Source organism: Rhododendron vialii, chromosome 3a (genome assembly GCF_030253575.1).
Source record: "Rhododendron vialii isolate Sample 1 chromosome 3a, ASM3025357v1".
Classification (NCBI taxonomy): domain Eukaryota; kingdom Viridiplantae; phylum Streptophyta; class Magnoliopsida; order Ericales; family Ericaceae; genus Rhododendron; species Rhododendron vialii.
In genome coordinates this window covers 5,240,432-5,452,810 of record NC_080559.1, presented here as the reverse complement: position 1 = coordinate 5,452,810, position 212,379 = coordinate 5,240,432, and the positions used below count along the sequence as shown (strand labels likewise).

The following is a 212,379-nucleotide window of genomic DNA, read 5'->3' as shown; positions in this document are numbered from 1 at the left end:
TTTTTTTTTGAGTACATGATTTTTTTTCCAAATTCATAATATTAGGGAAGGAAGTCACCAATTTTTTTACCAAAATTAAAGGAGAAAATCGATATATTTTTGCCAAAAAAAAGTGTAATGGAAGGAAGTGATCAATGGTGGAAAACACAAGGGGAGAGAGAGTGAAATTGTAGTGTATCCCTTATTTTAGTTATGGACTAGAAGTGACCATTGTGGACCTCAACATTGTTAAGCTTAACAACCTCTTAAATGGATAATCAAAAGCTGATGTGTCAACTTTTGGTTATCCATTTTTTATTATGCTACTGTGGATGGCCTTAATGGAGTACTTAGAATATCAACTCTATGCTTTTGTATGATGATATTCTGGAGTAGAACTTTATTCCACTAGTCACAAAGGCAAATATTAGGGTAACTGTCACAAAGGCATAAGAAGTTTCACAGGGTATGTTGAGTACAAAGAAATTACATGATTTGCCCATATGAAGCTTTGCTCCGGCTTTGGCTGGGCTTCTCGCAACTGAGCGAATTATTCGAGATGCGCATAAAGCTGGCCCGGGCGTGAGTTATCAAATACTATCTCCGTCCCAATTTAATTGTCATTTTTGAGAGTTCATGCCACTTTTCAAATGATTATATCTTGTAATTTATAATATTTTAGGTGATTTTAAAAACATTGTATTATAGAACAAATCGAGATTTATCAAACAAGATCTATATTAGATATAAAATTTATTATCAATTTAAAGATATAACTATTTTTCTATTCAATTAGAATAGAACTGGGACAAGTAAATTGGGACGGACGGAGTAACTCACTACTTCATTCCATATTTGTCCATTTCATTCAATCTGATCAAAGGAGCACAGTTGGCTCTTCCCTATCCTTGAATTTGATCGAAGTACTTCTGGCAGTTCTGTGCATGTGGAGTATCAAGCACCTCTATAGCATACCATGTGGAAAGAGCCTTCTATATATTCCTGTCTTCTTGGCATATTATGTTCGTACAAAAATGAAGTGATGGAGTTCTGGGTATACCAGTTTGGAATCTTTTTATGGGCATACTTTCCATTTAAAGTGATTGAAATAATAATGTTGCTTTTTACATGCAAAACTGGTAAACTCACACCACAAGTTATGTTTCTTTGAATCTTAGGAATACCTAAACTCACAAAACTTTTTGGATCTTGATCACATGTTAGCTGATTTCAGGGACGGATCCAGAAGTTTGTATTATAAGTGGGTGCACAAGTTATTAAACTTAACACATACATTTATCATTCCTTAATAAATACTACAGTACATATTATGCCGGTAAATAACAAATTTGAGACTACATATATGTAATTTCATCTTATAACTATCAGAAAATGTTGTGTTCGCACAAAAAATAATAATGTAAAAATTTAGCACTCTATGAAATAGATCAGACAAATGTCTTCATAAAGAAAATCTAGAGCAATTTAATTTATTGGAATACTATCATAAATTTATCGAATATAATTCAAATGTTTAAAAATATTACTACAGTTTTAGAATATCGACTAGGGGCACATGCCCCCATGGGATCCTGTGTGGGTCTGTCCCTGGTTGGTTTTATTACTTGCCAGGAAGTTGGCGGGCTCATAGCCTCAAGTTATCACCACTACACATTTCATTTTTCTCAGAGAAAGTCTACCTCCACTGCACTATTTCACCGCTGCAACAACCGTTTCACTCAATTTCACCATCCAAAACGGTGAGATTGAGAGCAGTAGGGGAAGCGGTGAAACAGAGCGGTGGGAATAGACTTTTTGTTTTTCTAAAGGAAGATTGATAAATATAGATACTGTAGAGAATATAAACTCTATATGCTTTTGGATTAAGATATGGAGTTTTTAAATCTCCATCCTCGGAACTCATCTCACGTAAGTATTCATCATAAGAAAGTTTTTAAATATTGCGGAATGACACTTTATTCAGCTAAACATAAGAAAATTTATTCAAGCAAATATAGGATAACTTTCACTAAGTGTGCAGAAAATTATTCTTCATTATTCAACAAGGCATGCCAACAGAAATTTTTCTCAATAAAAAAAATAAACAGAAAATTTTCAATTATCGTCATTAGTAGAAAGAAAACTATAATTAAGGAGGCATGGGATATTCAAAATGAGTCTAGATTTCGAGAATGCGAAAATGAAGAACCTTGAACTACTGAGAAACATCGTTTTTCTAGACTTATGCAAATTGTGAATCTACTGAAAACATAAGGAAAAAACATTACTACTAAAAGATTTTTTCAGGAATTTTGTTTAGTTTTTTACAGAAGTCGAGAAGTATATAATGCCACATTGTCTGGTTGTTCTTGAAAATACTAAAGTTTTTAGGCCCCGGTCCGGTTTTGGGCATCCATGCCCCATTTTTCCTCAACCGTTGGAGTATAGACTGTGGTCATACATTGTGTTAAGCGTACCACATACATTGTGTTAAGCGTGGCTCGCGAAAAATTTATAAAACCACATTGTTTTTGTGAGTGATTTTGATCTAATGACTGAGATTTACACATTTTTCAATCTAAAGGAACATATTTATGGGGGCATCATGTCCCAATACCACTGCGGGGCATCACAGAAAAATTCCTTATTCGATGAAAGGATTGATTGTTCAATCTAAGCTCAAATTTAGTACAAAAACTCTCTCACCAACATTTCCCTTCTACCACAAAACCACTAGTAGTGATGCTCCTCACCACCGACCTGAATCTAACTGCTAAATGCTATTGTTAATAGAAACCTAAAAACCAACTAATTAAAATCACCATTCATTGAAATACGGGATGTTGCAAATTAAGAATCCGCAAAGCAAATTTGAGCATGCCGAAGAGAAACATATTCTGTTCGGTTTGGATTTTGAGAAAGATTTTAGAAAGTAATGAGTAGAGAGAGATGGATAAAGAAAATTTATTAAGAACCGTACCCGGAGTTTTACATGATCAGAAGTGAGGAAGGAAAATGATTTCCTTAGTCCGAGAAAAGAGAGATGTTTCTATTGCCATTAAAGAGCTGGGTTTTTTTTTTTTTTTTTTTAACGAAGAGTCGAAGACTCTTTTAAAAACATATTTGGACAAACTTCACTTATACCCCTTACGTTTGGTTGATTTGCAGATGGATCCCTTGAACTTCATTTTGTATCACATAACTCCCATGTGATTTGTGTAGTATGTGCAAAGTTATGTTTTCCGTTAAAACCAACAATAAAAATGGACCCAAAATGTTCTATAGTATCTGAACCATTCATACTGTAGAGTTTGACAAGTACTACATTCATAACAAAATTTAAGTCGAACGGACAACAAGAATCTCATGGTTGAATATAATTTACTATTATGAAGGCAAATTTTCAAGTTCAAATTTATCTTTTAACAAGAAGATTGTCCATCGATCACTGAGTAATCAATATCCCATCGACATGTTTGTTAACGAAGATGCTTTACTCTTTGATTAATACACTATGAACAGCTTCGATTAAATTTATAACATATTAGATTCAATGAAGAAGACAATTCAATAAAAGAGATGAAGATATTTATTTCAAATTTTCTAAATCCATGAAATTAGTTTGAATCGGGTATGACTGCAATCTTTCACAAACCACAGGAGGACCAAACCACAAGGCGTGCAAATGAAGTTTGCCCAACATATTTTAAACGATTATGAGGTGGGTTCCACAAAATTATGATGTAGATTAGGTGCACACCAAATGATATAGCCATGTATATTTTCATTTATAGATGTTTAGACATGAATTCAAAAATCGAAATAGTAAGCAGATATGAATTCAAAAATCGAAATAGTAAGTAACGAACATGACCAGACATGAATTCAAAAATCGAAATAGTAAGTAACGAACATGACCCGACCCGCCACGACCCGCCACGCCACGATGTCCACCCCGGGACGGGTTGAGTAAAATCGAGTCTAGGAAATATATATACAACTAAAATAAGGCTGCGGACATACCATAGAACAAAAGGGTATCTTTGATCGCTGTCTCTCCTAGGTCACTTGTTCTTCCCACTCTTCAAGCTTCGACCACCATTCAACCATGCCGCCAAAGCGAAAACTGGATTCCAAACCCACCGACACACAACCCAACAAGCAGCAACACATTGAAGAAGAGGAACAAAACCCTTCTGATCCAGAAGAGTACGAAGAAGTAGAAGAAGAAGAAGTAGACGAAGAACAAGAAGAAGAAGAAGAAGAAGAAGAGGAGGAGGAAGAAGACGATGATGTCGTATCCGATGTCAACCAGACAATCGGCGGGGAAGCCGTCGAAGACAACGACGAGCCCTTCCAGAACCTCCTGGAACCCTTATCCAAAGACCAGCTGATCAGCCTCCTCTCGTCGGCGGCCGAAACCCACGCCGACGTGGCGAACAACATTCGCGTGATCGCGAACAAGGACCCGTCCCACCGCAAAGTCTTCGTCCACGGCCTCGGCTGGGACGCCACCACCGAAACCCTAACCGGCTTCTTCTCCCAGTACGGCCAGATCGAGGACTGCAAGGCCGTCGTCGACAAGGCCACTGGAAAATCCAAGGGCTACGGCTTCATCCTCTTCAAAACCCGCGCCGGGGCCCGGAATGCTCTGAAAGAGCCCCAGAAGAGGATCGGCACGAGGCTGACCTCGTGCCAGCTGGCTTCGCTGGGCCCTGTGCCCTTGGGCGCGGCGGCTCCGACACCGGCTGCTGCTGAGTCGGCGTCAGAGTACACGCAAAGGAAGATATACGTAAGCAATGTTTCTGCAGACCTGGATCCGCAGAAACTGCTCACGTTCTTCTCGAAGTACGGGGAGATTGAGGAGGGGCCGTTGGGGATAGATAAGCAGAGTGGGAAGTTTAAGGGGTTTTGTTTGTTTGTGTATAATGCGATTGAGAGTGCGAAGAAGGCTTTGGAGGAGCCTCATAAGAATTTCGAAGGGCACGTGCTGCATTGCCGGAAGGCGATTGACGGGCCGAAAATAAACAAGGCGCTATTGAACCCTAAATCGCGCTTCCAGAGGAATGACAATGCAGCCACTGGGCATTTGATGGCGCCGGCAGCAGCACCCGTGGTTCAGTATAACCAGGGAGTGGCGGCTGCAGCTGCACAAGCTCTAACGCCTGCTCTTGGGCAGGCGTTGACGGCATTGCTTGCGAATAACTTGTTTGGTGGCCTGGGGACAGCTGGGGTGGGTGCTGGAGTGAACCCGGGTGGAGTACAGGGTGGATATGGATATGGGAACCAGGGTATGGGCAGTGGTACGGGAGGCTATGGGAATCAGGTTGGGTATCAAAACCAGCAGACTGGACAAGGAGGTTCTGGTCGGGGACAGCATGGAGCTGGGCACATGGGTGGCATTGGACCTTACAAAGGTCTGTAAAAGAGGTATGATTGGTTCCTTCAAGTAAGTCTATTGTGTACTAGTCAGATTAAGCTACTGTTACAAATTTTGCTTCAAGCTTTTATGGTAGACTGTTGCGTATAAAACAGAATTAGGGTAGGGATTAAGGACACAGGAGGGCTACGCGTGTGGCTGTGGGGCCCCTTGATTGCTTTAACTACGCCGCTATACGATGGCGCTTTTAGTGTTGGGGGGAAACTTTAATGGAACTAGAAATCTTTCCCCAAAACTCCTAGAAGAACTTGTCAGAAGAATTATACGATGTACCAATAGCGGAAGAGTCAATTCCATTGTTGGGCATGTTAAACTAACTGATTCGAATAGGAAAAAGCATGTAAGCATTTAGTGATTGAGTCTTAATTGGGTTAGGATTGTTCAGTATTTTCTTTGTGATCACTGTATTTGGTCAAGATAGAAGGAAAACACACTGGTTGTCATCCTCGTGAATATATCTTGCCATTTTAGAAAGAGTGGTATCCATACCATAGTGACCAAAATAGGTAAGAAAGGGAAAGTCCTCACTTTATTTTGTGTTTCCGTGTTGGACACACTTCGGATACGCTTAAATACTTGTCCAATTTTCTTATTGCATTGTTTGAGTTGGACACGTTGGGGATATGCTAGGGACACATTGGGATGCCCTGAGGAACCATACGAGCTCAAAATGCATTGATAAAAATTTGGGGGATATGAGGTCAGAATGCATTTATTAAAATTGGAGGGAAGGTCTCATCCCTAATTTGCTAGAAATGGGCGGGGGGTGCGCTCGCAAGCGGACCATTAACGCCCTCGAAAGTCTATTAAGTATTAACACTCCCAATTCTACAACCAACTTTACATCGCATCTAGGTGGCATTGCCACCCAAGCTAATGTAACGGACACTAACTAATTTACAAACTACTACACTAAATGTACACTTGGCACTACTACCACATTAATGCATAATGCAGTAAATGGATGGGCTCATCCCCTAAAATAGCGCCACATGGGTATTTAGTACATTAGTTAGTACTCCCTCTGTCCCAAATTCTTGGTCCTCTTTCACTATTTGTGCCACCCAAACAATTGTCTATATCTCACAATCTATAATGTTTTCTACGATTTCGAAAAGATATATCAAATAAGATCCATATTTGATATAAAAAACATCATAAATTAAAAGATATAGCCAATTGTTCGAGTGGCACAAAAAGTGAAAGAGGACCAATAATTTGGGATGGAGGGAGTACCTTATTTAGTATCTCTAGAGTCTAGACTTTTCCCACGTGAAATCATTGATATTTGCAAACCCACAAAAACTCTTCCTCTCCTCTTTGTACAACTTCTCTTAAGAATAATAGCTGGAAACACCATTGCGCTAATTTGGCATATTCTTACAATTAAGCCCATTACCACCATATTTATATTGAATGTAGCATATTCATATTTAACTTCATATTCAAGAGGACTTTACATTTATATCGTCAAGTTGACTATGCGTATCAAGTGTATCGATTGGTGTGTGAGGCTCACTCTGGAGCACTACACAAATGATCTAAGCCATTCATTAATTTTAAAATAATTTCTGAGTGCTTAGTGAAAATAATCGCCTCAATTAGATAATTACATTTCTTGATTCAATCTTCCAATTTTTCCTTTAGAATTTGGAATTCTGAATTTTGAAGGAAAATTAGGCAATTAAATCAATCACTTACAGTTATCCAATTGTGTTGATCTTTTGAGAGGCAACTGAAAGTTTATTTAGAATTAATGAATGGCGTTAATCATTTGTGTTGGAGGGGAACCTACGCATCCATCCGTACAATATTGATAGCCGTGAGTCCATGACATACACTATTCACATGTAGCCAAACGACCATATTGTCACACAGCCACATGGGAATAGCAGAAAGGCAAAAGGTTAAAAAGGTAATTTCTAAGGACAACTAAAATCTGCAGACTAAAACATAAACAATATGTAGACCCACCGTCGTTTATTATAGTTTATTATATGTTAGGAACTTTGGATATCGAACAAAGAAAACACAACTTCACTTAAATAGTTAAGTCTATTTCAATAAACAATTTATGATATTTTGATTTGGGATAGTTCATCTCCCTCAAGGATTTTGGGATTGTTTAGTCTATGGGTTTTTGTTTTGCTTGCGGATTATAATTAAGAGCTATGAAATTAATTCATGTAATCTAGTTTGTGTGCACATTTTTAGGATGGGTGGGGTGGGGTGGTGGTTACGATAGGTGGTTTTTAATCTTTTACTATTTTGCCCATAGCAGTTATTCACTGACACATTAAAAGTAGTTGTACATACTTAATTTTTGAAGGGGCAATAATGGAAATTACTTTTATGACATGTCTTCAAAACCTGGGTCACACCAAAAGCATTTCTCCCTTTATATATTAGAATAGAATAGATTAGGTGATCAACTCCTCTCCATATCCCATCCCTCCATACTCTCAATTTTCGTCCACATCTCAAATCCAAAATTATCATCGGAACTGTGCACGTAGTAGAAAATGCCAAAAACTATCTGTTTCGAAAATATTAGTATGGTCGCATATTGATAGATATGTCATTAAGGTTCTTTTGGTTATATAAATTGTAAGACTAAATTATAGAATGTATTTACCATTCATTTTGCTCAACAATTTGAGCGTGTGAATTGATACCTGATCATACTGGTATTTCATAAACTTATAGTTCTTTGCGCATTCTACAAGATGAGAATCATAGTTTTGAACCCGAGATCTGCACAAAAATAGAGATTATGGAGGGGTATGGAGAGGAGCTTATCCTGTTTGACAAATGTGTAAATGTTTTGTTTTTCTCATTTATACTACTCTCATGTTGAATCTACCCATTGTTACAATTTTCATGTTGAACTTATAAGTCATGGCATATTGATGTTATTGAGAGCACCTAGAATATGTCCTTTGGTTTCCCCTCCTCTTATATAAGGGATCTCATTTTGCTAGCAAGCAGTAGGAGTATCAAGTAGGAGACTAAAGAAACTAAAGTGCATGAAATTTTGGGAAACACCTTGAAACATTTTACGTCTGGGATTTCTGGAAGCTGGCCCTTCGGTGGCCTCCAACGGTTCCTCGACAAATTACATTCCAGCCCCGCTGAATTTCACATCCATGGATTAGGGACAGAAAACTTCATTGGCTCGTGGCATCGAAGTTTTTTGTCCATAATCCATGGATGGTGAAATGCAGGACTGGATTGTAATTTGCTTGAGGAACTGCTGGAGGCCACTAAGGGCCAGCTTCCAAAAATCCCAGATGGAGAATTCTTTGTATGTCTTAGCTGTGTCCCGTTGTCTGTAGATATTTTGAGTGTCCCAGCATGTCTGACATAGGTAGGCCGACCTCCTAAGTGTGTCATAGATGGTAACAGTTCTTAAATGCGATAGGTTCAAGGGTAAAATATATATTCATGTTCTCAAGGTTAATTATATTAGATTTGGCGATGTTTCCTGCCTGAAGCAACTCTCCAGTTTGAGTTATCTTGTATCCTTCAATGCTGTGTTTGCATCGTTACTCATCAAGTTTGACACCATCGCGATTGCGTCCGTTTCACTGAGAATCTGTTTAAATTTAAGTTTCTAGTTTGGTTTCCCATTGTGAACAGATATAAATAGGTGATTGCAGGTGTATTCCAGCAAAATAATGATGCCTGGAAAGGGAACGATAACACTATCAAGAAAAACTATTGCAGAAAAAGGAAATCCTAGAAGTACAAATATCTGTTACTTCTCTTAGCCCTTGTTTCCTGTCAAATCTCAAAGGAGCGTGTGTCTTCTCTTAGCCCTTGTTTCCTGTCAAATCTCAAAGTAGCAAACAAAGTCCTATTTTTAGTAACCCGTACAAATATAGTTTAATAGCCCATTAGAGTGTGTTAGTGCAATTTAACCCTTCCCATTTCCCCCCTACATTACTTATGCCTATTGGTATTGGTCTGATGGTAAATTTGGTTTTGTTGGGATTTCTTTCAGACTTAAGTCTTTCTGGGAGGGTGAGTGTTGTAGCTCTAATCAGATGACTGTTAAAGACTTGTTTGAACTGGTTTTTCTTTTAAACCATCTGATATGTCCTTACTTAATCTCCTAATGATGTTCTACATTCAGGAATCTCAGATTTTCCAAGTAATACTCTGTCCATTGCTCTAGCAAGAAAGTAATCTCATTGTTGCTTGTTAAAGACCAATTGTTGAAACACAAAATGGATGCTTTAAGTTGTCATCTTTTTTCAATATACCGTAGAATTCCCGTTCTTGGATTTGGTCACTTCTTTTAAGAAATTTGGTTTCTGAACCTTGTGTTTTTCCTGAAAATTGGTTTTTATGTTTTACTTATTCACTTGCAGATCCCCGTAGGTGCATAAATCTTTTTGAACTGGCCCGGTGATTCATCTGAAGTTTCAGGAGCTCATGCAAAAGTCATGTTTATATTTATGAGAAAAATCCTCATTGCTACTACAAAGATCAGTCTTTGTATGGCCAAAATGGGTTTACTGATTTCTACTTTCAATTTTCTCTCTACTGTTCGTTTTGAAATAACTTAAAACTGTGGGGTTCTGGTTGAGTGCTTTTTCGTATTGGACTTTGTTCATGTGAAATACTATATTTTGTTCTCGTTTTATTTTTTTCCTTTTTGAGATACCTAATGTCACTGAAGCAACTAAGCTAGTAAGCTAATATGGTAGCATGGTGTGTTCCTTGGATGTTTTTGATAACTTCTGTTTATGAAATCTCAAATCTCTCTTGTGATTTTTCACTTATTTTTGGTGGTTTCAAACACTGGCATTGCTACTGCAGGCGAGATTATGGTTGGGGTGAGCAACCATAATCACTTGCTTCAGTTTTTGTATTTGCAAATCGTTTGGGGAGAGTATATCAGTTTTATTTTAACTTCCGGTGGTTTTTTTCTTAAATATTGGAAAGGAGTATGCCTTGGATTTTTTTTTTTGGTGATGGGCAGTCTTTGTAATGTTTCCTGTTATGGTGAAATGTTACAACAGAGAGAAGATTACTGCAGCAATATTTCTCATGCCTAAACTGTTGATTCCACTGCAGTTATTTTTGTGTTTTGTGAGTCTTTTGTTTTTTGAGAAGCACAACATATTTATGACTAGCAGCTATTATTTAACCAAAATGGCATGGGTCTATAGTTTGTTTGTTTGTTATGAACAGCGAAAAAAGAATTTAGTAGTGGAAACAAATTACAAAGATTTAAGTGTTTTGTTTTCATAGAAGCTTAAGTTTTGGTGATCCATCTGCCCCAAATCCACCCTCCTTCCCTTTTGTTTCTTGAATTCCTCTTTCTCTGTCCTTAAAGGGTCTGTTTGCATTGCTCTGAATCTCTTTTTTTTCCTTCCCTTTTTCTTTTGTACTCTGATGGGATTACCAATAACTTTGTGAGTGGCCCATGGATGTGCTTTCTGCTCATTTCCCTTTGCTCATGGTGAACGAATTTCTCCCATTGGAGGTCAATTTATAATACAAGCTACCTATCAACTACGGAAACAAAATCTTGAAATAAGGAAATACACGTAATCAAATATATACAGATTCTTAAATTAGCTACCTAAATTCTTTTCCTTCCTAATTTAAATATATACAGTCAACACTCTCCCTCAAGCTTGAGAGTATATATCATGTACACCCAATTTGCAACATATAGAATCAATGGTAGCTTTGAGAAGAGTTTTGGTAAAAATATCTGCGAGTTGAGACCCCGAAGGAATGAAAGGAGTAGTAATCTTCTTAGACTCCACTTTTGATCGAATGAAGTGACAATCTACCTCGATGTGTTTAGTTCGCTCATGAAATACTGGGTTGTTAGCTATGTGAATAGCAGCCTGATTATCACAATAGAGAGGAGTAGGATCATGTACTGGAATCCCGAATTCACGTATAAGAGTGGGTAGCCAAGTGAGTTCACATGTTTGTGCCATAGCTCAATACTCAGCCTCAACACTAGAACGAGCAACAACTGACTGCTTTTTACTTTTCCAAGTAACGAGGTTACCACCAATAAAAGTACAAAAGCTGGTGGTGGATTGACCGTCTGTAGGAGATCCTGCCCAATCAGCAGCGGTATATCCCTCGATGCGAAGATGACCAAATGATCAATAAAGAAGTTCACGTCCTGGAGCATTTTTAAGATACTTCAGGATACGAATGGCTGCCTCCATATGAGGAACACGAGAACGAGTCATGAATTGACCAGCCACACTGACTGCATAGGAAATATCAGGTCGAGTAATAGTAAGGTAGATAAGTCTAGTAAGGTAGATAAGTCTACCTATAAGTCTCCGATAAGCTTCAGGATCATCAATCAACTCACCATCATCAGGAAGTAACTTTAAATTAGTATCCATAGGAGTGGCGACAGGTTTGGAACCAAGATAACCTATATCTCTCAAAAGATCAAGGGTGTATTTCCTTTGAGACAAACTGATGCTTCCTTTGGATCGAGCAACCTCAATACCAAGAAAGTACCGAAGCTTGCCCAGATCTTTAGTAAGAAAAGTAGAGCAGAGGTGACGAATTAAGCTTTGAATTCCAATACTATCACTGCCAGTGATGACAATATCATCCACATAAACAACCAAAATCACAATCCCACGATCGGTCTTTTTAAAGAAAACAGAGTGATCAATCTTACTTCGAGTCATGCCATGAGCAACAACAGAATTGCTGAACTTATCAAACCAAGCACACTTGGTTAGTTATAGCCAGTTTTGCTCTTTATTCATTCTTCAGCACAGTTTTTCTAACTTGTGAAACACGATGTCCTCGACCGAGTTCAATGGAGAAAATGGACTCATGTAGCCGACCACAAATTATTGGGACGTAAGGCTCTATTTGGTTTTGTTCTTCTAACTATGTTGTTTTCCAGAAAAGCTTTTTTCCGCTTTTTTACTACCTAACAGTCTGTAGTGCCTTTTTTTATGGTTGGAATGGGACTCATTACCAAAGGAAAGGTACCTCTAAGGCTCTAACACATCAGGTACTCTTTTTTTTGAACAAGCGTACCTTGTGCTTAGTGCTTACGTTACATTGGGGATTTTCTTTTGCTTTTGTAGACTCAGGTATCAAAATTTCCCTCTCCGGTTAATATTGATACCGTCCCATTATTTTCTGGGTGGAATATTTCCAGTTGAAGCTTGACACATTCAACTAGCTTTGACCTCTCTATTTGGGTATATTAATCTGTCTAGGATGTTGATGGGATTTGTAGTGCACCTGTACTATTCCAGTCTTCTGTTTTCTGGCATTGCTGAGTCCGAGTGGGAGCTTTCCTTGTGGGTTTAACATTGTGGTGGTAAATTTTCATATGGCCTTACTGGATCCCTGATTTTCCTTATTGGATTTTCAATTACTCTTAATTAGGTTGCAATTGTTATGGTCCCTTTTCTTTTTTTTTCGTGAGTTTGTATTGAACTTCTGGATTTCAGGATGGTTGATGATATTGATTTTAAACCGTTTGTGAGGATGGTATTTGTTTTATTTTTCTAAGTGAAAACGCAAATCAACTAGGTTTTGGATTTCAATAATTGATTGTTCGTGGAATAGTTATAGCGATGTTTGTAAAATATTCAAAGAGGATTTTTTTAATGTTCAGAACCCCATTTCCTATTTGGGATGTGGATGGGGGGTGAAAAAAATTTCCAAGTGGGGATCGAGGTGGAGACGAGGATCGGAGTTGGGTTTGGGAATCGGGGACGGAGATAGTGATACATACCTGTCCTACGTCGTCGTCATCCCTAACAGTTGTTTGGTGAAATCTTTTTCCCAAATGGAAAATTTCAAAATGACACTTGAATTTTGCACAAAATGTCACAGACACACATGAACTTAAGTTTATTTCAATTAAACACCTGTACTAACAAAATTCTCAAATTTAGACACCTGAACTTGAGTTTATTTCAATTAAACACTTATACTAACAAAATCTTCAAATTTAGACCCCCGCCGTTATACTCTGTCCCAAAAATTGCTAACATAACATTTTCAACTTGTTTAAGTTACCCCATTGCACATATTTTCAACAAAGGACGATGCACCCAAGCGAAACTCATAGGCAGACTTCAGGTCTAGAGTTGAAGTGAGGGAGATGGTGGAACCATAGGCAGACTTCTGGAGAGAGAAATGGAGGGAAATCAATTAGGTTAATGTCATTTTCCATCCAAACCATGTTTTTTTGCCCAAATCTAGTTCTTCTTTCTGCTCGGCAGACTTCTAATGATGGGTTTCACTTGGGTGCATTGTCCTCTACTGGAAACATGTGCAATGGGGCAACTTAAACAGGTTGGAGATGCCATGTCAGCAATTTTTGAGACGGAGTATAACAGCGGTGGTCTAAATTTGGGGATTTTGTTAGTACAAGTGTTTAATTGAAATAAACTTAAGTTTAGGTGTCTAAATTTGGGGATTTTATTAGTATAGGTGTTTAATTGAAATAAATTTAAGTTCAGGTGTCTCTGTGACATTTGGTGCAAAGTTCAGGTACCATTTTGAAATTTTCCCAAATCTAAACCTTGATGCTACAGGCTCTTGTTTTCCCTCACTTCTGTAATTGGTTTAGCAGGGAAGTTTTAAAAAGTGGAAATTTTACTTGTCAAATAGTATCAAGCTGAAAAATTATACTGCTTTATTTGGGATACTTAAAGTGGCTTCTGAGATTTTCAGCATTTTAAGCCTTTAAGACAAACTGGAACAAAGCAAAAAAAAAAAAAAAAAAAGAAGCAAAAAATAAATAAATATCTGTGGGACTATCATCTGGTTTTCTTAAATCTGTGGCCACCGCAAGTGTTATTTTTCTCTCGACGATTGCTTACATATGATTAAAAAAGAGGGAAAAAAAAATAGTCTTTTTGTAATAGACTTTGATAAGAACTTTGTGCAAAAGAATTGTCTCTTGCAGAACTGCTATCTTCGAACTTATCTCATTTTAGTTTGAAGAGTTTGGATGCACATTTCCATCGGGACTTGGGACAGAATCAAGATTTTCAATTCGTGGAGGGCCAAACTAAAAGATAGATTTTCATCCAAACAAATACACTTCACATGACGATGTGATATTACTTGAACTTTGCCTCGACCAAATCAAAGTTATCTGAATGATAAAAACTAGTAAATTTTAAACTATGTAGAAAATGTTCAAGACTATACTCATAATTATAAACAAAATCTAAACATTGTGTGGGCCTCGCCCCGATTGGTCCCAGCATACCTCTGCCTCTAATTAGAACAATCACCTATCATCGGTGATGATTCTCAAGTCCAACGATTTCGATGCAGGTGATTGACTGTTCATGTTCTCAATCATTTTTGTTTGTATGTAATCCGGTTAGTTTGTGAACGTATCAGGTCCCGTTTTGCTTTCTCAAATAAGTATTTAAAAAATAAGAATCTATTTTCAAGGTTAAAAATAATAGGGCTTATGAAAATATTTTTTTAATTTTTTTTGCAGGATTTGATAGATCTCATTGAAATCTATCAAACAAAATTCATATTACATTTTTTTTATTTTAGTAAACCTATTATTTTTAAACTTGAAAATTGCAAATAAGTACTTATTTTTTAAAGAAAATCTAAAACACACCTAAGTACTCCTATACAGTATCAGCCTACGATAAACTTATTCTTTAAAGTTTTCACCTGTTTTAAATGATTTTTTTCTAAATTTTTGGTCATCTCCCAATGAAAAAACAAAGGTTTTATGTGACTTGGACGACACCACATGACATGAGAAAGTGTCGAATGGTATAATTACGCACACACTTGCGGTAGCAATTTTTACCTTTAAAAAATGGGGAAAAAACTTATCTTGAAAATGAGTGCAGAGCCATAGGCCAAGAGGCCCCTAGAGGGGCCTAGTTTTATGCATCTTTGTGTATTTTTATTATCCATTGGGTGGGGTTGGGAATGCAGTTGTAGGGTCTCTATTTTCACTTGGAACTTGAAACTTGAAAGTATTGACCGACCCCACAGAACTAAACAATTTGCAGTTTTTTAAATGGGTCCTGCGGCGTGCAAGTAAAGTTGAATTCTATAACTCTTATTTTATTTCTTTTAGAATTTTATAATTCAAATGTTCAGATCAATTTACGTGTACCTCGATTAATTTTGACGTCTAATTCTACTGCCCATTTATGAAAAGTTTAATTAAAGTTGAAGCAAAGCTATGTATCAACTAGAATTGATAACACTTGCGATGTTTTGAAGTTGAAAATTTTGAAGGGAACAAACCACTAAGAGTGTGTTCTAATAACTAAAACAATAGGTGTTTCTTTTTGAATTAAATGTGATATATTATAAAAAAATGACTTATCTTGTAAAATAAAAAAACAATTAAAAAATAAAAATCTTAGTTAAACGGGGTCTTAGTCTCAAGCCCTCACCACCCGCCGGGGTTCTCTTATGTTTTTTTTTTTTTAGAAAGTCTGCTTGCATAGCAAAGGCTGCACAGCAGCCGTGCACAGATCAATTTTGCGCCCATCTCGGGTCTCACAAAGATGATCGGAGCAGGCTAAATTTTGAAGCAAAGTTAGATGATTCGTAAACACCATTCCCGATATCGGATTGAAGTGATTTTTTACAGGGACCATAAATGAAGTATTTTGAACAAAATGAGCGGCTCCAATCATCTTTGTGAGACCCGAGACGGGCGCAAAACTGGTCTGTGCACGGCTGCTGTGCAAGTAGTAGCGTTTTTTTTTTCTTTTCCCGAACTACATGCTCCTACTATTTTAAAAAAATTCTCAATTTTGCAGTAACAAACGGAACATGCTACGGGCAAATCACCTTAGGGGCATATCAACCATACCCCTCTCACATACACGTGAGAATCCCACTTGTATGTAAGAGGGTGTGATTGATGTGTCGCTAGATGATGTGCCTTTAGCATTTTTTTTGTAACGAATACATGTACCGTACGAGCAGTTGTTGGCTGGCTGTGCCTGTGCGTATCCACCTATTTGGATTTTCTTTCCCTTCGCTTTACTCATCCTTCTATTTTCGGTTTATTCATTTTCTGGTGGGAAAAATATACCTACATATACGTATATATACACATACTATATATATGTAATCTGTGTCTGTGAGCATGCATATTCTTCTTCTTCTTCTTCTAGAAAATAGAATGTGGGTCTGTATCTGTATCCTCGTATATAACTAAACAATAAATTCATCTCGGATTATAGATTGAAAAGCACTGTTTTTTGCACAGGGAAGTGTGATTTTTAGGTTCTCTTGGCTTATGGAGGATGTCGGGCATGACTCCTCGCATGCAAGCTGATCGATTCCTGGATTTTCTCTCTCTGGGTTTTATAACTTCTGATTCAGGTGAGTCCCGCTGCTTAAATTTCTTTCTTTTTATTGTTTCTATCCATAAAATCAATGCCTTTTATTTTGATTTGATCTGGGATTTTTGTTTTTTCGAGTGGTTTGTGGATGTTCTGATATGGGTATTGGTTTTGTTGAAGTCTTGCTACTGTGTTTAATTAGGGTTTTTTGAATTGTATTGAATGGATTCAATGTGTAGTTTCTTGAGTCTGGCGGTTGGGGATTTTGGGGTTGCTGATTTGAGGGTTTATTTATTACTCTTTGTTGATAAAATTAATGAAGTCTTTTTTTTTTTTCCCCCCTTTTCTGATCAGTAAGCTGAATCCATTCTTGAGTTACAATTAATAAAGGGTTTTAGATCGATTTGTGGGGGCACTGATTTTTGGTGGTTGTAGAGGGCTGGTGAATGGGAACCCAGACAATGGGATCTCAAGGTGGTGGCAGTGACGGTGGTGCTACTGCGGCTAGTGGAGGTGCTAGTAGTGGTCGAATCCATGGGCAGAAATCTCATGCATTGGCGCGGCAAGGATCGTTTTACAGTCTTACGCTAGATGAGGTTCAACACCAATTAGGAGATTTAGGGAAACCACTTAGCAGCATGAATCTCGATGAGCTTCTCAAGAATGTGTGGACTGCGGAAGCGAATCAAGAGGTTGATTATGGGGCTGCGGCGGCTCCACAGCAGAGCCAGTTGGCAGCATCAACCTCCTCTTTGCACCGGCAATCGAGCCTCTCTCTGTCTAGGGATCTGAGCAAGAAGACTGTTGATGAGGTGTGGCAGGATATTCAACAGGGTCAACAGCAGAGTAATAGGAATATTCACGGTCGGAAAGCCGCCCATGATAGACAACCTACTCTTGGGGAGATGACATTGGAGGACTTCTTGGTTAAGGCAGGGGTGGTTGCTGAATCATCCCCTGGCAAGAAAAATCCGGGCCCTGTTTTAGGCGATGATCCGATTGCATTGCCCGTACAAGGTATTCCACAACCGGCTCAATGGATGCACTACCAGCTCCCCTCACAACAGCAACAACAAAATCAGCAGCAGCAGCAACAACAACAGCAGCAGAACATGCTTGCTGTTTTCATGCCGGGGCGCCCAGTTCAACAGGCTCTGCCTATGGTTCCAAACTCTATTATGGATGTGGCTTACCCTGAAAACCAAATGAACATGTCTCCATCTGCTTTGATGGGCACGCTCTCGGACACACCGACACCCGGGCGGAAAAGGGTTGCCCCCGGAGATGTGGTTGAGAAAACAGTTGAGAGGAGGCAGAAGAGAATGATTAAGAATAGAGAATCCGCAGCCCGGTCAAGAGCTAGGAAACAGGTTAGATTTCAAAACCTTGGTGTGCATGTCCGTATTTGTGTTTGCCCAAAATTAGGTTGGATTTCCTTTTCTGCACGACTATGAAAGATGCAATGTGTTGATGAGCAGGCTTATACCCATGAGCTAGAGAACAAGGTTTCCCGTCTAGAAGAAGAGAATGAAAGGCTTAAGAGACAGAAGGTACTTTCTATCATAATTCCAGTGTTCCTAACTGTCATATGATTTTATTATTGCCAATCTTATGTTTGGTGATATAGACTTAAATGTGAAAGTGAAACAAAGGAATGTGAAATGCTATTTTCCTTTGAGTTGCTATACCTTTCCTGGATTAAGTAACCTAAAGTAGACACAAATCTATGAGTGATGGTAGACAATCACGAGCTTAAGTGGTTAAAAGATTTTTGTGAAGTACTTATTTGACAACTACTTATCCACCTACTTGATGAGGGTTTTATCATGAAATTAGTCTCGCTTATAATGTGGCATACTCAATGTCTAGGATTGATCATCTTGAATTAATTGTTAGTCAAATGATCTGAATCATTTGGTGAATTTTTCTGTTCCACAAATTTGTCTCCTGTATTGGGAGTAGAATGTAGACCATAGAATCTCTAACTACGAGAAACTTAAAAATATCCTGGAAAATTCAGAGTCCATAAAGAAACAAACAATCAAACTTATAAGTTGCCTTTTAAAAGATGGACTAAAATGGTTTCAGCGGTTGATTTACCAACCATCTTCCCATTTTGTAGATTTTAGATGTCCACCTTTGAAGAATGTGAAGGGATCGTAATCCAAAGATATTGATTCAATTCTAGGTCCCTGTTTCCCTATTGGGAGAATAATTCCTTGCTGGGGCCTACTCAGCAATATATTTGTCTTGGACGAGAAAATTGGTGGTGCTTATATGTGTGGGGTGATTGAACTAGAAGTACATGGAAAGAAAGAAGACAAAGGAAGAAGGGAACATTTAGAAAGAAATTGATAAGTTAACCTCAGGAAAACCTGTTCATAGTGCTTTCCTTTTCAAGGTTTTTATCTTTTCTTCTCCAATTTCTTTGTTTCATTTGCTGCTTTTGAATTACTGCTAGGATAGATCAATCTACCTTGCTGATTTAGACGCCATCAGTCATCAACGTTGTAAGGTGCAGCCTATCTCTTCCCGATGGGTAGGGCTACTGCTTTACTTACACTTGGGCGTGGGCCAGCTAGATAGTATTTCTTCTTAGTCAGCATTGCCTTAGGAATTCATTGAAGGATCATAGCCAAGGTTGTATATACCGTACTGTACCGTCCAGTGCGGCCCGGTATGTACCAGTTGTGAAGAAAAGCAGTATCCAAGCATCTGTGTTCCGTCCAGGAGAAATTACCGGGCAGTTGCGGTGGTACCATTTGTTTCCATCCAAATACCGGTCATTCTGCGTACCGTACTGAATACGCAACGTGGAAAAGCAGAGAAGGATGCTGTTTTTTCTTGACCAATGGGTTTACTTAAGTCTGGCATGGGAATAATTGGGGTTTCGTGTTGAATCTGTAAATTGGAGTAAGGACACTTATCCCCCTGACTTGACGGCCTTATCATTTACTACTATATTATAATACAAACTTTAATAGCCGGTTAAAAAATTACAACTTTAATAGCTGAAATTTCCCTTTTTCATAAGAAAATGTATTTATATGGGTTTGCTTCTCATGAAAGTTGTGTTTTTATAGGACAACAATTGTAATTATCTCGTGATTAATATACATCTTTAACACTTATTTAAGATATGTCAAGTTACCTAATATATGTATACATATATCTTTTGATAGCAGTAAATTCAAAACGATACCCGCTATCGTACCGGTACCGCTACGTATCATACTAGTAATAAAAACGGTACCATATGTACGGTATTCAGAACCTTGATCATAGCACACTCTTGTGGCCTACGGTAATGCAGGGTGGTAGCCTAGGGAAAGAAGGTGCATGTATAAAATGGTGTAGAATATGCAAGTACAGCAATATAAAACAGGGAGTATATTCTTGATATTGTTCAAGAACATTCAAAGTTGAGATACTTGATAAAGTCGTCAATCGCTCACTGTTTGTAGGTCTTCTTTGAACCTCATTCTGAATACGAACCTGTAGGTCTCGTTTGCGCCTCATTTTGAATAAATAAAGCCACAGTATAATAGTTGCAGGATTCAAATAAGCACGTACTTGAGGGTTTTCAGTTTTCAGTTTGAAAGTTTATGAAGTTTGGTTTTGGTCATGGCAAAATCCAAGAGGGGTCTACCTAGGCTACCTATTCCCTTTGACCATTGATCCCCAGTAAATAATTATCAAACATGATGATGACAGCACTCAGTCAAGGTTTTCAACAAGTATAGCTAGTCATTGAGAAGCAGATAAACTTTTAGCTTACATACTAACAGGGTCATGATTAAATATTGCACTAACAGGGTCGTGAATAATCCCATATTCGCCGCAAAACTCAATAAAATCCAGCTTCCAAAGCCTACTTTTGGTGTACACTGAAGTTGGGCTAAGTGGCTAAACTTCTATGGAAGAGTGCATCCCGCGATTATAAGCAAATCCGAAAAATCAAACTGAGCAACTAGAATGGATCGCATTCAAACAAAAGACGATTTTGATAGCTTTGGACAAGGACATTTGAATGGGGTTAGAAATCCGACCAAGATTTTAAGGCCATTTGGACCTACACAGAGTTAAACCATCCCTTGTTCATTTATTACCGGAGGCATGAAGAGAGAGCGAGAAATTGCATTTGTATAAGTATTGGTTTAAGTTATATTGCACGTCTACATAGGTTTAACTTATATTGCATGTCTGTATACGTTTTGCTTACTTAGGATTGAGAAAATGCTGTGTTTCTGAAATTGGGCTTTTCCTTGTTAACATCTTTTACTACTTTGCATATCAAAAGCTTGTAAGGTCTGTGTAACTGACCACTTTTGAATGATGGATTCAATCTCATTTGGTACCATGGTGATGACATCAGATGTACATATCGTAATAAGGGTGTTTAATTTTCTTTTTCTGTTCTGAAAAAATATTACTGAATCATTGACTACTACTTAGATTGTTAAGAGTAATATAGAGTAGTTTTGTTCTTATTGCAATTGTATTTAGATCATGACCTTATTGCAACTTTATGGTTGTTACAATAGTCATACTATCTGTTTTCCATGTGATTTCCTACTGGTGCATTCCCAATCTGTATTGTGAGAGCCTAAAGATAGAGTGTGGGTGGTTTTGTCCTCTTGCATATCATTGCCTTGTTACTGATTGATGAAACAAAAACAAGTACATTGGTTATAATCTTCAAAATAACACAACTTTGTGACTTCCATGTGCTTCTGAAGAATCTGAACTAAGCTTGACCCCTCTCTCAAATTAAAGAGTCTTGCTGAAGCCCTGCAACTTGTAGTAGTGAGAGTGCTTTGAGAAATGTGAGTCCAATATTTAATGGGTTTTTTTATTTGGGTTTCGGTGATCCTATTTTCAGAGAGTTTATACTTGTTTATGGTTATTGACTAAGTGGTTCATTACTGGCTTTCACATGCCCTAATTGGGTATGTAGATATATTGTGTGGCTGAATTGAAGCATCAAGAAGGTGGTTTCATTTCTTTTGTCCTTCTCGTTGAGAGTTGGGGAAGGGGTCTATAGTGATTGAGGTTGGTATTCGTAGTGGTATGTGCCTATGTGGAAACAATTTCAAGGACATGAATATGCAATCTAATGTAGGACAATTCCATGGAAGACTTCCCTACTAGCAGTGAGCCTAAAACTGACGCAGGGCTATGGTGCAAGAGCTATGTTAGTGCTGAATATCACTTTTTAGTGGCCCAAAGCTTTGAAAAGACATAAATTCTAGGTGTGTTTTTTTGTAGTAACTAGTAAGTGGTTGAGGCTTCAAGAATTGGAAAAATGGGTATAGAAACTATGTATGCAATGTTCCGGAGGCTGTGAACAGTACATCATGAGACGTAAAACAGTTGTTTCATCTTCTTTGGTGTACTAGGGTCGAGTGGGTGTGATAAGATTAATTATTTCCAAGGGTATCAGTGTTTCAACTGTGAAAATTGCAGAAATTAAACTGACATTGTGCTTGTAATCATGTAACTCAGAATAGGATTGGTTGTTCTCAGAAAACGAGCTTGCAATTCTTGTTTGCCAGTTTTTTGCTCAACTGTAGACCTCTTGGTTTGCGTGTATTGCGAGTACAACAATCTTATGTCCTAGGCAAAAACACGTCTATCTGTGTCATAAACTGACACGTCCTGCATGTGTCGAACGTGCTCAAACACTTGCCATATATCCTGGTTATAGTTTTATGCTCAGCCATGTTGGAAACACGCAGCCCCATGTCCTATTTCCTTTTTATAGTTTCATGGTCAGTCATATTGGAAACACGCTAGACACGCTGGGGACACATTCAGAACACATTGACAACACTTGTGAGGTCAGAATGCAATTTAAAAAGTTGGTTAAGGATCAACTGATTAGTTTTTCAATGTTCATTTAAGGGCAATTATTTTTATATTGTCAATGGTATTATTTCTTGTGCTGATCCCTAGTTTTATCCTTAATTTGGTAGAATTAAAGTTTCTTTTCTATTCTACAACATCAATATTAGTACTATTTAATTCGACATGTCTGCGCATGTTCGTGTCCTCATTTTTTAAAACGGACATATTTGCACATCCGTGTAGTGGCACGACCGTTGCCGTATTCGTGCTTGTTTGCTCTTATCACATCACTGCTTTGGTATTACGATAATAATTTTTCTGTGCTAGGATGTTTGTTCTTATTTCTTCTTGTTATTACTACCTGTGTTTTCTTGGGTGAATGTCATTGCTGCTACTGTAAATCTGGCAAATGTCTGATTGTTTTTCCTTCAATTTATGGAATTTCTTTATTTTTTCATAATATAAAACAACAAAAAATCAAGTACTTTTTTCTTGTCTACTGATATGTTGGATTCTTACCCTTTTTTTTGGGTACATGAATCTTTACCGTCACAGGAAGTGGAGAAGGTTTTGCCATGTGTACTACCTCCCGAGCCCAAGTATCAGCTCCGCCGAACAAGCTCAGCTCCTCTCTAACGTCTTGTTGCAGCGGCGAACGAGTGATATGTAGTGCATTGTTGTTATGCCAGTCCAGTTTTCATTAGCTAACTTCAGTTCTCAAAATCTTGCCCTAAGTACTGAGCTTGAGCTGTCTTTGCTTAGGTGACTGCCTTGTGAAACTTTTTTCTTCTGTAGCTGTCTCTCCTCTTCGCTAGGCTGTCTTTCCCAGTGTGTCTTTTCCTTTTCTGTACATTTTATTTATAGTTTCACCTCGGAAATTATGTCGGCGCCATAGTTTTCCTGTAATTTGTAAGTCATCCCTTCGTTGTCCTGACATAAATTTTCGCCGGTCTTCAATCTCAAGTTTTTCTTTCGTTGGAAGCTATCGTTAGTGCTCGCCACTTGACCTGCCACATACAGTATATGTTATCAACCGTTGCATTTTGTTTAGGAATATGTCACCCCACTAACTCCGCTGATGTATTTAATATTGACAAAAAATAATTGTAATGTCAAACAATCCAGGGTTTTGGCACATGGTTCTCTTATTCTCTAAAATTGGAGAGCTCATTTCCGTATACACTTGCATGCAAAAGAAGGTAATAATATTCGGGTGGCTTTTTTTTGGAAGTTGTAATAGTTTCTTCTCTCTTTTTTTTACCAGAATTAAACTCAATTTATATATAACAAAAAGAAAACACAGTACAATAAAAGCGGACACTATTGGTCCGAAAGTACAAAAAATAACAAACAAAACAAAATAAACCAAACAAAAGGAAAAAGAAAAAACCGCCTAAAGCCAAGACGCTGGAGTTAGACCCGTCGATCACACTCGTGAAGGGGGGTTGGAGTGGCCAAGTACGGAGTGGCCAGGTATGGACACAAAGCAAACTCTCCTGGATGGACTCGTTGCAACAACTTGAGCTCGTTCCCGCCGCAGACTGAGCTGAAGCCTCTGCAGACGTTGTCACCATCACCGTTGAACTGGTTCTAAGAAATTAGATTTAAAACCCTAGATCTGACTCATGAGTCCAAAAATAAAGTTGTAATAGTTAATGAGAATACAAGCTTGCCTACCATTGGACTACCACTCTACTTACTATTGGGGTGGTTTTGACCAATAAGGAAGGATGTTTGGTCTCGAACAATAATTGCATTCGTTTCCCTCTCAACATGGGCCCTTACACTTTATGACTACCAATGGGCTACCAGACAAGGGTCCTGTCCAGTTTGCTCAGTGTCCAGTCTTGGCCAGTTTGGATTTTGTGAGCCCTTTCTTGAGCCTACAACAATGAAAGAGACCGTTCATTTTGTAGAACTCAGCGAGACCTTTGACCAAGCAAAAAATCATGTTCGTTAGTTACCAATCAATGCCTTATCGGAACACATGCATTTATCACACTGGATTGAATCCATTTGTTCCAAGATAAATATTTTCCGATCTGGCATCGATTGGTAATTGACGAACGCACGGTCAAAAACCTCAACGAGCTCTACAAAATGAATAGGTTCGATTATTGTTGTGGGGCCAGGACAGAGTCCACAAAAGCATGGCAAGCTGGATAGAACCCTTGCCATTGGGTTACCACTCTATACATGTCTAGTTTCGAGTTTAAAATAGTACTATAATTAAGTCGTTCATTTTTGCAAAGCTCTATGTATACAATAGCACCTCCAAATTTTGCTTAGTGAAAAACCCAAATTATTCAATCGTGTATTGTAGAAATCATACCAGTTGTTCATATTCATTTAATGAAAAAAAATAAAATGATTTGTTTATTAAGTTGTCGATATCTGATTAACTTGAATTTTTCTCAAAGATGTCACATGCATTAAAGTTCATAAAATGAAATGGAAAATTTTAAGGGAAATGATATTGACACTCTAAAAATTGATGCAGACACTCCAAAATCAATATAATTCCAAAGCCAAATTCCTTTGTTTTTTGGAGTGTCTGCATCAATTTTTAGAGTGCCAATATCATTTTTCAATTTTAAAATCAATCTAATGGGCTGATAATAGTGAGTGTGTGAATGTGTATTAAAAGGTATAAAAAGTACACAAAAATACATATTTTTCTTGTCTTCTAGTGTGCTTTTCGTCAGCCCAGTGGATTAACAATAGCAAAACTGAAATGAAATATTCGGAGAACGCCTTATTAGCCATCCTCCGAATCTAGACTGAAATGAAATGAATTTTAACGGCAAGATCCTATCCTCCGAATCTAGCTTGTTTGTTTGGGAGTTTTAAAATTTCTATGCACGATCATTAATAAATTTTCTCTGCGTCTCCGCTCATTATTCTCGTGAACCCCCAATCAAAACCCAAATCCAACATGGTGATCTGGCTACTTCCCCAATGTTCTGTACAAAACAACCAATCATATCAAAAGCTTCGAAGCCCTAAATTACCATTTTCCGTTTCCCCCAATCAATTGATTCTCTGCTTTGTTTCTACGTAAAAAAAATTGACCTGTTCAATTATCATTCAGTCCGGCCCGTTCCGTTCCGTCCTGTTCTGTTCTGGAAGTACCAAACACTTCAATAAATTCCCCAGTACTTCCTTTTGCCATCTGCAGCCCCACACCTCTCTCTGTTCTCTTCTGCCACAACTCTCTCTCTCTCTCTCTCTCTCTCTTCCCCGTGCGTGTGGGTGGGTGGGTGGGTGTCTGACACACTATCTTGAATTAAATTGGTTGTAAAATTGTCAGTTGAATTGAAGCCAGTTGAATTTGATGAATGATGATAATAACCCTCACCTTCACTTTTCCGATAGGTGGCTAGAATCATTTGCTGAAAATTTGAAGTCTCAGTAAAGGTATATTTAACAAAAAAAAAAAAAGTGCTATGATTTTGTTGTCTTATTTTTCCATCTGTCTTAGCAGCAATCGTTGAATATTTTTCTGAATTTTCGTTTTATTAGGGTAAGATATGTTTGTCTCTAGGTACCATCGATCAAGGGTGTTGCTCAATTGTTGATAAAAAGAAAAGGGTGTTGCTCAAATTTGTCTTCTTTTGTTTGTTTGTCTCTTTTACTTTTTAGCTTCTAATAAAGAGTTATCTTGTTCAATTTCCGTTTGACCAAAAAAAAAAGTGTTATCTTGTTCGGCTTCATGTGTTACTTGTTGCACCTGATATGGTACATCTGTTTGTTTGTGTGTGCCTTTGTATGGATATATATGCATACATAGGTTGTAATCTTCTTGCACAATTGTATTTTTATTGTTGGATGATGATAACACTACCTTTAGTTTCCTGATAGGTGTTCATGTCCCACGGTGTACATCTGCACATAAAATATATCCAAATCTCAGTAGAGGTTTTGAACGAAAAGAGCCAGATTGTCGTCTATGTCTTTAGTTAATCGTTTATTTTAGCTGAATTTTAATTTCTTATGTAAAAGATGTTTGTCAGTGAATTTTATCGGCAAAGATGCTAAACGGTGTTCTTTTGTTTGTTTGTTACATTAGTTATGGTGTTTGGTTTATGTATTGCATGCACATTCTTGCAACTTCTGTACTTGGTGTTGGTGTTAGTGTTAGTAATACCGTTAGGGCCTCTTTGTTTGATGAGACTAATTGTGAAGGGATGTATAATACCATAGGATATATCGTCAAGGGGCCCAAATAGTGATGTGATTAATAGTAGCACAAGTATTATATATCTCGCACAGGATTATATGTTTGAGGGACATTTTATCCTGCTCACAAAAAATTTGGCCAAACACTGGATATGTGATGCCGTTTGAAATATAGTCCAATTCGATGTTCATATCGGCCTATCAAGTCAAACTAACGGGCTCTTAATGTATCCTAAGAATCAGTACTGTGTGCACCTTGGAATTGACATGTGGTTCTGTGCTCCTATCCTATGTGGAGCAATACCTGCAAACCAGAATGATCATTTATTAGCTTAAACATAGATTGGTTTAGTCGGTTGGTGTTGCTCAATTCTTCACGGAAATAAATTCTGCCACTTTTGAGTTAGTTAACATAGTATGAAGGGCACAACAGTCTGTGTGCTAGTGATAGTCTTGTCTTCAGTCAAGAGCAAATTGAAGTATTGAATTGTCTTTGTGAGTTATATGTCTTTTGGTCGTTTCTTTGAAAAGAATCTTCTGAGCTAAGAGAAGTCTCAACTTCTTAATGTTTGGATTTTCCAGGTATTCTGTTCCATTTAGGAGAGCTTTCAACATGTATCATGCCAAAAAAATTTCAACTACAAGTTTAGTCCCACATAAAGTTCAAGGTCCCGAACAACTTGCACCTGTTGGCATGTTGGGAGGATCTGCAACGAGGGATGCCGCTCCAACTGTAGAAAGTGGCAAGCAGCGATTGCGGTGGACCTCGGATCTTCATGATCGTTTCGTGGATGCTATTGCTCAACTCGGTGGACCAGATAGTGGGTATTTTTTTCTCAGTGACAGAATTAACAGTGGAATGAATTTTCAATTAATTATTTTTCTTTGCATCATATGAGGGGACACTGAGAAGTGGTAATTGTTGACTATATATAGATCATAATGTAAAATACTTGAGGCCGGGTGTTTCATAATTATCATGGTTAAAATATTATTGTTTAATGGGTGATATAGATTTTGGAATTCAACTGGTAAGGGTGTGCTCATACTATGTCAGTCACTAAAAGGGCTGTTAAAAGTGTGGACCATCGATTCTTGAATGCTGATATGACTTTTAGAATTTCTTCCTCCTTCACCTTCAGTATAAAGGTTTTAGAAGGTAAATTTGAATGCTCTTAGAAACAGGGTTTACTTCAGTATCTTTGAACTGCTTCTTAGAACTCTCCTTGATTGCCTTGTCTCAACTATTTCTTCTCAATGTCTGGTAAATCCATAGAATAATTTAAAGAATGAAACCCGCTATCTTTCAAGGAATTCACTTGCTTTTCGGATCAGTCTAGGCATTATGTTGACAGTATTGGGCTTCGTTTATTAACAGTCTTAACAATCCAATTTTCTGTTTTTGTCCCGCAAATCAAGCCTAATATCTGTCACTCACTAGAATGTCAAATCTACCATTTCCTTGCCAATGGTGGTTTTGCAGACTCAACTATGTTTTGTCTGTTCAATTTGATTGAGTCAGCAATTAAATCCTTTTCTTCTGCTATTTTTGCGTCTGTATCGTTTGTAACCTTTTGCATGAAAGAAGGTAAAAGAACAAGAGCTTGTGCTATTGTTTATCGTTTTATTCATTGCCCAGTTTGAGGTGAATGTGATGCAATCAAACTTGTGTTGATGCCCTTGTGAGTAGAACACTAAAGGATTTGGAAAAATAGGTACTGGTAGTATTTCTACTTCCCTGCACCCTCCTGTCTGTTTTAGGTTTCGGAGTGCCACTTCTCCCTTTTTTGCCGTACTGCATGTTTGACATCCTTTCCTGTCTGGTAAATATGGGTCAAATTTGGCATGAAATCTAGATTCTGATTCTATGAACCCAAGAAATCCAATTTGCGTCTGGGGGAGCCCAGGTCATTTTCAGTTGATTCAGGCTAGGCCGCGCAAATCACTATTCAACTGTGGATTACTGCACCACAAATGAAATCTGAAGAGATCCGCCGGTTTTATTTTCCGTGATATGTTGAATTACAAAATCTTGCTTAGCAGCTCACCAACCTCCAGGCTAAAGTTGCATTTGTTATTACTTCTCTTTTAGGTAGTAGTTACATTTGGAAATTCCATAAATTAACGAAATTTCTGTTGTGATCCACTTCTCTCTTGCTTGCTTAGCTACTGAAGCTGTTGTTTACGTATCCTAATTGAAACATTTAGCATCCAGGGCTTGTTATTTATTTACAACTTTGATTTTATCTGTTTTCTATGGTTCTGTAAAAAGAACTCTTTAAATCACGAAAACTGAATGAGGTTATTGCAACGGGCTTATAGTTTTGCCAATACGAGTCTTATGACCAGCTTTCACAGCATTGCCAGGATTAGTGCTTTTGCAAAATAATGCCATAGGTATTGTAGGTGTTCACAAAGATAGAACCTAGTCCGCTATAGTCCTGGTTTGTGTGCAGTGCTATACCATGCACTAAGCCACTTAGGCCCAAATCATCAAAGTGAATCCAAGTTCAGCCCATTGGATAGTTCAGCCCATGGATACTTAGCCCAAATGCAGTCGTAGTATTACAGGGCCTTTGAGCCCATGCTAAACAAAGGTCATACTAAACTACCATCTATCCATGTTGCATCTCAGCAAGGCCTAACTTCTCCTCATTTAATAGTAACTTATTTTGATCTTGCGTTTTGATAAATGTTTGGGTCAGACATTCTGTGAAACATAATGGCATGTTGCATCCTTTCCGACTAGGCATTTTTTTGAATTCTGTAGATTATATTTTACTCCTTGTGGTTTTGCCCTTATGAAAATTACCTGCCTAACATGTTATAAATATGCCGACCACCCTGGTTTTGGGACTAAAATGCTCAGACAACCCTGCCAATAGAAATACAAAAAGACTTCCATAACCCCACCATCTCAACTGTGTTCCTCTTCTGGGCACTGTTGCTGCCCCAGCACAACCATATTCAAACCCATCAGTACCCACCATAAAATTTCCTTGTCTCTTCATCTTATCTCTCACCATCTTGTTTCCTTTCCCTACATCAAGTGGACACCGCAGTCTACAACCACCACCATGCACCACCTACCTCCGCTAACAATCTCCTTCCCTCCTGCATGGCACGGTAGCTTCAATCTGCGAGCATGTGAGCTGTGACGGGGCAAATATTTGGGTGGTGTGATGATGGTTTTGGCTCCAATTCTATTGTATTCTAGATGGTTATTGTATTGAAACTAGTGGGGTCTTTTTTTGGGTTCCAAAGGACTAATTCATATCTAATGACCATAAAAAGGGGGAGCAAGCCGCAAAGGCGCAAACCACAGTGACACTACTGGCATATGTTTCTCGTGGAACGTGGACTTGTGGGTTTTGATAAGTGTTGGCGGGGCTCGGTAGGTGGTGGTGCTTGCTGATGGAGTGTCTCATGATTGTTCTAGAGTGTCCCTGGAGTGTCCAAATGGAAGAAGTTGGGGGAAAATAGGGCACTTCTTACTTAAGTGTCCGATTTTGTCCGAATGACACCTTAGATGGCCTCACGCAACCAAAGCGAGGACCATCCTTGAAACTGATTTGCAGTAATTTGAGTCTTCATTGCTTATTTGTCGTTTACACTTATCCTTATCGTAAGTGATGCTTATAAACTGTTGTTTTTTTTTGTTGCAATTGCTTACGTTTGTTAGAACTTTTTTTTTAGGGTAAATTAACCACTTTATAGAGCAAACATACAGAACTTTGTTTTGTGTTTGTTAATATTTGCAGTCAAGTTAATTTGGTAGATAGATGTATAACTTATTTTAAACTTTCAACTATAGTTTGTTTTGAACTTTAAAGATAATCAGAGTTGTGACTTGTGAGAGGTTTGTATCTAAGAATGTAGGAAAAGATCAAGTGTTTAAAAAAAAGATCAAGTTAGTCTATTTTGCTGCTGCTGTTGTTTTTATATCTTTAATTCTATCGCTCTCTTTTGTTTCCTGTAGAAAACCCCATAGAGTTAGATGAAGGTAGAGAGAAAGTCCTCTTTTTGATACTTTGGGTGTACGTGGTTCTCAACTTTATGTAAAATTTATACTTTGTCATAGATTGAATAAGTCAATTAAAATTCCTGCAATGGCGCCGAATACTTTTATTCCCCGGCAGCCTTACTTTCGTAGAGATGCACCTGTGAGTGGCTGTGTATGATTGCGTTGAAAACCACTGCTTCTGAAAACCATATTTGAATGCCTTAGTTGTGATGAATTTAGCTGGTGCCTTTGGAGCTTTATATTATTTATCTACATCCCTTGGGCCTTTACCGTTTATATCTCAGGAGCAACACCTAAAGGTGTTCTTAGAGTGATGGGTGTACCTGGACTTACCATATATCATGTGAAAAGCCATTTACAGGTGTGTGGTCATCCTTTTATGTGGTTTGGTTTCTTGTTAGTGGCACATCAGTCAGCTGATTGTGATTTGTCTTTGTCATTTGTTGTATAGAAGTATCGCCTTGCAAAGTACCTGCCCGAGTCTCCAGCTGATGGTAATGTGTCCTCTCTCTCTCTCTCTCTCTCTCTCTCTCTCTCTCTCTCTCTCTCTGTGTGTGTGTGTGTGTGTGTAGCATCATTCACTTCTTGAGCATCTAAATTAGAAATTGTTGAACACTGTTGACCTTAGGTTCTAAAGATCAGAAGAAAGGTTCTGGAGACAGCCTTAACGACATGGATTCTTCCCCGTGGGTATCTATGTCCTCTTCCAAAATCTTTTACTGTAGCTCTTCTGATTCCGTCAGCTAATATATAATGGGTGACCAAGTGTTTAGAAGCTTAGTATTTTTTTTAAATCTGTGCATATCATTCAGGGGGGTGCAGATAAACCAGGCACTGAAGATGCAGATGGAGGTGCAAAAGCGTCTTCATGAGCAACTTGAGGTTTGATTCCAGGCTCATATTGCTTTTGATTGCTGAAGTAGAGATGATACGTCTGCAATTTTTTTGATGCATTGTTATTGCAGTTTGTCTCCGGTGAATTTTACCTAGTCTTCTAGGCGTCATAAGATGGATTGTTTGTCTTGATGTCAACATCTCGCAACTCCATTTATGGAACCTGGGAATATTACATAAACTTGTTGTGGATATAAGGACAAGCCCTCACATCTAAATGCACTGGATACTTGACAATAATGAATCATGCCCTTACTTCAGAAATTTCATTTTAAAAAGGGTATGCTGTGGAAATTTATGTTTTCCAAAGCATTCTTTTCACCATTACATGTGAATCTTATATTCACCTACTGCAGCGTGGAGGACTGGAGTGCCCTATCTGGGTACCTTTGTCAAAACATTCCGTATTGTTACCCGTATCACGGTTTTGTGGACTAAACCATCACTTTGCTTAGAGCAGGCACATCACCATGAACCATCTGACGAACATTTGAAAGTTTATTACAACATCATTTCAAGAAGTGACAACACATGCTCTGTGAATCCTTTTTCAACTAAATGCCTTTTACCTAATTTCCATTTTCGTGCAACAACAATGAGTTCATTCACATAGTCTCCACGTTTTCTTGGTTAATGTCTCTGTTTGGTTCTGGTTAGCTAGACCCAGCAACAAATTTCGGTATTTGTACCGTATTTGTTCTGCTAGATACCATAGATAACTTCAGATTACTGATTATTAGGTTTTTGACAAGGTTTTTGACTCTTGTTTATGTTCCTTATGTCACCTCTAGCATTTTGGTGCGAAATGCATCCTTTTAGTTTTCAAGGAACAATGAAAATGTCGCCTCTGTTGTTCATGTGTTCGATTCTGTGCTCGGTAATAATTCAGGTACAAAGGCAGTTACAAATGAGAATAGAGGCTCAGGGGAAATACTTGCAGAAAATAATTGAGGAGCAGCAAAAACTAAGTGGTGCTCTTAAAGCCTCCGAAACCCTACCACTGGCCGAGGATAAGCAGCTGGCATCACACTCTCAGCCACCTCCTGATGGCGACACGAGTTCCTCATCCCTAAGGAAGAAGCAAAAAGTGGAGGCGGCGTCCTCTAGAGGAGACTGTATTCTTCCGTCGGTGCCACGAAAAGATGACCGGGATCATGAACTTGTTACTCACTGGAACGTGTATAGTGGTGACACCAAGTTTGGGTTAAATGTGAGAGGAGGAGAGTTCAAGGAACCGGAAGGTGGTGCGGGTTAAGCAGGGGGAGACAACGGGTTTAAGCCTCCATCTGTGGTTCAAGTTCAAATCCTGTGATGGGCATATGCCATAAATACTAGTAATCAATTTGTAGTCATGTATAAATGCAGTATATGCAGATTACTCCTCCACTTGCAATCAAGTCTAAGCATTTCTATCTACTGCAAAGGTGCTAGAAGCGTAGTACAAAATTTCTTAACAAGCATATCACATTATCACTCGTACTAAAGGGTACAACAAACACTCAGGGCTCTAGCTCAAGCGGTCGTGGAGGGGGGCCTTACTGCCCATAGGCAGTCGTGGAGGGCGGCCTTGGTGCCCACAGGAGAGGTCAAGTTCGAGGTGATGGAGTAACATCGGTTTGTTGTTGTAACTTTTTTTTTTGTCAGGCGATATACATCAGTTGGGGTTAGGGGGGTGCTAGGGTTAGCACAGGATCCAGAGGCAATCCATAGCCCTGGCTCTCAAAGGGCCTGCCCGCTGTGGGGCTCGAACTCAAGATCTTTCACAAAAGGAAGGCAGTGACTTACCAACTGCACTAAGCAATGGTTGTCACAAACCCACTAAAACTAGCACAGTGGCCCCAAAAACAAAATAAAAAAAAAGGTACGGCAAATTTGTTGAGAAAACAAAACTTGAGTAACTTCCCTTGCTTGCATCGTGTTAATTGGATTTACGCAATTTGTATGGTCTGGAATTCAGAACCTATAGACAAATAAAAATTATAATAATGTTTGTATGCGAGTAAAGGCTACCCAAAATTCGAATGCAAAAAATTTGCAAAGAAAAATTAGTACGACTACTGATGGAGTAACCTCGTCTTCACCTCCTGAAAGTGTAAAACCCCAGCATTCTCTCCAGTCCATCAAGTGGTTTGGATAGTGCAGTTGGTCATGTGGGTCCTAAGTAACTCAAGATTGGCTTACTACCAAAAATGCCAGGTTCATGAACAAAAGCAAGCAAATTCTTGAGAACAATGAAGGAGTCTGCTACTTAGCAACAAAGCAAACATGAGTTTTCTTTCGCACAAATCCCACTCTGCCGTAGAAGAGAGCCGCTTTATTCTCCAAAAAAGGATGTTCCACCATCAAGGCCCGAGCAAGCAGCATAATTATGTTCCAAGGTGACTGCTTCATTCCAGCAACATTAATATATGGTTCAAAATCTTGTTCCATCCATCTCTAATTTAGTGGAGGTTTTCTTTGTAGTGCAATTACGAATCGTACATTTATTCATAATTGCAACATAGATAGCACCTCCACTAAATTAAGGGATGAAAAGGATTTGCGTCGGATAGAACAAGGCATTGAGCCATACATCACTGTGCTGGAAAGAACCGCAGCCCGGAATGGAATTATGCTACTTACTCGGCCTAATGGGGGAACAAACCTTTTTTTGAAATAAAGTGCCCCCCTTTTTACAGCAGAGTGGGCAACATCGCTTTCCCTCGATAAGCCATGATGCCCACTTAGAAACAACACAAGAAGAAGAAGATGAAAAAACGAGAGAGTAGTATTTCGCGGAGTCTTACCATCACTGGAAAACAAACTGAGCTGTAGGCATCAAAGTAAGGGACCGAGATTATACATTGCTGCAGAAGCGGAATTGAAGAGGTTGGTTGAAAGGTAAGGATAGCGTGATTGGCCAATTGGTTGGAACGTAAGGATAGCATGATTGACAGGTTGCGAGTCCTTTGGATCATGGCCACAGCTACTTGGGTAGAGACCACTGACCATCATTTAGACAGGCCGAGGCTATATGGTCTCAGGCCTTCTGATGGCCATCATCATTTTTTGAGCTATAGCCTATTTGGAAGGGTCAACTGTAGTTAGTTAAGCAATCGAACAAGATGGGATGGAAAACTAGCCTGACAACTAGGCAATGGGAGTTCGAGCAATGATACATACATCAGTGCAACTGTCTATATTCCCCCACCTCCAGCTCCATCATTGGTTGTCCTTGGCTCCTCGTCAATCGATTGGACCATGGCGAATCGCTCGCTGGTATATGGGGTCTTTGGGAAAGTGTGCAGCGAGGGATCTTATGGGTGGTTTGTTTGATAATTTTTAAACATAAAGAGGAACTAGTGGGGCACGTGATCCCCTGGTCCTATGCTCCCTCCGCCCCTACATGTGAGTAGAAAAAAACTACCCAAATTTTCGAATGTGGAAAATTGACAAAATAGAAGAGGAGCAGGGAGAATATAGAAAAAGTACCAATGGACCAACCTCAGCCTCAAGCATCTTGAAAGTACAAAATAACAAAAATGATAGGATCCAGTGTCATGGACTGTACCATGCCTCACAAAATAAAGAACATTGCATTCTCTCTCCGGTCCATTAATGGGTTTGGGTAGTAAAATTGGTCACGAGGGCCTGAGTAACCCAAGATAATTGGAGGCTTAAATTGAGAACATCAAATTAAATTTTTATTGACTTCGGTTTTTGAAAGGAAAAATTGGTTGAATATTCCTATTTTGAGCTCTTATAAAAGACATTCGTATAAAAAATTCAAACAAGTATGCATATTTCGGCATAAAGGGTAAAAATTACTCAAACAACGGAATTTTGTTCGGTACTATAGTATTTCTTTGAGAGAGTTTTGGTTACCTCTAAAAGTGCGAAGGCTATCTTCGTACATTGTGAAAGTGATTATCTCCGCCTTTTGGGATGATGACGATAACTTAACAGTCCGTTTCGATGGAGAATTTGATTTTGGATGAATATAGAAGAAAGGTGAATTTGAGGGTGAATATGAAATAAGGGGTGATATATAAGAAGAGTGGGCCTACCTCATAAGAATGGTGGATTTATAATCCAGTGTTTGGATATTTTTTTAAGGAGGGGATATAGAAGGTGGATATGAATAGATAAGTTGTCAAATGACTCAATTGCCCCCAGTTTATATTTTAATGGACAAATTAGATTAATTTTATTATAATTGCGTAAATACATATTTATCATTAGTTGTGGGATAAAATAAATCCGTTTTGTCTTATAAATGTTTAAACCTCATTTTTATTACAATTTTAAGAAGAAAAAAAATTCAACAAATTATTTAGGCTAAATTTTCAATAAATACCACTCATTTTCTTCATCTCATCTCCATTTTATCATTAATTGTGGGATAAAATAAATTCATTTTATCTTACAAATGTTTAAACCATATTATTTGTTAGAAGAATATTTTTTTTCTGAAAAAAATTAAAACGTAATTGAAAAGTGATTTTTTTATAAAAAAAAAATTAAGGTAAAAGAGATTTCAAAGGCAACCAGTTGCTCCCTTGACCAAATTATTAATTTTCCTACAAATAGTGTAAGGGACTAACTTAGAAATAAATACCAAATCTAGGGGTGCAAACAATAATTTGCCTTTAAAAACTGATTTATTTCTTCACATGTGTAATGTGTTCGATCTTCTTCTTCTCGTTTCTTTCTTCTTTTTCTTCAGGTAAACCCTAGGGCATCACAGCAGGTATTCTCTCTCTCTCTCTCTCTCTCTCTCTCTCTCTCTCTCTCTCTCCGGTCTCAAGGACAAGATAGACTTTCACCAACCCCGCATATTCAACGACAGGGGGTACCCTGTCGTTACAAATCCACCCGCGGGGTGGATTACAAATCCGATCTCAGCAAATCAGGGCGAAATCCAAGTAGGGTTTTCTCTGCCAAAGACCGGAGAAGAGGGGGAGTAGGAGAAGTAATCAGGCCGCATATCTTATCCACCTTTATATCCACCAGCCAAACAGCCCGTAATAGTTGAAGTCTTGAAGAAGGCTGACTGGGGGCATTTTTGCTGACCCGAAGATGCTGTCAAGCACCTTGCTGGGAGCAGTGTCAAGCGGCTTATTCAGCCGTTCATCTCGACAATCGATGGTGAGCAACAGATAGTTTAGGTTAGATTCAAGCCGTCGGTGCTAAGATGAGCGGCCGCATGGACCGCTCGGCACAACTGCCAAGCACGGATGCTTGGCAGCATCTTCCATTCTCATTCCGCTAAGCTAAAAGTTACGAACTAGCACTTCTTGTAGTAATTTTTAGTCAAGTTGTTTTCACTAAATTATAAGTTAAAAGATGATACAGGAGAAATGGAAGGGAGAGGTCAAAGGTAGGATGAATGTGAAAAAAAATACGTGTATAAAAAATAACTTTACTTGTTTTTTATAATAATTTATATTTATATTTATAGATGAAAAAGACAGCGGAAACAAGACCTGGTTCACTTTTTAGTTCAGGGGGTTCGATTGATTCTTTCTTGTAGTTTAGGGGGTTACATTGAAATTAACCGCATCTGTACGTGTTTTGTGTGTCTGTGTGTGACAGAGAGCCCTAACCAGTCGATCAGAACCCTATAACACCCCAAAATCTTACATCGAACAAAGCTCCGTTCCGGCGACGATAAGAACCGGTATCTCTCTCTGTCTCTCTCTCAATATCTCTGTATGTTTGTTGACATATCTTGTTTAGGTTTTGGTTTCATGTAGTAGGAGATTGAAGTCGGCTACTATGGAACAGGTGTGAGCTAGGGTTTAGGGTTGAGACAATTAATTTGATGTAGTTTGGCCTCATGTTTCAGCCATTGTGATGCCGGGAGCATATCATTTTTATACTTGGGGCGGTCGGAAGGGGTTGCCGCGGGTGCCCGGGTCCCTGCAATACCCCCAAAAAAATTTCATGTTAATTTAGGAAAGTTCTATAAGGTTGGCCTCTACAAAGCCTTGGAGGAAAAAAGAAAATTCTTAAAACTAGTATATATGTGTGAAAAAACTCCTATAATTCTAAGCTCTCAACATTTTTTTGGTCCTGTGTAAAATAAACTGATGACTGTGTAGCAAAATATAAGTATAAATATTGAATATGACTTTTGTTATCACTGTCGAAATACACATGATTGTTTTTAGTTAGCTGCGTTATACATTTTGCAGCATCTTTTACCAACTTGTTTTTGGTTGTGTTGTTTTTACTTAGCTGCATTCAGTCCGAAGCCTAAAGCTGCTCTCTTACAACACCTGCACCTTGGCAGTGTCTTTCTCAAACATTTTGAAAGCTCTTTGTTTATCTGTAATTTGCAGCAAACTAGAGGGTGTGAGTTTATTTTCTCACACACAAAGATATCTTCTTCGTGAGGGTGGTTGATTCTCTATCCCAGGAAATGTCATCTCTAAGGAATGCTGTTTATAGACCGGCTCACCAGGAACGAGCTCAGCCGTAAGTTACTTTGTTTTACTCTGCAATCACCTTACTTTTAGTTTCCTTTGGAAATAATCTGTCTCGTGCGTTGGCCTTGTTTTTATGTCATAGACGTTCAAGAAGAAAATTTGGGCTACTTGAGAAACACAAGGATTATGTGGTGCGTGCGAAGGCGTACCACAAAAAACAGGATGCTTTACAGGTACCTATTAAAGTTCACTTCTTTCTGTCACTATTAGAAATCTGAATTTTCTGTTTTTTCCCTGACCAATTCGATTCTAATTACTGCTTGATGATGCTTTATTCCTCTACAGAAACTCAAAGAGAAAGCAGCATTCAGGAACCCCGATGAATTTTACTTTAAGATGATCAATACAAAAACTGTGAATGGAGTCCACAAACCAGGGTAATATATAGTTGACTTTGATTTCTTTGCTTAGTAGCTTGACACAATCCAATGCAAGCCAATCTGACTCCTTAGCTGGTGCCACAGGAGTCAAGCTAACAAATACACCGAAGAAGAACTCATGATAATGAAGACCCAAGATATAGGATATGTCCTGCAGAAACTTCAAAGTGAAAAAAAGGTAACTGAGTTTTATCACTATTACTCCCTCCGTCCTATAATACATGTATATTTTGACGAGTCAAAGGGTAAAAGTTGATAGAGTTCCTTTTTTGTCCTTGCTTTTTTAAATTGGAGTAATAGCTCCTTACTTTCAAATAAAGGGCAACTTTGAAATCTTGTACTTTTTTGAGGTGTAATGATGATGTCTCCTTAAATAGTTGGATTCCAAAAGAGGGACTAAGATTATCAGATGGAGGGAGTATTTACAACTTTAAGAGTAAGGGTTTCCCTTTATCAGCTCCCTGGTTTGATAATTATTTTCTGTGGTGCAGAAAATTGAAAAGCTAACAGCCGTGCTGCAGTCTACTGACAGTCAACTGCCAAACAAGCATGTATACTATGCCGAAGACAGGTGTCAGTCAGCTTTATTCATCTCTATTTATTGGAGATCATCATTTAAAAATTGCTAAAGTGGTAATATATGTTTTAGCCATGTATCTGTGATTTGTTTGCTTTTGAGCTGTTTATATCTGATCATTTTCAGCACATTTGAAATATGAGATTCTTAACATCGTTATTGATAGGGTTACTTCTCTCTAAATGGCTCCACTGCTGGTACCTTGTGCTAATCGCCCGGCAACTGAGGGGATGGGCAGGCCACAGGGTAGTTTACATAGAAACCTAAAGTTGGTATAAATGCACAAAGTTGCTGCTCTCATACAGTCATACTTGAACAGTTGAACCCCAGTTATCGAACTTTTCAGTTGAACCTTGTATCATTGCACCAAGCAGTGACCCCTGATGGTTTTTTTTATTAGATCGCGGGCAAAGCTTTTGATTTGGGTTGTCCAAATTCAAGGCAATGTTGAGACATGCCCCCCCAATGCTTGACCTACTACCCATTTGCTTACAACGGGAATAAAACAAGATTTTTACCTTCAAGGATATTCTTGCATAAAGCTTCACTGTTGGAATTTACTCACAAATACTAAACAAGGAACGGAGAAAACATAACATTGTCTTCCCTACGCAAGTTTATTTTTTTGTTTGTTTGTTATCGGTGCCTACTCTATAGAGATAGCTCCTAATTAACATCATCACATTACTGTACTTACAAAAAAGCAGAATACACCATTGAATATTTTCTATGATGTTCAATCAAGCTATGTTTAGTTATTTTGTTCAGAATTCAGCACTGTTAAAGATGTCTAGAATATCTGTTTTGGAAACCTTTTTTGTTTAATGACATTTCTTCAATTCTTTTTATCTGTCTTTACTTACCTTCGCTCGATGTCCTGGGTCACTCTGCTGTAAACCGTTGTTTCATTTTTTCCAGGGAGGATGCTAAGGAGATTCAGTTGCATAATTCGAAGGTGGAAAAGTTGCCTGTCATGGCGAATGTACCTGAAAATATTAAAAGGTAGAAATAGTTCAATATGTTCTGGGTCCCTTTTGATTTTGGACATATAGTTTCTTATTGAATGTATTGAAAAACAAGTGAAGGGATTGGATGAAAAGGGGAGAATGAAATATTATGGTTTTCTGATTCTCTCCTTAATCCTTACTACCAATACCTTGTTTTGACTATATCACACTTTCCCACCCCAAGATTAGTGCTCTCCAATTCCAACTTCATATGGATTATATCATTTTAGCTGCTGAAATCTGTTTTGCATAAACAAAAGAAATACCAATTGGATTCTAAGTCTGGATTAGTTGTCTTACAAAAAAAAAATCCCTTCTGAATAACACAACAAAGATGAGTGAAAATAACCAAGGCATGTTAATCACATAGACCATTTTCATGCAGTGAAATTTGTCTATTTCAGGAGTGAACTTTCTGTTGTGGAAGTGATTACTTTAACATCTGTTTTGATATTTGTGCCATATGTAAAATAGTTACAGGAAAGTGAGGAGGGAAACATTTCTAGTTTTCTGATACTGATTAATATAGTTCTTCTTGTAAAGGGAGGTGGTCTTGGTATTATAAGGGTAGTGGATTGGAATCAAGCTTCCTTGTTGAGGCATATCTGGTCGGGTATTCTCTTTGGATGAAGTGGAGTCATAGTGTTTTCTGAAGATTAAATCTTTTTGGACTATGGATCCTTATCCGCCTACAGATTTATCATGGACTTGGGGGAAACTCGTCAAGTTAAGGGTCTTAGCAAAGCCACTTGACAAATATTCCATTAGGGATTGGACTTCTACTTTCTTTTGGCATGATTACTGGCTCCCTCGTACTTGGGATGCTATCAGAGCTCACCACCCTACGGTTGATTGGTTTGATTTTGATCAGCAAGCTAGTTCTCTATCTTCCTGGCCCTAGCTCATCACTTGGAATGTTGGCAAAATCAAACAGAAAATATTTCATTGCACATTGAGGAAGCCTGCTTTGGCGGCTACAGGTTCCTACATATGGATTAAGGGAAATAATAGAGTTTTTGAAGTCATCCCGATCCCCATCTTGGTGATTGATCAGATTTCCTTTGCTGTTATACTAAAGTCCTGATGCTCAGAGCTGTGAAGACTGCGAGGCTTAACCTTCTTATTCGAAGAAGCTGGTCCAGTTCTCTTTGTATTTTTGGCCCTACTCTATCCTAGTTCCTTCCCATTTGTTTTTTTTTGTTTGTTTTTTAAGGTTTATCCTTCTTTTGTTATCTTCCCTTCTTGTTGAAGGTTTTTACCTTCTTGTATCCGATTTGTTTCTTCAATGAAACCTCTCATTTAGCAAGAGAAAATATTCCAGCGTGTCCCCATATTCTAGAAATAAAAATTAGATGAATCCAATACTTAGACATGTACCCACATCCGACATCTGTACTCAAGACCATGTAACATAGCATGGAATGGAACAATGGGTGGAAGGTCATGTTTTTTGCTGCCTTTTCTATGGGTTTAATAATTACAAATGGAGATACATGTCGGGGTTGTTGGGAAGTGGCATTGGTGCCGGTGATACCAATAGGAGGATGGTTTTGGTTTTGAGAAAAGGAGGGAGTGGAAGAGAGAAGAAATGGAGTATTGTCTTTTTATTTCCCCTTTAAAAAGGAAAACTGAGGGCGTAAATTGATAAACCAATTTGTCGCTTTGGCAAAATGCTAGGATTTTCTCATACTATTTTCCCTAGTTCGTATTTTGTAATATTAGTTTACCATAAAAGTTCGAATAGAAAAACATACCTAAAATTCTGGAAATATTGATGGAAAATGTAAATTACGCCATATTCCTCTCTCTGAAATAGGAGTTGGACAGATTCGCCACAGAGCATACCGTATCCGACACCAGTACCTGACTTCATGTGGCATAGCCGCATAGGCTAAAAATTGGCTAATTAACATTGAGATTGTGGGTACGAATATGAGGGTATCCGCTTTATGCAAATATTGCGAAGCTGATCACCAGACATCTCAACCCAAATAATGTCCTACGGTTTTGGGTTTGCGCAATGCACGTTTCTATAATGTTTCACATTGCTCCTTTATAAGATTGTGTTTTTACTGCCGTCTAGATATCTTTTGGGTATATGTTGCCATTACCTGGTTGGCCTGTACTATGTTAATATTCCTTTCTCAGGTGGAAGAGTGGGTACAGGACACCGATTATTTCTTTCATTAATGATCACCTCTTCATTTAGCATGTCTCTTTTACAGTTGTACGAGCTAGATACGGAGTTGCAATCAATTTGAAAATGTTCATCAGCTCTGATATGCTGTTCTTCATGTTGAATTTTCTTGTTCAATTTTTTGATATTTGATGTTTGGGATGGGGGGTCAGTGGACCATTTTTTGTCCCAAGTTCTCGTGATCCTAGGTTCTTAGTTCAGTCTTCCGTTCTTTTGTATGACATTAAAGCTGTGCTCGTGCAGGAAAACAGCTGCTTCCTACAGAGAGCTAGCAGCGCGAAAAGGCAGAGTGAATGATTTGGAGAAACTATACATGGATATGGCTATGCAAAAAGAACTGAAGGTACTAATGTTTTAGATTTGTTGAATTCTTCTATCCTATTATTGGTTGTGACTAAATGCAAATCGTGGATCAGAAAAAGGGGCGGAAACGCAAGCTCCGTGAAGATGAAATTGTCTGTCCAACCTCCAGACCAGTGTACAAGTGGCGGTCAGAGCGTAAACGATGAACAGTGCTAGTTCCGTCTTTCTATTGCTTTTAGGATTTTGTTGTTCCATGTACGTTACTCACTGATAACTGCTGTTTTTTCTTGGTTGGGGTTGTCTCCCCTTGTTGCTGTTTGGATTATTCAAGGGTAGTGTCAGTGAAAAAAAATGGGAAAGATAAACTAAACAAATGGTTCAGAGAATCGGGACACAGTGAGTGAGGCGAAGGTATTGTGATGCGGTTGGTTGTAGATTTCAGACTACTATAATTTAAATTTGTAAAAGACTAAAGTCCTTTGGATGATATGCGTAGATTAGATTTTGCAGCGAAGTAGTTTTCTGGAAGTATAATGTCCATTCCAAACCTAGGTTCACTTGGATCTGGTATTAATTCCGAAGTGACGACCGCAACTCCGGGGAGAAACCAGAGTCTTATCCCTTGCACAATCTGGAGAATTGCAGTGTGGTGGTTGTGCACCTTTTCTCCTTCTCCTCTTTTTCCATTGTGTTAATTCTTCCCTTCAGGGGGGGGGGGGGGGGGGGGGAATTCTACTTTATGAAATGCGAATAAGGTTGAGTTTGACTAATCTTGATTTGTTTTCGTTGGTAGTGAATCTTTTTAGCTTTTGATCACAACTTTTCGGATTCGTTTCAGTAAGAGAAAAATAAGCAGAAATGTTCTGTTTTGGCGTGTTTTCTTTGTAGTGATATTTACTCGGCTTTTGGATTTATTTTTTTTTCCAATGCTCTCGTCAAGATGAATGAATAACACAAAAAAAAAAAAATACAAAAAAATTAACAAAAAAAACAGAAAAAGATAATAGCATTTATCTAACTAAATTTCAACCGGTATAACCTCTGCTTTTTTCTTTTTTTTTTTTTGGTTGGTTTCTCTTTACAATGGATTAGCATATTTTAAGTGGAAAGAAATGGAGAAAATGCTTTGCAGGGTGCAAAACTTTTTGACCGTGCAATAAAAATCATAACCAATCTTAGGTTTAGGTTTGGGCAGTTGTACTTGCTCCACCACCACCAAAAGGGATGCAACGCACTAGTATTAGAAATGGAGAAGTCTTTTTGTTGACTTCACCAGCCGCCGTAAAAGACCAAAAAAAATTAATTCTTGGATGCCAAGCATCTCCTGTAAAGCGGTATTGAGCAGTCAATTCGGCCTTTATTTTGGCACGGACAATTTGAAATTTTACATATTTTTCTAAAGTTAGAGATATGTAATTCTGAACATTGAAATGGTAAGTTATCCATTGAAATAGATGAATTAATACATTTGTACTCGTTTCAAGGAAAAGTTTGAAGGTTGACCTTATGAATATGTTCCAAATATTAACACCTGCCAAGCGCATCTCCAACAGAATCTTTGAACCCAAATTTTAAAGTTTGAGCAAAAATAAGTATATATTTTCAATTTTTAAACTTAAAAATTATGTATTCACGAACATAATTTTTCTTTTTTCTTTTTTTGCATCGTTCAACAGATCTCATCGAGATCTATCAAACAAGATTCATATTGCACAAAAAATTTATTTGAGTTAAGTCCATTATTTTTCAAGAACCCTTAATGCTCTGGCTGATTTTACAAAATATGAAAGCACCCTTAAATTTATTTTCCTCCCCCTCTCTCTCCACGTTTAACATATGCATAACATACTTTAAATGTATTTGATACTAGAGCATGCTGGAGTAATCAACTTACGAAAAACATTATTATGATCAAAAAGCATAAACTTACCAAACCGCTTACAAAGTAGTACAACAAATCATACCATTTAAAATACGAAGTAAGTAACTAACCAACAAATTTTAATTTTTTCAAGTTTTGGCCTTTGCAAAAGCAACCAAGAAAAAAGGGAAAAAACAAAAACACAGAACCCAACACTAATCCCACTAATTAAACCAATAACTTACCAGCTGTACCCCACCACTAAACGCATCTCACCCACACCCTTTTCTTTTTTCTTTTCTTTTTTTATATTCAAATTGATTAACATTATTTAAAGACCAATAATATGATCCACTTTTAAAATCGAACACAACTACATCGAGAGAGTTGTTCAATTTAGGAGAATCCACATAACACGATTGTGCGTACGAGACGTGTCCCCGGAATTTTCCTTATTTAATTGACCAAAACCAAAAAGTAAAATTTCGATAATTCAGAAAGTCTTATTTGTAGCTCTAGACCTGTAAGATCATAAATAACTAGCTCAAGTTCGACTCAAATTCAGGCAAAATCGTCTCGCCATATTTTTATTGAATTTGAGCTCTGCTCGAGTTTGCCTGAAAATTTAACGACTGCACCACCCAATCTTGTTTCGACCTTATTCTGATTTTTTACTATGTATTTATTTCCTGCTTTATAAGACATGTTATTCTTTCAGAGTACAACACATTTAATTAAAAAAATAAATTCTCGAGTAATTACTTGTTTTAGTTAGCGGAACGAACCGAATCATATCCAAACTGATTAACATTGTTTGTAATTGATCAAAACCATAAAGTAAAGGGTTACTATGATAAACAAACAAAAAGATTCCTCTTCCCCCATACAATAGTACTTTACTCTGTTATTCCCAAAACCGATCCTCCTCCTCCTCTCTCTCTCTCATCTTCCCCACCGGTGATTTCTTACAGAATCAAACTAAATCCCAGATAGCAGAACGATACAAGGAATTAAGAGGAGGAAAAGGGCAGAAGGGGGCGCCATGGCTGGGTGCTTGAGCTTGATGCTGCTGATGGGTGTTGTGATGTTATCAGTTGTGGGTTTGGAAGTGCGTGGGAATTCGGAAGGGGACGCGCTTTCGGCGCTCCGCCGGAGCTTGTCGGATCCGGACAAGGTGCTTCAGAGCTGGGATCCGAACCTCGTCAATCCATGTACCTGGTTCCACATCACCTGCAATCAAGATAACCGCGTCACTCGCTTGTATGCACATCTCTCTCTCTCTCTCTCTCTCTCTCTCTCTCTCTCTCTCTCTCTCTCTCTCTCTCTCTCTCTCTATATATATATATATATATATATATATATATATATATATATATATATATATATATATATATATATATATATATATATCAAGATGTGTATATTTGAACTTTTGAAGGTAGATATAGGCATACGGAGGAATTAGCATACCGATTCGTTTTTGTCCTTCCCAAAAGGCAAGGATAGGCAATAAAATGGGGCTGCATGCCTGCAAACGAACCAAGCAGCTCGTGGCTCGGCTTGTTTAGTAATCAACCGAGCTCGAGCTCGAGTTTTAGTCTCGTTTAGTAAAAGCTGAGCTCAACACTCAAAGCTCAGCTTGGCTCGTTAAGTAAATTAACTGAGCTTGGCTCGTTTACTCGAATTTTAGGCTTGTTTAGTAGCTCAAACATGATGAAGATCGGCTTGTTTGCACGCCCCCAACACCCCCCCCCCCCATAGGCTGGTTCACTCGAAGAGAATCTTTTCTTGTGAGCCCGTGTTAGTCGGTGTGAGGGTGTCCTTTTCTCCAGATCAATACATGATGATAAACCGAGACCGAGGTAGAGAGAGAGGGCTGCCCCTTTGTTGTCTCTTCGAGACGCCTGAAGTGCCAAGTTTCAGCAGACGCACACTGAGGAATGAAGAGCTGTAGGTGACCTTGGAGAAGAAGAAAGAGCTACTTGAAACTTACAACCCATTAGAACATCTCCAAATTTGATTAAAAATTAAGTGAAAGCTTCATTTTAGTAGGGAGTTATCCAAATCTAAGCACAACTTTTAGTAAAGTCTTCATTAATGGCATAGCTGTAAATTATGAACAGCAAAATGAGCGTTGGAAAATTAGTTTTGGTTGAAAATTTGAGTAGCACCCTTTCCCTACTTACTCACATCATAGCAGACAGGCAGGATGGTTGCTTCCGAACTATTGGTTCAAGTCAATGCATCCGTTAGCCACGAGGGACTTACCTCATATCCGGAGGGATGAGGATGCTGAAAAAGAAATGACTTGGAGAAACCTAAAAAGAATTTGAGAAAATAGATTGGGATTACATGGTTACTGTTATATATGCTGGTTGGGAAAATAGAAACGAAGTAAACTAATTTTAGTTTATACTATTTTTATTACAAGAACTTAACAATTAATATAAACTAATGTTATTTGCAAGAACGGATGAGAACCCATATCATTACGTCAGAGGATGGTTAAGTTAATTGAGTGGTTATACTTATGGTTTGTGGTTTGTTTTTGGTATACAATGTGTTATCCTGGAACAAGCTTGGGAACATGCCCGAGGAAACATGGCCTAATGGTTTTGTGGCACGAATCAGATAAGACTGGTATGGCGTTTAAGTTAGTACAGTGTCTTACTCATGGTTTATTTTTAGGCATGCATTGTGTTTTTCGGGGCTAACATAGGAACTATTGGCCACATGCCCGCATGCTACATCCTCTGGCTTTAATATCTTGAATTGATGTAAATAGGAGGTTATACGAAAACTTTGTTCTTTAAATAAGTAGATATTTTGAGGTGCCACTCTCTCGGTTCTGGTCCTTTGTCTTTGATGTTTGAAGGAACATCGCTGCACTGATCATGCTTGGGATTTTCGGGTTTCAAATTTTTTTTACTTGGCTAGTTTTAAACACCACACCCCCCGCGCCCCCCCCCCCCCCCCCCCCCCCCCCCCCCCCTCTTTTTCCTTTCTATACATGTTAAATTTCTATTTCTCTCCTCTTTTAGTCATTACAGTGTAGAATCCCGGGGTCTTTATTGATGATTTGTCACTTACACCATTGCATCACTGATACTTTTTCTGCAGGGATCTGGGCAATTCAAACTTGTCCGGTCATCTTGTTCCTGAACTCGGAAAACTTGAGCATCTGCAATATCTGTAAGTATATGCTTTTCCTTACTTTCCTTTCAGGCTATCACACATGAATTTTCATTGTTTGCATCCTATCTTTGGCGAAAACTTTTCAGTCTAATTAGTACTGGTTAAAGTGTCCTTGTAAATTCTTTGCAAGGAGTCAATGCAATTACTTAGTGCAGAATTTTCTGCGAATGCAGGGAGCTTTACAAAAACAACATTCAAGGAACCATCCCAGTTGAGCTAGGTAACTTGAAGAGCCTAATTAGCTTGGACTTGTATGACAATAACATCTCAGGGATCATCCCTCCTTCATTGGGCAAGTTGAAATCGCTAGTATTCTTGTGAGTATGCTCGCATCATCTTGTTTACTCTTACGCTGATTATGTCCCAAAAGGTTTGTGTTTCAGGCCATGTCTTCAGTCGATCTTGGTATATTTTTATCTCGATTCCTAATAAATTTCCTTGAATCCTGCATTGTCTTGTTGGTTCATCTTGTGATCATGGACATTGTTTTGTAGTTATGTTGAAACTGTGAAGTAAATTGCAAATCACTTGTTTTTCCGCGATGTTTATGCATTCTCCCTATTGTTTTCAGCACCAATGCTGGTGTTAAAAGTTGAGATTGAAATATTTCTTTGTGAAGCACAAATATTGACGTAGTTTAGGGTTACTTTCTTCATTTAGTTTTTGGTTCATTTTTTGCGATTATTTTAATTGGCTTATTTTTTCACCTGGGCCAACATCGAGGTTACACCTAGCAGGGAGGATTAGGATTGCTTTATGTTCCCTGTTAAAATGATGTCTCATTTAGTCATCTGTAGGAACAATGGATTGAAAAAAGAACCCTAGGAGGCTTCTGGTTCCCCCTCTATCTTCTTCCTCTCCTTATCTGTCTCTGGATTTCTGTTTTGCTGCTGCAGTGGCTGCTTTGGTGCGTTCCTGCGACATCTCATCTTTCCGTTGCCGCTCTCTCAGCCAGTCATTTCGTCCTCCTCCTACTACTAATCCTCCTTTCCTCTTTTATGCTTTCTCCTCTCCTTAACTGGAGCTTCAGATTCTGCTATATAGTTCCCTGTTTTTGCCCCATTGTTGATTTGTCCGTCTTTGCTGCTGCTATTCCCTCTCCTTCATTGCTTGATGTCACATAGCTTGGTCAACAAACATTATTTACATGTATTGAACTGTGTGGGTGTTATTTTGAATTTGTTGAACCCAGGTTTCATCATGTGGTTTGTAGCGTGAGTGTGATTCTGCAAACCTTAGGCTGCATATTTTATTTAATATAGGTTTTGCTACCTATTGGGGTGTATCTAAAAAGTTCTCCCCTTTGGATCAATGCATCTCATGCATAGTTGTCAGAATAGTACGATTCACGATTCGTATCGTACGATTCGATACGATTCGGTGGGTAATCGATACGAATAGGCTGCCGAATCGAAAATAGCTGAGAATCGTAAGTGAATCGGTGATTTACAATTCATATCGTATGTCGCCAAGAATGGTTTATAACCATAGTTGTCAGAATCGTACGATTCACGATTCGTATCGTACGATTCAGTGGGTAATTGATACGATAGGCTGCCGAATCGAAAATAGCTGAGAATCGTAAGTGAATCGGTGATTTACGATTCATATCGTACGATTCGATACGATTCGGTGGGTAATCGATACGGATAGGCTGCCGAATCAAAAATAGCTAAGAATCGTAAGTGAATCAGTGAATCATTCGATTCACTTAAAATTTCTGAAATTCATTTTTTACTCTTGTTTTGCTTCTTTTGTTGTTTGAAAAGGGTTCAAATATTTTTTTAAGGTCTAGTATTGTTATATGTCATCTTTTGTCTATGTTATTTGGATAGATAATAAGAAAAAGAGATTTATTATGAGAGTGAATCGAAAATGAGGAAGATAAATGGAATATAACAACCCTATAGACCTTCTAAGGGTTTGTTTTGTACTTATAACTCTTTCGTACAAAAAGAACCATAAGTAGGCTTTACGAATCATCATCTTTTTGTAGTTGCAATAGAAGCAACTTACCTAATATTCCACGTTATTATCAAATCATCATTTAGAAGAAAATATTTATTGATTTAGGCCTAAATCTTTCATTTGTAGTATATATTGTTGTTACCCTAATCAATAAGCATAGGTTTCTATGCATTATAGAAGTCATGACTGAATCAGAGCGATTCACGATTTGATTCGATTCACGATTCAAAAAATGACCATTTCGATTCTCGATTCGATTCACGATTTGACAACTATGATCTCATGTCTTTTATAACTCAGGCTGCATTAAATAGGCTGAGCCTGTCATACTCGCCTATACTGGGCCAATTATATCTATGTACTCTTTAAAATGCACTTTGGTAATAAAGTCGTGATTACTCTTTGGACTTGGCAGGCGTCTTAATGATAATCAGTTAACTGGACCAATCCCTAGGGAGCTCCGTGGTATTTCAAGCCTGAAAGTTGTGTAAGAACATGGCCTTCTAAATATCTGTGTCATGAAGAGTATTCACCATGATTTGTTGACTAAAACACGTGCATGTGTTTCCAGAGATGTCTCAAAGAACAACCTTTGTGGAACGATCCCTACCTCTGGTCCATTTGAGCACATTCCATTGAGCAAGTAAGGTTTCCTTGTCTTATCCTGTTTTTAATTTGTTCTTCCCGTTTGTAGTGTTGATTCTGTTGAATTCGTTTGTATCTTTTTGTGACCGATTAGTTGGTTGTACTCATTGAGTGAACTTGGTGAGTTACGCTAAATATTGTATAGATTGGGGAAGCAAAGCCTAATACTTCCTACAAATCAGTTATTTTCTTTAGAGTAGGAATGGGTTCTTGGGTTGAGGGTCTTAATGGTATAAGAAGGCTTCTAGCTTATCTGGGTGAAGTATATAAGTTTTTGCTTGTTATCCATAAGTTTCAACTATCAGGATTTTCAAAGAAAGGGCATCTGACGGTCTATAAGGTGGCTGAATTAGTGTTTGGATGGATAATGGGTAAGACAGGCTATTTGAGGGTCTAAACAATGGCTAAATTTGGGTTTGGATGACTAATGGGTAGGAAAGGGGTAAAGATAGCCTTGTTCAGTGTTTTTTTTAGCTGAAAAGGGACTTCTTTGAAGGTTATGAATACTAAACCAGGTAGAAGAGGGACTCTAGGCATCTCAGGGACTTCTTTGAGGGTTATGCCTAAACCAAGTAGAAGGTGACTGTATGCATAGAAATGCTCCCTAAGGCGGACAGAGCATCGTCACCAAGATTCCAAACGAACTCATTCTCTGATGAATGGAAAGATTGCATGCATAGTGGATTTATTAGGCTGGTGGTTCTCCTAATTCTATATGCCCTGCAGCATTTTGAGGCATTGGATGTAATATCACTAGAAAAAAGAACTGGGCTTAGGCTACCTAATTCTCCTAAGCTGGGTCTTGTGCCGTAGGTGCCTCTTGTTTTTGGTTTTCACAGATTATACTAGATCTATGACTCAAGAATTAGGAAGCTATCAAGCTACTAACTTCGACTGATTGGAATCTTTTTGATAACCTAGTAAAGAGTCTATATGAATATCTGATAGACTCCATAACACAACTCAGGGAGTTGGGGGTGAGCTTACAAGGATGTCCATTCATTTGCAAAATTTACCCGATAGGCTAAGATCTAATAAAACCTAATTAGATGTGTCAGACGACATTTTAACTAAAAAAACATCAAACAAAAATGGGGGCTAATGTCCTACGTACTACCTCTGAGGGATTCTTCAACAAGCAGGAGCCTTGTGAGTGTAAGAGAGTAGGATGCAGCTTTTTTATGTACTTTCTACTTGGTTCACTTCCATAGATTTATTTTCTGAAATCGTGCTTGTATCTGTGGAATTTAAAGTTTTTGATTACGATATAATGATGTTCCGTCCCAATTTGTTGGTCCTCTTTGGGAGTTCGTGCCACTTTTAAATTGCTTATATCTTTTAATTTATAACATTTTGAAAACTTTGTTTAACAAAACTGACCAAGATCTATCGAACGAGTGCCATGTTGCAGAAACTTATTATAAATTGAAAGATTTAAACAATTCTTTATTTGGTTAGAGTAGAATGAGGGACAAACAAATTGGGATAGAGAGAGTAGTAAAGAGGACAATTTGTAGCTCTTCTTCTACTATCTGATCTTAAATTAATAACCGCTCTACTGGGTCTTGATTGTACTGTGATGTCTATAAAAGAAATGAGATTTTTGTAACTAGTTTGAGCTTTATAAAGATGTGGAACTCTCATATTACTTGAGAGTTGAGACTCTATGCATCCCAACAAAGGTTGGCACATTCGGAGCCTTAAATTGATTGTTTATGACTCATTATGCTAGTTGATTTAGTGATATTGCCTGTACTCGATTTTGTATAGACGTGGAGCGTTGTGTCTCGCCCACTTTGGTCTTTTCCTTTTAAATGTCCTACTATCCGCACATTCTTCCTGCCTGCGATTATTTGACTCTATGTTTTTGTAATTGGCCTTGTGTAGCTTTGAGGACAATCCTCGACTAGAAGGTCCGGAGTTGGGGGGGCTTGCGACTTATGATACAAATTGCTATTGAGAAAATGGATGATCAGATGCCGCCACTTGCGACTGTTTCTAGCTAATAATTTGTAATCTCTTTGCTTAAGAATGTTGGTGTTCGTTGTACTTTACGAAGTTGTATGCAGATTTAAGTCCTCAATTATGATGGGATGGCTAATACACGGTCAACTGTAACTGTACTTTTGGGTAATGTAAATGTAGATGAATTGGACAAGGGATTTTGCAGTTATGTGACCATTCGTGGAACTCATACGCGGTAAGATATTACTTGTGCTTGGATGATAGTTTTTGTTAGATTGCCTACTCTTGTTGAGAGAGAGAGAGAGAGAGTTTGGCTATACCATCAACTGGGATGGATATGCTGGATGGGGTTTCGGGTTTCAGGGTCGGAGAAATGATGAATCTATTTGCTTCTACCATCAATTGTCATCAGACTCCAGTAGATGGTAGCCTAATGGCGAATGGCTCCCATTCACAAGATTTGGGTTCAGGAGGTCGCAGGGTCAGGGTGTGCGGGCGACACTTCCTCGTACCTTGCACCTCAGCGTTTGCTGTGAACAACTAGCTCTTGGCGGGGTGGTACAAGTTTACGAGTGATGTGGTCCCTCCGTGGATTTAGAATCTCTATGGACAACCTTAAGAGAAGTTATTATAGCTGGTCGAAAGAAGCCATTCTCAGAGTTATGTTCATAGATGAAAAGCCATAAACACATTTATTTTGTAGAACAATTACAACACTAATCAAAATCCGCTTCTCTCAATATGTTTCGAAGACATGATAAACGATATGCAACTATCATGATAATGATTTCTATCTAAGTAATGTTCCTGACGAGCTCTACAAAATAAACAATTCCGATCACTGAAGTAAATTCAAAAAAAAGTCCCCAAATGAACTGCCCCTTTATTTGGTTTGAGTTTTGAGGGAGTTTTTGGATAATGAGTGGAGAGATATAGATAGAGAAATGAGAGTAATAATTGAAGAGAAAGCTTATTGGGGATTATGCGCAGAGAGAAATTGTTAGGTCAGGAGAGCTCCCGATCAATGTAGCAATGGTCTAGTCTCATCTAGTCTCAGCCAATAGTGGGCCCTTTTTAGGCCCAAAATTATGATTGAAATCGCTCACTTTTTAGATCTCGTCTAGAACATTGACCACATCAAAAATCACATCAATCGAATATCATTCGATATCATTTTGAAATGCATTAATCTTGTAAAAAAAAAAAAATGTGCATTACTGGATTGCAACACCTTAACACATTTTTCTGAAACTTAATGCATTTCAAAATGATATCAAATAATATGTGAACAATGAAATTTTGACATGGTCAATGTTCTCAAAGAGATCTCGAAAGTGAACGATTCCAATCATTATTTTGGACCCAAAAAGGTTCTACAATTGGTCGATACCGGACGGGACTGGACCATTGCACACTGGACGGGAGCCTCTCCCGGTTAGGTCGCTGGACCCCAATCAAACACAGTATTCCTCCGGGTCCTACTTCTTTCAAATTTAACCGTTTCGTCCCGCAAAAATTTCCATTGGCGGACGTTCCCACCAAAGCCATTTTTCTCCCTCTGATTGCGATGGCCTCTCTCTCTCTCTCTCTCTCCTCTCTCCTCTCTCTCTCTCCCTCCCCCACAAGCTGTCTCCGAAAGGCGACACTGTCCACATGGCCTCGGGTAACTCGCGTGAAAACCTCAACCATCCTCGCGTATGTACATTTTTCCCCATAGTTTACAGTTACAGATGCTCCAAATTATACACACTCCGCAATTCAATCGAACTTTTTGACGCAAATAAAAAACCTTTACTCAACAGTTTATTCACTGCCCTTCTTCTTCAGTCCCACTTCTCCTCCCTCTCGATCCAATAAATAAAACCCTCAGTTCAATTCCACAACCTTGTCAAATTACGTAATCTTATTCCTTTTGTGTATACATAACAGTATTCGACCCAATTCATATCCGAATCGGATATTTCATCAGGTAATATTTTCCGATCCATTTGTTGATTTAGTTAGTATTTGATGGGTTTTTTTTCAGGTTTTTTTTGTTTTCTTTTCTATATCTACCTCATGTGTATGGACAAGCTTACGCGCTCCTTGACTAATCTTGGATACCAATCTCACTGCCCACCTGCGGATTCTCAATTAAAGCATGATGTATGGACTGGCCCCAAAGCGCATGACTGGTTTCAAACCCAAGACCTCAAGAGGAGCAGACCTTAATCTCAAGCCTTAGACTACGGGGCCAACCCCTTGGGTGTTTTATTATTTTTATTCAGGGTTTGGATCTGTTAATTAGGGTAAGGTAGTGAAATGATTTGGGTTTTTAATGGCAGGGTTTGGGGAAAAATTGATTGCGGAGCTTATCCGATTTGGGTGAAGTGAATTTGGAGTGGTAGAGTTTGCAATTGTTGGTTTTGAACGAGTGGTGGTGCTGATTTTTGTTGAAACTCAGTGGTGGATCCATGGACAGTCGCGTGTATTCTAATACTAACATGGCTCCGTATTTGAGGTTGGTTTTTGTTCGTTATGAAATGCTTCTATTGTCTGTGCTGTTATTCTGTTGAGTTTAGATACTGATTCAATTTAGTATTTGTACTTCAATTCTGTGCTTTTGTGGGGTGGTGGTGTTGTCTCATTTGTAAATCAAGACTCCGTTCGATTCATCTCCTGAACTGGTTTCGTAAAAGTGAAACCCGAACCAGTTCTTGTTTAGGTGGTTTACACTTTACAGTTGGAGATGAGTACTTTTTCCTGCGGGAAAAAATGTTTCTCCCATAAGGTAGAACTAAAAGTATTTTGCAAAACTATTTGTGAAATATGTATTCAAATATTGAACGATATGAATTTATTTAGAGAAATATTTAACTTCTTTCTTCTTTTGAAAAGAAAATTGAAGAATGATGGTAGAAAGACTAAACGAGCAAAACCCAATGACTTAGATTTGTTTTACATTGCACGGACATCAGCAGAAATTGAATTCCTGCATTTGTCTCACACAGCTGGCTCTCTCAATAAACCGTATGCTCAGATTGTTTCATAGTTTCCTTTAGTGAAGGAACGGGGCCTGGGCTTTGATGTACGTTTTGATCATTATTATTTTTGGGTTCTATTTTCTTTACCCTAGATTAGCTACAATATGCATCTCAGGATCATAGCCTTTGCCACTTCTCAAGCTACATCTTTCATACACGTCTCTTTGGCTCAACTAGTATCACATTTCTGAGGCTTGTAATCTTTTTTTTTTTTATCGTAACTTAATGCTTGTCAATATAGTTTATTTGCTGCCTTATCTTATGGAGTTGCTTCAATGGCCATGGTTTTCATCAACAAAGCAGTTCTCATGCAGTATGCATACTCAATGACTCTCCTCACTTTCCAGGTATTTCTTGGAACCATCTTAAATTCCTGATCTTTTTGCTGGTCTAGCATTGCTTTTGATTATGGCTGAACATTCACAATGTTTTTCGAATGTTGCAGCAAGGGGTAACAACGTTGCTTATACACTGCGGTCGAGTGATGGGATACACAAAAGCTAAAGGAATCAACTTTGCGACTGCGAAAAAACTCATCCTAGTTTCATTATTCTACAATGCAAATGTGGCATTTGCTTTAGCAAGCTTGAAAGGAGTAAATATACCAATGTATATTGCTATAAAAAGACTTACACCACTTGCTGTGTTAGTTGCTGGATTTTTTTCTGGAAAGGGGAGACCATCAAAACAGGTTTGTTTTTTCCCCCCCTTGACAAATGTTTTTCTTTTCCACTGTGGATGTATTACTTTCATCAATGGAAAGTAACTTCTATAAGGCTGAAGTTTATCACGATTCACGACAGCACATGTTGTGCTTTTGATTTGGAATTTTGAAGACGCTACTGACAATAGGGCACGACTCCACGCTACTGAGAACTTCTGGTTAAATGCAACTGAGCACTCTTAATTACCAAGGACGAAATAGAACTATAGGAAATGACCTTTCTCAGCGTGTCCTCAGTGTGTCCCCCAACATGTTTGACTAACAGAATTCCATAAAGAGCATCGGAACATGTCAGACACGTGGCCGGAGCGTGTCCCTACATGTCGGAGACGTGTCCGAACACTTTGTACAGATTTCATATTTAATGAACAGTCTACTCCAATTTTGAGCAAAATGCCACAATTAAAAGCGATGTTTTAATGTGCTAGTTCTTCCGTTTTAAGTCTCTGCATAATTAATTTATGCTATGGGGTTATGTAATAAAACAAGTCCATCATCTTGATGTCGTTTACTTGTATTCTGATTATGAAATTTCGAGCACACCCATGACTTTGGACTCTTCTTATATATTGCGTAACTTTCAATGACATTTTCTTTTTCTTGAAGACACAAGTTCTCAAATTTGAAGCATCATATTGTTTTTTATCGGTATTGGATTCAACTAACCAATAATTTTAATTGTTCTTGATGTGAGTTCAATTGAATTATCCTTTGCATGTCCATCTTATTTCAGGTCACTCTTTCAGTAATATTGACTGCTGCTGGTGTTGTTGTTGCGGCACTAGGAGACTTTTCTTTTGACCTTGTTGGATATAGCATGGCCTTTACTTCTGTCTTCTTCCAGGTTTGGTTTTGAACATTTCTTCTTCTTTTTTGTCATTTTAGTTATGAGTTGCGAAGAGCAGGTGCTCTAAAACCCATTTCTGAGCCCTGTTTCATCAATGTGGTTTTGCTTGCATATGCAGACCATGTACCTTGTTTTGGTGGAGAAGTCTGGTGCTGAGGATGGGCTTTCATCAATTGAGATCATGTTTTACAACAGCTTTTTGTCATTACCTTTTTTGCTATTTCTCATCATAGCGACTGGAGAGTTTCCAAATTCTTTGACTGTATTATTTGCTAAGGTGAGGTTCTTACCCCCACCATATACACTATACTTGTTACCAGTCTTGGATGTGTTGGGAAGCAAGAATTGAAACAGTTAATGTGTATTGCTCGAGCAACGAATATTGCAACTGCCAATCAATTTTTGATGCTTGAAATTTTGTCCTGTAATTACATCAAAATGAATTGGTAGAACGTGGAAGGAGTAGGAATCAAATTTGTAAAGAAGTGGATACGATTGAGACTATGAAGTTAGACCTCTAGCATCGTGGAAATATATGTTTATGCATTCAGACACCTAAGCCAAATAATAATCTTTTTATTTGTACCTTGCCACCTTGGAATGACATGGTTTAGTTATTCTCTTGAATGGTTCAAAGTTCGAAGGTTAAAAACAAGACCAATTATCAAGTTCAATATCAGTTTTAATACCATTATCAACAAACAAGCTCCATATGTAGCGAATATCTGCTTCCAGACCTAACTGCTTCGTGCTAGTCCAAGTCTATTTAAACATCCTGAGGTATCAGATCATTGCTTCAAAAGTCGTCACTAATTTCCCGAGAAACCTAGATCTTTGGCGTCTGGTGTCTATTTATTTAGTGTTGTTACCTATGTAGCACCGACACGTCTAAATGATTGTTGTATTCATGCTTCGCATGCTCGGTAACTGCAGCCATTTTCGATAGTTCTAAAATGAGATTGCGGGCTTGTCAGATACATTGGGAACACGTAGGGATACATATAGGACACGCCAATAATAATATTTGAGGGGACACGTTTGTCCCGGTAACATTCTTGTCTCAAGTGAGATATGCATGGGGTCACGGGGTGTTGTCACTTCATAATATATCTAACTTATTTCAAGGTAAAAAATGGTACCAAGTTGTCACTCGTGCAGCATGTGTCTTTTTGATCAACTATCTCTTGACTATATAGAATTTTTAGTGTTTGTTTTCATTTTGTACTGAGTTAGTGTTGGTTTCATTAGTTTTTGGTGTTTATGTATAAAATATGTAGTTGAATAATAATGAAAATATATTCGAAACAGATGTATTTATTTGATTTTCGCTATACCCCATCGTGACAGTGACCTTGTTTAGAATTTCCTTGTCATGTGTCCATACCTTCTTCCTTGTCCTTGCTTCTTAGCTGTAATATTTTCAGGTAAGTTTCTTATGCGAACACCTGGAAGAACAAAAGGAAAAGGAAACATAGAAGAATTAGAAAGAAAGAAAAAATAGATATTGAGTGTTGTAACCATAATAAAAGCCAAAGCAACATGCCTTACTGTTAAACTAGGTTGGATACTTTATGAAATGGGAGGGGGGGTCACAAAAAATATGTAGGTATTAAAATTGTTTACATATCTATACATGTTAGATTGTATTGGCGTTAGCATACTCTTATTTTGTACTTTGTTATTTTCATTCATTCAACATTATGAAGGTTTAAAACAAGTTTTTGTTTGTGCTAAAGTGTATTGACGTGATATGCAATGTTGTTGTAGAGCTCGTTCCATATTGGTTAAGTATCACCTCCAAAACTAGTGTAGGAGCCTGGGTGGCCTTTCTACTCATTGTCAATTGGTTTTGTAGATGCTTTAACTTAGTATCAGAGCTAAACTTGTAAGGTAGAATCTCTTGATTGATTGCTCGATTGTTTGTGCCTAAGTCCACCTAGTCTCATTATCTTTTGTTTACTTCTCCTCGTGCGAGTCAAGGGTCACATAGAGGGCGTTATGAACAAGTGGCAACGAGTGGTTTCAGGTGTCTACAGTATTTGTCATTTGTCATTTTTAGGTTCCCTAATTATGATGTGAAATTTTCATGCCACAATTCTGTTGTTTTCTGTTATCCATTTCATTTTTTTGCATTTGGCTAATGGGATACACATGCATGCACTTTTGATTTCTTGCTCTCATTTGAGTGTCCCTTTTCTATGAAATTAGGATATAAGGCGTAATTAGCATTGAGCTCAATTTCGTTTCTTATTTTGGATGAACAGAGTACATTATCATTTTCGGTGATTGTTATTCTCTCACTGGTGATGGGCATAGTTCTCAACTACACCATGTTCTTGTGTACCATTGTCAACTCAGCTCTAACAACCACTATCGTCGGGGTCCTCAAGGGGGTTGGATCAACAGTAAGTATTCAGCTGCCAATTTCTAACCTTTTATTTTTCTCTTAGCAAAACAAAAACGGTGGTCTTCTAGCATAAATGTTTTATATTATCTGACCAAATCATAATACCATTACCATGAAAAGACTGTAGAAGAGAAACTAATACTCCCATATTGCAATTCTTGATCTGATGGATGAGGGGCTCCCTACCTGAATGTGATGCCCGGCTTGAGTCTCGTTGTTGTGTCCCTGGATTTCCCTTTCCTATAGATTTTGAAGCCTGCATAGGTACATTCATGTTTTTATGATGTTTATTTGAATTCAAGAAGTTGTAATTGGTTGTGCTGCGTGTTCAGACACTTGGATTTTTCATGCTGGGAGGAGTGGAAGTGCATGCTTTGAATGTAACTGGATTGGCTATCAACACAGCGGGCGGCGTGTGGTATTCATATGCCAAATATCAGCAAAAGCAGAACAAGCCAAAGCTCATCTCAGATGTCGAGTCTCATGGGAGGTGAAACCATCAATTGAGGCTGTGTTGGTTATGTGAACTTATGGTAAAGAAGTCCATGATTTCTTTTTCTCTGGTTTTCCCTTAGTTAGTTTTACAATAAAAGATTTTTAACATCGCACGAAATTTCGTATCAAAGCGTTTAAATTAAACAGCATGATGCATTGACTCCGAGTTCTCAAATTTGCCTGTTGAAGGTACCTGAGCCAAAACTGGAAGTTTCTCAAACTCAAATGACACGTTGAGATTTACCTTGCACAACTCTGCAGCATCTTCCTCTTTTGATTCAAGCACATTTTGTATCTCATTAGAATATCTTCATCGAGAATATGGGTAAACCTTCCTCGTGATTGTTTTAGTCTACTAGTCAAAAGACGTGTTCAAGGGCACCCTGCGTTCATTTCACAAGGGGAGACAATTACTGGTTTACATTTTCAAGAAGTCGAGATATTTAATCTCGATTAACGATTGGTTGTAATGTTAACGAGGTTTTGATACATTCGCGTACGAGATACTTTTCTTTCATTCTTTTTTTAATCGGCCTACGAGATTGTTGAACTGGTAACTTTCATTCTCACGAGAAATTCGTAGTCGAGATTTGTTTAATTAAGGCTTTAACAGATTTCTAGGCTTTTTTTGTTAAAAAAGGCTCATACTATATGACTCCTTGTCATCCCTTGATATTGATTTTTGATAGAAAAATTACTTAAAACTTTCGAAAGTTAGACATCAATCCTCGGGTCAGGATGCATTTTCTTCGGATTAATTTTTACAGTCTTTCACAAATATTTTTCGCGTGGGATGACGTGACTCTAAGAAATATTGACAAGCGAAATTGAACTCAAAACCTTAAGATGAAAATTTTTCTAAGTTTCAAGACTTAACCACCCTTTCAATTTCTACGTGATGTCTATTTCAGTCCCATTCATAAGATAGCATAAAGGGGCCCTTAGATTGAGATTTGAAAAAGATATTCTATTTCTTTGGACCAAACATTGTTTTTAATATCCTTTCCTGCTTTAAATTATCTCACTATTGGAAATCGACCATGGAAAAGATTCGATCATGAATGCCAAAATTTAGATATAAAGGCAAGTCCCTATCCTATGTCGACAAAGGTGCTAGAACTTCTAACACAATTGCACAAACACTCACAAATGAATGCCGCTCTACAACACACTCTATACATGAAGCATGTCTGTTCATAATAAAGGTGCTAGAATCACAAACATAATTACGCAAACAAAATGCACAAACACTCACAATTGGTGTAGGGCTCCACACATTGCATACGTGAAGCATGTCTTCTTTTTCTTCTTCTTCTTTTTTTTTTTTATGCCAATGAGCTCTAGTCTTGGTCCTCCCTAGGGCTGTAAATGAACTGAGTCATTCGCGAACTGTTCGAGGCTCGGTTCGGTAAGAGCTCGTTTGAGTTCGATTCGTCTGCTAAACGAACTGAACCTGAACCTAAATTTTAGGCTCGTTTCGTAAATGAACCGAACCTGAGCCTAATGGTATTCGGCTCGGTTAGGTTCGCGAACCTATGCTTAAATTTAATTAATAATTCAATAGGGGTCTATTTGTAAATGTAAAAAATTTTAATGTTGTATATATAATTCAATACTTATTTTTCTCCCAAATTCTATATATACGATCAATGAGAGAGTTTAGGTTCGCTTGAGTTTAATGAGTTGAGCCGAATCAAACCTGAGTCTTGACAATCTCAATTCGAGCTTAGATTCGGCTCGACTCGATTCATTTGAGTTTAATGAGCCAAACTCGAGCCAAGATGTTCAAGTTCGAATCGAACCCGAGCCGAATCCGAGCCGAACTCGAGCCAGACTAGTATCTTAACGAACCCAACCGAGCCGAACCCGAGCCTTGAAAAATTTTAACGAGCCGAACTCGAACCGAGTTGTTCAGGCTCGAATCGAACTCGAGCCGAATCCGAGCCAAACTCATACCTTAACGAACCCGAGCCGAACTTAACAGGGTTCGGCTCGATTCGGTTCGTTTACAGCCCTAGACTCCTCCCCATGTGAAAGGTCAATGTGTTTGGAATTCAAAACTATGGATAATTTTTGAAATTCTTGTTACCTAATCTACTAACACCTCTCTTACAAATACTTGCAATGGTATGGGTTCTCCCACACACTTACAAATGCACAAACACCCACAAAGTCACAATGGATGTGGATATGCATTTGTTCGACCCGGTGTGCATTTGGAGTACACCAAATGTGAGTAAAAACAAAAATGATACTCACACAACAATCCAAACATAACACCAAACACAACATCTCACGTATATATGGGCTCCACACACACTACTATGTGTGAACTCTACATATATGTGAGAGGTTGTATAAGTTTTTGTGTTTGAATCGTTGTGTGAGTAGCATTGTTAAAGTAAAAATGCATTTGTTAGAACCCTCCGATCTACAATTGGTGACGGTGTACAAACATGAAATGTACAAACACTCACAATAGTTTTTTTTTTTTTTTTTTTTTAATAAGGAACCGTTACTCTTCAACATATAACTGAAATAGGGAAGCCCAAATTCAGGAACTCCAGGTTCTCTCCCATGTGGAGTTCTTCTCTCTCTGAACCCCTTTGGTATCAACGCAGGTCCTATGCATGCATTCATAGAGCGAGAAAAAACGAAGAAGAGAACACAGTTGTGAATTGATGAGGGGGGAAAAAACGGTGATATGAAATGGCAAACCCTAGAAGGAACTCCTACTCAATCCTAGTCTCAAATAACCAGAACCCAGATTCCATAACCAACAACAACAACCCATTTCAGATCCAACCCCAATCCCTGTTCCAAACAACAACAACAACCGTATCTTCTTCACTGAAGCTGTTCTTGAATAAACCCCATGCCTTCCCTTTCCTCCTCTTCTTCTTCCTCCTCCTCACTTGGGTCTCTCTCAGGCTCCAGCACTCTGCTCACTTCTCTTCCCCTCCCCAGTTTCTGACTACTCATCAATGGAGCGGAGAACGTGATGGTGGTGGTGATAGTGAGGCCAAGGTTAACCTCGTTCGGTTTGCCGCTGGTTATCCTTCCCCTGTCGCGAAAGACGGCCGTGGATGGTCGGTTGACCCCATCGCCCTCGCCCTCCGCTCCAGCATTTCAGGTCTCTCTCTCCCTGCCTCACATCCCATTGTTGTTATGTATATTTGTCATGTTATAGTTATTTGAGATTTTGAATTTCGGAGTATGAATTTCGGAGTATGGATGATTGGTGTATTAAATTTTTTCTCAAGTACGGGGGTCTTTAGGAGCCAATTGTTGTTTGGATTCTGGATTATTGATTTTTGGACTATAATCAGAATGTGTAAAAGTGTTTGGATGACATGTGTAGAATATATTCTGCAGAAGAGTAGTGTTTGATAATTGGTAGTATTAACTGGAAAATAGATTTTCGTGTGCTCTTTGACCATTTTGTAAAAGTGTTTGGACGGATGCGTAGGGATGGTAGTAATGGTCAAGTATTATGTGGATGAAGAATGGAAAAAAGAGAATCCAAAAAGCCCCATTAGGGTATTTTTGAGTTATCTATTCTTTAGCTCATTTTGCAAAATGCATTTTGACCCAATAAATTTTCTAATTGGCTCTCAAACATCCATTATTGGATATCGCACAATGCATAATCTGAAATCAGGGCTCCCAAACACCCTCATATGTATAGCTGTAATTTCGAGGGAGATGATCTTGTATTTTATTTTTTTGTAATACAGGAGGAGCAGTGAATTGTGCTTCGGTTCACCTTGGTGAGATCCGCCCTGGTGGTGTGAGGGGAAACCACAGACACTATACCTGTAATGAAACATTTTTAATCTGGGGGGCTAAAACCTTATTCAGGGTATGCTTCTAAATGATGCCATAATCGATTGCTTTTGTCTTTGTATTTTTTATATTTGGATACGACACAAAAATAAGAAACCAGTTTCGAAGATGAGATTGCTTCCAAATTATGCCCAAGTGGTGATATAATCGATTGCTTCTTTTTTTGGGTACTATGCAAAATTGCAAATATATGAAATTAGTATAGAAGGTGAGATTACTGGATGTTTGTAGATAATATGGTCCTTACCCAAGAGCTAGTAGTTTGCTATATCATATACCCAAAATCCAAATATCTGTGCCCGTGTGGGTTCACAATTTGCTGTACAAAAGTTTTTAAGTAGTAAGTCAAGCTTTGCATTATGGATAAGTAATCAATCTTGTCGAGTAGCGGATTGAGAACATAGGACATGTACAACTTTCCAGTTAGTTTTGAATGTGGTCGTGAGCTAGATTAATTTGAAGAATTCCGCGCAGAGACATGGTTTACTCCCTCCGTTCCAATTTGTGAGTCCCTTTTCGGGAATCCAACTATTTAAGAAAGGCTTATTATTGCATTGTCGGATTTTTTAGTTTCCAATTTTGCCCCCAATTAAATAGTTTTCAATTATTTTATGATGGCATTTAAATTAGCCCTGCAATTTCTGGCGCAAAAGAAGTAGTACTTTTTCTCTACAATTTCGGCGCCCCTTCAGGAATTTGAATTTGACTGAGTCTGTTTTCCTAGGATGGGTGGCAATCAATTGTAGGGAAAACTGAGTATGATGTCATTTAAGTTTGGAGAAGGAAGGGCAAAATGGGAAAGTTTGAGCTTTTTTGGTGTTCACTTTTGGAAATGGACACTCATTTTGGAACGTCCAAGGAAAGATGGACCCTCAAATAGGAACGGAGGGAGTATTTAGAACTAACTATCTAATACTTTGCCGGTGGTTTTGGCTCACATTTGTGTATGGTTGATTTATTGTATTGCATTTTATGGTGCCTATTGAGTTCACAATTTGCCATATAATTGTCCAGATTAGTGCATCATATTAGATGTTAGACTATTCTGGTGTATCTAACTGTGAAAATTATGAGCTCAGTCTTTGGTTTCCAAAAAGATGAAGTTTTATAAATGGAAAGCACTTCGGTTTTTGTTTATTGCTATCACTAAAGGTAGTTCCTCATAGAATTTGCTGGTGTCTGTAAACTAGGATAGACTTGCATTTGTTCAAGTATTGCTACTAGCTTCAGCAATTAGTGCTATACTTACCGGGGCGGTTCTAGTGACCCCTAAAAAACCCTCTAAAAAACCCCCCAAATTTTAATCTCATAGTTCCCGACCAAATTTTGATGATCCGAGCCGCTCAATGTGTTCATAATGTGATTTTAAGGGTGCTCACGAGAAATTGGCAAAAAAAATAACCGGGAAAGGCTTGATTTGAGCAGTTTTTTATTGAACCGTTCAATAAAGTTCAATAAAAAACTGTTCGGATGATGCCCTTTCCGATCATTTTTTTTGTTGATCGGCTCGGATCATCAAAATTCGATCGGGAACTTTGGGGGGTTTTTTTAGGGGTCCCCGGAACCACCCCGATTACTTATAGTACTTGTAACTTGGTTCCTTTTTATTTACTTTCTACTTTTATGTTAAACAGTACTACTCTCTGTTTGCTTTTCTTATTTTTGTTTCATGAACTTTTTTTTGTTGAAATGGAAATGATGGCAATAAAGTAAAAGGTCTGAGCATGATACAATGGTGGTAGCATTGAGATATAAGACAAAGATGGGAAGAAGGAAGATGGCGCATGTCCTCGTTTGAGTTTTGACACTGAGACTTTCGCAACCTCTTCTATAGCAACTACCATGCTTTGGCTTGGTGATGGGTTGATTTTAAAGGCATGGGGTTACATTCTAGCATTGAATGCTAACTTAGATTTCTCCCAACACTGAAACCCCATTCTTGGATCATATCTCAACTGCCATCATGGTTCCTGCGTTGATCAAACCTTCATGCTGATCCTCTGTTATTTTCCCCTCTCTTCCTCTCTGTAATAGACATTTGCACTAATGGATGCACTAAGAAAAATGATAGAAATTCACTTACTGGACTTTGTAACAATGTTTCCACTTACCTAGTTGCGTGTCCCTTCACGTTTTCCAGAAGCAGAAAATTAAATCAAATTAGACTCTAGGGTTAGATTTGTTTGTGTTATATATTCATCTTACTATCCCAATAGAACTTACAATGTTCATGTTGGAATTTCTGCGATGGATCGGTGGGCCTCTTGCTGGAGTTAAATTCTTCTATTCGTAAGCGAGCTGATTATATGATAGAACCATAAGAATTTTTACACCTGTCACATGCAGCCTTCTTTCTGGGGTTTGTATTTCATTTTTATTGCCTCTGTCATCGTGAAGTGATTTTCTAGTATGGGGTGGAGGGGTTTATGTTTAAAGATAGTATTATACTTTAAGATTTTTTTTCTCCGTTTCTGCCCTCTCATTTCCCCTGAGACTCAGATTGAGAGAGAGATTAAGTTTACAGGACGTTTTCTGCTTAGTAACTTCCTCTATCTTGTTAAGCAGTGAATCACACTCACCTGAACTTGTAGCCAGGTAAGACGCTGAAAGGCCCCAGGGTCCACGCTATGTTTGGTTTCATGACATCTTGCACTCCATCACTAGTGATTGATCATCAGGCATGCTGCTTTTGTCACATGGACATGGAGACGGAAAATATTTCGTGTCTTACATTGTATCATATTCTTTCGAAGCAAGTCCTTCTGACTTAGCATTCTAACTATCTGCAGCTGGAGAACAAAGCTGTCGATAGAGGTTATGCTGAGGTAACTATTGGTGCTGACGAGGTTGCTGTGGCAGCCAGCCCCCATGGAACGGCACATGCTTTAGTTAATGTGGATACTGCACGGAGTACATTCTTCATGGGGTGCCAAGACAGTATAATTGATTACAGTAACTCTACTTCTGATTTCAATGTCTGGAAAGATCTGTAACTGTAAGTGTTGTCTTTATGCCATTTGTGCATGTTGCTGTCTTGCGTGCGTTAGCAAATTGTCATTGTTATGTCTGTCCCGCATGAATTTCAAACTACACAGTAGTGTTGTACACATGCTATATCAGTGAGATTGATCAAATATTCATGTAAATATGACAATGTTGCTGTTCTATGCTGTACTTTATCATACTGTTCCCGATGCCTTGTGTTTGTTATCTGATTGGAAGTTAGGGCCTTGTGTTTCTGAACAAATATGATGTCAAAAAATAATTTTGATATGTGCCTCTATACTCAACTTTGAAAGCGTTTATCTGAGTACACCATTGCATCTTACCTTGCCTGCATAGCGTCGTAACTTGTTATGCGAGATCCCAGTTGATTTGTATAGAGGGATAGTGGCCTTGGTGAAGAGTTTGAAGACAGAGTTTGGTTGAGGGCTGCTCTTTTCGACAATTCTATGTTGTGGATAAATGATCTTACTTAACTGCATCATCCTCTCCCTACGGCTTAATGCTAAAGTCCTCTGTAACTCAACGCCTGAGTTCTTTTACAATCTAATATATTAGGATGCAGGGTACCCGTAATTTTCTTAAGCCATGTTGTATGGACTCTCCCAAATGTATAAAGTACCACTGCCACGGCACTCGATACTTTGGATAAGAGTGTATGAAATTTTTGCACCACCCACCCACCCCCCCCCCCCCGTCTAGTTGCACATTCTCCATTGTAGTATAGTTGGTATTCGTGTTTGCCATAGACGATGCATAAATGGATATATAGATCTGTTACTCCTTGTAGATATCATACATATCGTGTATAACACAATAAGTATTTTGACGAATATGAACATTTGGACGTACCCTGTGTCCTTGACAGGGAATTTTATGTGAATCCGAGACGCATTGGGTTGGACCCCAAGTCGGATGGGCACTTATAAGACTGCAATTTTGTACAAAAGGTCGAGGAACACAACTTCTAGACACAATTGTGTCCGGTGCCATTAAATGTTTGTGCATCCACATTCATCCAACTTGTGTTAACTTCTCTTCCCTAAATGGGTATCCGCTGATTCCTAGGCCTTCCTGGTGGTTTCTTGTACAATCGAGGGAGGATGAAATTGAGTTGCGGTACGATTAACGAAAAGTTCGCGCACAAGAAATAATTCAGATCGAAATACAAACGAGATCTTTATCAATGGAAGTAATTGCACCAACCGCTTGGGATCATGGGAACTCATCTTGCTGCCATTTTTCGACATGAACAAATGCGCCCGGAAAACATCAACACTAGCAGTTGGAAACGAATGCACTTCGCAAACATCATTTCCTGCTTCGCTAATAACCCATGTCCTGGCATCATTGAAGCCATCGTTGTCAACCTCTCATGATCTCATCCATCTGTGGGCAAATTTGACCACTCCACTTGCTTGCAATGTCCTGCCTGCTAAATTTTTTTTTCATTGTCTTCACCCTAATTAGCGTTCCCGAGATTTTTTTATTGGAAGGTAAGCTTTTGTTCTTAATCCGTGCATTGAATGATTCAGCTACGTTAGAGTACATCTCTCCATATCGCTAGCTAACGGTGATGGCGGTGGTTTGTGGCTGTTTTGGCCTCTTGGACAGCGGTCCTTGTTGGTGGCAGGAGTTGTTAGGGTTGCGGGTTTCAGTGGTTTGCGAGGCAGGGGTTTCGGATGGCGGCTGGGATGGTTTTTCTGTTAGGTTTAGCGTTTGTATCGGAGGGTTAGGGTTTTGGTGTTTGTTTTGGCCTGTTTTGCTGTTTGGGTTTTTGTTTTTCAAGTGTCTGGGCCTAGCCCATTTATTTAGACTGGGTTCTTTTTGGGTGTTTCTTAATGCCTTACTAACCTTTGGGTATTTTTTTTTCCTTTTCTTTTTTTCTTTTTTTTTAAAATGTGAGGTGAGGTAGGTGAGGTACTACCATTTAGGCATGATACTCCCTGGTGTATATCACTACAGAATTTTTGTTTTGTGTCATTTTTATTAATGACATAAAAACCGTTCTTTGCTAATAAAAAAAACCCTGGAAATTAAGCATTGCTCCAATCTTCACTTTGTAATTCGCTGGAAACAAGTAGGATTGCAAACAAACCGAGTTGCTCGCGAGCAGCTCGTGGCTTGGTTCATTTAGTAATCGAGTCAAGCTCGAGTTTTAGGCTCGTTTACTAAATAAGCCGAACTCGATATTCAAAAGCTCAGCTCAGTTCGACTCGGTTCGCTTAAAGAGGCTCATTAAGTAAATCAGTCAGGCTTAGCTCGGCTCGTTTACACCCTAGAAACATGTCACACTTCTCTTTGCCATCGTTTATCAGATTACCCATGTTTTGATGGAACAAATGGTTTGTAAGTTTGTAAACAGGAGTCCGTGACAGGAATTCAGAAAAACAACTTGCATAGCTTCAAGCAGAGACCAAGATTCGGATCGCAAATGAACGAGGAGTACCCAAACAATATCACATGATACTCGTGGAGCGTCTAATAGGGCTAAGATCCTCTCCGGTCCTTAAAAGGCTTCTGACTAGTCATGTTGCCTGTGTGGATGATCGACATTACTAATGCGGTTAGGTGTCGTCGAAAACATCTATCCTATCGAAAATCATGTTGATCGGGATACCAATCGTTATGATTTACAACACGTTTGTTTTGAAAAATAGGTTAGCACAAAGGATCGAACTCATTCTTCGAAATACAATGTTGTTTGATTATGTACTTTTCTATGTTTGATCTAACATTATTTTGAACACGGGTAATGTCCTCAACCCGAACATCAAATTGAGCCTGGAAAGGTTCCATATTTTCCTCAACATGATCATATCGAAGATTGTGATTCTATCTAGTATTATACTCCCTGTTCCCAGTTAAAAGGCGTACAATTTCCAAACCAAAAATAAAAATAAAAAATCATTTTTGTGCATAAGTTTTTAATTACTTTGTACGAAACTAAAGATCTCAGTAAGTTCTTTAAAATGGAGATCTAGAGAAAAAATTTAAAATTTATGGACGAAAACACTTTATATATCAATCTAAAGATCATTTTTTGTGGTGGACACTTAAAAAGAGACAAGAGGATCGAATATTAATACTTAGTGAAAGGAAATTGACTTTCGCATTCTACTTTTATACGCATGAGCTATATTTTTAACATAAAATTTCCCTTTTTCACTACGTAAGCCTCGGGATAGTTAACATTCCCCGCTTTCAGTCGGGAGTAGTCACTTTCCGATCTAGGTGGTCCCTCATCGATTTTTAACGTGAAGTTAATAATGTCATGGTTAAAGTGGAGCACCTCTGCACGAAAATGAAGCGCAAAAATTGCCATCCTCGGTGAAAAAAGCAAACACACCCACACTGCCTAAAAGCAGTCCATCCCTTCCACATGCATTGCTTTTACGTAACAGCATCATAGTGAGTGTCCACAAGACACTTCTTCAGTTCTCTCTCTCTCTCTCTCTCTCTCTCTCTCTCTCTCTCTCTCCTTATTACCGTTGTTTCTCTCTCTCTCTCTCACTATGGCAAGTTCCTTTTCTTTTCCACTTTGACATGGATCAATCATCAACAAGGAATTCAAGCTGAACAAGAAGAAGAAGACGAGAAGAATATCGCGCTGATCAAGAAGATGCTGAAGAGGCAACAAGAGACTGTCATGCTGCAGTCGTCGTCGTTGTCGTCGTCTCGCCGTCAAAACTTGCAGCGTCAACAAAACCAAGACCGTTCGGTTAAACCCGTTGGTTGCTTGTCCGGCATTCTTCATCTCGTCTCCAAGTACCACCGCCGCCCCCGTCGCAAGTTCCTCACCTTCGGTAATTCACCCATCTCCCTCTTCTCTCTCTCTCACATACAGATCACTCATCTATAAAAGGAAAACTGACTGAAGAATATTTTTTAAGAGTTTGTTTAGAAGTCTTGGACGCATGGAATCATTTAAGAAAATCTCAACTCCTCACCCTGTCCCCGACATGCCGACATTGTTCTCCGACGAGCGAAAGGGGCCACCATTCTCTTTCTTTCTTGAATCGTTCCAATCAGGACGAGTGGGTTGGTTCGTTTCCTCCTCCTGTCTACGCGATTCTCTGTCTTCGTTTGTGATCATCTATTCTTAACCGGCAGCTCTACGTATCAGCGCTAGCTAGAGACGTTGGTAGTCTCAAATCCGTCCCTTCCCCCACTCTTTACGGACCATAATTTTTCGCTCGGTTATCCGGTTGAGGTGGTTGAAAATGGGTTGGAAAGTTATTATCTTGAGACTCCCGTGAAATGAATTGATTGTTTTTAGATCTACAGGGAATAAATGTTGAGTTGGTTGGAGAGTTTTACCACCAAAGAGAGTGCCTTCCTGATGTTGGTTTTGTGTTTGAATTTTTAAGTTTGATTGAGATTTCAGGTAAGAAGCAGGGAAAGAATTGCGACGTTGAGGTCCCTGTTAATTCTTTTGCCCCGAGTAAAGGAGCCGATGATAAAGTACTCTCGGAAGGAAACCAGATACCTTCTTCTTCGTCGACCACACTGCACGTCGACGGGAAGAAGAAAGAGGATGGCGGAGGAGACAAAATCTGCCATGCTCGGCAGTTGTCGCGCCAAGTGCCGAGGAGCCCAACACTCTCGGTGGAGATTCGACAATCGGATTCTGTTGTCTCGCCGGACAATTTTAGGTATGCCATTACTCCCTCCTTTCTTAAGGTTGGTCCCTTTTAATAGTTCCAAACTTATCGGTCTTTCTATTGACAATAAGTATCTCAAGAAAACAAGAAAAACACATATTTCTATATATTTTTTACACCTTTTAATATATATTCATACATTTGTTATTATCGGTCCATATTTTAAAATTTTCCTTTTGACAAATCCAAATTGAACAGAGAACTGACATTTAAGGACGGAAGAAGCACTACTACTACTTCTTCTTCTTCGCCGTCGACGCTGGTGGGCGTCGATGAGAAAGAGACTACTTGTAATTCGTCGGCCGAAGAGAAGAGAAGGATGCTACTGGGAGCATTGGAGAAATGCGATGAAGATCTCAAAGCCATCAAGAACATCATCGAAGCCCTCCGGACAACGTCGTCGTCGACCGAACGTGGAAGGGGCATGAAGGCTACAAAGGAAGAAAAGTTTGAGGCCTATGGCAATATTGGCAAGGAATTTAAACACAGTCCTATATCTGTGCTTGACCTCGACTTCATTAGTCCTCCAGCAAATTCGAAAAGACACATTACCAACGGTGAGTACATGTATTACTGTCTTCTTCTTTAATTCTTTCGTTGTAATATTTATGTTTGCAACAACCTTAACCGCTCTTCTGGATGGAGGGGTTTTATGAAAAAAGAAAAGAAAGGGTTTTGGTTTCTTGTAAAATCCATCATTTGAATTGGACGTTTTAGTGAGAAATAAAGAGAAAATTACAAAAAAAAAAAAGAAGAAATGTTTTGATTGGCCCTTTCCCTTTTTCACCCAATCTCACCAAAAATGGCGAGATTTGGTGAAAAAAGGCTCTCCCTTTCTCACCATCCAGAAATCCCTCGTTTGGATTAGACATTTTAGTGAGAAATAGAGAGAAAAGTATATAAAAAAAGAAATGTTTTGATCTTTCTCACTCAAACTCACCAAAAATGGCGAGATTTGCTGAAAAAGGGCTCTCCCTTCCTCGCCATCCAAATGAGCTGTAAATTTCACTGTAACAATCCAAAATCTAAAAATATATAAAAGGAACCTAAATTAATCATAATAAGTATGAATAATCATTTACGCAAAGTGTTTTTTTTGTGATTAGAGTGTTAATTATAGATGCATATTAATTAGATTGCCATCTATCATGACATGGGTTGCTGAATCTCTTCATTATCATTACAAACTCAGAAAATCTGTGCACAAATATGAAGAGTGTTTATTAAGATTGCCATGTGTCATGACATGGTTTGCCGAGTCTCTTCATTGTAGAGTGTTATTGAGTTTTTGCCACGTATCATGATTCATGATATGGTTTGCTTAATCTCTCCATTGTCATTACAAACTCAGAACATCGGTGCACAGATGTATATGTACAGATTCGGACACAGATATATTCGTAATTAACAGATGCACGTACGTGATCAGCTCCATAAGAGGCTCGTGTGCATCAGGCGTTGCCCTTGTTGGAGCTCACGTGCATCGGGCGCTGCCCTACACATCTCTAACTTTTGCACATAAATCTGTGTATGTAGTAGTGGTGTATATCATATACTGTAGAACATGCATTGCACATGCAGCACTATCCCATTTCCAGCCCTAATAGAGTTCATATTTTACAATGCTCCTACTGAGAAATGAGCATCTGATTTTTTTATTTTTTTTTAAGTTTCTACTTTAATGTTTCAAGATTTTCAAATAAACAATTAACATTCCTTTATTTCGGAATAACTTTTTTTTTATTTTAAATTGTCGAAGAAGATTTTTCAACTATTATATTGCATATCTCAGAAATTGGTTTTTTTTTTTTTTTTTGTCATTTCTTATAAGTTTAATACTAGAATATAGCTTGCAAGGTTTTTATGTTATGTCATATTCTAGTTGATCGTGACTCTGTAAAAGGTACTGACTTAATTTCCTACCTTTTTTCATTTTTTACTTTTTTCCAAAGCTGCTTAATGTCCCCAAAAAGTAGGAATTGAATCATCTCTGGTTGTTACTTTGATCTAGATTAAACAGTTCAAATCTGGATCATTCATTACTGCGATTAATGGTTTGGATTTTGCTCAGAGACTTTTGCCAATAGGAATTGACTCTTACCGGTAAAAATATTTGAACAAATCAAAATCATTAATTGTACCGACGTATGATCCGGATTTAGACCGTCTTGTCTATTTCAAAACTTACGCCAAAAGAATAAAAACAAAAACAAAAGCTGATGAAAGCAAGCAGTAGTGGGCTTGGAACTTTAATAAGTGGCATATACCCTTGAAATAGAGACAAAAAATATTTTCCACGTATGAGGTGGGCCCCGCTGCCATGTGGAGATATTATGAAAGTAATTGCGAATCAAGTACTCAACTTTCATGATATCCGTCATGGACCCCCTTAGCTATGATGACAACAACCAAACAGGCCCTCTGTTTTGGTCAAAGATTGTTTCCAAAGCATAGGAGAATCCAAAGAGAGCCAAAAGAGAAAAGACGGAGGCTCGTCTTTATGGCTTTAGGTGGGCATAACTCCACTTTGTCAGGAAATTCTACAAGGCATTGCGTGTATTATTCCACAACTCAATTTGGATGGCAGTAATTTTGGAATTTTGGAAAGTAAATGGGAATATGATGCCATGTTTTTAAAATTTCCGCGTTTGAAATTGATTGGAATAAGAATGTGATTCCCGATAACACGTTCAACCAAAAATCACATTTTCAAAAAATTAGGAAGGCCTAACTTCCTAACTTTTTTGAGCGTTTCTTAAAAATGATCAGATCTCTATCTCAATGGTAATCCTAAATTTCTACCTCAATCCATTCAAAAAGGAAATGTTTGACTTTAGTAAATTTCATAAATTACTATATACTACTATACTCGTATATGCTAGTTCTCCCTAGGAAATTTTTTTCAATAAAATGGTTATTTGTAACACCCTCTTTAAAAATGTGGATTTCATGTACGTGTGGGTTCCATTCCATGTAAGGGAGACATTACAAATAGCCGTTACATTGAAAATTTTCTGGAGAGGGACTTAACGAACTAGCTCTCGGTGAGCTTTCAAGTCTTTTGTGTTTAACATTACATTGGTTTTTTTTTTTCCCTTCTCAATTTATGTCTTGATCTACTGGATACAAGCTACAATTAGGGTTGACTTCTACGTATGTGGTGATAATCTATGTTCTATGAAATTGAGCATTACATATGCATATCGTAATGGCAATGCAGGGCAAACGGTGCAGCAGCAAAAGCCACAACCGAGGAAGATCAAGAACCCAAGGCAAGAGGATACGGTCACCACCACAGGTTTCTTCCACACCAGAGTCGCGACCGTCGGGGTGCTATCCGTCCCGACAAGACGCGAGATCGCGGCATGGAGCAGCAAGGCCATGGGAGAGAGTGTCGCCGAGGTGTGCGGCGACGTGGATTGCGGGGAGAGGAGGGAAGTCACGAGGATAGGGTTGGTCTTGCAGGACTACATATTTAGAGACTTGGTGGATCAGGCAGTCAAGGAGTTACTGCTGCTCGGGAGATCAGCTGCTGCTGCCAGTAATTGCTTGTATTCACCACTTCCCCTTGAGGCTTGTAAGAAGAGAATGCGTTTCTGAGTTGAGTACTGTGTGTGAGAAAATAAGAATCAAGAAGTACATTCTTTCCACTAGCCTTTTAACACATTTATTAGGGTTGTGAATTCTCCTCTTTTATTTGGGTAAAATAAACTAGTCAAAATGATTTCACTTTTATCACTTTTGCTAGTCATTGTCGTAACATTAATACTTCAACAATACTCTTTTCATTTTTACTTTATGGAGAGAGACAGAGAGAATGTTCTTCTCCCCATGCATTGTTGAGTCCGCTGGAAAGCCCTCCCGTAGCTATTGGCTGCGTCTTTATGAATTTAACTTAAATTTGAAAATTGTTTTTATTTAATTTTTTTTTGCATTTGTTAGTTTTGCGCTAAATTTTTGTGGGTTATTGATTCGTCTCAACAAAAGGAATCGAAAAAGTAAAAAAAATTTACTTTTAGTCAAATATTTTGAGAAATAACCACTTTTTAGGCCAAAACGTTTTTTTTTTTTGGCAAAAAAACAGTTATTTTTCAAAATACTTGGGTAAAAGTTTAAAAAAAAATTTACTTTTCCAATTCCTCTTATCGAGACGAATCAATAACCGACAAAAGTTTAGCGTAAAACTAACAACTGCAAAAAAAATTCAAATAAAGACAAAATTCTCAGATTTAAGTTAAGTTCATAAGAACGCAACCGCAACTATCCAGAATAGCTTAAAGTCTCACTTGTTAAGTATGGTGCACTTGCTCTTAACTAATCCATAATAGGTAAAAGTCTCATTTGTTTAAGTCTGGTGCATGCACTTGCTCTTAGGGCTGCAAACGAGCCAAGTCGAGCCAAGTTTTATAGTGTTCAAGTTTGTTTATTAAGTTTTTAACAAACTCAAGCTCGAGCTCAGTGAAAAGTTAACTAGTCGAGCTCGAGCCGAGCAGGCCTTGGCTTGACTAGAGCTCGAGCTTGTTCACGAGCCTTAACGAACCAACGAAAAATGTATATATATTCTCGCATAGGCCTAATACAACCAAAAATATTTTGATTGTGAAGATATATATATCTTTTATTTTCCTATGGAGAGGGGGAGTACAAATGTGCGTGTGCTCTCGCTTCCTTTAGTTGACTAGAAAGTAAAAACGGAAAGAACAAATTATGAAATAACAATAAAAATCCTAAACTTAAGTATATATACCCCAGCTCGCAAGCCGACTCGAGCCGAGCTAATCCTAGCTCGAGCTCGGCTCGTTTACAAAACGAGTTGAAAAAATCGGCTGAAGCTCGTTCGTTTAACTTCTGAGCCGAGCTTGAACGAGTCACTAACGAGCCAAGCTGCGAGCGACTCGGTTCGTTTGCAGCCCTACTTGCTCTTAGTTAGAGAACAAAATTACTAACTTTGTTAACTAGATTAGGGTCCAATCCCTTTAGGTTATCCAGTTTTTATAAGAGTTATATAATGTGAGTTCCCTCACTCCTATGTGATCTGTGTGCTTGCGAGTACACGACGGCTGGACTAGCATGGTCCTTCAACGTCGGGTCAGCCTTGATCGTAATTGTTGTTTAAGTTACATGTAGATTCTATAGTCACTTGAGCATTTTTTATTTTTATATGTAACAAACTCATTTTCTTCAACTTAAGACTTGTTTTCGGTTTAGATTTTGAGGAAACTTTTTGGGTAATGAGTGAAGATAGATAGGTAGAAACAACTTTAGGAATCTTGCACAGAAAGAAGAGTTGGTTCTAAAACCTCAAAGCGAACACAAGTCTTTCTCGATCTCTTACCAGAAGGGTCCAAGCTTGACAACCGGTTTATGGCATCTCAATATTTGAGACAAGTGAGTGGGGGTGTTCCGGATGAACAGCAAAAGGAACTTTAGGAAAATGAAGGTTTTTCAAGCTCAAAAATCATGTGTGTATATACATAATTTTTCTATCAATATGGATCTAGTTTAATAGATCTCATTGAGATCTTTTAAACAATGCAAAAAAATCCGAAAAAATATTTCTCATTTTCATAATATGTGAGTTCAAAAAACCTTCATTTTCCTAAAGTTCTTTATACTGCTCATCCGGAACGGCAGCAGAGTCTCAGTTTCAAATAGAATTGACACTCTTTTTTTATTATTAACGAAAAGGATGGGAGGGAATGACCAACGTAACAACCCCCTTGGGCGTGACCATAAGGGCTCTTTACCCGCTGTGAAATGTCCAGTTCAAGCCATAATCATGAAGACAGACCGTCACCACAACACCACCTAAGTACAGGATGGCAAAGACACAAATTCCCCAATCTCTTGCCACTGGCAAGACTGGAATGAAGAAGGCTTTGTCATCTAGGCTACCACCGATGGTGATATAGAAAAGACAACATGCATGTTTGTATCCGCGGGGCACAATATTTTAGCTTAGATGATATGCATGAAAAAGTTAATAAGTGTTTGTACATTTTTTTTCTCTCTTTATTTATACGTCATCCTTTTATTCGTCTTGTTATTCATTTTAATTAAATTTTTCCTAATTTCGAAATGAATATCCATCCTTATATCATATCTGCTCATATATTATATTTATATCCCTCTAAAACATATCCTTTGGACAAATGGGGCGTGATAGAAATTCAAGAATTTGAATTATTAACCCCAAAAAGTTTGGGAAAATAGGTACAATATGAAAAAATTAATAAGTATTTATCGTTCTCGAACAGAAATCAAACACTCCAATCATTGGGACCACTAGATGATTTGTCCGATTGTTAACTTCATAATTTTAAAATTAGTAGAAATGCACGCAAGCTGAACTGAATATCTATCGCGTCATCAAATTCTTTTTAAAAAAAGTCAAATAGGGTAGGGGGAGAGATTGGATACAGCCGCCTGAGAATAGTGCGATGGCGACGGAGTGATGACGTGGGAGAACCTCTTTTCCCCTTTTAGTCAACGCAAAACACCGCGTTCGAACCGCGTAACCGCGTTCGACGAAAAGAATCCAAAGGTTGAGGGAGAGAGAGAGATAAGAACGACTTCCCCAGTAGACCCCACCACCGCCCCCGAATAGAATTTTTACCTTTTTTTTTTTTTTAACAAAAATATTACACGCACAACGGTTGTGCAAAACTGTTGGCACAACCGATCTCTATGCATCCATTATTGTAATGGACGGTCCAGATTTGCAAAACTGTTGGCACAACCGATCGCTACAAATCCATTGTTGTAATAGACGGTCCAGATTTGCTCAATAAATAAATAAACTATTCGCGTGAATAGTTTATTTAAAATCTGGACCGTCCAAACACATTTAAAATAAAGGAGGACCGGAGTAAAATGGATATTGTTATTCTGTGGGCTGAGTGGATCTGGACCAACCAACCGGGCTAAAAACATCCACGTGGCGACTGCGCGCGGTTTTTTATATGAGGGAATCGGCTTCTCTCCGGTCAATAATCGGATTGCAGAAAGTAATCGCTTATCAATCGTTCATTTTGGTGGAAATGTTCTTAACTAATGAAAATATTTTTCGACCGTAGAGATTTTCATTAATTGCTCACTCTCGACAGTGCAGTCAAAATTCAAACGGCACAGTTTGAGAGTAACTTTCAACTCTCGGCACAATTTTCAATAAATTTTTCTCTTTATCTCTCCACTTATTATCACTCCAACTCTCAAAAATAAATTTCTAAAAACTCCACCAAAGAAAGTGATTATCTCTTGTGATATGGATTGGATAGTCTCCGGTCCTGAACCCAGCCTCTTCGTGGCATTTGCAGGTCATTTTCTGACTAGTTTTTGATAATTAAAATCGTCAATCTTTAAGAACTTGTCAAGAACATTAAATTGTTTAATAAATTATGTCTATTGATTATTGAAAGAGTTTATTTTTCACAAAATAAATTGAATCATTGAAACAGAATTATCCACCTCAAAATATAAGTCTGAGGTGCGCACGAGCTGAATCAAGATACCATTACCAAAAAAGGTAATGGTAATAGTATCCCGGTTATGATATCTAGAATACAATTACTACTTTTTTTTGGTAATAGTATTCCGATTCAGTTCGTACGCACCATATGATTATTTGTATGGCTCATTTCTTGGAATAGTTTTAGATTTAAATACGGTTTAGAAAATAGGGAAATGATATTGGCACTCCAAAAATTGATGCAGGTACTCCAAAATCAGTGTAACTCCAAAGCCACTTTCTTTTGTTTTTTGAAGTGTCTGCATCAATTTTTGGAGTGCCAATATCATTTCCCTAGAAAATATGGTCAAGATCTTCAGATGGAGAGGATCCTCTTTCTTTACCATAGTAGTTGTCGTGTGTCTTACCGTGCTACTTCGTGTATCTTTTCTCTCCTCCCAAAATTTGTATTTTCGGTCTTTTTTTCCATCATGTAAGTTACAGTTATGCCCTTGGCTTTTTTCAACAGCTCTAATTTTAAGAACTATTTTCCTGGAAGTGTGAAATGTCATTGCAGGACGTTGAGAAAAATTTCAATGCAACCGATATTTGTAATGCTCCTCTCACATGTGATAAAGTGTTTGGCTCGACGAGCTCATGAACAGAGAACCAATCCATAAATATGGTGGTAAATAAGTAAAGGACAATTCTAAAATCAGCCAATTTGGCTGATAATAGTAAGTATGTGAATATGTAATAAAGGGTGTATAAAGTACACAAAATAAGGGGGTGTTCCGCTTTCTGAAGAAAAAAAATTTAGAAAATGAAAGTAATTTCAAGCTCAAAAATTGTGTTTACGCAAATAATTTTTCTATCAATATGGATCTTGTTTGATAGATCTCATTAAGATCTTTTAAACGGTGCAAAAAAATTTGAAAAATTATTCCTCATTTTCATTATATTTGAACTTGAAATTACATTCTTTTTGCAAAAAAATGTTTAAAAAGAAAGCGGAACGGGGCCTAAGTGCTTTTTTTTGTCTTCTAACGTGTTTATCATCAGCCCACTAAACTGACAATAGCAAAACCGATAAATAAAAAGATACAAGATTTGACCTTTTTTTCTTTACAACTTTTGCATAGTACATTTTTTATTCTCTTGTGTATCTGATTGAGAAAATTCTTCAAATGAGTTATGAAAATGTTCCGTTCGTTTCAGGGATCCGCATTTGGTTTCAAAGCCCATTGGGTGTTCGGTTTCTCCAATGGGTCTGGGTTTGTTTTTGGACAACAGTCACGTGGTTGAACAGTGGCATGCCAGAATCAACGTTCCTCTGCAAAAAAAAAAGACTCTCTCTCTCTCTCTCTCTCTCTCTCTCTCTCTCTCATTTTACCCTCAAAATTGCCCGAGTACAATAGGACCCACTCTCGTTTTTATTATTATATAAAGTTAAGGTGGTGTATAACCCTGACCCACAACAAAACAGTACTTTAAGTCCATTTTGTAAAAACGGCCTCAAAACTCAAATCCAGATCCCTGAAACAAACGGAGTCTAGGGATTCATCAAAAAGTTTGGCACTTGTCGGTGTGCATTCCAGTACCGATTGGTTCAAATCCTTCTCACTTCTCATATCTCATACAATATGTGAAAAATAAAATGAGTTAAGTATGGAATACAAAAATTACCTATTTAGTGTTGAAAAGCTACGGACACAATGAAAGGCAAGACAGTGTACAAATTTTTTTTTCCCATCTTTTGTTATTTGGAACTTCACGAGATTTACTCAAACTTGAAAGCTCGAGATTGATTTGCACATTTGACTTTATTTGCACATTTCACGACTTACGAGTCAATCAAAGCTTATCACAATCACAAAATGTTCAAATGTTAGCCGAGGGTGAACACTAATTTCAAAAAAAATTCAAGCTCAAGCCAACCCTGACCAGGTGTAATAGAGTTCAAACCAAGACTAAACCATACCGTGCTTGGCTTATTTTGCTCGATTACCACCCTAGATGGGGTTGAAAGAGAAGGAACAAGGGCATGTTGGACATGAAGAAAATTGGTAGGAGTATTAGTACTAAAAAAAGGGGAGAGAAGCAAAGGAAGGGGCAAAGCGGTAATCACGGTTGCATCGGATTTAATAGGACAATCACGTCCGCGTATCCCAATCGGAAGGATCGGAAAGTCTCCCCGCGTTCGAAGCTCGAATATATAACGCAACTTTCGAGGAAGAGGAGGAAGAAGAAGAACGAGTGCCCCCCACCCATAACCAGAACAAACCGCGTGTTTGTCTTCTCTCTCTCCTCTCTCTCTCTCCCCTCTTTCTCTATCTGTTCGTTTTACGACAGGACTTTTGCGAAAAGAAATGGCGGATCAGCTAACGGACGACCAGATCTCCGAGTTCAAGGAGGCCTTCAGCCTATTCGACAAAGATGGGGACGGTTCGTACTCCCTTCGACCCGTTTCGTGGATTTATCGGATCTGGTTTCATCTAACATCGCCGTTATTCTCTCTTATGTTAATTTCGTTGTTATTTTTTAACATCGTTATTATAATCCATTGTGTTCTCTTCTGTTATTTTTGGTATTCATTTTGGTGTTTTAATTGTTTTTGTTTTTTTTTACCTTCATTTTTGCCGTTTTGTTATCGTTACTGCTGATTCGTTCTCCGTAGGAAGGTAATCCGTCGTCTAATCGATTCGGGGATCACGATAATATTACCCGTAATTTCTGATCTAATTGTTTAGCTAAATTACAACTCTTTTAAGGTTTGTCGGTTTAACCTAAATGGGTTGATACGACGATTTGATATCCCCCTGTAATGAGTTTTGGCTTGTTATGAAATTAAAGCGATATCGAAATCAACTATGCTAATACGGTTATCAAAATCAACCATGCTATAAAATTTAAGCGATATCAAAATCAAGCTGGCTCATACATCCGGTTATCAAAAAATCTACTGTGCTAATACGACGAAATTCTAATTGAAGAGTGAAATGAGATATAAATTCAAGCTTAGTATGAGAGTTAGTATGGTGTATGCATTATATTGATGACCATTTTTTTTTATATAAATTTGCAATTAAGATATAAAAAATAGTAATCATGAATATATTGCAAGAAAAAGGTTGGGGGCGGGCTGTGCCCCCGACCGGGAAACAAGTATCTTCATTATACTACTGGATGGGGGAATATAACCATTTGGTTCTCTCATGAACTAACATTCGATTTGTACGGGTAGAATGATAATAGAAAAAAAGAAGAAACAAGTCCGCATGTTTTATGTAGCTATATTAGCCAGTAATAAAACGTCTACATTCACGAATAAATAGTAGATTTTCAACATGGCTTGATACATACAAAGGTGTACAATCTGGTGGTTGAGCAAAAAACCCACAGGAGATGACTAATGCAGGTCATACCTGGCTAGGCTATGTGTAAATAGCGGATTGTTACAAACACTTCTAAAGGCCTAGGTGGTTTGATTAATATTGGTTCTTGGTTATTCGCGAAACTTTAGTAACAGATCCTTGGCTTTCATCTGATATGCGCATTTTACTGGTAAGTGAATGTACCTGCTTTCTGTACCAACGAAGAGGACATGATTTGTCAATTGAACTTTTTGTATTGAAGCTTATTAAAGGAGTTTTTGCTCTTCCATGTATTCAACGGCCATGTATTGGTCACCATGTGCACCTGGGGAAATTTTCACCAAGGAGGGAAAATGCAAGAAGTATTAATTATGCAGTATTAAGTTTCTTTATTTGTTAGTCATATATTAAACTTGGGTCTTAATTTGGACTACACTGGTATGGCAAGCGAGTTTCAGATTTAAGCAATAGCACCCTAGCAGTTGAACACATTGTTGTTTTAGTGTCAAAATGTACTATACCTGTGGGGCATCTTTTCCTGAGCTTTAGAGTTTTCTAGAAGTGTTTTTGGGATATAAAAGGATGTCAGACAAACTCCGAGTCATTCACATAGTAATGAGATTTTTATGGTTCTATTCATTACTAAGTTCAATTCACGGTTCGTGTATCGATAAAAACTTTTTTATTCATGATTTGATTTGCAACTTGACTTGGGATTGCGTTCTCTTTGTACAGTTGTGGGTAGAATAGTCAATATATAGGATGTTTATTTTTGTGAATTACGGTCTATCTTTTAAATTGTTACATGGTTAAGCCTAAGGGTCCCTCCTATTTTCTCCTCTGTTGTTATACTTTTGTTTAATTTTTTGAGTCCAATTTCTCTATGTGAGAAGGAAATGACTATGGTTTTCAACCTATGGTTGGTCCATACTCTTACTGTTAGCGATTGACGATAAGACTCTTGATTTGATATTTTGGAGGATAAATTCACAACAGTGGGAATATATGCTGTGAATTAGAAAGTTGATGAGATGATTGGAGTGATGTTGATGGCGATGGCCAGATCGATTACCAGGAGTTATAGAATTAGGAACATATGTAGCATTGGAAAAAATACATACTTAGCAGGCTAGGAAACTTAACATAAACTAGCAGCCATCCACACGCTATAACTAGAAAATTTATCTCTCTGTGAACCTCTAAATATTTGGAAAGTTGAAATACAGGTTGCATCACCACCAAGGAGCTTGGAACTGTGATGAGGTCCCTGGGGCAGAATCCAACCGAGGCTGAGCTGCAGGACATGATAAATGAGGTGGATGCTGATGGGAATGGGACTATAGACTTCCCAGAGTTCCTAAACCTTATGGCCAGGAAAATGAAGGATACTGATTCCGAGGAGGAGCTGAAAGAGGCTTTCCGAGTTTTTGACAAGGATCAGAATGGGTTCATCTCTGCTGCTGAGCTGCGCCACGTCATGACTAACCTCGGGGAGAAGCTTACTGACGAAGAAGTTGATGAGATGATTCGGGAGGCTGATGTTGATGGTGACGGCCAGATCAACTACGAGGAGTTCGTGAAGGTCATGATGGCCAAGTGATGACCGACGACCACCCTTTTTCTCCTCGTACCAAAAAGGTAAGAAACGGAACGATTATAACTGTCCTGGGTAATGGGCTAAACAATGAACAGGGTTTTAAGTAGTGTAACGGATTTCTAGCTTCCTTTTGTCAATGTTTTATTATCAGGGCTGTTTTTGGAATTATTAAACCTTCTGAAGGATGTAGTGGTCTGTTATTCTCATCTTGGTGAAAACTTCCTCGCTGTTCTTATAAAATGTCTATTATGACTTGTTGGCTGTTTTTTATTCTCTCTTTTCCCAATCTGTTAAACTGAACTTATGAGAATTTATGTGTAATATTTTCCCCATGTCCTATTCACATGGTTGTGGGAAAATTATTTGGAGTGATTAATGGATAGGAGTTGACCGATGAGTTGGAAGTGAGGCCCCACTACTGGTTCTGGGTAAAGAGTTCTCGTTCTCAATCCTCACTTTGCTTCGCGCTCTCGCGAAATATGCAGCTTTTAGAGCAAGATAGCCACCTTATTTGGTTTGCATTTTTGAAAGTTATTTTTGATATAATGAGTGGTAATAAGTGGAGAGAGATAAAGAGAAAAATGCATTGAGAAACGTATAGAAAAGAAAATGACATGAGTTGAGTTGTGAACCAAATAAGGTGAGTATCTTTTAAAAAAATACCCATTTAAAAGGTGGTGTGACGCCATTGTAACTATTGTATACTGATTACTAGTCCTAATTGTTGGTAGTCCGTGTTGTCGAAAAGAACTTGCCAAAGTTATTTTATAGCTTGCTACGGTGTTAAAACTAGGAGGACTCCTGGTTTTGTTGAGCTCAAATAACTTTAACTTTTACAATTCGGCCAAAAGGTTTCATGCGGTTCGGTGAGCAGTTCCTTTCATTGGGGTTTGCTGTGACCCTAGGTGGCAATGAGATGACATCGAGGTACCAAAGCCACCTATGGGAGGCCTTTTGCAAGATTCCAATCCCAGCGGAGGTGATGGGTACCATATTTGCACTTTTACTGTGTAACAGAAAAGAAAGATTCTGACAGGGAAAAAGTCTTTTGAAAGATCATTCTGCTATTTCTATTCTAGAATAGCTTTTATTATTGGGCAACGGTCTTTGACAGCACCCTCAGAATACTTAGGAGTTTTGTTTATGGTAGTAGGTGGGTTTTGCAATTAAACCCTTTTTGCCTACATTTTTATCAAGTGGAGTTGGCTTCAAAATGTCTTCAAACTTGGTTTGTTTGTCTGACGAATGATCTATAGAACAAGCTTTATTAAGTTAAATAAGTGCTGCTCGAAAATGAATTACAGCACTCGGGTTGGACTATCTTATCTTCAACAGATTCATACTTTCATGGTCCGTTTGTTTGAATGAATAAGAGCATTAAGTTGATTATATATATTCAAGAGAATCAAATATGGAGTATCTGGTAAAAAGATTCGGGCAGAGTAAGATGTTCATTGGGGGGAAATATTCAATTACTCAAGGAGCATACATGATCATGGAAGTGTTGGATTATTGATTCCATCACTACCAGTCTCATGAGACTACACGTCCTACGAGAATTTGTACTCATTAACTATTAGTCTTGTCAAACAAACGGGCCCTTAAAGTTCAACCTTGCAACTTCTTTGTTTTTCTTCCAATAAATAGTACTCCTATTTTGCTTCAATTTCTCAATTAGAAAAGGTAAAAGATAAATGAACTTTATCCACTTTAATGAAACTTTTTTTTGATGAGCAAAAAAAAAATGAACTTTATCCATCCAGATTTTTATGACGGCCACTCCCTTATTTGTTAGCGCCACTCCCCTGCAAGTGTATTTTTACAGAAGAATAGCATTAACAAAAAAGAGAGTGGCAGAATCATTTCCCTGTTTTATTAGGTATTTTTTTAGCCTCATTATCCTCCTCCCAAGAAAAACCATACTTCAAAAATAAGAAACGGTTTTATCCAAGAATTTTTATAAATAGAAAATGCTAAAAACAATCACATTTTAAAATGTGTTAAAATATGTGAAAAGTGTATAAAAATGTGTGAGAATGTATTGAAATGTGTAAAAGTGTACTAGAGTTCTTCGCCTTGTTCACAACTCAGTGGACTGTCAATGAAAGGACCTATAAATTTTGTCAACCAAAATCAAATTCTGGTATCATAGTTTCGCAGGTGCAATAACCTGTGGGAGTGTCGTGGTTCATTGGCCGAATGTCTCCATTTTACAAGTAAGATAAGAGAATGAAAAAATATTGAGAGCAACAAAACAGAAGTTGTTTAAACTGAAAGTTCTTAGATGGAAATGATTGTTTTGACAGAAACCATGTCCAGCTAATCAAATCCATTGCTTCATTCATGACAATACACAACAATTTATGGTGAAGATCAAACCACAAGAACCCACAAACCAGAGCTTCATAATCTCTTCAAACTTTTCTTTCTCGCGTCCATTTTCTTTTTGTCCGCCTGAACTTTGACCGAACCACCACCACCACCTTCTTTCTTCTGTGTTGATGGTGTGGGTGCGGAGCCGCTAACTCCTGTCTCAGTTGTTGAGGTTTGCTGGTCCTGCCCGCTCCCTCCTTTCGTTAATGTTGCAGAAGCAACCATAGACGACGGCAACGGCAATGTAGGCGGACCAGACACTGCATTCTTCTCGTCAGCACTAAGAACCAAGTTATTTGATTGGTCAACATTCAAGGCAGTAGTCGACTCTGAAATAGCTCCCGTTTTAGACTTTGGTTTGGGCTTAAGAGCATGAATCCCAGTGTAGATCCTGGAAACACAGAAAAACACACAGACAATACTTCAATGTGAAGAATTCCAATACAAGGCATGATGATACAACAATAAAACAGTATATTAAGGCAAAATCTTCAGCACACAAGTGCATATGAGACCTTCTGTGTTAGAAACGAATGTGCGTAGTTTATTATTAGGTCTTGAAGTTTGTTAATGCCGGAGGCCACATAACATAGTCGAACACTTGGTGCTAAAGACTGATTGTTAATTTATTATTTGTAATAAAATTCCAAGATATTTTCTTAACGAGTTCCCAACATGTTGTGTCCTCCAATTTTTGAATATTTTCGTTTTCGTGTCATAGTGTCGGTGTCATGTATCTGTGTGTCAGTGCTACATAGGTTGTGAGGATTTCATGTTCTGCTGTGAAGATTTGTGTTTTATTGTGGTGTTAGTATAAACCATTGCAGTAAATTGTAAATGTGCAAATTTTAAACACCTTTTTTGAGGTTTGAACCATTCCCATATACTCCACCATCAGGCAGTAACCACAGGCTGCAAGTGGTAACAAAAAAATTGCCAGGAAATTCTGTTGATACATTGAGTCACTGAGCCACATCTATTGTCAAACTCAACAAAAATTTGCACTAGAAACCTTAGGCTGCAATTGGGATCTTGGATTCGTAAAGGGATTCCCAAAGAGAAAAGAGAATGAAATTAAGAGGAGGAAAAACATTAGTTTCACAAATCCATCAACCATAAGATCCAAACACAGCCCCAGTAGTTTGGAAATAAGCCCCAATAACATCAAAGTTCGGATCATTTTGCAGGCACTTTTTGCTCTTAATTGAGTCTCCTTCCAGCTAGTAGTCTTTGGCTAGGACCTCTAATAAGAAAAAGTGAGTTGGATAGTACAGCTAAAGTCAAGGGTTGGCTTGGCTCAACTTGAACTTCTTAAACTTAAAGGATGAGATAGCGTCAGCGAGCTAGGCGCCCTCATGGTTGAATTTGCTATGCAATCACTCAACTGCCTCTCCTATTGGGCCTTCACTTTCCAGGTTTCTACCCTTTCCTCATAAGGCGAGATTCTTTCATTTCTGCTCATGCTTAAGGGACCATGCTTGCTAGAACCATTTTCCAACAAACCACTGGAAAATACCCTTTCCTCCACATTTCCTGAAAACCAACTGATAGTTTAGTGCAGACATCTTGGCAATTCCACTAAACTCCATCTTTACTTGCTCTGTATTGCCAACGATAAAGAAAAGCATTCACAAGTTTACTACACAATGCAGACCTAGATTCATGTTCACCAGATAACAGGTCGAACTGAGGCTTGATCTGTCTAATAATCGAGATATCTAGGAAACATTAACATAGAAGCACAAGGTGTAGCTATGTTAATACCTCAGCAACTGCAGGGTGAGGTCAGTATCGACAAACCATGAGATCACTAGAATGGAAGTCTTGCATATTTAGAAAAACACATTCTACAATGAAGAAAACAGTAATCTACAATATATAAATGGACATATATGTACATTGAATATGAAGCATGTACCTTGCATGCCTGGCATACTCTTCATAATTTTCAAGCAGCATCTTCCCAGCCTGCTCATTCAAAGCTGATTCTGGAAATGGTTCTATCAATAGACACCTCACTACCTGTGATACAACAATACCTGAGCTGAATAACTAGATAATTGAACAAGTACACAAACTACATTGCAAACGAAACATTCTCCAAGAGATTAGTTTTTTCTCTTTTTGAAGATATCAGAGGGATTAGATTGGTGGTTCAAAATTTTACTAGGATCCACATTAAAATTGGAAAAACAATAGGGCAACTGCAATAAACTTACAATCAAAACATGTCGTAAGCCGAGACTAGGATTCCAATCTTTTTTCAATGTGTTGACACAAATCTCGCCATTTGTTGCGATGTTTGGATGGAAAATCTTAGTCAGAAAGTATCCTGCAAAAAAAGTTATCGAATTATTCAACACTGTAGAAAGGGATATACTGTTCACCAATAATAATTCGTCAATAGCAAAATATTCAAATATATTTCAACTGAGCAGGGCCAGAAGCACTCACTATGTAGACCATGCAAATCATAAAGAGCACACCGCAAAATCATTTTAATCCAACAATTAAAGAAATGGGTGGGAACAGGGCCCAAAAACGTAAAATAAGCTAACCTCGTAACTACAATACTGGATAAGTTCTGGATCCGAAGAACCAGGTAGATGAAGTAAAAGGAAAGAAAAAAGAAGAAGAGAGAAAGCCTCAATTAAACTAAAATAACAGGCCAGGCCAGGAATGATTACGGTACAATGAAGTAAAAGAAGTAAAACTAATCACACAACATGCCCTTGGAAAAACATAGGAGGTAACTACAAAAGCCTTGACAAACCTTTGGGAGGGGAATGAGGGAAGTCATGAGACAAAATCAACTTCATGCGGAAAACACCATTCTCGTAGGGAGTTCCAGCTGCAAGGTTGATATTCAAGTTTAATATACATAATCATAAACCACGCTGAAAGGATGGACTGAGGTGGGGAAAAACATACCTGGGCCTTCAATATCAGCGAATATAATGGAAAAATCATCTTCATTAACACCAACTTTAATGCCCTCTGGAGGAGTTTCATCCAGATTCTTCAACTCCTTAGCAAGTTGCTTTATCACATTTGGTGGAAGATTTTCATTGGTCGCCTACCACGGAAATTCAACAAGAAATAATGAGAGAGTACCGTGGGACCCAAACTATGATGAAATATTTAAAACAACAAAGCTCTGAATTCCCTAACTGTATATGCATTTTTAATGGGAAGGAGCAAAGCATTCTATGTACAGGAAAGTGCCAGGTTTAGCACATATGCAGGCTGACAAATGATGTAACCTATCGAGATGACCCAAGAACTCTGCTCTTTCGATTCTGCTCGTCCTCGGGAACATCTACATCAGTCACCAACATGAGAATTATGGTACCATACTACCATCTATGAAGCACCGACACGCCAGGGTTGCCATATCCATGTCAGACATGCCAAGCACCCGGATACGCCAGGGACATGCAGGAACACATATGGGAATTGCTTTTATTGCCATATCCATGTCAGACATGCCAAGAACCCAGATACACCAGGGACAAGCAGGAACACATATGGGAATTGCTTTTATTATTTATATAAACAAGAGTGTCTACGTTTGGAAGACACTGGGGACGCGTATGAGTAAAAAACAGAGGTCTCTTTATAATAGAACAAACTTATTCTGAGGGTTAAATTATAACAACCTTGTCACTTATGCATTCATCTCTCAATGATGTAGAATTACTGTTAGTTTTCATTTTCTTGCTAAGCAGAGGTTAGTTCCATCAGTCTGGGTTGTTTGAGTATGTACTAGTCAAAATTGGTAACAAAAGATCACGTAAAAGAATATTTTTTGTGGTCTTCCCGTAGTGTTACTGTCCTCATTTTTTTAGAATTTTCATTTTCAAACAGTCTTATACAGTTCAAATAGGATATAACATCCAGAGGGGAAATCTATGTGTCATTGCCATGGATGTACTCTGCAGCCAGTAGAGAAAATAATGTTCTAAAACCTGAGAATTACCATCCAAATACTGATGCAGTCGTCCAACAATCTTAGAGAATGAGCGACAAGGTATCCGAATTGCTAATGATGTGCAAAAAATTCCCCAGCAGTTTTTTGCCAGCCAGCTGCTTGAGCCAAAAAAGGAAATCCTGCAATACAAAACAAAAAACTAATCAATACCACGAGTAAAAAATCATTTTCCTCCAGAGCAGGAATGCACTTAAAGAAATTCGGCAAAATTCTAAGCAAGCTAGTTTGTAGAATTGAGAAACCAAATACCAAATACCAGATTCTATCTCCACAACCCCATTCAGATAAAATCATTAAAAATTCATAGACACTCATTCCAAGGCTGTAAAATGGGTGACGCCACACAGTTCCCAAAGCTTAGTATCCAATCAACATCAGTATCACCTACACTTAAAAACAATCATCATACTTTTAGAAAACATTTCCAATTTCCAGAACTCTTAAATAAGAACCCACTGAGTAGCTAATACATCTGTTACACATGGCATCTCAGCAATAAGATGAGATGATAAATATTCTACGGAAATTTATCAGATTCTAGCACCAAGAAAGCTCCAATAAGAAGAAGAGAAGCGTTCCACTCTAAGTACACAAAAGTCTCAAAGTAATCGGCAATGCATGATAGAGATCTTCTAAGACAAATAAACCGTATATTTGCATGGATAAAACAGAGGGGAATTCCTTGTAGGCAAGCTAGCAAAATCCTAGAAGTGAAAATCTTTTTACAGCAAAAACACCAGTTCGAACTCAATCATAATATCAGCTCCAGTCTTACCCTTTCAATAGCCAAATCTCAGCGACAATATTCTCCTGGTGCTCAGTACTAAGAACAATATGGGAGTAACACAAATTAACTATACTATTGGCTAAAACCTAGTACATCATCTCTCCCAGAATCTAAAACTCTACAACAGAACTAAGTCTTAAATTGTCACCACCTCCAAAGACAACTTTTTGTAACTAAAGAACGAATAATTAGCCAAAAAAATAGCCACAAAAAAGTCTTTCCTTATCCTACGATGTTTTAAACCTGTTTCTGGTAAACTTCTTATACATCGAAGCAATAGTAATACATAGAAAGTATCTTAACATAAACCCATCAATTAAAATATAATCCAAGTCATTTTCCTGGCCGAAAGCAGACCGACAGAACTAATCAATTAGTGATATGGCTCACATCCAATGATGGCATTAGAATCACTAACCACCTAATCAACTGGTGGGTCTCCCAACTACTTGATCCATCCTGATTGGAACTCAGTCTTAAGACCAACTCGTTCAAGCGAAAATGTGCGGAAAAGAACCAAAACAAACATCGATAGATGCATAAGCCAGAACAAAATTACACCAAATGCATTCAAAATGAAATATCAATCCTTCGGACACATTCAACATCACATACTTTGTAACGTACAAAGAAACAACCCAACAGAAGATCCATAAATTAAAAATAAAAATAAAAGCGAGAGAACAGCCAAGAACGATATTCGGAGCGGGCAAGAAAGAAGGGGTAGGAGCTGCTCACTTTTACTTCCTTCCCGTCATCATAACCACTAAAAGAACGAATCTTTAACCCCAAATACCCACAGAATCAAATTAATCTGAGCACCAAATATCACACAAATACCCTTTTCCCACAGAGAGAGAGAGAGAGAGAGAAACCCAGTCTTGGCCTGTACACCAAAAACCCATGTTACCAAATAACGAATCAAACAAGTAGCTATCAACCATGCCCGTGGACCAAAGAAAGGCACCTCCTTTACACAAAAGGAGATCCTTTTCAGATCAAGAATCAAAAATGAAAACCCTAATTATCAAAGCATTGCAAAAGACCCAATACGAATCTGCATTTCCCAATCCCAGAAGAAACATCACATCACTAGTACAAACGTGCATATACATCATTATTTGTTAAATCGCCAGAGATTTCATCATCTTGTGATCACTTAACTTTAGAATCAAACAAAAAGAAAAAAAATCACAAAACCCACATGGGAATCATTCAAACTGAAATTGTTTGGCAAAATGAAAAAGCAAGTAAAATTGAATTAATCGATTACCCAGAAGAGATGGGTACAGAACTTGCGCAAACAACCAAAACCCAGATAGGAAATGGGTCAAATGAGCTTTTACAGAGTCCTACGAGCGAGAGCGAGAGCGCGAGAGAGAGAGAGAGGTGGCAGTGGGAGAGTGGGGTTATTTCTTCTTCCTCGGAGAGTATCTATCTTCGTTTAGGGCTCGGCGTTGAGAATACCACAGATTGCTACAGCGATTCAAAATGATTGAGGAGGAGTCTATTGAGTTTGATTTTGGGGACAAAGTCAAAAAAGCAATCAGGTGCGGTTCTGATTTCGTTTTAAACCCTTTTTTTTTTTTTAAATATAATTTTAATCTCAAATATAATGAAAATAAAAAGTAATTTTTAATTTTTTTTGCACCGAATCTTAATAAGATCTATCAAACAATATCCATATTGATAGAAAAATTATTTATGTAAATACATAATTTTAAAGCTTGAAATTATGTTTATTTTCTGAAAATTCTTTTTTTTTTAATTTGAAACATCCCCTCACTCCTCCAAATAACGCACTACTAGTATTTAAATATTGCAGACACAACGCATGGAGTTTTGAACGTACAATTACAACCAGAATTTATGAAATTGTTTTGGAAAATGCTAACTAAAGCCTACTAGCATTTGAAAAAATAGCCAAAAGATGTATTAACATTCGTAAAAAGTGCATAGATGTGTGATAAAACGTATTGATATCTATAAAAGTTACATTGGAGTTCTAATTATTTTGTATTATTTCGTGCACAGTGGACTCACATTGGCCGGACCCAATTGTGTTTAAGTGATGTGCAAAATATATTTTTATGAAGACAAATAGTGACGAAAAGTTATTTGAGAATTCAAAGAAATTTTTTTAGAGGTGATTTTTTATTTTATATTTGGCATTATTTTTTATGATGTAATATGGTCAAGTGACTTTATGCAATTGAGGACTTGGTTTTAAGGGAGGTTTTTAAGAGAAAATTTATTAGAAACCATGCGTTGGAATTTTGAGACCCCCGAACAAACAAGCCCTAGAGTCGTTGAGAAAATCACTTATAGTGAAAATTGAGTTGATTTTCTATCGATCAACACGTGATTAGACCACACATTGAGACAAATACAACTTCGATCTAGTTGTGTTAACCCATTTATTTTCTTCTTCTTCTTTTTAGGGAGGCAAGAGGGTAATTTCACCTACCAAACTCATTTATCTAATGAGCAATGCTATCAACACAAATTTAAAACACAATTTCGGACACACCTGTATCGAGATTCGTTGTTGTGTCCGGAGTTGTATTTTGTGGACTTTTTGTTTTCCAACACAAATACATTTTTCAAACTGTTTGATGAGTATGTTTTAAATGATTCTTGTGATGATGGATGCTCTGAAAATATGTAAATAATTGTTGGGTTTGGTTATCTCGTAAACTCTCGTAATTGATGTAGTTTCTCGAATTGGTACTTTGTTTTTTTTTGAACGGCAATACGTTGTATGATCTCTTCCTATCGATTGAAAATAAATACTTAAATAAAACCCCACCGAGACAATTCAAATTCCAAACATTATTCCCTATTAGGTGCACCGGAAAGTAGATAGACGTTAAGGATTCGTTTCCATGGTTCTCCTCCATTATGTACTCAAATTGGTTGCCCAACAAAAAAATTATTAACAAAACCTGGCGACCCCAATCCCAATAAAAAACAGAAATAAAAAGAAATAGAAATAGAAATGCATCACTCCAAGTTGATAAGGTTGTATTTGGCTAGTTTTTGTTTCTTGTCTATCATTTGTTTAGTATATAAATTAAATGTTGAAAATCTACTGTGTCTTTTCAAACTTTTCTAGTGTATTTTGTCATAAATCATATGATTTTAAGATCTTAAAAGAAAATGATTATAAGATAAGGAAAACAATAAAACTTTAGCTTTTGAGAAATAAGTTCTCAAGATTCTTTAAAGAAAAATTGGTAGTATAATTATTTTTATTTGATCGTGTATATTCGCACAGTTGCTCGAAAAATTATTGTAAACTTACAAACAGCTCGAATCATTTGTGTAGGACAAGAAAGTAGGCTTCAATGCACCCTCAATCATCGGTAGTTCGTTTGATAAACTAGCCCGAGCTTGAATTTTCGGCTCGTTTAGTAAAAAGCTCGGCTTGATTGAAGAGGCTCATTTAGGAAAATGACTAAGCTTGGCTCATTAAGACTTCAGCTGAGCTCGAGCTCGACAAAACTCGGCTCATTTGCAGTCCGTTGAGGTTGATGAGGCATGAGCAGACCTGACAATGGACCCGACCCGACCCGGAAAATCCGATCCGAATTCGATAATGTCGATACGATAATCCGAATCCGGTAATCCAAATTCGGATTGGATCAGATTAAATCCGTTATCAATTCGAATCCGAACTTTATATTTTTTTTTAAAAAAAGTAATTTTTTATTTTGAAAAAAAATAATGTTTAAGAAGTTGTATTTTATTTTAATTTTAAAATTTTATATTTTTTTCGGGAAAAAAAAAATTTTGCCAAAATTTTTGAAGTAAAAAAAGTTTTCAGAATCGGGTTTTCGGATCCGGACTATCGAATTTGAGTCTTATCGGATCCAGATCAGATTCAATTCTTATCGAATTCGGATCCGATTCGAATTTGTCGGATTCTGATCGGATCCGACCCATTGACAAATCTAGTCACGAGGTTCCAAACTGTAACAATCGGGAAAGGGGATGAGCAGTTGCGGCATAAGAATCCGAATAATAAAAGTTAGGTGGACGTTTGATTTAAAAATAAAATAAAATAAAGTTAGCCTGGTTAGGTGGGCTTTGTCCAACAGCGGGCCATTTTGTCGAGAAATTCGAATTTGCCGACGCTATAATGCTGGTGACCGTTGGAGGGTCAGCTAACTAGCCGTTAGCGGTGCCAGCTAATTCCTTGACGGCCTTTTCCTTGTTAAGAGTTTGCGACGAGAGTCGAGCAACTCCTCCACGACAATTCAAACTCAAGAAATCTCCCTTACGATGGAAAGTAACGAACCAACCATCTTAGGTGTTGTGTTCGGCCTTTCAAGAAACAGAAACGAGAGAATACTTCCTATAATAGATTCCTTTCGTCTCAATTTATTTGTCCCGTTTGCTATCACAATTATTTAAAGTAATAATGTTTATTTATTTTTTACTTTATATAATAATTTTTTCCATATGCACTATTAATACTGTTTGGCAGATTTTAAGTACCTCAATTAAAAAAGTTTTCAAAATTACAAATAAAGTGTTACTAACCAATTAGTACTCCGTATTAGATTGAAACAATTTTTAAAAGATACAACAAATGCCGAAGTTGACATACAAATTGGGATGGAAGGAGTACATCCCACCATACTATCTACTCATCTTTGAATAATTTTATGAATTATGCAATACTTTATGGCACGTTTCGGTTCGAGACCACTTTATGGCATGATTGGTTCTTTTATTCTTTATGGAGTTTTTATGGCACGTTTGGGTGCTTGTTGTGTGTTGATTCACGAGATTTCCCTCCTTTTTATATGCAAGGAGGAGGCTTGTTCAATTGATTCTGTTCGGCTAAATAAGCCAAGTGACTTATTTTTTTGTTTTTATTCAAAAAAAATCGTATTTGTTAGTCTTTCATTAATTTTTTGGGGATTATTGCATCGTCATGACGAGAGAAATCTAAAAGGTAAAAAATTATTATCGAAATCTTGTTTTTTTTGAATAAAGACGAAAAAATTAGCTTATTTTTATCTTTATTTAAAAAGATTATAGGTTTCGATCGTAATTTTTTACTTTTTAGATTTCTCTTGTCATGACAATGCAATAATCCCAAAAAAATTGACGAAAAACTAACAAATACGAAAAAAATTTGAATAAGAACAAAAAAAATAAGCCAGTTTTAGCCGAACGGGCAATTACCACCTAAAATTGGCTGAGAGGCTCATAGATCTCCTTATTCGTCTCATGTTAAAAGCTTAAAAACAGTCTGTGTTTATGAGTTTTGATCTTGCGACCGCAAAATTGAAATGGTAAGACATTGAGGCAGCAACCTGACAAAGATACATATGCTATTTTGAACCTTCTGAAACCTCTTAACCACAACCTCTAACCTTGCGGCCGCAACATTCTAATTTGCGGTCAAATATTGGGACTTAAAAATTGGGCTTCTAGGCTTGTTGGGTTAGGCTTGATTGGGCCTGGCTTACTTCTATTTGAAGTCTTAAAACAATTGAATTAGTCCAAAAATAATTTATAAAAAACTTTTAAATGGCCCAAAATAGTTTTCTTGCAGAAGTAAAACAAGATATACGTTTACCAAAAAAAAAAAAAAAAACAAGATATACAAAAAGTGTATTAAAAAGTTTATGAAGTATATTTAAATGTTTTTTTTTTGCTTCTTAATTTAAGTGTAAGAAGATGCATACTCTAGTCTCTAAGCCTCATCTCGAGACACGTTTAGAGATGAGCAAGGGGTGAGGCCTGTAAGATTGCAACCGCGAGTCATTTTTTTAGCATCATCAATTGCTCAACAACTTTTGAAGCCAAGCAAAACGTCATCACTTTGTGAGTGCAATACTATTATTGTACAACCTATTTATTAATTAAAATATCCAACTCATTTATTCGTCAACTTTGGTGCCTGGACAAAATCTGTTAATTCATCATATTTGTAGATTAAGAAAAGTTTCACTCATAGAAAATTGTTTAATTAGCACGAGAGATCATTGCACATGTCACTGAATTGGGGGACGGGACATCGTCGGTGTTGGTACCATCCTGATCGTTCATGTTTCATAATGGACGGTTCAAAATTTTATCTTGCCAAAAAGATCTCAGCCGTCTAACTGAAATAAAATCTGAGTCGTCTATTGCCGAATTTGAACGGTTGAGATTGAACCAACGCGCATGCTGTCGCTACGTCAGGGAGACCTCTCAGAATTGATTGACCCGATAAAGTAACACAATAATCTATTTACGGCGTTTCTCTTTTTCCTTTTAAAAATCCGGAAAAGGACTAGTGGGTACCATGATGGCAACACATCCAAACGGCACCGTTTCGCTCTCGCCGCAAACTCCCACCTCCCCCCTCCCTCCTTGGTGCCAGTGAGTGTGTGTGTGTGTGAGAGAGAGAGAGAGAGAGAGACAGAGACAGAGAGACGGAGCTGGACGGATTTCTCGTGGTTGATCGTTCGGCGTAAGACCAGGTCGTGATGCGTCATTCCCGGTCGAAGATCTGAAGCTTCTCAGGTCCCTCGCCTCTCCCGATGGAAAGTAATTCCCCTCTCTCTCTCTCTCTCTCTCTCTAAACCCTAGATTTTCTCTTTCTCTATCTCCCTTATTGCTCTGGCGCAACTAGATATACAGCTCAATTGACTACTTTCTCCACTTGATGTTACTTTTTTCATTTTTTTCCCCCCGTGTAATTTGCTCGATTTTGTTTGGTGAAGACATTCCTTTTACCAATATTAGGAGGATCTTTTTGTTTGACCGGAGGAATCCCAACGGATTATTAGTGATTAGATTGATAATACCACGCTTCCATTGCATGGGTGTTGCTAACCTCCGGCGACGGATTATATGCAAATAATTCCAAACAAGTGCGGATTTCAATACGTATCTCTTGAATATTAAAAATTTAATATACTCTTCTTGGATATCAATGTATCAACTGCCCTTATCTTATCCACTACCGTTAATGCTGAGGCTAGCATTTTCCTTGCTATAAGCTCGTCTCCAACAGATAAAAAAAAAGAAGCTCGTCTCCGTACTTCATCGCTTCATACTCCTCTTGTGGTCCTCACTCCCAAACCGACACTGATGATTCAAATCACTCATCTTGTGGAACCTGTAATGGAGATTGTCTGTTTAAAAAATTAGCTTCATTGAACATATATAAGCACAAAAAACAAGTTGCATTCTGTTTATAAAAAAAAAAAAGTTTCAATCATACGTGGCCTGCATCATTTAAATAGAAATGCAACTGATTTCTGCGTTTTTGTGCGGCCGATGAAACTAGTTCTGCGAGATGAGCAATTCGAATTGTGGTTATCGACTCAAGAGTGAAGGCCACAAGAGTAGTATGGAGAGTAGCTCTTCCCCATTGTATTGCATATGCTTTGTGAGATAAGATACCCAAGGCATGTGTTAAACTGGACAAATGGGCCGTAAGAATTGGAAATTTATGTCAGAATGCTATCTACTATACTTTGGCATGTACCCATTAGGCCATTACATTGCGTTCATGGAAGGGTCCATTACACAAGATGTTTCCACCATGGTCTAGATGAAGCCCCAATAACTGCATTCTGAGTATTAATTGTCCGACTCATGAACTTCTTCTTTGTAAACAAGAACTAGATTTAAGTAATTAAGTAAAGAGAACGAAACGGGTAGTCTCTGCATAAGGAAATGATTAATAAAGCTCCCCATTTTGTTGTAATCTTTGATGAGACAGTACCAGCTGATTTGTTGCCAATTTTGGAATTTCTGTCATTGCGTGCGAAATGTATTGTTTCTAGTGTACAGCCTTGCTAGGTAAATCAATTATATGGCCATCCTGGTTCCTGCATTCGCTCATCTGATAGGCATATCTGCATTGCACGTGCTATTATTGTAATGCTAGCCACTATAATCGTTGTTAATAACTTTGCTATTATTTAGTAATAGTGAGCTTGAAATTACTGTTTTTCATCCAACCGGATGAACCTGTCCTTGCATATTTTCTGAGTTAAAGACATTGCGGCTGAATGCTGTAGCTGGGGATTCTAATCCTTCTGTACTTTTTTTTGGAATTTTGTGAATTTGATATTTTTATCCAACTTTTCAATTGATTGAATTAATTTTATTTTTCAAAACTTATATAAAAAATTCAAATATCCTCTATTTTTTCCCCAGCTTTGTTTATCAAGACGTCAACCAAGTCCACCAAATCTGGAGTTCTCATGAATCCTTAAAGTCTGCAAATGGGAAACCATGGCTCACATCTAATGCTTGGCCAGATGTAGGCCCCGTTCCTCTTTCTCCCAAAACCTTCTTTTCAAAAAGAAGCTAATTTCAAACACAAATAAAACGAAGATGAAAAATATTTTTTCAATTTTTTTTGCACTGTTTAAAAGATCTCAGTGAGATCTATCAAACAAGATCCATATTAGTAGGAAAATTATTTGCGTAAACACATAATTTTTGACCTTGAAATTACCTTCTTTTTCCAAAAATTACTTTTTCCAGAAAGTGGAACGGCTCCGTAATGTAATGACTTGTGGTCTGTTCAACACATGCACCCTTTGATCATCTATTTAGCTCCTTATTCAATGCTGGCTCTTATTGGTCTATTGTGAAAGGGTGGCCGTGGCTGTTTATGCCATCTCGTAATATAATGCTACTCATCAACAGAGGCCTTTAGTTGGCTAGATGCTAGGATGTCAAGTGTCAACACTTCCTTGAATGCTGTGCATGGTTGGCATTCTGTTTGGTGTCCTAATAAAGGTTTCCTACCCCATATGCTCTACGCTGGTCCTCCAGTGTTACATTTTTCCCTTATCAACAATTCACCCTTCCTTTTCCATCTTGAATTCTACTTCGGTGTTTGGCACCCCAGGATCTTACCCTGTTAATCTGAGTAGCAAACCATTCAAAATTTCAACAATGATAGCCTGCTATTTCAATTGCGAGGCTCAGATTACAGGGCCAACTGTAGCATCATAGTGTCCAAGATATTGCAATCACATGAATTATTTAATTATTTGTTACTGTAGTGTCCAAGATGTCCAAGATTTGCACTTGTGTCCCTTCTAAAAATATTGGGTATGATTTAATTTTCTTTTATTGCCCATGAACGTCTGGGTATTTTCATATTAATCAATTGGGATGAAAAAGATGTAATTGTCCATGAGTATGTATCTTCATATGTGGAGATGCAAACACTTCCTTTTGTTGAAAACACACGCACAGAAACACACACAGCGGACAGCCACACAATCACACTTTCTCTGTTCCATGGCAAAAAAGAGCAAGGGTTCTGTGCGCTATTACATTTGTTGCTTTTTGTTAAAAGCTGTTATACTCTTCGGTGCAATATGGCCTATGATGAGACTTCCATTGAATGCATGGTGGCCAAAGAAAGCCTCTATCGTGTGGACCTGGGGACGTGGGGGCGGGTATCAGGTAGGGCAGTATATGTAAGAGTCAAATAGCTCAATCTTAGAAATTGAGGATCCTTAGATGTGGATCCCAATTTGGATGTGGGTACAGTGATAGGTTGAATAATTATATAGTAGTTTATCCAGATTTTGATATGGCTACAGTGGTCGTTCGAATAACTATATAGTAATTTATTAATTTCATCAATAACTTTTTCTTAATGAAATTTATTGGAACAAAGATGGCCAAGCTAACTAAGGCTCCAAAGGCCAAACTCTTTAACAAGTTGTCTCCCCATGAACCTTATTGGACTTTCCTTACTTGACTGCAGCCCAAAAAATAGTAAATTGCAGCACTTAATGCATGCCACAAATGCTCCAACCGCTAAAGAAACACTAAATGTGTACTATAACAGCCCACACAACCTATCGGTTATAGATACATAGAAAAACGCAATATTTGGTTTTGAAAATGCCGTGTCTGGTACATATATGTTGTGTCGACTGTCGAACAGATGCTTCACCTTAAAGGCAGATCCATGTAACATAAAGCTTTACTGATCCATTATTGTAAAATATTAACATGAAACGATTAGAAGAAAGAGGGAAGAGAGAGGTAGAGGAAGGATATTCAAAATGATTTAAGAGTAGACAAGAAGATGAGTGCAAGCATCAAGAAGCCGAGGCACAAAAGGAAGGAAAAAAGAAAAAGAGGAGGAACCAAGGGAGACTCTAAGGCAGAGAGGGTTTAAGAATATGAGACAAACAGGAGGGAGGGAGGGCTAAAGCTTAGTTCAAAACAGAAATAGAAGTCCCGTAGAACTTTAGTAGCCAAATACCAGTAAAGTTCTTTCTCTTAACTTAAGTCCTAATAAAATGAAGCTACAACAATATTCATTGTTAGGCTGCTATTGCGATAGCTGTTACTGTCGTTTGTTGTGTGGTTAATGATTTAGAGTTATGAACGGTACCCAATTTAAAAGTTTGTACGATGAGATTTGGCTCTCACGATGAGGGTTTCCTCTTTATGAACATGCATAATCGAATGAGGTGCACCATGAGTGGCATATTGTGATACAAAGGTGCCAGTTTTGTGTTGGAACGTCATTGTGGTTCGGCTGTTCAAAGCTCCGATTGCCCCACTGCACTATTTTTGAACATCTTGTCGCCATTTCATCTTGGTGGTGGACCGTTGGTCTTAAATTAGTGGTTCTACTGTCAGTTTGTTCGACCAACTGCTCCCTGCTACCAAACCCAAGCAACACAATACTCTTTCTTTTTTCAGTGCAAAAGATACTTAGCACAGACAAAATAGAGGTGGAACCATTCGTAAAGAAACACCAGCAATGTATGCAGCAAGCAAATCCCTAATTTGCTTTCGGGCTATAACCAGTGCAACCAGCTGGCACTCTTGTTCCGTTCCCATCTTTGCTAGCTTGTCTGCCACCCTATTTTTCTCTCTCAGAGTGTAATGGATAGAGATGTAATTTCTTTCCATCATGACTCCGCAATCTTCCATTAAAACTAGAAACAAGGAAGTAAGGAGCTGCTACCACGTGGATTACTAGTGCAATAGCTTTATGCTGCTCCGACTCATCTTGGGATAGCTGGTCTGCATTAGAATTTACATTATTTTGTTTTTGTTGCTTATTTTTTGGTCCTGTTATCTTTATGTGTTATATCTTGGCAGCATGATTCTGAAGATTGAACTGCTGATGCAATGCAGTACATTTTTCTATGATTTTGTGAGCCAAGTGCTCTTGTATCCCACATTGGGACTTTGAGAAGCAAATTCTAGATTCGTGGGTGCAAATTAATTGTATCATGATGTGCAAATTAACTGCTGATGCAATGCAGTACAAATTCTAGGTTTGGTTGGAGCTACATTCTTTTAGGTTTATGTTGGTAGATGATATTCAGTTTTTTGTTCCTACCCACGACCTGGTTGGTCCGTCCAGGCTTATGCACTTATTATTTCCTCATACACTTCCACAACAGGTTTTGGCGGTGTTGCTATGTATCATAAAACGATGGTGATAGTATATTTTTTGGTCCAGTAGTTGCTTCTCTGATTATGATACCCTGTGTACACAATGTAGTTGTATGTGTTATGAATGTAGAATTGACAGAACGCGGCTGACATATCTTTATCAAAATATACTATGTTTGACAGGTGGATCCCCAGATCATGAATCAGTAGAGTCAGCAACGAAAAAATCCAGTCTTTCATCCAGTGAGAGGCGCCAGAGTTGCAAGGAGTTCCTCCGTAGGTTTGTGAACAGTGAAAACCTGACCGTAAATCTTGAGGACTGGTTTGAAGAAATAACAGAACAATCAGCACATAAAACACCTCCCTTTGATGTTCCTTTTGAATTGATAGACCTTCAGAAGTTTGATTATGCATTGGAAGGGGTTTCCTTTCAGCAGCTGATTCGGATGCCCAGTGCTGTTTATGCTTCAACATCGGGTGCTGTTGAAGCAACTTCTTATCTTGCAATTGAAGATTTCTTACACACGAGTGTCAGGGGCTTGTGGGAGTCATTTTGGAGTAATGATGGTCCTATGCCTTTCTATGTTGCCTGTTTATACGATGCGAACCTGAAATTCTACCAGGCTGAGAAGGCGATTGCAAATGGGAAACTTGAAGGTCTTTGTGCCTCAGCTATAATGCTAAAAAACCCAAGACATCCACATGGGAAGTGGGAGGATATTCTTGAGATAGCACTTCTGAGGCATGATATTGGAAGCCTTTCATTGGAGAGTGACCGGAAGTCTTTTTGCTCCGTCATAGGCGAAGCACTATTTTACGCTGTTCGTATTTTATTATCAAGAAGCCTCAGCAGAACAAATGTTACTCCTAGTTCAAATTCTGTTTTTGTTCTTCTCTTTGATTCTCAGTATGGTGGGGTTCTAAAAGTTGAAGGAGATGTGAATAAATTAGATTGTGATACAGATAATGTGTACAAATGTGCTTCTGAATGGATAAAAAGCTATGCACGAATAGCAGTTTCCCCTATCGATAGAATCTGGAACAAGCTTGGAAATGCTAACTGGGCTGATATTGGTGCTCTACAGGTACTTTTTGCAACTTTTCATTGCATCGCACAATATGCTGGAATGCCCAAGCACTCGGTTGAAGATTTAGCTGCCGACCACAGCTCTCGTCTTCAAGCAAGAAGAGCTGAAAGGCAGTTGAGGGATACCAGAGTGAATGGAAATGGTTTGTTCCGGTTCCAGCAGTCAAGTGTTTCTCCTGAAATTGTGGAATTAAGGGACGAATCTGTCAAATTGGAATCTGATAAGTCAATGAGGCTTGAAATAGGGACCGTTCTATGGGTGGAGGATTCGAATTGGCAGAAAGGTTATCAAATTAATGAAGTTCTGAATGATGGCGAAGTTACATTTTATATTGCATACTGTGTGGATGATCCGGGCAATCCTCTGTTTCTGTATGTTGGTTCACATCCTTCCATATTGGAACCGGCGTGGGAAGATATGAAGCTGTGGTATCAAGTGCAAAGGCAGACTAAGATATTGACGGCTATGAAACAAAAAGGTTTATCTGATAAGTATTTGCCAGAATTGTGTATGTCTGGCAGGATAATTCACCCTGGTCCCTGTCGGAGACCCAGCTCAGGTGGAAATTGTGAACACACACTGTGTGGGACACCCGTTCTAGTGACGAGTCCAGTTGGCAAAACCGTTGCTAGCATGGTAGGAAGTGGCGAATTTGGTTTAGATGAGGCTATTAGGTGTTGCCATGACTGCTTGTCGGCTCTTTCAACTGCTGGTGCTGCTGGGATTCGACATGGAGACATCAGACCTGAGAATATTATTTATGTGACTTCCGGGTTGAGGCAGCCTTATTATGTCCTTGTAGGATGGGGGCATGCTGTTTTAGAAGAGAGGGATCGCCCAGCCATGAATCTTCATTTCTCATCCACTTACGCCCTTCAGGAGGGTAAGTTGTGCTCAGCTTCTGATGCAGAGAGCCTTGTCTATCTGCTTTACTTTTGTACTGGTGGTAATATGCCTGACTTGGATTCAGTTGAGGGGGCACTGCAGTGGAGAGAAAGTGCTTGGTCTAAAAGGTTGATTCAGCAGAAGCTTGGGGACATCTCTGCTGTCCTGAAAGCATTTGCTGACTATGTTGATAGTCTTTGTGGAACGCCATATCCTATGGATTGTGGTATCTGGCTAAGAAGGTTGAGGCGACATATTCAGGAAGAAGATAATGGGAAGGAAATTGACACATCAAGTTAGGTTCTTGCCACTTGTCAGAGTTGAACCCCTATGGACCCCGATAATTGTCACTTCCTGATTTGGGGGTGGTTTCTTTTTGTTTTCTCGGGAAGTATATGAAAGTCGGAGCCACTTGTCTAATTTATTGGTTGATCTGGAATTGGTGTAACTAAGTTTTTGCCACAGGTGGTTTGTGTTGCCTTATCTTTTCCTTGAGACTGATCGATTGTTCCCTGGAACAGCTAGATGATAACTTTTGTTCTGTGATATATGTCATCCTGTTCTGCATTTCGTCTGGTACCTGCACAGTTGAGCCACCCTGTCGAGTTTTCAGAAAACTGGGTTGCGTTTTGGTCCTTGATTGGATTTCAGAATATCACCTGGTTCTGGTTTTCATGTATCTCGGAATGTACTCCAAGAAAATCTTAAATATCAGGCCTTTCTGCAATGGTGATGAGCTGCCAAAGAGATCGAGTATAAGGTAAACTGTTTCTTGTAAAGATAGGAGCTGTTCAGATTGTTTCGAATTTTGTGGTTTCTTCTTTTCTTTGTATGACGAGAATGTTTGGAGCATCGGATTTGTGATTATTGCGTGGTGGGTCATTCTTCTTCTGTAAATGTGTTCCCGCATTAAATTGTTGCGTTCGATTTATTTGAATCAGTAACTTTCTGGATCACATCAGCTCTCACCTGCTTTTTATTGTTTTCGGTTTGACATAACTAGTTTCTGTTCTTGTTTTGTGTGGACAATTTCTTGTAGTTTCATTTTGCTTTCCGCTCAGTCTGGAGGGCTGGGGAGCTGATCAAAAGGGGTGTACGCCGGCCCACCCAACCGTGTTTGTAGGGGTCTGGGATAAATATTTCGGCTCACAGGGTTGGGTTGAGTTTTTGAGCCTTTTCAATAAACAGGGCTGATTTTAGAATAGCTCTTGAAATCGAGGTGGGAAAATGACGGCCAATGACGTGTTTTGATAATTAATACCCGTCAATGACATTTTCAGTATTAACAAATATCCTTAGCATGTCCTTAGCGATTATTAATTATCAAAACACGTCATAGGCCGTCATTTTCCCAATCGAGTTTGATCTGGCCCGGCCCGTTGCAAACTGTTTTCTCCTAGCGAATTTTAAGATTCCAAGGTCTGTTCTGTAACGGTTGAGAGCTTTCGCTATACTTGTTAAGGTTGTGATTTGTGAACTTTGATTTGTGATAGTTATGTATGATTGTTTTACGTTACGTTTCTGGAGTATTACGTATTGGGGGAACAAGGGGTTACGTTTCTGGAGTATTACGTATTGGGGGAACAAGGGATTAGTTGGACGGGCTTGAGAAATAAAACTTTTTTATTGGACGGGCTTGAGAATAAACTTTTATTGGGGTTATGATTGTGAAATAAAACTTTTATTGGACAGTTTGAGAATAAACTTTTATTGGGGTTATGATTGTTTTTTTACTGTACTAGCGCGAACATGCATAAGTTATGTTATTATGCAGTGCAAGTCCGGCCCGAACCCGACTCGCCTAATGGATGTGCCCTCCTAGATAAAGTGCTCACTTCGAAGAAGTGCAAGAGACGCGGAAGGAGTATAAAAAGAGGGTGGTGGGCCTGTGGTTAATTTCCCCACCTGTGCTGCTTCGGCTTTTGATTTGGCAATCCCAGAAAGGTGAATGTTGTTAGGACTCCGGAACCTGCAGCGCACCTTGTATTGCAGCATCCAACCATCCGTTTCTGCAATCGATAGGTCAAATTTGTTGAAGCACTATTACCGATCAGAGTTAACTCTAACCTCCGAACGGGCAAAGTATATGAAATGATCGATTATACTTTTTACATTATCTTGCTTTTGTTTTTGTACATAAAAGAGAAGGCAATGAGATTCTAATCCACTAAACTTCCTTTTTAGTACTCCAACATAAAAACCCTACATAGGATGGAGATTGTACTTCCTCCTTATCCTTTTCCCCCTTTATCCTTTTCTTCTCTTTAAAGGATACCAAATGCCTCAAGCAATCAGATACTTTTGTTTTATTTTTTGGACTCTGCAATATCCATTTCTTTTGCCTTTAAGCCTAATAAAAAATTAAGATTATTAGCATATTATAGACTCCAAGTTTGGCTGAATTATTTTAAAGTTCAAGCCTGTTTTTAGTAAGAGAAAAAAATACACATTTTTTTTTAGATCGAGATTTTAGTACAAGCCAGGTACAGGCCGATATCCCCGGTATCAACTGGTACATGCTGGTAGTTTGGGTGGTGCAAAACACTTAAGTATGCGTACCGTTTTATTGCTAGTATAGACATGATTGACAAGACTGCCAATGTCTAAACTCAAAAAAAAGGTTGATTTGCTTACGCTAGCGATTAACTTATGCAGAATAATTTTTGGGTTTTATCTTTATTCAAATATTTTTTGCATTTGTTAGTTTTACTGCAATCTTTTATGTGACGTGGGTGAGTAGGGATGAGAGGAACCCAAAAAATAAAAAATTATGACTTTTACACAAATATTTTGAGAAATATCCAACTAAAAGCACAAAGAGTTCTTGGATATTTCCCAAAATACTTGTTTAAAAGCCATAATTTTTTTACTTTTCTGATTCCTTTCGTCCTTACTCCCTCACATCATGTAAAACTTTAACGTAAAACTAACAAACGCAAAAAGAATTAAATAAAGACAACCAAAAAATTGTGGTGCTTAAGTTCATTAGTGTGAACGGGGAGAAGATGTGGAGCGCGTGTTTTGGGCTCTAACCTTATTTGGTTTTCATTGAGAGAGGTGGGCTAATAAGAGTTCCTCCGAACTGCTAAATGGCCCCAAATGGAGGTCATACCAAATTCAAGGGAAGGGTAAATTTTTATTTAGACTAATCTGGATTTACAATGCGCGAAAGGCCCATTGTGCCCTTAAGATATTGGGAAAATGACGGCCCAGGATGTGTTTTGATAATTAATACCCGCCAAGGACATGTTGAGAACATTTGAGAACATTTATTAATACTGAAAATGTCCCTGGAGGGTATTAATTATCAAACACATCCTTGGCCGTCATTTTCCCTAAGATATTTCATACAATAAGATAAGATAACGCCCTCAAAAACTAAAAGGAATAACTTGAAAGAAAATGGCAATAGTATCTAAAAAGATTGCCCAAGTCTAAACAGGTTTTTCATTTGGAAGATAAGCTATGTACATCTTTTATAAAAAAAAATCAAGTATAGGATTAGTTGACCCCAAGTGGTTTTTTTTTATTTTTTAATTTGGGTAAGTAAAGTGAGAAATAATTAGATGGCTTATCCCCTGAGAGGTCACAAGTTCGAATCATCTAAAGACCAAACATTTCAAACCTTGGGGCTACTTTAGATTTGTCCGGTTGTCAACTTCATGCTCCAAAATTAATCGAGGTGTGCATAAACTGACCCGAACATTCAATTATAAAAAAAAGAAAATATTAATTGGTGTTAACCCAAACAATAGTACTCCATAACTTTAAGTAATTCGAGGTAGTGTTTGAAAATATAATAAATTTAAGTTTGGCAACACTCCTTTAATATGAATCTGAAGAAAGAAAGAAAAAAAAAAAAAACTACTAAAAATGAGCTTCTCAAACATGACACATAACCCAAGATGTCGGCCAAGTAGTTTTTGTCTGAGATTTAGGTGTTTGCTTCATCCTAAGGTTTCAGTTTCGATTCTCATTGTTAACAATTATTGGGATCACCTCACCTTCACGCGTAAGCGTGTGAAACGGCTGTGGAAAAAGCTGTAGAAATTAGTCCGAGGTGCACACAAACTGATTCGAAACACTCTGTAATACTAGAAAAAAAAAAGAAGAAGACACAATACGAACTCCACCGGATAAATTGGGTAATTGTAAGAAGTAATAACGGCGCAAGTTTCCGAACAAAGTAGAAAAAATAAGAGAATCTGTAAAGTGGGGGTGCAGGATTGGGATTGGGAGGATTGGGATGCGAGTTTTTAACGCGTCTACGACGCCAATGACGCGGCTTGACTCGCAGACCACCAAAAAGCAAGGTAAAGTAGAAGCCCCAATACTCCTACTCCCCTGCCACTTGATAAAATATATACACTTAAATAATGGACAAATTACGGTGGACCACCCTTGAGGTTTTTTTTAGGTTTGGTACTTGGTTTAGCGGTAAAAGAGAGAAAAATAAGACTAGAGGGAAGAGAGACTTAGAGGAGAAACGCAACTCCAAACGACGGTAGTGTGTCGCCCTGCAAACATGTGTTTTCTACGATGTATTGGTTTGTAAAACACGATGTGTAAGCAATTGACCAATAGCTTAATGGGAGATTACACATACCTAGGTAATATACGTGGACAAAGATATGGAGTTAGGAGTGATGTCTACGGAAAAAAAAAGGAAAGAGCATGTCGATGTTGGTAGTACCCACTGAAATTGCAATGAAGGATTAGTGGAGATGCAGATGCAAGATGAAAAGGTTTTCAAGTCAGGACCTATATATTTACACACAACTGTGGAAGGACAACTGGCAATATACAAGCGACTTCTACATTACTATTAAAGAAGCATGTGACACTTGGGATTTGGTTAGTGATATACTTTGAAGACTAAGTGCAGAAAGATCACTATGTGGGATGTCAGAATGAATTTAAATGATTGCAAGCATATTTGGCACAATATAAAAACTAAATTCATTGGACCACAAATCTCATTTTTCGATGCAAATCAAATGGTCTGGATAACGTGACAAGTTTGGCGATTGTGAAAATTAATGTCAAATTTGGCACTAAGAATAACATTACCAAAATTTGGCATTGATGTTGGTACACGAGCAGAGAAGCATTTGCGATTCTTATTGTTAAATTCTAACTTTGGCATGAGCTATCGCGATTCTTCACTTTAGTGTTGATGGTGTACCGATATTATGCCACAAATGGAGGAACATATATATAGACGAGTTTGAGCTCCAACTTTGACTCATTTTGGCTGGAGAGCCAACAAAAAAGGAAAATGATATTGGCACTCCAAAAATTGATAGACACTCGAAAAAATAAAGGAAAGTGGCTTTGAAGTTACATTGATTTTGAAGTGCCTGCATCAATTTTTGGAGTGCCAATATCATTTTCCACAATAAAATGTCCAATTTGGAACCTCATCGATATGCCAACCAAAGATAAAATATTGAAATCATTACAATTTATATCTAAGGAAATTGGGGAGCCTGCTGTCCCGAAGGGAAACAGATCTCAGTCGCCCATTTGTTCATAACTGAGACTAAATATGACCCGTCCATTGCCAAAATGGACACTTCGGATGGAGTTAGCACACATGCTGACGTGTGTCCCCAGGTTCATGCCTAAGAGGCAAAAACGAAATTTTAGTGAAACTAGAGGGACTTTTTTTCTGAAAATCAACCCATCACTACGTCACAGTGATGACTAAACCACAGTCAATGACATAGTAAACCCTGGGGTTTATTAAGTCAACCATGGTTTGGCCATACTCCTGCTACAGTCAAACCCCATCTCGGTTCTAGTACAATAGCATCGTTTGCGTCCGTACACGTCTGCTGACGCGTGTCCCCAAACAACGCGGTTCCTTCCTCCCCACTCACCGCCCTATTTATTATCCCTCCACCACCTTCCTCCCTCCCTCCTCTCTCATCCACTCTCTCTCTCTCTTCTCTATTTCTTCCTCACCTCTCTCTCACTCTCTCATCTCTGCTTCGGTCCACCATTTGTGGACTTATCATTGGACTCCCAACTCCACTAAGAAATTTCGCTCACATCTCTTATCCATTCCTTTCCTCACCCATTTCTCTCAAAAAAAATCAAACAAAACCCACCATAGATTTTTCGTTTTTTTTAGTAATTGGGGTGTCTGACCAGTTTACGCGAAACAAACAGGAGATTTAATTGAGTGGGTACAGTAATTAATATCTGGATGGCGTCCTCGGACAATTTGGCGAGCATCGAGCAGTGGACGTTCCGAACGGCATTTGCCGACTCGTGGATCTCCGAAGCCTTCGCGCGCGACACCGAAACCCTGACCAAGGCCTTGCAGAAATCGCTGTCCAACAACGTCTCCGCCACCGCGGACGGCGGAGGCGCGGCGGCGATCTCTTCCTTCTTCAACCCGCCGCCGGAGATTCCGATGACGATCAGGACACAGCTTAACGGTGGGGGTTCGGGATCCGATCCGGAGACGCCGGCGTCGGCGAAGCGGCGGATCTCGATTCCGGTCAACGGGGGCGGGAGGGCGGGGACGAAGCGGAAGTCGAGGGCGTCGAAGAGGACGACGACGACGTTTATCACGGCAGATCCGGCGAATTTCCGGCAGATGGTGCAGCAGGTGACCGGAGTCAGATTCCCCGGCGGAAACTTGCAGGTTCCGGCGCCGATGCTGTTGAAGCCGGAGCCGCAGCGGCCGAGCGTCAACCGCGCGCTGCAGGGACAGGGGTGCTTGCCCACTCTCGACACGTCAGCTTTTCTACTCGACCACCAGCACATCCACCGACAACAGGTCTTGCCTCCCTCCGCCGCCGCCGCGTCGGTGGCGCAGCCGCCTCTCTCCGCTGCCGCGTCCACGCCCGATTTCGCAGACTTCGACTCGTTTTCGAGCTTTCCCACCCTCGAGTCGTGGAAAGTGATGTAGTAGTTTACTATTCTCCTTTGTTCGTCAGGAAAAATCACACGTTCGGTTCACAAAACGAGAATTTAAAAATAATGTACTTTTTAATCACAAAATATCTTGAAAAGTTTTCGCAGGTGACCAGATATTATCTGAGCCATTGCGTAAACTTTTTAAGTTACACGAAACACCTTGAGTGTTTTTTTCTCATAAAAGTACATTACGCTTTTAAGTTATCAATTTGCGGACCGATAGATCATTTTTCTTGGGGACGGAGGGAGTACGAATTTTGTAAGAAGAAGCGCTAATCCCTGTTGTTTTTTTAATTGGTTCTGATGGAAATTGCTAGGGGAGGGAGGATATGTAGGATTGGGTCCATGGGGATATTTGTGTCAATATTTGGGAGGGCGTGTTTGGTTAGGAATCTGATTTGTACTATTTTGGATTGGATTGGGGGGGGTATATTTTACTATTATTATGTGGTTCATGTAGTTGGGGACTAGGGAGGGTGGTTGTACTTATGGTGTTTGACTTTGGCTATGGTATAATAATAATAATATTGGATGGCTACACAATTTTTATCAAGTTTTGTTTGGATTTTAGTTAGTATGTTTTTTCCTCATGTACCTATCTATAGTTGTGTTTTTGTCCATGTCCTACATTCCTCTCTACCCATGTGGTGGGGGCGACTCCAGAGTCTAGATGAGCTCCTCCCTATATGCACCGTTTTCCTTGGTGTTTCTCTAAAATTTTGTAAGACGGGTTTTTCGGAGCGAGGACGACTATTCAAATCGTTTATCTCGAAGGATGGAGCAACAACTCAAATAGTTCATCTCGGAGGATGGAGTGAGGACGGCAATTCAAATCGTTCATGTCGACAGATAAAATAGAAAAATATGTTTGCAACGAAACTGATGGGAAATTAAAGTTCATTACAGTTAATGAATGAGGTGTCGTTTCACTTTCTTTTTAAATTTTGTTTTTCAAAAAGAAGGTAATTTTAAATTCAAATATAATAAAAAATAATTTTTTAATTTTTTTTTGCACCGTTTAAAAGATCTCAATGAAATCTATCAAACAATATTCATATTGGTAGGAAAATTATTTGCGTAAGCACATAATTTTTGTACTTGAAATTACATTCTTTTTCTAAAAGTTCATTTTTGGAGAAACTGAAACGAAGCCTGACTATGTATGTTGGTGGCAAAAGCTATGGAGAGAGCGATTATAGGCAGAGTTTCAGGCCGGAGTGGATTTTTGCACTCGCTAGTCGAAGTTTTAGCCAACCTCAGGCATGATTTTATAGTGTCTATTGGAGATGTTAGGGATTGTAATGAATTTTCATGAGGCCTTTTTTTTAGATCTCTTTACTCCCGATTCAAACGACTCATCCTATAGATCACGTCGAGTCCTTTTTATAAAAAAAAAAACTACTCCTTCCGTCCCTTTTTTTGTGTCCAGTATTCCATTTTGAGCTGTTCCTTAATAAGTGTCCATTTTGTAAAGTTAGGAGGGGTAAAAGTTGGTATATTGTCTATTTTGTCCCTAAAAGTAGATTTTATTTTGAAAAGTTAGTGAGTAAAAGTGTAATGATGATGGGTAAGTAGGGAAAGTGGAGGAAAAAGTTGATGTGAAATGTGTAATAATGATGTCTTTTTAATAAGTTGGAGTTACGAAGCAGGACACTTAAAAAGGGACGGAAGGAGTAAGTTAATGTACAGGATGAATACAGTATTAGTTTTGTGGGACTGACACAATTGCACTGTCATGGAAAAAAAATTAAATTGCAGTCATGGAATCTTTAATAGTCAAGATTTTTTGTTTTCTTTTTATGGTCAAGATTGCTAGAACTGACTCTTGAGTCCTCGCCCCTCTCTCTCTCTCTCACCTGTACTCACCCCTTACTTCTCTCGCCCATTTGCTTTTTCATGTGTCAAAAATCATATTTATGATTTGCAACCAGTATTACTTTTATTTATTTATTTATCTATATAATGCTGAGTGTCCCGTCCAAACTTGCATGCACCTTGGATTAATTCTTACAATTTCTTCCACAACCGTTTCATTTGCCTCCCCGTGAGGGTGAGATAATCTTTAGAGTTGGGAGCCGGGACAAAAAAAATCAAACCTGAGATAAGATGGATCGAACCCCTTGTATGCTTGCGTGTGGAGGTGAGACGGCCCTTAGAGTAGGGGCCAGGGGCAAGAAAAATCAAACCCGAAACCTTAGGATGGAGTGAATTCCTAAGTCTCGATCCATAACAAAATAATCAAATTTAAAAATAAAACCTCGTTTCACCAACCATAAAAGTCTAACTAATTTATTTCCGTATGCATCTGCAGTCTTCATCCTCTATGCAATTGACTGGGCACGTCAATTATCATTGACTAGCACCGTCAATGGAGTACAAAAGAATATATTCTTTTATGTCTGTGATATATTTATTCATAAAATAGAAAAACTCGATCTTAGCCAAAAAGCCGGGAAAGGTATATCTATAACATCATAATAATATAGAAAAACTTGAAGTAACAAAATAAAACAAGTTTGAACATAGTTTTGTGTCCTTAGTGTTTAGCGGATCAGTGCTCTGTTCTCTAGGTCTTTTCGTTGGTCTTCACTCGTCGCCGGTGCTCTTCATCTCATGGTTATAGCACAATCGTACTTTTCTTGTTATGTTAACCAAGTTCTTACGCCCACCCCCCCAAAAAAAAAAAAAAAAAGGATTTAAAAAAAAACAAGTTTGAACACTTTAAGGTGTACCTAACCATCTACTATAATGGAATTCCAATTTTGTTTAATTATTGTAAAGTGCAAGCCTTATTCGAGGAAAAGGAAAAAAATACAATAGTGTATTGTAAGGACCAAGATTCCAAGTAATGACCGGAGCAGGCCGACACAGGCCAGGATTGACTAGAATAGCCCAACTTTTAGCCGATACGGATCACCAAGTTATGTGTCTCGTTTTAGTAGCGGTACAATAAGGAATTTGACGACTTTGCTTGCCAAAATGCTCCGTCAAATGATATAGATCACTAAGCTATGTGTCTCGTTTTAGTGGCGGTGCAATAAAGAATTGACGGCTTTGCTTGCCAACATGCTCCGTCAAATGCAATGGAACTTTCCGTACAGAAAAAAGGAAGAGGGAAGAAAGAAGAGAAGGTGATCATAACTGATCAACAGAAACCCAACTTACAAAACCCCTGCGGCTTACATTTCAAGTTCATTGACTTCAAACACCAGAAAAAAGAAATTCATGCGAAAACCTTACCAAAACCAAGCGTTCGAATTTAAGCACTAATTTCCGATCAAGGGAAAAAAAAGAGAGAGAGAGTAAGCACTACTTAGATGTGCAGGTTTAGATTTCTGGGTTGGAAGACTTGGAGCAAAATCGAAACTTGAGTCAGCGCAAAAAGGATTGATCTGGCCGCGAAATAGAGTTAGCTGCAGTCCTGCATGTCATATCCAATAATACGGGAAATGATTCTGAGGTATTTATATACTAGAACATTTTCTGCTCTACAAAGTTAAAACTAGAATGAATTTCAAACAAACAAAGAAAAATGGTTAGCGGTCCACCTTTGATATAAAGCTAAAATAAAACGAATTTCGAACAAACTTTTCACAAGACGTATAAGTCCATCCAAAGACTATCAGCAATGCAAAATGGGACGACGTATTGGAGAGATGGTGTGTCGGGAAAGTTACTGTTGACTTCAACAACTGGGCTTGAGTCTCTGCTCATTTGACCGTGGTGGTTTGAATCGTTTGCCTATCAATCGAGGAAGCGAGAGAAGAGAGAATAGATTGTTCGCCAATCGAGTCGAGGAAGAGAGAGAATATGCAAATAGTGGATTTTAGGCTAACTTCCCCTTAATTCAGTAGAATTAAATTACTCCACACAACCCTCGTCCAAATACGAGTTCCAGTAAATGAACACTGGAGGCTGAACAGACACATTCCAAAATAGAAAGGTGGAGTGAAAGAGTAGCTACATATTCTTTTCAATTGTGGCCACTAATTGTGGTATTTTCTGTTTTTTGTCTGTTCAGATTATCAACAAAACACAAGCATTAAAGGATTCTCAAACCCCAATACAGCCTCAGTAAAAGAGTTTGTTAGCTGCAGTAAGTTTATTCTTTCATAAACATACCTATTTCCGAAGCACCTCTTTGTGGGCTTTATACGAGAGAATCACGTTCCAGACCACAGCAACGACATTAGCAGCAAGGACCTACAAAATTAATCCATGAGAGATGAATTGACAATTTGATATCGTATGGTAAAACCGTTAAAGGATAACCAGAAAAAAGTAGAGACAAAAAGCGCATTCAGTAACCACACTTCATATGCTAAGATAAGTAAACTCAGCAAGCTCAGCAAGGAGTGAGACATGTATATTCTAGGATGCTGAGACATTATCAGCAACAAAAACTAAAGTCAGAACTCAAGTGATTGCTCTTAAGGGATCATCAAGACATCACAAGGACCAAGGTCGGACTTAATTTGGCTCTCGACAATGATGCTTAGACCTCAACTCACCAGCCAACCTCAATCAGTAAGGGCCGCCGCCACAGGAATCAATAAGAAAACAAGTGCTAAGTTCAGATGAGCGAATAAACCAAAATGAAGGAAGAGACATTTCTCGCTCGGCACCGCACCGACTGTGAGTAACAGGCTCATATGATTGGGAAGAAGTTGTGAACTACCTATTTATGAGATCTTTCCATAGATTAAAAAACAGAATGCTAGATCACTAGATCAGAGTACAACTTCCTTTTTACTTTTGACAAATGACTAGATCAGTGGATTAAACTGGAGGGAAGGTCAAGAGTCTGCACGGCATTAGTTGAAATCGTCAACTATATTTTGTAGGTTTTTTCCCCCCAAATTGTGGTTTGCACTTGGCGTTTTCTGTAAGTCACTTCCGGAAAGCAGCATGTAGATAGTGGTAATAAAAATGGTAACCACAGCCACGTGTAGGACACTCATTTGGACAGCGTTACAGCAGTGTCCCCCATTTTCTCTTGAAGAATGTGCAGACTTGTAATGAGATTACTCCTATTGTTAAAAAAAACTTGCCTTGCAATTACAATTCTCATAACCCCCTGAACATATTTTGGATGCTACACGACTCAAATCTGGTTAGGACATGTGTTCGGAACATCTATAACCGAGATTTTGCTATTGGTACAGAGGAAAACAATCCTAAACTCCAAGTCCACCAGGATATTACCTCAAATATGTTTATCGAAGCTTGCATCACCTCTTGCTAACCACCCATGCTAGCCAACACAAAGAGCCGAAAATTGGATAGAAGCATATTAAATACGCCAGCTTACCATGAGGCAGCTCCTGCAACATCTACCATCACCTTGTGTTTATTGATAGTGTCAAGTCCTATAATACTGGTTAGGTTGTGATGTGACGCCTCGTCCTAGCACAAAGGCAACCATGCAAACAACATGCCAAGGAAACAATTCACAGCTTGGAAAAATGGCTAAGGTAAGAGCTGAAGCTCATGCATCCTTCCAGAGCCTGAGATTCAACCCAAGGAATTAAGGATATTTTCCCAGACCTTGGTTCCTCTCTTGATCCCCATGACAGATAAAATACATGCAGTCTAAATCTTAATGCAAATGTGTTTTCTCAAGGTTCCTGCTTAATCACTCCAACGCATGTTCACAACATATATATATTCACATCTTCCAAGTCTCTTGAGATATGCTTTTGAAGGGATGGCACGGCTCAACATCTGAAGGCAATGATAATTCTATATCTGGAACGAAAAGGAGCAATGTGGGTTACAATGCCCGAAGTACTCTTGTTACTGTTGAATAATTTTATCATTATTGTTGAGGTTGATCTCCAATGACATCCAAGCTTTGATCGGTTGAGCCATCTCCCATTGACGGTATAAGAATTCCTACCACATACATAATCCTAATGGTTCAGGTGTCTCTAATTAGACATAACCTTGATGATTGAGGAATCTGTCTTGTACTTGCAATCATTATGCATTAGGTCATAAACCAGTTCTTATTCTATTATTAAAATTACACTGTTACGTTGCAACAAGAAATTAAGTTTGTTTCTGTCATATGTACAACAGATTCTTTTACAAGATATGTAAATTTTCAAGTGCTATGGAGCCTAATGCAGATTCTGGAAGTGCAAAGTTCTTTATGCCATCCAAACCTGGAATTGTTGTGGTACAAATCGAAAGTTGAGGAATTGAAAAGGTATCCACAATTTCCAATTTGCAAGAACAGCAGAGAACCACTCCTACAAAACAGGAGGCCATCAACAAAATCAACAATTTTAACTTTGGGCACAGGACAAGTTTCTTCTAGCAGCATGCTTTCAAGAGATACAAAATTAGTAAAATATCAAAGGAAAAACAAGCATTTAGTACTACCTGTTGAAGCTTCGGCACCACATCTGATGGCCTCCCCTCAAGTGTTAATAATGAAGCCAGGAAAACTCCAATGAATATAGGAGCAAAGAGGAACTGCATCATGTTAGGTCAACTCCTCTCAGAACAATGAGTATCCATTATTTATTTATATTACTATATTAGATGTTCATATATCTACGTATATAGACTGCTCACTGTTTATGAATGTATATGCCAAGTTTTGGTAAAACATCATTCAGTTTCGTGCCAGAAAAGATTAAATGACAGAGAAACTCACCTGGTCAAGTACAAGGCGCGAGAAAGCACCTGACGCTCCTGACAATGGAACCAATCTACTCAAATACAAGTACCTACGATCATTTCAGGTTGGGTTAAAAGATTGATGCTATACTGACAACTGAAAATGAGAGAGGACCAGAAAAAAGGATGACAAAAAAACAGAGTAATCTTTGGAGTGGTCACACTCTTGGGGCTCAAACTACTACATTTGGAAATTGGAGGTCGTTAATATTCTCATTGCTCCGGACCACCTAAGAGTTGGGCCACGTTCAGGTTTTAAAACTCATAACCAAAAAGAAGAGCAAATATATGAACATTAAGTTCATTAACAAACAACGATCTGGCACCTGTGCTTTCTTACAAAAGCACTCTCTTCTTTCCAGTGTAAAACTGTTTGAATGAAAAACAATATCCAACTAAATCCAGCTAGTTACAGAACAAAGTAAGGAAAAATAAAATTGTCAGCAATGTTAAAGGAAATATGAGTTGGTTCTTGATCAAGTTTAAAGGATCAAATGACGGTTACAAAAACTATATCTACCAAAAAAGTTGTTCCCAAAGATTCATGCATCTTTCAATGTGGGCCACCAAGACGAAGCTAACTTTCAAATTTTGAACAAGAAGCTAGTGATGTTTCAGGGAAAAGTAACCATTCTAAGAGGGTGTGCTGTATTTTTCCAAGATCCAATTGTTGCAATTTTTGTACTATTGGGTGTCAGGAAAGGGTGGATCTTTCCCTTGAGAGAATTCCGGAGTCCAATCCAACAATGAGGATAAAAGCGCTGAGGCATTTAATTATCTGACTCGTTCCTTGCCATGCCCAAGTATACATCTTCAGCAAGCAAATGGGAACACCCATCGGCATATATTGGAATGTTGCACTATCATTAAACAGAAAGAAAAACATGTCCTTCTCTCTCGATGATGAAAGAATACTTGAAGAAGACAAGTAAACATGCACCATGTAGACATGCACCCCAATCATCAATTCATCATAAGGGACTCAGCCTTCGGTTCTTGGTATTGCATGTATTTTCTTTATTTGTTCGGTCTGGAATTTGACTTCGGTCCTGCCCTCTAGGTATATTCTTCCATTAAGCACTTATGTGTTGAAAAAATAATTCCTGATGCAGAACATATGTGGCAATTAGAGCTTTCATTCAGGTTTTTTCTAGCTGTATTACTGCCCTTAATTACTTTCTATTCATTTCTTTAAACTATTATGTAATTAGGAAATAAGGATAAAATTACCTTTTAGCATTTAGATAATTACGAAATAAAATAAGGATTATCTCCTTTCCGAATTAGGATTCCAGTTTTCTTTTCAGTTAGGGCTCTTAGCTTATTAAAAAGACCTTTGAGCATTGCAATCATTAGAGTTTGATTGATGCGAATTGAGTGAGTTTTAAGGTTGCTGCCTTGTGTTAGGGTTGTGGCCCATTTGTGCTACCCTTTTTCCTCTCCTCATCCCTCCATGTGCTGCATCAATTTCAGTTTCGGTATCGGAGCTTAGGCTCGGAGCTCATACCCCTCTCTTTTATTTCTGTCTGATCATGTGACTGTGGTCTTCATACAGCCTCACGTCATCGAGCTCATCACTACCATAGCTGCCATTGTCTACTCCACTGCAAATCGTCACCAGCAACCAGATTTTATCATTGAAAGATTCAGTGTTCCCGTCACTGGAAGATCTTCTGTTCACTTTGAATGAAAGATCATTGTTTCACAATCGCTGCTAGTCGCCACATTCCACTGTCATTGGAGTTTGACAGGAGATCTGGTGTTTGGTTTGAAAAGTCTTTTAAAGTGAAGGTGCCGCACAGTGGGTAAATATATAGTCAAATTTTCTAAATTATCAAGCTTCCTATGTTATACCCACTAGCCAGTAGCGGAACCAGATCTTAACCCAAATGCTTGACCCACTACCTTATAAACCTGGCCAACCTGCTAGTCTTTTAACTTAGCCCAAGCCATATCTATTTGGCCCAGAACGGTAAAAAAAAGCAAGATACGAAAAATGAAAGGCCACTTCAGCTCAATCTAACTAGAGTCAGCCCCGTAATAAAACCTGATGCATTTACCCGCACCAAAACCAAGCAACATTCGGACCCTATTTATCTTTAGTTCAAACGCAAAACAATTGCCAACCACAGTAGAACCCTGACCATTGTGATAGTTCTAATGTTTGAAACCATGGAAATAATGACACTAGTCACAATAACTGGAATCCACTAAAAAATTTCATACATACATTAGGCGTGCCAACATACTTTGAAAAATTGTCATTCATAGAGGATAGACAACGAATGCGGTATCGATATCTGTTTCACAAGAGAATGAAAAACTTCAGCATTAAATACACCCGCAACCCTATCTTCTTAAGGATGATACTGCTCCTCTCTCAAACTCTCAAAGTTGTTTGGTTCATATCCAAGTAAGCGGTTATCTTGATATGATTGGTCATGAGGTCATTCCATGCCTATTACACATGAATTAACTTGGTCGTACATAAATTGGAAATTTTAATGCACTTATAATGAAAAAGACAACGCCTTAACATTCCAATATGGTTCTGTGAAAGCTATTTTGGTAAGGTTTGCAACTCATGGGTCTCCTACCTCATACCTAGGCAAGAAATTCCCAAGAAGAATTCAGCTTCACATTAAGAAGAGCATTCTATTTCAGATTACTGGATCATAGATTCCAGTTGTAGTTGGATGCCATAGTGGTTGTCAATGAAGCTTGCTGAATGTGCTCGGGTGGATTTTTTCTTAGCTTTTGTATTGCATTAAGAGCAGCAAAGTCTATGTTTTCTCTTTTGTTTTGTTTATGCATAGTTATGTCCTTGCTCTAGGCCTTAGGTTTGTTATCTGTAATTATGTATGTTCATTTCTAGTGGACTCTGCTTGTATTTCTGTTTCTACATCACAAAGATTAATAAAAGGTCGATGTAAAAAGGAATCTGTACCCATTACCAGAAGTGCAATGTAGGACCCACCAAGACCAGCCCTAGCAGGGTGAATAAGAATGTCCTCTTCAGATCTAGTGATGGCACTTGATCAATCATTATCTGAGGCACAAATCTAGAGTGAGATTATGCAAGAAGTTAATAACTCACAGAAGCAAAGTAAAGAATGCACTGCTAAGCAGGAAACATGATCACTACGAATTCATAATCCAGAACAGCATTTCTCTCATCTGGTAAGTGAAAGCAAGATGAGTAATCAAATAATGTGACATAGGCATAGCACAAGGGGCGTAGCAAAAATTCAATCGAGGGGGGCAAATTAGGTGGCAGAACTTTTTATGAATGATTGTAAGAAAATGATTAAATCATTTAGTTTCTTCATAACGATATTCAGAAATTAGAAATATTACTCGCAAGATTCTAAATACCATGTCAATCTCGCGTGACATAATTATTGAAGGTATTGTTCAGTATTCAGTATGGTGTTTTTTTAGAACTTGGTGTATTCATAGTGAATATGGTTCATATATTTCACTAAAGCGTGAATACCTATATTTCCTTAATATGAATGACAATTGTAAGGAAAAAAACAATACAAATTTTTTGTTTGGGGTGGGGGGGGAGTATGTAGCTCTTCCCTACATATCTCATTTATATAAGAACAATGACAGTACTGATGAAATCCCCAATCAATGGAGGTTTGGGATGACAGACCTATCCTTTGGCAATATATGCACAAAGTGACTGCTCTTAGAAAGTTTTACCACTGAACTTGCGGCCCCCATACCTCCAAAAATCAAAGAACTCAAGTGACTAATGCCGTGGAATATATCTCAATCTAGGAATATAGTAGCATCATCCTACACCCAAAAGTCCATGCAGAATCTCCATTTTTGCCACATAAGTGTTGACTCGGTTGTAGAAAACAGTGGGTAGAATATGTTTTACCTCCTTCACGAAGCACTTCGCATCCCCGTGTTAGAATCTAAAACTAGTACAGGAACTGGAATGAAAGTACGCACTAAAAATACAACAAACTCCACCAATGGTAGCAGTTAAGGAAATTGAAAAAAAAATTTGCGCAGATAAAGAAAAGCCGATGAACACATCAGAAACATGGACCATCAAAGGAACTTGGGCAAACTGTACCTGACAGATTAAATCACCAATTAAAGTAAGCAATGCACCAGTCACAGCTTTCGTCAACACGGGATGCTTATCAAGTAGAGACAAGTACCTGAAGGAAAAAATCCAAGTAGGGACACAGCAGAAATTGTTTTCAATACCACAAAGAAATGTGGTGTACAGTAGACAATAATCATAACCGAAGCTTTTTTCTTTCTTGCCATCATACTTGTTACTTGCTAATGTACAAAAAATAGAATTCATTGGAAGGAGGACAAGAAGAAACAGAATATAGATTACAAATCAAATAACAAATAATGTCAAGGGAAATAAAACAAGAATAGCAATACAAGCATCCTAAATAACTGCAACCACGCTGTACATGGAAAGGTAATATGCCCAAATGCAGCACCAAAATAACAGAAAATATACATGAAAATCTAGAAATGGAGAATCATAGACAGTTAGAAGCTCTCTATACACATGCTATGTCGGGAATTACAGGCAGCATTTGACCAGATATCGAGTAGTTCAAACAATATCACCAAATGAACGATTCTAACTACAAATCCAACTAAAATATGCCAACAAACCAGGTCCACTTGGAGACACCAAGTGGTGTTGGTCGCATTTCCCCAAAGTAAAGATTCAATTCTTATGTTTTAAAAAAAAATGCCAACCACCGTGCAATGTCCGGTTCTGTCAGCTTCATTAGCAATTGGTTTCTAAAAAATATTGTTGCCAACCATTTTCCATTATAACTGAGTAAAGTCGTAGACTAAGATTATGTTGTGTTCTTTTCCTTATGCATTTTTTTTCTACGTCACAATTAACCATTTCTATCTTAGTCTTGGTACCTCCTAACACTCCCATGGAACATAAAGAAAATTTAGGACGTGCTTGGAAGTTGGAACACACGGTAATAAAAAATAAGGAAACGAAAACAAAAAAAATTTCCTTTGTTTTTTGCTATACACAGGTCCTTAATCCTCTATTATAACTGAGTAGACTAAGAGTATGTTGTGTTCTTTCCTACTTGGTTCAACATTTAGAAACAACTAGAAAGATATTGATAATTCAGTGAATCTCCTTCTCCCTATCATCAATTCCTTCTTCTTTCAATTCCTTTTTTCTTTCTTCATTCCATAATTTAGGTCATTGTTTTCTATCCTTTTCCCCTAAAACTACATAAGAGAAACAATAATGCTATAGACACAACAAGCGGGTGGTGTTGTGGTGGGTAAGAGAAACTATTCTACTTCATTTTTACGCAACACGAAAGTACGAAAAAATGGTTATCGTAATTCGGAGTCAAATTGATGCATAATAAAGAACAAATCTTTACCAGGAGAGTAAGGACCATTTACTACCGCCGCCGTCACCTTTGCCACTGCCACCTTTGCCACCGGAATTTCCGCCACCAGAACCCCCAAACCCTCCACTTCCGCCATCAGACACAGCTGAGACACGAAAATAATCACTGCCCAATAAACCATACCCAGTTCCCTTACAACCCATATCTTTAAACAAAGCCCAACGAGTATAAGAAACTGGTTGAGAGCAGAGTGAAGAAGAACAGCTCCTGAAACCACTTATCTGAAGTGGGTGTGGGGGAATTTTGGTCTGGTTAGAGATACGAGAAGTGGGTTTGAGTGAGTGGCTCATGAATCTGAAAAGGAGTGGAGATTTACGGGAAATGGTTACTGGGTTCGGTAACAATGCCATGGTTGGTGATTGCTCGAGGGTTTTTGGTGGTGGTGTCTGCCTCGCAAAGCGGCCAAGAAGATTTATGACGGGTTTATGGGTTGGAGAAGTTGTTATGCGTTGACGAAGGTGAGAGCTATAAAGCGCACTCGTGACTCAATACTCGAGAGGATGTGTACAAGCAAGCGTAAAAAGCTACGCAAGGTTCAAAAAGCGAGAGTCCGTCCTGGGACCACTGAGGTTATACCTGTCATTAAGATTTCGAAATTTTAGTTGAGGTACGTGGTGTGCGTAAACTGGTCCGAATATCTAATTATAAAAAATAGCGAATGGTTCGGGTTCTGTTTTTTAAGCACCTAAAAAGAAACAATAATTTTAACACCTCACCCATCTATATATCCACACTCATAATAAGTGTGGGTCTCATACATACTAAATGTATAGTATGTGCGGGCTCTACCCTTATTGCGGATGGAGGTATGTAACTTAGTATGTAATTGAATAATTTTAACACCCCACCCAGCTAATCCACACTCATAATAAGTGTGGGTCTCATACACACTGAATGTATAGTATGTGCGGGCTCTATCTTTACTGTGAATGGAGGTGTGTAACTTAATATGTAATTGAACGTGGTGATAAAATGATTGAAAAATTAAAAAATATTATTCTGGTTTGGGTTTGGTACCCACGAATCTGACTATAGGTACCTATCAAAAGGTAGCACAGACGGAATTGCGGGGCTCCCCACAAAGTTCCGCGTTCCACGATGTTCATTAACTTAGGATTAGTATCATTTTTAATGGTTTTGCGAAAAATATCTCAATCAAATAATTGTAAGGCTCCGTTCCAGAAATCTTCTTAAAAAATAAGCAGCTTATTTCAGATTTTCAAACTAAAAAATAATGTAAATGAAAAATAATTTTTTAATTTTTTTTGCATCGTATAAAAGATCTCAATGAGATCTTTCAAATAAGATCCATAGTGCATATTTTTAGATTTCAATAAGCCCTTCATTTTTTAACTTGAAATTGACTTTTTAAAAAATAAGGGCTTTTTTTGAGTATCGGAACGGGGCCTAAGTGTTTGATTCAATGTACCATATTTCATTTGATGAATAATTGGGATAGTTTGTAAGTGTTTGATTCAATGTACCGTCTTTCATTTGATGAATAATTGGGATAGTTTGAACTGGACTTTGAGGTGACCCCACAACCTGGTCCGTATATTGTTGGTACCCACCTATGGTAAAACTTCGAAAAGAATGTGAGTGCATATGGATATGTACATACCCAACGTATGTATGGATTTGGGTCCTTATCGGATTCTATAAAGATAATCGGAGTTGCTCATTTTGAACTAAATAATTTGTTTAGAGTCGCAGTAAAAAACCCAGCTAAATCGAATATCAATAAGGGCATTTACAAAATATCCAATCTTGCTCGAGAATTCAAGCTTAAATTATGAAACAAAGTTGTACTATAATCAGTTGAAAATATCGTAACTAAAACGTATGACCTAATTTGATAAATAAAATAAAATAAACGGTAGTAATTGGTAACCGATATTCCGTAATTTAAATAGGCGATATAATTTTAACAAATTAAAAATATTAATATAGTATAACCAACAACGATGTCAACACGGTATTCATAACATAATGTAGAGGAATAAAATTATGTCTAGGACATTTTAATGACGTCGGTGGCGGTGATGGTATTGTCAGATGTATTATATATGTTTCTCTCTTTGTACCGTGTTTGTTATAGGGCGTATTGATACATATGATGTGTGATATGATACTTTCGGCAAGTAATTAAATTTGGTAACGTATGATGATTAGTATTTAGAACGCATGTCGTGCATGTTCAACGCTAGTATATATAAAAGAGGGGTTGCTGGTTTCTTTTGCACGGAGATGAGAAAGACGCCCTTGTTTCGCTAAGGGCTAGTTTCAGATCACAATCTTAAAAAATACATTTATTTTACATTTTCAAACAAAAAAATAATGTAAAATTTTTTTGTTTTTGCACTGTATATAAGATCTCGATGAGATATTTCAAGCAAGATACATATTGCATATTTTCAGATTTCAATAAGTCCATTGTTTTGGGACTTGAAATTGTCTTATTTAAAAATAATGACTTATTTTACATTCTAAAATGGGGCTTAAATGAAGCGTATGTATGAGACCCATATTTAATTAATACGAAATTACAAAGATAATATTGAGATCCCCCGAAGATAATATTACGAAGATAATATTTAATTAGTTAAGCTAGGTTGGGCCCACTGTATTTAACTTATTACAATATGATGTGGATTTTTGAATAGTGATAGTGGATTCGCGAAATCTAATTTGATGGCCACTAAATTGATGACGGAAGTGACCGAGATTGATGATGAAAGAAATTGAAAAATACAAAATTGAAAAATACTAAAAATATGAGACCCTATGGGTCCCAACGTTAAAAATATATGTTCAACATGAAAATTATACAAAACATTAGAAATAATGGATAATTTTAAAAGCAATCACAATATTTGTCAAATCTATGAACAAAAAGGAAGTGAAAAGTCTGATGAAGGCCACGGACGCTCATTGAATGAATTAAAAAATGAATTCCGGTAGGACACAATGTCAAAATACACATGCAACATGGAAAAAAAAAAAATTATATATATATTGGAGACAACGGATGTTATTAGTAACCAATAAAATTGAAGCAAATTTTAAAGTACCAAAAAAGAAGATAAACTTGAATCAAATAAAATAGTTGTCACTTTCACGAGTAAAAATGAATACTTTCATCAAAAGGAACGTTGAAATTCGATTGATTATTTTGTGAACTGAATATTACGAAGGCTACCGATTCTAATTTAATCGAGTCAATTGACCTTATCAATAAAAAAAACAATGTTAATATTTAACAGAATTGACCATATAATGCTTGTTAAAAAGCCCAAAAAATATTGCAATATGGCAACCGGTATTGAACACGTCGTAACTGACACATATTCGGGTTTTTGCCTAATATCTCATTTTTCAGGATTATTTATTTATTTTTGTTTTGGGCTAAAATGCGATTTCATAATTTTGAGGTTAGATATTGCAAAAACAGAAGGGAAATTATATATATATATATATATACTGTATATCAGCCCTAAAATACTGGCTGTCGATCAGGAATCAGAAGACCCACCCCCCAAAATCCTGTAAAATCTAAATCGAAAAAACGCTCATCAGCACCGGCGAAGATCGACGGTTCCGTTGACGATAAGCAAACGTACTCCTCTCTCTCTCTCTCTCTCTCTCTCTCTCTCCTCCTTTGTGTTCATCGTCTATCTCGCTCTTTCCGTTCCTTGTTTTCGATAGGTAATTTAGATGCTTGAACGCATTTCATTTGTGGTCTTGTAAATAAAAGCATTGAACGCCGTTTTAATCGGAATTCGTGGATGCGGAATAATTAGTCATCCATGGACGTGTTTTGTTTTGTTTTGTTTTTTTATCTGTACGTTGCTAAGATACTGAAGAAATGAGTAGCGATTCTAACTTAAAAGACGCGTCTAAATCTCAATGTTGAGTTCTTGTATCTCGAACGCGTTTCTCAGTTGATTTTAGGAACATTTATTTTTATTTTTATTTGTGCGTGTGTGTTAGAATCAAATAAGTTGGTAAACAATTTGAGAATGTCCGTGGCTAAGTCTGAGGGATTTTTTTCCTGGTACATCAGAAGATCGAGAAAAATTGGGCGGGGGGATCGGTCCATCAGGATGGCAGGATTAGTATAGGTGTGTGAATGCTGGCCCGGACACACAAGTTATCAAAAAAGGAAAAAAAGATGGGGAAAATTTTTCATGTCCAAAGTTCCAAGCAGATAGAGAACACCTCTTACTTAGGTTTTGATTTACTAAATTTCATTGTTTTCTTGAGATCTTTTCAAGATAGTTCGTGAACAATTTGAGAATGTTAACAGCTTAGCCAGAGTAAGCGTTCCGTGCAGTAAGTTCCAAAGATGAGGAAGATACGTGTTATGTTACTATGTATGTCTAATTTCATTTTTTGTTATGTTTATGATGCCATAAACAACATCTCTTTATCCCCCACCAATAGCAGACAGCCCAACCTCAAGCTATCAGAATCTCCACCTCCATATTCTAATTACCTTTCTCCAATTTGAGTCACCCCTTCCTTGAGAAGCTACCTACAATGACGTTCTTAATTTCTACTCCTAGTAAATTTCTTTGGGCGAGTAATCTTTAGTCTGTCGGTTATTTCGTTTTTTATTTCCCATGGATCACATTAATGTGTAATGTCATTGTGGCAATGGATTTCCATTCATAAACTCGAGGACGTATGTTTAGTCTGACGGTGTTTAAGCTCTCTGTGTCATCGTTTGTTGTTGAGCATGCTGACAATTAGTTGGTGACTGAACTTGTAGCAGTGATCAATGTACAGTTTAATCATTGTTATGATTTAACCTTTCCTTTTGCGGTTTCAGAATTGATGCCATGATTTTATGCTGGATCAGAGATATTGTGGCTGAGATCTGCTGATGATGAGTGTCATGGATCATGTATCTCGAGTCTTCTTTACTTTTTGACTTTTGAGCATATTCTGTAACAAGAGACAATTCCAGATGGAAATATTCTCCTGTAATTTTGTAAATAACACAACGTTCTGGTTCTACTATATTGGTTTCGACAACTCTGGCTGCACTTTGATGTTTTGAATTGGATTGAAGTTGTTCTTCATATCTCCTCTTTTTCCGCCTTTAAATATATAATCGCACTTTGTGGGGAATTTGTAGATTTCTGTCGATTATATTGGGAAAGAGAAAGACTTGAACTTTTTGATTCTGGTTGCTTGATCACCTGAATTCTGGAAACTCTGCCTACACTGTCAACTATGGAAAGCTTAGCGCAACTGGAAGCATTGTGTGAGAGGCTTTACAATTCACAGGACTCTGCCGAACGTGCTCATGCAGAGAATACTTTGAAAATCTTTTCGATGAATGCTGATTACATTTCACAATGCCAATACATTCTGGATAATGCCTCAACTCCATATGCACTGATGTTGGCTAGTTCAAGCTTGTTGAAGCAAGTGACAGAGCAGCGGCTACCTTTGCAACTGCGGCTTGATATTCGTAATATTCTTGTTTGCTTCCAGATAATATGCTTATAGATTAGAATGACAAACTTTGTACGGGCTTTGATTGGGTGACAAAGCTTTATTTTTCTTATTGCTTTCTTTATTTCTTTCCCTGCTTAATTTAGTCATTGACATCTAATCTAGAATTTCTGTATAATTTCGTTCACGACCACTTCTGCACTCTTATCATTTATTGGCTTTGTTAATATTCTTGGTCATATCACATCCTCACTTATCTTCATCTTTAATCTATGGTTCATAAGAAGATATTGTTTTTTCGTATTACTCTATCGAGGAGGAATTCGTTAGATGGTAAACTTTATTAGGATGGACAACTTTCAATTGCAAAACAGTCACGTTTTCTCTGCTTTATTGTGTCTGATTGATGATTAGGTTAGTATATCTTAATACATCCGATATTGTGGTTGGTATTTCCCAATTGATGTATTTTGACTTTTTCTGAAGGACTCTATCTGATAAGCTATCTGGCCACCAGAGGTCCTGATTTGGAGCCCTTTGTAATTGGATCCATAATTCAACTCTTTTGTCGGGTTATAAAGTTTGGGTGGTTGGACGATGATAGCTTCAGGGACGTGGTCAAGGAGTCAATGAACTTTTTGAATCAGGTAACGACAAATTCATACTTGGATACTTCAAGGCATCCTTATATCCACTGTACATTTGTTCCTTGGGCATGAATTTATTGTCTAGGTATTGAGTTTGAATTTTAATGATGCTTTTGCAATGGCCATTTCATAGGATGTTGAATAAGCTAGGTTTGCTATGTATTTTCTTGTGTCGTGCAATGATGCATGACTGTTGCTGCTTTTCTCTTGTTTATCTCTCCCTTCCTTCTGTGGGTATGTATTTTGTGAGTCAAGTGGGTTTGGTTTTAGCCTGCAATCAATCTTTTGATGTTGATGTCTTTCGATTTTCTTCATCAGATCTATTCATCGCAGGATAAATCTTTTGCTTCTATTATTAATTTTCTGGGGAATTGTTGAAAGAAACTTATGCGTGCCTTCTCCTCAAAAGTTTTAGGAGCTTCCAACGAAGACCTTTTCTTAATGCAGTTGACACTAGTCATATTGGTGGGTTAACATGCTGCTGTTACAAATCTGCATAGGTCTACAATTCATGACTGCCAATTTAAGTAGGGTCCAAATTTCTGGACGTGGACTTTGTTAGTGCTTACTCGTCACATATAAATTTAGTTGTTGGTTCTTTTTAGTTTACTAGCTTTATGACAGTTTCCTTGGTGACTTTTGGGATCATATAAGTTTAATCAGGAGCAGTCCAATGGCTTGTTGATCTTCCTGTCATATATAGTTTTCTTTCCTCTTATTTTTGCTTCTCTGGATGACAATGTCATGACAAAAAGTGCAATGGGAGCTAACTCTATGTAATGCATTGAGTTTTAGCCAATTTAAGGTGTTGAAGTCTAAAGGAATTTGAGCTGGGATTATGGAAAATTTCCTTCCTCAATTCTCTGATCAGGTTCCATTTTTTAACCATGGCAAACCTTTGATTTCTTTGGGTTATCAGTTTAAGACAAATACCATAGCCCTACCCATTTCCTATACTCTCTTGGCATTTAATTGATTGGTCACTTTCTCTGAAAGTTTTGTGACTCATAACCTTTAGACCAAGCGAATCACAAGTCTTTTCCCTTTTAGAAGTCCCAGAATCAATTGTTTCTATAATTCTGGTTGGCCATGGCACCGTTTACAATTTATTCTTATATTGTTTGGGATTTCCTCCGTCGTAGACTTGAAGTGCAAGGTGGCACATCCACCTTTTTTTATTGTATCTCGTATAGATATCTGAAAGCTAATCATGGAAAGGGCGGTTTTCATCGCATCCAAAGTATTTGATTGAGGTAATGCTTAAAAATTGACCTTTAGTTTCCTCTTTTGATGATGAGATGTCTGAGACTTCGGCATGGCAAATCTCTCGGGTCCATGTAGTCCTCTTTTTGATCGGTACTAGGTAATTACTGGGCCTGACTTGAGGTCCTCAAGCAGGAGTGAGGAATGTGATTTCCACCATTGGTTCATTGCTCTGGATTCTTACATTAGTCCTCTCATATGGGAATTCAAGGCTTTGGCTAACTGGGACAACCCAGTTCTCATGGGATTGACTTTGCCTCGTTAAGTAAAATTCCTGCGGATATTGGCACTTGAGAGAGAGTTAGGGTAGATTAAGTTAGGGTGGGTTACTTGTGGATTTTTTACGGGTTTGGGAAAGGGAATTAACGTGAATAGTGTTGAAACTAGCCCTATATGGAGTGGTGTTGTTGGGTTGTTCAATGTTTTATATTTGTTTGATGTGGAAGATAATGTGTATTCATTAACTTCTATTGTGAGGAAATCAAAACAATAGAGAAGAAATGTTAGAATTATAAGAGGAAAAAAACAACAAAAGGAGAAAGCGGAAGTGATCATGTTCTCTCAATTATAGTACACCATTGCAGTTATTTGGATATTCACCAAGTCGGTGTCCACAAGCCCTTTTGTGGATGTCAAAAGGTTGAACCCTACAGAAAACAAATCTTAACCTTCAAAACAAAACAATCTGAATCTAGTAAATGCTGCAATATAACTAGCCTAAATGAGAATAACCGAAATTGTGAACGCAATAAGTACCAAGTGCTCACATAAGGGACTTGCTATCTTACCGTGGGTAGCTCCCCTCGCTTTGAATATGAAAACAATCTACTCTTAGCTACAAGTTTTTATATGTACTTACCATCGTTGCTAGAAAAGTATCCTCCCACTTTGTAGAGACACACGCATACCTATATTACAAAATATACTTATTTGTGTGCTTTTTAATTGAAAGGACCACCTTATATACCTACTCAATTAATGGTGCCTTTACCAAATTAGGGTACCGTCACAAGTTATAACTGTCATTATTGATTGATAGCTCATTTGATAACTATCTGAGTAGATGTGGTGATATTACCCTTTGATGGTGCAAGGTTATGCCTTCGGGGAATTATGATGATCATCCTATCGTACCTCATGATCTGGAGCGATGACAAGTTCTAGTCCCTCCAATTGTAGGGTCGACTCACATCAATTTGGGTCTCCACCAAAATGTGGTATAAGGTGGCCTATCTGTTTTCTCTCGGATCTTGCTTATGTGGGAGCCTTATGCCTTGTTCCGTTTTTTGGTTCCCTTTTGAGAAATTTTTGGGTTTGGTTTTTGGTGTAATGAGTGGTGAGAGAAATTAGCGTAATAATTGGAGATAAGAGTAATGAGTGGAGAGAGATAGAGAGAAAAATGAGAGTAATGATTGGAGATAGGGGTAATGAGTGGAGAGGGAAATGAGAGTAATGATTGAAAGAAGGGGTAATGAGTGTTTTTGGAGTTGGAATTTTTTTTCCAAGTTTGAAACCGAACAAGGCATTAGTTTCTTGAGAAGATACTCTACCTTTTTTTCTCCTGCTTTCAGATTCAATGTTGGACCAAGGACAGAGGGTTTAGGGGGTTATCAAATGATATGTAATGCATTACAGTCAGATCCCCAACTGCCGAAAATTCGAAATGTATGTGGGATTGTATGCTTAGGTGCAACTTTTTTTCATTATGATAACAAAAAAGAAGGGTTTTAGTTTTGTAAAGTGAACAGTTGCAGACTTAATTCTGCTACCGCATCTTTCATCAATCAGCTGGATGTTGTAATTTTTTGATGGATTTTGGAAAATTAAAATCTTCAGGGGTCTTTCCATTGATCACAATCTTACAAGAGGCTAAACGGACAAAGTAACATCCGTGGCACCTTCATTTTAAGTCCACTCAATTCCAATGATAGTTTACCAAAAAAAGATAACGAGTAAAAACCAGTGACTGGAAAAAGAATCCGTGATATTTAATGCGCGTATCTAAGTGTTGTACTTATAAAAAGTAAGTGACTGGGAAAAGATTGATGATGTGCTTATAATCTTCTTTGTTAACAATTGTTTTATGCAAGGGAAATTGAAAAGAGTGTTTTGCCCTTGGAGGGAAATCTTTGGTATTCCTTTTTGCTTCTCTTTTTATTTGAGCGTCATTTATTTTAATTATGTCAATGACAAAGATTTGCAGATGATTAGATTCTTGATTTGAACTTGTTGCTCCTTGATATCATTACCTGAAATATCAGATAAGGTCCTTGCTTATATACACCTACTGGATTGTGACTCTTATTGAACCCTCTTAGGAACAACAATAAGATTACCGTGACCTGAATTATCACAGAAGATAAGGTCCTTGTTTTACATACACCCTAACTTCTCTACAAATAACAATCAGACTTATATTTTTCTGGAACAGGAAAACTATGAAAAAATTGCAAGTCTAGTTATGAGCTGTTATGGAAGATCTATGATGATGGTTGTTGCTTGTATACACATGTCCTTAATGTTCTAAAAGTCGGTAGGCGCTATTCGGGCGGTCGGTCACCTTCGAGCGATTAATCGGTGCATATTAATTAGTAATTGGCAATTAATCGTTAGTTGGACCTAATCGGATAGGCTCCATCAGCGATTAATTCCTTGTTTTAGAACACTATTACTATTATCTTTTGTGTTTACAAATCAATATTTGAGAACTCTACGAGAGTTGTCATCCCAAGGATCAGGTTGCCTTGGGAAACAGATTGTCTTTACTCAAGGGTTCTTACACATATAGTTATATGGAATCGTGGATGTTCTTAATAGGAAGTCATTGTCGGAGAAGTTTGAAGACTGGTTGATGCTAGCTTGTAGCTCTCCTGGAACTTGTGAAGTGTAACTTAAAAGTTAAAACTCAAATCTTTACCAATTCATTGCCTCATTAGTGTATAGATGAGGCACGTGTGAGCCTAACAATTGGTGAATAGTTAAGGCTGAAAGATATAACACAATTGCGAAAGATGTATATCAGTTAATTTAACACAACAAAAATTCAGCGTCATAAGCTTTTTCGATGGATAGCAGCGGGTGTCCTTATTTTCATAATCGGAATAACTGAATTTGACAGGTCTTTTCTGACCAAGCAATAGCTAATTTATCACATAAGGTATCTGAATGTGGCACGTGTCTGCCCCAGTAATTGTAACTGTTGCCCCTTCTAGAACTGCCCAAATGTTCTGCGAATGCTTCATGATAATCTTCATCATACTTAACAGTTCCTGTTGACAGAGGGGATGGTTGTGTTGTGGATTAGGGGTTATGCACCATCATAATTGTTGTAACTAGGTAGTATAGAGTCTATCGACTATCCACAACAATGAACTTTTAGGGTGGTTGTTGACTGGTTGAGGGAAAAGGGGCTTGGACTGTAACCGAAATTCTTCAACATTTACTCATCAGAAGTTGCAGTTCCCTTAAAACTATATCAGTTTATGAGAAAGAAGATCAAGATAGCTGAAGAGCAAATGCGAGACAAGTTATTGTGAACTCTTATTTTGCGAAATTTGACACAGGTGCATAAACCAGATGGTGTGTTTTACTGTTTGTTTTGCCATTATATTTTATGTGCTTATATTTTATATGGTGTTTGGAAGGGGCTTAGCCAGTAATGGGAGTTGTTCCCCATATTTCATAGCAAGTTACAGTTCCTTGAGAATGATGTAAATTTTTGAGCAAGAAATCAAGATAGATGAAGGCAAATCGAGACCAGTCAATGGTTGTGTATAATTTTCTTAAAATTTGACAATAGTTGCATAATCCAGATCCGGTTATGATATGTTACTTGCAAAATGCCCTGGCGCATACATAATTTTCTACATGAATGCTGATTGCTGAATCACAAATATTCATTACAGTCTTTGTTTTTTATAGTGTTTCAAATTTCAATATGATTTCAAGAAAAATGTTAGAAAAATGTAAAGGCGTTACTCTCATGGGTTCAGATGCATTGTGCATGTCTTCATTATGATTTTGTTGCATTGTATCTTTTGGATCTGCTTACTATGGTTCCAGAGAAATTATAGAAATAAGGAATGCATAGTTTGAGGCCGATCTGAGCTGTATATTATTCTTTGAGCTCTACATTGATGATTGCCTCTCTGTGGTTTGGTTGTCAGTGATTTTCTTGAATATTAGGTATAACTTAAAAGCATTGTGTGCTTTCCAGGGAGGTTATGTCACCTTGTATGGTTCTCCTATAATTTTGTTACTTCATGACCTTGCATTTCTGCTTTAAAATACATACTGGTTCATCAAAAATTGGGGTAGAAATAAGAGACAAAGTTACAAATAAGTAAATGGTATGGATTTGCATGTAACCTAATATCGCACATTTGGCATAAACCATGAAAAGGCAGATACAGATTTAATGTCAAAATTTTGGAGAAAACATTCATGTCCTCAGCTACTACTTGATACTGCTGGGATATACATTTCAAGGACTCTTAATATTTCCCAAGATGAGTAGGATATTCCTTAGTGTCATATTTTCTTTTGTTAAGCCTTTGTTAACTTGACCAATGTTACAGCCTTGTTTAATTTTTAGCTATGGTGCATTTTTGTGTGCTTAAAAATGACAGAAAAACAAATTTGGCATATCTTAATATCTTCCTGCTTTATTCTACTCATCATCTACACTATTCAGAAACTAAAGAAAATGTGTGCATCTTTTATGTGGACAATCACGAGGCGTTAGCGTATCTAGCCATGTAAACAGCATTTATATATTGGGTAGGTGATTTATTTTGATTCTTGCATACTTGTTGGAATGCTAGTATGTTTGTTTGATTAGCGGAGTTGGTTTCCTTTGACAAATTTTGCTACTGCATGGTTTCTACTAGTTTTTGTTATCTCTGCTGTTGCAATCAAGTGTACCTTTTCTCTATGTTACTTGTTTTTGTGTCAATAAGCATATTACTTGCTTAGGGTGTTCAAAATTGTTCATATTATGTCAATATGTATCTAGTGTCAATTTCAGTCAATAATATTTTTGTACAACCTTCTACACCTTTATGCATTTTTTGGCTCTTGCAGTCAACATTCCACTACGCCATTGGCCTGAAGATTTTGAACCAACTCATTAGTGAAATGAATCAGGTTAGTCTTGTCGAAGTTATTAGGTTGTGGAGCTTATGGAGCTTGTTTGTGTTTTTGTAACAATATGCTTTATTTGAATTTGGAGCCTATTGTTAGTTTCCTTTGTTTAAGCCCCTTCTGTGTTTTTTCTTCATATTTTTATCATCTAAACTCGTTATATTTGCTTGCAGCACTAGACTTCTCATTTCATATGTTTTTTGACGCTTCTTATTGTCTTGTTCATATGCTTCCTGGTTTGATATTTTGCAGCTTTAATGGTTAGTTGCATTTTTAAAGTGCTTTTCGGCCGTTTAATTCTCCCCACCATTTGGACCCAGACATAAGTAGTTACCAAAAAAATGTTCGCTTCTTTCCTAGATTTTGGACTTTCCTCCATTAGAGGTGTACAATTTGAAAAACGATTGGTTTTGATCTCACCCTGCCATGGGTGGGAATTTACAAGCTTTTTACATTTGTTGCTGCACCACAAGTTGTGAGATGTCTGCCAAGTTGCATTAAAAAATCGAATATTTGTAGCTGTCTTAACAATTGAGATAACTTCCTTGCTCTTTCTTGCTTGTCCAGTTTTATAGATGTAATTTTCTCTTGAACCAGCTATGCAATCGGTTTGACGTAGTTCAATATTGCATCTACATGTTTGTTTGACGTATTGAAATGGTACTGATTTCATATTTATTGTGGTTGCAATATATGGTGAACAACTTATTCCTATTAATACTTGTTCTTTTATATTATGACCATTCAGCCAAATCCAGGATTGTCTTCGACCCAACATCGCAAGGTAGCTTGCTCCTTCCGGGATCAATCACTTCTCCAGATTTTCCGAATATCTCTGACTTCACTATGTCAAATTAAAAATGATGGTAGCTTCATTTCTCTCTCTCTCTCTCTCTCTGTGACAAGCTTTTAGAGGACTCTAAGTTGTGGCCTTTCCCTGTAAATTGCTTTTGTGATTAGAATGATATTGGTTTGATTTAATTGCAGTTGGAAGCAAGTTACAAGAACTGGCTCTTTCATTGTCTCTCAAATGTCTATCATTTGATTTTGTGGGAACGTCATTTGATGAAAGTTCAGATGATTTTGGGTCTATTCAGGTGCAATAAACTTTTTCTGTGGCAAAGGTTGTGCTGATACATGCCAGTTTTTGAAATTCATGTTTGAAGTTATGCTCGTTTCTTTTTTTATACGTAGATTCCAGCTTCCTGGAAGCCAGTCATTGAAGATCCCTCGACACTGCAAATCTTTTTTGATTACTATGCAATCACCAAACCCCCTCTATCAAAGGAGGTTAGTTTTCATTCATCTGTTGTGTGACAATTGGTTTCTAATTTCATGTGCTCTAGCAGATTGAGTGATTGGTTAATTGGTCCAAAGATCGGGGGAAAAGTCTTGTTTTCTGAATCGACATTATGTTCTTTCTATATTGACCAACTATTGCTTGATTTTTGGGTACTGGTGAATGGATCGTTTGAGTTGCATCCCATGCATTATTGCAGAAATTATGTAAACATTATTTCAGCTGCTGGGACTAAATTATCTGAAGTTGGGCAATATGATTAATCTTATGCACCGTAAATAAAGTTTGCTGGTCATGCGAGAAGCAACTTAATTCCAAGCTTTTGACATTAAACCCGACTACTTGCACAGAAAATGTGCACAATGATCGTGCACAGATCGCGATGTGGGGCCCACTCCAGTTCCCGTAAAAAATCAGCTCAATCTGATACATATACGTGCTTGATCTAATCATAAAACTTTTCATTTAGTTTTCAGGATCTTGAAATGATTGTATCGAGTACCTATTGGTATTGGATTGAGCTGATTTAACGGAAGGGCCTTCGGAAAAATGTTTTACATGAACGGATCGGATTGTACGTGGGACCCAAAGTGGGCCCCACACCGCGATCTGTGCACGATCCCTGTGCACATTTGCTGTGCAATCAGACTTTCTGACATTAAATAGTTCACGTATGATACTTTTTGTTAACCATTGCAACAACAATTATGACATGGATAGCTGCGCTTCCAACAAGTCAGAGGGAGTGTCGGCCAAAATCCCATTACCAATATTTATGTCACAGTACGGAAAACATTGTATCATTACATCTCAAGATATGGAAGAGAGACTTCTATAGTTTTTTGAACATGTTTAGTCCAGGCTCAATCATGTCTGCTTTCTAGCATATCAGACACAGAGATTAACATGCAAGGACACTAAATATAGTCTCTGGGTTCCTCCACTTGTAATTATCCTTGGGTTGCTTTCTTTTGTCGCCATTCCTTGACTTGTGGCTATTGTATGTACTTTGTCTGGTATGTTTCTCCCATCAATAGTTTTCAGTTGTCTATTCCGTTCAGTGTATTCTTCTTGACTTGTGCCCATTGAGTTGCTGGTTTTGCATTGGTGTCACGTTTTTAGAAATGATTTTCACCAATTTTGTCTTGGCGCTAATACAAATCATGTAGTTTTGCAATATATCGTCATTGTTGGTATAATTTTTAAGTGTCATTGCCATGATTCAACTTGGTTCATTTATTGCACGGTTTGAAATTACATGATTTCTTTTAGGTGAGTTGTTGAACCTTCCACGTCCTACCTTAGCTACCTACTAAAAAAGTTACTCCACTTTTTCTTTCTGGCATGGCAGTTTAGTTGGTGCTTTTATATACGTACATATGTATGCATGCAGGCGTACTGTTATTTTTCACTGTCCCATTTGATGTCCTTTTCTCCCATGCACCGTTACTTCCAGGCTTTGGAGTGCTTGGTACGTCTGGTTTCCGTAAGAAGATCTCTGTTCACAAATGATACGATGCGCCTTAAATATTTAGCTCACCTAATGACGGGAACAAAAGAAGTTATGGAAACGGGGAAAGGTAAGTAGGAGTTTTGTAGCTTTTATGTCTTTGCCTCGTCTAATTTGTATATTATGTTAGCAGCATATTTGGCCAAAGTAATATTGACATCTTTCTAGAGTATTTTTTAATGTCGCAGCATGAGGAAAGTTATCTTAAAGTGGACTAACTGTTCACGCTAATTATATGATTGGAAGTGAGAGAAAATATTCAATTTAGCAACGAGCACGAGCATCATTTGTGTTTTCCCTCTAATTGTTTAGGGTCTTACTAATATTCAACATGTTGTCCCAGTTTCTCTTGCTTTATAGTAGGTGTGTTGATATGATTTGTTGGTGCACATTCGCCTAATTTTCATTTCTTTGAATCTTCACTGTATATATAGATATATATACCTTTACATGGAGATGCTGATGCTTTCCTCAAGAACATCTCCTAACCATTTGTGTCTTGTGGATTTATATCAAAATCAGAAGTCTACTCTTGTGTATGTCAACCCTAAATAAAGTTTGGAAATCACCTGCCCCTTGTTTCATTGAGTTTGCATGAACTTCTCTTCATTTGCTGTCGAAATCCACGAGCCAAGGTTGCTGTTTATTGCTCCTGAGCCTCTAGCAGGAAAAATTATATAAGATGTAAAACTTGTTTTGACAAGGAACCTGCATTTTAATACCCAGCCCTGTTGGATGAATCGATAAAAATGCTGGTTCCGTCGGAGGGATCGCCTATGGACGGGACTGGGCATAGGGGTGGGAGGAGAATTGTAAATCTTGTTTTGTAAATTGAAAACCACTTCATTTTTTATCCCTGAATTTAAGAAGTTTGAAACTAATACCATTATTTTGGAATGGAGGAAAATTATAATGTGTATTATTCCAGTTTCCAGATTTTTTGGAACAAAAATCTTACTGAACAGGTGTTGAAATTTCGTTCGGTAATACATTTTTCTAAAGCCATTGCATATGTAAAGTTCATCTTTTGAAAAGGACCTTTGGGGGAATCATAGAGGATTCCTGTAAGTAGAGTTGCAGAATGGAAGTTAAAGGAGAAAAGAAAAACAGTACAAAGTGCTGGAAAGTTGCAGGATGGAATTTAAAGGTGAAAAGAAAAACTGTACACAGCAACGGAAAGTTGTAGATTGAAAGTTAAAGGAGAAAAGAAAAACAGTACACAGCAACGGATTGGATTATTTGAGATATATGAAATATTGCACTTATCTCATCCTGTTTCAGTGCTGGATAATCACTGGTTTTCTGTTTCCATTTTGTTTGTGACTATGTTTTTCCTGGGGATGGGGCAGGTCTGGCTGATCATGATAATTACCATGAGTTTTGTCGTCTTCTCGGCCGCTTTAAAGTGAATTACCAGGTTTCTCTCTTTCTCTCTGTGTGTGTGTGTGTGTGTGCATATCTTTATGGGGTGTGTATGTATGCATGACATATTGCTAGGGGAGTGTGTGCAAATAAGCGAAAAATCTTGAAACACGGAGCACATTTAGGGCACCATTGAGTTGCATTTTGCTAGAATTTGAGGCGGCCTTTTTTTTTTTTGGTTTCATGAGTATAAATTATAATCACTTTGTTTGGTTTAGATTTTAGAAAGTTATTTTTGAGAGTTAGAGTGGTAATGAGTGGAGAGAGATAGAGAGAAAAATTTATTGAAAACTGTGCCGAGAGTTAAAAGTTACTCCCAAAATGTCAATCCAAGCAAGGTGAATGTTCTGTAAGGTTTTTAGTGGTATCGTAATTTCAACATTTGCTGGATATGACTAGTGACTGTAGACTATGGGTCATAAATTGAGTCAAACACTATTATTTGATTAATTCGGGGTCGGACTAGGTCTAGAATATTTGTAGTTGCTAAGTAAATATTCTTAGTTCTAAGTTTCAGTCCCAGTCCAATACGTAGGAAATCTTTATCCTGTATCTGCACATGGTATTTTGAATTCGATGCTGAGTTATGGGAATTTCCCGTTGTGTTTGTGTGAATATGCTTACCCCTGTGTTTTCAAAAAGAAAACACCGAAGCACGCGCCAAGGTGCAAGGCAAGTGTACAATATTGTCCGCCCAAGCTCCATGGACTTCCCAGTAGGTCACCCATCCCAGCATTGCTGTAGGGTGAGTACACTTTATTGTGAAGTTCCAATGAGTTTTGGCGCCCTCGCGGATTTAAAATGTCTTGTACAAGATAGGGGCATGATATATTTATATATAGCACTGTACTTTGCATTCACCAAGCCCTGTGGGACCCATGACCACCCATCTAGACGTCTTCTGAGACTCTCCTCCGAAGCCCGGCCCCAGCCTGGCTATGGGGCGTCACAGCAAGGCTGCGCGAAGCACAACCTGGGCACCAAACATTTTGAGGCAAGGTGACTTTTGTGATGCGAGGCCCATGGGCACGAGGTGAGCGCCTCATCATGAGGCGAGAAGCGTTCGAGGTGTCTGGCTTGTTTTGCTTTGTAGATCTCTTAAAAGATTCCTCACATTTGTTGATTCTAAGTCAAGCAACAATTCACATTGCATCCAATCCAGTATTTGATTAGAGGACTAAGCATATTGAAGTCGATTGTCATCTTGTGCGTGAGAAGTTAGCTGGTGGTGTGATAGCTACTCCCTTTGTGTCTACAAGCACCCAATGGGCTTACGTGTTTACTAAATCATTGTTCAAGCAACGGTTAGAATTGTTGTGTAACAAGTTAGGACTCTGTGATATTTATTCTCCAGCTTGAGGGAGAGTGTTACGAGATATATGGTTGAGAGTTTTAGTGAGTGAGGGTATATTTGTGTTTGTATCTTGTACTCGTACACTATAAATATCAATAATATTTGTGTTAGGGTTAATTAACACCGATAGCTGTTTCCAAACCCTTCAGCCAACCAGATCATGATCTAACCTTTGCAGCGAAAACCTAGGCTAAGGTACAATTCTTGGGTACTGCTTACGCTGCCCATGCAACCCCCTAACGCCCCTAAACCCTCGTGTTTCAATTGGGAAAAGCCAATTGTTTTATTGTGTCTCCGGAAACCCTGAGATCTACATATTTTTACCGCTGATTTAATATTGGAAAACCATTTCAAACCAGACTTCAAATCCAACTTTTCTGCTCATATATGTTGATTTTGGCTCAATTTTTAGTAAGTAGTAAAACCCTGAGATGTTCTTTATCACAGAAGTTAGTTTAGTTCATATTAAAAAAGGACTGGACGGCCTCTCCACTCATTGCCAATTGGTTTGGAGTTGGATGCTTTAACATGGTATCAGAGCTATGGTTTCAGAGATTTTGTTCCCCCTTATTTGTGCCATAAGTGCACCGTTATTTGTTGTGATCCAAGTGTTATGGATTGTTTGTTTACCTCTCAACGTACGAGTCAGGGGTCGCACGTGCGGGGGAGTGTTGGAGTTTGTCCCACATTGGTTAATTATCTCCTCCCAAACTAGTATATGAGCCTGGGCGGCCTCTCCACTCCTTGCCAATTGGTTTGGAGTTGGATGCTTTAACAATGCTTTTGGTTAACGCCTCTCTGTTTGTTCTCTCATTCTTCTCATTTTAACATTGTCACTGAGAAGTGACTTAGCTTGAAAGAAAGTTTCTTTAGATGTGTTAATCCCTTCTGAATTACAAATCAGATTGCTTGTTGTATATTGTTCTCCAGTTTACTTTGGCTGTTGATTTGCTTGTTGCTGACGGTTATTGTGATTATGGATTGCAGTTGTCAGAGCTTGTGAACATGGAGGGCTACAGTAGTTGGATAAGTTTAGTAACAGAGTTCACATTGAAGTCTCTACAGTCATGGCAGGTTATTTCGTGTTACAACTTTTTTAGTCGAGTAGAAAGTCCGTTGAGAAATGTAATCTATGCATTGCAAATTTCCTCTTTTGTGAGTCTTACTCAATTTTCACCTTTCACCAGTGGGCAAGCAGCAGTGTATACTACCTTCTTGGGTTATGGTCTAGATTGGTGACATCTGTACCTTACTTGAAGGGCAACGCACCTGTCCTGCTAAATGAATTTGTGCCTAAGATCATAGAACATTTTATCTCATCAAAATTTGATTCTATTCAGGTTAGATTACTGAGCTCTTTTAGCTGATGATGAATTAAGTCCACTGTAGATTATGCCCTGCGTTATTCTTTATCTTTCGATATGTTGCAGGCTGGTTTATCTGATGATCTCTCAGAGGACCCACTTGACAATGTTGAACTCCTTCAGGATCAGCTTGAATCGATTCCTTACATTTGCAGATTCCAGGTTCATAATTATTGCTATTTTGAGCTAAATTAATGATTCCAAATCGGCAGTTCTCAGATCTGTTATGGTTGAAACTGAATCTTCTTGCCGATCCAAAAAAAAGAAAAAACAAAACTGAATCTTCTCATTTTGCACTTATTCTTTGTTAATGGTATTTTTCTGTTTCTCATTGTTGACTTAAAATGCTGTAATTTGGTTGCAGTATGAGAGTTGTAGCACATTTATAATGCAGATTATGGATCCGATCTTGCAGTTGTATATGGTATGGTTTATTGGCATTTTTTGGAAAAGTGCACTCATTTCTTTGTGTTACTTCATAAATTGTCCCAGAGCTTAAGCTTTTAGCCAATGGGATAAACAACTTATATCAAACTGTTCAACACTGCACCTGACGCGTGACACAGTATTGAATACACATAAACAAACTAACTGAACTAGGCGCACAACTCACAGAATAAACTATGTACAGATTTAGGTAACGAGACTTGAACCTAGGGCTTCCTGGAACCAGAGGCTTGATACCATGCTAGTCACCTATGGTCCCAAAAGCTTAAGCTATTAGGAAAGGGGTCCAATATATTTTGCCAATGTATTTATATCGCAGATATTTGCAAACTTCATTATTTGATGAGTATGGATTTTCTAATATTCCATATTACTAATTTGTGTAGGAAGCGGTAAACCTCCCTGCCCTTGCAGATAATAGTGAACTTGTTATCATTGAAGCCAAACTTGCTTGGATAGTGCATATAATTGCAGCCATTCTTAAGACAAGGCAGCTTAGTGGATTGAGGTTAATTATACTCTTGTCAATTTTTAGTGAGACATTTCAATAGCACATTGTGTTTCTCATCCCCTTTTACTGTGTTTTTTTCAGTGCGGAATCACATGAGATACATGATGCAGAACTTTCAGCTCGTGTATTGCGCTTGATAAATGTCATTGACAGTGGATTGCACAGTCAGGTAATCAAGAAAAAAGATGGTTTTGGTTTCTTGGGTCAGAATTTTGGCTTTACAACAAAACATAGTATTTTCCTGTGTTCAAGGTTCTTCCTCATGCAAATATTCTTACATGTGCTTGTTTTTCCATCGAAATAGACTTTTCAGGGGAACTTTTTTTGATAATCAATAAGTATTATAGAAAAGGAATCAAGGGGATGCCATCCATGTCACAAAAGTAGGCTAAGGGCAAAAAGACCCTATACTTAAGAAGCTTAATACCAATCTGAGGAAAACCCTTTATACCCCATTATACTTCATTGTATACTCCAAAAATATCTGTCTTGTCAAGAAATTGGTCAAGGGTAGGATTGTGCTCCCTCGAGTCCCAACTATGCAAACTAGAAAGAAATAGACTCTTTTGCATAAATATATGGCTCTCCACCCATCAAAACATTTACTATTCCTCTCTCCCCAAATAAGCCACATCAAGCAAATTCCACTACCCACTCTAGCTAGGGATGGCATTCGGGGCGGAAATTGGGTTTTCCGTCCCCGATCCCCGAACCCGAAGTTCCGTCCATATCCGCCCCGATCCCCGAACGGGGAGGGAAGAATGAAACCAATTCCGAGCCATTCGGTTTTCGGGTAATCCCCGAACCGAACGGATACCCGATCAGTATTCTAATCCAAACAAAGAAACAAAAAACTGAGTCAAAACCGATGAGTATCACTCAATTTCTGATCGAACCACAGACGAAAAATCAACTGGTAAATTGCAGATGAGTAATAAACCAGAAACAGATCTGATTGAATAAAACAAATAATGATTAGCAATCAAGGGAAAAATACTCAGAGATGAGATCCGGAGAAGAGAGCCGGAGATCAGAGAGAGCACGTCGTCGCCGGAGATGAGAGAGAGCACGTCGTCGCCGGAGATGAGATAGATAGATGTCGAACGGAGAAGAGGAGGGGGTTGCGGCGTGCGTGTGAAGGGGAAACTGATTCGCCGGAGATGAGAGAGAGAGAGACTTACGGCAGAGAGAGTGAGATCGACGATGAACGGTGGAGGGCTGTGACGAACGGCAGATGGGTGAGGGGTTGCAGAGGAGATCAGGAGAGGATGGGGTGGGTTTGAGAGGAGTTGGCTGCGTGGAGTGGAATTGATGGGAGTGAACCCTAAACAGCAGAAACATCACATATATATATCTTGGGTATTTTCGTAATTTACTTATTTCGGTTCAGTTCAGATACGGTTCGGTTCGGTTCGGGTAACAGCGGTGTTCTAAAAATCGCGTTTAATCGCCGATTAATGGGCGATTAATCGGTTTTATGGCATCTCCGATCAGATTAATGCTTGGGCGTTTGAATTAGGCGGTCTGGAGATTAATCGGGATTTGGCGGCGATTAATCGCCCATTAATCGACGATTAATCGGTTAATCGGCGATTAATTGCCCATTAATCGGCGATTAATCAGTTAATCGGCAATTAATCGGTGATTAATCGGTTAATTGATTAAACGGCGATTTTGAGTGTGAGTCCGATGGAGACAAAGTTATGGATGGATATGGAGAAGAAGAGGAGTAATGGACTAATAATTCCGTACTTGGTTTCATTTGGTTTGAACGTTGCACGTTGTAATTGACTGGTAATTTCGTACTTGGTTTCATTTGGTTTGAACTATGAACATTGAACTTCTCATTATGGATTGACTAGTTATTTGGTAGTACCTAGTTTCTATGTCTCTGTATTTGAATTGTAGAGAACTGTTTACATTGAGTATCCAATAGCCAAAGAGAATTAGGAAATTTTTTGGGAGAGAATATATCACATCAACTAGGAAATCTGTGATTATTGATGGTAGGGACGTTGCATAATATTTATAAAAAAAAACCCGACTAATTGCTAAAAGGCGATTAATGGCCGATTAATAGGTCTCGAAGTTTGAAGGTGGTCGGCCGCCCGCCTAGCGCCGAGCGCTTTTTAGAACATTGGGTAACAGACAAACCATACCCGAACCGAACCCGAACGGATATTTCTTACTCTCAACCATATCCGTACCCGCGGGGAAAATTTCGGTTATTTTTCGGGGAAAAACTTCAGTTACGGTTCGGGTACCCATCGGTTCGGTTCAAATTGCCATCCCTAACTCTAGCCCCGAACCATCTTGAATCAACTTTAACTCTGATCATGGGAGAACCCACGAGTCCCACCAAACAAAAACCTTCGCTCAAAGTTCCATCGTTTGGGATCAGTTCTTGTTTTATTTTTTGATTGCAAGTGTTAAAAGTTAAGTATTTGGGGTTGTTGGTTTATTTGCTGTATATCTGCCTTTTAGCTGTATTTGTTTACATCATTTAACTGGTTGTTTTATGCTCATTTTGGCAATGTGCCTAGAGGTCTAATATACACTATTGAAGTGTAACCCTTCTGATTTGCACCTCTCATTAGTGTACGTTGACTCTGAGAAACCATCTTAGTTGCTGCTCACTTGTCATCTCTAAATAATGCTATTCTCATCTTTTCACGATTCTAGTCTCTTAACAATTTCATGATTCTAGTCTTTAGCAATTTCATCCTTCCCTCTATAGTAGAAATTGTTCTCTGCTACTGTTCGGGTACACATCAAGTGTGATCACTACTCCACGCCCTGTTTTTCTCCTTTCCTTATTGGTCCTGTATTAATCGTTCCCTGTTTGTTTAGTTCATTGGGTCAAGTCACTTAAGCTGCCAAAGTTGTGCTCATCAGCATAGCTAATTAACTTTGCAAGCCATGACTGACCAATTTAATCATCTGCGTAATGGCGACGTGGAGATAAAGTTTTGTTTTTTGCCTTCATCATTCATGGCATTGGCATCTGCTATTTGTGTCTGCTGGTTCAGTCATAAAGATTGAAATGGAGCGTCTTTTGTAGAAAACTTTGGCTCACGTTGGAGTTTTTTTTTTCCTTCGTTGTTTTGGTTTTTGTACGTGATTAGTTCCCTCTTTATTTGCAGATTGGGTAATTTTTAGGACTGACTTCCTTTCCACCAGCAGAGCTGGAAATCTGCATTTTTGCGATTTTTATATTTTGTTGTACCTTAACTTCAGAGTCCTGCTTATTTTTTTCTTCTGATCAAAGTAGCCTCTTCATTTTTCTTTTTCATCTAGTTTGGTTTTTTTATTTTTTATTTTTTTATCCTTGTCCTACTTTGTCATCCTGTGAATCCTCTAATGTGTTTCAGAGATATGGCGAAGTAACCAAGCAAAGACTTGATCGTGCTGTTCTAATCTTTTTCCAGCATTTTAGAAAGTCCTATGTAGGAGATCAGGCAATGCATTCTTCCAAGGTAAAAGAAATTTACAGTTTGAAATTCTTCATTTGAAAAGTATGGAGTAGAAACAAGGATCTCTGTGTTCCATTGTTTGAACTTTTTTCATTTTTGCTTTGCTCTTTTCTTGCAGCAGTTATATGCCCGGTTATCTGAGCTTCTTGGACTTCATGATCATCTGCTCATATTAAACATTATTGTTGGGAAGATTGCTACAAATCTGAAGTGTTACGCTGAGGTGAGTTTTCCAAGCCTACCCAGTCCTCCCCCCACCACACACACATGTGCACCCCAGTTAAATGATTCTTTGCTTAGGGTTAATGCATATTTTTCGTTACTTGCAGAGTGAAGAGGTTATTAATCATACTTTAAGTCTCTTTTCCGAAATGGCCTCTGGGTTAGTTTTTTATGTACAGAGTTTCTATTAGTATAATTGGAGTTGTTCAATGTCTAATATTTCTAACTTCCAAAATATGTGTAGGTTTATGACTGGGAAGCTGCTTTTGAAGTTGGATACTGTTCAGTACATAATTTCACATCACAATGTAATTGACACTTCAGTTTTCCTACGTGTTCATATATTTGGGAGGCTTTCTTTAGGTACTAATTAAAATAAATTTGCATTCACAGAGGGAGCAGTTCAATTTCTTAGAGAATTACAGGTGTTCTCGTTGCAGAACAACATTCTATTACACTATTGGCTTATTGGTCTTCATGGAAGATAACCTTTCAAAATTTAAATCTTCCATGGGTCCGCTGTTGCAGGTATGTAGTTGATCGGGTCTGCTGTTCATTTTGATTTTATAAGTGATTTTGTTGAATGAGCCGGATTCATTCTTGTAAGTTTGGTTCTGGAAATTATCTTATGCTATGAACTACAAATATTGAGGTCCAGGCTCTGAAAATCATATTCATGCATATCCTTTCGATTGTCATTTGTTTTTTTGTTCTTTGTTCGCGTTTTAAACCTCAGAATGATTTTCCCACCTAAGGTTTTTGTGAGTTTGGAGTCAACGCCTGATGCAGTATTTCGTGCGGACACTGTTAAATACGCCCTAATAGGATTAATGAGGGATCTCAGAGGCATCGCGATGGCCACGAATAGGTTGGTCTCCTTTGCAGTTTTTGAAATTGCATTTTATCGGCAGATTCTCTTCTAAGTTCTAACTTTTACATGATCCCTCTTTTTTCTCTTTTTTGCTCGCTGTTTGTCTTTTGTAGTCGCCGAACATATGGGTTCCTTTTTGATTGGTTGTATCCGGCACACATGCCACTTCTTCTGAAAGCAATCACACATTGGACTGATACACCGGAGGTAAGTTGCAGTCTATGATTCTGCAATACATGTCTAAGGGACTTTCTAAGCATTTCTTGGAAAAAAATTACCATTAATGGCTTTGATTTTTGGTTTAAGATTAACTGAAGTTTAGTGTAGCTGCTCCTTCCTTCTAAGGAAAATACTGTTTTCTTGTTTTAAACATTATTGAGTGGAAAATCTTATGTTGTATTTGATAGAAATAAAGTAGGAAAGTGTGTCCGAGATAAAGATATAAATAATCGTGTATAATAGACCAAGGCATGTCAAAATTAAAAGAAAATAAAGTATGCGACACATTGCATGCAGCTAGTGCTATCACAACCCGAACCCAAGCTAAAAGGAGTCAACCTCATGAGCGATTAGTAGCTATGCCCTATGAAAGGCCTACTTGCACTTTACCAAGAGTGCGTTTGGCAGGATAAGAAATTGCTTTTTTTTTCCTTTTTAGCCTAACATGTCATTCCTATATATATAGATGGAGTGAAATGAACTGTGATTTCATCCAAACTTTGGCAGTAATTTTGCTTCAGGATTGAATAGGGCTATCTGGTAAGTACAATTGCAAATGGATGACAATATTTTACAACATTTACGAGTTTGCCCTTATTCAAACTTTTCTTGCTTTGGGCATGCCAGGTAATTACTCTATCCTCTTTGGATATTACAGGAAATCAAGAACTTGCACCATGTTTGCGGGTCCCCCTGAACAGTATCTGGCCGGTGTCTCCTTTTCCTCTTCCCTGAGAAAAATTGTTCAGTGCTCCTCTGGTCCTCACACCACGCATCTGGTTAACAAAAAAACCGAAAGAAAAAAAAGGAGAGGGATGCGAATAACATGTCCTTTGTTCAATAACCTTTACTTTTGAGTTTTGCATAGAAGCTGATAAAAGAACAAAGAGATATGGATAGAAATTCGCATCTCTCCTAGACACCATCCAAGTTCTCAACCTCGTACTAGTGTCCTGTCCTGTGAGGTCTATATGTGCATAGAATTCAATGTCCAAGGCTCTCAAAAAGGAAGATAATGTCATAGTTCTCACCCATTTTTTGAAAGGGATAGAGTATAAACCTCCCAACTGAAAATGATGGTCAAGGCACGTACATGATTTTCAATCTTCTTGTCATTAAGTACTCTTTTAAGATCCACTTTAGTTGTATTATTTCAGATTGGAGTTGACGAATTAGGTTAGGGATGTTGAATTTTACGTGCCCGTGAATTTTATCTGAACTAGATTAGGGAACTAGCTCTTTTCCTCTTGTTTCCTTTTCGTTTTCCCTACGCGTTCTTTTAAGCCAAACAGAAATCTCTGCCCCTCCCTCTCTCTCGTCGTAACTCTCCTCCTTTGTTTCCTTGTATTTTTGTGTCTCTTGCTGACCTTTATTCATCCTTAACAAGGAGGACGTGCCAGTCATCCTTAACAAGGAGGATGTGCCACTTCACTAGTTAAGTTGTGATTCATATCCCGACTAATTAAGCAATAAGTTCTCACTTATCCTTAAGTATTCCTTGTTGAGGAAATGAAAATTTAAGCCGGCTAATAATTTACCCTAATTAATCTTACCTAGTTATCACGCTTATCCTAGTTTCTCCCAATTGACTTTTTGACACGATCCATAAAATGTGTCTCACATCAGGTAAGGTCATTCAATTATTCCCAAGTTGGAGATTTCCATTCTAAATGTTAAGGGGTTTGAAACTCTCATTTTAAGCTCTGCCATAAGCTTGTGCGCAGTGTGTTTGTTGTAAGTAGTTGTTCTAAAGTATTTAGGCACACTTCCTGGAATTCTCCTACATTTACATGAAAAATGCATCCAAGCCAAATGACATCTTTTTTCGCAATGGTTTAGACCCTTTAGAGAAGGGGGATTTTGCATATTATATCTTGGAGGAAGGAAACATGCTAGTAACTTTCATCCTATTAATTTGCCTAATTGGTGTGTATATATATACATATACTAGTGGGTGTGCGTTTGTAAAGTAGGGTTATTTCCTAATTCTGTCTGTTCACCTGTTTTGTTAGAAATAAAATCATTTGCAAGTGCAACTGTTGGAAATATTCTTGTTATTTTCTAATTCATTTATTCATCATTTTGTCTGATATCTTCCATAAGAGAAACTACTTTCATGCTTTCTGTGCTTAAGGTAGTAGGTGGTGCACTTATTATATAGGGAAAATTGGTGCAGGTAACAATCCCATTATTGAAATTCGTGGCAGAGTTCGTGTTGAACAAGTCGCAAAGACTGACTTTTGATTCATCATCGCCTAATGGCATACTGCTTTTTCGAGAAGTCAGCAAATTAACAGTTGCATATGGATCACGAATCTTATCTCTTCCAAATCGTGCAGATATGTACACATTCAAGTACAAGGGAATAGGAATTTTGTTGTCTATCCTATCCAGAGGTACACATATAACTTGTCTTTTCGACTTTGCCTACAATTGCAGCTTAAGGTCAAAACCCAATTCGAAGTGTATTATTTTCATGAAAAATAAGCTTATATAGAAAATATATATATGAATTCAAATGTACAAATAATTTTGGAAACAAACTTTCTAAGGAGACGTGCATTGATTGTATGTCCCCTTAAAAACTTTAGTTTCCCTTATGCCACCAGCAATATGGGATGGAGGGAGTAAAACTTAAAACTTTCAAGGTTTTGTTTTTTAATTTCTATAAGTTTCAAGTTTTACTCGTTAAATCAACAGTCTTTTTAGTGTGGTAGGACTTGTCATAGTTCATTAGTCATTTGTTTTTTTCTCATCCAGAGAGTTGACAAATAATCCCAATTAAACCTCAAAACATGTACCTACCTTGTCTTCACGTGAGCATTCTTTCTTAGAGTTGTGATTCTTGCTTAGCTCTTCTTTTCAGCGGATGACTCCCGTTGTTGGACTTTTCTCAAGCAAGCTCAAGCGATCGACCTCCTTAGCCAATCGATTTGGTGCTTTCTGGGCTCATTCCTTTTTGGCTTTAAGTTTTTGTTGGTGCAAGCTATTGTAAAGGCTGAAACCCATGGTCCTGCATAGCACTTGTTCGGTCGCTATTTAATAGCCTTGGGGCCTTCTTATGCTCATAAAACTTGGACCCTCTCTAGCCCACTTATATCCATTGAGTTTCTTCACCCGATCTTCCTTCATTACCACTCCATTAGCCCACCGAACTTGTGCCTTGGGTTCATTCCAACTTTGTAAGAAGTTGTGATTTGGTTGGCCCTAACCTGCTTTTGTAAAAGCTGAAACCGGTGGCCATAGATTGGACTGCCTACATCACCATTCACGCGCCTTGGGCCCTTCTTTCCTTCATAAAACTTAGAGCATCTCCAACCTTTGGTTCAAACTTTGGAGATCTCAAATTTTTTTTGAAGGCTGATTTGGCTTATGACACATTCAAATTTGACACCCACAACATTCTTCCTCCATTCATGGTGTCAAATTTGCTCTCAGGATCTAAGACATCCCAAACCACTATTTTTGGTAATCCAAAACGCCACTTTTGCATTTGACACCTGATGCCAATTTTGAAGCAAGTGGATTGTTGTCAAATCCTTGTAGGATTTGACTTTGCATTTGAAGGTAAGATAGGAGGGGCTTATGATGTCAATTTTGACAAGTGGAGCTCCACATAAGATTTGCCTCCTCGGCCCAATTGCTCTTAGCCCTTAGGTCTTGTGAAGCCCAATTATCTACCATTGAGTTTCTTCATTCTTGGAGCCCAATATCCTCCTCCATGAGCCTTTTCTGTTGGAGCTACTTCTGATCTTCCAATCCCACCTCTGCCTAACCTCACATATCAACCCAACCTTTCTCCCTAGCACCCCACCCCCTAGCTGTAACCCCTCCATTTTTCAAACAACCCCTTTCTCCTCTAAGTCCCACATTGTTCTAATGTCCATATATGAGATCCCCTGCCCCATGCGCATAATGACCAATTTTCTCTGCTGCCTCCCTCTTCCCCTCTCCAACGCACCCTTCTCCTCACCAGAAGCAATGGATGTCAATCAGAAGCCTAACCGAGGTGCCGACTCTACCTAGTCTTGACCTGAATTGAATGAAGCCCTCCAACTTCCATTGACACAAGAATAGCACTCCTTTCGCCCTTAACCAATTCAAGTTCCAGCGTCAGACGTGTCGTCTCTGGATCCATCTGCACAAACCTTCCATGGAGATGCCTGGACTTTAAAGCTTCCAATTCCCGCATATAAATTTGGAACCCACCAAGCAATTTGATGCCAGGCTGACTTTCCTATATGGTATGTGGCAGACTTAGTGGGACCTGGAAGACTGGATTTCATCACATCTGCATTTCGGTGCTGCAAGAACCTTGGCTGCGTCCTCTTGTAACGGCAAGAAGATATGTAGAAAGCCCCCTCATCTCCATCACATCCACTTCTGTCGGAACTCTCTAATGTAGGTTGACCCAAAACTGGACCCCTAGTATGTGGTATCCGTGAATAACTTAGATACACCCTTATCCTAATGCCAAGTTACCATGGGATTACGGTGAACAAGCATCCAAGCCATGTACAAGTTGAAGTGAATCGCTCTCTGTAGAAGACTACTAACTTACTATGTCCTTTTGCACAAGTGAAAGAAATAGCTCCATCAGTTCAACAACAACAATTTTGCTACTGGATTAAAGGGGGGGAAATTGTTGTTTGGAGCCAAATGAAATAACAACAGAAAAAAGGGGGATGGGTTTGGGTTTCGACAGAAAAATCATTTCAAGCAAACAAAAAATGCTGCACCTAAAAGGGAGATTGGAGCAAATATCTAGAGAAAAGATTTTGCAGAGCACTTATATGATCCTTGTGAAGTGTGGTTAAAGAAGAAGGAATGATATAATAGAAGGTAAGATTATCGTAAACTTCAACTAAGGATTTGACTTAGAATAAGAAATGTGTCCATGTTGGCAGCTGCAAGTAACTGGACAAAGGCTTTGTTGGATGAGTACTTGCTTAGTTTTCGTACAAACTATGGTATCTTTTTTTGATAATGCAAACGTTGGGCTCATAAAATGTGATTAGTAAAAAAGTAAAGAGTATGGGCAACTTATGTTTCATGGTTGGTGTACTCTCTCTCTCTCTCTCTCTCTCTCTCTCTCTCTCCGTATTTGTGTGGGTGTGTGTCTCTTTGTTATTGGTGATTTACTTAGTCATTGTAGCACCTGTTTTTTCTTTTGTATTGGATACAAAACTAACCAGATACCAAATAGTAATCATGTACTAGCATCTGTTGCATTTACTTATTTTGTTATCACAACAGCACTAGCTGGTAACTATGTCAACTTTGGAGTGTTCGAGCTATATGGTGATAGAGCACTTTCGGACGCTCTTGATACTGTGCTGAAGCTCATAATATCAATTCCTTTGGTGGACATACTGGCATATCGGAAGGTACCATTTCTTTTTGCAAGTTGGACTAATGTTGAGTTCTAAATGATGCTAATTGTAAGATGCTATAAATATTTAGTAAATCTTATATTATTAAGCATATCTCTTGAACCTTCGAACCTTAGGTAGACAAGTGCTGTTGTTGAAAACTCCAGTGTTCAGTTTCAGATAAATGTAGAGAGTGCTTGAAGCTAGGGGTGTCGTAGTTTTGCGGGAAATGTTCTGGTTTAGAATGCTCCACTTTACCTGGTCTTTCCTGTATGCAACCCTGGCAAATTGTTCTCACCATCAAGGATTTGTTGTGGTTATTGACTGCTTGGCACTGTGTGCTTAAGATGCTCAAGTAGAGTTTTAGCCATTCGCTTTTGCACTGGTACTATTGTGACTATGTGGATCCTATTGTTATCTCTAGTCGGTGTCCATCAGTGCTGTTGTGTTTGGTTGGTGATTTTTTTTGGTTGAGTTTCCTCATGGTAAATTTGCGTTTCCTAAGTTGTTGTCTGTTGGTGGATCATGTAGTATTTGAGGAAAGGTATGTGCGGTCCTTTGATGGCATGGAAACTTCATTTCATGAGTTGAAGTTGGTGGGTATTTTCTCTGTTGTCTTTCTGGTTGTTGTTAATGGCTTTAAATTCTTTTGTGTGTTGTGCTTTTTGTCATAGTGAGGTTTGTAGGCTCTCTTACATGCTCTTGCATATAATTATGGATTACACCCTACTTTGCTGATTGGTAGTAAAGTAATATCACCCTTCAGTAAATAATTTGGTTACTAAAAACTAAACGAAAGAAAAGACTGAAGTAAACTGATATTTAATTTTACCTGGTTCATATTCTTATTTGTATTTACAAAGTCATATGCCATTGTCAACACTCATTTAGCACTACTTTTTATAATTTCTCTTCGTATCCCTTACTTCCTCCGCCAACATGACCTTTATGATAACTGTCCACAAAAGTTTCTGCTTGGTTTATTCACTCTCTTTCTTTATACGTTCTTTTCCACCTGTCGTGCCATGTTATCAGGATCAAAGGGCGTTTGTAAGGAATAAGTTGTAGCAAAATAGCTATTAAAGGATGAGATTGATTAGTGTGGCCATTTTTTCCATCGAACAGCATGTAGACGAAGTGATTTACTGTGCTTTTCTACTCGTAGTTTTACAGCCTTGCCATACTGTCTGTAGCGTGTAGTCATTTGTTATTTAGTCCCAGTATTATGTTTTCCCCAGAACCTATAGATGAGGAGAGTATTGATACACCTAAATGCTGCTTCTTTTGTTTTAGGTTGAAACCACAAACTTGTCGTTATACAACCTGGCTGTTCGTAGTTTCATGGATTTTTTCATTACCTACCACTTCAAAGTTTTGTTCCTAGAAGCATCCAGTTTTGACTATACCCTGCACATATTATATTTGTTGCCCATCCACCTTAAAACCCCGATTATCACCGCATTGTGGATATGTTTCTTCTTGCTAAGTATAATCGTTTGACTAGTTTAAGATGTTGGCAGTGGCAAATACAATAAATGAGTTCTGTATTAGGGTTGCAAACTATACTCAAACCTGCAATTTGATGGTTCCTAACTTTCTATAAATAAGAGCACTTCAGTAATAGTTAATTATTGCTTGTCCGCCTCACTGTTTTTCCTAACATTCTTGCAGCTCACTGTAGCTTACTTTGCATTCTTGGAGGTCCTTCTGCACAGCCATATCAGTTTTGTTTTGAATCTGGATACAAGCACTTTTAGGTACATGGTTGGGTCTCTTGAATCTGGCCTTAGAGGATTGGATGCGAATATCTTATCACAGGTTCATATTCTAATCTCTCGTCTTCTTTAATTTTGCTATTGGACTACATTGAAAATTTCCATTCCTGGTTTTCTTTGAGTTTCAGCTATCCTCACCATAGTTCTGAATACCGTTTCGGACAGGGTACCGGTTTTCCTACTGGTACGGTACGTACCGGTACCGGTCAGGTACTGGGTACCGTTTCGGATTTACCGCAACTTCAATATATATAATAATTATATGTAATTATAATTCAAAAAAATCCCCCATATCATACAATTCATCATGAAATATCTCTACTAGAGATTCTCTAGTCCCACATTGCTTAGTTACAAAACTCTTTTCCACTTTAAATGACTTTGCACACTAGTGAACTTGTGAATGAGAACCCAATAAGAGGTCTCGCGCGCTCGGAAAAATGTGCCGTGGCCGAAGGCAATTTGGAAAAACTGATTCGGAAACCAATTAACCAGATGCGCGTCACTGGCTATTCGCGCGCAGGGGGGGTGCAAATCCAGGATCTAAGCCTCGCGCACGTACTATGGTTAAGCCCGTGTTTTGCAAAAAATTTTAAAAACGTTTTATTATTTTTTTGGGCCTGAAACGTTTTTTTTTTTTGGTTTTTTTGGGACCAGAAAAAGTAAAAAAAAAAAACTCTGCAAAATTTCGGCCGGAAAGGCCGGTATTTCCCGAAAAGTCCGGTACCGGCCGGTATTGAGACCGGAACGAAATTGGGGGGTTAGGGTACTGGTTCTTCGTCAAAACGGTACGTACCGGCCGGTACGGAACGGTATCCATAACTATTGTCCTCACATTTTCTAGGACTTTTTAGATAATATTTTACGTCCATTTATTTAAGACCCCCCTTTTTAATTTTCATATACAATCGTTCTACTAATGAATTTGCTTTGAATATGTTATGCCAGTGTGCATCTGCTGTAGATAATTTGGCTACTTACTATTTCAACAACATAACGGTTGGGGACTCACCTACTACACCAGCTGCTCTTAAGCTTACACGGCATGTTGCAGATTGTCCTGGTGTCTTTCCTGAAGTGAGTAGCTTTGTCTTTGGCTAACACCACTTCATTTGAAATTTCACGTTATGAGCTTCCACATCCTAATTACAGGCGTGGAATCTGTTTTGGATTTCTTCTACTTCTTCAACAGGAGGAAGTTTTCTTGCTTAACTTTGTTTAAAATTCATATGATTGGATTAAATATTCCAATGAAGATCATTAGGGTCTGTTTCTGATAATGATGTCAGTGATTTATCCTGTTAAGAATGTTAGACCTTGTCCTCGCCACAAAACCTAGTATCTAAGCCTTGGTGAGTTGGATCCTTTAGCTAAAGAGTTGGCCCTTCTTTCTCAAAGTCAACTTTCTCATTTCTTGCTTTACTTTTCAACAAGGGGAGCGTTAGCGCCCTTCCTTCAGCAGGCTCCGCCCTGTCTATTCGTCTCTCTTGTCAAATGGATATTTAGGGATCTCTCTTATTCATAGATCTTGAAACCGGGATTAGGTTTCTTAAAACAATTTACACAGGAGGCAAGGACACCTAAATTTCATTCTTTTTGAAGGTATACTCCCTCAGTCCCAATTTGTTATCCTTTTAGGGAGTTTGTACCATTTTTTAATTGCTCATATCATTGATTTATAATGCTTTAGGTGATTTTGAAAACTTTGTTTAGTATAACTAATTGATATCTATCAAAAACGATCCGTATGGCGTGTAAAATTATAATTAGTAAATAAATATAAAGAATTTTCTACCAGGTTAGGGTAATAGAATGAGAGACAAAACAAACTGGGACGGAGGGAGTATCATTTAAGTTGGACTGTAAATATTTTCGCAGATTATACTTCTTTCACTTTGCATATCATGACCTCTTGTGATATGAGAATTTTTTAAAACCTTTTTCTTCTTTTTCTTGGGAGTTGGGAATCGGGATAATATTGTCAGATTTGTCTTACAAACATCATTTGAGGGATAATCACTCATACTCACTTTGACTGCTTGTAATTGGGTTGGGATTTTCTGTGGCACGCCATAAAATATGTATTCCTACTTTTTTTATGTCAAAAGAAAGAAGAACTCCTATGAACTGGAAGGTTTTGGGCTAGACTTGGAGGTTTCCTGGGTTTGAAGGTTATCTGACCAGTGGCAATCTGTTTTGTTACAGTAGTTTTTAGTGACTCCACCCTGGCACGAGGTATGTGCCACAGGATATCACACTACAGACTAGGCCTGCTGCTTTCTATAAATCATTTTTCATGGAAACTTCTTTTGGGAATGTTATTTTGCGGGGTTCTATCATAAATAGTTCAAAGCTTTTTTTAGGCATGATATCGTTAGGGATATCTTACTTGAACTATTTGGAATCTTGAATCTCTTTATGAAATTGCTATATCCATGTCCCAGAAGAGCGGTCACAAATTCATTCCGAAACAATCTTAAACAAGGAAGCTGGAATTGTAGTACTACAACTATAACAGTACCTGCGTAATCCCTAATCAATGAGTGTATGGGTGAGGGAGGACTTGAGAGAGAACTAAGCTTTGGAAATATATGCACAAAGTGGCTAATCTCAGAAAGTTTTACTACTGAAATAGCGGCCCCATGTACCTTCAGAAATAGAGGAACTAAGGGATGGTGTGCTGGGGAACTATGCCCCCCAAATCAAAGCCAGAAGGCATTAGAGAGAACGAGCCTAAACACCCGATTCAGTTTCTGTGCTTACTACCTTGCTTGCTTCATTAAAAATCCAAAGCATCAGGAATGCACAAATGGAATTGTATTAGTAGATTGATGTAATTCTTCTTGTGTCTACTGGAATTACTCATGATCACTATTTTTTTTTTTACTGTTCTAGATATTGAAAACACTCTTTGAGATTGTTCTATTTGAAGATTGCGGCAATCAGTGGAGTCTTAGCAGGCCAATGCTGAGTTTGATACTTATAAGTGAAGAGGTAAATACCAAATTTTCTTTTTCCATTTTGTTTCGCATAGACACAGTGACGGACATTTGTAGTGTTATTCATTTGAAGACCATTTAAACCTCTGCTGTGGGCTTTCCATTTTGTTTTCCTCCGCATACTAACTGAAAAGACTGATATCTTGCAGATGTTCACAAATTTAAGAGCTCAGATTTTAGCTTCACAAGTAAGTTCGATGGCACCTCTATTTAATTGTTTCTGATTGATGGATGTTGTCAAGGGATTTAACTATGAATTTCATATTTTTCATTCTAGTAACCTTTTGACTTTATATTTTCATACTCTAGATTTATTAGACTCATATAACGATGCAGTCTTTAGTTTTAGTTTCAGAAGCATGGATACAGACAAGACACGTTGGAGTTTGGACACATTAGGGATACATTGAATGTAAAATGAAATGAAATTATGTATCTTAGGAGTCAATATAAAAGTTTAAAACCATTTCTTCTATCAGATAAAATATGTATAAAATGCAAATCATATTAATAGTAAATAGATGCAAATCAAGAGTCATTATCTCTCCTTGAAGTAAACAATGGAAGTTTTGACTGCAGGCCAACTTTTGAAAATTACATTTTTACCTTGTAATGAGTTCGCAATGTGTTCCTAGAGTGTACCGACGTGTCCGAGTAAACAAACCACACAAAGGCATACACATTTGTGGGTGTGTCTGACCTGTGTCTGGAGAGTGTCGTGTCCATGTTGTCGGACACGAATACATTAGGCCGGCAGACATGTTAGTGTTTATTAGGTTATAGTACTCATTTTCCAAGAATAATTTTGAGAACTTTTGCCAACATTGAGTTTTTTGACTTTGTTATTTTTGGATGACGACGAATCAAGAGGGTTATTTTGGTATAGTTAGTAAGCTGAAGCCACTGCTTTTACTACCTTCGTAGCTCCAATTTTGTAAATTACAACCTGATCAAATTGTCTAATGCATTCCATGTTTCTTGCTATTACTTAATTGCAGCCGGTGGATCAACAACAGCGTCTTCAATTATGTTTTGACCAACTTATGGCAGACATTACCCGGAGCTTAGAAACGAAGAATAGGGACAAGTTCACCCAGAACCTGACCAAATTCAGGAACGACTTCCGCACCAGATAGATAATATTCAATTCTAGGAAATACTTATGGGCCACTGTGCCCTGTGTATACATCAGTCCCCCTTCCCTACCCCTGTCCATCCAACCAGTAAAGGAAAGCAGGAGCGGCATAAAATTGTACATTTGGAAAGGTGTATTGTGATGGGTGATTTCTCTGCTGCTCATGGGTTGGGTTCTACATGAAGTTCTGTGATGGTTTTGGTATGTTTAGCGCGACAGTAGTTGAGGAAGAGCATAGAAATTTGGTTTTAGAATAGTTGTCCATTGGCAACAATTGCTGCTATGCTGCATATTATATTCTTGACATGATCGATTATTTTAAGCAGCAATGAGAAAGGATGTACTTATATCATTTCTTTTTTTTGGAAGGGCAAAAAGTGTTAGTTGTTAGTCGTAGTTAGTGAGGGATGAGCCGGAGTTTTATGCATGGGAGTACAATGTGCTATAGCACTCCACTTGTTGTACTACATCAATGGTCATATCTTTTGCCAAGATGGAATATATCTCTGTGCGCAGGTGGGTGCTTGTGCATGTGTTTGTTTTGTTGTTGCCCCTCGAAAGCACCAAGGGTATGTTTGGTTTGATGGAATCAACGTTAGAATGGAATGGTCATTCCATAAAATACTTATTCCCATGTTTGGTTCACCATTAAGTGATGGAACGATCATTTCAAATGGAATCACTATTCACCTTAGTAAAGGAATCGTCATTCCACTAAAAAAATCCAAAGGAATTTTTCATTCTATTTTTTTGCCACACCAAAATTATTAGTCACTCAAATTCTAATTTACTATTGTCACTTCAAAAATACTATTATCACTCCAAAAATTACTATTGCCATACTAAAAATTACTATTGCAACTCTAAAAATTACTATTTTTACTCCAAAAACTATTATTGTCACACCATTCCATTGCGGATGAGAATAGCTATTCCTAAGTACAATCAACCTTGGGAACGGAAATGGTATTCCAATCTCATTTCCTCCAATTCTATTTCAACCTCAATTCTATTCCATTGTCATCGAACTAAACATATCCTAAGACTATAGTTTGTGTTTATGGGAAGTTAGAGAGCATGTCCGCCACCGAGTTAAATTCGTTGTCTATTGGTTGTTCAAAATCCATGTCTATCAGTGGTTCAAAGTCATTTTTATTGTTAAATTTGACAGCAATTTTGACAAATAACTGATTTCTTATCCTCTCATCTTCGCGGAAATATGAGACAATCGCCGGAAATATGAGACAAGGTGTTTTTCCGGTGTTTCATTGATATAAGTCGTCATCGTCCTTTGTTTTTTCAAGTTTTACAAACTTGTACGTAGTAGTTAATGACTCTTTATTAATACAAAAGACAAGATCATAACCATACGATCTAATATTATACTCAAGGTCCTCTTTGGCGACCTAAGGCGTTCTAGAAGATCAGCTAAAAAAAAAAAAGGCGTTCTGGAAGATCATTTGCAGTGCAGAATATTGGTCTTCAAAGATGAATAATAGCAAAATTTGGGTCCAAGAAATTTAGTTTACAAGAATGACAGTCTGTGATTTTTGAAATTTAGAGAAAAATGTGACTAGAAAATAGGGAGTCAAGTGTGATTTTTGAATTTTAAATCCCTGCTTTAAATCTTTAATTGAAAGCCTCTATTTTTCCAACGTGCTCTCTCCTCATGTTCCAAATTTCTTTTCTTTCGAAAAACTAAATACAAATTCACCTTGTTTTCAGGATTGAAAAAGAATGAGAATTCCATTTTGATAAGTCGTTAAACTACTTGTATTCTTGATTAACTGTAAAGCTATATATACTTTTTTATGTACTATAAGTGATTAATCCCAAAATACGTGTACTTTCTGTGGGTCATCTTTCATTCATTTGAAGTTTGAATGTGAGCAAATATTTATGTAATGTGTGATGTTCTAGACTTCTCATGTCGATAGCGTTGGTCGCTTTGAATATTTTCTTTTTATTTTATTTTATTGATCCACCTTTTTCAAATAAAGTTCGGTGTTGGTACTTGCTGCATAATGTGAGTCGCTTTGAATAGTTGTTTTCTAAGTGATCTATCATTTTTCAAAAAAATAACTATTCCATCAATCCCAAATTGGATGTCAATTTTTGATATCCATGTCAATTCCTTATATCTTTCAATATAGATCTCAAAAAATATGCAATATGAATCTTATTTGATAAGTCTCAATTAGTTCTATTATACAAAGTTTTCAGATTCATGAAAAACATTATAAATTGAAAAATATAAGCGATAAAAAATGACACGAGTTTCAAAAATTGTCATCCATTTTGGGACGGAGAGAGTACTATATACTCCCCCCGTTCCACAATGACAGTCTCACTTTCTCTCTCTTACCTCTTTTCAAATCAAAAAATTAACTACTTCCGTGCATAATTTTTCAATTTTTTTCGCACCGTATTAAAGATCTCGATTAGTACTTTAATTTGGTGCGAAAAAATTCAAAAAGTTATACACGGAAGTAGATTTTTTGATTAGAAAAATGGCACAACTTTTCATGGTGAACTCTCAATATGCAAAGGAGGCGGTAAAAAGCAACCACACCCAATACGACAAGTACCAACAACAGTCACCAAGAACTTATAACACAAATATACAAGATGATCAATTACCCCACAGAGAAACAATAATCTTAGTTGAAGAATCTTAGTCAAAAACTGGAATAAAGAGAGGGAGAAGACCAATAGCAACAAGAAAACGACATTCCAAATTTAATTATCATAAAAATGAGAAAACTTTCATACAAAATGAAGATTAAATTCCTATTTGCTTGCTAGTGCTATAGTATCGCCCCCGACAAGGGTAGCAACTCTTGCACCATTTTTTCTTTTTCCTTTTTTTTTTTCTTTTTTTGAAAAAGTAGAACATCAATAGATAGATAGACAAGGTTCGGGCACAGACTAGATCCGTTACAAAACCCAACCAAAACAGCAAAAACAACAAAAGGCCAAGAACAAGAGGCCTTGAAGATACATGAAACCATACACCTGAGCTTCGACCAGAACACTTAACTTCTAATATGCCGGATGACACAGGCTGCTGGATGCATTTCTCAGCAGTTTGCTAGCCGCTATCAGAAAAGGGATGCTCTAACAAGCAGACCACTGCTACTTCTAAAATCTTGATGTAACTGCTATAAACACCATCTCGAAAAAAGCAAATTTCAATTTCCCGGAAATGCATAGATACAGATATTGAATATGGAGTGCAGAAAATGTAACACAGATATCCAAAACTTCAAGTAGGTTAGGGCAAACAATATCTCCTCTACCACGCGAGCACAAAAGCCTCGGTTAGAAAGCAGAGCGAACCCAACCTACAAGAATGCCACAAGAAGAGAACAAGAGAACGAGAATAAGCTCTACAGTAATCTTCGTATTGCAGGTATGAAATAAAAGGTAGCGTTGTGTAACGTACTTCACCTACGGAAATACTTTACTTCAAACGGTCTACGTCTACTGGTCCGAATTGTAAAAACCATAGGATATTCTTTCACCCATTCAAGAAGAGCATCTAAATTGAACCTGCCAAATTGCACTCTTATAACTGATTGAGAGCCTAGGAGAATCAAAACAAGAAACTTGTTGATCTCTTATAATGAAGAATTTGATTTCCAATTAAATCAAGGCTCTTCCACAGATATGGTGCATTTGTTTTCCGCGATAAATAACGCTCATATCAAGAAAGCTGTCATACCAAAGCGCCAAAGAAAAGCACCAGGAGCAGAGAACTAAACAATTGCCCAGCAAAATAACAAAAAGCCCTGCTAAATAACTGCTGATGGAACAAAGCAGCATTTGTTACAAGCTAATAGACAAGCAACCTTCAAGCCTCACAAGTCACAAGACATCCATACATTCCCAAAAGGTAAATCGCAACACTCTTGAAGGGACAGACATCCCAGAGTGAAGAAATCCTCCATTTAGCAGAGTTACATTGAAATCGCCTCCAAGGCTAACTCTAGCCCAAACAACATTTTCTACTTTAAAGAAGATGTCATACAATCCAAAGCTGTGTTGAAAAATTCTCTAAGTGTGGTGTGTTTTTGCTTCTAGAGCAAGGAAAGCTATAAAGGAAAATACAGAAAGGTTCCTTTTCAAAGATAAAATTTCACGAAGAGAAAACAGGAATAAGAGTTGTTACAGAATCAGGCCATCATAATGAAAACATAATAAAAAAGTAAACAACCTGGATTAGGGCAGAACATGTGACCGAAATATAAGAGGGTAGGTGCAGCAAAATCCGCTGCTCCAACACTGCAGAATGAATGAAATCATAGGATTAATTAGCAGTGGCTCTGAATTAATCCAGAGTGATACTACCACTTCACCTATAAACTCAAAATCAAATTATGATTCTGTGGACCATTCACAAAATTCCTACTCAACAATTCTGCATGGGAACTTATCCATATCTTGTCATAAATTAATTAAATCAGTAGCTGAAAAGGTACAGACCCGTGTCAGAATATAACAAAATTTCTAACCATAAAATCTTACAAAAGAGTAAAGACATGAGTATGGAAACAAAAGAACAATGCAAGCGACCTACCACAGAGAGCAATGGTCCTTGTTTGAACTTGTCGTGAAACGAGAATGCAACTGGCCTTGGATTGTTTCCAGGCCCTCTAATGAACCCTCTGGATCAATAACGTGAGAAGAGATTAGAATCTTAAAGGTATCAGCAGATCTAGGAAGCGTACACAGATTATCAAGATACAAGATCCACTATCTAAAATAAACACAAAGCACAACCAATTTGGTACCCCATTATCTAAAAATCCAACAATAGCAGTAATTTAATGGGACACGGGAGGCCTAATGCCTGATAAGTTATGACTGGTGCATGAAACAGTTAATATTACCCTGGCAATAACCAGCCAGGAAAGTCAGTACACAGACTAATGTGCACAATGCCGGAATCGTCCGATGCAAGTGGGGCCCACAAAACAATGAGGGTGACACATGCCTCGAACAATGGCAGTCACATATGTGTCCAGATCTATGCACATAAGTCAGTGCTAGTAGAACACCCTATCAGATATGATAGCAAGTAATGTAAACGAATAATGCTGCTTCTAATAACAATTAATGATAAAAAATTCGCAAATATTAAACTCACATTAGTGATGCAGAAATCAGCTTAGAACGTCTAACATCATATATGGCAATGAGACCCTTGTACAACTCATCCCCATCTTTATACGATACAGCCAATCTTTCACCTGAACCATCCCATGCTATCTTCTCAATGCCTCGACTGCGAAACACAATCTGGTCCTTTACAAGTACAAATTAAATAATAATCCAAGTACCAATTACATGATAATCCAAGTACCAATTAGACTTTCTAATCCCAAGTACCAATTAAATGATAATCCAAGCCATTGGTGAGGTTTTGTCACCAAAAATATAAAAGAGGACAGAAATATCTACCATGAATAAGGTCAATGGTCATAACAGCTCCACAAATAGCACAAAACATTTCTTTATTCGCTTCAGTTGACTAGTGTGGATAGTAATAATGACATTACAAGGGCAGTAAATGCAATTTGTTTTACAACGAATAAACATTAATACCACTACAAGCACTAAATAAATTATGGAAAGTGCTTTTTTCTTTGTTTCTTTTGCAAAAAGAACAAGTAAACCACAAAACCAAATGATCTTATTCTCACCCAAGCCCAGTATATATCACCTACGATTAGCTAACTCGCTTTATACACTTTTACTGCAGTGATTGTGATGTCTGTCCAGCGAAAAGAAGACTATATAGGAGGCAACGACCTAACTGCATCAATAAAGATCTATATGGCCTTCCAATGAACAATCACTTGTCATTAAGCAAGAGCCACATCTAAAAATGTTAATTCAGCAATTTACATCATAGGAAATATAGAGAAGGTATAGAAATTAACAAGAAGTTCTTTTCTACCTGTGAGTTAATGATTTCACCTCCGGCAAATCAACCGGCAAAAGGTGTGCATCTGGAAATGTCATCACACACAAAGAAGTAAATCAAATCTCAAGGACCAAGTGCATGTAGTTATGTACTTTCGTGAAAAATCCTGAACCATATGTATTCAGCTAACAGGTCGGGGTACAAGACAACAATGCACAAACAGAGAACAATACCAAAACAGAGAACCTAAAGACGGCAATGCGCTTTTTTTATGTTCCCCAAAGGCACCTCTATTGTGTTTGCTAAGTTGTCATAAAGGTTCATGATGTACCATACCCACTCAAGACCATAGTTGCACTTAGCACCAGCAGGGGAGTGGGTACCCCCCCCCACACACACACACACACAAATTCATAGATAGATAGTGATGTAAATGAAAACAAAGATGCTCTAAAATTATCATTTTTACCTTGTTTTTGTGAATATCAGTTAATATCCCTTCTGTGTTAAGTGGATTTGAGCTAATATGCCCAGTGTCTAACCACTCCTACATATTCTCTATTGATTGGCATCTTTTCTTTTGTTTCTTTTCAAAGTTATATGCTTGAGGAGTTCTATCCAAGTTGGAAGCGGGCTCCTTTCTCGATGAGCCGAGGTACATACGAGATTCTATTTGGGAGCGCGAGAGCAAGGTTCTAAGAGAAACAAAAAAAGCACAACAGGAAGACAACACAACAAGAACATGGCAACGAATAAAGTAATGCACATGTCTAAATAATTTTTTGCATTTTTCCGTCAATATTTGGTGATGTCAAACAAGAATTTTTTTTTTTTTTTTGCACATTTAATAGTATTGCGTAAAATAAAAGTGTGAACAAAACCCTCTAAAAGCTTCTCTAAACACTTATTAGCAAAAAGTTTAAAATTTTAGGCTTTATGGTTCAAAAACTAAGAGACTTGAGGAGGGTTATGTAGGTACAACTCCATATTGTTCAAGTTAATTTGGCTCAAATTATTTTCTTCAAAATTTGTAATGTGATTTATGTGTGTCTAACTGTCGAGGCCGTGTGTTCCCGAAGGTCCAACCATGTACAGTTCTAAAAACCATGATACAAATTCAGAATACATGTTGGGAGGCATGACTAATCTTCTTCTCTTCAGCATTTCAAGCATATCCAACTGAACTGATAGGACAATATACGGTCGGGATATTGGCAAAATTTCAAACATTGAGTTTTGGTCGTTCCATTCATTTCAACTCTGGCCCGCGCGCGACAGGCTCAATAATACAAAGGGCAGGCTTTAGCTTTCTAGTCAGTAACCCATAGCATTCCCTGCCTAGGTCGTGCACATCATCTGTCCCACCGACTCCCACCAACATAACATATTCCAGATTACGCACATATGATGCATAGCAAAAAGTGCTTAAAACCTTGATTTTATTATGCACAGATCTGAAACTTAACAATAATAATACATGTGAATTTGATTTGAACCATATAGTTCTCCATTTTTTGCCAAATGCACAAAACTTTGCTTTTCTTATTCCTCAGTTTAGAGACTTTATATGCAAACCCAACCCCAAAACAAATTCACACAACAATAGTGTGCATACAGAAAGGGGTGATTATTCAGTGCTCCTCTAGGGCCTTCCACCAGCACACATTACACATGGGACCCATACACTAAGATATGGACCCCGCGCCAATATGCAGTGGTGGAAGGCCCTAGAGCACCATGTGGGAGCACTTAATATTTTTTCATGCAGAAAGAGGGGAGGGAAATAGAGGGAGAAACCATATCCAAGAATAAATAGTTTCTTCGTTGAAACACACTTGCAAGAATCACTCACACAAGCCCACATTACGTTTATCTCCTTCCAATGTTATCCATTAATGTACGGAACTGAAAAGGATACATCTCAAGGCTTGGCCCTAACACATATTAGATCAAGTGCCTGAACTCAGAACATGAGTGTTACATTGAAAAAAGCAAACATAAATAAGAAGTACCGAGGAAAAAGAGGAAGGTACTCGCATACCTAGTGATGGAGGATTTGATGCAAAATGAATAGAACCTAATGTTGAAGAATCAGAGAAAGAAACCAGTATCATACGTCCATCAGGATCCCATGTCACTCCCTGATAACAAATAACGTTGTCACAAATCAAAACTAAGAAAATACTCCATTAACAAGACGTCCACTGACTAAGTTTATTTAAGCAGGGAAAACATGCAAAGTCTTTAAGAAGCATAAAAGCAGCAAAAAGCACATAAAGACTCATGAAATCACTAACAAATGAGGAGATGCAACAAACACAAGTACTTGGCTTCGAAGAAGACTGACAACTATAAATGCACCTTTGACTAATAGGTTTAGAGTGACCGAATTCCAAGAATAGTGAGGCATGCGTACAGGAAAAAATAAGTTAGAACAGGTACTGTCTACAAGCTAGAACAGCTAGTAGAAGTTACAACAGGAGCCACTGAGCTGAATCCCTACCAAAAGGTTAACAGGTACCGGATACAATGTGTAAGACATTACCATACTGCTGATTGTGCATGAAAGAGCATCAGTAGCAACTCAGCTAGAGAAATTTATGATGGTAACATGATTTGATCTTGCTAAGACATTACCATACTGCTGATTGTGCATGAAAGAGCATTAATAGCAACTCAGCTAGAGAAATTTATGATGGTAACATGATTTGATCTTGCAATTTAGAGCTCGACTGCATGAGTGCAATTGTCATCTAACTGACCGTGACAAAGCCACTGGTTGAGGACCATGGTTCTGATGTCCAAGTGTTCGTCTCCCAAAGATAAAATGTCCCATCACTGCAAAAGAAGAAGATAATCACAACAGAGGCAGAATGATGAACGGTATGCAGACAATCTGAGTTATCCAAGCCAGAGACAGTACAACTTCGCTGCAAAAAAATAATCTCCAGTGGGAGACCACTTCAGCATTGATATGCCTCCTAATCCCCGTCGAATGGGTGTGCCAAGGCCTGCAATTGCATGCGTACAAATACACCAATTAGAAAAAGATCATAGGATCTGCAAACATGAAGGCTGTGCTTAAATCTTGAATATCATCTATCCTGTAACTAAACTAAACATACCAAGTACATATTTATTTGCCTAACTCAATGATAAAAGAAGCAAATAACATATATCTACTTTGTTCTCTTTACCTATCTCTTCCCATTCAATTCCTTTTCCCCTCCACAAATCACTCAAAGAATGAAAGATCCAAAACTGCATTATCATATTGCCTATAGGTCGAAAACCCAACTTTTTTCTTTAAGAGATCAGGCATCAAAGTGCACTTAGGTGCTAGGAGAAAGGCAGTTAGGAGTTCAATATTGACTTTCGCCGATAGGAAAAAGAGACCTTTCTTTCTCTTTTCACTAAGTAGCACGCGGTATCTATAAGCTTGTGTCGGGAGAGAATTTTGAATAAACGTTTGTGGTGTATCTCTACAACACCTTATGCTGCCTTTGCTTCTAGTTCTTATAGGCGAATGGGATAACCACCCTAAGGCTGATTACGTTACTATTAACCATGCTTGTCAAGTCAGCTCCTTCCTCATTGGTTGATGGGACACCAAGCAACCATTTTGGATGTGCATGCCTTGCTACTTGTAAAACCACTTAAGAACCCTTCGCTCCACCGCTCAATATCTGGATATTGATCCATTGAGGTCACTCCCCCTGGCTACTTGCTTCGCCAACAAGCAATCCTTCTAACATTCTCGGATTCCTCAAACAGTCGACAATTACCAAGCAACCATCCACAACAATGTTTCCTCCCGTCAATTCTTTTGGCTTTATACTAATAACTGGTCACAATAAATCCACCCCTCACAATTACCCCGTAGCTAATGCCTCCTCGAAGAGTGCTCGGCTCCTTGTTGCTGAGAGGCATGAGCTAGTTATGCAGAGCCTCTTTTGTCGTCAAGGGCTCTTTCCATTTGAAATTTTGCTGATGAATGCATTTCGATGTGACATCGTTAAATGCAAAGAGACATTTGGACTACTTTGGGGTCACATTTGACAAACCCTGCAAAGGCGCCTTTTCGCAACCTGCAAACACAAATGAGAAAGTCAATCTTTTTCCTTACGCTTCCTTCTCATTTCCCGAGCTTCTTGAAAAATCCTCTCTAGAAAAGCCCTCCACTCCTTCACCCATCGTGGTCTTTAGCTTACCGTCGTCAACTGTCTCCACCCACTCTTCCAATTTCTTGGTGTAAGTCTGTTATAACATTCTTTTGATAGTGCAAAACGACTAAGGAATTCAGAAACATGCTTTCTGACAAGAATGTGACCAAGTTTAGAGAGGTGTATAATATCCTTAATTCTGTTGACATCCGTCTCTTAGGGAGAAGGGAGGTGTTAGACCCCACCAATAATAACAATTCGATCGTTATGCCCCTCATTGCCATCATTGCAGGGGGACCTCTTTAGTGAGATTTTCTGGAAAATCTCACCTCGCCAAGTGAATGGAAAATTCTCTTGCAGTCTCTAGTATTAGGCTTTCCGGGATCTCATGACTCCGCTAATTGGCAAGCTGTGGCGGAGTTTGAAGGCAAGACATCAAAACCGTCACTCATATACAAGCCGGAGAAGTACTGGTTGAGGCCTAGAAACAGACACCATCATATTCTCAAGGTTCTGCTCAGTACGAATAAGAATTTGGACAATGTTTCGCCTAAGGTTTAAGGGGACTAGAAATTTCCCCCCGGTGTAGTTGCCCCCCTCGTCCTACCAGAGTGGACACCACCCCAGGTAATTAGGATCCCTTGCCCCCTTGGAAGCTTTTGTTTTCCAATCTGGCAATAACCTTGTATCAAATCATTTGTTTTAATCCAGCTCTTAACTTTTTATCAAATAGCTTTTCAGCTTAAAAAATTCAGCATTCTGTTTTCGTTAGTCGATTTTCAATTTTCAGCACCCTAGTTGGTAGAGGAAGCCCCTAAAGTCTATATACCATCACATGATGCTTCTTACTAATAGAGTCAAATATCTAGAGAAATTCCAGAACTTCGAACCTTTGTGTGAGTTGTGTGATGCAATTCTAGCCCTTCGTGTAAAGCCTATGGGAACGTAGGTCAGACAATAGTTCCAGGCGTGATTCCTATAGTTCTTCTCTTCTATTTAAATTTTCCAGAAAAACTGAAGTGTTACTCATCGTAGATCACTGTTCACAGCCTCTACAACAGCCCTGTAGTTGCCTCAAAACCCTACCTCTTTGTTAGCCATACAAACCCTAAAATCCTCACATCCTACCAAAGATAAGCTAAAATCAAACTCTGTTGAGTTCTAGTACACAGGCACACTCATCATTGAAGGACGAACAAAAACACCAACTCATGAGATCGAGTGTGACTTGTTACAGGTAAAGCTCTGTGTTGGTTATCACAGCTCGTGGCTATCATTTGCACTAAAATATCACATGGTAGGGTGGATGCTGGTGATCAATTTCAGGATGGCCATGTTTCCAAAGCCCGAGCAAAAAGAAAAGCAGCCAAGTTATGAGGAAATCCAAGTCCAAAGAGATTGGTTACTGGGCATCATCTCAAGCTACTCGTTAAATATATTAGCTTAAGTACAACTTTGTAAGAGAATATACCAGACGGGGAAGAAGGCGGAAGTACAACTACTAGAGAACACTATTTCTGCTTTTAAAATCAACCATAAAGCTACACACAAGACCAAAGCAAACACCGATAGGGATAAAAACATTATATATACCTTGAGCAACATCCCAGATGGTGAACGATGAGCTCTCATATGAACCAGATGCCAAATATGTAAAAAGAGGTCAAGGAGATTTCCAATTCACAACCAAAACACATATAATCCAATCATACAAAATTTTATAGTTCAAGTGGATACGAGATTAAATCTCCATCCTAACAGTTTATTGCAAACTAATAAATGATCTTCAGTCTATTAATTCTGCACAAAGAAAACAATTGAGCTAAATACTGGTCAAGGGGGGAACAGATTACATGATTTATAAGGACATCCTGCATGCAGAGAAGAATGACCACAAAATTCCCCTACATGTCAAGACAACAAATTAATTAACTTGAGGAATGTAAAGAAGTTTCACTAGTTTGGATATCTTCCATCTGGACTCCAAGAAAGTGCACTAATTTGTTCATCATCATGGCTTCGAAGAAAATCCACGAGAGTCCATCGAGCTCCGGAGCCCCTAGATAGGGTGCCAGATGCAACTCCAGATCTGACAGATGCTATATTGCCAGGATTACTAGCTGTCCATATGCAAATTCCACCCCTGCTCAATCCATATTGAAAGTACTACCCAATAAGAATAATCCAAAAACTGTTCTGTAAGTCTTCTAGAGCACTATATACTTTCAGCGAGAATGCAGCAATGCTACGATACTTACTTGCATGCTACAGAGAGTGTCCTTCCACCATTTGGCCGCCACTCAAGGAGCTTAACATCTCTTTGGGACTCATGGGTCAGAATGAATGGTTCCTTCCCTTCTGTTAGAGGTAAAGACATGCAGTTCACTGGAACAAAGTACTACATTTGGAGGCATCCAAAAGGATGATGAATTAAAGAGCTCTTTGACAGTGCATAAAGCGTAGAGAGAAGCAACCATCCATGTCCTATCAACTAAAGTATTAACTGACCTGAATCCTCATAATCACGAATTGTGACATGATTAGGCCCAGAAATGAATGCTAAAATATGTTTATGCTGATGCCAACTCACACCGTGAAGATCAACCGCTGGCAAAGATTTTACCTGCAGAAATGACAGCAGGCAAGAAAATGAAAATGCTTCAGACCACATAATTGTTTCCGTTTTATCTTTTCTTGTCAGGAAAGTGAAGTAACCAATAATTGCAACTATTCAGATGCTCCAGTCATCTATTTTTGCCTCGACTTGTGCAACTCATGGACACTAAACATTTCAAGAGCATTTTTCAAAAATTCATGGTAAAGCCATGTCCAACTTGCAAGCGTAAATGGTGTCATCCAACATAAAACTCTTGGAATATGATGATCATGTTTTCTTGCACTCGGAGAAAAAAATGTGACCATTGCCTGCTTAAGAAATGGGAACTAAAGAAGTGCAAAATTATGAAGACAAAAAGGTACTATAGCCATTCTCTAGATACTCTTGTATAGTGGGATGGTTCATGCTCCAATAGGATGGAATACTATGATGGTTTCAATTCTTTAATATCTAAGTAAAACATATATGGATACCTAGAAGATCCGTGCTCAAGACCATACCAAGATTGTCTCTAGGCATATTTCCACCTTAATGTTGGGTATCCAAAAGTCCTCTATTTTCCACCTACTAGTAACTCAGGCCACCCCGGCGCCTACCGAGTAAGCTCGCTCATCTCTAGTAATAGCGAGCTCACCTCCAAAGATCGTACTCCATTATGCCTTGCTAAACTCCTACACCTTCAAAGCTTCACGAGCTCACAACAAAATACAAAGGCAACTCCAAGAACACCCTAGGCCGGTAGCAGGGCCTAGGTACCTCACTCGGGACCAAAGAGACATGCGAATTGAAGGCTAGAACAAAGGGTTTATCAAGGAGGCAGAGCATGCCCTTGGTGAGCTCTATCTTGATTCTTGACGGGTCATAGAAAGGACACCAACTAGACGTCCAACATCTTGGAACAAGTATCATACCTACCGCCTCACAATTTCTTGATACGACATCCACAAGTCATTCTGGCCCTAGGTCTTGTGGAGGAGATTCTATCAACTCCAACCTGTAGAGCCGATGAGGAGGGGACACTTGCCCTACTGTGATTTGGATCCTTCCTCCAACCTTCTATACAAGGGAGGTACACAACTATATAAAGGAGGTCCAAACATAAAAAAGACTACACTTCAACAACCCTAATCAATATCTAGTTGACCACTCTCTCTCTCTCTCTCTCTCTCTCTCTCTCTCTCGGGCTAACATGAACTCTCTCCTCCACCTCTGGTTATCTCGAGCCATTGCAATACTTACCATATTTCTGGAAGGCCGCGTCAGGCACACTTACAATACTAATTTTAATCGAAGTAAATATGCAATAAGTACACCAGACAGGCCAAATGGGCATCATTGACATGATTGTCATGTAAAACAAATGATGTAGATTATTCACCCTCAAATTCAAAACACTGAGTTAAATTATGCATTATCATATATCAGCAACAGAGGTCAACGGATAACTAGGCCATTTCGGCATCTTTTGATCACTTTCTACATTTTGAAGCCAACCTATTGTCTATTAGGTTTTATAAGTTATAACCTTGTAAGGTAGGGTACCTGTCTAATAAGCAAAGTAGTGACACGAACCTTCTTGTGATAAAAACTAAAATAGAATAAAAGAAGAGAATAGTCTCACTTCGAGGGAGAACGACCTCCGATTGGCTCACATTGAGGAGAACCATACCTCTTCTTTGCCATAGAATACTCTTAATAATTTTCAACTTCCTTTTTATATACACAGCCGTCATATACATAAAGGAAGATAATAACAAAGGTAAGCTAAATACATAACGCCGCTAACCACATGACCTTTAACGGATAATAACAACATAACTCCACTAACTAATTTTGAATAACAATCAACAGAGCTGAAACATTAAAATCCGTAATTAGTTTCCAACATTTCAAGAATTATAACAAACTACAACCCGGAGAATCTGACAAGTAATTGAAGGGGGGGAATACTTACATCAACCAGATGGAAAAGGCGTTTGAGGGAATCGCTAAAGATCTCCCTCAATGCCGTTGACCAGCTGTTCCATTGATCACTCTCTTTGATCCTTCCTCGTTGCTCCGATCCTTGTTCAGGACTTGGTGATGATATTAGATGGTCCATCTGAAACGAAACTGGACTGAACACAGTTCCCTGCAATTACCCACCAAACTTAATCTTCCAACCGTACAAATATTAACATAAGTACATAGCTATGTTTGGTTTAATGGAATGGTTATTCCTATGGAATGTCTACTTTGATGTTTGGTTCACTAAAAATTGAAGGAATAGCCATTACACATGGAATTATTATTCATCCAAAATGATTCCAAATAAAGGAATAGCTATTCCAATTGAAAAGTAAAAGAATTACAATTCCATTCCACCATCCTGCAACACCAAATTTGACTATTGCCACTCCAAATTTTGCTAATGCCACCCAAAATTACTATTGCCACTCCAAATTCCATTCCATTCAGATGTGACTCTAGCATAACAAACACAAGAATTGGAATGCAAATTTCATTCTTGCTATTGATTCATAGCCACAACCAAACATGGGAAGAGGAATGATTATTCCAATCTCAATTCCTTCAATTCCATTCCATCCAACCAAACACACCCTAAGACTCTATCCATGTGTACGAATGACGACAATGAATAATAGACACGCTTAAATTTACAGGATAACAGGACTTACGAGAATTTTGGCGTAGGTTTCTTTAGCTTGGTCATCTGCGAGGGGCTCGGTCGCCGTAACTGCAGTTTTATGCATTTATAGACAGACGAATGAATACATATAGATATTTGTGATAAAAAAAAAAAACTATGTAGATATATTCGAAAGTGGAGGACCAGGAATTCAATGCAACCACTTGAGATAGAGTTATCTAGTGTGTTTGTGTGTGTGTGAGTGTGTGTGTGTGTGTGTGTGAGAGAGAGAGAGAGAGAGAGAGATTCATACTCAAGTTTCTGTTGATTTCACAGATTGTGACTAAACCAGGAGAGGGAAAAGAAGGCATTTTTGAATGCTTTAGAGATGTTTGAAAACTGTTTTCGTTGGGTTGGGGAGCGTAGACTGAGGTAGATTAGGGTTATATCTGTGGTAGTTGCTTCGGACGGTTCGCTTCGACCACCGCCGATTTTTGCTGTTGGGAATTGGGAAAAGGGTAAATTTTTGGGCCTAACGGCGAGAGGTGGACGTTTTTGGTGGTGCTGCTCGCGGGGTTGTGGCTGCCGTACGGGTGGTGGTGTTCAAGGTTGAAGCTAGTCTGCTAGGCTCCGATCTGCTCCGATGGGTCGATGCTCCGATCAGTTTTTCGTCGAGGTTGCTGGTCGGTGCTGTGGTCTGGTAGCGTGGTGGCTACAGTTTGGAGGTGATGGTGGCGCAGCGGCTGGGTTTTGGCCGGACTGGAAAGGTGTAGCAGTGCAGGGTTCTTTTTCTTTTATTAGGCTTTGGCTTAGGGGGCGTTGTTCCCAAACTCAAAAACCTCAAAGGCCATTGTTTTGTTGGAATCACATTACACACCCCTTTATTCTCCGAAATCATACTTTCTACCTCTGTCAGGTAACTCTTACTCCATTTAACATCATTAAAAGGACTTTATGAAGTTACTAAAATACCCTCAAATTGTTTCCGTTCTTTCCCTCTTTCTCCCTTTCATCTCTCTTCTTCCCGGTTCTTCCGCTCCCCCATATCTACCCATTATCCCTAACCACCATAGCCATCAACCATTTTTCTGCAACTTGAACTCAACACCATCTGAACTCTTCACAACTACCATAATCTCCACCTCCTTGTAACCCACCCACCAACTTTTCGATGCTATAGCCACCATTCCTAATGGTTGAGTGCATTTTTTTACGACAAATGTGGTGCAGTGTTGGTACTGGCAATGGGTGAATGTGTTGGTGGTGGTGGTGGTGGTGAAATTGTGTTAGTAATGAATAAGGAAAATGATGTGAAAACTATGAAAATTTTATAGATCATAAAGTATATGACTTTTGTCCAAATCATTGTTACAACTTGTGGTGAACTCATTGTGATTCACAGCTAAGAAATTTATGTGGTTGTTCTTTGAATTTTTTTGAGGTCCTCTTTACTGAAACCGTCAAAAAAATGTATCGGTGAAGTATTTCTAACCAAATCAACAAATCGTTTATATCATTTTTTTTTTCACTTTTTCATCTTGGAATTCTTGAAGGTCTTATGTTAGCTATGTGACAATTTCAGTGAGTGAAGCATGTGCGGGTGGGTGGGGTATTATTGTTAAATTGAGGAGGGATGAGGTAGAGAAATAAAAGGGTAAAATTGGTATTTCAAGGACTAATTCGTTAAACTTTGATTTTCCTCCAAAAGCCAACTCACGGTCAACTAACTGGTGGACTTAAGCGTGGAACAATTTTAGAAAGTAAGAGTGCGAGAATGATTTCTTATAGAACAATAGGGGTGACAGTGTGATTATAATGAAGTGAAGGGAGCGCCGGTGAAATTTACCCTTTTCCCAATTCCCCCTCCCTCTGGCAGAGTTTTTGGCGGCCATAATTTGTAATCAAATTGGAGGAATACTCATCTTTTGAAACGTTTTGTAAAAATAGGCCATCGCGCCTTTTCAAAACAAGTTATAGCGGTTAGGCCAACTCCTACGTGGCGAAGGAGTCCTAGTCAGATTGTTATAGCGCCTTTTAGGAAGGCGTTATAGGCAGATTATTATAGCGCCTTTTACAAAGGCGTTGTAGGCAGATTATAACTCCTTCCCAAAAAGAGCTATAGGTTTAAAATCCAGGTAAAATCCACACTTGAACATAAATCAAACCCTCTCCTTCTCCTCCTATCTGCTCGCCCTTCTCTCTCCATGTCGATCGCGACCTCTGAACCTGCGCGATCTCCTCCAGCCACGTTCCTCGTCTCCATCGTCCTGCTCTCCACCCTCCGTTTCACGCACAGTAAGTCTCTCCTTCTCCATCTTCCTTGTCTGTATATGTGTATGTATATATATTTATATATATGTATGTATGTGTGTATATATACTAGGATTTTGGCTCGAATATCGGCATTTAAGAAAAAAAAAATCATGGCTCGAAACACACTTTTTAAAGACATGATCGAATATATCAAGAGTATTGAGATGGTACATAACGCATTTTCGAGATTGTGTTATCAGGGTCAGAATTATAGCTCCTTTTCAAAAGGAGCTATTAGGGTTAAAATATAGCAGATTGTGTGATTAGGGTCAGAATTATAGCTCCTTTTCAAAAGGAGCTATTAGGGTTAAAATATGTAAAAGACGCTATTAGGGATTAGGGTTTAGAAATATGGTTCCTTTTGAAAAGGCGCTATTTGGGTTAGAACTATCACTCCTTTTCAAAAGGCGCTATTATGGCAAAAGACGTGATTCCTACGTGGCAACCAAACCATGGCCACATGGCACCTAACCGCTATAACGCGTTTTGAAAAGGCACGATAGCCTATTTTTACAAAACGTTTCAAAAGATGTATATTTCTCCAATTTGATTACAAATTATGACCATTTCAGCCAAAAACTCCCCTCTGGTGCTTTGGAATTGAAACTCAGGGAAGGCAACGACGGTTATATCACCGGCTTCTCTCTCTCTCTCTCTCTCTCTCCACATCTTTCTCGCTCTATAACCCACCTTCCTCTAGACGCCTCACACCATGAAAATCCTGCAAAAATTCACAAACACAATCCTCAAGCTCGAACCCTCTTCCACTGGGCTCCCATTCGGGCCCTTCAACTCCACAACCCAACGGAGGTGGAAGAAGAGACCAGTTTCCACGGCACAAACCCGCTTAGAATCCCAAAGAACCAGAGACTCAAAACTCGACAAACTCACGAGTCGACTCAACCAACTCGCCCGGTCCCTAACCTTCCACCGGCTCATCTCCGCCCGGAAGCGCAGCCCCTTCGTCTCCCTCCACCTCATTTCCCGCTGGAAAAACGTCGTCGGCCTCAACGTCTCCACCACCGTTTTCTTACGGAAATACCCCCACGTTTTCGAGGTATTTACTCACCCCCTCAGAAGAATTGCTTGTTGTAGAATCGGTAGGAAAATGAGGGATTTAATCCAAGAAGAAGAGGATAGTATTAGGGAATTGGAATTGGAAAATGTTCTTAGGATAAAGAAGCTTTTAATGATGTCTGTAAATGGGACAATTCATATACATGGGTTGAGACTTGCTAGGAGGGAATTGGGATTGCCTAAAGATTTTCGCGAATCGATTTTGCAAAAGTATAGTAACGAATTTAGGTTGGTTGATTTAGAGATTGTGGGTATGGTTGATAGAGGGGAGGTGGGTGTGGCTGAGGTGTGCGCAAGCTGCTGGCCCGGACAGCCTGAGTTATCAGAGATGGGTATGGGTGAGGTCCGCGTAAGCTGGCCCGGACAGCCTGGGTTATCAGAAATGGGTGTGGCAGAGGTTGAGAAGTGGAGGGAGAGAGAGTTTAGAGAGAAATGGTTGAGTGAGTTTGAGACTAAGTATGCGTTCCCAATTAGTCTCCCGACGGGGTTCAAGATTGAGGCGGGGTATAGGGAGAGGTTGAGGAATTGGCAAAGGCTTCCTTATGTGAAACCTTACGAGAGAAAAGAGGTGGTCAGGGTTCGCACTTGCGGAGGGGCTGAACGGTTTGAGAAGCGAGCTGTTGGGATTCTTCATGAGTTTTTGTGCTTGACGGTAGAGAAAATGGTTGGGGTTGAACGATTAGTCCACTTCCGGAAGGATTTGGGTATTGAAGTTAATTTGCGCGAGGCTATATTGAAGCACGCGGGGATTTTCTATCTGAGTACAAAAGGAAGTGCACAAACTGTTTTTCTTAGAGAAGCGTATAGTAAAGGGTGTTTGATTGTGCCGAACCAAATTTATGCTGTTCGGAGGAAAATGTTGGACCTTATTTTGACGGGTCGTCGAAATACTAGAGAACTGCGATTGCAAACAGAAGTCAACGATGAGAGTCGTAGTGTTGCGCACAATGTGAATGAAGGGGAGACGAGGGATGGTGACTGGGTTATTTCACTTCTGGACAATTTTAAGGATCAAAGTAACGCAGATAAGCTCAGTGAGATATAACCTTCAAGGAAATCTGCTTTTCAGAGAACAAAAGTAAGAACGCAACCTACATCTAGACGTCAACATTCTCAGTATTGGACTGAACACATGGTCCTTGCAAGAAGAGAAAATTAATGGTGGTTTCAAGGAACCGACTCTCGAATTTATCATGCAGTAGGATAAATTAACCAAATACGATCAAAAGATATTGATGCGCTTGTTTAACATTTCATGTAAACTATGAATCCTGCATTGATACTTTATAACATTAAACAACTACGGCCAACTTTCTTTTCCTGTGCCAAATGATGCATCATGGGTAGTAAGGAAACTTCTCAAGTTAAGGGATATTTGCCAAGGCTGGATCAGGTATTGCATTGGGGATGGAGAAGATACATTTTTTTGGACTGACAATTGGCACCCCCTTGGTGCATTGTACAAGCAGTTTGGTGATTCCATTGTTCCAAATAGGAGCAGGGCTTTGCGGGCTAAGGTATCTTCCATCATTGTACAGGGGAGTTGGCGTTGTCCAAGACAGAGGAGTCAAGTTATGATGGAGGTTATGGGTCAGACTCCTGCAAATTTTCTTCCAAATTCATTGACTAAGGATAAAGTAATATGGACTCTTTCTCTAGATCGTTGTTACTCTGTCAAAACAGCATGGGAGGCATGCAGGCATATGTATTCTTTTAAACACTGGCTTTCGTTTGTATGGTTTAGCCAAAATGTGCCACGGTAGAGCTTTATTCTTTGGCTTGCAATCTTGGAGCTGTCTTTCCACCAAGGATAGAATAGCCAACTGAGGGATACCCATTAATCCAGTTTGTGTCTTGTGTATAGTCTCATGCCCATTTGTTTTTTGATTGCCAATTTTCTGTGATGATCTGGAGCCGTGTTCTGCATAAAAATGACATATTCAGAGCGCCTCCTCCTTTGAATCAGGAGCTTGTGTGGGCTGGTGCTCAAAGGAAAGGTAAAAGTTTTTGAAGTACTATATACAAGTTATCTTTGGCAGCAACTACTTACTTCCTGTGCAGTGAGCGTAACATGAGGATATTTCAGAACAAGAGCAGGGATGTAGATGCCTAGCTGCTGCGATTTTTTATGCGATTAGAGCCAAGCTTTGTTCTTTTAATTCTGTAAAGTTTTCTAGCCTTAATAGGATAATATGTGATGCCTGGTTACTTGATACTAGAATTTTTAGGATCAATTATGGCTGAGAGGCTCCTGTATGGTCTTGTTGTTCCTTGTATTGTTGTTCAGGAGCCTCTTAGCATTAGTTCAGATTATTGTTCTTAATGATTTCAAGCTACATGGTCTGCTTTCATTGTATAATCTGAACTAATGCTGATTATGATCCCACTTAGAGAATAAAATGGGGGAAATAGGATTTGATGTCCTCGTTTTTGCATACGGAGTTATGTCATTTCATCATCCATCATAAAATATATGGGATTTATGGCGTTCCATACTTATTTGACGATTCCACATTTTTTTAAACCTGTGTGCCTAGTGTCGTTGACTCGGTAGTGAAGGGAACAAGTTCAACTGTTCAAGTATGATGTTTAGCATGCAAATCTTATTTGAGGGAGATTCATGATAAAATTGTGTTGCTCAAATGCTAGATATCGAGATGATGTGTTAATGCAGAAGAAATGAACAGTTGTACCTTCATTTGACTAAAGGTTGGCCAGGTGCTTAACTCGCTTATAGTGGAGATTGATTGCGGAGCTTCAGTTAGGGCCCACTCAGTTGATGGAAAAGGAATGGAAAGTGAGAAAATATCCAACTTTCTTGCATTTTTTATGTGTTCAATTTTCTTCCTTTTCCTTTTAGCCAGAGTATTCGCATGGATTTTTTGAAGTATTTTTTAATTCTTCCCCCCTAGAGCTTTACAACGCACTCTAATTTTTTGATACCATGGAGTTCCTGCAACCTCAAGGTCTCATTATACATGAAACCAAGTTAGCTTTCCAGGATTCGAGGAATATGGGAAGCCTGGGATCTTGGATCTTGGATGTCCGTGCTTGTATCCAACATTCATTCATTCCTTCGAAAATCATTTCCCAATGCATGCTTGTTCAACCTTTGAGGAGGACAACCAAAGTGTGCGAATCCATGAATGGTGGGCGTTCATGGCATTTCATTTTGCTAATGAAATTGACAAAATCAGGGAGGGAAGTCAATCTTAGCCTCAAATGGGAAGGTTTGCCTATGGGAGGACCAATCATATCTGAAAGCAGTATGACAAATGGGGCATGATCTGACAAGGTCCTAGGAAATTTAAAACAATCCTCGCAAAATCAGAGTATTTGTGAGATATGGGGCTTGCCTCATAGGATCATGCAATCTGTATAGTTTTTTTACAGTGTGTTCTTTGATTTTGTTTTCTTGTTTAGAGCTGTTAAGTATGGCTGCCTGTTTTGTTGTTTCTTGTAAGGGGATTCTATCCCTTATACTTTGTTTCTTGGTTTGAGCCTCATAAAATTTTGTGCACTTACCAAAAAAAAAAGGTCCTAGGAAATTTCTGAGCACAGCAGAAATTTGTGAGTGCACAGCAAATTTCTGAGCACAGCAAAAAAAAAAGGTCCTAGTTAGCCTCAACTCATAATTTGTGAGTGCACGCGTTCTTTGTATTAGCCATGCCCTTCTTCTCAGTATTCCTTGTCAAGTGGAGACCAACACATCCATGGCCCATCACGCTTCAGACATTAACATTTTATAAATCTGTTCTTCGATTATTTGAGGTTGGAGTAAAGTTCCTACGGTTGTCTTGACCCTCAAAGTCGATGAAAACAGTTGCGAACTTGCGGCCATCAATGAGCTGGTTGTTCTGAATCTTCTGATTTGATAACTCCTCAAAGATTATTCCACAAGTGCTCTTTGTTTCTTGGGTTTGCAATTTTTTGGTCTGCAAAAAAACATCCCACTTGCATAACTTATTCTGGTTATGATGCAATTAGGAGGAGGACAGGCCATTGCCGTTACTTTCTCAGGATCCCAAAGCATCCTAGGCACTGGAACAATGTGCTCGAGCGAGTGAAGCCTATAGTATAAAAAGGAAAGAAACCAAGCACCCCCAATTCCAGTTTCATAACCACGATAACCTGGGATCTATGTTCCACTTCCACCACAAGTCCTTCATAGTTCTTATAAAAACAGTTCTTTGACGCCCTGACGGATCCATACCAGTGTCTCTGTGAATGCAAAACTGGGAATTTAAGCATCAAGGTAGTCTGGATGCCAGTGGCTGGAGTACCATACGCAGATTTGGTTCCCTTAGGAATGCCTGTTGACACTCTTTGCACATTGTGAAATGGGACTCGTACTTCTCTCGGCTGGCACAAACCAACCGACCTGAGTCCACTTTATTGGCCTGCTGAACTTTGTCAAGTGCCATGTTTGGCTAATCAATTAAAATGGGAGAGTGCATGGGGCCAAGTTTCCAATAGTGATGGACACGGCAGCGTTGGAGGTTTGCTTCCATGACAAAGGTCACGACGTCACGTTTAGTTTAGCGGTTCACTTTTAGTTTGTGTATTCAAGGTGTTTTCCATTTGTCATACGCAATCTGCGTGTTTCCTTAATAATTGGCTTTGACATAGCATAGGACTAAACATTATAAGTAGGAGCTCCAAGTGTAATTGTTTTAAACACTCATCTCAGTTTGTTTAAATCCTGTCCTTTATCCTGCTCTTGCAACTTATTCCTCATAAATTTAAGAATTGCTAACTCATGGTTAACTTTGTCAATTTTTTTTCACGATCAGTTTTGTCTAGACCCTCATTTGGTTGTTGATAAAAGTGAGAAGAAAAGTAAAAAGGGAATAGAATTTTTTCTGCTGTCTATAAGGGGAGTGGAGTTTGGAACTGTAGTACAATGTTCTGTAGGCAGTTATGGATTCTCACGTCAATAGACCCATTAGTCATTGCCTTGTTTTGGCTGGATCCTTTAAATGGTAAATGTTTTAAATGTAAAATTTGTGTAGCTCATTTATTCTAAACTGGTTGAGAAAATGTGTATGAAATTAAGCATTTTTGTGTTTTTTTCAGGTGATGCTGACAGAACTCTTCTGAAGCCTTGCCTTTATAGACTGTCAAAGGCCACAAAACTTGCATGTCTCCACCATGATCCCTGCCTATATTGCCAGCCTTGATAAATTTACCAATATATGGAATGAATCTAGAAAACCATGTCCTATGGTTCAGGAAATAGATCAGTTCTCTGGAACAAGTGCAAGTATTAATCAAGTTAATTATGCACATACTGTTGTTTTGAGGAAACCATTGGAGGGTGAAACTCAATCCTGTGCATTCAGCTACTTTGTTCTTCAAGGTCAAGACTATTGTACATCATTCGTTGACAAAATAACAAAAGGTTTGAGTGCACTCGAGCATGAGAATGAGGTAATAAAGCAGACTGGGTGAAAATAGAGTTCCTGCCGGGATCCATTGGTCCCCTTAGTGAAATTTTGTACTGTAAAGCTATTTGCTTCTGTTCAATGAGTTACTCTTGACCGTCAAACTCTGTCTGACTCTAGCTCCTGATCCTCTGTTTCCATGCTCGGCATAGTAAACTGTGTACTTTACGATCTTCCCCTTCCGGCCAACCTTTGGGGTCAGTTATGGCATCCAGAAAGCTCCGCATTGATGACTATTGTTGAGAAATTCACCCATGGCCTGCCCAGAAATGTTCCAAGTTTTGGTAGGTGTAGTGCAACTGTGATATTCCAATTGTGAGTTATTGTGCTGGTTTTATCTGTTATGTATTCCTTTTGCTTGGATTGTGTGCATAAATCCTATTGTTTTGAAACACAAATGTGCATCTCCAATTCTAAGATGCCGGTGGATTGTGTGCTTAAATCCTATTGTTTCGAAACACTACAGTGCATCCCCAAATATAGAGTCTACAAGAAAGTCGCGCACAACAATATGCACAACATGCTTACGTGGTAGAGTCTCATTGGTAATTGAAAACTAGCAATCTATTCATTTGTCAATGAAACACTGTCACAGAGACATGTTGTGTATATTGTTATGTTCCTAGACCACTGCTACAGTACGCAGAATACAGCACCCTACGGAGTTGCCAATGAAACGCTATCCCACAGGCATGTCATGCAAAATTTCTGTAGGTGGTTGTGTTCGTAGACCACCTCTACGGTCTGTTAAATACAACACCCCTGCAAGCTTGTTTCGAGATGATCCGTCTGTTTCTCGGAAGGTGATTCAACGAAAACAACAGTGTCTTTTGTATCTTGCTTGGAGAGATTTAACGATGCTTAGCTTGCATCTGGAGATACTAACTAGTTTATGCATCATAGTGATGGGAAACGTTTATGGAACCTGTTCATGTTATATAGCATACTATTGTATTGTCTAAATATTTGATTCACTCACAAAACATCAAATCTCCAAATACTTGATTCACTCACAAGACATCAAATTGTCGTTTCGTTGGTAGATCTAACATTCCGAGTCCAAGACATTGGCTTTTTTTCACATTGTCAGCGGACATGAGTATTTCCAATCTACAAACATGTGTTTTGGCCAGCTGTCTTTTCCAAGAGGTAGTGAAATAATTGGTGTGTACTATTTGTACTGTTTAAAGATGTAAGAAATATTGGTGTGTTCTGTTATTAGGTGATGTGTAAAGTAGTAGTAGGAAAGTCTACATAGTAATGGTTATGGCAGGTATGATGTATAATTGGTTTGTACTATTCAAGTGTCCTTTATGGGTGAACCAATTATATGTGGATAACTAGTAAATGTGTCAGTAGTCAAGTCTTTTAATAGTAAAGTCCCAATTATATGTGGTATTGTTGCTCTGATGTAATTAGTGATGCAAGCAGTTGTATTTGTACCTCTTTCTTACGAAGTCATCTGCAGATGTGCAGAATTTATTGGTCTAGATGTGCAGAATTTATTGGTCTGGATCATAGCAAAGGCTGTAGACATTTGTAAGCTTAAAAATTCAGTGGAGAGTGGATTTTTTGTATTGCGATTAACGGTTGGAAAATATACCCACAAGAAATTTGGGCATCAATTTGAGACATGGGGATGTATTAACAAGGTCAGGAAGAAAATTAACAAGGTCAGGAAGAAAAATGAGTTTGCATGAAATTGTAATGAACTTTTCTTCCCATTTACGATACTTACAATCCACTTTCACTAAGAGCTTTGAGAGAGCTAGCGGTGGCGTGAATCGAGAGAAATACGAGCGTGGAAGTAGAAGTGAAAGAAAATACCCTACAAGTGAGCGGGAGCTTCAAGTTGGGTACTATTTCTCTCTCATTGTAATCCATTAACATATAGGAACTCTCATTTGCCCGTGTACGTAGACATTCCGTACAATCTTTTCGTTTGGCATTTGGCTTCTGGCGTCCGTCCTTGGTTGTGTCCGCCCACGTGTTGGGTGTACCAGTCTTTCCCCCTGGGTTAACCGGTTTTTGGCCTAACAGCTAGGGGATCGGGCGGCTCTGGATGGCATGGTCGACATGGCCTCCCGCCATGTACATTGTTGGGTGTACCGGGCCTTGCCTAATGGTACGGGATACGGTGAACGGTGAGCATCCACGGCAGTTGGGTTGTCGATGAACCGGTTCATCTTTCCGTTGGGAGGCTAGTGGCAGCACAGTGGTTTTCAGGAGATGATTGGTTCACTGGCTGTGGTGGTCGCTGTCAAGTGCTGATCGTCAGCGGTTAGGCAGCGAGGGTAAGATTTGTCCTCTCCCTTATCCTTAATAGTAAAATGTTACTTTTGCTGGTTAAAAAAAAAAACACAGAAAAAACCATTCCAACAGTATCAATGGATAAAATCTCAGACCATTTGGTAGAGCAAATACCCAGGCAAATAATGGGGTGCTGAACATGCACAATCACCTGAGAAGGCGAAGACGAAACTGTTACAGAACTAAACGGAAAATCATGTTGTACCAGCTTGAACACTTGTTATAGGGCAAAGTTGCTTTTGAATAATTGAGTATCCTGTGTGACAAACTCAACGAACTTTGAGCTTTCGAAAATAACTGACAAAACAAAGAACAAATCTATGTTTTGATATCTCAGTATCTAGCCCACTGAACTGACTAATTTGGCCCAGCGTGACAAATGATGAAACTAAGTAAATAATCATGAAGTACAGCCCAGCTTTCAAATAACGCTGAGAATCATAAAACATAAACCGCTGTCTACTTAAAGAAGGCAACTGGATGGATTATACTGAAGGGCCGCCTAAGTCGTTCATAAGAGTATTAAAGGTCCAATAAAATCAGTTAAACCTGCAATCGTCCAAGCAGTTGGGTTAATATCTTTCATCATTCATTGCAAATCATTCAAGCAATTGGATCATCGAGTACCATCTCGTACAGGGGACAATTTGAACAAGAAGAAATCATCCTCCATGGCACTGAATAGTGCGGGAAAATTCCGTATAAGCAAGGGATCAATGTGCTAGAACCGGGTCTCATTTCAGCGTCACAGTAATTTTTCTTTTCCCATTCTCCAGAAGCATCGTCTTGAAACCATTCCCTCTTGGTGGTGAACCATTCTTTAAGCTGCCAAAACAGAGAAATGGTAACATCCAAATGGTGGGTTCGGTACAGTAGATTGAAATCGTCATTTACCCAGCTCTCAAGCAAAAGATTCGTATATTGTCAAGAACAAAATTGGAGTTGGAACTACAAGTCTCAAAATGGACTATTATTTTGAGCAAGAATACATTTTTAGGACGAAAACAATAGTTAACTTACACATGTAACCACTTGTGGGAGGTATGAGTGGGAAGAGTACCTGAGGTCGCCTCCGGGTATATGGTGGTCGCTACAATGGTGCTCGGGACCACCGGAGGTGGAGGAGAGAGCTCGGGATGGACTTAGAGAGAGAGGGGGATGGCAGTGGAGAGTAGGTGTGTGTTAGGTCTGTCTTGAATGCTTGTTGAATGCTCGTCTCTTATATGAGCCTTGGAGATGAAGGAGAGCCAGGTGTAAGGCTCCTCCCCATTGGTGGACAGAGTGGAGGTTGACCTCCTTTCCTCTTTTAGTTCCCAGTCAGGCATCGGAGCCCGTAACCGAGGAATCGGTAGAGGTTATTTTGGTGATACATGGAGACCCGTATCATCTACCGAGTCAGGCGGGGTATGATACGGGCTCGGAGGCGCCAGGCGGTAGGTATGATACTTCTTTCGAGATGTCAGATGGCGGTCAATGCCCCCTCTCTCTCTAGGACCAGTCAAGTTAGAGCTCGCCGGAGGCAAGCTCGTCCTCCTTGACAAACCCCTTGCTCTAACCTCCAAACCACATTCCTCCTTAGGTCCCGAGCGAGGTACCTAGGACCTACTCCCGGCCTAGGATGGTGTATAGTGTCGCCTTTAAGTATTTGTGGAGTCTTCAAAATGTTAAGTAGGAGGTGAGGTGCCCGGAGGTGACCTCACTCCTCCGCGGGTGGAGAGTTCTTGGAGGAGGCCTTGCTCCTCCAGGGGCGAAGATCGTGGAGGAAGCTTGCTTTGGTGGAGGCAAGGTTCGTGGAGGAGGCCTTGCTCCTCCCGGAGGTGAACATTGTGGAGGAGGCCCGTTCCTCCTAATGGTGGATATTGTGGAGGAGGCATGCTCCTCCTGGGGATGAACTTTGTGGAGGAAGCATGCTCCTCCTGAAGGTGAATCTTGTGGAGAAGGCATGCTCCTCCTGGGGATGAACTTTGTGGAGGAAGCGTGCTCTTCCTGGGGATGAACCTTGTGGAGGAGGCATGCTCTTCCTGGAGGAGGCCTTGCTCCTCCAAGAGATGGTCACCGGCGGGGTTCTTGGAGAAGGTGCATTCGGTTGCAAGATATATCATATACCCACACCATTATTCTTTCATCCTATGCTTACTAACCGTCAAATTGTGTTCGTTTTGGGTCTTAAAACCCAACTCATCTCTCTGCGCACAGTCCCCAATAAATATTCTCTCTCTCTCTCTCTCTCTCTCTCTCTCTCTCTCTCTCTCTCTCTCTCTCTCTCCCCTTCAAATTGTGTTCGTTTTGGGTCTTAAAACCCAACTCATCTCTCTGCGCACAGTCCCCAATAAATTCTCTCTCTCTCTCTCTGTCTCTCTCTCTCTCTCTCCACTCATTACCCCCAGAACCTCCCTCAAAACACAAACTGAACAAACTTAATGCCTCGAAGCGCTATGCAAATAAAGTCGAGAGACAAGGGCAAACATTCAACATTGTTGATATGGAACTATTTGTCTACAATGTAACGAAACTTAGCAAGAAGACAACCATTTTAATTCTTTCCGAGATATCTTTCTAAATCACTCTCAAAGAATAAAAGGCATGAGTTTCTGCCTAGGATAATAGAAAGAGAAACAGACTTAACTAAACAAAGGAAAAAAAAGGGTACAATAACAAGACTAGCAACAATTACAAATTTAGGATCATCACTTCCACCCGTACAGAATTCCTTGCAGCCTGTATGCCCCAAGTGGGAGAGATAGGGAACGGAGGTAACAAAATGAAAAAATAAAATACCAAAATAAAAACTTTTGCAAGATCTAACCAACATTTTCTTTTTGCTCGACGAAAGTCAGCATCGGTAGTTATAAGTTAGTAAGGTTTGAATCCCAGTCAAATGCATGGAAGTATGTGATGCCTACCACTTGGCTACCACTCCACTTGGAAGATCTAACCAACATTTCTGCCAACATAACACGGAAGGTAGGTAATGAGACAAAAGATAGCTTCTTAAAACTGATAAATTCAAAAGAAGAAAAGAACCCAGTGATCATACTTCAATCTGACGTATATCTTCGATAATGCTGAGTAACTGTAACTCAACATTGATACACCTCCTTTTCTCTCATTTTTGGCAGGATGGAAAGTTCGTACTCTCTACATGACAAATTTAAGCATTTATGTAGGAAAGAGTACACGTAAAGAAATACAAGGAAATCCAACCCTAGCATACAATAAAAGGAAAGTTATCTCCTAACAAAAGAAGAATCAGATGTATGATTTACCAAATGCTATACGCAGAGGAATCATATTAAAGATACTAGAAGTTAGCTGGCCTGTATCAAAAAAGTGAATGCAAGCCTGAACTTTTATTTGATCATTGAAAAATCATCTCTTTTTTTTCACAAGAGGAATTTTCCATACCACAGAAGTTCTTCAGAAGGACTGGGAAGGAGAAACGCAAGAAAACGCAAAGACCTGCCTACAAGCAACCCAAAGTTCAAATAGAGAACCCCAACTAGGAGGTGTTTTAAGTAAATAACCAACAAAGTTAATGATATCGCTTTCAGGCCGCACAGGCAAGTTTATAAAAACGTTAAGCATAACAAGAAAGTTAATGTCCTCACTTTCAAGCCACCCGGGCAAGTTCATAAAAACATTAAGCATAACAAAAGATTGCATGTATCCTTCGACACCGGCCACCTATCCAAGCCTATGCTGAAACAACGCAAATAATTTCTGGCGTGTTAGCTTATCTACTGTAGAAAGGGCAAGTACCCAAAAAAGAAACAGCACAAAATAAGAACCAAAAAATTGTGCCAAGAGTTGAGAAATAAATGGCAGGAAGACTATTGAGAAATTACTAATGCACGATAAGGGCACCAGAGTTACACACCTACATTTAGGAGATCATACTTTTTAAGGCTGACTGAAATGGTACTTTAATGGAGAATAGATTCTAGGAAAGGAGCGCATGCTAGAACAATTTATTACCTGTGCATGACGACTTTTGAACTGTGTCTATGATTTTCTGCTCATGTCCCCATCCTGGACGGCACCTCGCACATGTTACTAAAGATATTTTCTCCAAAACATTCTGCTGTCCATTTGAGTCCTCAACCAGCAAGCATCTTTTGAACAATCCACTTTGTCCCCAAATATAAGAGCAGACCATGAAATATGCGACCACAAATTTTGGACAAACAATTAGCGCAGTATAAGGAGAAGAAGGTAAGCACATAAACTGGTATCAGAATTAGGATCCGTAAGTTCTGCATGCTAACTGAATGCCACCAGATGCAGAAAGGTCCAAACTCTCATCAGCAGTTAAGCACCACCAACAGCTAAAGGATGCTTATGCAGAAAACGAAATAGTAAATTGCTCATAACTCTTGGTGGGAACTCAGAAACTTAACATAATTGGTACAAGGAGTCATGAATGATGCACAAAAAATGATGGAGCAACTGCTGCAACAACACGTAAAGAGGACCCGATAAATTGACCCTTTTTTGATTGAAAGTCTTGGCACCCATGTTTCAATACCATTCATGACCAAGGTGTTCATAACAAGTGACATAACCAAGATACATTGCGATGAAAAGTTAAGCAGTAACTCTGGTATGTTTTTCGGTGCTCCTCCTACCACAATATTGTGCCCTAGACTATCGAATCTGTGTCTGACAACCAAAGTCAATCCACACGCACAAACAAAACTTTTCCTTTGTATTAGTCTTCTTGAGAGAGAGAGAGAGAGAGAGTAGTAGCAGTCAAGAACCAGGCTTGGCAATGGAGGGTGGGGTGTCATGCATCGCAGAGAAGGAAGAGCCGAAGAGGTTTCATTAGGTTTAGCTCAAAGGACAAACCCAATAGCAGAGCCGATGGCAATGAAAATGAGACATTTGACGACAAAAAGTCACTGTTCTATGCATCCACGGATTCCACGCTTTATTTATGCTGTACTGGCAAAATTGTTGTGCAGAAGGCACGCAACAAAGGGCACATGGTAAGAATTGGTGTTGGAGTTCAGTTTGTAAAACGCCTAGCAGAGCAAGGTTGTATGAAACGCATACTGAGATTAATTAGGAGATAAACAGTTGGTGAAATAAACATAGCAGCAAAGCTATGAAACAGAGCATCCCATAGGATAAGAAATAATTTGATAAAGATACAGTTTTGGAAACATTTGTAAGTGAAGCAACCATCGTTGCAGCACATGTTCTTCCTGTAACCTTCACTTGAGGGAGCAACTGTTTGTGCACATCAGTATAGAAGGCAACTATATAACGGAAGGCCTGTAAACATTTCTCTGCCACATGCATTTATCATGTATGTCAAAATGAAATAGTGACATTATGAAATTTCAAGTGAAGTTCAACATAAAAACCAACAGTCGTAACTCCTAATCAATTTCACCATACCTTCCCGTTTATTTAACACAAAGGGAAGAATCAATAATCAAAAAGGAAGAAAAGAGAACAGAAGAAAAATATTCATCTTCCCCAGCAAACCAAATTATTTGACTTTCACGAGCTACAGTTCCTAGGTAAAGCAGGTGACCACTGATTCTCCCATCTCCTGTTGATACAACGGATGATTGGATTGAGAGGGTGTGCAAATGTACAAAACTAAAAATGTACAAAAGTGGCTTGGGATGTTTAGACATGTTTTCATGGACATTTACTGTTGCACAAAAAATTACCCTTGTGCATTAGCAAATGTGCAAGTTGCAGAACTATCGAAACACAAATACAAAGCACAACATAAATAGTGGTTAACGAAGGAGCAAAGAACCCTAGAAATGCAACTCAACAAGTGATCATGGATAAATGCTAGCAGCTGTGAAGCTGTTGGAACTGCTAAACAAGGCATTCCTTTGTCATATTTAGAGAGGTGGATAAATTGCAATTTAAGGACATTTAAGGACACTGGATGAATTGTGGCATTTTTGTGAGAGATGTGGTTCTACACCTGTAAATCGCATGCTAACTACAGGCATCACCTCACATTTCTGAACCAGAAATTAAGCTGAATTGTACAGGACGATCAAAACACAAAAAATGGACACTAACCTCTGCAATGGGTCATTCTCAACAGCATGGCCCATGAATCCCATATGAAGGCCGATGAAGTGACAGTGTGACACCATTGGCAAACAGAGTACCAATATCAGATAGCTCATAGTCCTTCCTGAAATCTCAACGGCATTCATATGACAGATAAGTTATAAATTTAAATGCTAATCAATATCACTTCAAATCACATTTAATTATTAAGCACTAAAACTTTTAAAGAGCCATAAATTCTAACTTCCATAACCCTAGTTTAACTCGCAAGTACCATAAAACCGCCTGATAACAAAGATGCGAAACTATGCTGTCCAATGCATCAGCACGATCTCCGGTTCAAAAGTTAATTACGATTTAAATACTAATTACTACCGGGGAGAAAGAAAAGAATGTAAACTTGCACTATCCACTTTTCTTCAATCTAAGCTCCGAAGAATGAATTGGAAAGCACCTCCCTAAGCAAGAATGCATGGGGATACACATGAGAACCCAGGCAAAGTTAAAAGCTTTTACCTCCCTAACTAACCCCACCCCGAAAATGTACATCCCAAGCTTTATTTCCCTAGCCTGGTTTGGAAATGTACAAAATTGATTAAAATTAGTCGGTGGTGATCCTACTCTCTGGAGGCTATCATGCTACCGAGGTCCATACTTATGAGGATCTATCTCTAAAAGAGTTGCTGCCCTAGGACTTGCAGGCTGCAGCCAGTGATTCACAACTTCAAAAAGAAAAAACAGAAGCTTCAATTAAAATTCAAAGAGAATAAGAAACAAAACCTGTCCACTTAATTAAGCCGCCAAAACTAGTCGGAAAACTCAATCCTTTGAAAGTGGCCATCAAACGCATCGACGAGAAGGAGCTGGAAAAAGAACTCTGAATTGCCTGATATCATTACTTGCAGAGGCCAATCAGAAATTGCTTTCACTCTTGGAGTGATGGAATGGATAATGTTTTCATCAATCTTCCACAGACTTCATGTCGATAATTTCAACATTTCCGAAGCCCTCAAGGATTAAGAAAATAACTCATTTCAAGGAATTCCCTCTGGATGGAAGATTATGTTCTGATGATATGCAATTCGTGAATGACCATAATTTCCAAGCACATGCTTCAAACTCAAGAAACCAGTATCAAAAGATCAGAATATGTCCTATTATAGACGACACCAATGCTACTTATGTAATGTAATGAATTGTACATTACATTTTCCCCACATTTGTTCAACCGAATCAGACTATGCACTAATAACTACAAACAGAAAAAGAAAAGCCAATCGTCAACAACAGGGAACTAATTGACTCTATAGCAGCCTTACAATTAGTAAAACTAGTACATAAAATCTTTCGCCGCTGGGAATCTCTGGCAGAGTAAAAAATTCAGCTGCCAGTCATCTGCAAGCAATGGATAACAAGAACCTTAATACAATCCACTTAAAACCTTCAGAACAAGGATACAAAGAATATGACTCTGCCCATTAATGAACTGCTTTACCATATTTGGTTTTTGAATGATCATCAAAAGTACTCATGCAATAAACTATCTAGGTCGGGATACCTTCTCCAAAAGATACAGATTAAACTGAGAGATGTGTATTGAAATTATTGACCAAATCTATCGAGGGAGGTAAATATGGACCTGCAAAATGAAGGGAAAAACTCGTCATAACTCGACTGAGCTCTGTGAGTTAAGTCACCAGCTTGGAAGCCAGAAACCACTTCGAGAGTCCAATGTTCAGAGGTCAACCCTCGAGGTTCAGAATAAATAATGGCTTTAGTTCATGGTTCACTTGAGAGGTGGATCCAAGGTCGAGCCATCAGGCCGGCCTCTGGTTCAAACCCGGTGACATGGAGGCACCTGCTCTCAGAATGTTGCCAGGAATAAAGGGACAATCATACAGAAGTGCGAAGAACTGGTGAGGGACAAGATCCTATCCTAAACACCTCATGTGCTTGGATCTTCTACAAGAATGGGAACTCGGGTGAAGCCAATTAACCACTTGGTTCATCTTGCATCACCCTTTTTAGTTACCAATTTCAGATCAGAATTTCTTTTGGAGACCAAAGGCAGAACTCTTGTCGTGCCCATCTTTGGGAGTGCAGGTGAGCTTTGCTAGCCACCAGCTTGAATTTATCTGCAGACTCGGTTCTGATTCACACCAACTCAACCTGCGTGGGTTTACAAGTTCCACATTATTCAACACATCTATTAGACCTCAACCAATGCCCAAGGAGTGGTGTTTAGCAGTTTCAATTGTGGAATTTTGCAGGCTTATATTTTGGAACTCAGGTATTACACAGTTTACGTGGATGAATCCATCCCATACAAGTGATGGTGTTTTGTTTGAGTCTCCCAGAAGCAAGCTATAGTCTCGGAATTTCCCTTCAACTTTTCATGTCCTATCCCAAGGAAAACTAACAAAATTGTAGACTCTGTCAATTAACCAATGCAGTCATTAGAGAATAAATATGGCCTAGGCACGAAAGCATATTTGCTTGGCGAGTTCAGTATGGTGCCTAACAATCAAAGTCCTTCCTTTTGGCCAAGAAAAACAAAGAAAAGGGTAATCGTTTACAAACATAATCAAAAGTTAATCCAAAATGACGCAATCTCGTCACAAAAGGAACTTTTGTCTTCAAACAACTTCGGGACTAATTGCAAAAGAAACCTTGTTCACAAGCCTTCCCTAGCTCTAATCACTCTTTGCCCCATTTTCACCTCAATACCAAGTAAGCATTCCAGAATAACTTTTTGTTCTAGTGGTCATAATATCTGCGTTGCCTGCATAATCACAAGTGCAGTAAATTAGACTGATGACTCACCTACTTGCAATTTAGTATGAAATGTACTTGTGTACATACAAAAATGAACACATCCCCGTGGAAAACCAACAGTAAAACCTTGCACTTAGGAGTCTAGATATCAGCAAAGGAATCTAAAGTAGGTCCAACAAAAAGAAAGGATCTACATTTTCTCTAAGATTGTAGGAAGAAGTTCCAGCATATATTGTAGGTGAACCTATCACTTTGCTCTTGGCTCCATTAATGTGTTGCAAACATGGACGCGCCAATGTCATATGGCTCATATGTAACTCGTCTGCTTCATGTTTCCTTTTACGCAGAGAAGAAAACCCGAAGGATTTCTAGGCTGCGTTGAAAATGATACTATTGCTTTTGTGGTTTGCAGCGCATTGATGGACTCGACAATCTAAATGATAGGTTCAGCTGCGGTGTTCGGAGAATCTTAACAAAGAATGCAGATACTTTTTTTTTGTTTTCACCTTTATGTTGGTTCCTCTTTTTAAACTTAAATTTTCCTAAGTTATCATTTTTGTGTACCTTTTCCAACGCGATTCTGAGGCAGACCTTGAAAACTCCAGTCGCAAGTAGGCAGAATACGGATCGTCCTCGTCCACCTTATAGCCATCCAAGGCAGTCAAAGCAGTTGCTGCACAGGCTTGATCGACAAATTCCACAAAGCCAAGGATATAGGGATAATAACCACCACGGCGTCTGGATTCCTTCCTTACAAGTCTTACATGTTTGTACCCCGGGAAATGACGGAAAATATGAGCTACTTCTCTCCTTGTACTATCAGGAGGAAGCCCTTCCACATATATAGTATTTGAAGCATATGGTGGAAGAGGCATCGCATTTGAAGCATCTGGTGGAAGAGGCATTGCATTTGAAGCATCTGGTGGAAGAGGCATTGCATTTGAAGCATCTGGTGGAAGAGGAATTGCATTTGAAGCATCTGGTGGAAGAGGCATTGCCACAGGGAGCGTCTTGGGCATTGCAACCACTGCATCCCTACAATCAAAACCCACGCTTTGATCGTGCGATGCATGCAATGGAAGCCGAGCATCAAAACCCATGCCTCGATTATTTGGTGTTAATCTTTGTTGATCAGCCGAAGAATTATAAGCATCCTCTTCTGCATGCGATGTGCTGGCGTCCATAACCTTAAGATCATTTGGGGGTAATCTCTGTTCATCAGCTGGAGAATTATTAGCGTCTTCTTCTAATTGCGATGTGCTGGCGTTCATAACCTTAAGATCATTTGGTGTTAATTTTTGTTGATCAGCCGAAGAATTATTAGCATCTTCTTCTGCTTGCAATGAGCTGGCATTCATAACCTTAAGATAGAACTTCCAAGATAAGTTTGTCTCTGTGATAGGTCGCTGACCAAATGGATTCATCTCTACGTACTTTTGAACGTTGTTAGCTGACGCTAATCGTTCTAGATAAACCCGAAGATCACCACCAGGTCCTGCGGTCAATGAAGAACGGGAAATTCACTGGCCATTATTAATGTGCAAGGAAATTACGGGACATAACGCATCAAAGACTGTACAATAGTGGATGGATGCCAGGATGACTGCAGAATGCCAGCAACAAAATGATTGCCGGAAGGGATGAGGTAATTGTTGGAAAAAAAAAAACGATGAAGTAACATATCATGAGACAGACCATATTTTTAACGAAAAGAACTAAGTAAAAAACCGAAACAAAAATGCTCGGAAAGCCACCAAGAAAGTTAAAATAGAAAGTGTTGGGAGTCTTGGGACTCGCTTGACAGAACTCAATGGAAAAAACGGACTCATGTAATCGACCCAATTGATTGGGACTTTAAGGTTCTGTTTGGTTTGGGAGTCTTGGGGCTCACTCCACCTTTTGCAACCATCATGCTGCAACAAAATCTTGTTGATGTGAATTTTGCAGAATTAGGATGACCAGCAAAAAAAAAAAAACATCTTTTGCTAAATTTAGCTTTTTGTGCAAAGTTTTGTATTTCTTCCATTGCTATTAGACTAGAGGAGCCAATTAAAAAATTGGATCAGGTTTAGAAAACTTCACCGTAGACAAAATATCTAACTAACTCACACTTTATTTTCCCAGTTTTTGAATTTTCTCATCTCTAGTATTGTCTAAAATCCCGCTTTTTCTCAACTAAGTCAAACCTTGGTATTTTTAGGACATTTAGTCAAGAGAAACCAAAAACATGAGGGAAAAAACAGCAACAAAAAGATTAAAGATCCATTAAAGACGAAAAGTTTCTCCCTAAAACAGGAGCCGAACAGGGACCTACTTAAGTAAGAGAGAACAGTATATAGATAGTTTATAAGCTGCACCACCTAGTATTTACCTTAGCTGACATATCCAATAAGTGTAAATTCACAACCTATGAAGACTGGCATACCTAGAGTATTATCGTCGACATCCTTGTATTGGTATGGATAGGGGAAGATAGCAGTATACGCCTGAGTAATGGGGAAAAGAAAAAAGAGAATAAGGGAGACATAAAAATGTGGCATGAGTCATGTGTTGAACAAGAAAGAATGAGAAAAAGACAGAAATAAAAACGAGAGGAAAGGAAAGAAAAATATTGAAGTTACAGGATTGCACAAGGCCTTATATGGAGAATCATCCAACAATAGTGTGTTTGATGTGTTATAATCTCCCCTGTTCCATGGAAGATCTGGCTCTTGCTTTTCCCATAATTTTCTTAGTTCTTTTAGTACTAGGGGCTTGTCTTTGTTCTGAAGCGTATTGTAACCAGTTTCTGTACAGTGGGACTGATCCTGCAGAAAACGAAAATCCCTCTATCAAACCAACCAGTTACAGAGTTGAAATAGCTAATAGATTAAGCATAGGGGTTTGCATTCAATAGAAAGGTAGACAAGTCAAAAAATCGAACTCCAAGCAAGAGAAACACTACTTCGAAAGAGAAGCAACAAACAACTAATACAGACATTTCATCCCTTTTTTGTTTGTATAGGGAAGCAATTTCTGTTTCATTTTTTCACAAGCAAGAAAGGAAGATTCATTTATTAAGTAGAATCTGTACCATCAAGCGAAAGAGGTCCCAAGCTCAAGTGTTACGGAAAAAAATAGCAGACAATCCATTTCTCTGCCAATTATATGCGTCTTATTGACAGAATAGTACGCGAACGGGAGTTTTAGAAGTGTTATGGTGGCCCAGTCTGAACTCAGCTAATGTATGATCTTAAAGCTAGAAAAAACTCATTTGATAACAGAACTGTCTGTATCTAATGCTAGATGAATCAGCTATCAGCAACTAACCTTTGTAGCAGACAACTTTAATTCCAAAATAAGACTCTTCCACAAAAAAGGTGATCTTTATGCATCACTAATTTTCCTCACAAGAATCTTCATTCCAATCCGAACAGATAAATCAACCCATCAAAGGCCTATCCATTGTTCTACTTTTCTAAGAAAAACAGTCGAGAAAAGCATGCCAGGAAAAGTAGACCACCTCCTGAACTTCCACTTCTAAAGTACGCTGCTCGAGTAAGGTTAGCGGCCCACATAATTCAGCGTTAAGCACAAGTGAGTACATCACCAGATTTTGTTTACTCCTATGACTAGATAGATCTTGTGTATATATGTGCTTATTAAAAATTGATACAATACAGAAGTTACAAATCACAAGCACTAGTCTAATCTAATCCAACATTTGGACACTTTCAAAATAGCAATTTTATGATTCACAAGTGTCCTGAAACAGAGAATATTGTACTCTCTTTTTTCTAACAGAAACATGCACTAGAGGAAATGCTGGTCATTATTTTGTTCCCCAAGTTTCTTTACCAAAAACACAACTATTCTCTGGTAGAGTATGTGCCTGATATAGTTTATTTAAAACTGATAGTACCCTGCAACCGAATTTCAACAACTACTATTCCTGGCAGCTCCTGTCCATGTCGAATCTTCGGACTCAGGTCAATATCCTCGTTCGTCAACATGGTCCAGTCCCCAGTATTCCTGCTCAGGCTACAGAGCAACCATGGAAACCTGATTCCAAACTATACTTCCATAATGAGGAAGCAGCATTAATTTCTACTAGGCATGTAAGAAACACCATAACGACCCCCTTAATATCAAAGCAGTCCGCCCTCTGCTTTGCGCATGAGAGAATTAGCAAACTGCACCCTTCTAGACATTTTTTCTAGGGCATCAGTACGTTGTTCTCTGCTCCATAGTTGAAAATATCATCTAAACAAGAGCCTTAAATACGGTGAAACAAAGACTATGACTCTAAGAACCACTTCATATCACCCACTGGTTCTGGAGTAGACGAGAAAAATATCACCCAAAGATCTGGCCAGGATGCCTTAGCTGAGCCATGAAAGACATCAAGAAATCCCAGTAAAAATATACTAGGCTCGAGAATTGATTTAAGGATATATGGATTACTTGCTCATTGTTGAACTTCAAGCAGATAAGTAAAATAATTTGAACTGAATGAATGTTTTTTGACAATCTTAAAAAGCATGCAATTGTATCCTTGCACGACAAGACCATAACACTCTGCGCCTCTGGTTTTCTCATTCTTCACATTGCATCAAGATAAAGGGCAACAAGTCCATGCATCAATTCGAGTAAATGACGAAGAAAAGTATCCTTTAAAACTAACTTTTTGGCATTCCCTACAAGGTTGAGTTAAAGGATCACTATCAAAGGAGGGCTTTAATTTAGCCTCCTTAGAAGACCAAAAATTGCAGGCCCAGTAAATCCTACCTAATTAGTTACACAAAAATATACGATACAACATAATCTTCTTGTCAAGAAGGTCACCAGTTGTCCAGCCAAAATCACTTCTAAAACTAAATCACTTCTTAAGGAGGACCGAGTAAATCTTTTTAGACCAAAGAATGTGGGCCCAATAAATCCTACCTAATAGGTTGCATAAAAATATGTGATATGAAATAATCTTCTTGTCAACAACAAGGTCACCAGTTGTCTACCAAAAATCCCGTCTAAGCACTAAATCACTTCTTAAGGACAAACGGGTAAATACAGGCATAAAGCTTCTCAACATCATCAAACAAAAAGAAGATTATTAGACAGACTCGAAAAGTCCACAATAGCTATTCAAGCTTCCAATACTCAAAAGATTAAAGAGGTTAAACTATAATCTCATAATAACATGCAACCACTGAAAAATGCTTTTCGCAACCAGTGTTTAAATGCGAGAGACACTGAGAGAAGAAACAATCCAACCAATGCAAAACTCAGAGTTCCCCGACAGACTTCATGGCAAACTAACCAGGAACATTTGAAGCATGGTACAAACAAAGTATAGAACTTGAAAACAAAGTTTTAGCATTTCATGAAAAAGGGGTTCAGTGGCTTACCCAGCAAAAGAGCAAATTGAGTTTGAGTTTCCCCATGAGAAATTCAAGAACTGAGTCCAAATTTTTCCTGCAGAAAATTAATCACTACACTGTTTACGCACATTCCAAATGAATCAGAAAATAAAAAAACTTAGTTTTGCACCAGTGCAATGTGTGGACTCTTTTTGGGTAAATGTCAATTCTTTTTCCAATCATTATAATATTATTAGCAACTTCAATCATGCTCCTCACAAGAACATAATTGCTTAATTCCATGATTTTCATGAATGGTGAAGTGACAGACAAAGCAAGGGATTGCCTTTGCAAATAGAAGATACACATCTTAAGAGAAAAATTGCATCCATCATACCTATGTCACATGTGTAGAGTCCCACATCGGTTGTATACAGAGAGTGAATTCGATATATAAGGTAACGCAAGCAACTGCTGTATGACCTGAGGTTAACCTTTTGAACCACGTGGTTAGCTAAGGGTTAGCAGACTGGCGTCACAAGTGCTATCAGAGCATACACCAACTGGAAGTGTGGGGCGGGTCCCGCAAGGAGAAGTGCTTGGATGGGCCCGAAAGTGAGGAGATTGAGGTGCTTGTTGTGCTTGGGCGGGTCCCGCATGAGACGAGCTTGACGTGATGTCAAAAGTGAATTCGATATATATAAGTTAACACAAGCAGCTATTGCATAATGTTAAACTTGAGCCATGTGGTTAGGCTAAGGGTTAGCAAATCGCACGGGTGGTTACGACATTGATCCTTTAAATAAAGAAATATCTGAGTTGGAAACTCGACACTCGGATAAGGGTGTGAGATCTGTGTCCTACACATTTAGTTGGACATACACCAAGCAAGCGTGTACTGTAATTCGAATCTACATGAACCATGCAGGAACCCCTATATTTTGTATCCTATATTTTGTATGGAATGCCTAAGGCACTTAGCAAACACTATTCATCCGTGAAAAGAAAAGAAATGTACTAAGAAACTCGATTATTTTGGCACATCCCCTGTCCTTGTGATGGAAATTGGACGAAGCGGACACTTAAACACATACCCGTACGCAAGTTTGTGTAATATAGATCATAGCATTGAAGATCCTAGATTGATTGAAGAAGGAAAAAACGTATTTGAACATATTTTCAAAGTCACACATCTATACACACTAACAGCCTATATCAGACATGTGCCAGAGGTGGTACTAGTTTTAGCACAATGATTATACACTTCCAAGCCATATCTTTTTGGCTGGCTGACATGAATTATTCTATGAATTTTACGTACTTAGAGAAAGGATTCCATCATTCTTTTGATTGTTTTGTTAAAATCCTTTCTCCAAGTTGTAGCTTGGATTGCTGCCTAGGTATGTGCACATTCAATGCAAAAATGGAAGTTACAGGTTCTTGGCTAAAATGAGATAGAATTGATAAAGTAACCAGAGCGAATCAAAGTGATACAGGGGTACACAGGCACCCTTAATCATAAATGCGAAAAACTCTCTTGACACAGTAGACCAAACATCCCCCAGATGGAAAGAGAAAGTACACCGTCTTCCATACGAGCAACAATGCAGATAGAAATTGGGAATAATAGCATACACAAAGATGCCACAATAAACTCATACCAATTACAAAGGATAATTTAAATAAGCTACACAAATGCAGAGGTGACTGAAGCTGAAATGCAAACTTAAAAAGCAATGCGACTTCAAGGAAGAATACAAGAGGAATATAGGATGGTGACGCAAAAACAAGTATGACACATTCTATCGGAAAAATGCAGAGAGAGAGAGAGAGGGAGATATATACATATATATATATATATATATATAGAGAGAGAGAGAGAGAGAGAGGAAATGGTGAGAAAGAATGAGCAGGAATAAGGACATGAGGCACTTTATCATGTAATAAATATAGACACGAGACTTTACTTGTACCATTTATAATAAGTGAGCAAGTCAAGCATTAGAAAATGCCAATAACAGGTGCTTTACTTGTATTATGCAATAACAAATGAATCCATCGATCACTTTAAAACAGCTAAATGCCAATAAAAATATCAAAGTAACACAACAGATCAAGAGTCTCTAGTGGAAACATAAACTAGGGAATAGAAAATTTAACTATCAACATAGAAGCGTACTTGGTTCTCGATGACCAGACACCCACATGAAACCTCTCAAAGCAAAACTGCAGAAAATCGTCACAAAAAGGCCTCTTAAAAACTGTTACAGGAACATGACAAACAAGTTAGATCCAAGCTATTGGTAGAGAAATAACAAAAGTCAATAAGTTCACTGTAGATCCAATTCAAACCTGCTTTCCCCGATATAGTTTTGTCCGGATGATAACCTTCAGACACATGTGACAGTGACACCATATCAACAAGCAGTCCATTCACATCGAGGACAAGAAGCTTTTTCCCCAAATTGTTAGTGGAAGCTCTTTCTAGTGGAGGCTGCAACATTGGTTGAGGACCATCCTTCCCAACAGCAGCTAGGCTAACATCATCTGTCACTCCACCCAATTGGGATGATGAAGATATTGTTTCCTTCATGTTGGGATATATCTCCAAATTGTCAGACTCTAACTTCTCAATTGAAGTAAAACTGTCATATGCATCATAAGAAGCTTTGCCCTCCTTGTAAAATGTCATAGATTTGTCCTGTATTTCTTTCACGCTACAAACATCTTGCACTGCATTGGGGATGACATTTAGCATATCTGTGTCACCCAATTGAAAATCATTTCCCGGGGGATCTGCCACAGAGTCAACCATCATAACACTCTGCTCATCAATGATCTCGTTTAATTTTTCCATCTTATTTTTAACCTCTTGCTCCCCAGATTCAAGCTCAACACCTGGACAAGCTCTTCCTTTTAAAATCTCTCCAGCCACCGGCAAAGAGGTACCACATACTGCCGCCGTATCTCCCAACATATCCTGCGTCTCGCCAGATCCATTTGCTTCATCGGAATGCTGCAAAGAAGTATCTCTTACTGAACATTCTTGCAAAACAAGTACTGATGAGCCAGCACCATCCCTGACGGATCCTAAACAGCTTATTGCCTCCAGAGAATTAATATTGACCATAGCACATTAATTTTGAGCCATCCCTTAGTCCATCTCCAAAGGCATAATCACTTCTGCATCACAATGTGCTATTTCTGGATCTGCACAAAACAAATGTGACACAAACACGACAATCTCAAAAACTCGGGACCACCAAAATAAGAAATTGTTTTTTATTCAGCATTTTGGAAATTCATAATGAAGCAAAAACCTAATATATTTTTAGAAGCTCTACTCAAAAATTAAATTGGACGTTTCAGACTTTACAGCTCATAAATCTGAAGAGCCCAAAGCAGGAACCTGGATTCTAGAGAATCCCCTCACCAGCCGTTCCTTCCTTACCCAAGTTTACATCACATGGTCCAAATGTATACCAAGCAACTCTTACAAATAACCATTAAACCAAGGTTTCAGAGTATGCTGTTGACAGATGCGTTCCATCTTGTATTGCTACAGATGACAGAAACGTTGTTTTAAGCTACAGTCCTCCACGTGTATCTTGACAATTAGAAACATTAAGATTGAATGTTTAGCTTTGCTAATCAGCACATATAGTCTTCCATTTGTGCTTTACAGTAGCAATTATGAAGTTTTTGCACTTTTCATTCTGATTCATCGGACATATTTCCCAGGGTTAACATAAAGGGTTAGCCCAAGTGGTAAGGAAAACAGATGAAAGTGCCTTACAAGCACAAATCTCCAAGTCATCCCAATAAGAGCAAAATTCTTTATGCCAACCCTTCGCAAGTGAAAGCTTGTGCAAAATAGTTGTGGAAGGGGCTTTGATTTATAGTGCGACCTAATGTTACAGAGGGTGGCATCAGACCAGAATTGGCGCGAGGTGGGGGGAGGAGAAGCCAAATCAAGACTATTCATCCACCAAAATTGTGAAGTAAGGGGGGGGAGGGCGGTGGGAGAAGCCAAACCAAGACTATTCATCCACCAAAATTGTGAAGTAAATCAATAGTGTAAAAGAAGGATCAACATTAGAAATAAGTGCTTGTTTGGGAATGTACACGTGGTAGAAAAATTACGTCAATCTCATATTTCTTTTAATTGCTTTAATAGGTGCAATCACTGAAGCCCGTCAATACATTTTAAGACCAAGAAATCCAAATCAAATTCTAGATTATCAAATTCCTTTCTCTTCCATTCATGTCTAAAATCAAATGTTTTTAGTTCAATCTACTACCAATCTATTCTTTTGTTCCTTACTTATTCTACTTTAGTCTATGTAATCAATAGAATTGTTTTTTTTTTTTTGGTAAGTATCAATTGAATTATTGTTCGTGAGGTCATGTTTGAATACTACTGAGGCAAACATTCCAAACCTTGAGGGGCCAGAATAAGCCCAGATGCGTGCGTGCAAATTGGCCCCGGACATCTAATTATTAAAAAACATATTCAAAAGTAAAACACAAATTGAACAGGATATATGTCGTAGCAATCCAAACAAAGAGATTAAGAAGCGAAACCTTCAACCTCTACGGCAAAAAAAGAAAAGAACAACCCAGAATCAAGTGAAACACGTATTAATAGTTAATTACACAGCACAACAAATCGATTTCGTGAGAGAGAGGGAAATGGAGAGTGAAAACAAGGAGCCCAATTCGAATTGTAGAAAGAGCGATGTACCAGGGTAGTACAGTAGTCGACGCTTTTTTAGGTTGAGAATTAACGGTTCATGCGCTTCGTTAGAGACAGCGCCAATGCGATAGTTGTAGAGAGAGAAAGTGAGAGGGAAATTGATTGGCGGATGGGGGAAGGTACTGGGGAGTTCGGTCGGATCAGGAACTTGTTTTTGCGTACGGCGGCGGATCAGAGAGGAGAAGAAGACAATTGGGGCTTTTTTTACGGATGAGAGAGAGAGAGAGAGAGAGAGAGGGACAGAAGGTGATAAGTTGTGTCAAAAGTCAAAACAGAGACAACGAGGATAAGCTACGATCCCCCCTTCCAAGGGAAGTTGATCCCGTCCATACGTCGAATGTTCAGTTTAGGGTTGGGTACTTTTTAGGACTTTTTGAAAATTTGTCCTTACTCAAAGAATAATTGTGTTCGTTAATTTTGTATTAAATTTTTGTGAATTATTAATTTGTCCGGACGAGGAAAATCGGATTAGTAGAAAAAATTTACTTTTACCTAGATATTTTTGAAAATATCCACTTTTAAACTAAAAAATTTACTTTTAAACTCAAGTGGATATTTACCAAAATATTTGGTAAAAGTACGAAAATTTGGATTTTTCAATTCCTTTCATCGACACGAATCAATAATTTACAAAAAAAATTGACACAAAACTAACAAATGAGAACAAAAAATAAATAAGGGCAAAATTCAATTTTTTTTTTAGTGGAACTCAACCTTAATTACAGGAATTTTATTTGTTGATTTTTAAAAACTTGTTGAGTTTTTTTTTTTTTTTTGAACAGAAGCACACATTGCATTCATTAAAAGTCATCTGGCACTTACAAGCCATGGATATCGCTTCATATGATTTCTGCGTGCATTAATTTGGATTGGAAGGTTTAGTTCATACTACAGTTTTTGGATGTTTTGGGCATCTTAATAGGAGTAACTTTGTTTGTTAATTTAAAAAAAAAAACTTGTTGGAAATATTAATTGTGGTAAAAACCACATTTGATTGGATATAGTTTCATATGATTTCAAAGTGCATTACTAATTCTAAGATAAGATAAATGGGATACATAAATAGATTTCAATCTAGAGTTTCAATTCTTTTGCTTTCAACATAATAATATGTGATGCCAAACCATATTAGATATTCGATCAGCGTGATTTTGTTTGTAATTGATACTTACGACGACTTCTGAAAAGTGAACGTTCTCAATTATCAAGATGGGTCCAGAAGGGGCCCGAAAAATAAATGAATGATCCATTTTTTTATGAATTGCAGAGAATCTAGTTCTTTGAGACAAATCTTCTTCTCCACATGGAAATCTGGACACACAATCCACCTAGGTGTGCCCATTTCTCAATAATCAAAAGGGAAAATAACGACCAAGGACGTGTTTTGATAATTAATATTCGCCAATGACATGCTAAAAACATTTGTTAATGTTGAAAATGTCCTTTACAGATATCTATATCTATATTATAAAATAGAGCAGTTTTTGTATACACATATAAACAAGAGCACCACTCTAGCCATCGGATTGAAATTACAATAAGTTACAGCCGTTGGATTGAATCATTGATGAATCAATCTATTGCAAAGACCCATGCCTGTCCTCTCTCTTCTCTCTCCTCTCTCTCTCTCTCTCTCTCCGCCCGCCTGCGCAAACCCACTCCTCAGCATCCGACTCACCCGGCTAAATCTCTAGGTAAGAATCTCCCACCCTCGATTCTAGGGTTTTTCGAAATTTGGGATTCGTTGCCTTTTTTAGGAATTCTGATCGAGAACGATTGTGCTGACGGGGTTTTCCCGCTTGCAAACATCACGAGCGGTGTTCTGTCCAAGGTGATCGAGTACTGCAAGAAGCACGCCGAGTCGGCGGCTCCTGATTCCGATGATCCTGCCGCTGTCGATCAACTCAAGAGTTTTGTTGCTCAGTTCGTGAAGGTTGATCAGGCCATTCTATTTGACTTGATTCTGGTATGATTAATTACAGCCTTCTCTTCGTACATATATATCTACACACACGCGGGTTCGATTGGCTTAAATTATTTCGTCATAAAAAGATAATTGGTACTAATTACATTAAGTGATCTTCTGTTTCGTTTATGCCAAACTCATTGTTGAGCTCTATAAAATCCATTTGGTTCTCTCTCCGGTAAGAATCCCCCAAAATAAGCTTACTGCTGTATCATTAATACCACACACAATATGTGTTGTTCTCTAAAATTTTATTTCCCCATGATTAACTAGGTGTCAATGTTTGAAGTCCCTATCAAACTGTGATATCGTAATTAACTTCGGATATATGTTTTAGTTGTTTTTCTTTTCTATATCTAATAGTATAAGCCACAAACTACGGGGGCATTCAATGTTGAATACATAACCGGCTTAAAAAGTTGTAGTGGATGCATGCTAAGAGTGTGATTTTGCATTCTAAATGCTTCTTTTTCTTTTACATATGCAATCAATTTTGAGCACACATGAACCTGACTTGGTTTATTTGTTCTTGCATTTGTGCAGAAATATCACTCCAGTACGTCGAATCGCAAAGGCTATTCACTTATTATGCAGAGCACTGGCTGATGTGCTTAGATTTGTACTTATGTTAGCTGATGTGCTTAAATTTGTACTTATGTTAATAAATGCAGAGCACCAACATGTACTTAGATTTTCTCTTATGTTGTTAAATGCAGAGCACTGGCTGATGAGTTTAGATTTTTACTGATTTAGTTGATGGTGTGCTTAAATTTTAAAATATTGGTTGTTACAATTTATTCTTGCTTTTACTTCCATATAACTGGGTGACTGCACTATGCGTGCACATAAATTGAAAACATGTCAATGAATATGCTTGCGTTATTATTTGTCACATAGTTGGATTCATTGGACGGAGGTTGATATATAGCAGGCATGTCAAGTTTTTATTTGCATTTGCGTGTGCTAAACGTTCGAACCGTGCCTTCAGGCACGGGCATGCACTAGTTAATTATCAAAACACGTCATTGGCCGTTGTTTTCCCTAGTCAAAACAATTCTTTTTTGGAGACGTGAATAATGCGGATCCACAGATGTGATAGGATCAAGCACTCGCCGAGATCTAATTAAACGCTTCAAATCATCAAAGAGGGACTCATGAAATCCACGCGCTGACTGTTTGGGTCTAATTTTTGGGTCCTTGGCCAAATGTCACTACCAGACCCGTTAATTGAAGATGCTAATAACCCAATGGACTGTCAATAGGGTAGAAAAAGAACCCAGGAAAACGCAGACTTTGTTGGTTTCCATATTTGGATATTTTAATTTTGATAGTAAGTGGAGAAAAAAATAAGATAATAATTGGAGAGATGGATAATGAGTAGAGAAAAATAGAAAGAGAAATAAAAGTAATAATAGGAGAAATATGGTAATGGTGAAAGAGAAAAATAGGATAATGATCAGAAAACAAAAACAAGACGAAGTTAAAATAGAAAACGAACAAAGCAAGTATTTTCTAACGAGTCTTTAAAAGTAGTATTAAAAATGCATGGAATAATACTTTTTTATTATTCTTGATTTATTGACAATGCAATGTGCTGTCAATAGCCTAACCACCTTTTATATTGAGAAGGTGACATGAAAAATAAAAGAATTGTTCTTTTTCGCCAAATCTTACTAAAAGTGATGACATTTTGTGAGGAATAAAATAGCCCAACAAAGATTCATTCTTTTCCTTTATTTCTCATTCTTTCTCATACTTCTCATCTCTTTTATATTTTGCAGGATAAAATGAGGGAAATGAATCACACTTCCCTTTTTTTATATACACACTACAAAAAAAAAAAATACACTTTCAACACTAAAAGACAAAGAAAGGAGCGTGAATATCGAAAAGGGAATTATGAAAATCACTCCACTAAAAATTGATATTGATGCTATATGTAACTTGGAAAGAAGTCACTTTAGTATTCTTTTAAGCAATTACCCAACAAAATAACATGTCATAACGATGTTAAATGCAACTATACAACAAGAATCAAACGAGAAACATCGAACAAGCATCCCACGCCCACGATGTGAAGTGCCAGACACCAGTACTTGACTTACATCGAAGAATTCATGCGACGCAAATTGCGATTGAGAGACATCATAAAACAAATAGTACAGTGTAGAACATAAACAACCGAACCCAATAGAAAACAGATGCAACAACCTTTCTGCCATCAAATTGAAAGAGCAGCCTATCTTACATATGGTAAGGTGGTTATGCCCGTTCTTGCTCCTCTCCAAAACCTTCAGGGAAGATACCCAAATCAAACTGTTGCCCCCAGAGACGTTGCCTAAGCTAGTATAGGCAGTATTCCATGGTAAGCAGGACAAATCAACACACAAACAACTAACTACTTGGCGAAGACCTGGCAAGAGGTATCCTTGACAAGTTAAAACACAACAAAAAACACTCTCGAGAACGACGAGCAAATGCTTAAGCAGTTCAACGAAATTCAGGATTGACTGGATTTTTTTTTAGTCATAATGGAGACCACCAGAAAAGATCCAGACGTTTCGTCTTAACAATAAGAAACTTCAAGAAATCACCAAGCCTCACTTTGCATACATTTTTGTTCTGACTATTCCTCTGCATCAAGGAGTTTGCAGCCACTAATTAATACAGGGGAGAGCATCTCTCCAGTCCGGTAACTTTACTTGAATATCCTGTCAACGGCCCTGTGTTTCATTCACTTTTAGGCCCATGTGTAGATCATCCTCATACAAACTCCAATAGAATTGGAGAGGTATGATTTTTATGATTATTCTACAAACTAACGGTGATTGTATCAAGCTGAATTCCTCACAGATAATCTACAAACAAAACCAAACGGAGCATCAAGTCCCAGTCAATTGGGATTGGCGACATGAATCCGCTTTTTCCCATTAAGCTCTGTTGAGGGAATCATGTTCAGATACGGATCATCATAAGGGGACTCATGGTGGGACTGTCCACTCCAAAAAGAACCCTCTCCCATTAATCAATCAAACATAAATTTGCACCTTATGAAATATCAATAGAACTCTCTTAGGCTTTTGCTTCACCTTAAGAGTAACGCAATCAGAAATAGAGTTATAAACAGCAGATAAGTTAAAGGACATCTCAACTAGATTGAAACAGTCAAATGATCAAAGGAGATAAGAAGGGAGTCTAATGAACTAACAGGATCCGGATCGATATTACATTGACAAACCAGCCAAAAGCCAAAACATAAGTTTTCTGACACCATATGCTACAATAAACACGGAATTTGGTGTCCTACCATACCTGTAGCGCCATACAGCTTGAGAGAATGCAGTAAGAACAGAAGGCAACCATTCTGCCTGGAAGCTCTTTCTTGCCGCTAACAACAGATCAAACTGAAGAGAGAGAAAAATGATATTCAGTATGCATTTACTGTAATCATACAAGCTGAAGTGAATTACGGATCTAGCATAAACAATAGGCTAATCAAATGTTATGAAGCAACATCAGAAAGTGAATTTTCTTTTGTCTTTTATGTGTACGTTTGTTTGTCACCAGAAATTTTTGCTAGCCTTTTTAAGTATAATTATTGGACCCTGATTAGCTTATTTCCCAAGCCTTGATCCCTCTCCCTTCTCCGCCTGCCAAATGGGCTCTAAGATCTTTGTTTGGGAAGTGGAGAGAGACAAGTAGACAACAGATAATTGTGTCCCAACACGCGCTATTGGAGAACCATGGCCCGTGGGATTGTTTTCCAGACATGTCTTGAAAGACCCGCACCTGTACAGCCTAAATGGTGAGATATTTAACGCAGATCAATGCTTGATTTCAGCAAAACCAATAGTCAAGATCTCATGTCGCTCAAAAGTTGACCATTGACGTACCACTATTCGTTTTGAAATTTGAAGTCAAGCAGTGGGCTTTCAGAAATTATTGTGCTCAATGTCGTACAGGATTTTTTGTTTTTTATAAACTCTGTGCTCTCTCCGGATTCTGTTTTATGAAACAGTAGAAAGAAAGGTTTTTATCTAGCCTCCCCTCCAGGTAGGTATTCAGCGTTGAAGAAAATTCCCTCACTATTAAGACCGCATAAGAACATCTTCTATTTTTTTTGAAACTTATGAAGGATAATAGTACCAGAGTTGGTCATGGAACCCATACGGGTTGCACATGTACCACACCATCACCCTTGTCACATTGCGTATAATTTTAGGCAGTAAGCTTAAACGTCATAAAAACGTAACCTTGTTTGGTGGAAATAAACCATAAAAGCACATGACGAAATTTTTTTTTTTTTTTGATAAGTATAAAAGCACATGACAATAACAAGAAAGCAATTTCTTCATGCCAATTCAAGCAGTTAAATGAAGGGCTTGCCCATGCATAAGAGTTCCACTATTAAGGAAAGTAGATATCTAATGATTAACCAGATTCGCTCCCCCTTTTACAAAGGACAGTGCTACCCATGGCTTCTAAATTCACAACCAAATTATATCACAGCCAAATCACACAACCATGTGCCATCATGCAAAAGCATGCTAAACCCATGTATAATTAACTTGAAAAAGACAATTTACAGACAAAATGTCATATATCTTAACAATGTCCTCCCTGCTTGGGACTTCACCAATACGGGCTTCAGGGCATTTGAAAAAATGTGCATCTACGATCATGCTTAGCATTCCTCCGCAAAAATCAACTGTGTAGAAAAGATTCACACTAATCCTTTCGAAATTAAATTACCAACTAAAGCTTATTCTTTGGACTGAAAAAGAAAAGAAAAGAAAAAGGCACAGTTTGGTATGGCAGGTGTAAATCAGTTCAGAACAGTAAGACGTATATAACTTGAATAAGGTCTGGTCACATTAAGTGTTTAGCAAAGTTTGATTCTTATGCCTAGTTGACCTCCCATTAGAGCTCCATCTTTGACAAGGTTCAAAACACAATTTCTGAACACTTGCTCTGCCTCAAATTCTCAATTACAACTACTACACTATGCACAGTTCAGTTCAATTTGTGACATCTAAATCCTTCACCAAAGAAACACACGATAAATAAAGAAATCTCAAGATATACAAGATGATGTCTAACCTTCAGTATGACGACCTGTTAATAAAAGTGACCTCTGCACCTCAACGATCCACACAGGCATTTCTTCCTCCTCAGCTCTGCTTTTCCAGGCTGAATTGTCCCATAGTCATACGTCAGCTCTTTCATAGGAGGAATATGGTTGATTGCGAAAAATGCA

General features: G+C 38.4%; 20 protein-coding genes and 1 non-coding gene across 44 annotated transcripts in view; 13 read left to right on the top strand and 8 right to left on the bottom strand.

The window, feature by feature from the left end:
* Positions 1-3,987: 3,987 nt before the first annotated feature.
* On the top strand, positions 3,988-10,206 carry LOC131319305 (UBP1-associated protein 2A). 4 transcript variants are annotated; one of them, XR_009197946.1, is made up of 3 exons: positions 3,988-5,396; positions 9,069-9,163; positions 9,793-10,206. XR_009197946.1 is itself a non-coding variant. In XM_058349498.1 (2 exons), the coding sequence occupies exons 1-2, from the start codon at positions 4,088-4,090 to the stop codon at positions 9,831-9,833; spliced, it is 1,350 nt and encodes a 449-aa protein (XP_058205481.1). In that variant the 5' UTR covers positions 3,988-4,087; the 3' UTR covers positions 9,834-10,206. The 4 variants fall into 4 exon arrangements, 3 of the variants coding, with proteins under 3 accessions (XP_058205481.1, XP_058205483.1, XP_058205484.1); XM_058349498.1 differs by lacking the exon at positions 9,069-9,163; XM_058349500.1 differs by lacking the exon at positions 9,793-10,206 and having other exon boundaries at positions 9,069-9,506.
* Positions 10,207-16,393: 6,187 nt separating this feature from the next.
* Positions 16,394-23,722, top strand: LOC131319304 (ABSCISIC ACID-INSENSITIVE 5-like protein 2). Of its 3 annotated transcripts, XR_009197945.1 has the most exons (5): positions 16,394-16,780; positions 17,176-18,110; positions 18,219-18,290; positions 18,863-19,141; positions 23,143-23,271. XR_009197945.1 is itself a non-coding variant. In XM_058349497.1 (4 exons), exons 2-4 carry the CDS (start codon positions 17,187-17,189, stop codon positions 23,221-23,223), a joined length of 1,077 nt encoding a protein of 358 aa, XP_058205480.1. In that variant the 5' UTR covers positions 16,395-16,780; positions 17,176-17,186; the 3' UTR covers positions 23,224-23,722. The 3 variants fall into 3 exon arrangements, 2 of the variants coding, with proteins under 2 accessions (XP_058205480.1, XP_058205479.1); XM_058349497.1 differs by lacking the exon at positions 18,863-19,141 and having other exon boundaries at positions 16,395-16,780; positions 23,143-23,722; XM_058349496.1 differs by lacking the exon at positions 18,863-19,141 and having other exon boundaries at positions 16,395-16,780; positions 17,095-18,110; positions 23,143-23,722.
* Positions 23,723-25,597: 1,875 nt separating this feature from the next.
* On the top strand, positions 25,598-33,100 carry LOC131319303 (myb family transcription factor PHL7-like). 4 transcript variants are annotated; one of them, XM_058349493.1, is made up of 7 exons: positions 25,598-26,004; positions 27,349-27,587; positions 31,075-31,151; positions 31,242-31,284; positions 31,419-31,476; positions 31,603-31,672; positions 32,574-33,100. In XM_058349493.1, the coding sequence occupies exons 2-7, from the start codon at positions 27,380-27,382 to the stop codon at positions 32,937-32,939; spliced, it is 822 nt and encodes a 273-aa protein (XP_058205476.1). In that variant the 5' UTR covers positions 25,598-26,004; positions 27,349-27,379; the 3' UTR covers positions 32,940-33,100. The 4 variants fall into 4 exon arrangements, with proteins under 4 accessions (XP_058205476.1, XP_058205474.1, XP_058205475.1 ...); XM_058349491.1 differs by lacking the exon at positions 25,598-26,004 and adding an exon at positions 26,285-26,325; XM_058349492.1 differs by lacking the exon at positions 25,598-26,004 and having other exon boundaries at positions 31,428-31,476.
* Positions 33,101-34,356: 1,256 nt separating this feature from the next.
* On the bottom strand, positions 34,357-35,170 carry LOC131321069 (uncharacterized mitochondrial protein AtMg00170/AtMg00620). Its single transcript, XM_058352085.1, is given in 1 exon segment — positions 34,357-35,170. A coding segment is annotated over 1 exon segment (285 nt). The 5' UTR covers positions 34,642-35,170.
* A 1,181-nt stretch (positions 35,171-36,351) lies between these two features.
* On the top strand, positions 36,352-43,132 carry LOC131319301 (probable U3 small nucleolar RNA-associated protein 11). Its single transcript, XM_058349490.1, has 9 exons — positions 36,352-37,343; positions 38,008-38,143; positions 38,237-38,327; positions 38,440-38,531; positions 38,619-38,712; positions 39,026-39,105; positions 40,030-40,113; positions 42,559-42,658; positions 42,732-43,132. The coding sequence occupies exons 2-9, from the start codon at positions 38,088-38,090 to the stop codon at positions 42,822-42,824; spliced, it is 690 nt and encodes a 229-aa protein (XP_058205473.1). The 5' UTR covers positions 36,352-37,343; positions 38,008-38,087; the 3' UTR covers positions 42,825-43,132.
* Positions 43,133-45,306: 2,174 nt separating this feature from the next.
* Positions 45,307-52,445, top strand: LOC131319300 (leucine-rich repeat protein 1-like). Its single transcript, XM_058349489.1, has 6 exons — positions 45,307-45,739; positions 47,600-47,671; positions 47,848-47,991; positions 50,058-50,129; positions 50,214-50,285; positions 52,175-52,445. The coding sequence occupies exons 1-6, from the start codon at positions 45,522-45,524 to the stop codon at positions 52,245-52,247; spliced, it is 651 nt and encodes a 216-aa protein (XP_058205472.1). The 5' UTR covers positions 45,307-45,521; the 3' UTR covers positions 52,248-52,445.
* Positions 52,446-53,778: 1,333 nt separating this feature from the next.
* On the top strand, positions 53,779-60,277 carry LOC131319299 (UDP-galactose/UDP-glucose transporter 7). 3 transcript variants are annotated; one of them, XM_058349486.1, is made up of 8 exons: positions 53,779-54,221; positions 54,577-54,752; positions 55,517-55,622; positions 55,721-55,966; positions 56,733-56,843; positions 56,965-57,123; positions 59,111-59,251; positions 59,586-60,277. In XM_058349486.1, the coding sequence occupies exons 2-8, from the start codon at positions 54,706-54,708 to the stop codon at positions 59,745-59,747; spliced, it is 972 nt and encodes a 323-aa protein (XP_058205469.1). In that variant the 5' UTR covers positions 53,779-54,221; positions 54,577-54,705; the 3' UTR covers positions 59,748-60,277. The 3 variants fall into 3 exon arrangements, with proteins under 3 accessions (XP_058205469.1, XP_058205470.1, XP_058205471.1); XM_058349487.1 differs by lacking the exon at positions 53,779-54,221 and adding an exon at positions 54,415-54,497; XM_058349488.1 differs by lacking the exons at positions 53,779-54,221; positions 56,965-57,123 and having other exon boundaries at positions 54,526-54,752.
* A 1,959-nt stretch (positions 60,278-62,236) lies between these two features.
* LOC131319261 (uncharacterized) lies at positions 62,237-66,759 on the top strand. The gene is made up of 3 exons (XM_058349439.1): positions 62,237-62,881; positions 63,486-63,610; positions 66,384-66,759. Exons 1-3 carry the CDS (start codon positions 62,458-62,460, stop codon positions 66,585-66,587), a joined length of 753 nt encoding a protein of 250 aa, XP_058205422.1. The 5' UTR covers positions 62,237-62,457; the 3' UTR covers positions 66,588-66,759.
* Positions 66,760-69,986: 3,227 nt separating this feature from the next.
* LOC131319169 (uncharacterized) lies at positions 69,987-74,999 on the top strand. The gene is made up of 4 exons (XM_058349321.1): positions 69,987-70,403; positions 70,985-71,252; positions 71,460-71,818; positions 74,482-74,999. The coding sequence occupies exons 1-4, from the start codon at positions 70,220-70,222 to the stop codon at positions 74,859-74,861; spliced, it is 1,191 nt and encodes a 396-aa protein (XP_058205304.1). The 5' UTR covers positions 69,987-70,219; the 3' UTR covers positions 74,862-74,999.
* Positions 75,000-80,766: 5,767 nt separating this feature from the next.
* On the top strand, positions 80,767-83,933 carry LOC131319168 (calmodulin-7). The gene is made up of 2 exons (XM_058349320.1): positions 80,767-81,153; positions 83,309-83,933. The coding sequence occupies exons 1-2, from the start codon at positions 81,078-81,080 to the stop codon at positions 83,680-83,682; spliced, it is 450 nt and encodes a 149-aa protein (XP_058205303.1). The 5' UTR covers positions 80,767-81,077; the 3' UTR covers positions 83,683-83,933.
* A 2,007-nt stretch (positions 83,934-85,940) lies between these two features.
* Positions 85,941-92,374, bottom strand: LOC131319166 (ubiquitin-conjugating enzyme E2 22). Of its 2 annotated transcripts, none has more exons than XM_058349317.1 (7): positions 92,104-92,374; positions 90,032-90,162; positions 88,984-89,128; positions 88,826-88,903; positions 88,272-88,384; positions 87,971-88,074; positions 85,941-86,443 (listed from the first exon to the last, which is right to left on the bottom strand). In XM_058349317.1, exons 2-7 carry the CDS (start codon positions 90,032-90,034, stop codon positions 86,083-86,085), a joined length of 804 nt encoding a protein of 267 aa, XP_058205300.1. In that variant the 5' UTR covers positions 90,035-90,162; positions 92,104-92,374; the 3' UTR covers positions 85,941-86,082. The 2 variants fall into 2 exon arrangements, with proteins under 2 accessions (XP_058205300.1, XP_058205301.1); XM_058349318.1 differs by lacking the exon at positions 92,104-92,374 and adding an exon at positions 91,569-91,696.
* Positions 89,633-180,846, top strand: LOC131319163 (protein ROOT PRIMORDIUM DEFECTIVE 1). Its single transcript, XM_058349311.1, has 2 exons — positions 89,633-89,643; positions 178,030-180,846. Exon 2 carries the CDS (start codon positions 178,126-178,128, stop codon positions 179,533-179,535), a length of 1,410 nt encoding a protein of 469 aa, XP_058205294.1. The 5' UTR covers positions 89,633-89,643; positions 178,030-178,125; the 3' UTR covers positions 179,536-180,846.
* Positions 97,140-105,165, top strand: LOC131319162 (uncharacterized). The gene is made up of 2 exons (XM_058349310.1): positions 97,140-97,379; positions 102,420-105,165. The coding sequence occupies exons 1-2, from the start codon at positions 97,373-97,375 to the stop codon at positions 104,507-104,509; spliced, it is 2,097 nt and encodes a 698-aa protein (XP_058205293.1). The 5' UTR covers positions 97,140-97,372; the 3' UTR covers positions 104,510-105,165.
* Positions 109,737-111,692, top strand: LOC131319167 (calmodulin-binding protein 25). The gene has a single exon (XM_058349319.1). The coding sequence runs from the start codon at positions 110,421-110,423 to the stop codon at positions 111,129-111,131; it is 711 nt and encodes a 236-aa protein (XP_058205302.1). The 5' UTR covers positions 109,737-110,420; the 3' UTR covers positions 111,132-111,692.
* LOC131319165 (protein sym-1) lies at positions 114,258-123,776 on the bottom strand. Of its 2 annotated transcripts, none has more exons than XM_058349315.1 (8): positions 123,244-123,776; positions 121,923-122,010; positions 120,781-120,875; positions 117,804-117,876; positions 117,527-117,619; positions 117,307-117,393; positions 115,262-115,342; positions 114,258-114,560 (listed from the first exon to the last, which is right to left on the bottom strand). In XM_058349315.1, the coding sequence occupies exons 1-7, from the start codon at positions 123,621-123,623 to the stop codon at positions 115,262-115,264; spliced, it is 897 nt and encodes a 298-aa protein (XP_058205298.1). In that variant the 5' UTR covers positions 123,624-123,776; the 3' UTR covers positions 114,258-114,560. The 2 variants fall into 2 exon arrangements, with proteins under 2 accessions (XP_058205298.1, XP_058205299.1); XM_058349316.1 differs by having other exon boundaries at positions 114,258-114,552; positions 123,244-123,774.
* LOC131319161 (uncharacterized) lies at positions 126,754-160,263 on the top strand. Of its 6 annotated transcripts, none has more exons than XM_058349308.1 (30): positions 126,754-126,889; positions 128,105-128,179; positions 128,414-128,752; positions 129,223-129,383; positions 135,729-135,791; positions 136,537-136,654; positions 136,776-136,885; positions 136,983-137,078; positions 138,545-138,668; positions 139,948-140,015; positions 142,362-142,448; positions 142,562-142,714; positions 142,805-142,900; positions 143,103-143,162; positions 143,572-143,693; positions 143,778-143,865; positions 147,068-147,172; positions 147,291-147,392; positions 147,499-147,551; positions 147,636-147,699; positions 147,785-147,919; positions 148,147-148,259; positions 148,376-148,469; positions 150,658-150,877; positions 153,738-153,868; positions 155,525-155,671; positions 156,577-156,705; positions 158,524-158,622; positions 158,777-158,815; positions 159,626-160,263. In XM_058349308.1, exons 3-30 carry the CDS (start codon positions 128,512-128,514, stop codon positions 159,761-159,763), a joined length of 3,156 nt encoding a protein of 1,051 aa, XP_058205291.1. In that variant the 5' UTR covers positions 126,754-126,889; positions 128,105-128,179; positions 128,414-128,511; the 3' UTR covers positions 159,764-160,263. The 6 variants fall into 6 exon arrangements, with proteins under 6 accessions (XP_058205291.1, XP_058205287.1, XP_058205290.1 ...); XM_058349304.1 differs by having other exon boundaries at positions 147,288-147,392; XM_058349307.1 differs by having other exon boundaries at positions 128,105-128,752.
* Positions 158,302-158,410, bottom strand: LOC131321505 (small nucleolar RNA snoR100). Its single transcript, XR_009198545.1, has one exon. It is a non-coding gene; the product is annotated as a small nucleolar RNA snoR100 (small nucleolar RNA).
* On the bottom strand, positions 162,494-176,525 carry LOC131319164 (aladin). 5 transcript variants are annotated; one of them, XR_009197911.1, is made up of 16 exons: positions 175,414-176,525; positions 175,150-175,208; positions 174,426-174,602; positions 172,363-172,477; positions 172,113-172,212; positions 171,824-171,997; positions 171,448-171,506; positions 168,615-168,702; positions 168,454-168,529; positions 167,733-167,832; positions 165,725-165,776; positions 164,912-165,049; positions 164,342-164,429; positions 163,979-164,046; positions 163,208-163,314; positions 162,494-163,106 (listed from the first exon to the last, which is right to left on the bottom strand). XR_009197911.1 is itself a non-coding variant. In XM_058349313.1 (15 exons), exons 1-14 carry the CDS (start codon positions 175,469-175,471, stop codon positions 163,984-163,986), a joined length of 1,347 nt encoding a protein of 448 aa, XP_058205296.1. In that variant the 5' UTR covers positions 175,472-176,525; the 3' UTR covers positions 162,494-163,106; positions 163,979-163,983. The 5 variants fall into 5 exon arrangements, 2 of the variants coding, with proteins under 2 accessions (XP_058205296.1, XP_058205297.1); XR_009197912.1 differs by having other exon boundaries at positions 163,208-163,303; XM_058349313.1 differs by lacking the exon at positions 163,208-163,314.
* A 5,563-nt stretch (positions 180,847-186,409) lies between the features above and the next one.
* LOC131318455 (uncharacterized) lies at positions 186,410-194,581 on the bottom strand. 3 transcript variants are annotated; one of them, XM_058348248.1, is made up of 5 exons: positions 193,070-194,581; positions 192,296-192,413; positions 190,220-190,371; positions 189,650-189,703; positions 186,410-187,069 (listed from the first exon to the last, which is right to left on the bottom strand). In XM_058348248.1, the coding sequence occupies exons 1-5, from the start codon at positions 193,137-193,139 to the stop codon at positions 187,065-187,067; spliced, it is 399 nt and encodes a 132-aa protein (XP_058204231.1). In that variant the 5' UTR covers positions 193,140-194,581; the 3' UTR covers positions 186,410-187,064. The 3 variants fall into 3 exon arrangements, with proteins under 3 accessions (XP_058204231.1, XP_058204232.1, XP_058204233.1); XM_058348249.1 differs by lacking the exon at positions 189,650-189,703 and having other exon boundaries at positions 186,413-187,069; XM_058348250.1 differs by lacking the exons at positions 186,410-187,069; positions 189,650-189,703 and adding an exon at positions 189,710-189,943.
* Positions 194,582-194,729: 148 nt separating this feature from the next.
* Positions 194,730-203,610, bottom strand: LOC131318454 (uncharacterized). Its single transcript, XM_058348247.1, has 7 exons — positions 202,753-203,610; positions 202,580-202,661; positions 200,449-200,515; positions 197,686-197,871; positions 197,490-197,550; positions 195,629-196,559; positions 194,730-195,071 (listed from the first exon to the last, which is right to left on the bottom strand). Exons 1-7 carry the CDS (start codon positions 203,528-203,530, stop codon positions 195,047-195,049), a joined length of 2,130 nt encoding a protein of 709 aa, XP_058204230.1. The 5' UTR covers positions 203,531-203,610; the 3' UTR covers positions 194,730-195,046.
* Positions 203,611-210,178: 6,568 nt separating this feature from the next.
* LOC131320967 (histone-lysine N-methyltransferase, H3 lysine-9 specific SUVH1-like) overlaps positions 210,179-212,379 on the bottom strand; it is a 5,087-nt gene continuing 2,886 nt past the window's right edge. Inside the window, exons 1-2 of the mRNA XM_058351912.1 lie at positions 212,223-212,379; positions 210,179-210,526 (exon numbers count right to left, since the gene is read on the bottom strand). The exon at positions 212,223-212,379 is cut by the window's right edge and continues 2,886 nt beyond it. Of these exons, the coding sequence (XP_058207895.1) occupies positions 212,241-212,379 (139 nt within the window). The 3' untranslated portion in view covers positions 210,179-210,526; positions 212,223-212,240. The remainder of the gene's footprint in view (positions 210,527-212,222) is intronic.

Coding starts and splice junctions, on each gene's coding strand:
- LOC131319305 (XM_058349498.1), top strand. CDS start 4,088: ATGCCGCCAAAGCGAAAACTGGATTCCAAACCCACCGACACACAACCC. Junction 5,397..9,792: donor TGGCATTGGACCTTACAAAG/GTCTGTAAAAGA, acceptor ATTCACTTGCAG/ATCCCCGTAGGTGCATAAAT.
- LOC131319304 (XM_058349497.1), top strand. CDS start 17,187: ATGGGAACCCAGACAATGGGATCTCAAGGTGGTGGCAGTGACGGTGGT. Junction 18,111..18,218: donor GGTCAAGAGCTAGGAAACAG/GTTAGATTTCAA, acceptor GTTGATGAGCAG/GCTTATACCCATGAGCTAGA. Junction 18,291..23,142: donor AAAGGCTTAAGAGACAGAAG/GTACTTTCTATC, acceptor TTACCGTCACAG/GAAGTGGAGAAGGTTTTGCC.
- LOC131319303 (XM_058349491.1), top strand. CDS start 26,300: ATGTGTTACTTGTTGCACCTGATATG. Junction 26,326..27,348: donor TACTTGTTGCACCTGATATG/GTACATCTGTTT, acceptor TGGATTTTCCAG/GTATTCTGTTCCATTTAGGA. Junction 31,673..32,573: donor GTCTTCATGAGCAACTTGAG/GTTTGATTCCAG, acceptor GTAATAATTCAG/GTACAAAGGCAGTTACAAAT.
- LOC131319301 (XM_058349490.1), top strand. CDS start 38,088: ATGTCATCTCTAAGGAATGCTGTTTATAGACCGGCTCACCAGGAACGA. Junction 38,713..39,025: donor AACTTCAAAGTGAAAAAAAG/GTAACTGAGTTT, acceptor TCTGTGGTGCAG/AAAATTGAAAAGCTAACAGC. Junction 40,114..42,558: donor GTACCTGAAAATATTAAAAG/GTAGAAATAGTT, acceptor GTGCTCGTGCAG/GAAAACAGCTGCTTCCTACA.
- LOC131319300 (XM_058349489.1), top strand. CDS start 45,522: ATGGCTGGGTGCTTGAGCTTGATGCTGCTGATGGGTGTTGTGATGTTA. Junction 45,740..47,599: donor GATAACCGCGTCACTCGCTT/GTATGCACATCT, acceptor CTTTTTCTGCAG/GGATCTGGGCAATTCAAACT. Junction 50,286..52,174: donor GAGCACATTCCATTGAGCAA/GTAAGGTTTCCT, acceptor GGCCTTGTGTAG/CTTTGAGGACAATCCTCGAC.
- LOC131319299 (XM_058349486.1), top strand. CDS start 54,706: ATGGACAGTCGCGTGTATTCTAATACTAACATGGCTCCGTATTTGAG. Junction 57,124..59,110: donor TGACTGTATTATTTGCTAAG/GTGAGGTTCTTA, acceptor TTGGATGAACAG/AGTACATTATCATTTTCGGT. Junction 59,252..59,585: donor TCAAGGGGGTTGGATCAACA/GTAAGTATTCAG, acceptor CTGCGTGTTCAG/ACACTTGGATTTTTCATGCT.
- LOC131319261 (XM_058349439.1), top strand. CDS start 62,458: ATGGCAAACCCTAGAAGGAACTCCTACTCAATCCTAGTCTCAAATAAC. Junction 62,882..63,485: donor CCTCCGCTCCAGCATTTCAG/GTCTCTCTCTCC, acceptor TTTGTAATACAG/GAGGAGCAGTGAATTGTGCT. Junction 63,611..66,383: donor GGGCTAAAACCTTATTCAGG/GTATGCTTCTAA, acceptor AACTATCTGCAG/CTGGAGAACAAAGCTGTCGA.
- LOC131319169 (XM_058349321.1), top strand. CDS start 70,220: ATGCTGAAGAGGCAACAAGAGACTGTCATGCTGCAGTCGTCGTCGTTG. Junction 70,404..70,984: donor TCGCAAGTTCCTCACCTTCG/GTAATTCACCCA, acceptor TTGAGATTTCAG/GTAAGAAGCAGGGAAAGAAT. Junction 71,819..74,481: donor GAAAAGACACATTACCAACG/GTGAGTACATGT, acceptor ATGGCAATGCAG/GGCAAACGGTGCAGCAGCAA.
- LOC131319168 (XM_058349320.1), top strand. CDS start 81,078: ATGGCGGATCAGCTAACGGACGACCAGATCTCCGAGTTCAAGGAGGCC. Junction 81,154..83,308: donor ATTCGACAAAGATGGGGACG/GTTCGTACTCCC, acceptor GTTGAAATACAG/GTTGCATCACCACCAAGGAG.
- LOC131319166 (XM_058349317.1), bottom strand. Junction 88,385..88,825: donor CCCTCATTCCCCTCCCAAAG/GTTTGTCAAGGC, acceptor CTTTTTTTGCAG/GATACTTTCTGACTAAGATT. Junction 86,444..87,970: donor GAGTATGCCAGGCATGCAAG/GTACATGCTTCA, acceptor CTGTGTTTCCAG/GATCTACACTGGGATTCATG.
- LOC131319167 (XM_058349319.1), top strand. CDS start 110,421: ATGGCGTCCTCGGACAATTTGGCGAGCATCGAGCAGTGGACGTTCCGA.
- LOC131319165 (XM_058349315.1), bottom strand. CDS start 123,623: ATGGCATTGTTACCGAACCCAGTAACCATTTCCCGTAAATCTCCACTC. Junction 117,620..117,803: donor CGCGCCTTGTACTTGACCAG/GTGAGTTTCTCT, acceptor AACATGATGCAG/TTCCTCTTTGCTCCTATATT. Junction 115,343..117,306: donor TTGTACCACAACAATTCCAG/GTTTGGATGGCA, acceptor TTAATTTTGTAG/GTCCTTGCTGCTAATGTCGT.
- LOC131319161 (XM_058349304.1), top strand. CDS start 128,512: ATGGAAAGCTTAGCGCAACTGGAAGCATTGTGTGAGAGGCTTTACAAT. Junction 138,669..139,947: donor AGTTATGGAAACGGGGAAAG/GTAAGTAGGAGT, acceptor GGGATGGGGCAG/GTCTGGCTGATCATGATAAT. Junction 150,878..153,737: donor GTTGTCTATCCTATCCAGAG/GTACACATATAA, acceptor TTATCACAACAG/CACTAGCTGGTAACTATGTC.
- LOC131319164 (XM_058349313.1), bottom strand. CDS start 175,471: ATGCCTTCTTTTCCCTCTCCTGGTTTAGTCACAATCTGTGAAATCAAC. Junction 175,209..175,413: donor TGAAATCAACAGAAACTTGA/GTATGAATCTCT, acceptor ATAAAACTGCAG/TTACGGCGACCGAGCCCCTC. Junction 171,998..172,112: donor ACACTCTCTGTAGCATGCAA/GTAAGTATCGTA, acceptor TGGATTGAGCAG/GGGTGGAATTTGCATATGGA.
- LOC131319163 (XM_058349311.1), top strand. CDS start 178,126: ATGAAAATCCTGCAAAAATTCACAAACACAATCCTCAAGCTCGAACCC.
- LOC131318455 (XM_058348248.1), bottom strand. CDS start 193,139: ATGCGTTTGATGGCCACTTTCAAAGGATTGAGTTTTCCGACTAGTTTT. Junction 192,414..193,069: donor CGGCTTAATTAAGTGGACAG/GTTTTGTTTCTT, acceptor TTGAGATTTCAG/GAAGGACTATGAGCTATCTG. Junction 190,372..192,295: donor GAGAATGACCCATTGCAGAG/GTTAGTGTCCAT, acceptor TTGGGGACAAAG/TGGATTGTTCAAAAGATGCT.
- LOC131318454 (XM_058348247.1), bottom strand. CDS start 203,530: ATGGTCAATATTAATTCTCTGGAGGCAATAAGCTGTTTAGGATCCGTC. Junction 202,662..202,752: donor AACTATATCGGGGAAAGCAG/GTTTGAATTGGA, acceptor TTCCTGTAACAG/TTTTTAAGAGGCCTTTTTGT. Junction 195,072..195,628: donor TCAGAATCGCGTTGGAAAAG/GTACACAAAAAT, acceptor GTGATTATGCAG/GCAACGCAGATATTATGACC.